General features: G+C 42.0%; 1 protein-coding gene across 4 annotated transcripts; it reads left to right on the plus strand.

Annotated features, from left to right (window-relative positions):
* The first annotated feature begins 36,955 nt into the window (after window positions 1-36,955).
* On the plus strand, window positions 36,956-214,073 carry LOC116940240 (E3 ubiquitin-protein ligase MARCHF1-like). 4 transcript variants are annotated; one of them, XM_032949741.2, is made up of 8 exons: window positions 36,956-37,222; window positions 42,752-42,849; window positions 94,972-95,756; window positions 181,053-181,103; window positions 189,506-189,585; window positions 204,270-204,450; window positions 210,588-210,735; window positions 212,316-214,073. In XM_032949741.2, exons 3-8 carry the CDS (start codon window positions 95,679-95,681, stop codon window positions 212,612-212,614), a joined length of 837 nt encoding a protein of 278 aa, XP_032805632.1. In that variant the 5' UTR covers window positions 36,956-37,222; window positions 42,752-42,849; window positions 94,972-95,678; the 3' UTR covers window positions 212,615-214,073. The 4 variants fall into 4 exon arrangements, with proteins under 4 accessions (XP_032805632.1, XP_032805633.1, XP_032805630.2 ...); XM_032949742.2 differs by lacking the exons at window positions 36,956-37,222; window positions 42,752-42,849; window positions 94,972-95,756 and adding an exon at window positions 154,793-155,062; XM_032949739.2 differs by lacking the exons at window positions 36,956-37,222; window positions 42,752-42,849; window positions 94,972-95,756 and adding an exon at window positions 195,063-196,206.
* The last annotated feature ends 5,708 nt before the right edge of the window (window positions 214,074-219,781 follow it).

Below are 219,781 nucleotides of genomic sequence, written 5' to 3' on the forward strand. Positions count from 1 at the left end.
AGAAGGGGCTGGAGTTGGTGGCGTGGAAAGTAATAAAGGAAGGACGGTGCCCCCTGTGACTACCTCCTCTCCGACTGAGTGTGTGCGCCGCACACCACCCGCACACACACACACCACCCGCACACACACACACACCACCCGCACACACACACACACCACCCGCACACACACACACCACACACACCACACACACACACCACCTGCACACACACACCACACACACACACCATCCGCACACACACACACCACACACACACCACACTCACCACACACACACCACACACACCACCCGCACACACCACACACACACACCACACACACACACCACACACACACACACCACCCGCACACACCACACACACACCACACACACACCACACACACACCACACACACACCACACACACACACCACACACACCACACACACACCACACACACACACCACACACACACCACACACACACACCACACACACACACCACACACACCACACACACACACCACACACACCACATACACACACCACACACACACACCACACACACACCACACACACACCACACACACACACCACACACACCATACACACACCACACACACACCACACACACACCACACACACACCACACACACCACACACACACCACCCGCACACACCACACACACACACCACACACACCACATACACACACCACACACACACCACACACACCACACATACCACACACACACACACCACACACCACACACACACCACACATACACACCACACACACACACCACACACACCACACACACACCACAGACACACCACACACACACCACACACACACACCACACACACACACCACACACACCACACACACACACCACCCGCACACACACACACCACACACACACCACACACACCACCCACACACACACCACCCGCACACACACACCACACACACACCACACACACACACCACACACACACTACACACACACCACACACACACACCACACCACACACACCACACACACCACACACACACACCACACACACCACACACACACCACACACACCACACACACACCACACACACCACACACACACACCACACCACACACACACCACACACACCACCCACACACACACCACCCGCACACACACACCACACACACACCACACACACACACCACACACCACACACACCACACACACACACCACACCACACACACACACCACACACACCACACACACACACCACACACACCACACACACCACACACACACACACCACACCACACACACCACACACACCACACACACACACCACACACACCCCACACAAGCCTCGACGAGGGAGAAGAGACCTACGACACTACACAGAAGCAAAGGAAACAGAGCAACATGGATCACCTGAAAGATAATAACATACAAACACGTCACCAACAAATGAATGACATACATGCAACAGTCTTATTGGATAATTAAACATCTGAAATCTAGGCACGTAACAACACTACTAGAATTGAATCACTGGAAATACGAAAGCAAGATAAATACAATAACTTACTCCAAAACACTGACTGGGAGAATAATTAATTATCAGAGGGAGTAAAGTAACATAGCATGCAGCTATTTTACAACCACATATAATATAACCTTTGCCATAATACTTGAAAATTACATGTTCAACACTCCTGCCCAGGGAAATGTCTCAACATCAGCGAGAAGGGAAATAAAAGTAAATATTATATTAACCTTGGTGGAAGTCATTGACTTCAAGAATGGGTACCCATGCGCATTTGTATTTTTCCCATTGAAGGCCTAAAGACAAACGACAGGAGTAGCAAATAACTGATGCAAAACACAAACACAATAAGAGTAATAACTGATGCAAAACACAATAAGAGTATTGAATGGCTGGTTGAATTTATATTCTGAACATTTTGGCTCGGCCAAAAAGTGTACTCACTTTTTGAACTGAATAGGAGCTATTGGGGCAAGCTGGGTCCAAACAAGATGTTAGTTTGGCCCCCATGTACAGGTGTAAAGTATCAATTGCAGAGACGTGTATATTCGCTAAAGTCTCAACAGCTGATCAAATACCATGAAAAGAGGTTTTCCAAATGAGAGGTCAAAGTTGGATTCTGCCAGGTATGATTTTATCACGTGAACATATCGTTCGTAATCTATGCAAGGACCTGTGACCCCCAACAGTGAGTGAGGGATATCCTGAGGCGTACCAACACTTGACCGAATACATCGAGGGTCAGCCATGTCTTACTCTCGATGTGTCTACATGCAAATGCAAAGGTCAAGTCAACTGAAGACAGTCCTCGCTTCCATTGTTAGATAATAGGCACAGAAATCTGGGACAGCCAACCCACCTTGACATTCAGAATTAGCCAAGATTAGAAGCTCAAACTGGGGGAGCTTATACTGCCACACAATAGAGGAAATCTCGTTGTTAAGCCAACAAAACAGTTTGGTTATTAAAGCCATATATTGTAAAGATTGTGCAGCAGTCTTGCATTGGAAAGATATTACCACGTGTTGTGCTTTTCTTCCTTAATAGTGCCAATTAATCCATTAAAAACACATTTTGGATTCCAGCTTGCATTGCTAACAAGATTAATGCATTTTCAAATGTGTTAACGTTACAACATTAACATATATATTCATTTCTTATATTTATAAGGAGACGAAACTTTTCCTTTAAAAAAAAGTGCATTTATATCACAAGTCAACAACAGATGGGATGACAGCAAACTGTCACTTTAGAATATCCCAGAATATAACATGAACAGGTTTCATTTAGCATGCTACCTCTAAATGCGCGCCAGCCGTGGTCCATGATTAACTTGTCTGCAGGAAGGTCCGTACACAATGTTTTCTGGCACTCTCATTGCACCGCAGCCTTCGCAGATAATGATTTGTCAAGCTCTGCTCACATCTTACCGCTCACATTTATTCGGGTAAAAATCGTGCAGGAATGAAAAGGGCATCTATCCCATTGATTTTATGCATCACGGCATTATGATTATTATATGTCACTTGCTTTGCTGATGTGCTTAAGGCAGGCGCTGGAGAGGCCATTTTCAAGAAAGATCAGGCCTGATTCGGGACAGGGCTGCAGAAAACAGTGCTCCAACTCCACATAACTACGGGATGTGATTGGCAATATTTACGGGACAAATTTCCAAATTGTATTCGCAAACGCTTTTAGCGTGGCGTATCACAGTTTCCAGTAAAGGTTGCACGAATAATATACCCCACGTGAACTCCACGATGGTGGTCGGCTTGGAACATCACAGCCCGTTATGACTTAAACTAGTTAACAAAAAATAATATCATGATGAAACTAAATAATATTATGATGAAACAAAATAAATAATATTATGATTAAACAAAATATATGTATTATGGTGCACTGTGAGAATGATGTCATAAATGTGTTTGATACTTGTGGAATGCTGTTGTGCAGTGTCATAGTACTGCGTGTAAAGCATGGTATCATTATTTTAAGTCAGAGTTTCTTTTTTTTTTTACACAAGCTGCAAATATGTAATTACATTTAGAAATGACAACACGTGTAAAAAGGAGCTTAATGTTTAGAAAATGCTCGGATGTGGATTTGTAAAGACGCAAATTGCCCATCAAAGTTAATGAAATGATGTTTGTGGAAAATTAGTTAGCAGTAATTTGAAGTCAGAAGCGCATACACAAACAACATTTTGATGCACGAGAAGAAAAACATTTCATTTACCATTTTTGTTGTTTTATTTTTATGCCAGGATATCATTGTTTCATACAATTAAACTATGTTTTGCCTTATTAAAACCTGTACTTTGCAAAGACTGCCTTTGCTTACTTTGGTAACAGCTTGTCTCATTTGAAAACTGTTTATTAAACAATTTATTTTCATGATGTTACATTGCATAATATTTTACCATCATCCACTTTAAGTTATTGCTATGTTTTGGAAAGCATTATTTTAAGTGCATTGGATGATATTCAGAAACACAGTACATAACGTGAAGATTATATTTATTTTCTTGGGCTTCACAGACATGCACTTAAACGCACTCGTGTACATTTGAAGCCACTTTTGATGCCACAAAGGTCAAATAATAGACATGTTAGTCCTTCCTGCCAATAGTGGCAATGCAGCAGCAATGCCAGCACTGCTTCATCGAATGTAGATCGATGTTTGCATGCATGGTAATTGTTCATTTTAGTTTCAAGTAGCCATTTCAACGATTATGCAGGGTGATCCACTCGTTTATAATGACCCGATTACGTCTCAATATGTGACTGAACATTGTGAACGCAGCTTCTCCATATATTTACAGTGGCAAAGGAGGACGATGGTGGCATGTATTTGGACCATGTAGCTATTTCATTCTCACACAAGCTTTAAATTATTTCGGTAAAGTCACGTAGGTAGAAAAATAATCGATCACGACGTTTCTATGGCAACACAAGCAATCGTCATCAGGTGGGCCAACCACAGCGCCGACTTCATCAGTTGTTTCTTGCTGTGGTTGTCCCACCTGATGACGATTGCTTGTGTTGCCATCGAAACGTCGTGATCTATTATTTTTCTACCTACGTGACTTTACCCAAACAACCAAAGAGTGTGAATGCCTGCAGTCACGAAAGCTTCAAATCAAGATTAAGCTTTAGATTATCTCTTTTTTTAAGGCCTCAACTTATGAAAACTGCATCAATTTCCACCTAGTCAAATGCCTTTTCCATAATATACAAAGACTAGCCATGCTATTTGATATTCATAAGAATGTTTAAAGGTTCTTATTGATAACATGTATGGACAAAGGTAGAGAAAACCTGGCTAACGCGTTTGGTGGGATGACCTGAAGTTGTCTATTTGGTTCTCGATGATCTTCACGAACAATTTATATATGCGTGATGATAGGAAGATGAGTCTCTATTTTTTCAAATCCATTTTGTGCCCCCTTTTTGAATATAAAATGTATTGAGGCGTGATTGAGTTATTTATTTTTTTGTACAATGTGCGTCAATAGGTCTGCTAATTTTGATCAAATTGTTCCTAGCAGCCTTTAAAAATCAGCATGAGATGATCGACACCAATAACACCACCATCTTTTGTCGGCTATAGAAGAGAAGAAAGGGCCTCTTGACTGCTGAACCACAGTGGGGAGTTTGGTTAACCGCACATGCCAAAGGACAATCTTATATAGATTGAAATGCCCACGAGAATAAAGTCATTGACATTCGAGAAACTTGGTGTTACGTAATTTGTTGCATCAAGCATTGACTTGTTTATCTGTGGGCTATTCATAATGTATATGCCTATTGGAGCAGATCTGCCAGGGACAGAACTTCGCATTTCACCAGAGCAGACCCCTTTCTGAGAGAGTTAGGAAAACAGATAAGTGGATTGAACATGGTGGACAGAAAAGAAAAGATTATTGTCCAAAAGCTTCAATAATTGTTGGTAAGGGAAACATCACAGTTGCGATTTCTCCATCGCTCTATAATTGTAAATCATTACCCTAATATCCCGACCCTTGAGATCCTACCTCCAGCTGTACCTGGACACCCACCTACTCCGAGTATTCTCTGCCATGCAGTCCCAGGCAAAATGTAAATGCGGTACCCCTTGTGGCAAAGAATGCTGTCCATCAGAAGCTAATGGCAGAATCGGGACAAAATGTCCTGCAAAATCAGCCTCTGATCTGCAACATCCGTGTAGAATAGCCTCCGTAGAAATGTTGTCCATCACAACCATCTAGTTTGCCTTGACAAGCATAACTGAAGCTGTTTAACAATGAGCTCTTATCGAGTCAATGCACAATAATATTTTCATGGTTTCGTGTTTGTTCTTACGATTTTCAATTTTGTTAAGCTTTAAAACTTTGTCAATGATGTATTGTGTATGTTCTGTCAGTAATTCGCCTACAACGTTAGCAACACTGTGCCAATGGTATCATTTGACTTGAGTGGTGTTCTTTCTCCTGAATGAATTACGGTGTTGCTTTCAATAATGGCTGAATGATGATGCATGATTGTTGCCATCAATTTTATGAGATATGCATGCCAGAACAATTAAAACGTAAGTTAATTGTAACGTTTTATTCTCAAGTGAAATAGGTTTTGGATAAAAAGAGAGAGCTTGTTCTTTCGTAATATTAATTCGAAAATTATCTCTGGTGTAATGTTTCATTCTCGTGTAATTAATTTTGTGAGCTGACAGATTCAAAGCTGCATGTAATATTTCAGAGCACTTGTACGGATCTGTTACACGCCTCCAGGTTTAAGGTTCATGGTTTTAGACCATCAAGTGATGCAAGGTAACATCAACTTATCGTTGCTTCAATTGGTACAGTTACACTGCATACTGCACTCAGCATGTACACGAGTGCACTTGAAGTGTTTGGAATTTTTTAATGTCTGCCAGAATACAGCAGAAACACAAGAAGCCTGCTGTCAGCAGAATGGGAAGATCTCCTGTGTAAAGCATCCTGGCTGATGATGGGTGTCCAAAAGTAGGGTCCAGTGTGTGAGTTATGGTCAAGCCATGTTAGGTACAGCCACCGTTCAATGAATGTGATGATTTAACGTGAATGGTAATGGTCACCACTGCCTTTTAAAACCCCGACGACAACCGTTTTTTCGTCCCTTGACCTATTCGGCTATTTTGGCATGACCATTTCCTACTGTGTCTCTCCACTCCTCTCTGTTCGTCACTGCGTCTTTCAACTGAGAGTTTCCATTTCGTCCAGTGCCTAATATTTAGCATCCAGTGACATCGTGGTATTCCCTCCATCACCATCTTTTGCAGCCGATCCTCCTTCATTCTGGTAAGGTGTCTGAGATATTGCAGTTTCCTGTATTTGACCTGACCCGGCAGCCTTGATTCTTTGTCTGTGCCTATTCTCTCCAGGACCTATGTATTTGGCTCTTTACAACACGCCGAAACATTCAATAATTGGAATTATCGCCCTCCTGGAAAAGTCTTGGGAATCAGTCGAGCTGTCATGCGTAAATGAAGGGCATACTATTTATATTGGATTGCTCATGTTTATTTATTTAACCAATGATTGTGACCCAAAATCTGTCATGACATAGAGCCTAAAAGCTCATTGGGCCCTTCTTGCTGAAATAAATACAATCAAAATATCTAAATATTTTCTTTAGTTTCTTCAGAATATTTCAAGTGAATTAGTTGTATGATTATTCTTATACATAGCGGGATCAATTGCATCCAAGGCATTTTCAGTTTAAATTAGATGTCAAAAAAGTATATAAATTTGCGCGCAGTGGTGAGTGCAAGGTTTATTATAAACGAAACTTAGCCTGAACAATAGTAAAATGATAGCATTGGTAAAAAATAAACGAAGTATGATCTCCCAGACTATTGACATTGTTATTATTTAGTGTAATATTCTAGAGCCGTTTCTGTGTTTTTTTAACTAAATTTATACACTGGATAGGATAAATGAGCTGAAATATTTGGTATTGTATTTGGACGAACCCTCTTTTCCTTTTATTATTTGCTTCACATGAGTGTCTTTGGGCTACGGATACACTATGTTTTTATTATTAAACCCTGCTCACTAATAAAAAAATGCCATTGTGACCAACATCTGACAATCATTAATTCATATCTAATTAGCATTTTCAAATTGTGTGACTAATCTAAAATAGGTTCCTCCTTCTGGTATGCTCCGATAACCATGGGCTGATTCTTGATGTGAGTGGCAGAACAGATGGAGAAATATTCACTTTGAAATTAAACCGTTGTAATTGTCCATTATTTGGTTGTTTGTGATGCTAATACAAAATTTGAAGACAAATTGAGCCATCATGCATACAAATTCACGTACAATTTCAGGAAAAATAATTGCATGGTTTGTCGTTTGCAAATGCCTTATAGTATACAGTGCAATGAATATAATTTAAAAGTTTTACTTAGCCAATTTTGCATTTCAGTAAATTAAGCCATTAATGAGAACATGCAAAGATAAATGGCCATTTCATTCGTTTACGCTGATTGGGGCCTGCGTTTGGATGTCATTATTGTATTCGTATTCGAGATTGAAAACTCTTTTTTTTATAACTGCTTTTTGTGTGCAGTTTGTTGTCCTTCCTCCGCACCTCAGATTGTGCGCAGTTGGCTACATACAGTGCAAAATAAGTTCAACAGAGTAAATACACACGTACCAGAGGGGAAAACCGAGAACTGGTACTGTCAGTGTTTGCCTTGGCTGCAGCTACGATGGAATGAGGTCGTGCGTTGAGTTCTCCGAGCTCAGTTGGCACCTAATGTGGCACAGTCCACTTTGGTTGATTGGCCCATATTGACAGATGCAGCTGAGTTGTAGACCCTGGACCCTGAGTTGGTTGGGCACGCTGTGCCCACGATTATTTAAATCCTAGAGATAGTATGATAGGATAATGTATACATTTTTCTTGCTAAGCAAATTAAATGTATATGCATTCATTGGCAATAATAAGTCTTAAATCTTTGTTGGACCATTTCATTACAAAATATATACGTAATTTTGTGTGTGGCATGTAATGTTGTTTGTTCAGTCTTGTTTATTTTATCATTATTATTAATTTTCTGTACCTACAGTGAGGGAAAAAAGTATTTGATCCCCTGCTGATTTTGTACGTTTGCCCACTGACAAAGAAATTATCAGTCCATAATTTTAATGGTAGGTTTATTTGAACAGTGAGATACAGAAAAACAACATAAAAAATCCAGAAAAACGCATGTCGAAAATGTTATAAATTGATTTGCATTTTAATGAGGGAAATAAGTATTTGACCCCCTCTCAATCAGAAATATTTCTGGCTCCCAGGTGTCTTTTATACAGGTAACGAGCTGAGATTAGGAGCACACTCTTAAAGGGAGTGCTCCTAATCTCAGCTTGTTACCTGTATAAAAGACACCTGTCCACAGAAGCAATCAATCAATCAGATTCCAAACTCTCCACCATGGCCAAGACGAAAGATCTCTCCAAGGATGTCAGGGACAAGATTGTAGACCTACACAAGGCTGGAATGGGCTATAAGAACGTTGCCAAGCAGTTTGGTGAGAAGGTGACAACAGTTGGTGCGATTATTCGCAAATGGAAGAAACACAAAAGAACTGTCAATCTCCCTCGGCCTGGGGCTCCGTGCTAGATCTCACCTCGTGGAGTTGCAATGATCATGAGAACGGTGAGGAATCAGCCCAGAACTACACAGGAGGATATTGTCAATGATCTCAAGGCAGCTGGGACGATATTCACCAAGAAAACAATTGGTAACACACTACACCGTGAAGGACTGAAATCCTGCAGCGCCCGCAAGGTCCCCCTGCTCAAGAAAGCAATATACATGCCCGTCTGAAGTTTGCCAATGAACATCTGAATGATTCAGAGGACAACTGGGTGAAAGTGTTGTGGTCAGATGAGACCAAAATGGAGCTTTTTGGCATCAGCTCAACTCGCCGTGTTTGGAGGAGGAGGAATGCTGCCTATGACCCCAAGAACACCATCCCCACCGTCAAACATGGAGGTGGAAACATTATGCTTTGGGGGTGTTTTTCTGCTAAGGGGACAGGACAACTTCACCGCATCAAAGGGACGATGGACGGGGCCATGTACCGTCAAATCTTGGGTGAGAACCTCCTTCCCTCAGCCAGGGCATTGAAAATGGGTCGTGGATAGGTATTCCAGCATGACAATGGCCCAAAACACACGGCCAAGGCAACAAAGGAGTGGCTCAAGAAGAAGCACATTAAGGTCCTGGAGTGGCCTAGCCAATCTCCAGACATTAATCCCATAGAAAATCTGTGGAGGGAGCTGAAGGTTCGAGTTGCCAAACGTCAGCCTCGAAACCTTAATGACTTGGAGAATATCTGCAAAGAGGAGTGGGACAAAATCCCTCCTGAGATGTGTGCAAACCTGGTGGCCAACTACAAGAAACGTCTGACCTCTGTGATTGCCAACAAGGGTTTTGCCACCAAGTACTAAGTCATGTTTGCAGAGGGGTCAAATATTTATTTCCCTCATTAAAATGCAAATCAATTTATAACATTTTCGACATGCGTTTTTCTGGATTTTTTATGTTGTTATTCTGTCTCTCACTGTTCAAATAAACCTACCATTAAAATTATAGACTGATCATTTCATTGTCAGTGGACAAACGTACAAAATCAGCAGGGGATCAAATACTTTTTTTCCATTACTGTACTTCAGAGAGTTTTTTGTTTACCATTTTTTAATTTGGACATTTCCGTTAATTATTATTACTAAAGCTATACAAGCTATATTTCAATGTATGTTTTCATTGTTAATTAGTTCAAAATAAATTTACAATTATCACGTTTCAGACAGGCTTATCTGTCCTTTAGGGATCTCGGCTCCTGACGAAGGACAGATAAGCCTTTGTCTGAATCTTGTAAAGCAACTTTTACCACCTTTTATTCACTCCGGCGGGTGTTTTCCAATGCAAATGCATCTTGCAGTGCTTTTTCCACCATAAATTAGGTGCTATCGACAATTTGACGAGTCCTTACAATATGCACACAACATTACACATGCATTATGGTTATGCATTTGATTCGGTTCAGTGTCACCCTTGGACAGTGCCAAAACTGTCCCTACAGTGATAATGAAGGGCTGGTTCACATATGACCCCTGAGGCACAATACAGTAGTAGACAATGATGGCTATATTGTACTGTCGTGCAAGGCACGATGGGAAGACCCATCTTACGATCACAGTTGCGTCTTTTGTACTCAATTGAGGAATGTGTTACAAATGAAAAAAATGTGTAGTCCATAAAACAATGATATTGAGTTGTAACTGTTTTATGATCTGAAAATGGTGATTGGTGGTAATTTTGGTGCATTACTCTATCATTTTCTAAATTTATGCCATATTTGTAATTAGTGATGATGGGTTTGTTATTTTTTTTCAGGCAGTTCATTAACATCTTTAACACTGTTGGCTATGCATGGTCTGCAAAAAGTTTTAATTGCAAAAAGGCTGACTTAACGTTAATCGGACAAGTTACTTTCTCAACCGGATTCTCACTCAACGTGGTTGCTTGCCCAGATTGTTTTATTTGTGTAGTGATGCTAAATGGATCACCACGGCGCGTTGCGCTAAGTGCTGTAGAACAAGTAAATATGGGTGCAGAGGCTGTCACACCGTGCAGTACCATACAGTGGGTCACAAGGGGCATGGCAGAGAGAGAGGCAAATGAGTCCTACCGACAGAGTAGGGGATTGCAGCCCACCCGCCAGCACAGCGAGTAATTGCCACATAATTGGCCACTGGGGAGCGTGGTGCGGGCTGCCTGCGGAAGGGGGCATATGAGGACGAGCCACCCCGGCATTGGGTGAAGCACGTCGATAGGCCGGGGTGAGGAATGTGGGGGCAAAGGTGACCGAGGGGACACGGGAAGAGTAGCCAGGAATCGTCTCGAGAGTTCCCGAAGGGGGCGTCGTTAAGGGCAGAGCCAGGCAAATGGGAGGTGCAAAGTAGCCTGGAACCTTCGGGAATGTTCCAGAGGGAGGCGCGGCCGAGGGTGGAGCCAGGCCGCGCCGGGAGGGATAAAAGGGAAGCCCCGATCGCATATCGGGGCTGTCTGCAGGTGAGGTGGAACTTAAGTGCTCCGTCTTCGTCTCCGACGTCGTGGGTCAGAAGGCACATTGGGGGCCGTCCATAAATGACGTCACGCACCTAGGGGGGGGGTCAGACATTTGTGACGATGTGCGACGAGGGGGGGGGGGGTTGAGAAATGTGACGTCACATCAAAATGCGCAACTTTAAATAAATGCAGACAACACGTTCTACTTCATTAAATAGACTTTATAATACATGTTTTCTCCTACAACATCAGAGTGCAGCGCCACATTAAATACGCACTACAATGACAATAGTTTAAAGCGATTGAAGCATGTTTTACTTTTTTTGGGGGGGGGGGCAGAGCTTTGTGACGTCATATTTGAGGGGGGGGGTCTGACTTTTTGTGACGTCGTGTGACGATGGGGGGGGGGGGGGGTGGGGGGGGTAAAAAATCGTCCAAAATTGCGTGACGTCATTTATGGACGACCCCTTGGCAGCTCTGACCCGGTTATAGTTACCCCGTGTGCGCAAGAGATAGGCGTGTTATAGTCCCGTGTGTAAGGAGTCTAAGAGTTAGGTGCATGGTAGTCCTGAGTGTAACCGTGTTATGTACTGTAGAATAAATGTTGCTGCCTCCTAAATGGTGTCTCCGAAGTGACTCACTACATTTGCGTAAAGTTCAACAAGTTGAATGCAAGGAGATATTCCAGGCACTCCTAGAGAAATGCCCTTTGATTTATAATATTTCATTACTTAGTTTGACTTCCCTCAGTCTGGCTTTAAAGCTCCCTGAAAAAAAACACGGAATGTGGAACTTGCTGTGGCTGAGTGTGTATGCTATATTTAGCCTTGTGCTCACACTAGTTTCATAAACAAAAAAAAATATTTGACATCCACAGAAGCGGATATAATTCTGAAAAAAACATTTTGCAGGGCAACTACTACAAATATATGAGCCAGTAATACTAATTCTGATCACATATTTGCATTTTAAGCTTTGTATTGATAACAATTATATATTAATTGGTTTGTTTTACCCAGGAAAATATGGCTGTTGCTTGTAGGATTAAACGGAATTATCCAGAGGAAACCCACCCATCATGATCATAACAACATGCTCAAGTTGTCCTGGAAAGTCTCAATGAGTCTCAGGGCTCTTATTTGGGAGTTTAGAGATTCCTGCATGGAACGTTTTGACGAATTCCATTGCTGAGTGGGGGGGGGGGGGGGCGAGACAACTGGAGTACCCAGACAAATACCATGCATGCAGAAGGGTTATGCTGAAGGCTATGCACAGATAGACTGAAAAAAACATAGTTTCACTGCCATTCCCTCCCCAGTCCATGCCTGTAACACTTCCTATTCCCACCTGCATTCCGATATTATATTGAGATCGGGCACATTAGGGCGATTTGGTCATGGGTTTTTGTAATGAATTGGCATGAGAAATGTGTGCTTATAGGTCCACATATTAAGTGCTAAGATGCGCACTCGTGATCTCCGCGTGATCCATCAACTCTGCCACAAAGTCGCTGAATAATAAACAGGCATCACCACGTCTAGACACTTTCACTTGCAGCTGATTCTGTTTGCTCAAAAGTAGCTATACAGTATAAAATAAACCAAGGACATGTGGTGTAAAAAAGAGGTGGTCCTCGGGAAAACCAGCAACTTCTATCCTGTAATTCGAAGGGACATTTTACTTCCGTGTTTGCCCCTGCGGTGCTCAGGAGGTGAACCATGATAATCCTACCCAGAAAAAGTTGGTTTCAGATTGTAGCACAGGCGAGGAACAGAGAAGCCTGGGAATAGAGGGTGGCACTCGAGTACTTTGATGAACCTAATCCTCCCTGCAGCATCTCCGCACTCGTCCCTACTCCCTGCTGTTCACAATGCTTCGACCAATTTGTAGCTTTCAGAGCAGGTAACTTTTTCAACTCAGAATATCACCAACTCTTGGCCATCTCAAAAAAATAACGTTACGAATCGATCTAGTCAACGAAGCCACTGAAGTGTGGCTTTTGCAGAACTGTTGGCTCGGAGCAGACACCTTTCATCTGTTTCCTGGAAACACAAGCACCTCGGCATGCTTCAAAGAGGCCACTCTGCATTAATTCATCCGGACGCGTTCTTTACATTCCACAGCGTGTCTGCAAGCATTGCTTTGCTTAATCCAGCACACTAAAATTGCAAATATGTTTACTCTGGCCTTGTTCCAAATCTTTGGATTGAAAATTAAATGGACCAATAATTTTTCCAGATGGGAACCTATCAAATTATTATATTATTATGCACGGAATGTGTTTTAGCCAGTCAGGGGTAGACTATTGCAGCTGAGTTTTGGGCATGAAATGATCATGCTGTCATACATACTAATGACTGAAATTCTCATAGATAAAGCAATTCTGCGCTTTGTTCAAAGTCAGAATAGCTTTTGTGAATATGTTATTTATGAAAGTGTTCCGTTTACAAAAAAACGACCTTGATTCCAAACCTTGTTTTACATTTTAAGTTTATTTATTAATAGCCAGGGAATTCACAAAAATGTTAGGATTGAAAGCTTTATTTTGCCTTTATTATTTTTCAAACACAATTTATGAAACCTCGTGTTTGCAGATATTGCACAAATATGCAATCCATTAATACGCGAATTTCTTTCACTGGCAGGTTATTGGAGGTTTACAGCTGCTCCCGTAATCTGTGGCGCACCACAGCGCATTTAAAACTATTCGAGCGCCATAAACCGCGATCTATAGGAGCGTACAGGGCTTAACGCAGAGCCTGCAGGAGTGGAGAGGAGAGTGGAGATGGAGAGATCTTAGATTTGCACAGTATTTTTTTTCATGTGGTTTAGGTTTCACAGACTCACTGTCCTGATGTGATGTGTCATGCATTAGAAAAAAAGCTTTGCTTGCTGGCTGGCTGGCATGCGGGCGGGCAAGTCTGTGGCGTTTATGTCACCTGCATCGCGCTGACGTCGTCACGCCCCCCACCCTCCACCTCGGACGGGATCTTTGTGCAAATGCATGGACAGGGATCGGCAACATGCGGCTCTTTAAGGACTGCTTCGTGACGGCATTTATGAAGGACCACCATCTCGTATCCAAATGCATTGTGGCTCTTGAAAGATTGACGTTTTTTTCTTAACCGAATTCGAAAAAATGGCCCTCATTGTTATTTTGGCTGCCAATCCTTGTGCATTGGATATTGCTCGTTGATATGGGCCCCCGATTATCGACGCGGATTGTTGATTTTCTGCTGTCACAGGTTTCCCTCGCTTTACGCAGGTTCGCTTTGTGTGAGTTTGCGTAGATGTGGCGAACCTACTGCTGTCCAAAATGCACGACATCTGGTTTGAATTCACTCGTATGCGGCTATGCGGTCGGACATGGGACAACACTGCGTGTACTATTGTACACGCTACTCGGCAGGCAGCTGCCTCGTGCGGTTTCACTTTGTGCGCCATTGTCTTGGAACGCATCTACTACCGCATAAAGCGAGGGAAACCTGTGCAGGCAGTCCCCGGGTTACGGAAGGGTTAGCTTCCCGAGCACGATCCGTAACCCGAATTTTCCATATGTCGAGAACTGAATAACATCCCCCCAAAATCAATGATAAATGCCATAGCTGTGGCTCCCCTACACGATCACTAGATCGTTTTCTCTCAGTTCTGTCGTCCGCTTTCTATCGCGACCTGTATCGTATCGCTGTACATGTGCTCTGCAGTTCCTATGATTCTTTCATTTCATCGAATATCTACCCCAATGCAACCCATAAATAAACTCATGGACACATATACTGTATCCAGTTTATGGATACCACGAACATTTGTAATATTAATTGTTAACAGAACGCAGTCACGTAGAATGGAAATAAAATAATTTAAAAAAATTCTCACGACGTTTCGGCCACAACAAAAGTAGCCTTCTTCAGGTGAAGGAACAGAACTGTCGGGACGACAGCGCTTCAATGAACGCTGCTAAGCTTCGCAGCATCTTTTAAGCTGGGTGGGAGGAGCAGAGCGCCTTGACAAAGGAGTTTACATATCAACAGGAGAATTTAGCATTGAAATAGCTGTGTTAAAGTGTTGGATTAGCAGGGTGTGAAAGTCAGAAATGAGCATGTAACTGGGAGATTAGCATGATGTTAGTGTGAGGAATTAGCGTGTAACTGGTCACGGAAGTAGCTATGTTAAAGTTAGAGTTTACATATCAACAGATGCATTTAGTATTTTGACGCTAAAGGACTGCAACTACCCAACTATCATACAATAAACCGATGTGAAAAAACTAAGTATAAACTACATCAATATAATAAATGTACTCAATATATTCTTCAATAAGTTGAGCTATTAACATAAAGTAACGGGGTATACACTACACTATATAATGAATACCATATAGTAAACTGATAAAAAAAAACTAAAATATAAACTATATGTTATCAATAAACTCAATATACTCTCCAATCAGCTGAGCTACTAACAATAAGTCTTTATACATTACAATTCTATGTCGAAAAAAGGGTGGCGGTTTTTTCTTTTCAACGTTAGCACCACGGAAAGCGACGAGCTTTGTTCAGACGGACGAGTCTATCTCTGCTCGGAACGGAGGAGGGGGGAGAAACAGCCACGATGCGCTGCTCTGTCCTGTGTTGCGTTACAACTTTGTTATAAACTAAACTACTATACATTGCAATGTTATACCTTCCAATCTAAACTACATTGTATAATATCGTATACACAGCCCAATGTAAGCTCTAACATTGTGCATTATATTGATATGTCTCCAACTAAACTTTTTTCTACATTACACGACTATACACCGTAATATACACTGCCATAGACAAACCCACCCTTGAATTATACAATGCGTTACTATACACTACCCTATACTTTAGACTGTGAAATATTAGACTTGTAATATTACAGTATGTATTATTCTACCAACCCTACTGTATACCACACTGCTGTATATTCACAGTACCCGGGCGTCTACAAACTAAGTTGCCTCTGTGGTAGCAGCTACATTGGAGAAACCAAACGACATATCTCGGACCGCATCCGTGAACATAAAGCAGACATGAAACACGGTAGGACGAACACCTCAGCCGTGGCAGATCACTGTTATAATTAAGTGGGCTCACATGATATTGACTTCTCCAAGACGGAGGTTCTCTGCAAGCTATCCGGCTACCATGAGAGATTCGTTCATGAGGCCATCCACATATACAAATACACAGAGACAATTTCAACCGACAGTTCTGTTCCTTCACCTGAAGAAGGCTACTTGTGTTGCAGTCGAAACGTCGTGATAATTTTATTGTTTTATATTTTTATTATTTTATTGTTTCCCTTCTACGTGACTTTACCGAAAGAACCAAGAAGATGAATCCCTGCAGTCACGAAAGCTTTAAATCGAAATAGAACGCAGTCACTTACGAATGTTTTTTTTTACCGTGCATTAGGCTAGGCCTAGACTTTTCCGATTGTTGTTGGCTGAGACCATGAGAAATCAATGTGTAATTGTGTTAAATAAAGTACATACGGTAAATAACTCATGGATTAAACTTCGAAATGATGAAAACTAGCAATGGAAACTGAAAGTTAAGAGACAATGTGGCGGGTATACGCACGGTAACAATGTAACAACGTGACCGAGTGCAGAGCGGCTATACACCACCGCCTTGGGAAAGATGCTGCCTGCCTTACGCCTCGCTCCACGGCATTCATCTGCAACCTCATCGCTCTGCCCTACTTGCGCTTATGTAACTAACGCAACAAAATATGTATATAGTATGTCTACATAATTTATGGGTGCATTTCCAGAAGGTCGGATTTCCGTAAGTCGGGTCTTCCGCAACCCGGAGACTCACTGCGCTTTGAAAAACACAAGGCTCAATGCAAATACGCCTTTTAAATTTACTTTGGGCAAATGTTAAATATCGAACGCAAAGCATGAAAACTTACGAACTAAATGTTTAAGTTCACAAAAGCAATGAGTTTTCTGCGCACTTATCTCTCATCTCGTCCAAAGCAGTTTCCATCGACCATCAAAAACCTGTCTTGTGAAAGCAATATGATAATTATATAATATTCAACCCTGTATCACATCCAATAGACGCAATTACTATTGAGATGAAACTCATTAGGCTGTTCTACATTTATACATTTCTTATCTCTATTTAACTTTTCTTTGTGAGCCTTTCAGAATTAGTACGAGTGTTATACAGGGGTGTTACTTGTATCGAATTCATGTACATGTTTATAAATCAACTCCTCGATGATGGTATTTGACCATACTTCACCATGCCGGTCCGTGCAAGCAGATTAAGTTGTGGGGATTATTGAACAATACAGTACTCTGCACTGCCCTCTGCTGCCCACAATGGCTACTGCACCTGCATTTTAATCACGGTGGTCACCCATCCAAGCGACTATCCATGGTTCAAGCCTGCTTAGCCTATGAGGTCTGATGGGATTGTGTGAATTTCCGATTATTTATTTGGTCATGTATACAGTTTCATTTCAGCTTCGTTTCTTCAGCTGAGAATTTTAATTCGTGGCTTATACCTTTGTGTATGTTTCGCAGAGTTACTTAAAAAAAGGAAATGTCAAACACTGAGCGATCGCCCTGTTGACTCTTATTTGACCCGTTTGTGTATTATAATAGTATCTTTTTTTTATTCACATATATTTCACCCACTAGCCAGACCCATTTTTATGAAAAATACAAACCGTACCATGTGAATAACTTTGTAATCAATTGTATTTTTTGTGTGACTACAAATACATCAACCGTTGCTTGTTACAAAAAATGTAAAGCTTATGATAAAAACTAAACACCCTATGGTTCGGTTTTGTGGAAGAATGCATGATACTAACAGAATACACGGCTCACAGACAAAACAGTACACATTTGCAGCATCTGGGTGGTCTTAAATTGGAAAAGTTAATTTCTGCTTTGCTCCATTTATCTATGGGTTAAGATCGCGTGCCACATGCCCCCGTGTTATTGTCTATAATTGTGAGGTTCTTTGTGTGCCCGATTCAGATGCAGCTCATTACAAATAAGTCCCAGAGCTCCAACTTCTGAAACGCGTTAACGAAAAAGAAAAATCAGCAGAGCTAATGGATTGTTAGGAGCTGTGGCCCCATAACATTGTATGCATTTAGTGGCCACACTCAAAAGCTACAACAATAACCGTTAATCCATCGTATACACCTGTACCATCCCCAACATGTTTTTTAATCTGTAATAAATGGCATTCAAAATGGCATTGCCAGCATTAAGCATGTACTGTATATCTTACACAATAGTTGTTTTCGGCCTGCACTGAATCCTATACGCATTTACAGTCATTTATATACCTTTATGAAGTGTTTGTAATAGCTTAGAGCCACAAATTAGAGTGGGAGAGTGTATTGCCTGTGAGTGATGGGTTTGGTTGTTGTTGTTGTTTCACAAAGACTTCAGCCCAGGGACATACATCTTTCGGCAAATGCTAGTATTGTATTACAGCCATCGAAGTCATAGGAACAAAAAACCCGTTATCTTTATCTCTCTATGCTGTAATAAGCAGGAGTCTCCTTCCATCCGCTTCCATCTAAACCAAAAGGGAACATTCAAATGTATATCTTTATGCCCCACCTTTTCTAGGGTAGTGGTGTACAGTCATTGGGTTGGACCCACCCTCATTTCCAGGACACAAGACCATTGTACGATCAAAGCATTGACTGAGGGTAATCATCCTGATATTTTAATAGATATTTCCCTCCACAGTTGGGTTGCAAGGGTGAAACAGCAAATTAACTTTGAAAAATACTTTTCCGCTACAAGTTTCCAGTCTTGGTATGGTAATTGGAATGATTTGTAATTATAATTGCATATCATGAATGTCTTTAGAATGAGGAATGAGCTTACATGTGCGAGAGTCAGTCAGGCCTTAACTGAGGTGTGAGGTATAATCTTGAATCCAAGCTATTGCCAAACAAGGGGGGTGGGGGGAACACTGCATTATCAGCACCAACACACAAATTAATTATTGTGTAACCACACCAGCTGTTGGTAATGTTATGCATAGGATATGAGTTTTTTAAGGGAGTGTTTTTCATGACATGAGACACATTTCTGAAATCCGGGGTCCAAACTTGGAAACCCATTTGAGAATGAAATTATACTATGATACAAGGAGTTTAAAGGTGGAGCCGTGGCGCAAAGGTTAGTAGAGCACTTCGATATCAATCTGGCCAACCTGAGTTCGATTCCCGTTCACGACTAACATCAGTGGTGAGTGATATCTGTATCAGTCCTCACTCCACCAACCAACGCTGACCAGTGTGGTGAAGTATGGTTGTACGACCCCCACGACTGACATGGCATGAGGATGCCTTCATTCAGCATTGTAATTGCAAAGGGCCGTCGATTATTTAATGACTTAATTATCTCAGTGTAGTCACGAATGGTTGTGTTAAACGATAGATTTTTGCATTTACGAGTAATTTAACCTCTCCCTGCTCCGAGGGCTTATTTGACATTTACTCACAAGGCAAATGTCTCGCTCATTTGCACATTCAAGGAGTGAAATCTACAGGCAGTGATAATTACACCCCCCAGCAGTGTCTAGCAAAAACCTATCATGTACCTCCCTTCTCACTCCCCAGTGTCAAATGTGGCTATGTCGTCAGGAAGGGCTCAGAGATGAAAACTCTTGGCTCTGCCTGGATGCTGGTGGAGTAATTTGGAACATGTTATGAGCAAACAGTGAGACAATAATATAACCCTAAACCCTAATTAAATATATATAAACCAACATATAAAAACAATTGCGGAAATCTACGTGATGTGAATATCTGACTGAATTGTGAACGTGACGTTTGGTTGCTGTTATAGTGGATGAGTAAACCTGGGGACAGGGGTTGGCTCCCAAAATGACAACAAGAGCCATTTTTTGTCGAATTCGGTAAAAAAAAATTCGGCATTTCAAGAGCCGCAATTGCATGTGAATATGGGACGGTGGTCCTTAATAAATAAATAAATAAACGCCACGAAGCGGGCCTTAAAGAGCAGCAGGTTGCTGATCCCTGGCCAAGGAACTATGACGCTGCACCGTGCCATTCTCTGGTTCAATGGGAGGTAAACAAATGCAACTTGTAGAGACATGAAAATGACAATGCAGCCCTTTCATGGAATTTTCTATTAAATGCAGAGGTGTCCTTCGTACGGGGTGGCGTGGGGGGGGGATGACGAGCAGCCTTCGCTTGAAGGTGTGTTTTGTAGTGAGACATACAGCAACATGAATTGTCTGGCAGTTGCATGGGGAGTATGTATGACAATAAATGTTGCCTGGGTGTTGAAAGTGTCCCATGAGGTAGATGGAGTAAAAGTGACGATTTACTTGGTAGCGTGAGGCTACACACAATGTTGTATCCTTGGGCGCCCCAGGCCTTCTTATCTCGACTCATGGAGCAGGGCGTATTCTCGATACTATTTTGCCTTTAAGCTCTGAAGTTTGCAAATGTTCGAATTATAATATGGATTTCACACATTCCTCGTGATTTGCTCATTGGCACCTATGCCCAAATCACCCGAAGTTAAGCAGGGTTTTTAAGCCTGGCTGCTGTGGGCTGTATGTATATGAATAAATTGTACATTTTACCGATTGAATACATATTTTAACAAGGTGCTGTTATCTATCTGTAGGAGGTGTTTTTTTATTTGGCACGATTTGGCCTCAGATGGTGGTTAATCTGCCGTTAAAGGCTGTCATGAAGTGTGCTATTTTTTCATCCTGGAGTAAAAATAAGTAAATCAATTGAAATCTATACGTGCGCTGCATGCAAAGATAATATTATATTGATTTATAGACCAATCATACAGGTTTAGACTGTTCACGTCACTGAATTGCATATTTAAATTGAGCATGTGCTTTGGCAGTGATAGCGTAGCTTTGGCAGATATTTCCAGGCGATACCTGTTGCATAAAAAATGTCTTGGCTCCCCGTTAACTTGCCCCATATTTATATTGTGCATAATACTACATAGGTACACATTTCAATCGACATGTGAATGAAAGGCAACATAATATAAATAACTAACTAACGTGTGTGAATGTCTTTGTACAATGAGGAGTGGCGGGAGTGGTTTGTGCCACCACACTACAACCTCCGAGTTTGACTTGGCATAAAATTCGTATTTTTTTTATCATGTGTAAACATCTGGTGGTGAGACAAAGGTGGGCAGGCGTGGGGCTGATCGCACCACGCCCTTTTGTGGCATGCGAGGCTCAGTAGATCTTCGTGTCATTGCGATGCGTTGCAGGAGCAGAATTTCAATGGTGAATTCACCTGTCATGGTGTTGATTTTTTCAAAGCTTTTGTTTTCTGAAGGTATTTTCATTTGCCACTAATTTTACCTTTGTAGACCTACTTAAAGCTAACGGTGTTCTTTCATTATTGCTATTTGCAATCCATTGCTATTTGTATTAACATAGCATCGACAGAAACACTGGGCATATCTATCGTACGCAAGAGGCAGTCGTCAGCCACAGGCAGAAGACAAAAGGAAGGTCTTGAGCCTGAACTTCACCACGGGCAGGATCTTGACAGCACAGGCGGCTAGGGGGATTGGAGTTTCAGGCTGAGGGCAGTCGAAGGGAGAGACTCCTGCTTTCCTGAGCGAAATTTGACTGGAGTCGTTAACAGAAAGCCTTGGTTGCTGGAGCAGAGAGTGCACGCATAGGAGTATGGTGATGTGGGGTGGGTACAGGTCCATAGATGATCATGAAGACCCAGAGTGTAATCTTGAAATGTTTCTAGGATTCGATTGGGAGCCAGTCGCGGGTTCGGAGTATCGGGGTGAAGCGGTCTCATTTATGGGTGTGGGGGAGAGTCTGACGGCAGTATGTTGAATTATCCGGAGTTTGTAGATGGGGGAGTTTGGGCGGCTGCAGAGGAGATAGTTGAAGAGACGAGTCGGGGTGTGGTGATTGCGTAGACGAAACTCTCGGGAGCAGTAACTGAAATGAGGAAATGCTCGAGGCAGGAGATGTTGTGCAGATGAAGGTATGCGGTCCCGCAAATCTGGCATTTGTGGGAAGGGAACATAATTCCATGCTCTCTGTACAACCTCGAGGCTTTCTGCAATCTCCGCCAAAGTCCTGTGAGGATTTGAGAGAGTATACATTCAAACGGTTACCTCCACCTTTCATTGAATCTACGCATGTGTGCAGAAGGGTGTGTGTGTGTGTGCATTCGGTGCAAATGTATTTCAAGAGGCAAGGCTTTCCAGTTCCCTTAGAGTAAACAGCATTCTTGCAGAATAATATTTCAAGGGGAAAAAGTCTGCAAATTCATGGATGCGCACATTTGTAAACTATATATAGTAGGAATCTCATTAATTATCTTTAGCTTGTGGAAACGCTACTATATACTCTACATGTATGCGAAAGGTACTCAGAAGTTCATGTAAATACTAAAATAAACTAGAGATATATATTTAGATAATAAGACGACCCACTAACTGAACCCAGCATGCATCTAATTGAAAATAAGAAAAAAACATTCATTTAAATTCGAGCTATCTCTTGAGAAGAACAGCATCTGTTTGCCTGCCTCTGCTATGTTTTTCATTAACCATGGAGTACCAGAAGCCATGTGTGAAGTCAGTACCCTCTGCCACAGCCTTGCCAATGAATAGAAGCCCTGTTTTAATGTTGATTTCCAAAAACATGACCGCTTTGAAATGCTGAGAATGATAATTGCGTGTCGCACTGTCGAGTGGGACGCTGCCTCTGAACAATGCATTCATAGAATCGTCCTACAAATTAGATTTTTTTTTTACATTACATATGTAGGACTTATAATATTATAGTATTCATGCAGAGTACTGGTTTACATATATACGATGTCAAAATACTAATAGGAAGTCATCACTGGTCATCCAATGGATACATTCACCTCTGACCTAGAAATATGGATATTACAATGCTGGCTCAAAGCTGGCAACAGAGATGATGTATGTACTACTCCCATACTTGTCAGAACAGGAAGGAACTTTGTATTAAATGTTATATAAGTACGGCGTATGATGATCTGTTTAAATACGGATGATATAGAAACAATATTGCGTGTGTTCCAGTTATATTATTGTACACTATTATATCAGCCTTGATAGATTACTTTATTTTATTTTACCAGGTAAGGCCCACTGAGCTAACAAGCTCTTTTTCAGAAGTGACCTTGCTTCAATTGATAAGTCAACGAAGTGGCTCATGTGGAAATTTATAGCAGCCAAATACTCTAAACGCATGTTTATAAATGTGGAGGGGAAAAGTGGACTACTCGGATAAAAATCCACGTGACCATAGGGAGAGCATACAAACTCCAAATATATACAGGCTTCAAGGTTGGGATGGAATCAACAACCCCCTTTATACTCGGAGAGGTAGTTAACATCTCGCCAACGTGGTGTCTATACAACAATAGAATGCAGTTATAATTACAGGGCTTTGGAATCCACTGTTTGATGAAGATATCCCCCATGTCATATCCAGCCATGGACATTGTTTGATAATACTATGGTGGACAATGCAGATTGGTTTAGGAGGTACGAGGACCAGTTGAGATATCACGCATCACTCTTGTTAGCTGTGGCCAGGAAAGTTAACTCAGGACACCAAGATTATAGTGCAAAGCACAAACAACTATGCCACCACTCCCCGATGTTTGTGTGTGCTTAGTTTGTTGCCCTTCCCCCACACCCCCGATTAGCATGCTTGGCTACGTACGGTATGAAAGAAGCTCAACATTTGTACGTACATTATGTAATGGTCATCATCGTCGTCCTTTGGGGATGCACTCCTGGATAAAGGTCTTAGCCAGATGATGCCACTCGCGGCCGTCCATTGCTCACCGCACCCATGTCATTCATGCATCGTTCCTCATCTCGTCTCTCCGTCTGGTGAGTGCTCAGCCTCAAATGTGTGCGGTTTGTGGTCTCTACTCGGTTGGTATTTTTTCCCCACCACCCACAGGTCTTGTGTTCGTACAATATGTCCTACCGACTGCGATGTGTTGTTCTTAACTCCCTATATCTATCACATTGGTCACCTTTGTCATCTTATCCCTCCATTCCTCTTTCTATCTGTTGTTGTGATGCAAATCATGAACATATCGACGGCAGGCTGGACTGTTGTTAGCTTCTGAGCCAACTTAGTTTGTTTTACATCATATTCATCATTGGCCGTAGCCACTCGACGACTGGACGAAGGCTTCCCCGATCAGCCACCATCTGTAACAAACCTGCGGCACAATGATCCACTTCGCACCAGCACACTGGCCGAGTCCATCACGCCATCTCCTTGCTGGATCGGTGGATGTCGTTTATACAAATACTGCGTAGAGAAGTGTGTGCGTGTGTGTGTGTGTTTCGTGTTCATTCGTGAGAGAAATAATTATACAGTCATACCTCGGTATACGACCGCTTTGGAATACGTCGAATTTGGTACACGTCGTGTTTTGACGAAAAAAATGTCTTGGGATACGCCGTCTTGCTTGTGATACGACCGTCTTGCTTGCTAGAACTTGTATGGGTCGGGATTTAGTCACTGCGTACCCGCGTCGACCCCGTTCACGACTGAGACAAAGCGCCGCTCCTCAGTCTGCCTGTAGATCTCGTTCAGTGCACAACCCTTGCTGTAACTCTCTGTGAATTTCCACGTACTTTTTGTCATTTTAACGTGAATTTCAGCAAGGTAAAGTGATGTTAAATTTTATTTTTATTTCAATTTATTTTAATTTATGCATTTATTTTAATGTATGTACGCATTTTAGTAATAAGTAGTGTCTACATTATGTTATACAAACCCATTAATGTATAATATGCCATGTAAAATATAATTTCTTATACTCTGGATTGGATTCATTCTTATGGGAAAAATTCGTTTGGTATTCGTCATTTTCGGTATAAGTCCTCCTACCTTCTGTAACCAATTAACGATGTATACCGAGGTACCACTGTATACTGATTTTATTCATACGTTCAATCTGTGTAGGGTCGGTCAATTAATAAAAGATCAAATACCTAATGTCACGCTTATCTTAACACACGTTTCCTGTGCGAGTGACTCACATTAGGACCAACGTATGATTATTACGGATAAATGGCATTAAAAAGTAATGGGTGGGTAGTTGAACTACCCCTTGTGTATGCTTGCTTGCTATTACAACAAAGCTGACACATAGCGAAATGCATTGTTTGTTCTTGGGATCATGCTGGTGCTTTTTGTCCACTGCACAATCTCCTATATTTTTCGCTGCTGTAACTCAATTTAAAACTCATTTCAACAGGCACTGTTGTGATCGCTGCAAACGCTGCACTGAGCAGCCCCTCTAAAGCACTTCACACAGCACGCAGTGGAAATGGTTTAACCCCCATAGACATCAAGATATGAATTTGCATCTCAATTCAGAGACACATTTAATCAGCGGCCTTTATCAAGTGCCGCTGGATGTGTTGCCACTGTTCAAAATAGACTGATCATTATGAGTCGGGTTTTTTTTTATAATAGAAAACGTTTTTTGTAATGTAATTCTTTTTAGATGGATTCACATTTGTATAGCAATCGGTTTATTTTGCTGTAATTAAGACATCAATGTAATGTGTATGTCCTTGTGCACTTATGTGGATGCCAAATGTGGGTAATAATGGTGTGCTGGTTAGCGCTGTGACATAAATTGCCTTGGGGTCAATTCCTGGCCATGCATAATGATGACAAGCAATATTTGTTTCTGGAATTGGTTTGTGCGGTGTTGACTCGGCTTAAGATGAGCATGCAGTGCGTTTATGAGCACTGCTTCCAAAGAGGTTAAAGTGGTTTGGTGTGATGCTGAATCATTTCGAATATATGCTGTTCTGGCCAGTATATGTACTCGCTTACGATGCCTTCCTCAGCAGTCAAACAATGCTGACACGATAAGTGCATCATTGTGTGTGTGTTTTTGTCATGGGGAGTAGCGGTGCAGTGGTTAGCGCACTGCCCTATGAACCCGGCGAGTTAGGTTCGATTCCCAACCATGGCTAACGTAAGTGGAGAGTGAAACTGAAACTGGTCCTGGGTCTCCCCGACGAAGATTCTGCCTTCGATGAATACCTGGTTGCAGTGTGTAAACATCAGCACTGTGGTACTTGCTACACCGCCCCCTCTTGCACCATGCCAGCCTTCATAGGTGCTCATGATCAGAACTTGTCCCGACAGTCAGTAGTATATTCGTGTTTGTGAGCGGTCGGTGACTAGATGTGTGCACGCTACTGGCTATGGTGAACACGATACACTGTTAGATGTCAACCTGGAAATTCAGATCCAATTCCCAACTATGGGTAAAATCAAGAACAAGTATCTAAGATTGTCCCGTGCCTTCCGTTGGTTGACCCAACTTAAATTAGTACCTCGTATGGGGTATAAAGAATTTCGGGAGGCCAAGATGGTCCAAGCGTGGTTCTGCCCTCACACGAACCTTACTTGCACCATGCTGGCCTTGGGAGGTTGCTTGCTCACATAGCTTTCTCTAATAACCTCTGGTTCATGGGAGATATTTTATTTTTTGCACGTGCATATGTGTTTATGTGCTCGTGTTGCTGAAATGTACAATACACTAAATAATCCATATTTATATTTGCTTTAAGCTTGCATACTATTGAACAGATCAGTTGTGAATGCATTCCTCTATCAATAAATAATGACATTCTGTAATTATATTTACAACTATAATGAGCCAAGAATGTCTGTGTCCCACGCGTGACGTCACTTCACGTCGGCCAGCCTTCCTCATTAATAATCATGAAGAGGTGACGTCTTCCAAATTGACACCCCCCGCCATTAATAATAATTAGCGGCTGACGTCACTCCACATGGGGGGGGGGGCGAGGCGCCTCCTCCCCCCTCCTCAGCGTCAACTGATAACCCTCACTACAGAACCCTCATGTCACGTGATCTCCGTAACGCTCTTGAGACATAGAAGTAAAAAGGACGTCGTGATGAACAAGGGATTATAACCTTTACATGAAAAAGTATGTGTCACCGCGCCCTTACAAATTGCACACGAATGGATGCAATGAATATCACGTCGCGGTCTGATTTTCGCTTTCAAGTTTCAGATTTACTGCAAGATACCCGTTCTTGGACGGGCAAAAGGCTAGTGGTTAATATTAATGTACAGAAAATTGTGCAAATTTTAAATGTTTGTGATATTTCACAACATTCATAAATTAGAGTTAATATCAGAGGGGTGTGCAGTGAACGGAGGTCAACCTGTCATCCCTTGCGTCATTCTCAAGGTCTTTATTAATCTATATTTTGTATTCATCTTTTTAAACAAAATATCCATGAATATGCATTCCTCTCTTTTGCTATACGGCTTGATTTAAAAAAAAATATCTATTTTGCACCACTCTTTCATATACACAGATAGAGTATTCATCTCTTGTCTGAGCATTTTAATATCCCGAATATGATACGTACTGAATGGTGCATTGCCTATGCTAATGCGTATTAAATATTGATGGGAGCAGTTCTACTGCAATAGCCCCCTGTTGGGAGACATTCAATCGCTCCTTTGACCAATGTTTCCACAGTATGCAGCAGTCTACATTCTCGTTACAAAATAGGAAAGAGTGCAACTCTGAAATATCTTCCTCACAGCGCTGCCGGAAGAAGGGCGTCCTCCACCAGTGAGCTTTAAAGAGCGAGCATGTTGGCCTACTCTTCCATGCAGGCCAGACATCTTGGAAGAGGTTTGATTTAAAGCCTTCGTGACTGCAGTAATTCATATTCTTAGCTCTTTCGGTAAAGTCACGTTGAAGGGAAACAATAAAATATATATAAACAATAAAAATTCTCACGACGTTTCGACCATAACACAAACGGTCGTCATCAGGTATGAAAAGCAACTTGCTTTTCACAAAAGCAAGTTTCACAAAAGCAAGTTGCTTTTCATACCTGATGACGACCGTTTGTGTTATGGTCGAAATGTCGTGATAATTTTTATTGTTTTATATATTTTTTATTATTTTATTGTTTCCCTTCAACGTGACTTTACCGAAAGAGCTAAGAATATCTTGGAAGAGGTTAAAGAACCCCATACTTTACTCCCACAACACACGACCTGTCGATCACTTAACTGGTGTACCCATTTATACTTCAGGGTAGTGAGAGACAGGGAGAGATCAAACTGGTGACCTTTGGATTGCAATGCAGTGCGCTAACCCATTACACCAGGGCAAAATTGGGCTATGCTAATGCTGATTAAATATTGATAGAACCAGTTCCACTGGAAGCTCCCTGCTGAGAGACATTAAAAAAGTTATATTGACCAATGTTGTCATGGTATGTTTTAGTCTCGCTTCTGTTTACAAATGAATGATCGTGTATATGTACACAACAAAAGCACGTTCTGTTAGCTTGAATTAATTTCCACTTATCATCACTACCCTGGAAACACGTAGTATTCAATTAAGAAATTATGTTGTAGTCTTTGAATATCAAGCGAAATTCCATGCGTTATAAAGTTAACTTGCCCTGTTGACATTACATGGGAATATATCACTCCATTAAAATGTAGGTTGCTATAAGCTATGGGATGTAAACAATGTTGCTGAACAATGTTTTGCGAAATGAAAGATGTTTTTGTAATATTTGAGTGCAAAAATAATATTACATTTCGTTATCCCATCCGTCCCATTATCCATTGTTTTGTGGGCTTCCCTATTTCCTCATGCACAGCCGCTTTTGTGAATTTTCAACAAAGCATTCTGATCAGTATCTATTACAAACTGTTTCATAGGGAGTCCTTAAAAATGTTTGTATATTTGCTGGGAACGCAAATGTGGTGTCTTGTTCATGAATAGTATGACAACAAAGACATTTAGATGTGTACTTTTTGAATACCGAGTTGACGGCATTATATATATAAGTTTACATTAGAGAATTATATTTTACTAATATTGTGTTTGATAGGTTTCATAAGTAAACTTTAAATGATGGCTAAGTTGAGCCACAATGGCCTCCTGTTATGTGAATCCTCGCGTCACCTATGCAGTTAGTTTTTTTTTTAATAAAAGCATAATTATGTAAAACAATTAAATGTAACTACAACAAACACCGACCATGTGCTAATGTCGGTGCCTCGTCCATCCAAGACCTATTATTGAGATTCATGTTATCTAAGGCAATGTTATGATGCTGCAGTGTTCATTCGTTGTATTGATATTGCAAGTATTAACAGATGTTGTATTTTGTGCTGTTTTTCCATCAGTTTTACTTCGTTCAATTCATAAAATCCGTTGGAGTCGGATGTTCACCCTGGCTCTGAATGTTTATTGAATGCGAGGTTAACTACCTGGATAGTAGTGCAACGCAGCGCACAGCGAGGCCGAGACAACTACTGTACATTTGTAATCCTGAATATTAATGTTAGACAACTCAAAAAGACTATAATATGATTCTGAACTCTTTGCCAAGTGATTTTAAATATAGATTCAACATGCATCGATGATTTGTCCAGTTATTTTTCATATTATGTTTATCCTCCAGGGAGATTAAACGAGTTATGATTGGCAACACATCTCTTGATAATAGGGTTTTCCCCTTTTTTCTGGCAACAAAACGGGTGTTAAGATCTGCTTGGTTCTTTCGGTAAAGTCACGTAGAATGGAAATAAAATAATAAAAATAAAATATAATATAATAAAATTCTCACGACGTTTCAGCCACAACACAAGTAGCCTTCCTCAGGTGAAGAAGCAGAACTGTCAGGAAGACAGCGCGTTAGTGAACACTGCCAAGCTTGGAAGCGTATTTTAAGCTAGGTGGGAGGAGCAGAGCGCCTTGACAAAGGAGTTTACATATCAACAGAAGGATTTAGCATTGAAATAGATGTGTTAATGTGTTGGATTAGCAGGATGTTAAAGTCAGAAATTAGCATGTAACTGGGAGATTAGCACCATGGAAAGCGATGAGCTTTGTTCAGACAGACAAGTCCATCTATGTTGGGAACAGAGGAGGGGGAGAGAATTTAGCATTGAAATAGCTGTGTTAATGTGTTGGATTAGCAGGATTTAAAAGTCAGAAATTAGCATATAACTGGGAGATTAGCACCACGGAAAGCGACGAGCTTTGTTCAGACGGACGAGTCCATCTATGTTCGGGATGGAGGAGGGGGGAGAGAATTTAGCATTGATATAGCTGTGTTAATGTGTTGGATTAGCAGGATGTTAAAGTCAGAAATTAGCATGTAACTGGGAGATTAGCACCACGGAAAGCGACGAGATTTGTTCAGACGGACGAGTCCATCTATGTTCGAAACAGAGGAGGGGGGAGAGGAAGAAGCAACACAGGACAGAGCAGCGCATCGTGGCTGCTTCTTCCTCTCCCCCCTCCTCCGTTCCGAACATAGATGGACTCGTCCGTCTGAACAAAGCTCGTCGCTTTCTGTGGTGCAATTCTCCCAGTTACATGCTAATTTATGACTTTAACATCCTGCTAATCCACACATTAACACAGCTATTTAAATGCTAAATTCTCTCCCCCCTCCTCCGTTCCGAACATAGATGGACTCATCCGTCTGAACAAAGCTCGTCGCTTTCCGTGGTGCTAATCTCCCAGTTAAATGCTAATTTCTGACTTTAACATCCTACAAATCCAACACATTAACACAGCTATTTCAATGCTAAATCCTTCTGTTGATATGTAAATTCCTTTGTCAAGGCGCTCTGCTCCTCCCACCTAGCTTAAAAGACGCTGCCAAGCTTAGCAGTGTTCACTAAAGCGCTGTCTTCCCAACAGTTCTGTTTCTTCACCTGAGGAAGGCTACTTGTGTTGCGACCGAAACGTCGTGAGAATTTTATTGCGTTTTATTTTTATTATTTTATTTCCATTCTACGTGACTTCACCGAAACAACCAAGAAGATAAATCCCTGCAGTCACGAAAGCTTTAAATCGAGGTATTAAGATGTTAAAACACCAAACTGAAATCTTTTACAAGGAATCATGTTACTGCATTAACCACAATGCTTGTGGTCAGAATGCAAACAAAAAACGTACTCTGATAATATATGCATTGTCCTTGAAAATGATTGGTCAACACCAGAGACAGCTTTCTTTTGAGCCTCGTCTCAAACGGTGTTAGACCAGAGGACGCCAAAAGGCGTACAGCTCAAAGACAATGCCACTATCAGAGTAATGAGGGCTCGGGGCGAGCATCTACATCATGGGACCTCCTTAGTACCAAAATATGATAATAGGTTTTTCCCCTTTTTTCTGGCAACTCTTGTTAAACATAGATTTCCTATCCAATAAAGCATTCATGAACTGAACTAGGTGAACAGTAATGTCAACATGGGGCCATGTGTCACTTGTCTTGAATCCACGACGTTGCTGCCTACAAGAAGAAAGTTAAATATTAAACCATGCATGTTTTTTGGTAGTTTTATGGAATTATTTAACCTTTGATATGTGCCACTAGATTTGCTGCGTGAAAAGTTTTCACGCGTTTAAAAAATACATATTGCTTGGGGCAACGCATACACAATTAATTCATCATGAGCGATTGCATAGTATTATGCATTGAGGTCAAGGCTACCCTGTCTTGCAACTGAAGAATAAATTCATATTCACCGAGGGGACTGTGGCCAGAATCGGAGTGTAAGTGGCACGGGGCAGATGAACTCGAGCGCAAGGCTGCATCACAGGGTGGCATCGTTTGTTACGACAACGTGAACACAGTGTGAGTGTGCGGGCGCGAAGCCACGTGGTGAGATGCGCATCTGGTGCCAGAGTCATCACACGATTGTGCCGTCACTTGAACCAATGAAATAACAATAATTTAAAAATGCAGTTCAAAGTGGCTGCACTGGAAGTTCAGTAAATGAGTTTAAACTGCACGCGTTGAAAATGAGAGGCTGTCAAGCCTTCAGGGTACACTATAGGGTGCTCGAATAAACATTGTACACCCTCATTTTATCATTATTTCTAAGCCCTATATTTATTGAGTAATGTTGTCGTACAATAAGTGCACTGGTGTTGAAGGTTAATAATACTCTGTGGTTAGAATTAAAACAATATGGGAGAGTAGATACTGATGTCCTGTTCTCAAGGCCTTTTGACTTCATATTTATCGGCAAATGCACGTACTCGTGTGTGCGTCTTGTGCTCGTTTGTACACAGGTTTTATGTGCACCTGTTTACGGGAGAGTATGCATACCATGCTGAGTGCAGTGGCGTGGCGCTTTGTGCACTGTTTACCATCCAAGCAACCCCGGGCTCAATTAATCACCTCCCACACCAAAGGAAATTGGTACCTGATCCTAGCTTGAGTTGAGACGTCGTAACTTGGGTGTCAGCACTAAGCACTGATTTCACAAAGGGTGTTGGATCAGGTGTTGGCAACTCCATTCCCTAATGTGCCATGCTGCTGCCTGTGCCAGATGCCTGAGGCCAATTATTGAGACATTGGAGTGGCACACAGAGGGCAGCTACTGAGGGGTAGACCTAAAACAGATGTGGTGGTGATAAGGCTGTGAGAGCGATCCTTGAAGGATGAGTCCACTGCATATTAAGAGGTAGACCTAAAGCCAGACGTGGCAGTGCAGAGACAAAGAGCGGACATTGAAGATCAGACGGCAACATGATGACAACAAAAGGGAACAATGCGTAGGTGTGGTGGCTTCATCAGGCTGTCAGGCTATCGCCTGATGAAGCTAGTTGTAATTACTGACGAAACGTCGTACTCGGATTGTAAATATTGTGGCTTGGCTCTCCAACACACCGGTGCGCTGTACTAGTGACGAATTGGCCACGTTCTGTTTACGTGACAAACCTTACTAATTGGCTGTGTCGGGTGGTGGCGGGTTTAACGACACATTTATATATTTACACGATCTAACACAAAAAACCTGTATTATGGATGAAATTGGTCGCAAAAGCCTACGTGTTAAAGCGAACTAGATAGGTACGTATTATATAGACTGTATTATGCACATGCTGTATATACATACTTAATATGCAACGTATACACAGCTTTTACTTTGGCCTTGGGCCAGCTATAAGACCGTGGGTTTAAGCCGCATGTGCTGTCCCTGCAGAATACAGAAATGCACCACAACCCACTGCTCCAAAAACATGCCTGGGTTAGCAGCCTTCCCAGAACCTTCCCTCTGCCTTCCTCCACCCCCACCCCCCATTCTCTTAGACCAACGCTTCCCACAAAAAATGTTTTTGGCGAGCCACATCCAGCGATCACTGGGGAATGCGAAGTGCAACAGCGCAAACAATGCGAAGCCATCGGGGATGCTGTCACAGAGTGCAGAAGTTCACATTTCTTTTGCGAGCAGGAAGAACGCAAATAAATAAACAAACCGCGTGCATGTTGTGTTTGTAAATATTTGCGGTGAGTGAATGCGAGAGGTTTTTAAAGTTACACAAGTGGTCTCAGAAATGGGTATAATAACAACGATAGTAAGCACACTTTGAAATTAATCGAGATGTTCCATTTCAAGGTGTTTTCCAGGTAAAACATATTTTTCATGTCAAGTAAAAAATGTTTCCACTCGGTGAGTAAAAACATGTATTATCTTTACATAGCATCTGTTGACCACTGAATCTTATCATAATACAACATTCATATGAATCCACAAGTCAGCCGCTGTTGGATCCTTGATAATTAAATATCTTCTTGACCTCACACGTTACAGCTCATCTTTCACAATGGCAGGGCAATATGACCCAGTCGAAACGGGGAATAAAACATATGGTATGTAGTTATATATATGTAAAAAATAACTTTTACCTCTCGAGTATAAGCTCTTGAGGTTGTTTTCAGGAATGTTGCTAAACTATTTGCATGTGGATGTAGCCTTATACATGTTGTGTCAGCATGGCCATATTTGGTAGAATATCGTTAATAAAGCTCAGTATGATACTTGGCCAAATCCTGCACGTGAATTAGAAATTCCTGAGAAGAAAGACAGTAGGCGATATTATAAAGAGTAATCGTGACCCACAGTCAACTGGCAGGTCTGTGCTGTGCTGAAAGTGTGCGGATACTCCAAACCTCTTCATGGGCGTCTATCCAGTGTGGAAGAGAAGGCCAAAGTGCACCCTCCCAAGAGTGGATGGCCTCCCACCAGCAGTGGCGTGAGCAAGTCATTGCAGGGTTGTACCTTTCACATCACGACATCTCTCACTTAGCATTGGTGTCTGTGTAATGACAGGGTGACACCTGCTGGTCTGGGAAGCGATTCACGGGCACAGCCCCAGAAGTACCAACCAATCAGAGAAGGAGGTGTATCTGGGGCAAAGGTGACAGGTGGAGGCTAGCCGAGATACTCCGGGAACCTGCTCGAAGGTTCCACGAGAGGGCGTGGCCAGAGGCGGGGCCTAGCCACGCCTGGGGGGATATAAGGGGGAGTGGACCCGGAGCTCGGGGCTCGTGTGCGGGGTCCTGGCTGCGTCGCTGTTCACCAAAATTTATCTCCGTCGTCCGGCCGGCCACGCTGCCAGCCAGCGGCGTGGCCGAGTGAGGGCGAGGGGACCACGCCGAGTGATCGGCTGTGTTTAGCCAGTAGAGGCGTTAATATCGAGTGTTGTACTCAGTGTGAGAAGGAATAAGTGTTGGCCTGTGTTGTGCCCAGTGTGAGTAATAAAAGAAATACCCTCTACACGACGTGTCGCAGAAGTCGCTCATTACATCTGTGTACACCTGTATACAGGGGTACAGCATATATATGTTTGTATACAGAGCATTATGTTTAGATACACACAGAAGCATCAAATTGCTTTCCTCGGACCAGACATGTACTGTATTTGTGAACGTTTTGCCCAAAGGTTTAGCCGCACTAAATTCTTACCGGGTGTATAAAAATCATGATCAGTAGTGCATCAAAATCACAAACAAACCCAGCGGTAACTTGTAATTACATTAACTTGATGAGTCAATACGTGATGACGGAACCCAGGTTGAGGTCGGGTTTGTTGAAGTCCATTGCAAATCATTTTACTCGGGGTGCATATTTCTCTTCAATTGCAGCAACATTGACTGTCTTGGCATCAATGACTGTGGATATTCGTTCATGGAACAAAGTCTGTAGGTACATTGACGTCATCGTTTAATCGGCATCCTTGACACACACACACATCCTGGGCTTCTGAGAAATCCATGTGTGGGTTAAGATGTCCTGGATGGCTCGTTACTGCAGAAGTCCCTGTCTAAAATAGAAGACATAAATCTTTCAGGTTGCTTTGTTCATCTCCGAATGCTAATAACACCCAACACTGATGATTGTGTTTTTTGGAAAGCAAAAACTGTCACCCTCTTGAATGGTTTTGTTGTTTTCTCGGAATAAAATTATAATTTTGTGAAAATGTAAATGCAATGGTATAATTGTGCGCCTTTATGTATGGTGTATGTTAAGTTTAGCATACTGTGCATGTGTGTGAGAGATACCAGTTTTCTGGTAATATTCCCCTGCCCCAGGCTGACAACATATTGATTTGTGATGTGCTGCTGTGTTTTTTCGTTTTTCTAAGGATTACTGAAATGTTTAATTTAAATTGTCTTATGGAGGTGCTGTTTGAGCATATTTGCATAAAGACCCAAGATTATATTTCCCTTCATAATGCAATGTTTGACTTAAGTCAATCATTGTAAAATGATACGCGATTTTTTTAAAAAATGAAAACAATAACATAAGCAAGCTTTTACAACACAATGGATTTAGCTGTTTTTAACAACACAAAAATTACACGTTTTAATTGGCATAACATTTCACTTGGGTATTCTTTTCCAAGTAAGATATTTTGTTGAAAATGATGAAAATGTATACAATTTAATAGGCAGTCCTTAATACTAACCTTGGAAGCAAAACTATGTTGTTTATTTCATGCCACACGCAATTTCTTGTGCAGCTAACATTTTCCATCCTCTGCAAATTAATGGAGCTCTGTGACAGGAAGTGCCGTTCACAGAAAAAAACGAAATCTTGTGCCAGAGTGGATGATCCCATTGTGTCGCCGTGGTACGGGGGGTGGTGCAGCAAGCGTTCACATATTCCGGAGCGGTGGGCTCATCGAACTGAGAGAGGCATCCGCGAAACGAGAGATTGCCGGCGCACACTGGAACGCAACCGCAAAACTGTGTTGCAGACAGCTGTGGCTCACGGCCACGGTCTGTCTGTGCGTGTGTGTGGTGGGGGGGGGTTTCAATCCTTCTTGCCTCCGAGCGCATTCGTAATAGCAGCGAATTGACCAAACCTCACATCCCCCGGGCAGCACGCTCCTATAAAATGTTCCTGTACCCATTGGCCAGATGGGGGGTCAGACATGCTTCGGCTTGCCTCTACACACACACACGTGTCCCTCCCTCCCTCTCATCCTCGAGCCCGTGCCGGCTTTCTCTCTCTCTCTTGCCGTCTCGGCAGATGCAGCCCAGCCAGGGCTATGCATTGAGTGCTGACTACACGCACAGAATACATTCAAGGTTATTTGTTAAATGTTTATATATTTTTTTTCTCTCGCTCCTTCTTTGCTACAGCTCGCTCCAGAATTTACGTTGACGACCGCCAACGCGAGGTACGCTCCAGACTGTTGAATTTTGAAATTAATTAAAAAAAATGTTTTTCAATCTAATTATGCTGTAAAAGCAGGCTTTTACTATCATGGGAACTCACAGTAAAATGTAATTAAGTTTGGTTTGTGTAGCTGATCACAGCGCAGAATTATAAGTAGCAGCTTTAATTAAGTACTGTGGTTTTCGGATTTATCTGTGCATTTTATTGTAACGCTTAACTTCTGCTCACAAACATACACCACATGTATTGGACCAGTGACTTTGCGGAAAGATGTGTTTGCATTAAACTTTTTTTGTATTGCATTTAACTGCATATCTCTTTTAAAAAAAACAAATACAGTATTTGTTGTCTATATTTAACTCTCCGTCTGAACTATGACACTCCAGGTCTGTGTCTTACACGGCCTATCTGTTGCTGCCTATCAACCTCTCTGCCTGCCTGTCCCCCTATCTTTCTGCGCGTCCTGTGTTCCTCCTGCCTGTGCGTATGTCCGCACGACTCAGGACTCCGCACGTCTGACGGTATCTGCCCATCTTTCGCTCTCGTCACCTCCACTGCCGCCCTGTTCCCCTGCCTGCCTTATTATCTCTGCTATTTCGAGATCCGTTGGCTTGTTACCATCGTGCGCTGTTATCACTACGCGCGCGCTGTTCTTCGTCTGCGTGTGGTCTAGCAGCGCATTGACACGGCGTGCCAAAGTACTTCGCGCTCTGAGCCCTAAGATATGAACGAGCTTTGTGGCTCTCCACTCGCGTCTTTTTTTTCGTCGGGGTGGGACAATATTTGTGTGCAAGGAATCATGTAGCTCATGTCGCGTCCTTGACTGGCCACGGCGTAACCAATTGCCACTAGAAACAGTAGCGTCCTCAATATACATACACTGTCATGTATCTCGACAAGCAGAGCCTCTACAAATCTTCTTTTAGAGTATGCATATAGGCATTGCATCTTAACATATTGTTTTGTCTGAAGCCGGCAACTTGAGTTTGATTCGCGACCATGGCTCAAATCAGTGGTGGGTGACGTACACACCCGTTCGTGAACCAGCACAGACCATCGTGGTGAAGTGTGGTCAAACAACCCCCCCCACCCTTATCCGACACGGCATGGGAAGGCTTTAATCGAGATTTGGATTGACAAAGGACTGTATGTACATCGTTGTTATAATAAGTTTACATGTCCGACATGGACGTTACAAAACATATCGATATTAATGAAATTTTAAATGTTTTGACCTTATACCGTAAGCAATATTATTCCTCAATGCGTGCACCTTAAAAATGACAGTCTGTGACGTGAGTAGTATTTTTGCTAACTTTACGCTGAACTCAGTTTGTGGCCATGGGAAGTGCACGTTCGTGTCATTAGACACACAGGAGATGATAGAGCGCTATTCTAAGATCACCCGCTCGTCATTATGGATTGATTAAATCTGAATGCAGCATTCCTGCTGCGCATTTCACACCTCCGAGGTGAGCCGCATATAAATTTAATGAATTTGGGGTTGGAAGAGCAGCTGTCTAAAAATGGCATTGGCTCCGCCAATTAAATCAATTTGTCAGGCACGAGCAGTTGCTCGCTCAAGCGCATGGCTTCATTGGCTTTAATAAGACGTTAGGTTAAAGAAAAAAAACTATACATTTGTGCAATGCTTTGAATGGCACTGGTAAAGTATGTACCTGATGACGATTGCTTGTGTTGCAATCGAAACGTCGTATTCTATTATTTAATTTATTTCTACGTGACTTTACCGAAAGAACCAAAGAGTATGTTTAGCTTGCTCTTCTGCACCACTGCCAAGACAATATCTGACATTGCATATGATATTTAAACAAGTCATGATTTGCATATGGAATCTCATGTGCATGCTTCCATACCTCTTAAGGAAGGTGCTTTAAAATGTTTTTCACACATATTCCCCCTTTAAATGAAAACGTATTGTAATGTATTGCAACGTAATAGACTTGACAATGCTATCAGCAGGTGTTGATTGTACAGAGTCACAGCTTACTGCAGGGCTTTCACACATTATTCTGCCGATTACTGATACCCAATTGAACTAATCTTAGCAAGAAATGGCGTGCCACCGTGGCAAGATGTTAACTACCTTGTCTGGTAAACAGGAGGGCATGGGTTCGATCTTGACACTGATGCCTGTATATTTGGAGTTTGCATGTCATCCCCATGGTCACGTGGATATTTTTTTCTAGGTCCTCTGGTTTTTCCCTCCGCATTTAAAAAAAAAACACATGCGTTTAGAGTATTTGGCTCCTATAAATGTCCACATGATTAGCGACTTCCTTGAGCTATAAATTACAGCCAGGTTGCTTTTGAAAAAGAGCTATATATTTGATTTAAAGCTTTCGTGACTGCAGGGATTCATATTCTTGGTTCTTTCGGTAAAGTCACGTAGATGGGAAACAATAAAAAAATATTTTTTTTATTTTATTGTTTCCCTTCTACGTGACTTTACCGAAAGTACCAAGAATAAGAGCTATATAGCTCAGTGGACCTTACCTGGGAAAATAAAAAATTGTTTAGTTTAGTTTTTTGCAATATCCCGCTGCACATCTCCAGTGCACATCTGCAGTGTGATATTGAATCTCTCCCACTCCCATTTAAATGCCCTAGCCATCTTAATCAGCAGGCCATTACATGCTCTAATTTGCAATCTAATAGTTCATTGTAAATTATCTAATCAACCGTAGGAGCTACTCTTTTGCAGAGGAGAGGACCGCTACCGATGCAATTGTACCGACTTGCTTCTGGACTTTTGGGCTAAATGTATTGTCAGTGATGGTGCAATGAGTAGTGCCTCGTGACAGATTATCTTGTTTGCCCAAAGCCCCAACCCATTCTGCCACCACAACTACCCTCATCATTCCAACGAGCAGGAGGAAAATAGCCTGCCTTTTCTGACATTAAAAAGAGGGCTTGTGTCGTCTATGTAGTAGCAGGCAAAGTTTGCAAGATTGGCATATCAGTACACCAACACCACACACTAAATCATGCTTTGATTTAGTACCTTCAACTGCAGTTTGTTTTTAAAACAATCTAGTAAAGACGGTGGAACTCCTCCTATCCAGAGGCCTTTTATTCACAAGGTCAAAAGTCAAAATTATTTACGATTAAAATCAACAGCGAGGCGGTGCTCTTTTCCTCTTTAGAACACTGATCCATTAGTTGGAATTCCACAATCCTATGGCAGGGGTTGATTTCTCCACACAAAGTGGTACTTATTATTCACAGGATTGAGCTAATCCAGAGAGTCTTCACGTTCACTGCGGATCGGATCTTCATCATGTCTGCTATTGGTAGATAAGCAAAACGGTAGCGGAAGGAGCCAATGGGCAGGCACTGACACCTTCCTAATATACACACCGTGCAGTGCACGCCGTCTGCAATTCCATGCGCACGCCAGTGAGCTCAGGGGCACTGAGCTCTCATCTCACTCGTGTAGATTTGTGGGTGCGATGACAGTGGGCATGAAATCCGCATCGTTACCCGCAGTTCCCCGCGTATTAGAGGCTCGTATTGAAGCTGCAATTTCAGCTCTCTGGAAATATTGTGACAGACTGTAATATGATTGTACATATTCATAGTTTGTAATATTCTCATCGCTGATGATGATGATGATAATGATGAAAGTGACAATGGCGATGGATAATGATAATGATGAATAATGATGATCATTCGGGATGATGAGACGACACTGAACATGTACATGTGCACTTAATTATCAATCCATAGCTGGATGAGGACCTCTCCACACCACATGGATCATGGATGTTATCTGACCGAAGTTTGTACATTTTGTATCATGCTGGTTCATGCGGGTTAATGAAAGTGGGGGAGCATAGATAAGAGAGCATAGAAGCACAATATAGTACCACAGTAGATGTTGCTGCACTGCTCTCTGCTGTCCACCATGCAGCCCTGCTGTCCACATTGTCTCGTGTTTCACGTCGTCACCCCTGACCGTTACAGGACACAGTTGAAGATAGCATGATTGTTTTTCCATGTGTAGTGACATCGCGGGATGTCACTGTGCTGTGCCAGCCCTAGAGAGTCACGGCGTGCGATGTAACGACATCGCGGACACCACTATGGTGTGGGTGTAGTACCAGCCCTAGAGAGTCACGGCGTGCGATGTAACGACATCACGGACACCACTATGGTGTGAGTGTAGTAGCGGCCCTAGAGAGTCACGGCGTTCAGTGTAGCGACATCACGGACACCACTATGGTGTGAGTGTAGTAGCGGCCCTAGAGGGGCTCGGTGAGCGCTGGTTGATAGCGCTGGGTGGCACCACGCTTGTCGCGCAGTGCCAGCCCTACAAGATAGGGTGTGGGTGTGCCGGGGTTACTAAAAGGCCATTCCACTCTGGTTGACCCGAGAGGACACGTGACCGGTTAAGTCTACAAAGGGGCCCCGAAGTGGGGGCTCGGGGTGGTCACGTGATCCTGATCGAGGATTCTGGAAGGTGGTCATGGCCAAGGGTGGAGCCAGCCACGCCGCAGAGAATATAAGCCGGGTCCCCCAGAGGGGCCGGCGTTGTTGTTCATCTTGAAGAAGCCTTCATCTATGTCCTACGTTCTACCGAGTCTCCAACACGTGGACCTGGACCCAAGCTGTGGTCCTGGTCCGTAGTAGCTAGTTACGTTGTAACTAGTGTAGTTAGCCTGGTGGCCACCACCTGGTTAACTACACCAGTTACATTGTAACTAGTGTAGTTAGCCTGGTGGTCACCACCTGGTTAACTACACCAGTTACCTTGTAATTAGTGTAGTTAGCCTGGTGGTCACCGCCATAGGTTGTTATCCTGTTAAGGGGCAGTTACCCTGTGTGTTGGTGTTAAATAAATGTGTTGCCTCCAAGAGTACGACTGCAACTCAGTTGAACTCACTACACATGCATAATAGGAAGAAGCGGTAATTGATTTGATAGAAATGCTCTTATTCCCAGGAAAGTTTGTGCATTTGCATTAAACTCAGACATTCAGAAAATTTGTTTCAACATGGCACAATTGTGTGTCCATTTCTTGAATATTATCTAATTTATAATATTAAAATATATCACTGAAACTATCCAGAGTTCTAAGATGCTGGACTAAGTAAGAAGCACAGTATAACAACTCACGTTATCTACAAGCTATAACACCACCCACATGTGCGATATTGGGTAAAAGCTTTACATTTTCTAGAAACATTACTTAGAAATAATTTCGCTTGGCAAACTTCACATTTACTTTATCAGACGTGAAGTTTGCCAAGTGAAATTATTCCTAAATCATAAGGGCGATACGCTTGCTTGTACATACTTTTTAAAAATGAAATTAGTCCTGTATCAGGGTCGGAATAAACTACTTGCTCCAAGAGGCATAGATCAGATGCTTGTGGGGAACGCAACTTAACACACAGCGTACAGCTGCAAACAGATGCATAGCCCAACTTGTCGTTCCAACACCCAGTGATGAGACGGTTCTGCAGCTTGGATTATGACACCATGCCATCATTTAATATTTTTTCAGGTCATCATCAAAGTGATCGTCTGCTAACAGTGTCACCAACGCAACTCACCTCCTACAGAGTGGATACCGAGGACGTTTTTGGACATCATTTTTCAAGGGTAAGCTATTGTTTATTCAATGCCCCAGTAACGGAAATCGAAAAAAAGTTTTTCTCGCTCGTGGTTGATTTGAAGCTTTCGTGACTACAGGAAACCATACTCTGTGGTTCTTTCGGTAAAGTCACGTAGATAGAAAAAATTCTAAAAGAACACGACGTTTCGGTCGCAACACAAGCGTGCCTATATAAAGCCACAACAGCAGATCATTATTTCTCACTTGATGACGGACGCTTGTGTTGCGACCGAAACGTCGTGTTCTTTTATTATTTTTTCTATCAACGTGACTTTACCGAAAGAACCAGAGAGTATGGTTTTAAATACAGAACCTCACAATACAGGTTCTTGCCAGATGTGTATTAAAGCCAGGTGACTTCATGAAATTAGTACAATTCACGATTTGTACTACACACGTAACTGAAATATCTTCCATGTTTGATCTAAATCTCGTACGGAGGTCTACATTTACAAAACGGAATAAGTTTTTTCATGCCAAATGTGAATGGGTGCCACACAGTAAATCAGTGATGCCATCATCTGCACCTCTGATTAGCACGGTTGGCTAAGTACGGGGTAAAATAAGTTCAACAACATACATACATTCCCATCATGACTCCACACTGATATTCCAAAGTGTGTGTATATTGATTTTTGCGACAGCTACATACAACCCGTAGTAATAATTGAAAACTAAATAATTATATAAGTAAAGAAACAAATTCTTACAATGACCATGGTAATCTTAATCATCTCAATGCGTTTTTAAATTGTTACTGTGTCAACAGCAAATTGAATTGTGTATGAAATTAAATCGAACTGTGTGAGACTAGAAACACTTCCATCCCTTTAGTACTTTCTCAAGGCACAATTTGAATAATTATCTCAAAAAGAAGGTTAAAACTGTTACACTTAGCTTGTATGCAAAGTGTTTCTAGGTAGCCACCGAAATGTAAAACAAGTTGTGAAGGTGCTGCCTGCTTGCATGCTAGCAATATATGTTGGAAGAGGTTAGTGTAACCCCACTTAAGCCACACCACACACGACCTGGCGATCGACTAAGTGTGGTGAATTAATTTGCACTGCTGGATGGACAGAGGCAGAGGGATTTAAGAAAACTGCACCATTGTTTCAACTGCCACGCCAGGAGATAGCATTGGACAGGTGACATTTGGATTGCAAGTCAAGTGTTCTAACCATTACACCGTGGCAGCACGCGGTATTTTAGCAGATAATATTTGTTTGAGCCATGTGTATTTGAGTGTATTTGTAAATATACACAATTCCAGCTACTGTCGAATATACTGTACTCACATTCGCTTCCTGGACAATTTATAACATTGAGCTTTGCATCCAGGTCTTCCTTCCCTACAAGTATATTATAGTATAAGGAACGAAACAGTTAGACTTCTCCACAAATCTGGCTGTCGCCTGATGAAGCTAGTTGTAATAACTGGCGAAACGTCGTACTCAGATTGTAAATGTTGTGGCTTGGCTCTCCAACACACCGGTGTGCTGTACTAGTGACGAATTGGGATGTTCTGTTTACATGACAACCCTTACTAGTTGGCTGTGTCAGGTGGTGGCGGGTTTTAACGACACATTTATATATTTACGCGATCTAACCCCAAAACACCTCTATTGTGGATGATATTGGTCGCGAAAGCCTACGTGTTCAACTATATTACATACTATCTTCGAAAAAAAAATGTCTGGCTATATGACCTTGGTGGATTCCTGTCTGGCTGGGTGCTGCACTCCCTAGTGCGAGTATGTGGTCGTGACATCCCGCGGGCCATCTGCGCGATGACGCTACCCGCAACCCACAGTGTTGAGCCGGTTCATGTATATCCCACACAAATGTGCGGGATGCTCTATCATGCTATCATGTCTTCATAGTCTCGCTATCATATGCATGCTGCCATAAAATACGAGAACAAAGGAGGGAGGTGAGGAAGGGAGATAGAGGAGAGAGGTCGGGGAGGGAGATGGAGGAGGAGGGGGGGGGAAGAGACGGAGAGGAGAAGGAAAATGAGAGGGGGGAGGGGAAGAGCAAAACAGAAGGAGGACAGCGAGGGAACGTGACAAGTAGTGGGAGAGAGGATTAGAGAGAGTTTGAGACGGGAAAGAGAGAGGTGGGAATGATGAGAGAAGAAGTGAGAGAGAGAGAGAGAAAGACAAGGAGAGAGATAGGGGGAGGGTAAGTAGGTGAGATACACTTGAGGGAGGAGAGGGGGACAGATGAATAGACAGAAACAAAGAGAAACCGAGAAGTCAAGATACATTGTGATGCACAGCAGCACAGAGAAGGCACAAGAAAGGTGGAGAAATATTTTGTTAAATCTTTCATTTAAAAGGGGGGGGGGGGTTACATAAAGCAAAGCATTTTAAAAAAACGAAATGATGAACGAAGCAAAGTGCCGACGACACCGAGCATCTTCTTGTTTCCTCTGATCGTAAAAAAGAGAGAAAGGTGGAGAGAGACAGGGTTTTATGTAGCATTACACTTTTGCTGGCTGGGAGGAATGGACGGTTGTGTCCAAAGGATGTGCGGGTTGCTATTTAATACAGAAATTGCTTGACCTGGCACACTGCTTATGCGTGCAACATAGACCAAGTTAAATCTATTTATTACCGATGAGAGCTACCATTGCGTGACAGATCATGGGGCAGAATTATAATAAAGTTATGCTGCTATTTGCCCTGTTTGAACTCACTTAGGTCAATACAGGATAATAACAATCTGAAATGTGGACGATGCTCATATGAGTTCTGTGCTTTTCCAAACAGCGTATATACAACTTAAATTTTGTTTTTAAAAACCTCTGACAATAATGCATTACTGCATGAAGCACAGGTTGCAATTTTCCAAAATGATTTGCATTACATGGCCCCAGGTGACAAATGTGAGTCCTAGCAATGACATTTTGAAACGGTAGGTTTGGATGCATTTGCATGATCTCCGGAATAGTGTCAAATATAACTGCATATGTTTGTGATTGTCATGGGGTGAGTGACACTGTCCTCATTGCCGCCCATTCCTTTGCTTGCAATTGAGTAGCACGATTGCCAGCTCTTGTGCTTGCTGTGTTACCCTGAGATTAAAAATTGTGTTGTTTTATTGGGCAAATGTCCCTCATTACAATGTCTCTTGTCAAGGGAGACCTCGGGTTTACATCTCTTTATTTATTGCTCAACTGTATCTGTCCTCTTTAGGTTGTTTAAAAAAAAATGTGATCAGGTTATATTTTCTGCTATACGACATATGGATCACAAGCGTGGAAGTCAATAAAGAGTACGGAATAAGATCCAAGTGTGCACAAAGCATGGACCGGTGCACCACTAATGTATGCTGAGGGACGTTAAGAGGAGCACGTGATTAAAAGCGCATAAACCAGTTTTGAAATGACAGCAGACTTAGGACGGGTGGCTACTCATGGTGATGATGCCTGTGGGTGGTGAAAAACAACACGTCGTTCCCTCTTAAGATGCGCATGCATTTTCGTTATTCATCTTGAATAATGTTACTTTGAAAATGGCTCCTCACCATCACACGCTGTTACAATGTTACAACAGGGTGGATGCTCTTGCTAAGACGATTGAGAGCTCTGCTTATGGGTGTACTGCAGTAGCACACACAACAGATTATGTTTTCCAGAAATGAAAACATCTAGGAAACACTTAGGTGGTGTGAACATTTGGGGTGAACTTCTGCGCAGCTTCGTCAGAATTGTATATGTAACGAGATGAACACATTCCTGCGGAGGGAGCTGGTAGGAACGTTGGGTTGCTCGGTCAATGGCTAGGGTCAACGGCGGCACCACGTGGTGTATTCCGCAAATATGTCCGACTGTGAGGGCGGGCACAAGCCGGCGTGAGTAGGTTAAACGTTGAGTTTTATAAGGGCACCACGGGGTGACCAGCCCCTCCCCACCCAGCCCCACCCTCCCCACCCAGCCCCTCCCCACCCTCCCCACCCAGCCCCTCCCCACCTTCCCCTCCCCACCCAGCCTCACCCTCCCCACCCAGCCCCTCCCATCTCCACCCAGCCCCACCCCTCCCATCTTTGGATGCACGACGGACGGACACAATAATCCCCTGTGGGCTGGTGTAACCAGGAGGTTCCTACCAGTATTAACTTTCCTAATTGGGGTTCAGCATATGAATGTGTGTGGCCACAAGACAGAAACTGCGAAAGAAGCCATTATCACTTCTGTTAGAATGCAAAAAAAACAGTGTGATTTTCTTTAAAAAAATGTTTCAAGATGAGTGTGTGAGGTTAAACAGTGGCAGAATGTATGCTATAATCTGAATTAAATATATACTTGGATGTGATGCATATTTTACTGGATGTCCATTTTACACTCAGTATCACTTTAATAGCCATGCATCTACAACTCAAGCATATGCATTTTATCTTTGACAACTCAATTCTCCTGGGAAAAAAATCCATACAAGTCATATGATTTCAGATCAAAATGATTAAATTGTAAACAGCGGTGTTTTGCACATCTCATAGGCATGTCGAAGCACATCACAATTGGTTGTGACTTGCAAACAGATGCACTTTTATATTTAACTTGTGATATACATAATGAATGAAACAACTGATGCACTGCCAGTTAACATGGCTGTAAATGTATTACTCTATGCATAACTCAGATATTGCATTACTAAATCAGGAACATAGGAAATTAATGAGCAAACAATTTTGCTCGGTTCAATGCAGAATTAAAGAAAACCTGCTCAAATTTTCATCAAGGTAACGTTTGAATAAAGGCAACATCTGTTCATCAAGGCAACATCTGTTCATCAAGGTAACGTCTGAATAAAGGTAACGTCTGAACGTATACAAATGCTTATTGTCACTTTTAGAGTTCCCTTGCACATACTGACTTTATTCCTACAGTATGTGCTCCACTCAGGAATCTTACAAAAACAAAGTGTTCGTATAGCTTGGTGCCTCGATATTCAGAGGCCCAAAGGTATCTTCAAATTTTCGGGTGTGGATATTCAGGAAGCTTATGATGGGCCTTGTTTAATGACAAGTCGCATTGTAATTTGCTATTAGTTATTAGCATTGAGTGAAGGTGATTAAAAAATAGTGCTCTTCAATTAAACCTTGCACCATGCTACTGTGTAGTGTCACGTAGTGTATTAATTTTTAATAGATGAAGGAGCAAGATAGATGGGATGGCTCTGAATTTGAACATCGCTTCAAAGGTAATAATAGAGGGATGGAATAAGGCTGTTATACCCCTTGGATGCTGGCTTTATTATAAGAGCCCGTCCTATATTTGATTTATGATATAGTTGGTGACCCAGTGAATTGACCTGCAATGGATTTTGTTAATTCAATATGCCATGTGCAGTCAATAGTGTTATTGTGAACACACTGTTATTAATCCCTTCTGAAGGAGTGGATGTATTTGTTTGCCTATTTGCCAACTTATCCAATTGCTTTTTGGTCTAATTCCAGATATTTTCTTAATTTTAACAATATGTATTATATAAAGTAGAGTATATGTTTGGATGTGTATTACATTCAATCTTGGACCAAAAGGATCTCACACTTTCGAGCTACAGAACATCAATACCTTCAGGACTGTGATATTGCAGTGGAATATAGAAAACTTATGGAGTAGGGCAGCATAGAAACACATGTTTTTGTTTCTGTTACGTTGGTCGTGCAGAGATTGATGTGAAAAAAATATTACAAATGTAAACATGTTGCATATGTATGTGCTGTCTCCATGGACCTCAAGTAACTCCAATCAATATTTTTAACATGCGGTTTTAGTGAATGTGCAATGCAGGTACTTATCAGATCGTAATTGCTCAGAAAGTGAATTTCAATTTGTGGCCACATTAAATCTCAGCCCTTCTCTAACTACCCAAGCGTCTTGTACTTCATCACTGAACAGATTTAGCTAATCAATACCACATAGTGTCCTGCAATTAGGGATTCTGTGCACGGAATGCTCCCGTGTTAAAGGACTGGAGGCAACATTTACAAATTGGACAAGGAAAAAGTGCATACAGCGAGTTTAGAATGCGATTTTTTTTTGTCAAAAGGGCACTGACGTTTGCAGTAACATGGAGTATCTTTGGCTCAGATTCCTTTCGTTTAATTGAGCTAGAAATGTCCTAAGCAGATAGCTGCATTAAAGAGCGTCACATATCCAGACTTGATTCGGCCTAGAAATAAACTCAACTGCGATACATTGCTCAACATTTACTTCGTCGAATTAAAAATCTGGGTTTCAGTGCTCAGTTTTATCTTCATGCGTTTTAGTTACGTCACAGAGCCTTCCAAACTTGTGTGCATATCTTTACGATCAATCCCATACTGTGCACTTTAAAACCGTTACATTTTGCAGTGCATCTCACAATCTGACGTGAATCCATGGAAAGCACATTTTACACGTTGTACTTAAAATAGACCATGAGCATGGCATGCAGCACACGCTAATATTAATTGCCAATTCTAGACACAACATGCCAGTGCGAATGATTTTAAACCTGACAGTGATTGATTGATATTGCATGGTTTTCATTTAATTGGCTCAGCTTTGAGATCGGTGCTGTGAATTTGCTTTCAAGTTCAAGGTTTCCAGCTCAAGCTCCCATCTTATTCCCCTAGGACACACTGACAAAAATACAATCAAATTACTGCACTGTCCTTCAGAGGAACATTCCACATGTTTGCTTGAGGTCTTGGAGAGAAAAAAGTCTGAAACGATGTTTCCAAGGGTAAACCATTGTAGGCTGCGATGTTTGTTCGGTCTAAACTCTCAACTCGCAACAAATCACTAAAAAATGTTCACTCAGTATTTGCCATTATTGAGCCACGTAGGTGCAACAGTGTATGAAATGTGTTTTCCTTGCAATGTTTGTAAGGATTTTGTCAATACAGTTTCATATAGATAAGTCCAACATAACAATCTTTTTTTCCCAATGTGAAACTTTGATTTCATTTTTTTGCTCTTGCCCATATGGCCAATTATACGCTGGGACAGATTTATCATCATAACTAGCCGTGATCTCTTCACATCCTGACGAACGTTTCCCAAGCTATCACATCTCCCTTGGTCTCATACTGCAGAAATGCATCGAGCTTCTTCTTGAGGTGCATTGGTATTTTTGCGTTTAATTTGCATGTCTAAAAAAATGTCCCTCTCTGGCTTTATTTCAAAATTGTAATCCTGGTCCACCTTCAGTAACCACCCTCGGTATACATATGTAGTGTAACAGCGCTGGCTGGTGGACAGCGGCGGAAACTGTGGTGGACAGACAGCACACACGCCGGTGAGCGTGAGCACGGTGTGTGTTGGCAGAGCGGAGGAACTGGGGCAAGGGTCACAGAGGACCCCATCTGGAGGCCCCTGGAACCTGCTAGCGGGTTCGAGAAGGGAGGCGCGGCCAGGGCGGAGCCAGGCCGCGCTGGTAGGATAAAAGGAGCCGAGAGCGGGGGGCTCGAGGCTGCCGGTTCTGGGAATCGACTCGTCTCGTCGTCTCTGTCGCCTCGTCGCCGTCGTCACAAACGTCTCCGCTAGATATTGCTCTATGAAGGATAGTAGTTGGCTATCTCAGCGCTGTCAGGGTTAGATGGCCAGCGTTATGTACAGGCTAGGCTGAGCTACTGTGGAGAGTGTGCGGACGAGACCGTGAAAGAAAGTGCCTCCAAGAAACTCTGTCTCTGAATCGTTGACACTACACATACACTGTTGGGTTTTTCAGTTGTGTCCCTCCAACATTTATCAAACCTACTTCACATTATGTTTGTTTGTGTATATATTTATCTTGAGACCAACTTTGCAGCCTTCTTCATTGAGTTATTGAATAATTTACTGAAATTAATTTCCATTGATTATCATAATGATGATGTCATCAGTAAATCTGAGATGGCTAATATTTTTTCCATCGATGTTTACAATTGTTTTTAAAACATTCTCATGTCACTGTACAAAAATTGGAAATGCGTTTTGAAGTTCCATATGTCATATTTAATAGTATGAAAAGACCAAAGGATATAGCCGTAAACATCATCAAAGCAGCGGGACCAGTTACTGGAATAAAATGAGCAGGCCTATTCGCTAACGGATTACACAAACAATGAAATACCTCAATCGCTGAATAATAATTCGTCTATTCACAAAGAGTGATTTGAAGAATTACAGACCCGTTAGCTTGTTGTCACGTGTACAAGCACAAATGTTTCATGAAAATCAATGGGAGACGAATAGCAGAATATTTAAAAGCCAGCCAGCCACAGGAGGGTGAGGCGGGATTAGGAAACATTTTTCTACCCTTGAGCACATAAATACATGCCATCAATCAGATTCGAGAAATACTATTTGGTATCAAATAGCATTATGCCTGGCCTTTTTAGACCATGAAGAGACATTTCACTCAGTGGAAATCGATTCAGTTATTCAAGCTCTCACAAACTGAAGCCTAAATATAAAAAATATTAAAAAATTATAGAACATCTTTACAAATGCAACATTACACGTATATTGCACGAGGAAAGTAGCAACATATATAGCACGAGCCTTTTGCCCGTCCAAGGACGGGTGTATTTAAGTAAATCTGAAACTTGCAAGCGAAAAGCAGACCGCGAAGTGATGTTCATTGCATCCATTCGTGTGCAATTTGTAAGGGCGCGGTAATACAGACCTATTTCATGTAAAGGTTTTAATCCCTTGTTCATCACGGCGTCTTTTTTACTTTGATGTCTCAACAACAGCATCACGGAGATCACGTGACGTGAGGATTCTGCCTTTGTAGTGAGGATTGTAAGTTGAGGGGGGGGGGAGGAGGCGCCTTGCCCCCCCCCCCCATGTGGAGTGACGTCACCCGCTAATTATTATTAATGAAAGGGGGGGTGTCCATTTGGAAGACGTCACCTCTTCATGATTATTCATGTGGGGGGCTGTTCAATGTGTAGTGACGTCACCGGCTCATGATTATTAAAGGGGGGGGGGGGGGGTGCTACATGTGGAGGGATGTCACCCGCTCATAATTATTAATGAGGGGGGCTGGCCGACGTGGAGTGACGTCACGCACGGGACAGAAATTATTGGCTCATATATTTACATAGTATAATGAGTTGGACAAAAGCTAGATTGTCATGTTGGATAATCTCTTTTTATTTTACCAAACATTTGGTAAAAATGTGCAGATATGTTAATTACAAAAATGCAGAAAATAAAAATGGTTAAGTATTAATGATGCTTCATTCAAAATATGTGTCCTGCCTGTTGTGTGGTAAGTATGGGGACAGAGTAACTGGTCCATTGGGAAATAAACAACTGTGTATGGAGACAGTAAGTGCAAGGGTCAGTGTGCATTTCGTGTACTCTGAGACCATTTCCTTTTGGGAAAAAAGTGTCCTTGTGTTTCCATAATGAGCCAGAGTTCAGAAACAATGTTCTATTTTATTATTCTCAGCCACATTAGTAAGCCAATACTAATCCAGGTAAAACACCTCATCAGGGCTCCCCATAATGTCTGATCAATAAACTCCCTGGCTAGTGAGTGTCAATGCCCCTCTTGTTGCTGGCACCATATGGGGGGGGGGGGGGTCCACTATCAAGGTGTTGCAAATCCAAAAACATTGTCACCGCTTTTTTGCTATTACTTGCAATCGTTGACTTTCCGTTGATCTCCTGCACATGGAGTCATTTTGCGGTGAGAAGTGAATCTTTGGCTGGCCCTGGACGAGTGGCCACAGTGCCGTACTATCCAACAGGCCACAGTAGGCACTGGGCCTAAGGCCTGCGAAAACTGAATGGCCTTGTGAAAACAAATTACCATGTTCTTTTTTTGTTTGGATGATAAAAAAAAGAAACCAAAGATTTATTATTGAATAAATATATTTCTTTATAGCAAGGATAGGCACAGTGTATATACAAATAGGCAGAGTCATGCCAATGTCAGTCTTTTTTTTTCATAAGGTGAGAAAAATTAACACCAGAGATGAACTTTGAGAGTTTTTTTTTTCATTTCAAAATTAGCAATCACATCTTCAAATGGAATTTTTTGCACAATCTCATTCTCGGTAGAGTAGTGCAAGGGAGCAGAAGCGCCGTTGTCCTGTGGACGCAGTATTCAGTAAACAAGCGATTGAGAGCAGCGGTAGTAGTAACAAGGGGCAGCTGTACCAACTGTGGAAAGTTATCACTGAGGGCCTGCAAAACAAGTTGCCTAGAGCCTACAAGAACCTTAGTCCGGCCCTGCAGGAACACATGGCTCTGGAGGAGTATGGAGGAATACTGGGAAATGCATTTTCCTGTTGAAAAGGCTGCAAAATCAAAGATAAATATTTGTTTTCCAAATTGTATGTAAATTGTGCTATATCAGCATCATTCCACGAGTAAAATAAATCTCCATTCAAACCTCCAAAGCTATTGCAAGCAGTGCATCACCCCGTGTTAGATGATGGCCCGTGCAAGGTTATATCATGAATCTAATCATGAGATTTCTCACCACGGAGCACTACACAGTTCCACTTGCTCTGCTTCATGGAAGTTCTCCTCTCGTGACAATTAAATATCAATTATGAAGAAAATATATACATACATGGCTGGAAATTTGACATATCCGAAATATTAAATAAAACATCTTGGTTTTTTGTGTAGCGACTTGTGAGATCACAAACTCAATACACGGTTTGTATTTTAACCAGATTTCAGTGATACTGCCTCATTGTCCCTGAGCCACCTGTGTCACTTGATACCACCCAGCCACCTCAAAGTGCCTCACATGCACTTAATGTTTTTCTGACTGAAACATTAGCCCCTTTTTTGTAGAGGTTACAAGGAGGGTCGACTCAGTTTGAGGATGGAATAAAGAATCTGTATTTTGGGATGTCTATGGATTTATCTAATGGGCAGTTGAGCACGTACAAACCAGAAGTATTTGTTGTGAATGATTTGTGATCACGTAAAATGCAATCATCCATGATAAAGGTTTTTCGGTTAGATCGCATAGTACAAATGTCTAGATTTGAAGTTTTCGTGACTGCAAGGATCCATACTCTTTGGTTCTTTCGGTAAAGTCACGTAGGTATAAAATAAATATTCACCTACGTGACTTTACCGAAAGAACCAAAGAGTAAGTATAAATGTGTCGTAACCCTCCACCACCCGACGCAGCCAATTAGTAATGAATTTGTTACGTAAACAAAACGCCAAATAGTTACTACTTCAGCCTACCGGTGCATTGGAGAGTAAATCCACAACATTAACAATTATGAATAATATTGGCCGCGAAAGCCCACGTGTTAAATGCAGGTCAAACGAATTGAAAAAAGGAAGTAGTAAACATAAAACAATAAAGACGTGTTCTTTTTTTCTTTTATAAAACAAAAAGTAATCCTTACCCCTTTGTAAGTGAAATTTACAATGCATGTCAATCTATTTGCTTCCGTACTGACAGAGGAGAGTGAGTGTTCGGAGTTTATAGATTATTATTTTTTCAACGTACTGTCGTTTCTTATAATGCCACTTGTACAGGCTTGCTGTGTGTTTTGAGGTTTAAGACTACGAGATTGCACTTATTGTTTAAGGTCGATGGAGATATCCAAGGAAAATAGACCAAATGTTTGAGTGATCACCTCACACCAATTCAAGCGCCTGGAGGTTTGCCCAATGGACGTTGGTTATCATGGCAGGGCGGTGGACGATCCTATTAGCATTCTCCTGAGATTCTCCTCGGCAGGTGGGTGGTACAGGTCCTAGCCCACATGACCTCCATGTCTTTGGATGCCCAGATAAAGTACAACTCGCGTGGATTTATGGCTTGCCTTTTGAAGCAGCCTTGCAGTCCGTGTCCTTTTCTTCCCGGTCAAGGTCTTACAGCACCTTGAAAAGTCACGTTGTAATCCGCAAGGACGTCAGTTGCCAGGCCTCCACGAGCATCTCTCTGTGCTGCAGTGTCAAGAATGTCAGCCCTCGCTCCCCAGTGGCCAGATTTCACAATCACGTGTTGTCAAGAGCAGCAAGCCTCCTGCTGTAGTCCCCATATGTCACCATCGACACATTTCACCTTTTCTTGCATCGAATTGCACAAGTGTATGGGAATTCATAAATCATTGCCTTCTGCCACACTAATGTACGGATAATGCTTTCAACGGAAGGCTTTCCAGGCAGTGAACAATGATATATTTAGGTTTTTTTTTTATACATAAATCGATAGGCAATATCATTTACTGTACTCAGATGTCTTATTGGCTGGTAATATACTGAAGTAGGTATGGTCTATCCACTGCTGGATGAAGGCTCCTACAAGTCATTGTCACTCTTCATATGTCCTTGTGATGCAGCAATCCATCTCGCTGCTGCACGTGAGATGATCTCATCACTCCGTCTCCATGGGGGGTCGCCCTTTCAGGCAAGCGCCCTCCTTTAGCTGCCACTCCATTGTGAGTCTCGACTCTCAGCTATCAGCCCCCCTCCTCGTGATGGTGTCCTGCCCAAGCGCATTTACTTCCCTTAATAAAGTTAATGTGGTGTGTTAAATAAATCCACAATTGTTCTGCTTGTGTTATTTCACGTTTAATATTTCATTATTTTCCAGAAAAGTATTCATCATGTGCACGTGGTGAATGGTTAACAAAAATACATTCCCGAAATCCTGTTTCTCGTGTTGGCTTTACTTGTCCATTACAGTATTATTTTTCCAATCATCTTTGTGGAAATGTATTTGCACAAGCTAGGAGGCTAATGATTTGTAATTCTTCAATTCCGGTTTGTGTCACTTTTCGAATAAAAGAATGACTGGGACATCAGTTCGTGTTTGAAGTACAGTGCATTGCATTTCTGTTTAAAAACCATCCTTCTGTATTCCAGCTAGTCCAGGAACTGTCCTTGTTCCATATTGAGGAAGGCAGTGTTTATTTCTTCAAGTGTGACATCTGGTTCTTTCACCTATTCATCTGAAAAGTGGTTTGATTTCTGGAACATGTGTTTTTGTTTTGCTATAGAGACCAGCAGTAAAACTGTGGACTCGATTCATGTAGGTATTTTGGCCCTTATTTAGCCATTTTTTGGCCGTCATGAAGAAAACATTGAAATTTAAATGTATATGATTAGACACAAAATGCACCCATTCTGCCATTTTTTATCCCACCATTGGGGAATGGGCAAGAGTGGTCGGGGTTATGGCATATCCAATTATGGTGGTGAGGTTTTTTTTCTCCATTGTGCAGAGTCGCAACATGCACGATTGTGGAGCGTGTTTTACAACGCCATTAATCATCACACGCTGCTTATATTTGAAGATGGGTAAACGTGAAAACAGGAACTGTGGTGGGATGTTGCTTACTGGAGTTTCGGAATCTCAGCCTTTGTCTTAAATGTTTTGTAGATGTTATTTATTTGTACAGTATGTAAACATTTATTTTGGTAATTCATTTTTTGTTCAGTTATTTATATAACACTTTTCAAAACGTAAAAAAAAACGTGTCAACTGTTAAATGCAAATATGAAACATGAGCAAATCAATATAATGCATTTAAAACATTGGAATAAATGGCACAAACTCAAGATTACAAATAATATATAGTATAATGTAAAATCAGATTAATGATGAAGAAATTTGAGTGTCAACATTTCCACTATATGGTACTATCTTCATTTTTCTAAATTCATATGTGCAGGTAATTTTGCGGGCTATACAGGAATGCCTAATTACTCTCAAAATGAACTGATCATACAAAAACCAGATTAATGCACAAACCTACATGAATAGTATATGCGCGAACCAGTCCAGAATTTGTATTTTTTTTTTATCAAGCTCTGCTCGTTAACATGGAACTGGAAGGTCAAGAGGTCGATACAATCACGACATTTGATTTTTATGTTGAGATACAGAATGGAAGCCGATTTATTTCATGCATTACCCAGAAATTCTCGACTAAGGTGAAAGGGGAGGCTTTGTATGTTTTGTTTTTTAGCCGACAGTTCACGGCGTAGAAAACGGGCACTTCCCTGTAACATGATAAACTAGCAGTCTTTGATTAGCACCCCTTGACTATACCAATGAGCCCCAGAAGGAGGTAAGAAAAACTGGTCCAGAGTTTGCATGCTTAAACAAATTCTGATAGTAACACAAGCCGTTTCAGGCCTATAGGCTGATCGTCTGAGATATATTTTAGTTTTACGTTGTGATATTGAATGTAAGGGCCTTTTTTGAATTTATGACACTAATGTTACATCATTTTGCAAAGCTTTGCTATAATTGCATGTCAGTGGCCTGTGACTACATAAAACACATTGAGAGGGTTGGCCCAATATTGTTGTGGGATGGGAGTTGTAATTCCGTTCTGCTCACACAGCATGCTGTATTGATCGGACATGGCTCAGCACTGTGCTTGGTTCATCCATTCATCTGTTGGGTTGGCCTCTGTTCACTGCCTACATTGGTTATAGTCCTGGTGGATTTGATCACACTTGTCTGTGCTTTTAGGATCTTTATGCTCTTTGCAGATTTGGGATGTACCTAATAGAGGCAGAGAGAGCTTTAGGGACACAGAGAGTTGAATGAACAAAGGGATAGGAGATTGGGTTGGGGAGTGTAAGAACCCTTATATTAAAGGATTGGACATTTCCCTAGAGTGATGTTGTCCCCAACAGCTGAATACATATGCAGAGTAAAATAATTTGAATGTTTTATAACGAGTTACCTTCATATTGTATCAGGCAAACCTCGCCAAACACAGGGGTTACGTTTTTTTGGAAAATGCAGTGTTGGACAATACCGAGTTCAACAAATATTATACCTTATTGGAAAACTAGGGTTCCATTCCTGGGTCTGAAATGATCAACCCCTCCCTATTTGTTTCACTAATTCTACATGATTTCCCCCATTGTTATTGGATTAAAGGATGCCGAGCCACTCTCCATTTATTGTTTGTATGTATGCTATCTAATTTGCACGTGACCCCCCCCTCCCCCCCGCCTGTCTCCATTACTCTTCCCACACCGTGGCACTCACGCCCAACGCTCGCAACTGACACCGAATTGCCAGCAACTGACACCGAGTTGCCAGCAACTGACACCGAATTGCCAGCCCCGACGCTCGCAACTGACACGTTAATGGGTGGACGGCTCGACATATGCTGCAGTGGTGAACATTTGCGGTGTGCGTATCGAGCGTGGATATTTTTCACGCAAAAAAAAACAGAGGCAAAAAAACACACACGCGCACAGAAAAACGCGTGGTAAAAAAGAAAAAAATCCTTCTCACAGGAGATTCATTCAAAGGATGCAGCAACCTCGCGGCACTACTTTCAGAAGCAAAGAAGGGAATCTTAGCGTCAAGCCGCGTAGAGCCAAAACATCACCCCCCGTGTCCCAGAAAATAGACCTCGTAAGTAAACCGTGTAGAGCCGAAACACGCTTTCGATAAAGCCACGTTGGGCAAGGTTTTCCTGTAATACGGTTTCCAGAGTACACTCTTTAGATTTACTGAAAAAAAAATCAAGTTAATTGAACACTTGTAATGTACAGTAAATGTGGACATAATCGCACAATTACATGACATTCATTTCAGGCATCACAGATTCACATTGTGCTGAATAATAAGTGGTATGTCTATTTTAGATTTATGCCACGGACATAAATCTAAAACAATCTAAAAACAAAAAGTTGCCAAAAAATCGAAATGCCATGTCTTTCTGAATTACTTCAACTTTTTCTCCCAAAGAGTGTGATTACATATTCTTAAGATACAACAGGACCACGCTCGCTACTCGGAGGGGTCAGACTTTATTCTTTCCATCTGTGCAAGAGGCACCCGGCAGTTGGGGCAAAAGAAAACCGAAAATGAGATTTGCTTGAGCATGGTTCTTCACCCATGACACATTGCTCCCATTTGCACTGTTGTGTGTTGCCCAGCACAATGGATGATGCTTGGTGATGTATTTTGTCAACTGGTTAGACACTGGTCAGACGGATTGGTCTTGCGAGCAGCAAAACCATTGCCTATCCATGTGTTTTTTTTTATGCTTGGATACACAATCTGACACGAACGCTATCATGGCCCTCTCCATAAGTCACAGTGGTCTCATCAGATCTTTGAGCCTGGATAGTGAGTGCATGGAAAAGTGGCTACCGTGGGCAAAATACAGGTGTATTGGGTGTTGTGGGCACCTGTGAGTAGCTCGGTTGGCTATGTACAGTGCGAAAAAAGTTCTACATAGATAGATACATAAATAGAAACCAGTGCTGCAAATCACATTCTAACATTTGAGACATTAAACATAGGATTAACATGAAGCAGAGGGGAAATGTGTCCGAGAGAGCACTCCATCATGGAGATCAGGGGTAATATTACACATATATAAAATGTATATGCAGTATATTAAATATACTGCAAAGTACACAATAAAAAATGGGACATGATATGGGGTGCTGCCGTGATGTCATGGTTCGCGCACTGGACTTGCAATTCCATCTCCCGGTGCGACATTTGAAACGAAGCGCACACTTCCTGTATCCCACGCCCCACTCAACAACATCTGTCCACCCAGCAATATAAATTGGGTTCGCCACAGGTCACCTGTGACGGCTGTCGAACATGGAATATGTCTGGCCAGCATGGAAGAAAAGAGCACATTTTAACTCATCTATTTTTTATTTTATTTTTCCAGGTCATGCCCAGTGAGCTATATGGCTCTTTTTCAGAAGCAACCTGGCCACAATTGCTCGCTCAACGAAGTGCCTTTTCATTATGTGCAAATTTCTAGCAGTCAAATACTCCGAACGCGCGTTCGATCTAAATGCGGAGGGAAAAAACCGGAGGACCCGGACAAAGATCCCGGCGAGCACGGGGGGAGAGAGAGAAATATACAGCAGGCGTTAGGGTCGGTACCCTCTAGGAGCGCTCTGTTAGCGTTCCCTCCAGTGGAGGCCCTTCTGCAAGCAGTATGCGTGAGTGAACAATTGCAGGGCCGCCTCTTTATCTTTTCATAATGTGCATGGTAACATACAGGGCAATTTCCTTCAGCTCTTCAGTGGCTTTCTCCGGCTTTATGCGAAGCGTCTTCTTTGCTCTTCAGAGTCCACCACGTTGTTTTACATCATCCAGTTTATTTTCTTGTTAATTTACATTGCTGCTCTAGCTGTTTTGATAAAAAAAAATCATATGGCATAAATCTGTTTGCATCTGGTCGTGCGATATGTTTTTGCGTATAATCATTAAAAAAAATTGACCGAGAGAAAATGCACGTCCAATAAGCATCTGCCAATAATGTACTGTACGTTGAGCACGGTAAACGAATCAGAATTAGAATCTGTATTTTGACTGGAGGAATCCGATGGGTTGTGAAGCTCTTATTCACAAATGTCCAGGCGGTTCAGCAAGCTACAACAGCAAACAATACAAACAACGAATGGAGTGCAAAGTAGAGAAGATGGTAGGCAAGTCACGAATTATTTTAAAATCGAGGTCAAGCAAGGCAGAAAAACAACAACAACAACAACAAATGTGAGACAAAGACCATGTCAAGACAATAGACGAAGACAGGGAGAGGGAAAGAGCACACAATGTAGATATTGCGTCTCGTGAGGAGGTGTCCAGTCAGGGGGATTTCAGATAATCCAGTCAAAAAATTAGCTGCTGTATCTTGTAACATTGCAGACAATTTATACGCTGAATGTTAAAGTATTTTCCTTTATTCTTCCTGACTCTGCCAGGATCTCGTAAGGATACAAATCTGTCTTTGAGTTTCAATTCACCCCAGGGCATTTATAGGGTCTCGGGGTCACTTGCCATGAGGACTCGTTATTAAAGCCCGGCGCATGGGCTGAGGCTTGACATGCCTTCAGGTGTATTTTTTAGCAAATATATGAACAACAAAGGTGCAGCGAGAACTTCTCTCTGATGGGACTTTTTGATGTTTCTTTTGAACTTCTTCTAATAGAGTGCATACCATTTCATATTTATAATATGGAATATCTATAATAAAGTATATGGGCAATTAAATCTACTTTTGTGTTTTTTCATCTCTCTGAACATTGATGTGAGGGCACTATAATCAGGGAATGGTTATTGAGTGGCAATATAGATATGACAGTTAATATGCTCTTTTATTGGTATTCATAAAATATTTCCCAAAACCAATTAATTTAGTATTAAACATTGCAGTATGTGTATTAATGGTTTGGTCGTGGAATGGTTAGCACACTGCATTGTGAACCGGGTGACCACAGTTCTAATCTCTTATTCTGGTATTAGCCAATTTGAGTGCCTATCCAAATGTAATGTGATGGATTTATTTAGTGCAGTCATTGGTAAACAAGACCACCAACTCACTACACTTGAGAACTTGGTTTTATTACGGGTGGCTGCCTTGTAAATCAAATCGAGCGGTGCTAGCCTCACGCTCTGACGTGTGAATCACCCAAATCGCCTCTGTTCTTTAAATTTCTTGAGGGTAAACACCTCTGTGACCCTAAAAACGGAAATTAACTCAAATAGACCTTCGCCCAGTTTATATATTCACTCTCCATAAGCCATTGTCATGGACAATTGTTTGATTCAAATTTAAACCTTTTGGCACCATGTAATGAATATCAAACATTTTTTTGGGATGTTTGCTCAATTATGGGTCTCATACCTTTCTCTTTACTATCCATATGGCCTCATGATCCGTGTAATACGTATTTTGCATTCTCTCAAGCCCATTGTCATTCTCAATCTAGATATCTATGTACAGTCGTTATTACTTTGGAGAAATACCAATCGGGAGTGAGTTCTCAGTGCTGTTAACATCATGCTCGTACATGTAAACTGAATTGCTTTTGTTTGAGAACCTCTTTACATACAGTGATGTGATATTACCGTAAATGGAAATCATTGGCAAGTTAAAAATTTTAGTTACTTAATAAAAAAACAATATTGTTATCATATTACTTCATTTTGAAAGACGAATTCAATTGGACATGATTATTGACTTGTCAGTCTTATTTGTGTTATTAATGAATGGCAGTTACAACGTGTACATTTTATACTTTAACTGCCTGTGAACTTTGACTCAATCAAAATTCTCTGAACTTCCATGACGCAGAGTCCTTATCTCATTTTATAGTTTGTCGTTTCTGGCGTTGTTTATATTATAGTAAAAATAAACTATTTTGACAAATATTGTGGTCATGTTTACTATTTGTGTGTAAATCTTTTATCTTTCTGGCAATTATTGATTATTGTCCCTTTGACTTCTGGCTGCCTCATCCACCCATCATATAATGAATGTAACATTCATTGTCGATTTTATAGTTGGTATAATAGTGTACGACAATAGTACCTTACAGAGCTGCAGTTGCAGTCTGCCTAAGCGTTGAGAACATTACCATACAATCATGCTAATATAGCACTTCTTTACCCAGGAGAACCTCACTGAGTCTCAAGACTCTTTGTCAGGAGAGTCCTTTTAGCTGTTCGCAGTTGGAGGTGGAGATTGCTATGTATTTCCCAATTGAGCAACTTGCGAGTGAAATTTAGACTGTGACGCTGGCACACAACGGCTGACTCTTCTTTTAGTGGCGTCACGGGATGTTTAATCTCCACTCCGTCAGAGTGGACATAATTTTGTCGCTAATACACCTGAAGCATTAACCAGGGCAGCCTTCTGGATTCGCACCGTGAACCTCTGCAACAAGCGGGAAAAGCCCTACCGCTCGATCACCACAAGGCTTCCCAAGCTTTCTACTGAAACATAACACAAAAGGCAATGCATCAAATCGAGTGCGTATGTGGCATACACTAATTTTTTTTGTTCATTTCGTTTTGATGTTTTAATTAACAAGATATCCGCAGGAAATGTTGATGCCACAATTTAGTTTGTTTTGAAGTGTGAGACGCAACTTGTCATCTCTCTTCCTCGGCACTGCACGCATATCTTTTTCCGCAAATTATCTGTTTTTTGTGATCCACACCCTTGTGATTTATTTTGTGTAACGGTTGCACTTGTTGGAAAATTATATTTGAGTACCAAAATAAAATCCGAATATACCCCTATTTAATAAGCACAAAGCACACGAAAATGCACTGTGATTATTCTGATCATAAAACTAACCAGCTAAATAGATCACATTGGAAATAAATAAACGTATACATTATAACTTTGTACTAAAAAGCCCGGAAAAATTGCCAATCGCTACTCAAGGCATCACAGCAGTGATCCCAATTAGTTTGTGGAACCCTGTGGCTTAGTGGACACGCACCCATCTAAAATTAGAAGAGCTACGCCTCCAATGTATATGTGGTGCAACAATTAACTGCTAAATCTATGCCAGACAGAGCGAATGGTAATTAATTCTGACCAGCAGTCTTAGTGTTATGTGTTAAAGTCCCTTGCTTAACCAGGTGACAGACCATTGAGTTGTATTATCACTTTTGCAACCAAAACAGTCGAGGAACCACATGCCGTGGTTATGTGACACGGTTGGAAGGTTCCGAATTCACCTACTGCCTCTACCCTATAAAAAAAAGACACGAAAACCATCACCAAACCTATTGGCCTCATCTTGTCACCAGACATTCCCAATTGAAACTCTCAGAGCAAGTGGTGGTTTTACCCAATGCCGGAGAAATTTTCGAGTTGAAATCTCGGCCGGAGGTTGACCGTGCCCTTTATCTGCCCGAGGTCGATACAATAAAGTACCGCGTTGTGTGGAAGTTAACAGCGGTTGTCCTGTGGCTAGAGGAATGAGGAATTTCCACCACTAGCTCAGGACTGTTAACAGGAAATAACCACAGCCTCATTGACAAGTCCCATGGTATCTATAATGACCACAAGCATCTCATCTTATTTCATCATAAATAAATCTCCTGTAAGCATGGTACTACGGCAATACATTTAACTCTGGTTGGGCGAGAGCTCTCATTCATCATTCATGGCTACGTAATATATACTGGATTGTTCCCATGAAAGTAATCACCAGGACCCACTTTGCTGAGGTTTTGGGATGTGACGAGATCCTGCGACAAGGCATGCGTGGATGGCTATCATAGGCAATACAGTAATTATTGCTTCCAGATAATATGACAGTGCTGACACAGTGGGAGAGTGTGTGGAACATTGTGTCTTTAAAACACTCATTGCAGTTAAAGTTTATGTGTCCACTGCCACAAAGGAAACACGAAAAATGTCAAAGTTGTGAAGGCTGATGTCAACTTTTTTATGTTGATAGTCTCTGCCATGAAATGCAAATAATCGGGTTCTATTCGAAAGGCATGAAGACAATAACAACATGTTCTGGACGATGTATGTTTACGCTGATGCGGGTTACACTAACCTAATTGGGGCCACACAAATTATTTGTCAAACAAACCTATACAATGCTGTCAGAGAAATAAAAAATGGAGATTGGTAGCTGTGAAAACGTGGGTCGTGTTTTGGATCTCTGTGTGGTCCTAAATTACTGTATGTTATCAGTTTGCCTTTGTAGCACAGTTAATTGGTTTACAGAAAGCTATTAGACAAGAACAATTGTGTGAAATTGGCTAAACACTTGTCACGTGATTTGCTTTTTTAAAGATAATATTGATTACAGCCAATCAATTTACAGTACTCGCTTTTTGAGTGAAACAATGTAAACGTGTAAAGATAAAAGGAATACAATGTGACGAAAGTGATTGATGAGATCACAAATCATGCACGTACATGTTGTTTTACAGTTTTCATTTTCATGCCTACATGAAAACATCGTTTTTTCAAAGCAGTGTTCATGGTGCATCACAAATAGATATGAAGCGTGTGTTATATTGGCATCAGACCGTTGGTAATTGCACCGCCAATCCAATCAACCGCTGTTGCATTTCATGCCAATTTTACGTCTTCTCTGACATCTTCGTTTTTAAACAAAGCCACGGCGAGACAACTTTTATGGAACACTGGTGAAAGTACTCATGCGTGTATGTGCAAACGCTATCTTATTCACACTCTCTCACACACAGACATAAAGTAGCATAACGATAAGCACATCGGCCCATTTTGTACCAATTAAATCATAGCAAATTCTCCCAACAAATATACATCTGATTGTTTAGACATTCCCACTGACTCACACTTACATTGCACAGTCATCAGCACTTAGCCACCAGACATGCAGTATGACTTGAGATCATTGTTGTTTGCACAGTGGCATGATACTGCACTTGCTTTCAAAGATACTTGTGAAAAGTCTGTGCATTGCAACTCAGAATTAACATTGACTCTATGCCCAAATGGTTCCCGTTACCATAATTGTGCCTGGCATAGGGACCTTGAATGTCACACTTATGTGCGGCACATTAGATAATAGCAGATGCAACACATATATTCATTTGGGTATAAGGATGGAAAGACTACAAATTTACATTTGTAAGCCTGGATAATAAAGTAGAGTATTCTAAAGCTTTACATTTGGGCACCACTCTTAGTTCCCCCTGCTAAAAATGGTGAGGTCCATGAACAAACACTAACGCATTGCATTATAATCACGTGACCGTATGTCGTGCATACAAATACTCACCAGGAGGATTATAGCAACATATATCGGCTTCATTTACTGAATTACGGATGAATTATTGTGATGGTGTGGTCACATGGCGTTTGACACACTGTGCTACGACCCATCAACCCGAACATTACACAATGTGCACGTGTGCAAGCGAGTGGTGAAGTTACATCCCGCGTATATACGGGCCGTGCAAATTTTGAAAAATCAATGTTTCTCAACTACAGTCCATTCCCCTACGGTACAGCGTTCCATGATTACCAACCATCAAAAATACATGCAGTATGCAATGGCTTTAATTTGGGGTATCACAGGAAGGATTTGTAACCGTGGAATTTGTGGACTGTGGGGGGTCGTGGGGACTAAACTGAACAGAGCCCGAGGTGTCTTAATACCAAGTTTTATTTCACAAGTAAAATTAAGCATTTAAAAACTTTAAGCTGTATTGCTCAGCGTAATTTAATTCATGGACATGTCAAACGATGCGATTTACTTCAGGCATAGTAATTTGCTATATATATTTATAATACACGTGCGTGCATGAATGTGTATGTTGAATTATAGATAGGATGGAAGGGATACTTTTAATCCTGTGATGATCGTAACAATGAGCCCACTAAAAATGTACATCATGTTCCCCAAAAAGGTGTGGCTTTGGTTATTACATTAATTGTAATCTCATAAAACAATCAACCATTTAATTGGACCACAAAAAAACGAAATAACCCAATTTGCAGATATGAGCTGTCGTAATTCAACTGACACCTGCTCTCTTTTCAGTGGTTGGTGACAGAACGCTGCAATTGCCGTCACTTTTGAAATTCCATTTTTTTATCTTCATGAAGGCAGACCTGCATGCGCTGTTCGACTTATGAAGCTCATCTTTACATTTACGGGCTCTCGTAGAGCACGTGAAGCGATTCAACAGATACGCCGAGAGGGAAGATTTATTTTAATGCAAAATAACGACTGCAATTATCATAGCAGTCGATATAATAAATGTAGAGTGGAGTGGTGTACCCTGTCCATTAAGCAGCAGTGCAGTAGGAATTTTGCATCATATAAAAATAAAAAAATGAAAGTGAAGGGCAGCTTCACATAATTTATTTTAATGTGATGTATACATTACCGTATATACCTTAACATGTGTATATATGCGTGTGCATACCCTTTAGAGAGGTTCCTTTGAGTTATCTTTAGTGGAGGCCTAAGCAATTGTGGGGCTGTGCCTTCACATTATTACAGTGAGAGAAAAAAGTATTTGATCCCCTGCTGATTTTGTACGTTTGCCCACTGACAAAGAAATGACCAGTCTATAATTTTAATGGTAGGTTTATTTGAACAGTGAGAGACAGAATAACAACAACAAAAATCCAGAAAAACGCATGTCAAAAATGTTATAAATTGATTTGCATTTTAATGAGGGAAATAAGTATTTGACCCCTCTGCAAAACATGACTTAGTACTTGGTGGCAAAACCCTTGTTGGCAATCACAGAGGTTAGACGTTTCTTGTAGTTGGCCACCAGGTTTGCACACATCTCAGGAGGGATTTTGTCCCACTCCTCTTTGCAGATCTTCTCCAAGTCATTAAGGTTTCGAGGCTGACGTTTGGTAACTCGAAACTTCAGCTCCCTCCACAGATGTTCTATGGGATTAAGGTCTGGAGATGGCTAGGCCACTCCAGGAACTTAATGTGCTTCTTCTTGAGCCACTCCTTTGTTGCCTTGGCCGTGTGTTTTGGGTCATTGTCATGCTGGAATACCCATCCACGACCCATTTTCAATGCCCTGGCTGAGGGAAGGAGGTTCTCACCCAAGATTTGACGGTACATGGCCCCGTCCATCGTCCCTTTGATGTGGTGAAGCTATCCTGTCCCCTTAGTAGAAAAACACTCCCAAAGCATAATGTTTCCACCTCCATGTTTGACGGTGGGGATAGTGTTCTTGGGGTCATAGGCAGCATTCCTCCTCCTCCAAACACGGCGAGTTGAGTTGATGCCAAAGAGCTCCATTTTGGTCTCATCTGACCACAACATTTTCACCCAGTTGTCCTCTGAATCATTCAGATGTTCATTGGCAAACTTCAAACGGGCATGTAGATGTGCTTTTTTGAGCACAAGGCTGGAATGGGCTACAAGACCATTGCCAAGCAGCTTGGTGAGAAGGTGACAACAGTTGGGCCGATTATTCGCAAATGGAAGAAACACAAAAGAACTGTCAATCTCCCTCGGCCTGGGGCTCCATGCAAGATCTCACCTCGTGGAGTTGCAATGATCATGAGAACGGTGAGGAATCAACCTAGAACTACACGGGAGGATATTGTCAATGATCTCAAGGCAGCTGGGACCATAGTCACCAAGAAAACAATTGGTAACACACTACTTTTTAAGAGTGTGCTCCTAATCTCAGCTCGTTACCTGTATAAAAGACACCTGGGAGCCAGAAATCCTTCTGATTGAGAGGGGGTCAAATACTTATTTCCTTCACTAAAATGCAAATCAATTTATAACATTTTTGACATGAGTTTTTTCTGGATTTGTTTGTTGTTATTCTGTCTCTCACTGTTCAAATTAACCTACCATTAAAAAGATAGACTGACCATTTCTTTGTCAGTGGGCAAACGTACAAAATCAGCAGGGGATCAAATACTTTTTTCCCTCACTGTATATATTTGCATGCATACACCACACACTACATACTTGCATGCAGTTGTATTATTCTTCGTGTGCATCTGTAGTGATTAACTCAGAGACAGTACGACTTGGAAACACTTTTATTTAATGAGCACCATCAGGATAATACACACCCTACGTGGGCACACACTATTACTGTTGCTAGCCTATACACAACACTAACCGTCTAACACTGACGGCGCTGAACGGAGACAGCCAACAACCATCTAGCAGCGCTATGTCGAGTGAAGACAGCAGCGACGATCGCGACGAGACGATAGCGACGATGGCGACGACGAGATGGTAACGACGACGATCTCGAACAGCACGATGGGGATCCTACTTCCAGCCACAGCCACGAGGTCCCCCACAGGGCCCCCACTTACACTGTCTGTCAGCGTGGCCTCGCTCCGCCCCTGCCACGCCCCCTCTCCGGAACCTTCTAGAGGGTTGCCGGGGCTTCCCGATGGGCCCCCCTCTGTGACCTTTCCCCCCCGAGATGTCCCCCTCTCGTGTCTATCGTGGCCTGCTGAGGTGGGTAAGGCCATACACCGCAGTTACCCTTCTCCGCCAGCAGCCAGCGCTATAGCACTACACATCTATGCAGAGTATATTGACTATGAACCTGAATGTGAACAGCGGTAGATGGTTAATGCGCATTAAATAATCCCAGCTAGGTTGAATGTCCTATCATGCATTCAGTGCTAATTGGTATTTGAACGTGACAAGGGGAATCCTTTATGTCGACTTAGCCTAAAATGATGAGTACTATGCCTGTATGGGTATCGTCAGCAATATCGCTCGATGCATGTGGCTGGGTGTGTGTGATGCTGTCCACACCACCCTCTCCATGTCCCCCCTTGCCCTTAATTGATACCAACAGCACTGGCTCAACATCACTGGTGAGTGATAATTGAACCAGTTCCTAAGTTGCCTAAAACGAGCACCTCGTGCACTGTGTAAGCGTCTACACTGGGAAGAGAAAAGTGGATCGGAGTGGTGCTAGCCGCACCACCTGGACGGGCAATGTGATTGGCCTTAAAAAGGTGCATGTTCGTTAACAGCATTTTCCCCATTAGTTAGCATGTTAAAGGCTTTATGGGGGACCATTGCCTTTTTGAGCATGTGTCAGTAATTTCCATCACCTCATTCTTCAGAAACCATGCATTCCCTATTAAACTGTAACGATAACTGTGTGCCGTACATCAGAATGCCTGAGCACATTTTACCAGCCATGCTGGCTTGCATCTCTTGCGTGGAATGGATCCACGCTCACAGGTATGCGTTTATAATGGGAAGCACATGACGGTTTCACGCCACGTGTTTAATGCCATACCTCTTCCGAGCCAGGTCTTGTCAGATCTCAGACGATGTTTGCTTTTCATGTGGTAAGCAGCACTGTACCTCTCTCTCTCTCTGCGAGTCAAGATGCACGTAAAATTGGAGGGGTTTTTTTTCTTCCACCTTCAGACAAGATGTTTCTCATGAGCGACACTCTTTTCTCTTGACATACTGAAGTGCAGGCTATTTGAAGAGGTGCTCCTTTGAAATGTTGAAGCAAGGTCTTGCTTGTTCTGAGAACGTACGGTATCTGTAGAGAGTAAAGTGATTTCCTTCGCCACATGGTTGCAAAATATTCACGTGCCTTTTATACTATCGCCCAAGGTGTCAATTGGGATTGTGAACCCAAGTTTATACATCCCCTTATCTCTTGTATTTCCATAACGGTTACCTATAACCGAGCTGTATCCGCATTTGTTATCTTCTTTTGCGAAATAAACATTCATAATGTGGCTATGCTGGCAACAGAAAACAATTTTGACGGTCGAGGCCACTTCATAATCATATGAGAATTGAGGGGACACCAGTTACTGTTGGTGGCTCTGAACCAGTGTTAGAAATTCCACATTCTCATGGTGGGAGCCAGTCTCTCCACACAAACATAAAAAGGAGTTTATCTAGATAAAGACTGTAGCGCAATTAATGCCAAATGCTTCTGAGGAAGGGAACATATTTTATTTGCTGTTGTAATTTTAACAGCTGAAGAAGAGTGATGATGTTAACTGGATCGTCCCATATATGTCTGTGCTACAGAGAAAGAAAGTGAAGTGTCCCATGATCTGATAAAATTTGATAAACCTCCCTTTGCAAAGGGCAGATATATTTATAAAATGTGAAACCTTTCTTTGGACGATTGTGCAGGACCAGGGGCAAGGTTTAAATTAGTAATGAAATAGACAGACCAAGTCCATCTCTGAAGATAAGAATTAACGTACTTTTATGTTCATCACATATTCAGGGTGGCACAGTGGTAACACTCGTGCTCCACAGAAAGAAGGTACTGGGTTTAATTCCTGGCGCGGGTGACTTTCTTGCCGTTGGAAGTTTGTATGTTCTCCCCCAGTTCTGCACGGGTTTCCTCAGGGTTCTTGTATTTTTTCCCCATAGGTAATATGAAAGGTACAATGTAATTGGTATTGACCAAACATCACAATGCTGAAAAATTACCGGCAAATTACTCAATTGGGATCACACAGCAGCAACAGCAACATTGCCTCCGATTGCGAAAACTTGGCAGGACCCTCCTGAAAAAGACCTTTCTGGGTAAATAAGCATAATAATAATAAAACAAAACGAACAAACTCAACCCAGTGATTTATATGTGGACAAAATTGATGTGTGCCATCTCCTGGAATTTCGCAGTTATTTGTTGATAAAACCTGGAAGATCCAAAAGAGCAGGGTGCTTTCAGGGTGATTTGGATGCAGGCAAAAATATAAACATTCTTCATGATGGTAAAACATTCGAATACAGCTGTGCCATCTGATAAGTTTAACTATGTTAGTGGGAAACATGGGAGGTGGTGGAACATCTGCTATTTATTAGATACGTTGTACCATACGTATGAAGTTAGAATCTCTCTGACCCTACATGTTGGTGCTCAAATATGGATCAGAAATGTTTTTTTCTTCGGTGCAATACTTTATGAATGTATCGTGAGCATAGGGACAGATTGTTATTGATGAATATATTGTTATATATCTAATCAACATCAGCTACGGTCAATCCGCTGCTGGATGAAGGCCTCCCAAAAGGCTCCGCCATCTCTCATGATGATGCGATTAAGAGTCCACCTTGCACTTGCACACAAGCTAATTTCACCGTCTGAAAATATACTACTTCATCAAGGCCAGTCAGTTTTTTTCTCTGTGAAGCTTCAGTCTTTTTGATCACCACATTATATTAAAGTTATTCTTGGCTAAATGTCAATTTCGATTTTAAGATTCAGAGGTAATCTTGATTTTTAAATGTCAAACTATGCAAGTTAATGAGACTAAATTACACGACAGAAGCTAATGTTACGATATTGAAATACACATCAGAGAATTACATTGTCAGAGTCATAAAAACCTACGTAGTGTTTAAAAAAATTGCTAACATACAGACATCAACATTTAACACGTAGGCTTTCGCGACCAATATTATCCATAATAGAGCTTTTTGGGTTTGATCGTGTACATATAAATGTGTCGTTATTTAAGACAGAAACAGGAGGATTTCTCCACAAGTCTGGCTATCGCCTGATGATGCTCGTTGTAATTACTGGCGAAACGTCGTACTGAGATTGTAAATGTTGTGCGTTTACTCTCCAACACACCGGTTTGCTGTACTAAAAACGAGTTAGCACGTTATGTTTACGTGACAACACCTTACTAGTTGGCTGTGTTGGGTGGTTGCTGGTTTAACGACACGTTTATATTCACGCCATCTAACCCAAAACAACTCTATTATGAAGACATCAACATTCCTTATTTCAGAGCAGATAGTTGCGTACACCTCACAGTACATTGCACAAATGCATGGCGGCATGTATGGTTACCTTCTCAATTATCACCCTTTGCACAAAATATCCCCTTAGAGTTAATCGCGAGTCTGGTGAATGTGATCACGAGTTGCATGTAGCAGCACGCACAAGCCCTTGTGAAGGCAAAGCCCTGGCTGTTGATAGCTATACTAATGAGCAGCCTTATGACATGCCTCCAATACTCCTGACGTTAGCATTGCCAGTTTAAAATAAAAAAAATGCTCCCACTGGGATAAGTGCACATCTGGCATTTTGCAAAAGGTTTCTTTAGCTATTGCTTTCCAACAGATTTTCTCTTGCCCCTGAGAGTGAGAGACTTAATAAGCCTGCGGTGGGTCCGCTGCCGATAAACTGTGACCTTTTTTTCTTTAACAAAATGTTATGAATGTTTGCCCATTGATTCTTAACAAAATATTATATCAGTGCCGTCAGCATATAAGGTACATAAAGCTGAATCCTGGATGCTGAGAACCACTTGTGAAGACGTTCTTGAGTCTCTGGCAGTGGTGATGCTGATTGTAAATTTGTAAAAATTGTATATGTATAAAAACTAGTCTCAGCTTTGGATGATATAAACAACCATACGCATGCATTGTACATGTATTTCACCTCATAGATTGAGTCATTCTGCACAAGGCCACGAGCATTAAACATTTTATTTTAGTTTCATTAAAGTGCCAAAGAAAATCTAGTTTTTACCTGTCAAACTGCTTCATAAGAGAACCTGGTAACACAGTGATGTTTCACACATTTTAAAGGGTCATGTTCAAGCACATCCATAATTCATCATATGCAAATTTTGCTGCTGCTAAACCTCAGAATGTATGTCGTAATCGTAAAGCATCTCAAAGCATCTGTTTGAATGCCGATTTAAAATGTAATAATAACTACTCAATGATACAACCCTTGTTGATTGAATATATTTGGACGTAATTTTAGAACCAAGACCAGATGTTGAATATAAATTAGCGTGCCTAATTACTAAATGTTTACATAGAAATGAAATACCTAAATCGGGGAATGCCTCAATGATTGCTATACTCGTAAAAGGTGACAACACTGATTTAAATAATTACAGAACTGGTGGCCTCTCATAACAAATATACATTGTTTCCTTTACAATGATCTCAAAGCACCACATCTTTTAGAGGCTAACTAACAATGAAAGCAAGCTCGTTTGGAATTTTAAAAATCTGCCATTCACGAAATGCATACTGTCAATCAGATCCTGCACTTTTAAAATATATAATATTTCATGCATAGCAAACTGATCCAAACATTCAAACCCTTACTAACCAGTGTCCTAATACAAATATATATGTACAATTTTTTTTAACCATTTATACATATTCAACAGCACGACTGAGATGAAAGCAATGCAATAAAATGAATGAATACATTCCCACCAAGATTATGATGCAAGAAGATGCCTTCCAAAATTTGTATTGGAAATATAATAAGAGAGATAAATGGTGAAAATTCTAAGAGCAAGCCTAGTGACAGAATGAGCAAGACTAGTGACAAAATGGTGGCGAATAGCAGGAACACATCTGAGTAAATTTCCATGGAAAAACAAAGTGATGGAATTAGTTCATCCATGGGGAGGCCTTCGTGCAGCAGTGAGTAGAGCATGGCTGCTGATGATGAAGGCATGTAGTATGCCATAACAGAAAGTCAAACACGTATTCTAAAAATATATGCATTTAAACACATGTAGGATTAAGCCACATGTCTAATATACACACCCGTGTATATTTAAATTACAATAATATGTACATTTAGAAAATTAGTTAACTATATTTAAAATTGTGCAGGTTTTGTGGAAGAATGAAACTTTGCGTAATGGAATAAAATATGCAATTTTAATTATAATCAGCATGCATGGTCAGAGATATTCAAATGGAAAAAGCCATAAAAGGAAACTTAAATTTTGATTTAAAGCTTTCGTGACTGCAGGGATTCATCTTCTTGGTTCTTTCGGTAAAGTCACGTAGAAGGGAAACAATAAAATAATATATTTTTTATTTTATTATGTTTTATTTTTATTATTGTATTTCCATTCTACGTGACTTTACTGAAAGAACCAAGAAGAGGAAACTTAAGTTTTCCAAAGGAACATTTTAAATAGCTTTTTGGCTTTGCTTAGCCAAATATATGCTTGTATATTGGATGATCAAACTAGCAATTATCTTTGGTCCGTCAAATTGAAAATCATAATCCACTCTCTATCACGGCAGCCACCATAATTATTACTTGGTTACATTAGGACCCAAACTGAGTTTACCTTCCTCCGAAAATGTGGAGGCTGTTCTGTATCCCGCAGAGTTCATTATCACCTTCTCGCCACAGGAACCTCTGTGACCAAATCACTGTTTTATATAAAACAGGCAACTGTGACTATTTTCAAACGAGTCTATTTTTTTTATTTAAAGCTTTCGTGACTGCAGTGATTCATATTCTTGGTTCTTTCGGTAAAGTCACGTTGAAGGGAAACAATAAAATAATAAAATATATATAAAACAATAAAATTATCACGACGTTGGTTTTCACACCTGATGATGGCTGCTTGTGTTGCAGTCGAAACGTCGTGAGAATTGTATTGTTTTATATATATTTTATTATTTTATTGTTTCCCTTCAACGTGACTTTACCGAAAGAACCAAGAATATGAGTCTATTATTATTTATTACTAGAAACAAACTTGTGCTTCTCCAGACTTTTCCCAAGATCACAGAGTAATTCCCGACAGCATTTGAAATCGTTTCACCGAGAACCGTAAGTTGTAATTTAAATATCGAGTCCAAGTTTCACACATGTTTTTTTTTTGCAATTCCCCACTCCAGACGTTAAGTATGGACTATGACATTTCCACGTCAGGCGCACAGGATTAATAACACATATTGGGATTCGATAACTCACAGTATGTTGAGAGGGTACCACAGAATCATTCACCTTGCTGTTGACGTGCACATTTGTCGTACGCAAATGTACCAAGAAGAATTCGACCCGTTTCACGATTTAGATCAACGTCTATCCTTTCCACATTGGCGCTTCGACTAGTTTTTGGGTAACGCTATGGCGGTGTTAAATCATCCTTTTATGATCTAATTTCCTGAGGCCCGGAAATGGCATTGCTTCAGAATTATTAAAACAATTAAATGTATTGAAAGATATTGAGCAGGTATTGATGTAGGCCATTTCCCAGTTACATTATCTTGCATATCAGAATAAAATATAACATAACGCAGTGCGCATTTGTGTCTGAAGCACTCAATTTTGATTTCAATCATGTAACTTACAGATGCTTAGCAATGATTTGTCGTACCATTAGTAGTCACGACAAAAGTTACAGGTGTTTGACATTATTGACTAATTACTACCCGGTTGAAAAACTAAATTTTGTCACCTATCAGACATATTCGAAAAACACTCTGAAACTCATGCCACACATGGCGATACTTTTCTTCAACGGTTCTACTTAACTTTATTTCTGTGTCGTGGTCAAATCTTGTAATTAAAAGTTTGTCTACTTCCTGTTGTCCAATCAATTCCAAATTTTGCACACGTACTCAGATCCGGTGACAATGCATGCCTGTATCAAAATCGGCATCAATTCATCGATTAATTTGCTACTTTAAAGCAATTTACATTTTGTATGGACGCCTTATTATTTGTATATATATTTGTGTAGGTGAAAAAAGGCCGCGGTCCCCAAACTCTTTAATCGCCTGCTCCGTGTGAACAAGTTACGGAAGTCATCAATTCAAGTAAGCGTTGATGTGGGAGCAGGCGCCGCATCATTGACGTACTTTCTCGACCGTGAGTTAAACTACGTTGTTAATAAAACCGTTGTTTAAAAAAAAAAACGTTTTCAAAGGAGTTTTTTTATATTGTTTATTCATATTGCAAATGTTCACCTGGGTAGTGAGAGGCACGTCAGTGAGAAAGTGCTCAGAATGTCCCTCAACGCTAACCACAATGTCCCCTGGCTCCTGCATATTGACAAATGGGGTCCACATGTTGGCTTTCTTTTGAAATGGGGAACAGATAATTACATTGGGGGAACCGGGTGTGTGGAATGTTGGGCAAGAAATGCTCTCGAGCCCACAGCGAGCCCAGAGATACGCAGCCGGCAATGGGAGTCTTTGAGGGAGTTGGTGTGGCCCACTGGATGAGGCTACATATGTTCCTTTACAAAATTAGGAACGATGAATAACATTTCAAATTAGCAGAGTAGCTTAACTCAGCTGAGTGATCACAATGGTCGTCTCGTCTTAATCGACAAAGTGCGGTATCCACTGACAGTCTGGTTTGTGTAGAGTATCTGCAAAACCAGGCTTTAATTGCATCAACTCCCTACAGATCACATTTAATACTAAAATAGAGCGAATTATGCCACACTACACTGGGCGAAAACAGTTTTTAAAGTGTAAGCTTCAAATAGATGTTTCTTGGTTTTCATTCCAAAGTGCTTTGAAACTGCAAAACAGAAGGAACTCGGAAAAATTGTGCTGAGATGTGGGCAGCTGCATTGTTTTACCCATATCCATTGATTTGCATTCTATTTGGGCTCATTAACATGTTAAAACATATCAACATCACTCTTTTGTTTTTTGTATGCAACTACATGCGTTTGATTTTTGTACCACAAATGTCACCATGGGAATCCCTGAGAACCCAAAGGGTCTCATGCCCGATGGTTTATGGATTGAAGATCCCCCCTCGTGTGAAATATAATAGAATAACAGATGAATGGAAAATAATAACAGGTGTTTCATACTGTCACTGAGAGAAAGGATGATATTGACATTTTGGTTGACACACCTTTAGGAAATATCGATTTTTACAAAGAAAGAGGGCCTGATTCATGTAGGGTTTGTTTGACACTTTTACCAGAATTATTTGCTTGAAAGGAAAATTAAACAAAAGCGAATTTGCCAAATTTACATAACGGTTTTTCCCTGATTTGCCATGTTAAACGGGTGGACTCCATTCTACAAAAAAGCCCTGAAACCAATCAGGAGTTAGGGATACGCTAGTTTATATCAGCACGTTCAACCAAAGTGACAAGCTAAGCATAACCAAGCAGGCTCCGTCTGTTTCACACTTGTGCTCAAGTGTGTATGTGAGACTCGCTCTGCCTTTCCGCCAAGGTGCTAATTACGCACAATGATGACGATGACAACGATGTTGCTGAAGACATCGCCATGCCATGTCGGTCGTGGGGTTGTTGGAGTATACTTCAACACTCCACTGGTAAATGTTGGTTGGTGAAGAGCGGAGACCCGGGATCAATTTAAATGTAATTAGCTACTTGTATTAGCCATGGCCAGTAAACAATGTTAAGTCAATATCCCATAAGGTTGCAAAGGGGGTCATTGAATATGTGTACGCATGCATGGTTGAATGTGTCTGTATATGGGGGAGTGGTAGTGTAGACTTTACTGCGCTTCACTGCGAACCCGACGGCCCGAGTTTGATTCCCGCTCACGGCCAACACCAGTGACAATTATCTGAACCGGCTCTGGGCTTCCCCGAGGTCGAATCAGCCTCAAATGAGTACCTGGTACGGTGTGTAAGCATCACCACTGGGAAGACAAAGGTGGCCAGGCGTGGGGCCGGGCACCCACCCCCTCGCGTGCCGTGCCGGCCTGTCATAGGTGCTCGCTGTTGGGTGTTTGTGTAACGTGGGAGCTCGGTGTCCGTGCTCCTAAAACCTGAGCACTTGGTTCAGAGTGCAGTGCTGCGCCCTTCTGCCACCACCCTGGGACTCATGTCTAAAGCCTCTGAGGGGGGTATACGGGAAAATCTGTGTTTTTTGTACGAGTGCCAATGTGAGTTTCTAAATGTGTGTTTGTGTATGTGTAGTGAGTCGCTTCGGAGACACTAGTTAGGAGGCAACAACGTTTATTCTACACTATATAACACCGTTACACACGGGACTACAATATTCCTATCTATTACCGTTACACACGGGACTACAATATGCCTATCTATTACACACCGTTACACATGGGACTACAATATGCCTATCTATTACACACCGTTACACATGGGACTACAATATGCCTATCTATTACACACCGTTACACATGGGACTACAATATGCCTATCCATTACACACCATTACACACGGGACTACAATATGCCTATCTATTACACACCGTTACACATGGGACTACAATATGCCTATCTATTACACACCGTTAAACACGGGACTACAATATGCCTATCTATTACACACCGTTACACACAGGACTACAATATGCCTATCTATTACACACCGTTACACACAGGACTACAATATGCCTATCTATTACACACCGTTACACACAGGACTACAATATGCCTATCTATTACACACCGTTACACACAGGACTACAATATGCCTATCTATTACACACCGTTACACACAGGACTACAATATGCCTATCTATTACACACCGTTACACACGGGACTACAATATGCCTATCTATTACACACCGTTACACACAGGACTACAATATGCCTATCTATTACACACCGTTACACACAGGACTACAACATGGCTATATATTACACACCGTTACACACAGGACTACAATATGCCTATCTATTACACACCGTTACACACGGGACTACAATATGCCTATCCATTACACACCGTTACACACAGGACTACAATATGCCTATCTATTACACACCGTTACACACGGGACTACAATATGCCTATCTATTACACACCGTTACACACAGGACTACAATATGCCTATCTATTACACACCGTTACACACAGGACTACAATATGCCTATCTATTACCGTTACACATGGGACTACAATATGCCTATCCATTACACACCGTTACACACAGGACTACAATATGCCTATCCATTACACACCGTTACACACAGGACTACAATATGCCTATCTATTACACACCGTTACACACGGGACTACAATATGCCTATCCATTACACACCGTTACACACAGGACTACAATATGCCTATCTATTACACACCGTTACACACAGGACTACAATATGCCTATCTATTACACACCGTTACACATGGGACTACAATATGGCTATCTATTACACACCGTTACACACAGGACTACAATATGCCTATCTATTACACACCGTTACACACGGGACTACAATATGCCTATCCATTACACACCGTTACACACAGGACTACAATATGCCTATCTATTACACACCGTTACACACGGGACTACAATATGCCTATCCATTACACACCGTTACACACAGGACTACAATATGCCTATCCATTACACACCGTTACACACAGGACTACAATATGCCTATCTATTACACACCGTTACACACAGGACTACAATATGCCTATCTATTACACACCGTTACACATGGGACTACAATATGGCTATCTATTACACACCGTTACACATGGGACTACAATATGGCTATCTATTACACACCGTTACACATGGGACTACAATATGGCTATCTATTACACACCGTTACACATGGGACTACAATATGGCTATCTATTACACACCGTTACACATGGGACTACAATATGGCTATCTATTACACACCGTTACACATGGGACTACAATATGGCTATCTATTACACACCGTTACACATGGGACTACAATATGCCTATCTATTACACACCGTTACACACAGGACTACAATATGCCTATCTATTACCGTTACACACGGGACTACAATATGCCTATCCATTACACACCGTTACACACAGGACTACAATATGCCTATCCATTACACACCGTTACACACAGGACTACAATATGCCTATCTATTACACACCGTTACACACGGGACTACAATATGCCTATCCATTACACACCGTTACACACAGGACTACAATATGCCTATCTATTACACACCGTTACACACAGGACTACAATATGCCTATCTATTACACACCGTTACACATGGGACTACAATATGGCTATCTATTACACACCGTTACACACAGGACTACAATATGCCTATCTATTACACACCGTTACACACGGGACTACAATATGCCTATCCATTACACACCGTTACACACAGGACTACAATATGCCTATCTATTACACACCGTTACACACGGGACTACAATATGCCTATCCATTACACACCGTTACACACAGGACTACAATATGCCTATCCATTACACACCGTTACACACAGGACTACAATATGCCTATCTATTACACACCGTTACACACAGGACTACAATATGCCTATCTATTACACACCGTTACACATGGGACTACAATATGGCTATCTATTACACACCGTTACACATGGGACTACAATATGGCTATCTATTACACACCGTTACACATGGGACTACAATATGGCTATCTATTACACACCGTTACACATGGGACTACAATATGGCTATCTATTACACACCGTTACACATGGGACTACAATATGGCTATCTATTACACACCGTTACACATGGGACTACAATATGGCTATCTATTACACACCGTTACACATGGGACTACAATATGCCTATCTATTACACACCGTTACACACAGGACTACAATATGCCTATCCATTACACACCATTACACACGGGACTACAATATGCCTATCTCTTACACACCGTTACACTCGGGACTACAATATGCCTATCCATTACACACCGTTACACATGGGACTACAATATGGCTATCTATTACACACCGTTACACATGGGACTACAATATGGCTATCTATTACACACCGTTACACATGGGACTACAATATGGCTATCTATTACACACCGTTACACATGGGACTACAATATGGCTATCTATTACACACCGTTACACATGGGACTACAATATGGCTATCTATTACACACCGTTACACATGGGACTACAATATGGCTATCTATTACACACCGTTACACATGGGACTACAATATGGCTATCTATTACACACCGTTACACATGGGACTACAATATGGCTATCTATTACACACCGTTACACATGGGACTACAATATGCCTATCTATTACACACCGTTACACACAGGACTACAATATGCCTATCCATTACACACCATTACACACGGGACTACAATATGCCTATCTCTTACACACCGTTACACTCGGGACTACAATATGCCTATCTATTACACACCGTTACACACAGGACTACAATATGCCTATCCATTACACACCATTACACACGGGACTACGATATGCCTATCTCTTACACACCGTTACACTCGGGACTACAATATGCCTATCTATTACACACCGTTACACACAGGACTACAATATGCCTATCCATTACACACCGTTACACATGGGACTACAATATGGCTATCTATTACACACCGTTACACACAGGACTACAATATGCCTATCCATTACACACCGTTACACATGGGACTACAATATGGCTATCTATTACACACCGTTACACACAGGACTACAATATGCCTATCCATTACACACCGTTACACATGGGACTACAATATGGCTATCTATTACACACCGTTACACATGGGACTACAATATGGCTATCTATTACACACCGTTACACATGGGACTACAATATGGCTATCTATTACACACCGTTACACATGGGACTACAATATGGCTATCTATTACACACCGTTACACATGGGACTACAATATGGCTATCTATTACACACCGTTACACATGGGACTACAATATGGCTATCTATTACACACCGTTACACATGGGACTACAATATGGCTATCTATTACACACCGTTACACATGGGACTACAATATGGCTATCTATTACACACCGTTACACATGGGACTACAATATGCCTATCTATTACACACCGTTACACACAGGACTACAATATGCCTATCCATTACACACCATTACACACGGGACTACAATATGCCTATCTCTTACACACCGTTACACTCGGGACTACAATATGCCTATCTATTACACACCGTTACACACAGGACTACAATATGCCTATCCATTACACACCATTACACACGGGACTACGATATGCCTATCTCTTACACACCGTTACACTCGGGACTACAATATGCCTATCTATTACACACCGTTACACACAGGACTACAATATGCCTATCCATTACACACCGTTACACATGGGACTACAATATGGCTATCTATTACACACCGTTACACACAGGACTACAATATGCCTATCCATTACACACCGTTACACATGGGACTACAATATGGCTATCTATTACACACCGTTACACACAGGACTACAATATGCCTATCTATTACACACCGTTACACATGGGACTACAATATGGCTATCTATTACACACCGTTACACATGGGACTACAATATGGCTATCTATTACACACCGTTACACATGGGACTACAATATGGCTATCTATTACACACCGTTACACATGGGACTACAATATGGCTATCTATTACACACCGTTACACATGGGACTACAATATGGCTATCTATTACACACCGTTACACATGGGACTACAATATGGCTATCTATTACACACCGTTACACATGGGACTACAATATGGCTATCTATTACACACCGTTACACATGGGACTACAATATGGCTATCTATTACACACCGTTACACATGGGACTACAATATGCCTATCTATTACACACCGTTACACACAGGACTACAATATGCCTATCCATTACACACCATTACACACGGGACTACAATATGCCTATCTCTTACACACCGTTACACTCGGGACTACAATATGCCTATCTATTACACACCGTTACACACAGGACTACAATATGCCTATCCATTACACACCATTACACACGGGACTACGATATGCCTATCTCTTACACACCGTTACACTCGGGACTACAATATGCCTATCTATTACACACCGTTACACACAGGACTACAATATGCCTATCCATTACACACCGTTACACATGGGACTACAATATGGCTATCTATTACACACCGTTACACACAGGACTACAATATGCCTATCCATTACACACCGTTACACATGGGACTACAATATGGCTATCTATTACACACCGTTACACACAGGACTACAATATGCCTATCCATTACACACCGTTACACACAGGACTACAATATGCCTATCCATTACACACCGTTACACACGGGACTACAATATGCCTATCTATTACACACCGTTACACATGGGACTACAATATGCCTATCTATTACACACCGTTACACATGGGACTACAATATGCCTATCTATTACACACCGTTACACACAGGACTACAATATGCCTATCCATTACACACCATTACACACGGGACTACAATATGCCTATCTCTTACACACCGTTACACTCGGGACTACAATATGCCTATCTATTACACACCGTTACACACAGGACTACAATATGCCTATCCATTACACACCATTACACACGGGACTACGATATGCCTATCTCTTACACACCGTTACACTCGGGACTACAATATGCCTATCTATTACACACCGTTACACACAGGACTACAATATGCCTATCCATTACACACCGTTACACATGGGACTACAATATGGCTATCTATTACACACCGTTACACACAGGACTACAATATGCCTATCCATTACACACCGTTACACATGGGACTACAATATGGCTATCTATTACACACCGTTACACACAGGACTACAATATGCCTATCCATTACACACCGTTACACACAGGACTACAATATGCCTATCCATTACACACCGTTACACACGGGATAACTATAAACGGGTCAGAGCAGCCAACGTGCCTTCTGACCCACGACGTCGGAGATGAAGACGTAGCACTTAAGTTCCACCTCACCTGCAGACAGCCCCGATATGCGATCGGGGCTTCCCTTTAATCCCTCTCGGCGCTGCCTGGCTCCACCCTCGGCCGCGCCTCCCTCTGAAACATTCCCGAAGGTTCCAGGCTACCTTGCACCTCGCATTTGCCTGGCTCTGCCCTTAACGACGCCCCCTTCGGGAACTCTCGAGACGATTCCTGGCTCCTCTTCCCGTGTCCCCTCGGTCACCTTTGCCCCCACATTCCTCACCCCGGCCCATCGACGTGCTTCACCCAATGCCGGGGTGACTCGTCCTCATATGCCGCCTTCCGCAGGCAGCCCGCACCACGCTCCCCAGTGGCCAATCACGTGGCATTCACTGGCTGTGCTGGCGGAGTGGCTGCTATCCCCTACTCTGTCGGTAGGACTCATCAGCCTCTCTCTCTCTGCTCACAACAACAACAACCGCCATTCGCCACTAAGCGGCGGTGACGTCACCACGACGGTTGTGCCAGGCTATGTGCACCTTGAGGCCACGTGAAGCGTCGAACGCCCGCTGGCAGGAGGTCACGGGGCAGACCCAGGTGCCACGGGTCGACTGACTGAGATGACTGGCTGATGCGCCACCTGTGCCCCTTACTCTCTGTTAGCACCCAGTACCACGCACTCTAGCGACCCACTGTGTGGTACTTGCATGGTGTACGAGCCTCTACACCCATATTTACTCATTCTACCGTACCTAGCGCTACGCGCCGTCGTGATCCATTCTATATCACTACATGTGGATGGAGCGGTGGCACACTGCCCTATGGATCGGGTGACTTGAGTTTGAAATCTCCTGCTTTTTGGGTCAGGTAACAGAATGGCGTTAGGCCATGCCATTACGCGACCGAGCCCAATAATCAATTATAAATCATAACATTGACGGTGAAAACCTACGTGCTAAGATAAGATTCTTTGAAGACTCTACAAACGTCATTTTTTTTCCCTCAAGATTGGTCAATTGGCTGAAATATCAAGATCTTACTTTCCCCTCAGCGACTGTTGAAAACATGTTTTTTTAATTATTAACCTGTTATTTTACAGGTTTAGAAAATCAGCGACTTCATAAATATGTATATCAAAGGTATCTTCGTGAAGGTGAACGATGCACGGTGACAGGCACACTGCTTCGCGTGAATGTCACCACTCAGCCAATAAACTGCCTCGCTAACCCCCTGCTACCATTACTTCCAGTTTCTGAGAATTTGTTAAATTCCACATGATCTAGCTTTAACAAAACAAAAAAAACATGTTACTCCCGAAGTGGCTTCCATAATTTAGCACAGCAACCACGCAACGGATACTTTTTCCTTCGGAATCATTGGCGCATTTAAGCGTTGTTTTTTTTTGGTATGGAAATATCGATCCCTTCAGTGCACTGCAAAACATTTCACCAGGCAGATTGTTTTTTTAAATAATATATTTGAGAAATAGTACAGGAAAATACATACGCATGAATTATTTAACTCAATTAGCAGTATGGAAAACAACGGGCTAGTCGTCGGCACAACATGCATCTGCATATTTGCAAATACATTTTCGATGAGTACTTTGAAAAATATTTTTCAAAGCACTAATTTAATGGGTAATAGGTAGTTATAATTATAATTGTTGTGTCATTTCATGAATATCTCTTGTGAGGAAATACATATATATTTTAAAGAGAATGATAACCACGATACAGTATCGCAATATTTTCTTAAACAGGTAATATCATTATCATCAATTACTATATGTTAGTATTGAACCTATCACAGCAACCAAATTAATTTATTGTGAATTACAACTTTGTTTTTATGAACGGCATAACAGAACGCAGACAGGACACAGACAGAACGCAGACAGAAAAAAACACGTGTCAATAACCCTGCCTTAAAAGAATAAAAGCAGAACATCGGTGATGTTTTGGGCAATCGGCCTTCACAGCACATAACCGGTTTTACAGACTGGTAATAAAATACCTGTGAATCTGTATACACAATGCATATATTATCATAGTATGTTTTTGTTTGCATTTTGACTGCAGGTATTGTGGTTAATGCAGACATGAATCCTTGTAAAAGGGTTTCAGTTTTGTTGACAGAAAAAAAGAGGAAAAAACCCTATTATTACATTTTGGTACTGGCAAAGGAGGTCTAATGAGATATATTTTTGTTTGTTAAACACGAGCAATTTTACTGATGCAGGTTTTGCCCTGCTACCTGTTACGCCCCTTACAGTCCCGCACATTGTGTGCAAGAGTTCGTTAAACTCGCCAGCATTTCTACCAAAGCCATAGATAGCCACGGGCTGGCAGTTAAAATTGCCAACGACCAGAGGGCCAGCCCACAGCCCTGTCGTTCACTGTCGGGCCATTGCGTGGCAATGAACCCGTTCGCGGCAGTGCCTCGGTATCCAGCAGTGCATAAAAAGTGATAAAATTGTTATTTTGTGCGTGCAGCGCCTGACTCATTTTCCATGATGGGCCAGACACGTGGGTTCCATTAAGCACATCTGAGCACGTGTGCACTTGCCAAATACTCTGAAACAAGACCGGTATTTTGTGAGGGCGTTACTTGTACCATCCCTATATGGTTGGTGCTCAGGATTTTTTTTGTTGGGCACAAATGCAAGCGTGCTTAGTACAGTTTAACTTTGAAATGCGTTAAACAGAAAATGTGTCACGAACATTTCAACAAAAAGCATTTACGTGTGATTAATGCTTTGAAATTAGATAACCAAACACCTTTACGGGGATTGTATATCCAATTACAGTCATTTAACCAACTAATTCATATCTCTACTTACTCGGGAAAGAGCCAAATAGATTAATTAGTTACAATTTACAATCTGTTTTTGTTAATAATTTTTGTATGTATTGAGACATAATTTCCACCATCATAATCAGTCCACTGCTGGATGAAGACTTAAAGCAGCTGCCATCTCTCATAATTCTGTGATGAATTAACCCAACTAACACTTGTAAACAAGCTGATTTTGTTGCTCCATCTCCTTGGCCATCGTCCTCTTGGATGGCATTCTTCCATTATTCAAGCAGTTTTCATATAGGAATAGGTTTTACCCTCTTAACTGGCACAAAAACTGACACCTTTATTCAAGGCATCATGTTTGCAATAACCACAACACAAGCAGTCAAAATGCAAACAAAAAAGACAACTCTGATAATAATATGCACTGTCCTTGAATTTAATTGGTCCACACCCGAGACAGCTTTTCTTAGAGCCTAGTCTCCATTGGTGTTGGACCAGAAGACGCCAAAAGGCGTACAACTCAAAAACAGCGCACTATCAGAGTATTGAGGGCTCGGGGTGAGCATTAACATTATGAGACCTCCTTTGCCAGAAACAAGATATAGGAATAGGTTTTACCCTTTTAACTGGCACAAAAACTGACACCTTTATTCAACGCATCATGTTTGCAATAACTACAACACAAGCAGTCAAAATGCAAACAAAAAAGACAACTCTGATAATAATATGCACTGTCCTTGAATTTGATTGGTCCACACCCGAGACAGCTTTTCTTAGAGCCTAGTCTCCATTGGAGTTGGACCAGAAGACGCCAAAAGGCGTACAACTCAAAAACAGCGCACTATCATCTTTGTTCGTGACTTGTACTGCCAAACCCCATTTACTTTTGTTAACAGTTAGAAATATGTCTTTAACTAGTATGTGACTTTTTCATCCAAATGTTCCTTTCTGTCTCTCAATGTTATTCTGAGCATGTGTAGTGACATCACGGGATGTCACTCTGCAGTGCCGGCCCTAGAGAGTCACGGCGTGCGGTGTAACGACATCGCGGATACCACTATGGTGTGGGTGTAGTACCGGCCCTAGAGGGGCGCGGTGAGCGCTGATGGATAGCGCTGGGTAGCACCACGCTTGGCGTGCAGTGCCAGCCCTACAGGACGGGGTGTGGGAGTGCCGGCCATAGGAATGAGGTTGCTAGAGGCCATGGCACTCTGGTTGACCCGAGAGGACACGTGACTGGTTAAGTCTACAAAGGGGCCCAAGTGGGGGCTAGGGGTGGTCACGTGGTTAGCATCCAGATCCTTCCCGAGGATTCTGGAAGGTGGTGGCCAAGGGCGGAGCCAGTCACGCCGCAGAGAATATAAGCCGGGTCCCCAGAGGGACCGGCGTTGTTGTTCATCCTGAAGAAACCTTCGTTTATGTTCTCCGTTCAACGAGTCTCCAACACGTGGACCTGGACCCGAGCTGTGGTCCCAGTCCATAGTAGCAGTTACATTGTAACTAGTGTAGTTAGCCTGGTGGTCACCACCTGGTTAACTACACCAGTTACATTGTAACTAGTGTAGCTAGCCTGGTGGTCACCACCACAGGCTGTTATACTGTTAAGGGGAAGTCACCCCGTGTGTTGGAGTTAAATTAATGTGTTTCCTCCATGTATACGTCTGCGACTCAGTTGAACTCACTACACGTGTAACGCTCGGTGCTTTTTATACACGTTTCGGGTTTTTTTTTTCTGTTCATCAATGCCCATGTTTTTGATCCATAAAATAGCATCCACAATGAAGTTGTTGAAGTTAACCCCTTGACTTCCAAGGTGAAGATATGAAGTCAGAAACTCACACAGATGCCTCTAGTTAACACGATCAACCCTTGCCATGATGTTGCGGATCACTTAAATACCTACATCTTTATGAGTTACATTATTTACAGTGAATGTGGGATTGCTCGTAAAACGTGTTTTGCCAACAAACGGACAGTCACATGACTTGATAATTTACACCAATGGCAACAGGCCCATGTACGTGTTGTTAAATGAGTCAAAGCTGTGGTGCATGGGTTCAAAGTTCCCAATTTAATAAAGTATGTAACGCAAGGCATGCTGGTCTGAATTATTGTACTGTTACAGTCTAACGGTCTAATAGATATCCAGTGTAGGTTGAGCTCACAATCTATCACAGGCTGATTCAGTTCCGGTTAACTATAACATTAGTGTTATCATGATGTAGACTATAATTGTACTAATTTCAATGTGGCTTTGCCTTGGTCAGTGAAGCACTTATTAACTCATCAGCAAGAAATGCTGTGTATCACTCCAGTTTATTGTCAGATGAAATATGCATGAGAGTGTTTAACCATGTAGGTTGTATTCTTTCAAATATATACAAATATAAACACTTTTCAAGTTTCACAAACCTTGTATCATGCTATTTTGGAAGTGGCATAATTTAAATATTCCTAAGCATGAAGAAAATCTCAATTTCAAAATACTCAAAACCTTGGGTAGAAAGATCCCAAATGGGACACAACAAATGCCATGGCCATCAGCGAGGCTAAGGGTACCACGTGCATCCAATTTGCATTCACAACATGTACAGAAACCTAGAACCAAAGCCAATTTTTTTAAGTCTAGGCAACAACAACAAGGTCTACAACAAGGTCTACAGGGGAAAATAACTATGACGGTACTTCTTTTTCCGACCTAAGAAGTATTTTATTTAGCATTTTTAATTCTGATTGTAATTTTAATAACCTGACTTTGAAATGATTTCATACCTTCCCCAAAAAAATGAGGTGCTCGTGAAACAGGTCACAGTGATTACAGGCTAACGCCTGGAGCAACGTTTTTATTGTTCAGTGACGATGGATAGACATTAGAATGTTATTGTGTAGACTAGCCTTTTGCCTGTCCAAGGACGGGTGTATTGCAGTAAATATGAAACTTGCAAACGAAAAGCTGACCGCGACGTGATATTCATTGCATCAATTCGTGTACAGTTTGTAAGGCTGCGGTGACACAGACCTATTTCATTTTCAGGTTATAATCCCTTGTTCATCATGACGTCCTTTTTACTTCTATGTCTCAACAACAGCGTTACGGAGATGGCGTGACGTGAGGGTTCTGCCTTTGTAGTGAGGTTTGTGAGTTGACGCCGAGGAGGGGGGAGGAGGCGCCTGGCCCGCCATGTGGAGTGACGTCACCCGCTAATAAATATTAACGGCAGGGGTGTCCATTAGGAAGACGTCACCTCTTCATGATTGTTAATGTATGGGGGCTTGTTTGATGTGGATTGACGTCCCCTGCTTATGATTATTAATGAGGGGCGGTGCCACATGTGTAGGGATATCACCCGCTCATGATTATTAATGAGGGGGGGCTCCATGTAGAGGACGTCACCTGTTCATGAGTCTTAATGAGGGGGGCTAGCCGATGTGGAGTGATGTCACGCGCGGGACACACAGACATTCTCGGCTCATTATAATAGGAAAGAATGTGTGCAGCATTCTGGTAGTGTGCTTTGGGGAAAAAATGGCGGGTTTTTTTCTTGATTAAGTCAATCATGAAAGCATATTTTTATCCTTTTCCACAATTTTATTCCGATCAGTGTCATGTCATGAGAATCACCAATTTAGATCTTCAGCGAAACAATGCAACCCGTCAAGTTAGAGGATGGCCCACATACGTGGATATCACAGAGCTACCTCTGAGATACCTCCAAGTGAGCTCTGGCACATACAATAGAGGCCAGCACTGTACATACAGTGAGGGAAAAAAAGTATTTGATCCCCTACTGATTTTGTACGTTTGCCCACTGACAAAGAAATGATCAGTCTATAATTTTTATGGTAGGTTTATTTGAACAGTGAGAGACAGAATAAAAACAACAAAAATCCAGAAAAACGCATGTCAAAAATGTTATGAATTGATTTGCATTATAATGAGGGAAATAAGTATTTGACCCCTCTGCAAAACATGACTTAGTACTTGGTGGCAAAACCCTTATTAGCAATCACAGAGGTTAGAAGTTTCTTGTAGTTGGCCACCAGGTTTGCACACATCTCAGGAGGGATTTTGTCCCACTCCTCTTTGCAGATCTTCTCCAAGTCATTAAGGTTTCGAGGCTGACGTTTGGCAACTCGAACCTTCAGCTTCCTCCACAGATTTTCTATGGGATTGGAGACCGGCTAGGCCACTCCAGGACCTTAATGTGCTTCTTCTTGAGCCACTCCTTTGTTGCCTTGGCCGTGTGTTTTGGGTCATTGTCATGCTGGAATACCCATCCACAACCCAATTTCAATTCCATGGATGAGGAAAGGAGGTTCTCACCCAAGATTTGACGGTACATGGCCCCGTCCATCGTCCTTTTGATGCGGTGAAGTTGTCCTGTCCCCTTAGCAGAAAAACACCCCCAAAGCATAATGTTTCCACCTCCATGTTTGACGGTGGGGATGGTGTTCTTGGGGTCATAGGCAGCATTCCTCCTCCTCCAAACATGGCGAGTTGAGTTGATGCCAAAGAACTCAATTTTGGTCTCATCTGACCACAACACTTTCACCCAGTTGTCCTCTGAATCATTCAGATGTTCATTGGCAAACTTCAGACGGGCATGTATATGTGCTTTCTTGAGCAGGGGGACCTTGCGGGCACTGCAGGATTTCAGTCCTTCACGGTGTAGTGGGTTACCAATTGTTTTCTTGGTGACTATGGGCCCAGCTGCCTTGAGATCATTGACAAGAACCTCCCGTGTAGTTCTGGGCTGATTTCTCACCGTTCTCATGATCATTGCAACTCCACGAGGTGAGATCTTGCATGGAGCCCTAGGCCGAGGGAGATTGACAGTTCTTTTGTGTTTCTTCCATTTGCGAATAATCACACCAACTGTTGTCACCTTCTCACCAAGCTGCTTGGCAATGGTCTTGTAGCCCATTCCAGCCTTGTGTAGGTCTACAATCTTGTCCCTGACATCCTTAGAGAGCTCTTTGGTCTTGGCCATGGTGGAGAGTTTGGAATCTGATTGATTGATTGCTTCTGTGGACAGGTGTCTTTTATACAGGTAACAAGCTGAGATTAGGAGCACTCCCTTTAAGACTGTGCTCCTAATATCAGCTCGTTACCTGTATAAAAGACACCTGGGAGCCAGAAATCTTTCTGATTGAGAGGGGGTCAAATACTTATTTCACTCATTAAAATGCAAATGAATTTATAACATTTTTGACATGAGTTTTTCTGGATTTTGTTGTTGTTATTCTGTCTCTCACTATTCAAATAAACCTACCATTTTTGTCAGTGGGCAAACGTACAAAATCAGCAGGGGATCAAATACTTTTTTCCCTCACTGTATGCACAGTTGGTCAGATGATGGCATATGTGTTCATCGGAGCTGAAATTTCAGCTAAAATTTGGTGAAAAACTATAACAAATTTCTGTGATGGTTTTTTTTGTGTGTGCGGTCATTGGTGACTAGGCTGGGACCACTGGCTCACTACACTGGAGAATCCCGGTGTAATCACAGGCAGGTGCCTCGATCCAGCAGTGTCAGTTCTGTACCATGACCTCTGAGCCACCACCTCACCACCTCCGCATTGATGCATTTTTTAAAAGCAACCAGTTTTGGTTTTTATGTTTTTTTTATACAACATGGCCTCAGATCAAATTTGTAATATTCAACTCTGTTTGAAGCCATTCTGGTTCATGATTCCATGCAATATATGAGAATTGGTCACAAGATCGAATCCGGCATGGTTCGGATCTGATTGAATACAAATAAAAATGAACTAATTCAAGCCGATAATTAACTACAAAAACAATATACAACTCCAAACAGACATTTAATAAAGTGTCCCATTAAAAATGTAATTATACATTTTCAAACAATTGAAGAGAAACATATTTCCTTGAAAGTACTGCACATTCCCGGATAATAAACCACAATACATGCAGCTCCCATGATACTTGCCTGGCAATAGGCTTGGCTTGACTCGTTCACGATAATTAATTATATTATTGGTTCTTCGGTAAAGTCACGTAGAAGGGAAACAATCAAATAATAAAAATATAAAACAATAAAATTCTCACGAAGTTTCGACTGTAACACAAGCAATCATCATCAGGGGTGAAAACCACAACAAGAAAATTTGGAAAAGTTTATTGTTGTGGTTTTCACACCTGATGATGATTGCTTGTGTTGCAGTCGAAACGTCGTGAGAATTTTATTGTTTTATATTTTTATCATTTTATTGTTTCCCTTCTACGTGGCTTTACCGAAAGAACCAAGAATATGAATCCCTGCAGTCACGAAAGCTTTAAATCGATAATGAATTAGTTAGTTGAATTATGCATGCATATAATCGAGCGTCTTAGAGTTATATACAGTCCTATATATATGATAAATTCTAGTCCTGTATGTTGCACGAAGGCTCATGAAAATAGTGAGAGATAAGAAGAATAAGACTAGATTTAATAAGATGGTAAACATGAGGCAAGAATAATAGATTATTGAATTGATTGGTGATCCTAAATTGTGCAAAATCAATGTATCGTGAGTAGGATGCGCCATTGCATGGTTAGCGTCACATTTAACCATTTGGCTTCTCGGTGTTCTGCAAGCCAGGGCAAGGTAAAGTCCCGTTTGCTCTTATATTTTAACTGTTTTAGTACTGCAGTTTTTATATTTAGCTTTCTACTTTTCAACAATTTAATTCTAATGATAATCATGAGCCATTTGTTTTATATGCATAGTGTGATTAAAAAGGTTTTAATATTGAAATTACCGCAGTTAAATTAATTTTCTAATACGTTCACTGTATCCCTGAGAGAAAAATCAATATCACTTTTTTAATAGAAAGGACATAATCCGATGCGATGACTATGTTAGAATCCGATTTTTATTCCGATCAATTCCAATTGTGGCATTGTTAAGCCAATCTCCTGAACCAGCATATTTGATGGGTCTGGGGATCATGCAATTAAATCCTATGGTACACCCAGAGCGTATATACAGCTGTATGTATATATACATACACACACACAATCATAGGATGGAGCAGTAGTGTAGTGGTTAGCGCGCTGCCCTACGAACTCGGCTACCCGAGTTTGATTCCTGCTCATGGCCAACAAGAAGTGACGATTATCTGAACCGGTCCTGGGCCTCTCCTAGGTCGACTCGGCCTCAAATGAGTACCTGGTGCAGTATGTTAGCATCACCGCTAGGGAGACAAAAGCGGCTGGTCGTGGAGCCAGCGACCCACCCCCTCGTGTGCCGTGTCAGCCTTCATAGGTGCTCGCTAACAGGACTTGCCCCAACAGTTTGCTAAGGATATAGGGTAATCTTTGTCTTTATATGCCATCATACATAAACAGCTTATACATATATGTAACAATTGGCATGGCTGTTGCTTTAGTTACCACAGCCTGTCGTGGCATGGTGCACCCAGGACTGGGGCAAGATGAAGAACGCGTGTGTGCAGAGTGTTTGGCCCAGCCAGCTTTGCCGGTGTGTGAAGCCAGAGCCAAAGAGCATGGCACAAGAGCCTAACATGCTGTGCCCGCTTTGTATCTGGAGTTCCCTCCGCTATCACGCACCATACATTTATATTCATAAATAAATCCGCTGCCATCAGTATTGTACATTTGGACAATTACCAACCATTTTTTTTAATTGCACGTAATAATTCTCACATGCGTCTACAGGGCACTGTGTTCTCATTTCACGTCTGGATGTCACAACACTCCTGCAAGAAAAATAAATGTTTATGATGGGACGCAAATCGTTGTATTCAGCAGAATGTCTTGCTTCGGGGTTAATTCCGTGCAGGTCCAATTAAAGGCATCACCTGCTCAGAGTGACGCACAGTCTGGCAGACTATAGCGCTCACACCACAGACCTGTTTTGGGCAGAGCCTAAGAGCGGCTGTAAACAAGGTAGTTAATTATTGTTATTCAGAGTTTCTGCCAGCTTTCCAGATGAAACCATTGATGACTTTCCAGCAATTGGGAAGGTACGCCCTAAGTACCAACTAAATGTGTGGTTTTTTGTGGCTTTTTAGCTGATGAACAATGTAATAAACTGGATATTTACGTGGAAATTCAACCTCTTACGTAATTGACTTTTAAGAAGACAGCCTATACAAATGGTGTATGAGTCTCAAGATCTCTATGCGCATCATCACTGTTATACTTATCCTCTGGAATTATCATACACCTCCATAACAGTCAGCTTATCGTTTTAGTTTGTTTTGGGGTTTTTTTGCCAATAACATTTTCCATTGTGTATTACATTAAAGACAGCTCTTTCTAAATAAATAAACTGCAGAGATTGAGGACAACCTCATTAATGAGCTGATAAATATCCGGACCCACGTTTAAAAAAAAATGCCCTTTACATTATGCACGATGTTAAAATACAGAGTGGGGGGGGGGGAAGAGAGAGAAGCAGTTAAGAGCCTTCAAAAGTGTTACCCGCATCCCTTTTTTATTTCTCAGCAAAGTGTTTCTTCTCTGTTGCGTGATTTCGCATGGAGTTTCCCCCCCCCCCCCCTATCTTTCTCTCCATGCAGAGAGCTGAGCACAGACACGCGCGGCGGCAGAGCGGCTCCACGAGCCGGCGGAACGCGACCAGCGACCAGCGCTGAATCCTCGCAGGACACGGAACGCCCCAGCGGCCACCGCCGCCCCGCGCGCATCCGAAGCGCTGCGCCGCGCCGCGCCACGGGAGATGCGGGATAAACACGCGTCCCGACGTCCATAGTTTTTTTTTACGAGCGAAGAAGCCGTGGAAATTAATTCAAGTGCGAATCGTTCCCCTTGACGAGGAACTGGGAGAGAGAGAGAGAGAGCGAGGGAAAGGGGAGGGACGCTGGTTAGCATTTTGTGCCGTTTTGAATCCCACTGTGGAACAAAGAGAGGACAACAACAGGGAAAAAGGCATCGCTCTGCGGGTAGCTGCACATCGCGACCGGGAACGCTAATTATTATTCATGACAAAAGAATGCAACGTGAATGGGGTGGTGGTGGGGGGGGACCTGCCTAGGTTTTGCTGCAGCCTTTGTGCGTGAAGGTGTGTCTCCACGTACGTGACCGACTGACCGACCTACGCGCGGGCAATCGGAGTGTGGAGCAGCGTCTCGCAGCAGCAGCAGGAGGAGCAGCAGCAGGAGGAGCAGCAGGAGGAGCAGGAGGAGGAGGAGGCTGTTTTTGAGCGATGGTTGTTTTACCTCGCCGAGAGTCATTCGTCTCGCTGTGAGCCGAAAGCGACTCGTACGCGATGCCTCTCCATCAGATATCCGTCATTCCTGCACGGGAAATAGTCGCTTCCGCAAAGCACAACGACAAGGAGAGCCAGGTGAGTGCCGGCTACCTGTACACAGAGCGCATCTCGTCTGTGATGTTGCACAAAAACGCGCGTGTGTGTGTGTGTGCCTGCATGCGTATATACGTGCACGTTAAATATAAACCAAGCGGTCGACTGCTTGCAAGTTCTGCAGAGTGCAATGCCACTGCCACATTCAACAACTGTGTACAAATACTTTTGACAAATTGTTTGCATGCAAGTGAAGTATATTGAAGAACAGGTATTTGTACAAGTTTCATTTTTGGACGTTCCATCAGTTGCACATGAATGGATGAGCCAAATGGATTGAAAACCGTTTCATTATTTGTTTAACTTTATATGTACCACGGTGGAGAGATGTTAACTACCTCGCCTCGTATGCGAGAGGACGTAGGTTCGATTCGGACCCTGGCGCCTGTATATTTGGAGTTTGCATGTTCTCCCCGTGGTTGTGTGAATTTGTCTCAGGGTCCTCCGGGTTTTCCCTACACATTTAGAATCATGTGTTTATAGTATTTAGAATCGTGTGTTTATAGTATTCGGCTGCAGTAAATGTGCACGTAATAAGACACTTCGTTGAGCTATCAATTGTGGATAGGTTGCTTCTGAAAAAAAGCTATATAGCTCAGTGGGCCTTACCTGGTCAACTAATTTTTATTTATATAGTTTTTATAGTGTAATATTAGCATTGTGATTCAGAAATGGGATCAATTAGCCCAGGCTTCATCAGTGTTACAAGTTGGGTGATGCCTCGGTATATAAGGTGTGCTCATCACAATACCTTGCCTGCCAGTCACGGTCTGGTGTGGGGCTCTGATTACAACAGCAATCTTGACAATCAAAGCTACCTTGTTTTGCAAACTCAAAAGTATGGTTCAGTCAATCACAAGTCTCTGACAAAGAGAGGTTGCGGTAAGAGCACGGTGACTTGATTGTGCATTCTTAACGTAGTCTTCTTCTTCTTCCACGTGTTTGTCCTACTCATGTGGGGTCTGCTATCCTTGCCAACCTTCTCCACGCTGCCCTGTCCTGTGCCATCTCCATTTGCGCTCCTTGGTCCACCATGTCCGATCGCACCACATCACCCCCCCCCCCACCTTTTCTGCCTTCCTCTTGATCTCTTTCCTTCCACTTGCATCACTTGCATATTCTGACCCACATAATTTTCCTGTCGTCTCACAACATGACCGAGCCACCACCAGAGCCTTTTTCTCTCTCTCATCTCATCTGAGATTTCTACCACCTTGAGTCTTCCTCTCGATTCTTCATTTCTCACCCTGTCCTTCCTTGTTAAACCCAACATACGTACTCTGTATGCAAATGTTTAACCCACCGTCGTGTCTAACATCAGTTTCTTGTATATCAATTTTAAAATAGTCTTATCCCCACAGCAGTGTGGATAAAATAAGAAACTGTTTATATAACGGTATACCGTGGAATATTTGCAAAGATTTCATTTACCCTCTTCACTGGTGTGCTTCTTTCGTATGGCGTTGGGGGGTGGGGGGTAGCAACAGTTTGAAATAGATGTCATCGTTTAATGTTAAGATTCTTCAACCAATCCAAGGTGGCAGTAGATTGCTGTATGGATTGCAGCCAGGGTGTGCGTGGATGGCGGTGATGTGTGCTAATGCCATACATTCAGCCACGTGTTTGATCATGACTATACTTAAGCCCTTCAATGCACTCATATGATCTTGTGTTTGGTTCAATGCAATGCCGAGTACACGATGTGTGCAATAAACACGTGATGGTTTACGAAAAAAGGTCACAGGCAAGCACGTGCTGACATGCTGCGATTATGTTTATTGCACATTTCGCTGTGGGTATCACCTGCATACAGTATAACCTCCAGGTCGTGAAGGCTGCTATATAAACATTTGCCAAATTGTTGTTCCGTAAACAGCAGGGACGAATGTTTCCTTTTGAATACAATTGAATGTTTTTTGTATTATTATTATATTGGTGCAGAATTAAAAGTGTGCTTAGCCAATATAAGCATGCATTGTGTCATTAGAATGGTATTACAATTATTTTGTCACCAAGTATAACAGTGACCATACTTTTTCGAAAATATATTCATGAGTGTGGTGAAATCTATCCCAGGGTTAACCTTTTGTTGTCCTCACTTTTCTAACATACAAAATACTTTGCCAATCACCGATACCAGCATTGGCATTTTCACTTCTGTTTACGATTAATGTCTTGGCTTTTTATGGTTAGAGGTTGAATTTGCTGCTGAATACACACAATATATAACTGCACTGGGTCCAGTGTTCCATTTTCCTGATGTATATTAAGTTTGGGCATGGAGATGTACGAATGTGGACCGAATTTGCCCATGAGACAGTGCTGTCAGCCTAACATCGATTTGACCAAATATTGCAAACCATCTCCATGGCTTCCGTAGCTCGTGGGAACATCCCTGGAGCGAACAAAAGTGTCAGAAGGCACGAAGACAAATGTCCACCCCTGTGGTGTTACCTGAATTGGAGGCCTTGATGATGAGCCAATTAAATGTATTTTTTTATTCTTTGGGTCTTTCGGTAAAGCCACAAGGTTTCATGCACGCTTTGCCAGTGGAATTTGCTTGTACAGTGAGGGAAAATAGTATTTGATCCCCTGCTGATTTTGTACGTTTGCCCACTGACAAAGAAATGATCAGTCTATAATTTTAATGATAGGTTTATTTGGACAGTGAGAGACAGAATAACAAGAACAAAATCCAGAAAAACGCATGTCAAAAATGTTATAAATTGATTTGCATTTTAATGAGGGAAATAAGTATTTGACCCCCTCTCAATCAGAAAGATTTCTGGCTCCCAGGTGTCTTTTATACAGGTAACGAGCTGAGGTTAGGAGCACACTCTTCAAGGGAGTGCTCCTAATCTCAGCTTCTGTGGACAGGTGTCTTTTATATAGGTAACAAGCTAAGATTAGGAGCACTCCCTTGAAGAGTGTGCTCCTAACCTCAGCTCGTTACCTGTATAAAAGACACCTGTCCACAGAAGCAATCAATCAGATTCCAAACTCTCCACCATGGCCAAGACCAAAGAGCTCTCTAAGGATGTCAGGGACAAGATTGTAGACCTACACAAGGCTGGAATGGGCTACAAGACCATTGCCAAGCAGCTTGGTGAGAAGGTGACAACAGTTGGTGCGATTATTCGCAAATGGAAGAAACACAAAAGAACTGTCAATCTCCCTCGGCCTGGGGCTCCATGCAAGATCTCACCTCGTGGAGTTGCAATGATCATGAGAACGGTGAGGAATCAGCCCAGAACTACACGGGAGGATATTGTCAATGATCTCAAGGCAGCTGGGACCATAGTCACCAAGAAAACAATTGGTAACACACTACGCCGTGAAGGACTGAAATCCTGCAGCGCCCACAAGGTCCCCCTGCTCAAGAAAGCACATATACATGCCCGTCTGAAGTTTGCCAATGAACATCTGAATAATTCAGAGGACAACTGGGTGAAAGTGTTGTGGTCAGATGAGACCAAAATGGAACTCTTTGGCATGAACTCAAGTCGCCGTGTTTGGAGGAGGAGGAGGAGGAATGCTGCCTATGACCCCAAGAACACCATCCCCACCGTTAAACATGAAGGTGGAAACATTATGCTTTGTGGGTGTTTTTCTGATAAGGGGACAGGACAACTTCACCGCATCAAAGGGACGATGGACGGGGCCATGTACCGTCAAATCTTGGGTGAGATCCTCCTTCCCTCAGCCAGGGCATTGAAAATGGGTCATGGATGGGTATTCCAGCATGACAATGACCTAAAACACACGGCCAAGGCAACAAAGGAGTGGCTCAAGGAGAAGCACATTAAGGTCCTGGAGTGGCCTAGCCAGTCTCCAGACCTTAATCCCATAGAAAATCTGTGGAGGGAGTTGAAGTTTCGAGTTGCCAAACGTCAGCCTCGAAACCTTAATGACTTGGAGAAGATCTGCAAAGAAGAGTGGGACAAAATCCCTTCTGAGATATGTGCAAACCTGGTGGCCAACTACAAGAAACGTCTGACCTCTGTGATTGCCAACAAGGGTTTTGCCACCAAGTACTAAGTCATGTTTTGCAGAGGGGTCAAATACTTATTTCCCTCATTAAAATGCAAATTAATTTATAACATTTTTGACATGCGTTTTTCTGGATTTTGTTGTTGTTATTCTGTCTCTCACTGTTCAAATAAACCTACCATTAAAATTATAGACTTATAATTTCTTTGTCAGTGGGCAAACGTACAAAATCAGCAGGGGATCAAATACTTTTTTCCCTCACTGTAGATATATTTGTATGTAAATTGCCATCAAGGGTAAGACCTATTCTTACTTTTTTATAGATAGATATGTATGTTGAACTTCTTTTGCACTGTACATAGTGAACCGTGCTAATCTGAGGTGTGGGCAACGTATGAGTGAAATTCCTGGCAGTGGTATTTGGATCCATCTGAAATTTGCAGGTGAGCGATTTGATAAAGGCAGTAGAGGAGAGAGTTTCAATCGTCGAGTTGGGATATGATTAAGGCGCGGATGAGGTTCTCAGTGGTTGCTAAGGTAACGGCATGGTGGATGTGGGAGATGTTGCACAGATAGAGGTATGATGTCCTGCAGAGTTGAGATGTATGGGAAGATAAAGAGAGCTTGGGTTCAAAGAAAACTACAAGGTTTCATGCACGCTTTGCCAGTGGAATGTCAGAACTTAGGAGGTGCATGCTCAAACTGGAGGCTGTGTTTATACGCTTTCATACATATTAATTCAGTTGATTAGATTTCAGACATATTAAACCTTCATGGGCGTGATCCCAGTAATGGTGCCAATTTGTTTTTACTTTATTCCAAGCCTATGGCAATTTTCAAAATAGCCTGTAGGTGCCTCGCTTAATGCACACTTTCTTTGCGATTCGTTATATATTCAGAAACCTGCTCGCAGTCATACCAAAACCAGTCATGCTGTAAACAACTTTCCCCATGTTTTCTATGCTGCGTATCTGCTTCGTGTTTTCGTAAAATCGTTACCATTATGCTGTTCTATACTGCAAGTAAATGCATTTTTATTCAATATTATATTCACATAGCAAGGCATGTAATGATAAAAGTGTCTTGTGTTGTGGCTCATATTTACCATCTCATAGCTTGTAAATTTGATTTAAATACAGTGTAAATTTTTAGTAATGAAGAAAATTAACTTTATATTTTGTGTTACATAATTACATTCTAATGGTGTCTCATTTTCCATAATCAAATTCTGACATCCGGGGTATTTTTGCCTCCATTTACAATACAGCAATTCTATCAGGATGACTTTAATAAGTATGTTTTTAACAATTATGTAAGTTATGTACCATGTGATTTCAGGAGAAAATATTGCATCATGAATGGGGCATGACCCTGATACTCAGGTGTCATTTTTATTTTGCCACATTTTGCCCTTAGATGTCAGGCGACTCAGATGGCAGTGTGCTTGTGCAACTGTGCATGAGAAGAGCAGCCAGCTCTTATGCGTATTTGTCGTTGTTGTCAAGTGGGATAGAGAGACAAGTTGCATTTTTGTGAGAATGATCCATAAAAATGGTAATACAAAAATTGTGTGAATTGTAGACCACATTTACAAATGCATGAAACCACTTCAATGAAGGCAAGATCTTGTTTTGTGGCGACAACATAAGTGGTGGTAGCCCAGCTGATGCTTCAACTCCAGCCAGTGTTGCTTGTGTTATTGACAGATTTTTGGATGACGAACGGAATTAAGCACATGTCATCAGTCATATGAATAATTGGGTGAACTGTTAATTCAACAACCATGACAAGATATTGTTCATTATTCCATATTTTAAAAGAAAAGTTCTACGTTCGAATAAACATTTTCTGTACTGTCTTGTGAGCGCAAGGATTAAGCTAGTCATGCATGGTGTCATCCATGTGTAAATATACAACATGCAGGACATTACACCAAATTAGCACTTTATTGTTTGTCGATGAACGAATATTGTTGCTGCATTCAAACATGTACTGAGTCTTGTTCATCGCTCTTGGCAGTCCTGGGCCAGTGGTGTAATGTTCACATTGCTATGCCAGGGCAGTCTGTCTATTGTCATTCAGCCCAGTGGCACTGTGGCAGAGCACTCGTTTGCATTTCAGAAGATGAGTTACAACCCCCATTTTAACTCACCATCCCTCCCTCCAGGATGAATATAATAAGTATAAACTGTGTGAAAAGTCAATAGCAGCAACAACAATGCAGTGTCAACCAAACAGCAATCATTAATGCGAGTTGGCCTGTGGCCGCATCTGCGGCACTAAAGGTATGCTGCTGCTGCCTCCTGCTGCATGTATTTGAGTCTATGCTTTTATGCATTAAATCAATGGGGAAGTTCAACCGTCATGCTCCTTCCTGATTAAGCCTCGCCCCTTCTTACTTAGGCCCCACCCTCTTCCTGATTAAGCCCCACCCTCTTCCTCTTTCAACTCTGCCTTTCCTTTTTAGGAGCCACCCTTTCCTCTTTAAGCCCCAACTCACCGGCATGGCATTGATTTGGCTAGTTTGGGTCGTGGCAGTGGTGAGGACAGCAGATGGTGGTCGACAGGGGCAGTAGGTGTGGGTAGGGTGACTTGACAGCAACGACTAACATCATTCTTATAGCAATATAATAATACTTTATTATATTGCACATGAGACGTACACCTACTAATTATAATACAATAACTATGATGTAGTTATGACTTTACGTGGTTGAGACTGCAACTTTTCCTGTTAAAAATGTACACTGTACTCTATAGTTATTGATAATATGAAGACAACACGGATACTTTTGCAGTCATTGCACTCATGTTGACTCGTGGACATTTTAATAAGATGAGACTCACAACAAGGTAATACAAAAATACAAATAAATCATTTGGAATACGTATTACAAGCAATACACATTATAGTGTTTAAATCATAAAACCCTTTATGGGAAACTGTAAACTTTGATATACATACAACATGGACGATGTCGGCAAAACATGAAAAAAATTCCTGGTTCTTTCGGTAAAGTCACGTAGAAGGTAAATAATAAAATAATAAAAATAAAACTTATAATAAAATTCTCACGACGTTTCGGCCACAACGCAAGCAGCCATCCTCAGGTGAAGAAACAGAACTGTCAGAAAGATTACGTGACTTTACCGAAAGAACCAATAATATGAATCCCTGCAGTCACGAAAGCTTTAAATCGAAATCATATAAACATTGTTGAGGGCTAACTTAGTTGTTTGATCATCCATGGCATTGATTTTCAAATTCAGTCGACATGATACCTTTCCAGCATTTCCAGTTGGTAGAAGTATTTTAGTATTCATTGATGTACCGTGCAACACATTTCTTCAACATCAAAAACATTAAGAGTGGTTGGCATGCAAAATATGCCCTTGGGTGTTTGTCCTTGAAAGTTACTGGTTCGGGCATTGTTCCACCGATGGCACTGTATCAGCTGTAGGCAAAGGGCATGCGCTTTTCTGAGTGTCTTGCACCGCGTGTTTGCGTGTCGTCTCCATGGTGTGAGGGACCTACAGGTGTGTTAAGCCTCAAATCATGAATCCTGGCTACAAGTGCGTTATTACAATTCGCCAGCGGCTTAGGTAAAGGTTTAGAATTTCAACGTCCTTCTCTATTTGAAGACCTTTTTAAAATGTGTCATTTCATGAACAATGTTTCAATTAATGTTTTTCATTAGTTCCTGGTTTTATTTTATATCTTTTTTCATTGCCACTAATTGGCACAGTCGTAGCCATCCGCAATCACAGCAGACAATTACCTCGTTGGTTTATACTTTCTTACAACATCACGGCAATTAAAAAGTGCACGAGACTGGGAAAAAATAGGTCTGTAACGCCCACTCAGCTGGAAATGTGTCATATCCACCAGGTATACATGACCCTTCGTTACCTCCATTGCCTTTTAATAATGTGTAGCTTTGCTCTGTCCATTGCTCTCTGATGTGTTTTTTCAGGTTGTGCCGAATGTTATTCGGCACAGTATCTGACATTTCGCGTAATGTGTTGGCAGTTTCTTCAAGAAGTGAATTGAGAAGCTCACGTTATCATTGATTAGAGAGTAATGCTTATATAGTAATGATTATATAGTATTCATTATGTAGTATTTCCAGCTGGTGGTGTGTGATATAGCCCGACTGATGTTATTTGCTTCATCTGAAACACGTGACCCTGATTGGTGGCCATTCCTGCAAAGTGGTCAGCAAATGGTTTGGATGACACTTTGTTAGCTTTCTAGGTACATATAGTGAATGAGTTTTAGGTGAAAATAATATCACCATAGTACCACCGTGATATTGTTGGCCAAGTTCTTGATGATACAGCTGAAACATATCATTACCAGTCATGCTCTATCTACTGCTAGGTGAAGGCGTCCCAAGGTCTTCAATTATGTCCCCCTTTATTGTAAACGATCGCGTTTTCGCCAGTCACAAAAACACCCGTTGGGCCATATATCTTTAAATCCAGTCATATATTATGGTTACCGGATAAGAATAAAAAAAACACTCCACAAATATAATTTATGTCAGCACATCACAAATGTGGTTTATTGTCACGTTAGTCTGTGCTTCGTTTTAATTGCGCATTTTTGGCATGTTTTAAACAGCTCAGATTTATTTTAACACTACGTTAAAAAAAACTAAATTTGATAAGTATCCCTTATAGGGTTTTAATTGGGTGTCTTTTAATGTGCGTGTGTGGTGAGACATTTAGCACAGCGCAGAATAATTCATTGGAAATTCTGTAAATCTACATTGTGAAATATCTAGGCCATCGCAGATGGCATTGTTTTCTCACTGTTGAAGGACGCGTGTCAGGGATGCAGGGGACACGAATTGGGTGAAAGGCAGAGGCTCAAAGAGAACTGGCTGATCAATACCTTTATTCTGCGAGGCTTACACGTGCTTTGCTGGGCATGTGGTTGAGAGCCAGTGTGGCCTGGAAAGTATAATCATGCTCAGCAAAGCTGCCTCTATCATACAAGTAAACTATTGATTATTTATCTCGTACCACCTACGGCTTTATTTAATATTTATCCATTTTTGACTAGGGCATTCAAGTAGGGTTCAGCCATGCCCTCTGGTGATAATTATCTGTGGAGCATAGCGTGTTTTCAATTAGGCAAGTGTTGGTCAGACTTCATGACTAATCTCGATTTTGTTAAAGGCGAAAGGATAAAATTGCAATTAAGATCCACTGAAAGGCAATTTTCTTTAATAAGTATTTTTTTAGCATATACACATTGGTCCATGATTTTCTTATGCGTGTTCACTTTTACAATAATTGAATGTTCACGTCAACATTTTCCAGTGAGTGAGCACAATGTGCGAAAAGCCACCTATATCATTGGGCTTTACGCTTTATGCTGCATCATCATATTAAGTAGAATGTTATTCAGATTGTTACATTATAGGACCATGAGAGATGGTAATTGCTTGGAGAGTCTTTCATACAGCGGTGGAATGATCACAGCTGGTGATGGTGACGGTGTTTCAAAATAAGGCCCAATCCTTCCTCCATGGTAATGCTGGAATGTAGATGTTACACCTAATGAGAATGGTTTGCGATCATACTTTGTGTTTCAAGTGTATTTTGCTTAAAAGTAACTCCACGCATCCTTTGGACATGACTATCCATTCCACCCAGCCAACCAGGCAACAAAACGTTTCATCTTATATCGAGCCCCGTCTCTCTCCACCCTTCTCTCGCCTTCTCTGTGCTGCAAATCCACATTCATCTTGATGTCCTGCTTTCTCTCGGTTTATTTGTCTCCATTTCTCGATCCCCTCTTCTACCTCTCCCTCCCCCTGCACCTCCGATTAGCACGGTTGCCTATGTATGGTGTGAAAGAGGTTCAACATACATGCATCTCATCACTTCCTTCCCGTGTCAGAGAGTGATGGCAGACACAAGTCTGCTCGCTATGACTCTTACATCCGCGCGCACAGTTTCGCAATCCCCTTGCGCAAATGTGACAAATCATGGTCTACGCAAGTTTAGACAATTGTAGAAGCCTTGTGGTACACGGACCCCGGGGTCTTACAGACTCAGATTCGTTATTATAACAGCCTGGCTTAATCAAATATGTGGCAATGATGGTGGGATAATAAAAAACATAAAAATGCTTACCTTAATGTGTTAGCTATTGTATGATACTTCAGTTGTTTCATTTGCACACGATATAATTGTCGTAAATGCGGTATGAAATTAGATTGTGTCTAATTTACCATGCAAAGCGGTGCTAAAATTCAGTGGAGTTTCACCCTATGAAACCATTGCTTAAGTAAGGACTGTGAGTGCAGCTGTGGCATACTGAGCAGAACACCGTGGCCACAAGATCTTGCTGGCTTCAGTTGGATTCCTGGCCATGTGCGTCACCAGTAACAAACACCATCTGAATGAACATGGTTTTGGTCTACCATAGGTTTGACTCGCCATACATGTATTGCTTCCTGTATTTCTTACATGGTGCAACACTGGGGAGACTAAACTTGCTGTAGGACACACTACTTACGAGTGTGTCCTTTGGGCCCTTAAAAGATGCTCGCTAACATTACTTTGCCCTGGCAGTCTGCAAGGGTGAACAGTGGCTCTTTCTCGTTTTATGGCGTGGTTTATATGGTGAGACAGTGACGCAGTGGTTTGCCCACTGCACCACAAACACGGCCACCTGGGTTCGATCCCCAGCTGTGGCTAACATCAGCGGCCACGCAGTGATATCTGAACCAGTCCTGCCCCCTCCCCGCCGCCGCCCCTTCACCAACCCGCACTGACCAGCGTGGTTAGGTACGGTCACACAACCGCCATCCAGCAGTGGATTAACATGGCTGTACATATTGACATTGTGCACGTGGCATCAGTGCGCACACACATATTGCCATCTCTGAGTACGAAATACGGAAATGAGGGACAATAACGATGATAATGTAGATGATAATGACATCGTTGTGGTTGTATTCATATCGTGATGATTAATGCACGTGGGGATGAGAAATCCACCGGAGAAGCGCAACGTGACCTGTTTTTGGTGCACTCAATTTATCATCCACACCTCGTGCGATCGCGGGCTACTGGGAAGAAACGCGGCCCCGTCGTTGAACGTCTGCCACGGTGTCTCAGGACAGCGGCAGAGTTTAGCGAGACATTAACGATGCATTCAAGGGCCTGGGCTCTCTCTCTCTGTCTGCCTGCTTGCGGCAGGGCTCAGAGCGTGAGACTCGTGAGCCATGTCTCCAGCAGGCGGGCACAAGGTGACACGTGGCTCCCATTGGCACTGCCATGTGCAGCTTGGCACATAGGTCATTTGTGGTGATGCGGTTTTTTTTTTTGGAAGCTGGTTTTGCCGCTGATCAGATGATGTTCCCATAAGTTGCTTGACTTACAATTCCACCACTGTCATGATACTTGCATCATTATTATATGTGTATATTTTTGCTTTATTATGTTTAATAGTACTCTTTGGTTCTTTCGGTAAAGTCACGTAGGTAAAAATAAAATAAAGTTAATCAAATCACGACGTTTCGGAAGCACCACAAGCCTGCGTCATCAGCAAATAACGATAGTCACAGCAAATAACTTCTTGCTGTGACTATCCCACCTGATGACGCAGGCTTGTGTTGCTTCCGAAACGTCGTGATTTGATTAACTTTATTTTATTTTTACCTACGTGACTTTACCGAAAGAACCAAAAAGTATGGATCATTGCAGTCACGAAAACTTCAAATCTAGAATGTTTAATAGTATTCTTGCTGAACAAAGCAGAAAATATCATGACTCTACAGTACGTGCACGACCTTATGATTGCGTTCTATGCACATCCATTTACATGTACAGTCATTTTTGGAGAATTGTTTTCCATCTCTTGAGGTAAAAAATATAGAATTTCAATGGCCTGTTATGGTCTTACATTAGATCAAAATGTGTACTTTGAAATGTCACTACTGTTCTAAATATCAAGTGAAAGCTTTAACTGGGGGTGGGGGGGGGAGAAATAAACCTATTCTATGGACTCATCTGCATCTTTGCACAAGTTCTATTGATTTTGAACATAACGAGAGAGATATATAACAATAATCCTCCCAGGCCCAATACTCTCCTTTTTATCACGGGCCCCATTGCCATTGAACGCTTTGACCCACCAGCATGAGATATGGTGTGTTTTAATTCATCTGCGCACCTGCTTAAATATCATTGATTTTTAGATAGTGTGATGTGTAACAATAGACCACCTGAGACCAGCATGTATCACAATGACAGTATACACGCTGACCCACTGCATGGTTTACCGTTGTGGCCCGATAGCTGTACACTTTGAAACGGAGCATGTTGTTTTGGTGGGAAGAGGCACGAAAGCAAAGAACGAGAGCAAACACATTCCGAATGTTATAACGTTGTTAAGTTGAATATTTTTTTTTACCAACAGCATGCGTTTTAATACGCTTACAAAAAATTACAGCATGCATTTCAAATGTCATATTCTAGCAATTTCAAAAGGTACCTCTTTTTTTAAAATCACGTGTGAAACCCATATAACTTAGAGGATAATTAAAAATAAAATGTATTTGTACAGCATTCAAACGCAACCGCATCGTATGGCACTGTTCAAAACAGTGGCACGTGCGCCGCAGGGAGAAGGGAGGTAAGTGTATGCACACTTTATCATATACGTTATACAAAAAATACTACCCATCATACCTATCGTGAGGTCATTCTTTATTCTCGGTCGTCCATTTGCACTCGATTAAAACCCCACTGGATGGGGGTATCTTGTTTGAGAATAAAAAATTATAAAATATGTTCTGTAAATATTCAACATTCACCCCTGCTGATTTTGAGATAATTCTTAATTAGCATGGTAAAGAATGCATTTCAAAAGAAAGCGAACCTGATTTCGAACATATGAAAGTGCTTGGGTAGGAATCATTTTGCTAAAGCTGAAGACTTTGTGACCCCACCATGTCCACTTGATCTAAGTTTCTGGTAAAAAAAACTGCTTTTAGGATTACGATATTCAACTTCAACTGTATTACAATAAATTGATGGATTACAATGGCTTAAACCATGTCCACTCGATCTAAGTTTCTGGTAAAAAAAACTGCTTTTAGGATTACGAAAAAAAAACTGCTTTTAGGATTACGATATTCAACTTCAACTGTATTACAATAAATTGATGGATTACAATGGCTTAAACCATGTCCACTCGATCTAAGTTTCTGGTAAAAAACTGCTTTTAGGATTATGAAGAAAAAAAACTGCTTTTAGGGTTACGATATTCAACTTCAACACTATTACAATAAATGGATGGATTACAATGGCTTAAACCATGTCCACTTGATGCAAGTTTCTGGTAAAAAAAAAATGCTTTTAGGATTACGATAATCAACTTCAACTGTATTGCAATAAATAGATGGTTTACAATGGCTTAAACAGAAACACAATAAAAATGGAATTTCAGAGATTGCCACCATCATACGACATTTTCAAGTATTAAGTCTTTAGATTGTGTAAGAATATTCACTCTCATTACTGCTCTTGCACATTGTGTGCTTTTAATCAATTTCACAGTGGAAACTAAAATGTGCACAGCAGGCAGTGAGCGATTTTCCGCTTTTTCCTCGATTGGCATGAGTACTTAGGATTTTCAGTGACAATTATGCCGACTTATTATATTTAAGCTACATTTGAACAGTAAATGTGTACACTCAAATAGTTTTGATAACAGGAAATGTCACCTTATTCTATCTGAATTACTATTATCATGATTATCTGTCCTGGTGCAAACCCATTAACGCGCCCTCATTTAACTTTCAGGTCCTTTATTCTGAAACCATATCATCAATTCCTCAGCCTGCCTCTTGTGCCATACCTGTTCAGGTTTACATTTACGATAGAAGACTCCAGCTAAGCAAAGGGGATCTTTTCATTTTTAATTACCCATTTGAAAGCATGCTCTGCTACACAATGAAAGATATGTGTACGTGAGGAGACATCAGATGATCTTGTTATGGAATATCTGTGAACGAGAAGGGGAGGCTTTACCAGACGTGCAGCTGCCCAATGTGTAACTCTGTGGCTAATATCGAAATTACTGTTCAAAAAGTCTCATAAAGCTGCACCATATAGGCTACCAGAGTGTAAGTGTTATCTATATGAATCTGCTTACCTACTGGCAATCATTCAGTGCCTCCTTAATTTAAAGCTTCTTAAAGAATAATAGTTTTATCTTCTGGGTTCTTTCGGTAAAGTCACGTAGAATGGAGATAAAATAATAATCATAACAGAATAAATTTCTCACGACGTTTCGGCCACAACACAAGCAGCCTTCCTCAGGTGAAGACAGTCCTGTTTCTTCACCTGAGGAAGGCTACTTGTGTTGTGGCCGAAACGTCGTGAGAAATTTATTCTATTATTATTTTTATTATTATTTTATCTCCATTCTACGTGACTTTACCGAAAGAACCAAAGAAGATGAATCCCTGCAGTCACGAAAGCTTTAAATCGAAAAATAATAGTTTTACTTTGTCAACCCATAGCCGTTACTGTAATACAACAACTGTATTATATACATATTGAGCGTGCATTGTGAGCACTTCAGGGTTTTGAGGGAATTATATAATTTTGGTTCGGTGAGGAGGTCTTCCATTTTATGTATTCGTTTCAGATGAAAGTTCATCAAAACTTTTGGCATTGCTTCACAAAAACAAATGAAAATAATAGTGAAATTGCAGCACATTTAAGAACGTACTTAGATTTTATTGCCGGAGGTAAGCGTTCGGTGTGAATTGTCACACTTCCCACGTGGCAGGCAGCTACAGTACATTGTTTAACCCTTTAACCCTTGGGTCCGTTACACTAAAGTTGTACATTTATACGGGATGATAGGTTTGTTTCATCAAGGATCACTTGAGAGTCTTCTTCTTCTTCTTCTCTTTGTCCTGTCATCAGGGAATTGGGTGACTGCGCACTTGGGTACAGCACCATCTTCGCCTGTCCCAGGACTGTGCCGAGCCCAGGCTGACAGAGCCCCCAATTGTTTTGCCACTGCAGAAGCTGATCCGTGCCACTTGACCGTCACGCTCAGTGAAGGGCCGTATAGATGACGCGGTGTTGCTGAGTCCTCCTCGAGTGGTACTGGACTGTTGTCACAATGCGCCATGCGCCTGCTTGGCCCCTGAGCCAGATTGAGTTGCATTATCACGGTTCAGTTCTGGCCCAGCAGGCTAAATAGCCATTGGAAGACCACCCATACCCTTTCTGCGGGGCTAACCAATACACCATGGCAGCATCCTGGTTTTAAAGTTATGCCAATCGCATCATTATTTCGGAACAAGCGAAAAAAAATAACACTACCTTAAAATAAGCACATAACCTGTTTTTTTTTTGCAATGGCCCTTCTTCACAGCGCGTAGAGTGACTCTTCCTCTATTGCCTCTCTGTTTGCTGTGGCGATGTTATTGACAAATGTGTAGAGGGTTTTTTTGTATTTGTGCACTACAGCCAACACAACATCGCCAAATAATATGTTGAGTTGGTTCAGAGGTAAGAAATGAATAAATGATTAAACCTTATGCCAGATGACATGCAGCTTGAAATAAACGTGAGGGGCTCTAGCATTTGTTCGAGGGCTTCATTTCTTGGCTCACTTCTAGGAGAGGCTGGCAGATAAACAGAAGTAGAGGCATAAGCAACCAAATAATCAATCAATTATGAATTTCACATTGGCAGCATCTCACGAACAGGGTGTTTTGCGCTTGTAAATTAAAAGTTGATGCGATGTAAAGCATTACGCATGAAATAAATATATTGATTTAATTCATCGTTGGCTTTTCGGGAATTTTAGTTGCTCATACACACCAATGTAATGTGCATTACTTGGCAAACCTCAATTAATTTGAGATCTCTATTTGTGTTTGGAATATTATATGTGTGGGCAGATCCCAGACAAGTATGTTTATCAAGCGGCATATATTTTTGAAGACTAACAACATCTGGATATTTATGCGGTTGTAAAAAAGAAATGTGTACACCTTAAAAACATAAACTACGACAAAAAAAGTGCAAGATGTAGCACTCTTGTCCTTGACATCACCATGCAAGCAAATCGGACCTGTTTGAATCATTGTTTCACCAAGAAGAGGATTTAACGTCAAATACCAGTTTGGGTATTCCATCATCATCATAATAAGCACATTTATTTGTTCAGCGACATATTTCAGAGACATTGTCGCGAGGCTGAGGCCTGTGGTAATGCTCGAGTGTAGACGCGCGGGTGAATATAATTGTTCATCAATAACTTCGCTCTGATTTATTTTCCTAATGGATATGTAGTTTCTCCACAATCCAATGATATTTCACCGCATACCAGGCAAAACAGCAAATTGTGGAAGCATCATTCATTGCCCGACATTATTCGGTGTACGTAAACAACTGTGTGTGTTCGCTGTTTGTGTTTTATATTAGCGTGTTGTCTCGTAAGCGGTTCATGCAAGTCGTGTAGAACGTGTACAATAACTGTTGCTTTTTGCAAAATAATTACCATGCTTTCTCGGAGTTGGCCTCGGAGTGTTTTTTTTATGACATTGCAGCACCCTGCTGTGATGCAGACAATACGTAAGCTACAGCTACAACCGTGAGGGCAGAAAAACTGCACCTCGCAAGTTGAGTGTCGTTTGTATGCTCCCTGGCTCGCCAAGTTGCTCCAACTTACATCATTCATTCTCATTGTATCTCCACTAGCAATCCATTGCCCGGTGCATTGCCATGAATTCAAACCACGGCAGTGAATAGTGCTACTTTTTGCCTGACAAAGAGAGTGCACACCCCTTTCTGACCTATGTTACCGTCAGGACCCTGTAATCTCCAGGCATGCCTATTGAAATGGCAAGGGCTCTCGAGTGAATCAAGTGATTATGGTACTGCATTACTACAATGATGTACGGTACACTGTTTTGCATTCCACATGGCACTGAGCCCTGAGGAGTTCCTCCTCGAGGTGGGGTTTTTGCACTTTCTCGTGTGCACGGTTTGCAAAGGAAAATGTGGACAAAATTTTTTACATCTGTCCTATATTTAACATAGCTCAATCCTAATCAGCATAAATTTGAAGAACTAAAACGATCAATATAGCTTTCTATTAACATCGTTTATTGAATTATATTAGAATACATTTTCCAATAATAATAATATTTATTTTAACCATTGTTATGCAGGGCAAGCATGGAAGAGTAGGCCAAATGCCCTCTAGGGAGGCTCTCTAGAGGCCACTCTCACAGAGACTCTTCTGCCAGCAGTGGCGTGAGCGTTAAATTGCAAGGCTGAACCTTTACCGTGTGTTTGTTTGTAATGTAGGGACGGTTTTTATTTATTGCTGCACATTCTTTCTGAGCGAAATGCTCTGATTTTGCATTTGGCGCACACTGTCCTGCTCTTGCAAATAACGTCTGCTTTACCTTTAGAAGTATCATGCGATGGGAATCAATCCATCGACTTTAATGCAAAAGAAATCTCAGAGCCAAGCACACCGGCCAATAGGCCAATCAGATATCCCCCTTGAGGCAGAATGCGATGGCTTAGACCCAAGTAAGGCTTTGTAATTTCCTTTGATTTACGTTGTGAAAGATTGAAAGCAAATCTCGATTGAGACTTGCCACAGGACAGGACTGGCACGGACCACTGCCTCAAGGTTGCCGCCTGCAAGGACATTTCACCCCTCTGTAATCTTCGCCGCACTCGTGAATCACCTTCACGTGGTTTGCAGGAGTGTGTTGCTGCGGTCAGAAACAAATTACGTGCGCATTTTGCATGATACTATACGTACGACTACCTCATGACATTATGGTATCGTGGCCTACTTCAACATTCGATGGGATGAACGCAGGTTTTGAGAGGATGACCAAAAAAGGGGAATCGAGAGCAGAATTGTAATTGTGATGCCACTGGTGGAATTATAGAAGCAGTGTTATTTAGTTTGACCACTTGTATTGTACATCATAATATTGCACACAAGATAGGCAATACATCTAGATGTGTATATACCCAAGAAACATAATGAACAATTTCTGAATTGTTTACTTAAACTGCCATTTTCATCAAGTGCATTGTACCAGTCATTTTCCATCCCTGTCTCCAAACGCACTTGCTTTCACGACACATACTGTATCATTTTAATGAGCAACCTATTATGGCAATGATTGGCAAATTGCAGGGCAACTCTGCTGCATACTGCATAGCTCTTAACTGAATCCTTGACAACAAGCTGATGATTTAGTTGCTCTTGTCATTCTGGTAATTTACGTTTCTCTGGGATTCTTGAATTACATTTCAGATAATGCAGGAGTAACTGTATTTAGTTTTCCGATATATCTTGTGGAATTTTAACAGGCGCAAGTGCAGCCTGAAGATGTTGGGGGGCATCAAATGGGAAATGTAAGAATGGTGAAATGTAAGATATCAAAAGGAATTCAATAAAATGTAATCTCTGCTTTAGTCCTTGTCCAGGCTGTTTGAATGAAAGCAATTGACTGTTTAAAATTGATGTCAGGCGTTGTGCCAGATTTATAATCAATTGCTATCTGGAAAAATTGATATGTAGAATAAATATGTACTACAGTATTAACGCCCATTATAATATGTTCTGCTAATTATTTGGCAGTTTATTAGTTTTTCAATAGGGTTTTAGTACTGGTATATTCTACGATATAGTAACAACGTATACTACATATGTCTGTTGCAATTATACATGAAAGGTTTATTTGACCTTTTAGCAACATGCATAATGGCATTTATTATGGATGTGCCTCTGATATTCAGATTTATCTGGAAAATCCAAAAATCGGATCAATATTAAAACAAATGTTGGGCGATCTTCAAAATGTTTATTTCAGTTAAATCCAAAAGTTTCACGCCACAGGAAGTAGTCACATATTACATCACTTCCATGTTTTCCTACCAGTTTTGTTTTCACGAAAACAAGCAATATTTTTACGTAATATAACGATTCAAAACTCTGGAAACATATCCCAACTTGTCATTAAAAATCCAGAAATCTTTAAATCCACATCTCATCCATTTACAGTAAATCATATAATTCCTGATAAAAAAAATATCTAAAAAATGTGTTAATTGCCAGGAGAAAAGAGTACATTGGCCAGTCTTAAAATTAATCCAATATACTATCCTTGCCTTATATTCGTGGCCAACATGCCAAACTTCACTCCACATTGGCAAAGATGCATTACTTAAAAATCACAACACATTAAAAGTTTACAAGAGAGCTTCACATAATCCACGGTGATGTGGGAGTGTTTACTCACGGGGCCTGTGAACCGTGGTGAAAAATGTCATGCCATCACAGAGTGCTGCGGATACTGGGAGGAATTAGCTGTACCAACTCTATTCATCTGATAAAGAATTGCAGATTTAAGGGTAAGTTTGGCACATTTTATTAACGGCTCTGTTCGTCCGTGAGAAATTCAGTTTTTTTTTAATGGCGTGCATATCGGTTCTGAATGCACAATGAAGATACCATTCCAGCAGAACAGTCCCCTAATGCAGTACAGCTCTGCCTAATTCTGTTCCGATCGTTCACAAATCCTGTAATCCAGGGGTTTCCACCTCTCTTGAGGTACACAAACCGGGGACGTATGTAAAATAATTATTATTTCTCACAGTCTCAGAAGAGGAAAGAACTACTCCGATGTGCATTGTCTTAGTTGCGTTGTTATTATTATGCAATGGACAAAAACGGGGACTTTGAATGTCCCAGCAAGGCTTACAGAGTTCTCTGGAAGAGGTGCCGGACAAAGAGAACAAAAAAAATCAGGACAGGTGTCAACCCTAATCCGTCACCAGAAACTATCTCAACCAACCACTGCCAGTTTCCAGATAACAGAAGTCTCACACGAGTGTCTGTTTGTTCACTTTGAATTTATAATACGATTGAGATAGAAATGGGGTGAAATATGTCGGCTATTTGCTCTGGGCACATCAAGGATAGGCGTCTCTTGGCCTCGAGGACACATTGGCTATGGCTTACTTCAAGAAAATAAATGCGCTGTTTACTGTAGTGGCTGAAAATGTAGTTATTGAATATGTGAACTTCAGCAACACACACATAATTTAATCCTTTGGACATATGGTAAATATGAAAAAAATATCCAATTACAACTACAGCTTATGCAAATTTTGTGACATTACAATCTTATACGAATATATGTTATCTTTTTCTTGAGTGTTTGCTGAAGTGTTCCTGGCAATTCCTTGTGAATGCTGTTGAGCTCATCTAACCAACTGTGATAAATGAGTTTCATGAGCAATCCTTTCATTAGCATCGAGCCTAAACATACATCCAGTTATTTGCAAAGTTCTCATATGAATATATTCCTGGGCAATTAATGTTCATGCCTGCTAGGCACAAGGCACACTAAAGTGTGGTGAAGCCAGAACCACCTCCGTCTCCCGATGTACTGATGATGCAGCACAACACCAGGTCCTCATTGCAGGCTGTATTAACTTAAACGAGGCACAGCAAATCTCCAGGAGCGATTGATGGATATGGCCAGAAAGTAATTCTGAAAAATTGGGAAAACTCCATGAAGCGCAAACACAGTTTCACACTCAAACAGTCATGGACACAAAGCAAAGATCACCATCAGCCATAATCTATCCACTACTAGATGAAGGCCTCCCAATACTGTCGTCCTCCCTTGCGGTCCTGCGATTGCACAATCCATCTTATTCATGCACAACAGATTTCATCACTCCATCTCTTTCAGCGGTCGTGCTCTCGGGGGAAGGTTCTATCCTTTGCTTTGGCAGCCATTCCATCACCACATCTTCACGTTCACTGGCCATCCCTGATAGTGATGTGTCTTGCCCAAGCGCACTTAGGTTTCTTGCTTAAATATGCCCTCTCTGATGTGTTGCTTGTTCCCTGATTCACCTGCTCCTCCTCTTGTCTCTTAAGTGTATTTCAAGCATGCACCTATTGCTTCGTGAGTAGCAAAGATAACAGCATGGAAATTTCCTTTCGGAGTAATCCATCAGATATGTGCCCTAATACACATTTTTATATATTTTTAAAAATATATATTTGGTGGGTATAGGCTGAAGCAATAAAAGCACGATAATACAGTACATGTTTTAACGTGTTCTGTGTCAAAAAACAAAACAAATAACCATGATATAATGCACTGTAAGCTTTCTTACGACGACAGAAATTGTGATCAAATCTCTATTTGAATCAGCGAGCTCTACGTTTACGACCATTTTCCCACGTCTTTAAAGTTAATCGAATATCTAGTGCAATCAGAACAAGAAAACATTTGAATAACATGCTTCATTAGGAATGTGCAGATAAAAATCTCTCTTATTTCCCCTGGAGAATTACTCAATTGTCCTGATTTTGGTTCGTAATTTTATTCAAGAATATGTTTTTTTGCCATTGTAGAGTCCCTGTTTGAAGACTCATTTCTTTATAACTGCTTTTTGTGTTAAGTTTGTTTTCCTTCTCCCACACCTCCGTTGAGCACGGTTGGCTATGTACGGTGCGAAAGATGTTCAAATATGTTCAACATATGTACGTACGTACATGATGGTCATGGGGTTGTAATTTTTGTTTTGCCATACCTCACTCTGCTGGTTGGTGAAGGTGAGAAGGCCCAGGACCAGTTCAGATATCTTTTGCCACTGATGTTAGCTCCAATTATTGTCGTACATAGCGCAGTGCTCTAACCACTGTGCTTCTGCTCTGGGATAAATTGTATGAGCACGTGTGCTTAAATGAGTAAATTTTATATATATATACCCTCTATGTGCATTGTGCACGGAGTTTGTTGTTTACGGTGGACTGGATTTCTGGTTGTCCTCTTGATTATGGCTCTGCACGTTTGTCATATTAAAGCACATTCATATTTGTGCAACGTTGATTTCACAACAGTATTCTTCATCACCTTGTCAAGTTTAGGCATTCATAACTGCAAAGGTCTGACGCTTAATTAGCAAGTAAGGCAATGCGAACATAACACTAAGAATGGACTGAGGAGAATCAGCACCTGTGGCTATCCAATTAAACACTATTATTTGCATATTTAATACTTTGGTGTCATTTGAGCAATGGATATTACAGTCTGTAATTAGTTTCACAGAAAAAGGGGAAATAATTAATGTTCCCCTTGATCATTTTTATCCATTGAGACTTGTCTTAAAAATAACAATGCAATTGCATTCCACGTGTAGTTGATTCAACTGAGTCGCAGACGTACTCTTTGGAGGCAACACATTTATTGATACAAACACATTTATTAATACAAACACACTTAACAAAAAGGGGTAACTGCCCCTTTACCAGATAGCACCCTTGGTCAATCAACAATTTTCAGGGGCATCCTTCCCGAAAAATCAGTCCCGAGCAAGCAAGGAATAGCAAGAAACGTTGAAACAAGAACCTGTCTCGTTAATTTAACATCCGCAATGCACACCGTCGCTGTTATTCTCCCAATAATGCCCAAAGAGCCGCCGTTTGTGGCGAAGCACGGAGCTTCGACAGGGCATAAGGAACGACCCTGGCAATCTGTTGGATTATTTGCAGGCAGCTGACCCTTCTAGGTGTGTTATGTCCTCTAAAATGTGTATTTATATTCTGACCTAAATATACATATGTGTGATTGTGTGCAAAATATCGCTGAGGGAGCAGTGGTGCAGTGGTTAGCTCACTGCAGCTCTCAGTTCAGTTCCCTGCTCTCGCTAACATCGGTGGTGTTGATATCTGAACCATCCCTCTCCACCAATGCACACCGATCAGAATGGTGAAGTATGGTCAAACAACCCCCATGATACAGCTTGGGGATGCCTTCACCCTCCTCTCATCTCACTCTAGTCTGCCATGTGCCGTCTGCTCCAGCCGGCAACCATGGCCTCCTTTCAAAGTCTCCAGTCAAGCTCCAGGCAATGGGAAGTCACGCCATCTCTGATGCTGTCCCCCCTCTGCAGGACCCTTACTCCGGCTCTCCACGTGGCTTTCTCCAAATCCTATTTTCTTTTGTCTTCTCCTCTGCCTATGACTGACCCTGCCCATCTGTCCAATTGTCCTAATCAGCATTGCGATTATAATCCACAGCACCCTGCTCCCCTTGATCCTCCCACTCGACCTTACAAAAAGCATACCTTGTCTCTCTCCACCATCTACGAATGAGAATGGTTTATACTCTCCTGTAGAGCACGTTGAGATGTGCTCGCGTATTGACACTTATCATAAAAGTGGATTTTATATGCAGAAGTATGTCATGTACATATAATGACTTTAAACCCTTCAATTATATATTGTAAAATATTGCCAGTCTACAGTAGAGTTTGGCTGACACAGCTATGTTCCAGTTTATGTCTTTTAATCTGTATCCATTTTAACAAGGTTCGATGCTTCAGATGAAATCCGTAACTTGTCTGTAGCAAATCAGCTGGTACGCTGGCATGATGTGGATTATTACGTGATTGAAATGTGAGATATCGCAGCCGATTGACGAGGCCTTCATCCAGTCATCGATTCATTGCTGGCTGACGATGGTGATGGTGAATAGGCCTGTGGTGTTTAGCGATTCTTACAGTTCGTGGAATTGATTGGCTGATTATATGTTTTCTGTTATGTTAGAATGAGGCTACTTCTGAATGTTTACGTCACTGCTGTCTGTGGCCTCTTGGATCTGGTTTCTCAAATGAGCAGGTCATTGGCACTCCTCAGCGCCTGTGCCACACATTAACCCAGATGGCAGCTTATGCAGAAAAGCAACTGCCTAGCACTCGTAGGCTTAGGGAGCTTTAAGCGAATTTTCAGGCGTGCAGGGCATATTCTATTATCACTATTTGACAATTGGCTCAGCTCTTAAAATCAGAATAGTATGAACACTCACGTTTTAGGGTCACATAACATATAAAATGAACAAAAGCCAGTATTAATTACCCATTAATCCGCCACCAAATGATTGAATGTCATAATTTGCATTGCAAGTACTTGTTTTTGTAAATGGAGATCATAGACACCCTAATGTTTAAATATTGCACATTCACAATTCAAAGTAACGCGATGCATTTGTAGGCCATCTGATAATAAAATGAACAAACATTTACATTTTCTGACAGGCTCTGACCCATTAACGTCAGCACATTTCAACGCACGACGTATCGTGTTGGAGATGACTAATACGTAAACAAAAATCTGAGAGGATAATTAAGTGAATGCGTGTGCGAATGAAGGTGCAAAACATCATGCTGGGCATTCAGGTTACGGTGATCTCGACGCACAACTTGGCTTCATCCAGTTCATATCGGATGAAAGTTTAATGAGCTGGTAAACACCCTGTTGAGTATCATGTATAACCACCAAGGGAAAATAACCAAGAGCACATCGGGGCATTCATGTATAATAAAACAGAAGAATGCTGTATTCAGGGAACATGTTTCATGTTTATGCTGTTTAATACGTTGTTTGGGAGTTGGCAATATAAAAGTTGAGGCTTCTACATTATATTTATCATGCTATCATGAATAATTATTTGACTGTCATTGTGAGCAACTCAATTACTACTGCATGTGTAAAACCATTCCAAGTAAAGTTTATGAATGTTAAAACAATATAGTCGTCAGTGCAATAAACCACAGGCTGGTAGTGCAAGTGTGCACGGGACAGAATAGGACATTATTTCCGTTATACAATATGCAGTTTGTCCCAGAAATAGCTAGGAAAATGGATTTCAGATGATATAGAGATTTTCATTATTTTTGTTGTATTTTGTATTCGTGTGCATGATAAAAATGAACATTCAACTGTACCTTACAATGCTTTAATCCAGAAAATACAATATTTATTCATGTGTTTCATATTGATAAGAAATATCATTATAATTTTAACCATCTGTGTACCACCTAATATTTAACCTCATTTTACAGATGTCTTATCCTTTCCTTTGTCCTAAATTCTATTCCATTTGTAGTGTCAGCGTCATGACACAAAACACCCATTGGGAATGCTCGCAGAGCAGAACGCCCTGCCCATGTGCTTGAGAATGCCACCTGGAAATAGACTTCACAGAACGACCGTCAGAGTTCCCTACCCCTTCACATGTATTTATCTACACACTATAAGCCCCGCTAGAGAGACACGTTCGTCTTTATTTGATTTTCAACTGGAATACAGCCCAGATTTGGTGAAACCCTGCCAAGTTAAAAGGAGCGGTGGGTCATGCAGTCCTTGGTGACCATGGCTGAGGCCAGGCTCAGTGCTTTGACCCCTGAACTTCCCAGTCAACTCTCGTCTTACCATCTGTGCGACGGTCTTAACCAGCTGAGAGTGCGACTGATATGCACGCGCACATCTTCTTGGTATAATGACTGATAAGAGGTATGGAAATGCGTCTCAAATTAATGAACCTACTCTCAGACAAAACACTCCTATTTAGCGTTGGTGTATTGTATCACTCAGTATACTTTTGATTTGAAGCTTTCGTGACTGCAGGAATCCATACTCTTTGGTTCTTTCGGTAAAGTCACGTGGGTAGAAAAATAATAGATCACGACGTTTCGATCGTCACACAAGCAATCGTCATCAGGTGGCGATTGCTTCAGAAGACGATTTGCTTGTGTGGCGATCGAAACGTTGTGATCTGTTATTTTTTCTACCTACGTGACTTTACCGAAAGAACGAAAGAGTATGCACTCAGTATACACTTCTCCACTTTGCCGTACGCTACATTTTCTAATTCATACGGAACAACTTGCACCTCCATAAGAAAGAATGCATTTATTTAAAAGAAGAAAGAATATCAGCTATACTTTGAGAAGTGACAGCAATAATGTGTGAATGTATCTCGCCTGCGTGTGTGTATTTGCTATTCTTTATAGCGAATTTTAGGGGATTTCCATCATAGTGGTTCCTGTGCTGTGCTATGTTCTCGGTGAAATAGGTGCAATTGTAAAACTGTTTAGCTGCATTCTCCATGCTTCAGAGCAAGCCGCATTTCGTTTATGAACTGTGCCCGTGGATTAGTTCAACCTAGAATGTATAGATACGAAGTGCTAAAATATATTACCAAAGAGCACCGTGAATGTTACAGTGAATGTTAAAGGCTTCGACATTATTGGCTTGGCGAGGTCATTGTGTGCGCCATGACCCAAAATAGCTAAAGTGGAAATGAATTGCTGTAAATAACAAATATAATTGCTCCCCTTTCCAATGCATGGTGAGGGCCACCTCGTGCCCAGCACAGGGCACTCCCACATGCACTCCGCACCTGAATTGGAAATATTTAACTCACGACGTACTTCTTTGCTAGTTGCTGCTGTATTAAAATGAAATCCTGGTGATTACAAATGATGTATTTTACAATTTGCAAGGCCATTGTTTAGGTTGCCCATTTTCTCCGATACCTTCTTATTCTCTGCAGAGCAGTGCATGAAGAATGACTCTTAAATGATGAACATTTTCCTCAATACAGATTAAGAAGGCCCCAAGTCTGTGTTGTCCGTGGCTAAGGAAAAGGACCGCAGCCGTGTGCAAATGTTACCCTGTCTCTAGAAATACTGTCGATGTAAACAGTAATTAAATTAAATACACGCACTCAGTAAGGAACAATTTGCTTGAAGATTAACACGATGCAGATATATATTTATATTCCTGGCTTGGTTTGCAAGTGCACAAGAATCCAAACTCAAAACTCAATCGATTAATTTGTTGACATCAAAATTGACATTTTATGTATTCAAAAAGGTATGAATGAAATAGGGGTTTTTTTCTGGAAATTGATCGTGTAGATGAAAATCGCTCTCTTGTCCAGTAGAGGGCAATCCATGGTAAACAAGGCAAGTAAAAATTGACTACGCCATTTGTTTTACAATTTTGTATCTTTAAAACTACACATTGTTCCACGTGATCAAGTCATGAATACATTTACAGATCTTTATCAACCCAGGTTACTCTTGCAAATGAGAATATTCTTGTCTCATGTGGTTAAACAAAATACATTAGAATACGCTGCTGGATGAATGTTAGTCTTGAGGTTTGACCATACTGAAAATCAGCATGTGGCCAATGCTGGTTAATCAAGAGGGAGCATCAGAGATCACTCATCGCGAATGTTTGACGTAGCTAGGAAACAAACTCAAGCTTATAGCTTCATAAGCCACTAACTACTGCACAACTGCTCTATCCCAATGCATATTGCTTAACCCATATGGTAATGTATATGTGCTGCTGATGTCATAAACCACAGCTGATGCATGTGGAATTTAAAACCAGTAGCTTAAGCAAAGGGTTTTTATTTGAATAAAGGTGTTGCTTAAAAGACGATCCTTATAACTTGACAAATGTCTCTAAATGTACTCAGTGCTTGGGCCATTGTAAGAGGAAGGCTACTTAGTCTGCCCTTCTATTTGTTCATGACAAAAGGCAGACATTTATACCAAAGCACTGCTGACATCCATTTTGTCAACCAATCCAACCCATGTTCTGCCACCCTGTCCAGAATGCAAAAATCACATCCTCTGAAATAGTGAGTCCAGTTTCTGCACCACGGTGGTACCCCCTCCGCCACCTTTCTACAAAGAATCCCTACTGCAACATAAAAAAAAAATCCACAAACATTTGTACGGTCTAATGAGATGATTTCACTTTGGATGTAAATTGCTCCTGGCATTAAGACAACTTAAAATGAATTAGACCAGCCAGTGAACTTTTTAAAACGATTGACCTTGAAATAAATTAAGTTGTTAACATTGAATAAAAAGCTATGCCCTTAAAATATTTTTAATTTTCGATGTGAATTTTATACTGCTGGAAAGGTGTCACCCGTTTATTTAAAAAAAACAACCGAGTTTTTACTTTGAACGTGCCATCTTGGCATGACAGGCAGGCTCTCCGTAGGGCAGTGTTTTGTGTCCCGAATGAGATATGTGTTGAGAAGATGTAATCCCTCTGTTAACCTCTTGCATGCCTTTTGGAAATTAAAACGATTACAAGGATTTGTATGTGTGAAATAAAGGCATTTGCTTATAATTGAAAGTACAAATTGCTGTACATGCTAAAAATATAAAACTGCAGTATATGTAGAGACATTCGAGAATGCATTTGTGAAAACACATGAAAACATAAATCCTCACAATGCCCCACTCACAGTTGTGTTGAAAAAATGAGTTCCATCATTCATCATGCTTTGTTTAATATAATTCAAGATAATGAAGCAGGAAGTTCAGTTGTTCTATTCAGTCCTTTGGTTAACCTCAAATTTAAATACGATATTTATACAGCATGTACAAAATTCATGTGGGAGTGTAGCTATGCAGCTGTTGACATGTTCCTTACAACATGGCTCCTTCAGGGGTGAGTAGACCATTGCATGAAGGGCATCATCCAAATTAAAAAAATCTCCCGCAAATTATGAAATTGGGATAAAATGTATAGCAACATTGCTCCCTTACTGGCAGAGTATATCTGGGAAACGTAGCCCCTTCGTAATAGTCCTGTGCTATCGTAAGGGCGCGAATATGAAATGTACTAAATTATTCCTGATTTATGCACTCCATCCGGTTACCCGCGTAACCAGAAATCTGTGATGCAAATTAAACACATGCTTCCTGGAGAAATTATGCACATGGACAGCCGGGCATTTAGGTCCCCCCACCCACCCCCGGCTTAATTTTCTATTCTGAGGTCTCGAACCCAGAAACTGGTTTACCTCCCAGACCAGGAAAAGTTTACTAAAAAGTTAGCCAGCAGGTCCTAATTTTTAAGCAAACATCAGTGACGAATGACCCACGTGCTTTCCAGGGGGTCGTTTTCATTCACTCAGCAGTGGTCGGCTCGTCATTGGCGGTCGGTGGGACCCGAGGCCCACAAGTTTATAATCTTTACAAACCATTAACAAATACTTACCTGCTCATTGTATGCCACGGTGGCGAGATGTTAATGACCTCGCCTGATACACAGGAGGACATGGGTTCAATGCTGATCCTGACCCTGACGCCTGTATATTTTGGAGTTTGTATGTTCTCTCCCGTGGTTGTGTAGCTTTTTCTCCGGGTCCTTCGATTTTTTCCCTCCACATTTAGAAACATGTGTTTAAAGTATTTGGCTGCTTTACATTTCCACATGATAAGCCACTTCGCTGAGCTATCATTTGTGGCCAGGTCGCTTCTGAAAGAGAGCTATATAGCTCAGTGGGCCTTACCTGGTAAAATAAAAAAAATCATAGTTTTAATAGTTTTAACTGTAAAGATTTAAAACTGTGTACGCTCCCCTCCCTCTCCCTACCTGCTTCGCAACCCACTTTACCCTTCCTTCATCCCCCACTGGCTTCCGTACCCCATCAATAAACTTACCCACCCGGCCGCAGTGGCACTGAGGTTCCTTTGGCTGAAGAGATGGATCAGAGGGGAAGAACCTTACCCACATATCATCATGAGGCCTCCTTTGCCAGTACCAACATATAATAATAGGGTTTTTCCACTTTTTATAGCAACAAAACTGAAACCTTTTTACAAGGAGTCATGTGTGCATTAACCACAATACTTGTGGTTAAATTGCAAGCAAAAAACACACTGATAATATATGCATTGTCCTTGAAACTGATTGGTCCACACCAGGACAATGCATATATTATCAGTGTGTTTTTTTTTGCATTTTGACCACAAGTATTGTGGTTAATGCACACATGACTCCTTGTAAAAAGGTTTCAGTTTTGTTGCCAGAAAAAGGGGAAAACCCCTATTATCTTACCTACGTACTTGCAGAGCCCATTCAATTATGGCGAGGTGGTCTCGTGAGCAAATACCGCCACAATGTCCTCGTCCGAGAACTGTATGGTAGCTACATGGAGCTTTGCTGCCGGTCACCTTCATTAAACATCACAGGCTGTGGACACATTGCCCTGGAGGGAGGTCACCTTTGGGAGAGCGGCTCTGTCAGAAGTGATCAAGTAAGAGGAAGTGTTTGGGTAGTCGAGAGGACAGTAGTGTTGGTCTCTCTCCCTCCTCCACCAGAGTTGCTATGACATCGGTTCACATAGAGAGAGGGTCATGTCCATTTGACAGCTGCCGACTGCTAAACTGGGCTGTAGTGCTAAACGTGAAGCCTGGTTCCCTGAGGTGGACAGGTTTATTCCCACCCTTCCTCCCCGCAGAAGTCTTTGTCCAAAGGAGAGTGAGGTGGTAGGGGGTAGTGTGGCTCACGGCTCATTTGGTAACACTTGTTTTTGCAGTTGCCACTGGTTCATTATCCTTCTGATGCTTTTCTGACTTGCGACCTGCCCATCTTCTTGACGTCGACATGTGACTGACGCGAGATGGGCAGAAGTTAAGTTGTGGCCTGGCCTTGCATGTTCACAATGCCCCCTGGGAGGACGTGTTTATTTTTGTGTCATGGACTTCTGGTGCGGTGGCCGCGGGCTGCAGTGCATATTGTGGGGAACGTGTTGATGGCCACCTTGTAAAGCCAGGATTAAAGGGAACCCTAATGCCTTGTTTATGCGTACGCTAGTTTATTGAGAATATATAACCTATACCCCCATCCAATACTGAGGACTTGAATCTGTACTTTTAGTATCACATTCTGATTAATATTATTTTCCCACAGCTTGGCATGTCATATGCCGAATTAAAGTTAATGAAACAAAAAATAAGTTAATACGGTATATTCTGCAGTGTTTATGAAATAAATTGTGGCTTATACAAAAAAAATCCCCAATGTGGATCGACCCGCAGGAAAGATCTGATATTTTTGTACGGATGTGCCGTTCATTACGAACGCCAAGTGTTTTCTCAACCCTAACCAGCCACCGTTTATAATCATTCCCCAGTCATATCGGCATCAGTTAATGACCAATCAGTTCAAGAGTGATGGGCAGACAACCAGCAGGTGGGCGGCTTGAAGTGGTGCTCGAGGCAATGAGGACGCATGTCAGAATACGTGTAAGTGCTGCAAAGTGAGAACAAGTGATTCATCGCTTTTTTAAAACATGGACACCAAAGGCTGACTCAGCCTTTGGTGTTGCCTGGTGGGTGCATGCAGATGTCCAACAGCCACTCGTATAATAAAATCATCTTACGTGGAGATAGTTCCGTTTCCATAACTGACGAAGGCATATTGTATTAGATTAACAATTACCATATACTACGCATTGCCGTGACTGTTTCTGTGAAATTAATTATAATATGTCAATTATATTATATTACATGGAGTATCTTTTGCTACTTTAACAGGGGGTGTGTCCTTAAATTGATATATTCAAGGGGTTAAAGACAGTAAGTTATAACTGAAATGTTTAAGTAAAAGAACCAAATTTAATATTATAACCCATTGTTTTATGTTCTGTGAGAATATATCTGTATTTTGTCATTTACAGAAGTGATTTCCAGCAGATAGCTATTGTGGAAGTAAAATGAGCACGTACAGACCTACTCTTGAGAAATATGGCCATTGAATGACTTCGTCGCCATAAGCAGATGATTGATACAGCAGGCTGAGCTGAGTGTCCAGCTCATGCAAGGTTAATCCAGCAGTGCCATTATTTCAACGAACCCATGATGGAAAAAAAAAATCACGATGACGCGACTATTCGGGGCATAGGCTGAAGAGTAAATTGCTTATTTAATTCTGGAGCGAATCTTCGATGTGACAAAGCAATGAATACACTTTGCCCAAAAAAAGTTCACGAACAAATCAATTTTAATCGTTTTGGATCACGAACAAAAGAGTAATTTTACTTTGGTGAGAAGTTGCTTGTGCAGCTCCAATTATATTGTCTATGATCAAGATTAATAGCGATTCATAAACTACCTGCCCTCTGTACCAAACACACCTTGAAGGCCTCAACCTCAATTATGTTTTAAATCAAGTGCCTTCTCACTGACAGCCCTTTTCACAGTCAACACTGAAAAGCAAAGTCCACTAATGCTGGCAGGACGTGCTGAGCCTTGCTTGCACAGAGTTTAACTTGTCAGGGCATTGATCTGACAGCATGCTGCATTGATCTCGCTGGCAATTCCTCGAGCTGTATCTCGGCAAGCCCCTTTTATCGCTATAATTAGCTGATTCCAGGACTAGCTGAGGTTGTAGATAGTGGTTAACAGCTGTGTGGATTGTTACATCTGCCACGCCAGATAAACCGACAATGATTTGAAGCATACGTGAATAAAAGCATGATTATTTCGTCAATATCTCCCCTTCCTCACTTGTACAAATTTAAATTAATTTAAAAGCAAAGAACAAGCATTGATATATTACTGCATACAAAAAAAACACTTGCGATATCTTGCAACATTCAAGAAATTACCTCCTTCCTTACAGCAAGACGACAAAAAACACAGTGTTGTTTACAAATAAAAAAGGAAACATGTTTGTATCTTGGCCGAGTGAGATTTCCCAAAGTGGGTTATACATAACCTGTGAGGGTGTTAACATTCACAGCATTCTACTCCTATTTCCTTGCACTGCGAACTCTTACGAGGTTAACCGGCTGGGGGAAGAAGGTGTGAATGTTAACACCCTTGACAGAGACAACAAGGCTGTGGCCAAGTTTATGAGGACCTCTGCCTCTTTAGCGTGACTGCGGTAGTTACGTTGGAGATAGTTCTGCTGCTGATATGCCTATCCCCTGAATCACTGTTCCATCACCATTGCCATCAACTCTCACACCTGAGTCCAAAACGACCTCACCCTCCAAATAAATACGTACTCCGTGAGTCGAGGTCCGGAGAGTTCTTCTGACATGACCATTACTTTATATATAATTAAAAAAAAGTTTTACATGATCATGTATATCTACAGCTAGATGAAAGCCATCCAATGCTGTTGCAATATCTCGTGGTCCTGTCACTCCTGCACCACAGCTGATGTCACTGATCCTCCCCTGTCGTCGTGCCTCATTGGACAAATTCTCTTTAGTCGTCTTCTCCGTTAGCCATCCTCACTCGATGCGATGAGTTCTACCCAAGCCCACTTCCCTTTAAACAGTTAAAATGATATCCCTGATCTGCATATGTTTCCTGCTAAGTGCGTTCCTCTTCCCGTGTCATAATGTCATTCCGAGCATGCAATCTCACCGTGCTTCTTTGCACACTTTTCAGCCTGCTGTTCCCTTATCTTAGTCAATGTCCATGAGTCGGCTCATATATCGTACTGAACACCAAACGCTGACTGGAAGAAAAAAAAACATATTTTTTTCAATAACATTTGTATGCTGCTGTTCACCTTGGAGTTAATATTTCCCAAAGCACTCCATCGTGCTGTCGTTTATTTGTCTATTTATATTCCATCACATCCACATTTGCTTTTAGTAATCGACATAGGCATACATAGTCTCCTATGCTATCAAGTGTTGTCTCTCTAACAGGCATTTGATTTTGCTTCATGTGACATTGATGTCACTGTTTATCTTAAGTCAAACTCTCTAGCTTGCATTTTGCAGTCCTTCAATAATTTCCTGGAATTCACTTGCATTGGTTGTTACATCACACCTGATGATGATTGCTTGTGTTGCAGTCGAAACGTCGTGATAATTTAGTTTTATATTTTTATTATTTTATTGTTTCCCTTCTACGTGACTTTACCGAAATAACCAAGAATATGGATAAAATGTAAGCCATGTGTTTATGTATAACTCCATTTATATATGTATAACATCTAATGTTGCTATATATATTCTTGGTTCTTTCGGTAACGTCACGAAAGAACCAAGAATATGAATTACTGCAGTCACGAAAGCTTTAAATCAAAATCTAATGTTGCTGTATAGAGTTTTGATAATTGCATGCCTTTTAAAGTTTGTATATCTCTTGCACATTCCATGCAATCTCTATCTAACGCTTCCTTCTTTGCATAGGATTTTGAGAATTTCTATATACTTGTTATTAAAGCTTTGGTTTGAGACAGATTGGATGACACCACCTGTCAAATTAAACCTTGGCAGAAAACCAGTGTGACATAGTTTTGCTTTGATTAGAACCTTCACTGGTAAAGGAATAAATATATATGTGTGCATGTGCATTTTGTATCTATAATAATACTGTATTCATACATTCAGAATCTATAATGAGTTTTGCCTACAAACTAGTGATATTAAAACATTGGTGGTGTTTTCCTTCGGGCAATAAATATACATGACGTTTTTTTCTTTCTGTTAATGTATCAGCATTTATGCAATTCTGCAGCGTCAACAGTTTAAATACAAATAAGTGTTATTGTAAACGTTAATTTAGTGTGTGTGTGTGTGTTAGTGCAGAGGTTAGCGCACTGCATTATGAACCAGTCGACCCGAGTCCAATTCCTGCTCAAAACCACCAACACCGATGACGATTATCTCATCCAGTCCTGGGCCTCCCCTAGGTGGATTCATCCTCAAATGAGTCACTGGTGCGGTGTGTAAACATCGCCACTAGGAAGACAAAGGCGGCCGGAAGTGGTGCTGGCTCCCCCTCGTGTGCCGTGCCGCCCTTCAAAGGTGCTCACTGACAGCACTTGCCCCAAAAGTCTAATTAAGGTTTTTCTGAGGAATATTTGCATTTGCATGTATGTATCACAGGTCTCTTGACAATACAATCCACCTGTGCAGACGCGAAACACACGCGGAAAAGTTAAGTGGACTCAAGAGCTCATTGTAATTGCACCTCGCAATCAGCATAGAGCAGCATGATGCCACACCAGTGAATGAACTTCTCCTCATGCTCAGCCGATATTCTTCATCATGGTTTCCAAAGTTGCCTTCTGCCCTGCGCCCAGCAGCTCATAATCGTTGATCCCTTGCGGCGAGTGAGCCTGGCAAGGCTCTCGGAGGAGCGTCCACTAAACCGGGCATTGCCGCACATTCCATGGTTTTGAGCGGTGGATCAGATTCCATGGACGGCTGAGCTGAGAGCGTCACATGTTGCATTGCGTGGGACCTCCCACAGCCACAGCGGGCAGCAGAGTTGCCACCTATCCTGGTTTTATAAGAATGGTCTCTTGTTGAAGTAGCTGTGCTGCGAAATGTCCCAGTCTTCCGAGGGCATTGAAACTACAGACGTCAGATGTTTGTAATTTGCATAATAATATACCAGTCATGTTGTTATCCCTTGCTCTGATGTTGAGATATTTGTCTTTCCTTGATATGTCCCAGTTTTTTTGTATCTCAGAGGTGGAAATTCCAACAATGCGGTATATTTTGACATTGCTGATTGAATGCCTGTGACTGCTTAATATAAATGTTATCTGCAATTACATGATGACAACACAATATTACAGTGTAACACTAAACATATTTTTTACATTTTGATGCTATACATAGAGGCCAGTACAGTATATCATAAAATTGGTGGGAAGTCAACAGTGATGGTAGTTTCAAACAAATTCCATATAGGAATATGGAATTTGCACCACAGACTCAGGACTGTCAATAGAGATGAGCACCACCCAATGTTGCTACTAACTTTTTTAGTCATAGCAGGAGTGGTGTTTTTCATTTTCACATGTGCACTCATAATTTGCTTCACAACTATGGACTGAAAAGCATACTCTCAACCATTGTAAACATAAAATCGTGATCTCGCAAGGCATATGACAAAGACTTGAATCATTCTCAGGTAGAGTTGCCACCTGTGAGGTACAAAAAACCAGTGACACATCATGGGAAAAATAATATCTGACAGGAAGATGGGATAACTACATGGGGATAGATTGTCTTGATTGGTCTATTATTATACAAGTGACAAACTCTGCTACTTTTAACATCCTGGAGATGGATTTCACAGGATAGCTGCTACCTAAAAAAGTTGGCGATTTTTCAAAAACCATGACAGGTGACAACCCTATATTCGGGATGACCAAAGTGTTCCAAAAACACAGTGCCCAGGACTGAAGTGCCATTTTGTATTCGTTCCCTGGAAACAAGATGGCTGCCACTTCTGAACACGCTTGAACCAAAAACACACCGGAGAACTTTGCAGGGAAACCGCGAAACCCTGAGCAAGTGGTACTCCTAAACACAAATCGCATTCAGCGCAGTGACCCATGTCACGTTACCTCATCCATGTGCACCTTTAAAATTACACCGTGGCTGATGAACATTTGACTCGCTTTGGAGAACATATTTCTCGCGAGGAAACTCCTCGTAGATTTTTTGAAATGGAGTACACACCACCCTTCAAGAGCACAGCATTTAAATTAGATTCCAGAGTGTTTAATTTGTGCTCCGTTACTTGTAATGACCTCTTTGTGTTGCAATTACCAAAGGTATGTTTTAATTAGAGTCGGTGTCACGCACGGTTGAATTAAACCTGCACAGTGCACACCTCCCATGATATCATCAGTGTTCCTAACTAATTCACACTAATAGGGCCCAGAACAGTGTCGTAGGATGACCTTGCCAAGTCGATGCTTATGGTATACGCTTAAAAAAAACCTGTTGCCAATTTCCTTCGTGTGTATCTATGGAATAAGCACCTCCAATTAAAATGATTGGCTACATACGGTGTGAAAGAAGTTCAACCAACATACACATACAAACACATACAGAATCAAATGTTTAGCATTGTAATAATAAAAAATGGAATAAAATGGGCAACCACAATTATTCACAATATGTATACAAATTATATATTGGCTAAAGCACTCCCCATTTAACACACTAATAATATTGCTGTTTTTAAAATGCAGTGGTAATTTTATCACCAAACAATGAAACATTCAACGATTGCCGGTTCAATCTCCCGGTGTGGCAGTTGATACACTCCACGGGTTTCCTTACTTCCCAATACCTCTGTTCAACCAGCAGTTTAAATGGGTACACGACATATCGTGGTGTACCCATTTAAAGTGGGAGTATCCCTTCCTCTTCCAGGATATCTGACCAGTGTGGAAGAATCGACCAAAAATGACCTCTGAGGCCCTCTCGAGCCCTCTCCTTTTCTCTCTCTAGAGTTCCCTTCTGTGGGTCCTTCTGCCAGTATTTGAATGAAATGTTGTTTCATGAAATTATCTTGTGGAGCTCCTTCATGCCTCCTATAGCTTTGTTGTTTCATGCAATTTGTTTTCCACGTGACTTTATTCCAAGGGAATAGGGATGTCCCACCCGAATAAAGCTTCCCAGACAGGCCCCATTATTCTCACACGGTTCACAAAAGCTGTCCTAGTCCATCACAGAATGCCTTCAACCTCTCCCGTTCTCACCATACGGTGTTAATTGCTGCCATTTGTTCAGAGTACAATAGCCAGCGTGTGTAAATGCCTGTGTTTGATGCACGGGCAGGTGGCACATGCAAATCAAACGAGGCACAGGATCCACTGCAGCGCACAGTACAATGTTTTTCGGCCTCTCTTCACGCTTTACACTGATTCGCGTTTCCTTCGGGTACAAACAACGTACACGTTTCATTTTCTACCGTATCTAAATGCAAATAGAGCAATGAGAACTTTGGTTACGTCTATCAATTTGTGAACATTGGACAGATTACGTGGACCTTTATTTTCAAACACAAATGACACGGTACTTTTCCAGTCGCCGTTTTTTTTGTTTTAGAAGCAACCGGGCTTCAATTTGACTTTCCAAACATTAGCCAACAGTTGTTCCGTGTTGGCCCCCACCTGTTCCAAATGCAGTACTGATTACATTTGTAATGGGTTCGATTAAAGGCGCACACTCGACTTGGAGGCAACACTATTTATTAACACATAACACCAACGTGAACACTATACATAAGGTGATGACCACCGTTCCTAATGTCACTAACACTCGGGGAACGCTACGCAGCGTGACCCAGGGCAGGTGACGGCTGCCTGGTCACGAACGACGATCGGAGACTTGAGGACTTCTCACGGCGTCTTCATCCCGGAGTAGAATAGCCCAGCTCCTCATTCACACCCCACTTATAAGCGCTCCGGCGTGGCCGGCTCCGCCCCAGGCCACGCCCCCCTTCCCGATCCTTCGGGAAGGTCCGGGCCCCCAACCACGTGACCCCCAAGCTTCCCCCTGGGGCCCCTGGCCCCCCCTTTATCCGGTCACGTGTCCTGTTGGGTTCACGCGGAGTGCCACGGCCTGACGCGACCCCCGTGACACCTGCCCACAGCCCCCATACCGATCCGACACGGTCTTATGTCCCTACGCTCGTACAGTGCCGACATAGTAGTGACGTCGTATGTCACTACACATTGCTTCGTGGTCTCGTAGTGTGCTATGACAGCACAACATTGCTGTGGTTAAGATGTGAACACATTCTAATGTGAACACATCCTAACCACAGCAAATGTAAGATTGCTGCAAGGCTGTGCTTTGCCCACGGTGTGCCATAGTGTGGACTGCTGTGGGTGATTCTAAAATACAACATTTAGAGTACTGTACTTACATTCACGCTGGTGTTTTGAGATTATGTTTCCAACTGCTGAGGCTATGTATGGATTGGAAATGGATGCAACCAAATTACACATTTGGGAATTGCAGCAATGGATATATCTTGCACTGCCCAGATTATACCAGATAAGTCAATAGGCCGATAATGGCATTCCTGCTTGTATCGTTTTATACGGAAATGTTGTTGAAAACCTCAATTTATATATTTTAAAAAAGTTATATTTCCATTCTAGATTTGAAGATTTCGTGACTGCAAGGATCCATACTCTTTGGTTCTATTCGGTAAAGTCACGTAAAAGTATAAAACAACAAAAAATATACTTTTTCGTGACTTATATTTCCATTGCCTATTATAGTCGAACTCCACTCATCCGTGGCCTATTGCCCACAACTCCCATTTTCCACAGGACCAAAACGATCTGCAGAAAATCCCTTCATCTGTGCTCCGAGTCTTCATATTATCTGTGATCCCCATTTTTTGTCGTTCATCGCAAAATGGTTTAACTGTTGCTTGTGATTTGTGTGACATGATAGAAGTTGATCTGCAATTCCTCCGAACAGCCGTGGGTTACCCGCGAGACTTGAGCCCACACGGGGCTCTGTGTGGCACACCCTCTGCCCTGGCCACGGGAGCATGTGCCGCATTGGTGAAATGTCCATGCCTCCCTTGCACTGTACGTATGCTGAACTTCTTTCGCACTGCACGTAGCCAACCGTCCAAATCGGAAGTTGCACGGGAAGGACAACAAACTATACGCAAAAAAAACAGTTCTAAAGAAGTGAGTTTTCAATTTAGATTTAAACGTGCATAGCTCCAGTGGCTTTCCTAACATTGGAAGAGCTTTCCAGACGGCCGCAGAAGCGCATCTGAAAGCGCACGTTTTTGTTCGATGGCTTGCGATATGCAGTGTCAAATATGAAGATAACCTGCAGATATTAGGATTTGGGATGTTAACCCTCCACATCACTCTCGATGAGAGTTGTCCAGTAATGAACTTTAATTCCAGTACAGAACGAAAAAAGGCAGTGATTTCAAATTAACATTAAAGCAGTGCTCATCTCATATTTACAGCTCTGAGGCAGTTGTGGAAGTGGCACATTCCTATGACAGGGTTGAGTATATCCATAGAACAACCAACTGTCGGCTTTGCAACAGAGTCGTATTCATGTTGTCACGCTTCTGAGAAAAAGGATGAGGTGCTGAGTGGACCTCCAAACACGGTTTGAACTGGCAACCTTCCAATTGCGAGCGGCTAAATCTAAAGATGAGCCACCTGGGAATTGAATTCAAGCACTGTACTCTAATGATAAAAAAATAAAAACAGTGCTGTCTTAATGTTTAGATGTAATCTGTTATTCTGAGCCAAAGTGCCCTACATGTCAATGTGCCCTACATGTCTATATATAGGTGAGATGAGTCAATAAGCACATCAAGAGGTGCTGAATAGTGTGTTGTTAACACACTGCCTACTCCATAACACATCTCTAATATGTGTTGCATGTAAAATTACATATATAGTTCCACCCTGTAAATAAAATAGAATTTCTCAGCAGAATGAACTTGATTTAATCTCTGTGAATGTTAGTGAGTAAAAAAAAAGTAATGAAATTATACAGAAAATGCATATACCTTCCTCCTGTGTGTGTATATATATATCGCTCGTGCGAAACCACAATTGTTGTTTTGGGCGTGTTTTACTTGTCCACGAAACATGAATTATCAGAGCGGAGCAACGATTCATGATGAGAGTGGCGCGAACACCAAATGTGCTTATTATTAAACTGATGCATTGAATGGTTGGTTTTTAAACCTGCATCAAATATTCCGTGGAAATCTGACGTTTCTCGATTCACATATGTTGTATGGAATGGGTGCACATGACTCCTCCAGCCACCTGAGATGGTGTTCAGTTCATAATTTATCATGCTACATGCTGTATTGTTGTGGCCTGTGTGTTTTTGTTCTTCTGCATGTGCAGGGGGAGCAGTGGCACAGCGATTAGCGCTTCACTGCGCTACGAACCCGGCGACCCGAGTTCGATTTCCGCTCACCGCCAACATCAGTGACGATTATCTGAACTGGTCCTGGGCCTCCCCTAGGTCGACTCAGCCTCAAATGAGTACCTGGTGCGGTGTGTTAGCATCGCCGCTGGAGAGACAAAGCCGGTCAGGCGTGGTGCTGGCCACCCACCCCCTCGTGTGCTGTGCCGGCCTTCATAGGTGCTACTCGCGAATAACACTTGCCTCAACAGTCTGCTAAGGCTATATGGGGGGGGGGGGGGGGGGCTCTTTATCTGTGTGTTTGTATCTAGGCAGATGTGGCTGCAATTATTGAGCTACACCAGGAACAGTAAAATTCCTTCCCGTAAGAGACATTGGACTCTTTGCCCATTGTGTCTTGCATGAGTGGCGAAGAGAAGAAAAAATTCGAACACTCATTGTGTCAACTAACACAGTGTTGGGTACATGCGTATAGGGAATTCATATCGAGATACGCAATTATTGGCTCCTTGACATATGACGGGTATTTTACAAATTGCATGTTGTTGTAGAATGTAACATAAACTTCCCTCTACAATAAAAAAATACAATAACAAATTAAACTGAAAACAACATACAAGTTAATTAATTTTTCAGCTGTTTTTTTTTAATGAACTACACATATAATAGTGCTTTGGATTTTAGTAAAGTCCAACTCTTGGAATATAAACCCTTGAATAAATATACTTAGATGAGAAGCAATTATTATGCAGAATAGTTTCGTCAAACATCAGCTCAGGAATTGGGATGTCACGAGGCTTAAATGTCTATAATTTTAAACATGTTTGTCTTTCGCCTACAATTACCACGCATGGTTATTTCTCAGCACTAGGAAATGGTGCATGACAGTTGGTAGACAATGGATGTGTATGAAATATAAAGTGACCTGTAGTGCATCGTTTGCTATTATAGAATGGCAATTATTCCAGACCATGTCTTATTTTACTTATGCGATATTTCACAGGTGGCAAGATTTAAACGGCTTCTATCATTTCACTTTTCCAATGAGCGGGCCACAATTCATGTGCAAAGTCAGGCAATGTGTTATTTCCACTGTAAAGTGAGTGCGTACTGAGATAGGGCCAGAAAATGCATGTCTTAATGGCTTCCTCAGGGCATGCAATACCAGCAATATTAAATGTAACAGTCCTAAGGAATATTGGTATTCTTGTTGAAAGCAAAAAACTCTTCACTCAACCACACATGATCGCCATATGCAAGACAGATTCGTATTGAAAAACCACTACAATTGTTTTGTTAAGCTGTATATTGCAAACTAACAAACTACGGTAACAGAACTGCCTACAACCATATTATTAATGCATTTAATCCCATCGGATCTCAGAAGCTAAGCAGGTTTGAGTCTGGTTATCACTTGGATGGGAGACTAACTGGGTGTGCCAGGTGTTGTCGGCTGCAATGTGGCCATGGAGATACCAGAACATCAATGGATTATTGAACCTATCTCTGCACAGCTTTGAGTGACATGGGCAGACTTTCTAAAGGTACTGCAGTTTCCGCCCACTTCTCAAACACTCATTAATGCAATTGGCTTCACATCCCAATGCAGCACCATCCTTCAGAAGAGTCTTGTGACTCTGCGAGGCATTGCTGGGCAAGCACAGGCCATTGTTTTTTAAAATTTCTATTGTAAAAAAATTCGGTCACGTCATACAGTGACCGAATTACCATGAGCACAATAACGGACCTTTAATGAACAATTTCTTGAATAAATGTATCATTGCATCACGATCGACCCTGTTGCGTGTTCTATATGGATGGCTTGATAAAGAGAATAAAATAATAAATTGATAAAATAAAATAACACAATAAAATTCTCACGACGTTTCGGCCACAACACAAGCGGCCTTCATCAGGTGAAGGGACGAGACTGTCTGGAGGACAGCGCTGGAGGACAGCGCTGGAGCGCTATCCTCCAGACAATCTCGTCCCTTCACCTGATGAAGGCCGCTTGTGTTGTGGCCGAAACGTCGTGAGAATATTATTGTGTTATTTTATTTTATCAATTTATTATTTTATTCTCATTCTACGTGACTTTACCGAAAGAACCAAAGAAGATGAATCCTTGCAGTCACGAAAGCGTTAAATCGAAATTTGATAAAGAGAATTACGTTAAGTCGACATGTGTGTCTGTGTATGTTGAACTTATTTCGCTCTGTACGTAGCCAACCGTGATAATCGGAGGTCCGGGGGAAGGACAACAATCTATACACAACAATCAGTTCTAAGCAATTAGTTTTCCATCTAGATTTAAGCATGTCTATTAGATTTAAGCATGGCCATGAAGGAAATTTGTATTTTGCACGGATATATTTGTCAAAGCAAATATTACTTTTTGATCAAATCTTTTGGCTTTTTACAATGACATAAACTAGTAGGTAACATATAAGTTAACGTTTTTTTTAATATAAATGTAAAAGCAATTGCACAAATGAATCTAAAGGAAACTGATGCATGCACTGTAGATAAATAAGAGAATCGTTGTGAATTTTTAAAGATTTGCTCACATTTAATTATTCTGGAGTGGAGCGGTCGCAGTCCTCTGCAAGCAGCACTATCGACCCTGCTGACGTGAGTTGGATTCCTGGCCAGGGCTAACATCAGTGGTGATTGGTGTCTGAGCCTGTCCTGAGCCTGCTTTGTGCAACCTCCTCTGACCAGCGCGGTGAAGTATGGTCAGCGCCCACGAATGGCGGGTGCCTGGTGAGGCTTTCATCCATCGGTGGATTGACAAAGGGCTGTAAAATAATTATATTACAGAATTATATTACAGTAGTTATTATAATTATTGTTTTTTTGTGTTTAGTTTGTTGTCCTTCCACCGCACCTCCGATTAGGACGGTTGGCTACGTACGGCGCAAAAGAAGTTCAACATATACATACATACTTGTATGTATGTATATGTTGAATTCAAATACAGTACAGGCAGACCATGCCAAGCACGAGAGTTATGTTCCTAGCAAATGCCCTTTTTTGCCACAACCGAGTTTGACAAATAATAGACCTTGTGGGAAAAATGAAGTTCCATTCCTAGATCCGAAATGATCACCTCCTCCTTCATTGTTTAACTAACTCTACATGATTTCCGCTCTTCATATCGTGCTCCAAGGATGCTGAGTCTCCATTTCTTGTGTGTGTTCACTCTTTATTTTTCAATTTGACCTCAACGCACAATCCCCGTCGCCATTACTCCTCCCGCACCCTGGCACTCACACCTTATAGCTCGCCTCTAACACTGTCACCTGGACGTTCATGATTCGCTATCCAGACGTCCGTATGACTGACGGTCTCAACGATTGGACGACTAAAAGATGCGTGTGGCAATGTATGAATACTCTTTGGTTCTTTCGGTAAAGCCTTTACCGAAAGAACCAAAGAGTATGAATTCCTGCGGTGACGAAAGCTTTAAGTCAAGATTTAAAATACGAATATTTGCGTTGTGCCGTCGTGCGTGTTCAATGTGTGTTATATAATGATCACACACAAAAAAAACATACTTGGTCAATAAATCGTTCTCACAGTCGATTCATTCAAACCTCACAACGGATGCAGCACTCTCAAGGCACTGTTTTTGGCGTGGACAAAATAATCTAAGCAGCATCAAACACTTAAAGTCAAAACATCACCCCAATGGTCGATAGGAGCCATAATTAGGTAAACCTTGTAGAGCCGAAATGTGTTCGATAAAGCCGCGTTGGGAAAGGGTTTCCTGTACATAAAATAACATGAATGTGATCCATTAAAAGAAAATATGTATACGTAAAATTTTCAGATTGTAAACAGAAATTATAATGAATAAATAAAAACACAGGCATACTGGTACAGTACCGTATTGTATTAACATCACTGGTATCTCAGTGATGAATTTCACAAATTAAAATAATTGCGCAATTGTTCTGGTATATGGTATTTGCATTTTGATAAATTGTCTTCTGACCTTACCTCTCATTTATTTATGACTCCCTTTTCCCTCCCAATATTTCTTGCTAGATCAGTCTCACTATTTTTTCAGATTTTTCACCTCTTTACAGTATAGTCCTTTTATCTTAAGTGTAATGAGTCAGCATTGCCAGCAATGACTTATAATCACCACAGTGGTGATGTCTGCCTCAATGTGCATATTTTTCATATCAGTTGTTGAGTATGTTGGCTTAATGCTTGTCTACAGCTAATGATACAGTACATGGCCATATTTAAATGAAGGTAATTGTATTCGTAACAATGGCGATGAATTCCTAACGTATCAGTCGTTGCATTTGTCGGTGAAGCCATTGTCTTGAATGCATAACTGGTGCATGTGCTGGAGTGTTACGCTGTGCTACAAACCGCACACCTAGGGGTTGTTTATTGTCTCCTAATGAAACTATAGAGAGTGTGATTTACCCGTGCAGTAGCTTTCTAACGCGGTCTTCCCATTCCACTCCTGTCACACACTGCCATCATGCACTCTCCCTACTGAGCCAACGACGTCTTAACATCTTCTTGGTTCTTGCGGTAAAGTCACGTAGAATGGAAATAAAATAATAAAAAATAAAGCATAATAAAATTCTCACGACGTTTCGGCCACAACACAAGTAGCCTTGTGTTGTGGCCGAAAGTAGGAAGGCTACTTGTGTTGTGGCCGAAACGTCGTGAGAATTTTATTATGTTTAATTTTTTTTATTTTATTTCCATTCCACGTGGTGACTTTACCGAAAGAACCAAGAAGACGAATCCCTGCAGTCACGAAAGCTTTAAATCGAGACGTCTTAACAGTTCAACGAGGTGGTACTGACTGGCTCAGGATTGGTGTACGTTCAACATAATTTTGAGTTCCACGCTCGAAATGCAATGCTTGCTTTTGGAATTGGGCAATACGGCACACGAACAAAGAGTACAAGGCTGTACATCGTGGGACCTCCTTTGGCAGTACCAAAATATGAGAAAAGAGGTTTTCCCCTTTTTTCTGGCAACAAAACAGGCGTTAAGATGTTAAAACACCAAACTGAAACCTTGAACAAGGAATCATGTCTGCATTAACCACACTGCTTGTGGTCAGAATGCAAACAAAAAACGTACTCTGATAATATATGCATTGTCTTTGAAACTGATTGGTCCACACCAGAGACAGCTTTCTTTCGATCCTAGTGTCAAAACGGTGTTAGACCAGAGGACGCATGTGTTGCAAGCATGCGTTGCAGATCTCATATTATCACTTTGAAGCAAGGTAATTTTCCCGAACAATACGTAATAACAAGCGTGCAAGTTCAGAGCAGTCTGGTTGTATAGTCTCTTGTGTAGTCTTTGTAAACAATGGTGTCTCGAGACGCAGTGCTATGCGTACACAATCCACACCAAAGCTATTTGTGACCATTCCGCTGATATTTTACTTCAAAAGACCGTGGGAGCAAGCAAATTTGTTTTGCCAATACAGTGAGAGTCTTCATTTTACAGAATGCAGCAGTCAGTGCACTCACGGTTGCGTCAGTTTGCACCGACTTGGCATTTCAAATCCCCCGATGCTTCCTGGTAGTTTAGTGGGGGGGGATTAGCAAACATACCATCTGCTCGGAATACTGCCATGGTGAAATGGTTAGCACACTGAACTTGCAATCCAGAGGTTGCTGGTTCCGTTCATTCCCGACACGACGGTTGAAACAATGGTGCAATTTCTATTTCGATTTAAAGCTTTCGCGACTGCAGGGATTCATAATTCTTGGTTCTTTCGGTAAAGTCACGTAGAAGGGAAACAATATTGTTTTATGTTTTTTATGATGTTGCTGTTTCCCTTTCTACGTGACTTTACCGAAAGAACCAAGAATACGGTGCAATTTCTGTGAATCCCCTCAAGCAGTTGAGTTCATTGGCAGGAGGTCTTCCTGCCTGCAGGAACATGAGCACACAATTTTAGGGCTGCTTCTTTACCTTTTACCACCTTCACGATCTGCTAGGAAGTAAATGTTAAAGAACCTGGTGGCATGCCCCACACCTTAGATCTCAAAGTTATTTTCTACACGAGTAAATAAAAAAAAGATATGTACCCTTGTAGCTATGGTTACCCAGGCCCTTCTTATAAAATGGATAACAGATGACAATGGATGATTTATCATTCAGTTAAAATACAACCAAATTTACCTGCTGTGTAGAATAAAGGCTTCTTAAGACATCAGCGTGTGTTCCTGCGTTATTTTTGGGCACGGCACAATTTCCACTCTTGATTCAACTTCCCTCTGCCATCCTTGAAAGTGGAACAAGAAAATAAGCAAAATGTACATGTCTCACACAATTTCTGAAGTAGCTATAGATTGAAATAATGTACAGTCACACCCCCGATTTACGTAGGGGTTCCGTTCCTGGAAGGTGTGACGAATATCGAAACGACGTAAATCAAAATCATTTACAGGGTAGGTGGAGGCAAATCGCTGCGACAATGGATACGCGAAAATACGGGTGATGCTGTCAGCGATGTAATTGCGTGCGTGGAGGTGACACAAATCAGGTCGCGGTATTAATAACGTGATGACGAATTTATGAAACGACGTAAAAGGGGGGGGGGGGGGGGAGAAGCAAGTCGTGGTATTACCGTCCATGTACGGTAATATGAACCGTGGCATCAATAGAAATTAACAAACAAAAAGGCAGTTTCCCCTGCGGAAAATAGATAATGATGATATGTCATATTCGGAACGTAATATGGGAAGGAGCGAGAGTGATGCATTAATAAAATGTTTTACTGGCGTTAGTTTGCTGCTAAACTGCACTGGGTTATATCAGCATGGAAACGTATTTATATGCTTATGAATGGATAGTGATAAGTCTTGATTTGAATTACATTTCCATTTATATCACGCCAAGTTATGGCAATATTTACCTAGAAAATTTGTTTGTTTTTTTAATTTAAATTTTGTTTTGCAATGTTTACCGTCAGTGTTCGTACATTCTGGAATTGAGTATGCAAGGGATGTGTTCTGAACATCGGGATAGATACAACATTTAATATAATGTGAAAATATATTTCCTTTAAATCCATAAATTGAAGGGCAAATTATCTCAGTGTAAAATCACTTCCTAAAACATGGACGGCACATGTGTTTGAAAGAGTGTGTGTATGAGTGACATCTGAACTGGTCCTGGGCCTCATGTAGTTCAAAGTCAGCTATAAGTGTGCACCTGGTGCAGTGCGTCAACATTAAAAACAAAGGCGGGCGGGAGTGTCTAAACATTTTGTTGGACACCCTTATGGGTGCCGGGCCATCACGAATTCACCTCAATGTAGCGAAACTGACTCCACAAATGGTTCCGGGTCTTTGGGCCACAGACCCCAAACTGCGTTGACTGTATCGCATCGCACACGCTTTGCTCGTGGGCCGTGCCGTGCCGGTCACACCATCTCCTCTGTGCGCTTGTTCCGCAACACCTCACATCAGCGGTAAGTGATGTCTGAGTTAATCTTGAGCCCTCCTTTACATCCCAGCCAGAATAACTCCCATGACCGGCACAGTGTAGGGGAGGCCTTCATCCAGCAGCGGATTGACAAAACATATATACATTAGTTATTGTGATATATTTTTACAGTGGTTCAACTGTACTGATTATTATTCTTAGCTCTTTCGGTAAAGTCACGTTGAAGGGAAACAATAAATAAATTAATGCAAACCGACACACCTGATGACGACCGTTTGTGTTATGGTCGAAACGTCGTGAGAATTTTTATTGTTTTATATATTTTTTTATTTTATTGTTTCCCTTCAACGTGACTTTACCGAAAGAGCTAAGAATATGAATTACTGCAGTCACGAAAGCTTTAAATCAAAATTTGTACTGATTATTTATTCAATATAGTGTTTAATTCCATTGACTAAGATTCTTATCATTTCATTCGAGTAAAAATATGTTGACCTATTTGTAGTTGATGAATACACATTTCTTTTTTTGTTTAAAATCTAAAATGTATGGGTGTTCCAAGTAATAACAATCATTAATTCATGTTCCACTGGAAAGGAGTGCAGTTATGTATGGCTATTAAAAAACACTGGCATATCACCAACAACGATTATGATAATATTGCCACAGTGCACAAAAATAATTACAGTTTCACACAGATAATCGTTATTTATACTCTGTCAACAATACCGACCAACAATGTAATAAGCAGAATTATGAATTAATGGAATGATGATTATTTATATAACTTACATGCGCAGTTATTGAAAGTAATGTTGGCGTTTCAATTGGTGGAAATATCAAGATAGCATCCACGAGTAATTGCATCGATCCACTTTGCATTTTAACGTCAAATAAATATTCGTGGCAGACGTTTGGAATAAGGTACAGTACTCAGATTTACATTGCCTTTGAAAAGGGTAGCCTAGTTAGTCATGCTTCACAGATCCACATCACCCCATCCCACAACCAGATAAAGGTATTATTTCGGGATTGCAGGGATATTGCATAAGCTTGTGTTTAAAAGGTCACCTGTCATGATTGGAACATCATGGTCTCTTATGACGTGGCCGCTCAACATCTCTTCATCCAGTACATGTGTTGGTGTTAAATAGTAAGGTGTAAAAACGTAAACCTCTCAAAACAAGACATTTTCAACATTTTATTTCGTTTGCAACATGACTCAGTCAAATTTCCTGGAAAGATGATGGTTGAGTCAGTCAACACTAGAGGTAGCACTTCAGTTCAGTTGCATCGGAGTGAAGTGAAATAAGAAAGTGCTTCAATTTAGTGGACGTTGCTCTCAGGGGCCTGGGTCACATCGCTGCAGACGTAGCAAGATCTGAAATCGCTGCAACCCTCAAAAACGCTAAGATGCCAGCTAGCAACCTCAGCAAAGATGAGCGTTTTGAATTATATAAATTAAAAAAGAGGGATGATATTGTAGTCCTCTCAGCTGACAAGGGCAATGCTACTGTCATCATGGATAAAATAGAATACAACAACAAAATTAAAGAATTACTCGACGATGGTAGTTATACAAAAATAAAAAGAGATCCCACCAACAGCCTCGTCACACAAACCAACAAAATAATTTCTGATTCAACCGCATTAATTGATCAATCTAAACAGTTTTCGTTGAAACCTTCTGCTGCCAGGCCACCAAGATTATACGGCTTACCAAAAATACGTAAAGTAGATACACCCCTTCGTCCCATCGTCTCTACTATCAACTCCCCCACCTACAAACTGGCTCGTTTTTTGTCTGAAATCCTGCGTCCTTTCACTGGAAAACCACCTCTGCGGTACAAAATTCTACTCACCTGGTATCGACAATCAAGGGTATTTCCCTGTCCCCAGACGACCTGCTTGTCAGTTTTGATGTAGTTTCCTTATTCATCAAGGTTCCTGTACCTGACACCATCGCAATCATTGAAGACTTGGTTCATCAAGGACTAAACACTGAGGTACTCCCCTGGTGAGACACTGTTTAACCAATACATACTTCACTTGGAATGGAACTTTCTACAAACAAACTGAGGGCACCCCAATGGGCTCCCCCCTATCTCCGGTTATAGCTAACATTTTCATGGAGAAATTTGAGACTGACGCCATCCAGACTGCCACTCTGCGCCCAACCTTATGGAAGAGGTACGTGGATGACACTTTTGTCATCTGGCCACATGGCCGGCCTGCTCTAGACCAATTCTTCGACCACATCAATTCCATACACCCAGCCATCAGATTTACCATGGAAGTCGAAAAAGATGGCAAGCTACCTTTTTTGGATGTCCTAATTAAAAAGAGACCTGATGGTTCAATGAGCCACTCTGTCTACAGGAAAGCTACCCATACGGATGCTTATCTGAAACCGGATTCCCACCACCATCCATCACAGAAGAATTCTCTCATCAAGACTCTGTATCATAGAGCCCAATGCATATCCGACCAGGAACACATAGGCAGTGAACTCAAGCACGTACACCAAGCTCTTAAGGCTAATGGTTACTCCGACTATACAATCCGCAAAGCTATCACTCAAACCATGAAGAAGGACCCTCTTGAGGAGCCTTTCAAAACCATCACTTTACCCTACATTGCGGGGATCACAAAAAAGATCTCCAAAATCTTGAATAAACACAAGATCCAGGTCCGTTTCAACACATTACATAAAATCCGTGATCTGGTTCCATCTGCAAAAGATGTGATTCCGGACATACAGTACCTTGGTGTCTACAAACTAAGTTGTCTCTGTGGTAGTAGTTACATTGGAGAATCCAAACGCCATGTCTCGGACCGCATTCGTGAACACAAAGCAGACCTTAAACACGGTAGGACCAACACCTCTGCCGTGGCAGATCATTGTTATAATTCAGTAGGCTCACATGACATTGACTTTTCCAAGACAGAGGTTTCTTTGTAAGCCATCTGGCTACCATGAGAGATTCGTTCATGAGGCTATCCACATATACAAGCACAGAGACAATTTCAACCGAGAAGATGGATTCTGGCTTAGCAATCATTGGAAAGATTTGATAAACCATTTCAGGTCTTAATTGATTGTTCACGCTTACAGTGGCTTTCAGACAGCATACATTAATTTTTCGTCTCCCCCCTCCTCTTTTGAGAACATAGATGGACTAGTCCTTCTAAATAAACTGCCAAATCGCTGCGCGTGGCGCTGACGTTTTTTTTTATAAATAAATAAATACACCGTTTAAAAATAAATAAATTTATGCAAACCGACACACCTGATGACGACCGTTTGTGTTATGGTCGAAACGTCGTGATAATTTTTTTGTTTTATATATATTTTATTATTTTATTGTTTCCCTTCAACGTGACTTTACCGAAAGAGCTAAGAATATAATAATAAAGTGCTTCATCAAGCTGTTGCATTGTAATTAATATATTAGTTATTCTGTTGTAGTAGTTGTAGTTTGTAAAGTAAAGGAACACAATACGCTACGTATTATCGTGTATTTGTTTAGTAATTGGTTTGCCAAAAATATATTGAACTTTTATGGGGTTTTATTATTATGTTTGCTCCAAATTAACTTTTTGTACACTATTATACATTCATAATTAATAAGGAGAATACTCAACTGAAATAATGTTTATTTATTATTCTCCACGATAACAAACTAAAAAAACACCTGGGAAAGCCAGGGTGAACGTGTGACACCGATTTAATGCGCAACCCATTTTAAAAATGCAGAAACATCCGGAAAGTGTGCTATTTTCAAATTATTTACCACAGTGAAGGTGACTAAACGTTTCACGTTTAGCCTTCTTAGGTTTCTAAAGGGGCCTTTATGAGTCATGTGGTTATTTTAATCGTTTTCAAACAGGCAGAAATTGTGTTGTCACCAAGTTCCATAAGCAGCTGCATTGTATCTTTGACGTCCACTATTTTTGAGTTGTGCTCCAATGAAATACTACTTTCCTATGAAAATGTAAGCAGCTAACTCACTCCGAAGGTGTGGACTGCCCATTGCTGTCGGCTGATGACAACCGTAATAAAATGTTTTTACAATAAAAAAAATCATACATACTGATAGTACTTCTCAAATGCCATATTAATAACTCATAAAGAATGTTTTTTATGCAACATATTACAGCGAAATACCTTCAATAAATTATTTTTTAAAAACTGAAATATTTTCTACTTGGCATTTCAAGTGACGAGCACAGCAGTCAATGTTGTACCTTGGCCTTAAGTTGAGTTTGTGCGTTTGCAATATTTTAAGTCTTAAAAAAATAATTAACACGCGTAATCAACCATAATATAACCCGCAATCAATTCAAACAATGCCTGCCAGGAGCACTTAAAAACATGTACATTTGATTTGTTGCAGGATATCCTCAGTGCTGCTCATTTTCATATATTTCAGATGAAGCCAGAACTTGGCACACTGTCCTTCGCATCCTAGTGCCCACATACGATTTGCACCACTTAATCTCTTCCCCATCACGTATTCATGCTTCTTCAAATGTCATTGTCCTATGGGAATCTGTCTCTCTTATTACCTCTCCTCCTCCGCACCCCACCTTAAGCACCACCTGTGAAGACACTCCTCACCCCTGCCATAACTGGGCAAGCCCCTGCATACAATCTCTGTGTCACGTCTGTGATTGTTTTTTTACAAAAATCTGCTGAATTTCACATGACATTGTAAACACATCGTTACCTTTTCCAAGAAAAAAAAACAGATTCCATACATACCAACTCCATTTGCCTCAGTGTTATGCCAAATTTCATAAACCTGAGTACTTTTATTTAGGTCTACAAGCTTTAGTATATTGATGCGTTCCATGATCTTATCTAAAATAATGTTCCAGCTTATTTAGTCACCATTCGATGGACGGGCGACTGTGTTGTTGTTGTTGTTGGTTTTCTGTGCTGTCCTCCACTTCGTGTTTTTTTTAAGTGAGTAGTTTTCAATCTATTGCTCCACAGGTGTAGGAACCGGCACTGTGTGGACAGAATACAAAACTATCGCGGGTGCCAGATATAACTCTCTTGGCAATGTATTGCCACCAAAGTGAAAAGCAGGCCCTTGAAGGCAGAGCATGAAGAACACAAACGCTTCCATAGATGCATACTTTTCTTTTTTGTAACAATCGGGAAACGGCCGTGTAAAAAGTTAACCTGATAGCTCTTTTGCCAAGAGATGCCTCCTATGTTTTCATTGCCATCTTCCCTTCGTCGTGTAAAAAAAGTCAGCATTGTTAAAGAATACACAGTGTAATAAATTACGTAACTGTCCAGCTCATATGCAAGATGAAATCACTCGTAACAATGTAAATGGCATGTAAGTGAAAATGCACAAATGGTTCATATCCAATTCAGCTTATTTGCCACGGTGTCAAGTGACCAAAACAAAAATAAGTAAAGGTAGGATGTTTATTCTGCACGTTAAAATGTGTTCGTGTTCACATTTGATTTTCATGTTAATTCTTCAGAAATGAATTTTATACAGTGGAGCTAACTATAATTCATTGGCCTGCCCTGCACAATTTCTGACACATTGCCCCATTTTATATTTATGCCACTATGTCACTATCTCTGTTAATAGTAATTATCACTATTAACTGGAAGTCTCAAATTCCAGATGTTTATTTCACAATAAATACCCAAGGGGATGAGCTGTATTTAACAGCCTTCCTCTCAAGTCTGAGCGGATCACATTTGCTCTTTCAGAAGAGCAGAAACATCATGGGTGATGATAATTTAAAACTATTCATCAAGGACTCAATAACATCCCCTGTCATCACTTGAAGTCACGCAAGCCCTTTTGGACCAATCTGCTTAAACCTTAGACAATGTGAAATCAACTCTGATGAAGCCTTGGTGAGCTGAATGGAGTTCAAAGGAACTCACAAACACATTGTGAAAGATCCAACGCAGAATATCCCTGGGTTTGATCCTCCACGAAGCTCATGGTCCACCTTAAATCGCATCCGCACAAACCATGGCATATGCAGATAACTGATGCACAAATGGAACATTTAAAATTATCCAGTGTGCAACTGTGGTGATGCAGAACAGTACAACATATAGTGACACAATGCCCGATCCACAAATATGAAGGAGACATTACAGCGATTCACTCCGCTGCTCCTGACACGATTATCTGGCTTGACCAAGTGAATGTGAAATTATAGTTGTTGCTTTGCATCTACATCTACATCAGTTGTACGAAAGAAGAAGATTAAAAAGCAAAATAATGAAGACCGTACAAAGTAAATGTATTTAAATCCGTGTGCATGGTGACTCATGTGCGTATGAAAAGCAACACCCCAGCACTAGTTAACATCTCCTGCCATCGCACAATGACAATGTCACATGATACCTACTTGTTGTCGTATTTTAAATGAATAACTACTGTCTCCTTGTGCCCAATAAGAAGAGGCTCGTGCATTTATGTACATGCGGACAGAGTAGTACTCTTCATCATTTGAGCCGTGAACAGAAATCCGATCAGCAACATTTTGTTAATTATTTTCTATAAAGTGAAATTTCCCCATCAGCACCCCGATCTCAACATTATGAGTGTCAGATAAGAATGGGGTTTTCCACACATTTGCAGGATGTCCTCATTTATTGCAGAGACCTGTGCTATGTGTCGGTGCCATAGCTATGTGAAATCTCTCCAGAGCTGCCTCCCACAATCACCAGGCCATTTCCTGAGTTGAGACATCTTTATCTGGGTATAACTTTGTTTTAGTTTAATATTCTTTCATAACACTTCCGGATCTAGTCTAATAACGTGTGACGCTGTGTTTGCCTCGGTTGTTAAAAAAAAAAATTTGCTTTCTTATGCCGAATACATATCTTTGGAAAATCCTTGAAAGCATTCATGTTAATTTCTTCCTTCTCAAACTTGATTTGAAGCTTTCGTGACAAGCAGGAATTATTCTTTGGTTATTTCGGTAAAGTCACGCACAAATAAAATAAATAAAATAATAGAATACGACGTTTCGATTGCAACACCAAGCAGTCGTCATCAGACAGACTGTCTGTGTGTCTCCGTGTCTGTGTGTCTCCGTGTCTGTGTGTCTCCGTGTCTTTCTCAAATTTAGTTCTACCTGATGACGACTGCTTGTGTTGCAATCGAAACGTCGTATTCTATTATTTAATTTATTTTCTTTCTACGTGACTTTACCGAAAGAACCAAAGAGTTCTTCCTTCTCAATATTAATTTAGTCACAATGTTAGGATTCCATTGTGCAGGTCGTTAAAATGTGGTGCATTCAAAATTTACAAATCTTTGCAAAAGCAGCCACACAGCTGTAAGATCCAATGCAATTAAAATATATCATGGGAGGAAAATGCAATGTGCATTGTCCACACTTTGCGATTTCAATAAATGGTGCTTGCCTAATCTGCAATGCATATGTTGCATTCCTTGTAGGTGTATATTTAACGATAATTATTTGCTCTCTACACAGAACCGTGCAGTGTGTATTTTTAGGCTGCATGACCTACTCTCAACTACCAGAATGCCGCGAACATCGGACATATTTTATATTGAACAAGGTCACTTATTTCATGCAGAATAAAATACACCATCTCATATTTTGTTGATTAAAGCATATATTTTGTTAATATCTCAATATATCTGCTGCTACATACACACGGTTGCTTGCATTTTATATATTTGTCATGCAGCCATTGTATGTGTGCTGAGCGCAAAGGCTTATTTACCTGCCCTGGAGAGTCTGTATCAGTTGGCAGAGAGCGTGGAGGACAATTTCCTCAAGATACCATGACACTGGCAGAGTATTGGGCACCAGTCTCTTTAACAGTGAGAGACTCCCTTTGCCTAATTTACTGAACAATGTATAGCTCATGTTGCAAGCTCATGTGTCTATCCATTCCTGTAGTATAGTAACAATTTTCAGCGTTTTATCAGTCCGCTGCTGGATGATTTCCTCCCCACAGCTTGTCGGTAATGGGGATTGGTTGACCATATTTTAGCATGCTGATCAATGCTGGATAACCCAGGACTATTTCAGATACCACGCATCACTGATGTTTCGCCGTGGCTGGGAATCTAACTCAGCTGCTGGGTGGATGTCTCGAGTTCCCACCTATCTGGGGTTCCCAAGGTCGCCCTGTTGTTGAAATAGCTTAGCTGGGAAATCTGCAATGTTTTCTCAGGACATTCAAAGTCGCAGAGATTGTCAGTTATGTAATTATCCACCATTCAAAATAATCCATTTTAATTTCGTTTTCCCCTCTTCCTGCTATTATGACAAAAAAAATGTCAATGAAACATCCTGGTTTTTACGTACCTAAAAGATGGCAACCATATGGATAGTGGAGTACTGTACACTAACCACTGCGCCACAGCCATCCACTTTCTGCATATGAATGTTGAATATGTAATCCATAGATATATTCTAACATAACATTTTGTGATATCTTTTTTTTGCTTTAGGTCTGGGATGACTTTCCAATTAGGCAATTGTGTTAGCGTGCTTTAATTTACCGTACTTGCTTTCTTGTGTTAGCCGCTGAGGTCGTGGCGGGTTTCCTTTCTCATTCCTGTCGCTCTATGCCCCCTGTACCTTTCCCATTCTGCTGAAATTTGCACTGATGCCTACATTATTGAGGGCGATATTGGCATGTAAAAAAAAAGGTTGATTGTTGAGTAGTTTATCACAGATGAAACATTATTAAAGTCTGTGTGACGAGGGCACATTTATTTGAGCCCACAAAATAAATCCCCGGTGCTCATCTGTTGGTCGCCCTGTGTGCTCAAAGTCATTGTGGATTTATTGGTTTAAAAACCAGAATAATATCTCGCCTTTGTGTGGCGAGAGGGCATCTAAATCACGCTGCAACCAACACGACTACAATTAGCCATGCTGGAAATAAGAAATTACTCCACAGCTATACATGCACCGGATTCGTAATTTGAAATTTTCCATTCATTACAACAAATAAGCTTTAGGGATTTTCACTCCTGCCCTTGTTTCCAATGTGGTAACGTCCATAGCTAGGTGACTTAACACAAAATGTCACGCGTATTGCATGCTCTGCTAAAATATGCACATGTATGCAAAAGCGGAACGCTTAGCAGTTTATAAATGTCTGTATATGGCAGCAGTGAACCGTATTTGGCAACTGTGTGTCTTCTTGTGTATTTTGGAAACAAATCATGGTCACATAATAGTGACAAGGGGCAGCCAAAAGAATAGCAGACTAATTTTTATGGCGTCCTTTTCCTATGTCATGTGTCAACATCCACACACCCTAAACAGCATTTTTATCCCAGAATTTGTGCCAGGTTTTTTTTTAAACAAGCTATTGTTCACCGACCATTTTTATTTTATCAAAGGCTCGAAAAAAATAGGAAAATGCCTGTCTGGCATAACATTACTTCACGCGCGAGTGGTTTTACAATCATATGCATAGTATGTGTGTATGTGTTTTTTTAAATAGATGAATTGTTTATAAATTTCGTTATTCACTATCGCTGTCTGCACATTTGAGTTGGGATACACGCCCCGGGTGGAGGGTGGGGGTAGGGGGGGGTGTTGTGACGTCAGGCACGCACGAACCCTGCTCCACGTGGATAGTGCGTGGTGACGTCACCACGCGCACTTGCACCAACCAGCCAGCCAGCAAAACTTGTTTTTGTAGGGTTAAGTACAGTACTATAGTATTAGAAGCTTGTGATGGCAGGCTTCAAAATAATGTGATGACGGTTCACTCGCTTGCAAAATGAGAACTAAGCGCGCCATGTAAACACACTGCAGGTCTGACATTGTGTTTGACTCGTTAACGCCAATACATAAACAATAGTGAGTAGGCATTGAGATGTTTCCATTGTCTGGGTATTGACATTGTTTCATGCCTACTTGTTTATTTCTATACGTGCCCTTGCGTGCACGTATTGTGAACGAACATGTAGATTATACGTTTATATTATACACGTACGCATACGGCATGCACATCTTGTGTCAAAGCCTTGACAGACTGTAGGGTGCAAGTACTGTTAGCGGGCAGCACCTGTGAAGGCCGAGGGATTGGGTGGCCAGCACCACGCCCGGCCGCCTTTGTCTCCCTAGTGCGCCAGGTACTCAGTTGACGCCGAGGCGACCTAGCGGGGAGGCCCAGGACCAGTGTTGTGACCGCGAGCCGAGACTCGAACTCGGCTCGCCGGGGGGGTTGGTATCTGGGACGCGGCGACTTAAGCGGCGTGTTGACATCTCAGCCCAGGCACGATAATCACCAGCTAAGCCCGACCGGGCGAGACCCTGTGGGGGGTGGGGGGGGTGGGTGGGGGGGTGTGTGGGGGGTGTGTGGGGGTGTGTGGGGGTGTGTGTGTGTGGGGGTGTGTGTGTGTGGGGGTGTGTGTGTGTGGGGGGTGTGTGCGGTGTGTGTGTGTGTGGGGTGTGTGTGTGTGGGGTGTGTGTGGGGTGTGGGGTGTGTGTGTGTGGGGTGGGTGTGTGGGGTGTGTGTGTGTGGGGTGTGTGTGGGGTGTGTGTGTGTGGGGGTGTGTGGGGGTGTGTGTGTGTGGGGTGTGTGTGTGGGGTGTGTGTGTGTGTGTGGGGTGTGTGTGTGTGTGGGGTGTGTGTGTGTGGGGGGTGTGTGTGTGGGGTGTGTGTGTGTGGGGGGTGTGTGTGTGTGGGGGGTGTGTGTGTGGGGTGTGTGTGTGTGGGGTGTGTGTGTGGGGTGTGTGTGGTGTGGGGTGTGTGTGTGTGGGGTGTGTGTGTGTGGGGTGTGTGTGTGTGGGGTGTGTGTGTGGGGTGTGTGTGTGTGGGGTGTGTGTGTGTGGGGTGTGTGTGTGTGGGGTGTGTGTGTGTGGGGAGGGGGCAGCACCGACTACGATGCCGCCGCCGCTGCTGCCCGCTCGCTCCCAGTGACGTCACCGGGCAGAACAAAAGACTCGGTGAGCAGCTCGGGCTGCAGCAGTCGCAGCTGGGTTCGTGGTGGTGCTGGTTGTGGGTGGTGGTGGTGCTGGTTGTGGGTGGTGGTGGTGGTGCTGGTTGTGGGTGGTGGTGGTGCTGGTTGTGGGTGGTGGTGGTGGTGCTGGTTGTGGGTGGTGGTGGTGCTGGTTGTGGGTGGTGGTGGTGCTGGTTGTGGGTGGTGGTGGTGCTGGTTGTGGGTGGTGGTGGTGCTGGTTGTGGGTGGTGGTGGTGGTGGTGCTGGTTGTGGGTGGTGGTGGTCTAAGCCGAGCAGACGGAGGGGGGTGGTGGTGGTGGTTGGGGGTGTTCGAGACCGCATGCCGCAATCGGTCTCCCCACGGGCTGCTGCTGCTGCTGCTGCTCCTGCTGCTCCCGGGCGTTCGAGTTGTGGTGTAGACGATGTAGAGTCGTAGTGTAGGAGACGAGTTGTAGTGTCGAGAGGAGTTGTAGTGTAGAGGATGCTACTTCGGGTGACAGGAGGACGCGTCCCTAAGGCAGCGAACGATGCTCGGGGCCGAGGTAAGGAACGCGTCCGCGGACGGACTCGGCGAGAGTTTGAATGGGTGGGCTGTCCGTGGTGCCCGTGGTGCCCGTGGTGGTGCAGGTGGTGGTGGTGCCTGTGGTGGTTGTGGTGGTGCAGGTGGTGGTGGTGCCTGTGGTGGTTGTGGTGGTGCAGGTGGTTGCAGGTGGTAGTGGTGGTTGCAGGTGGTAGTGGTGGTGCAGGTGGTTGCCGATGGTGGTGCACGTGGTGGTGGTGGTTGCCGGTCGAGTTCGATTCCCGCTCACAGCCAACACCAGTGAGGATTATCTGAACCGGTCCTGGGCCTCCCCTCGGCCGACTTAGCCTCAAATGAGTACCTGGTGCGGTGTGTAAGCATCGCCACTTGGGGAGACAAAGGCGTTCGGGCGCGGTGCTGGCCACCCACTTGTGCCGTGCCGGTCTTCATATGTGCTCGCTAACAACACTTGCCCCAACAGTTTGTTACGGGCTGTGCGGGGGGACTTTGTCATTGCTGATGGTGGTGGTGCTGGTGGTGGTAGCGCTGGTGGTGCTGGTGGTGCTGTTGGTGGTGCTGGTGGTGCTGTTGGTGGTGCTAGTGCTGATGGTGGTGGTGCTGGTGGTGGCACTGCTGGTGGTGATAGTGCTGGTGGTGCTGATGGTGATGCTGTTGATAGCGCTAGTGCTGGTGGTGGCGCTAGTGCTGGTGGTGGCACTGCTGGTGGTGATGGTGCTGGTGGTGGTGCTAGTGCTGGTGGTGGCACTGCTGGTGGTGGTGCTGCTGGTGGTGCTGGTGGTGGTGCTGGTGATGGTGCTGCTGCTGGTGGTGGTGCTGGTGATGGTGGTGGTGCTGCACCGCGGGTTTGTTTACAGGGGTTGTCTTGGCCGCTCTTCCTGGTTGTGCCTTTTCCCTACGCAGTCGTCAATGAGCTGGATGCATTTGTAAGCCTTGGCTGCGACTACTAATACTTGTGGCAGCGTCATCAATAATGCATTTTTTTATCCAAATACATTCTGGGACCGATGCGGTTATTTTATACAAGAGGCATAATTTGATAATATAGTACTATATTGTATTATGATTGGTATTATACATTATTTCATATGTTATTGTGAATCCAGTCACATATATAACATGTTATCTTTACGCTAAATCAATAAGAGTATGTATAGCGTGGCCTATTTTGTGGCTTACAGATGCTGAAATGTTTTAATTTGCAATGTGAAGTCACTCATTAAATTTCATGTAATGCTGTTTATTTTTGTACTGACTCTACACTTGTAGTTGTCGTACATGCTGAATCTTATGTCGCGACACGAGAATAATTCATGTTGCAATTACAACAGCTCTATACCGTATATCCTTCTGCAGTTATTTCATATTAAGAACTCTTTTTGGCATACGTCCCTACTATTCATGATGGTGTATTATGTTACTTAATGTGCATACTCTATTATATGCAGAGTATAGTGGTGAGTAGACTTGCCACTGCCAGTTTGCAACAGTCTCGATTCCCACAGAAAGATGAACCCTTTAGCTTCATTGGGGAATTACGATATTGCTGTGAAAGCATCGTTTTTAACAGTGTATAACCATTATGTTCCATTAACCATTATACTACTAGCCGGCATCTCAAACATTAAGCGTATCTGCCAAAACATGCATTGTTCAGATTAACATAAACTGTGCTTGTGTGGCTACACAGTTACGTAGGTCCAAATCCCCTCTCTGCGAATTAGCCTCGTACGACCTTCCTCCCGTGGATGACTAAGGTGAACACGTCGTCTCCACACAGTACTTTACAAATTAAAATCCGACTTCTTTCCCAATTGGGAACCTTGTTTCAACTGCTCCGGATGCAGAGCCAAGACCGGTGTCCTCCCGCTCCGGACAGGCGGTAGGAGTATTACATATTGCATAAGTGGCTGAAATTCAATATTCTCTGAGATAATTGCATCCGATATACGTGTGTGCGTGTGTGCTGACAAAGCTCCACGTTACCAAGAAACCATAACTGCTGCTGCTGCTGCCTCCGCCGCCTTACTCTCGCTGATTATGACCCGCTGTTGACATTAAGGGCATCTGTATTTATTCCTCTCCAAAAAGTGACAAACCCCTGGCTTTGATGTTGCGCGTGGCGGGAGAGTGCTTTGGCAACGTCCCCGAGTGCCTTCGACAGCTTCTGAAGTAGCGAAGGTGTGGGAAGTGTGCAAAGGGAGATGCCAACCGAAGAGCAGTGGTGGGGGGGATGGTGGTCTGTTGCTCGTCCATCAGCGAGCCACTTAAAACCAGAGGCGATGTGTCATCAGCACCAGCGGGTTCCGTGAACATGCCCCTGGCTGGGTTTTGCGTTCCTAGAAGAAACAAGGTGGGGAGGGAGGAGAGGGGTGAGTGGGTGCCAGGTGCATTTACAGCAACAACAAAAAATGGTGAGGACAATTTGATCATGTGAAAGCCGGGCAGGGAAGGCTTCAGAGGGGTGGGGGAGAAGGCTAGGCATGATGTGGATTAAGTAGGAGCTGCGTACACCTGTCCCCCCGCTAGGGCCAGGCACAATGATGATGTAACTGTAACAAAATATGCCGCTGTGCTGAGTAAATAGGCGCAGCAAGACAACGTCGGATGGAGTGTGCTTTAGTGTCGACGTTTCACTGCCCAGAAATAAATGGCAGCTGCAGTGCGGGTTCAAAATCACTGTGTTTTTATGGGTGGGTGGGTGGGGGGGGGTTACAGTGTCTGTATTATTAAATCGAGTTTGCCTTCAGTCCTCGTGTCCCAGTAATTTCTATAGGGAATTGCCAAAGGCAAAACATGCATTAACACTGAGAATGTCACTTCATTAGTGGCAAAGAATAGGCCATTAATATGCAGGGTCTCATTGTTTAATTAGTACTCCAGTAATAATACTCCAAACGTAGGTGTGGGTACCTTAGAGATTGTCAATAAGCTGTTAAAGTGTTAAATAAATAACAAATCAATGTGAATTAATCCATATTTAATTGGCTGGACGGTATGCAATGTTACAACTTCGGAAGGTAGAGTGAGGGAAAAAAAGTATTTGATCCCCTGCTGATTTTGTACGTTTGCCCACTGACAAAGAAATTATCAGTCTATAATTTTAATGGTAGGTTTATTTGAACAGTGAGAGACAGAATAACAACAACAAAATCCAGAAAACGCATGTCAAAAATGTTATAAATTGATTGGCATTTTAATGAGGGAAATAAGTATTTGACCCCCTCTCAATCGGAAAGATTTCTGGCTCCCAGGTGTCTTTTATTCAGGTAACGAGCTGAGATTAGGAGCACACTCTTAAAGGGAGTGCTCCTAATCTCAGCTTGTTACCTATATAAAAGACACCTGTCCACAGAAGCAATCAATCAGATTCCAAACTCTCCACCATGGCCAAGACCAAAGAGCTCTCCAAGGATGTCAGGGACAAGATTGTAGACCTACACAAGGCTGGAATGGGCTACAAAACCATTGCCAAGCAGCTTGGTGAGAAGGTGGCAATAAGCTGTTAAAGTGAGAGATGACATTGTCATCCTCTCAGCCGTCAAGGGCAATGCCATTGTCATCATGGACAAAATAGAATATAACAACAAAATTCAGGAACTACTCAACGATGGCAGCTATACAAAAATAAGAAGAGACCCCACCAACAGCCTCGTTACTAAAACCAACAAAATCATTTCTGATTCAACAGCATTAATTGATCAAACCAAACAGTTCTCGTTGAAACCTTCTGCGGCCAGGCCACCAAGATTATATGGCCTTCCAAAGATGCATAAAAAGATACACCCCTTCGTCCCATCGTCTCTACTATCAACTCTCCCACCTACAAACTGGCTCGTTTCCTGTCTGAAATCCTGCGGCATTTTACTGGAAAAACCACCTCTGCGGTACTAAACCCTACTCACCTGGTATCGACAATCAAGGGTATTTCCCTGTCCCCAGACGACCTGCTTGTCAGTTTTGATGTGGTTTCCTTATTCACCAAAGTTCTTGTACCTGACACCATTTCAATCATTGAAGACTTGGTTCATCAAGGACTGCATACTGATGTACCCCCCCTGGTGAAACACTGCTTAACCAACACATACTTCACCTGGAATGGAACTTTCTACAAACAAACTGAGGGCACCCCAATGGGCTCCCCCCTATCTCCAGTTGTAGCCAACGTTTTCATGGAGAAATTTGAAACTGACGCCATCCAGACTACCACTCTATGCCCGACCTTATGGAAGAGGTACGTGGATGACACTTTTGTCATCTGGCCACATGGCCGGCCTGCTCTAGACCAATTCCTCGACCACATCAATTCCATACACCCAGCCATCAGATTTACCATGGAAGTCGAAAAGATGGCAAGCTACCCTTTTTGGATGTCCTAATTAAAAGGAGACCTGATGGTTCAATGAGCCACTCTGTCTACAGGAAAGCTACCCATACAGATGCTTACTTAAAACTGGATTCCCACCCCAATCCATCCCAGAAGAACTCCCTCATCAAGACTCTATACCATAGAGCCCAATGCATTTCCGACCAGGAACACATTGCCAGTAAACTCAAGCCCGTACACCAAGCTCTCAAGGCTAATGGTTACTCCGACTACACAATCCGTAAAGCCATCACTCCAGCCATGAAGAACGATCCTCTTGAGGACCCATACAAAACCATCACCTTACCCTACATTGCGGGGGTCACAAAAAAGATCTGAAAAATCCTGAATAAACACAAGATCCAGGTCCGATTCAACACAGTACATAAAATCCGTGATCTGGTTCCGTCTGTAAAAGATGTGGTTCCAGACATACAGTACCGGGGCGTCTACAAACTAAGTTGCCTCTGTGGTAGCAGCTACATTGGAGAAACCAAACGACATATCTCGGACCACATCCGTGAACATACAGCAGACATGAAACACGGTAAGACGAACACCTCAGCCGTGGCAGATCACTGTTATCATTGAGTGGGCTCACATGAGACGGAGGTTCTCTACAAGCCATCCGGCTACCATGAGAGATTCGTTCATGAGGCCATCCACATATACAAACACAGACAATTTCAACCGAGAAGATGGATTCTGTCTTAGTAACCATTGTAAAGACGTTATAAACCATTTCGGTTCATGATTGATTGTATTTTACGGTGACTTTCAGACCGCAGTCCATTTGCTGGCACTGCCTCTTAATACCTTTCACACGACGGTCAATGGTATGGTTTATAGCATGTTGTATAATAATAAATAGTATAGCATTGTAATGTTTAACTAATTCATAAGGCAATATATAGTATCGTAATTGTATAGTGAATATACAGCAGTGTGGTATACAGTAGGGTTGGTAGAATAATGCATAGTGTAATATTACAAGTCTAATATTTTACAGTCTAAAGTATAGGGTAGTGTATAGTAACGCATTGTATAATTCAAGGATGGGTTTGTCTATGGCAGTGTATATTACGGTGTATAGTCGTGTAATGTAGAAAAAAGTTTAGTTTGAGACATATCAATATAATGCATAATGTTAGAGCTTACATTGGGCTGTGTATACGATATTATACAATGTAGTTTAGATTGGAAGGTATAATATTGTAATGTATAGTAGTCTAGTTTATAACATAGTTGTAACGCAACACAGGACAGAGCAGCGCATCGTGGCTGTTTCTCCCCCCTCCTCCGTTCCGAGCACAGATGGACTCGTCCGTCTGAACAAAGCTCGTCGCTTTCCGTGGTGCTAACGTTGAAAAGAAAAAACCGCCACCCTTTTTTCGACATAGAATTGTAATGTATAAAGACTTATTGTTAGTAGCTCAGCTGATTGGAGAGTATATTAAGTTTATTGATAACATTGATGTTTATGTTTTAGTTTTTTATCAGTTTACTATATGGTATTCATTATATAGTGTAGTGTATACCCAGTTACTTTATGTTAATAGCTCAACTTATTGAAGAATATATTGAGTACATTTATTATATTGATGTAGTTTATACATAGTTTTTTACATGGGTTTATTGTATGATAGTTGGGTAGTTGCAGTCCTTTAGCATCAATATACTAAATGCCTCTGTTGATATGTAAACTCTGACTTTAACATAGCTATTTTCGTGATCAGTTACATGCTAATCCCTCACATTAACATCGTGCTAATCTCCCAGTTACATGCTAATTTATGACTTTAACGCCTTGCTAATCCAACACTTTAACACAGCTATTTCAATGCTAAATTCTCCTATTGATATGTAAACTCTTTTGTCAAGGCGCTCTGCTCCTCCCACCCAGCTTAAAAGACGCTGCCAAGCTTAGCAGTGTTCATTGAAGCGCTGTCGTCCCGACAGTTCTGTTCCTTCACCTGAAGAAGGCTACTTGTGTTGTGGCCAAAACGTCGTGAGAATTTTATTATGTTTTATTTTTATTATTTTATTTCCATTCTACGCGACATTACCGAAAGAACCAAGAAGAAGGTGACAACAGTTGGTGCGATTATTCGCAAATGGAAGAAACACAAAAGAACTGTCAATCTCCCTCGGCCTGGGGCTCCATGCAAGATCTCACCTCGCGGAGTTGCAATGATTATGAGAACGGTGAGGAATCAGCCCAGGACTACACGGGAGGATATTGTCAATGATCTCAAGGCAGCTGGGACCATAGTCACCAAGAACACAATTGATAACACACTACGCCGTGAAGGACTGAAATCCTGCAGCGTCCGCAAGGTCCCCCTGCTCAAGAAAGCACATATACAGTGAGGGAAAAAGTATTTGATCCCCTGCTGTAGTGTGTTACCAATTGTTTTCTTGGTGAATATGGTCCCAGCTGCCTTGAGATCATTGACAAGATCCTCCCGTGTAGTTCTGGGCTGATTCCTCACCGTTCTCATGATCATTGCAACTCCACGAGGTGAGATCTTGCATGGAGCTCCAGGCCGAGGGAGATTGACAGTTCTTTTGTGTTTCTTCCATTTGCGAATAATCGCACCAACTGTTGTCACCTTCTCACCAAGCTGCTTGGCAATGGTCTTGTAGCCCATTCCAGCCTTGTGTAGGTCTACAATCTTGTCCCTGACATCCTTGGAGAGCTCTTTGGTCTTGGCCATGGTGGAGAGTTTGGAATCTGATTGATTGATTGCTTCTGTGGACAGGTGTCTTTTATACAGGTAACAAGCTGAGATTAGGATCACTCCCTTAGAGTGTGCTCCTAATCTCAGCTTACCTGTATAAAAAACACCTGGGAGCCAGAAATCTTTCTGATTGAGATGGGGTCAATTACTTATTTCCCTCATTACAATGCAAATCAATTTATAACATTTTTGACATGCATTTTTCTGGATTTTGTTGTTATTCTCTCACTGTTCAAATAAACCTACCATTAAAATTATAGACTGATCATTTCTTTGTCAGTGGGCAAGCGTACAAAATCAGCAGGGGATAAAATGCTTTTTTCCCTCACTGTACATGCCCGTCTGAAGTTTGCCAATGACCATCTGAATGATTCAGAGGACAACTGGGTGAAAGTGTTGTGGTCAGATGATACCAAAATGGAGCTCTTTGGCATAAACTCAACTCGCCGTGTTTGAAGGAGGAGGAATGCTGCCTATGACCCCAAGAACACCATCCCCACCGTCAAACATGGAGGTGGAAACATTATGCTTTCGGGGTGTTTTTCTGCTCAGGGGACAGGACAACTTCACCGCATCAAAGGGACGATGGACGGGGCCATGTACCGTCAAACCTTGGGTGAGAACCTCCTTCCCTCAGCCAGGGCATTGAAAATGGGTCGTGGATGGGTATTGCAGCATGACAATGACCCAAAACACACGGCCAAGGCAACAAAGGAGTGGCTCAAGAAAAAGCACATTAAGGTCCTGGAGTGGCCTAGCCAGTCTCCAGACCTTAATCCCATAGAAAAACTGTGGAAGGAGCTGAAGGTTCGAGTTGCCAAACGTCAGCCTCGAAACCTTAATGACTTGGAGAAGATCTGCAAAGAGCAGTGGGACAAAATCCCTCCTGAGATGTGTGAAAACCTGGTGGCTAACTACAAGAAACGTCTGACCTCTGTGATTGCCAACAAGGGTTTTGCCACCAAGTACTAAGTCATGTTTTGCAGAGGGGTCAAATACTTATTTCCCTCATTAAAATGCAAATCAAGTTATAACATTTTTTACATGCGTTTTTCTGGATTTTTTTGTTGTCATTCTGTCTCACTGTTCAAATAAACCTACCATTAAAATTATAGATTGATCATTTCTTTGTCAGTGGGCAAACGTACATAATCAGCAGGGGATCAAATACTTTTTTCCCTCGCTATACTTGCAGTATATAATATGCTCTCATATTATCGCCGTTAAGGGCAGGATGGGACTAAATTATGTCTGAAACCAGAAGGCAGAAACGTGCAGTACATTTTTTCCAATAATGTTAATGTGTCTATGTTTTGATGAGAGGTGAGTAACCAGACGGAGTAATAAAATAAATAAAAGTGGTGTACAGCCCAGACAAAAGGTAACCTCTGACACAATCTCTCCTTGGCCTTTGACATAAAAGGACATTAATGAGGTATGCTACTTTTTTCTTTTCACCCGATCAACAAGCAGCGCCTTGAAATGTAAAATGATAAATTGGGTTCCAATTCTCAATGTGTCATAATATTTGTAAGCTGTACCTCCACTTGTTTTAAGACATGACAAGGGCAATGATCTCTTATACAGAAAATGGTGCATTGTACAATTAGCGTGTCACGCCTATCATCAGATGTTTAAATAAAACCTTTGCACATCTGCCAGCGACTGTGCTCATCATCAGGTGCGCAATCGCACACACAATCCCGTTTGTAATGTATGAGCTTTGGGTTAAGACGCCATACGCAGAGTGTTAATGCATTTAAATGCCATTTCTTACGTGAGAATAAGGTTGCGTAGTCCACCATGATTTACACGTCGCAAGTTATTATCTGACATTTGTGTCGTGCTAGACACGTTGTTGTGAGCACGGGGCACCAGCTCACTTTCTCAACACTTGTGGCATGTTTCTTATATTCAGAAAAGAGAATGACTTGTGTGTGGGTGTGTCTATTGCATGGAGACTGACAATACAGCAAAGCCACATGTTTAAAAGTACAACGTGTTCCTTACACAGGTGTGAGATTTAAAAAAAAATCCTCTGTATTATTGCCCAATGCATGTTTCTCAGGGTCACCAAGATATATTTATTGGTGACATTTATTGCTTCGTTAGGCAAGCAATGCAACAACTGCTGAACTAACAAAGCCAGGTTTTCGAGGAAACTGTGGTGAAAAGTTAGCTATCATTGACAGGCGTGAATACAAATGTGATTTTTGCAAGTGAAAAAGTGCCGTTATTTCATCTCGTCAAATATTTTAACTTGTTTTTCAGACTCTGAGCATATGCATTCCAGTAAACATAATTTTAACTTCTGATGGCACACAACTAAACTTGCAGCAATGCAGGCTTTGCCTGAAGCTTTTTTGCATGAACATATTTAGAAAAAGTTATAGGCCGACACGTCTCCTATTCTTGGTTCTTTCGGTAAAGTCACGTAGAAGGGAAATAATACAAATAAAACATAATCAAACAAAATTCTCACGACGTTTCGGCCACCTGAGGACGGCTGCTTGCGTTGTGGCCGAAACATAATGAGAATTTTATTTTATTATGTTTTATTATATAATGGTTTATTTTATTATTTTATTATTTCCCTTCTACGTGACTTTACCGAAAGAACCAAGAATATGAATCCCTGCAGTCACGAAAGCTTTAAATCGAAACATCTCCTATTGGCCACCACATTTATGGTGTCAAGTGTCATTCCCTACTCTTCATTTCCATTGATCCCATCAATGCTTCTGACCTCGAGAAGATTTCCGAGTGCACCGCCACCTTGTAGCAGTGGTTCTGGGCCGAGGGCCTTTCCTTGAATGCTTTACATATCCAAAGCTGACCTGATCGGCACCAGACAGCGACTCACCATGATCACCAAACTTACTTCTCGAGCAGTGTTTCTCAAATGTTTTTGGCCCGCGGGCCACTCAGCCGATGCCAACATTTACGTGGACCACCTAGCCCCCCCCCTCACCCCTGGTGACAAAAAGCATTCACTTTTCTCTAAATACCAGTAATATAAAATTATTAATTTTACCGGAACATAATTTTTATTTTTAATGCAGCTATAAGGTTTTTTTTTTAGGGTGGCCTTTGGATCTTAGGGTTAGGGTAGTTTAATCATGGTTGTTTACCTTACGACATTTTTAAAATGAAATCTGGTAAATAAAATAGAAATCAATGTCCAGAACAAAAGGTCATATTTCCGGATCAGCCTGCATTTGCATCACAGCCCACGGACCACCTGGAGGACCGTCATGGACCACTGTTAGTCTGGGACCCACGCTTTGAGAAGGCTCTGTCACTCGGCAAGCAGTGATGTCACGGCCAGTAAATTCCCATAGGGCTATCAGATTTGGCTGGATGAACCAAAGGCCAGATCAAAATGAAAATTCTGCCTATGTGTAACGTAACTGGAGTTTTGATGTACAGAACACTGTAGCGTGCAATAAGCACAACGAGGCAGGCTATTTTGTTAATTGTCTTTCCACAGAATGTGGGATGACTGTTATAATGGATCGTCTGATGGATCCCGCAATTTAAAACAATTGAAAAGGCATTAAAATATGGAGATGAAATGAAACATTGCGGGTTACTACATTTGAAATATAGTGTGTGACTACAAAAAGCAAATACTCTATGACCTTTACCACAGGTCATGCACATATGCAATACAATTAGGGGTTCTATGTGAATAAATGGCAATGTAATCATTGCAGAATATTATTCCACTACCTTTAAGCCAATATGTACGTGGAATGACTACATGAAAGAATATGGGCCTGTTCACATGCTACAATATTTTCAAATGCACCATTTTCCCCCTGACAAATGGTGACACGTGGGCATTTACCTCAAACATTTTTATCCCCATTCACTCCACTCGCCTAAAGGTGTCCAGGCCTCTCGGTGTGAAACGTGGGGGCAAAGGTGACAGATATTACGCCTTTATTTTCTGTGTCACCACGTGGTCAAGTGTAAGGATGCTCAAGCCTTTTTTAAGCTCTTTGCTTTCTGGATAGGTCACCATTGTCATTGTCGGCATCATCCTATTTTATATTGGAGATGAAGTGATGATATTAGCCCATGTGCAGGAGGAGCAGGTGGATTGTTGCATTGTGAGACCTTACGGGATAGCAACAACCTGGGTAGGACTCCATCCAGCAGTGGAAAGATCATGGCTGATGATGATACAGTAATATATATAATTTTTAAAATAAAGGTCACGTGTAACAACATAACCCAAGGTCACCAACATGCGGATTTCCAAACTGAAATCGAAAAGGGCTTCATCATAACCAGGCCAAATCACAAGGTTAAACAGTAGTTTGCTGCTTATATTTTAGTGGTTAATTGGATTTCAGTTCTTTGTAAATCTACTGCGAGATGAAGATCTATGATAAGCCAGTCATGGGGGTTGTTTGACCATTCTCCATGTTGGTCGTCAGTGCCAATTGGTGAAGGGGGAAGGCAGCATCGATTCAAATATAAGTATTCACTAATGTTAGCCCTGGCTGGGAATCCAACTCGGTGCGTAAACCACTGTGCCATTGCTCCAGGTGCTCTCTTAAATAAGACCGGATTAGTTTCTGAAAATAGCACAATCCAGACTGAATCTTGTCTGCTTATTTGGTGAATAATTCACCTTCCATGAAACAATAATATATCAAAGCACTTACATTACAGAATTAGTATAAAAAAACAAATGGAATATTTCTATCTTCACAGCACAAAGATATGGCTCCAGCAAGTGAATCAACTGGATTCAGCTGCTGTGCAAATTAGTCGCGCTTAAAATGAAAACCTGTAAGCTGAAAACAAACAAATGTCAACGGTTTCCCTGCAGCTGATGTGGAATAGTCTGTGCGACAACACTTGACGTTGCTGTAGCTGAAGCAAACCTTTTTGGAAAACAACTGTAAATATTATTTTTAAGCGTATAAAGATGTTGACATTTGAATATAGTACAGTGCATTTTTGTTTAATTTCGTTTTGTTACAAAGGTTGGCAACCAATGAAAATATTTTGGATACTAAGCGTTCAGAAATTCCACAATTCATGTTTTATGGCACAATTCGCCATACACAATTAGCGGGAGCTACATTCTGTAAATAATACCACAGCCGATAGAATATCGGGGAGAATCCACGCTAGACGTGCTTTTGTCACACACACCACGTCCATGGATCAAGCTGACCAGACAGACTCTATCCGTGCTATAAAGTTTCTGTACCAATAAAGTTTATGTACCAATGTGGAAAGAGTTATAAAAACTTGCCCATGAATCTGTGCAGAATGGGTTACCGGGTCCTCTCAGAGCTCCCCACACAAGCAACATACCCCCAAATCGTGATTGGTGCCATTCCACAATCAACATTTTTTTTATTTCACCAGGTTAGGTCCACCGAGCCATATTTTTCAGAAGCGACCTGGCCACAAATGACAGCTCAATGAAGTGGCTCATCATGTGGAAATTTCTAGCAGCCAAATATTCTGCAACGCATGTTGATGATTCTAAATATGGAGGGAAAAACCGGACGACTCAGAAAAATCAACGTGACCAGAGGGAGAACACGCTCCAAATATCCAGGCATCGGGGTTGGGACCGAACCCACGACCTCCTGTATACCAGGCGCTGTATTTTAACATCTCGCCACAATGGCACCCAATCGTCAACTTTGCCGTACACCCCTCTCACTTTGGGCCATTCCACAATTGTGCCATGGGGAGTGGAGGAATGGTTTCACTTTGATATGAAATTGGCCGACGTGAATTGCATTCTTGCAGGAATGTTTCCATGTTTATGAAAAACCGGCCGCCATTCTGCCAAAAAGTAGTGTAATGACGGACAAAACAGCTACGTGAATTGGGTCCCGTACGTCTTGACCTTGTTTGACTTCGACAAGTCATCGTGCTTGTTCAGCCTTCCTGTTGTGGTTTTAAGAAACTATGGTTCATTTAAGACCAAAATAGAGTATATAAAAAATAAACCACGTGATATTAATTATATGCAGAGGCCATATTCAGAAGAAGCAACTGTTTCCAATGGAAATAGCTGAGGACATTGACTTACTAACAATGTCTATAAGTTTGACACGTAGCATATAGGCCAATGAATTGTCAGCACAAATAGGTTTAAATCAAAGTTACTTACGTGTATGGTGCTTCTCTGAGTAAATCTGTTAAATGCACAAGAACTCCAGGCATGAAGTGGTATTTGCATACAATTTGGCCACTCCTTGCTGTCCTTACCTGCTCTATATAGTTACACAATATAGAATTAGTCTAAGATGGTCATCTTAGCCGTATTGTCTAATTACAGAGTTGTATCCTGTTCAGTAGAGTGACATATGAGCTTTTTTCTTTAACACACTTGCAGCAGAATCTTGTGACACAAAAATACAAAACAATAGATAAAATACACCAACGTCATCATCATCTGGGTGACGGCCTCGCCACCCATCACGGTCTCGTGATACCAATATGCATTTTTCTCCTGCACGTGTGAGCTCATCTCATTGCACGCTCATCCATCTTTAAATGTATTATGCCTTCCATTTCTTCTCTGAATCCTGTATTCCTCTTTCTGTCTCGCAAAGTAATTTCCAGCATACATCTCTCCATTCTTTTTTGTGTACTCGTCGGTATTTGTTCTATTTTAAAAATGTCCATGTTTCCAAACTATATGTCATAAAAAATCAATGTGCACTGATTCGAAGTCTTCCACTTAAGACACATTAGCATGTTGCTTTTTATTAGCAAATATAAATATCCCAAAACACTTAGTCCTGCTCTCACTCGCCTATTTCACCATTTTGATCCTGTTCTGCCTTCAAGAATTGCCCTTGATATACATACTCTTTTATGTTTTCCAGTTGTGACCCTCTGACATTTCTTTTTCAGTTATCTTGTTGAACGTGACTTGTGCTGATATTTTGTAGACTAATTATTGATTTGGTTCATTGGAGGATAATGTAGTCTTCGTGTTGTTTACAAACCGAGGCCTTCACAAAACGTATATGAAAAATATAATTTATGAAGATTCAACGGCACTTAAATTGCAAGTAGAAAGTAGCATATCAAATATTAGTATGAATTCTAGATTTTAAGTTTTCGTGACTGCAATGATCCATACTCTTTGGTTCTTTCGGTAAAGTCACGTAGGTAAAAAATAAAGTTCATCAAATCACGACGTTTCGGAAGCAACACAAGCCTCCGTCATCAGGTGGGATAGTCACAGCAAGGAGTAATTTACTTCGACTTTACCGAAAGAACCAAAGAGTATTAGTCTGAAGTAAAGCACGGAGTTGATGCACTATTATCAAGGTGACGTTACAGTAACATTCAATATTTCTCAAAATTGCATTGAAGAAAAAGTACATTACCATGTATGGAAAATGTATAAACAATTCATTGGGCCCTTCCTGTGGAAATAAATAAAATCTACAGTTTTTTTACAACAAAGTCGTAATATTAATCAATGGATATGAGCGAGATAAATGTATTGAATAGCTTAAAAAAGGCTGCAATGTTCAAATAGCAACAAAAGTCGCACACAGCAAGAGAATGCACAGGCATGAGGAATGCTGGAGTATTTGTGGCACAGGACATGCTCAAGCATAACGTGTGTGTGTGTATGTGTGCTGCAGGCCACTCTTTGTTATACTTCTTCACCTCGACCAGGTCTCCTAAGTGCAGGTGAAATGCTGTTAATCGACCTGCATGTCCCATTGCCATTGCACAGTATTAATGCAGGGCGAATAGGGTAAGCACTGTCTACGGGCCAGGGAATATTGAGTGAATCTAAAAGGATAGGGCGATCTGATTACAGTGTTGTGCCAACATCTAAGGCCTGTACCTCATTCATAAAGTTGGCAAAATCCCTCGCTTCCCTGTCTACCAGTGGGTGGGGTGTGTGGCTGGTGAATGAGGAGCACTAGGCATGACTCCACATACACTTTTATACAATAAGGTCATTCGAAGGCCATGTCAGCCAATCTCTGCTGGCTTAAAAGTCAATTTATCGCAAGGAGGATCATTCATTATCCTATTTAAATTCCCCATGCCAGAATCGACCAATGGAAGTAATTAGTCAATGGTTGTAGAGCAATATTATAGTGATTTAAAGCTTTTGTGACTGCAGGGATTTATCTTCTTGGTTCTTTCGGTAAAGTCACGTAGAAGGGAAATAATAAAATAATAAAAATAAAATAAAATTCTCACGACGTTTCGGCCACAACACAAGTAGCCTTCCTTCGGTGAAGAAACAACTGTCGGAAAGACAGCGCTCCAATGAACACTGCTAAGCTTAGCAGCTTATTTTAAGCTGGGTGGGAGGAGCAGAGCGCCTTGACAAAGGAGTTTACATATCAACAGAAGGATTTAGCATTGAAGTAGCTGTGTTAATGTGATAGATTAGCAGGATGTTAAAGTCAGAAATTAGCATGTAACTGGCAGATTAGCATGATGTTAGTGTGAGGAAATAGCATGTAACTGGTCACGGAAGTAGCTATGTTAAAGTCAGAGTTTACATATCAACAGAGGCATTTGTTATATTAACGCTAAAGAACTGCAACTACCCGACTATCATACAATAAACCGATGTGAAAGAACTAAATATAAACTACATAAATATAATCAATGTGCTCAATATATTCTCCAATAAGCTGAGCTGTTGGAGAGTTGTATAATGACTTATTGTTAGTAGCTCAGCTGATTGGAGAGTATATTGAGTTTATTGATAATATTGATATAGTTTATATTTTAGTTTTTTATCAGTTTACTATATGGTATTCATTATATAGTGGAGTGTATACCCAGTTACTTTATGTTAATAGCTTAGCTTATTGGAGAATATATTGAGCACATTGATTATATTGATGTAGTTTATATTTAGTTCTTTCACATCGGTTTATTGTATGATAGTTGGGTAGTTGGAGTTATTTAGTGTCAATATACTAAATGCCTCTGTTGACATGTAAACTCTGACTTTAACATAGCTACTTCTGTGACCAGTTACATGCTAATCCCTCACACTAACATCATGCTAATCTCCCAGTTACATGCTAATTTCTGACTTTAACATCCTGCTAATCTCTCACATTAACACAGCTACTTCAATGCTAAATTCTTCTGTTGATATGTAAACTCCTTTGTCATGGCGCTCTGCTCCTCCCACCCAACTTAAAAGACGCTGCCAAGCTTAGCAGTGTTCATTGGAGCGCTGTCTTCCCGACAGTTCAGTTTCTTCACCTGAGGATGGCTACTTGCGTTGTGGCCGAAACGTCGTGAGAATTTTATTTTATTACGTTTGATTTTTATTATTTTATCATTTCCCTTCTACGTGACTTTACCGAAAGAACCAAGAAGAATATTACGATGCATTTCAACGTCTTAATTTAACCCCACACCTGATTTTGGTGAAATGTTAATTGCTCTGTAATGGATCACTCTGCCTTGCCTAATGGGAGTGCATGGCTGAGTCTGCATTCTCCTTCCCCTTAACAACCCCCAAAGCCACGAGCACACTGGAGACAAACCGTCAGAGTACTCCTAGAAATAACCCCCCCCCCCTCCACTTTCTTTTGCCATTCACTTTGTTGCCTAGCACAATGCAGGATACAGCCACACTGCCGTAAACTCCTCCCAACCCGATACCTGAACTCGGCGTCTGTAATGCTCCTCCGTAAGCGGTGAAGATGTGAACTGTGCGCAAGAAAGCAATGTGGGGCGTGCTTAATTTTGTTTTGTTTTGTGCAGTGGGAGATACCAGATGATGGGATAGAGAGCAGCAGTGGGGGCGGTAAGTGGGTCCCGCATTGAGAATTGTGCTCGTGTGATGGCACGGCTCAACATTTGACCGCCGCAAAGCACTTAAACTAGCGGGGCTCCGTGCACAATGTTTTATTTCTCGCTCTCTCGCTCTCTCTCTCTCTCTCCAGTTTACAGTTTTGTCATTCAGAGGGTGGTAGTGGGGGGGGGTAGCCTTCCACTATCCTGGATTAACCTCGCATTAAGAAGCTTAGCACTAATTGTGGTGGAGGAAGATTAGCAATGGCCGTGACCTTGACCCGAACAGAATTTTTGTTTTACAAAACTACCGGAGACGCCTTGTGAGCACACAGGCTCTTTGCTCTGCCATTGGATCACGTCCCCCTCTCCCTGGTGGGTAGCTGTGCGTGCCTGCAGTCGAAGCAACCGCTACACCACATGCATCGTGCGTGTGCCCATCGTTGCTTTTTATTTGTTTGCACGATTCGGACGCAATGCATCAGTGTCCTCTTCTTTTTGTGCATTTTATTTTCTTCTCATCAACATTTCTTCCCACATCCCGCATTGTGCCCACCTTTCAAGTGCCACGCTCTCACAGCGGCACATTTTCGATCGTCGTTCATTTCCTGTTGATTAAGTGTTGTCCATTCCTCCTGCCCCATTCTTGCCACATTGTGACACGCTTCTGCAGTCAACATATACGCAACATTAGCTCCCCCTTCCTCCCCCATCTCCCCAGCTGCACTGGTCTCATGGCGCCCGCTGGCCAATGCCACACTTTACTCATCCTCATGCTTGAGAGCTCTGAGCCAGGAACAGATTATATCGTGCATTGCCAATCCGCTTTTCGATAATAGAGCCACACATAGCGGTATGGAGCAACCCAGAAATAACACCGCGGGATATTTTCTCAGTACGTTATACCGCACTGTACGTAATCTGTTTCACGCAGTTGCCCAGGTCGAAAGGGATGAGACGCATGTACAGTGAGAAAAAAGTATTTGATCCCCTGCTGATTTTGTACGTTTGCCCACTGACAAAGAAATGATCAGTCTATAATTTTAATGGTAGGTTTATTTGACCAGTTAGAGACAGAATAACAACAACAAAATTCAGAAAAACGCATGTCAAAAATGTAATAAATTAATTTGCATTTTAATAAGGGAAATAAGTATTTGACCCCTCTGCAAAACATGACTTAGTACTTGGTGGCAAAACCCTTGTTGGCAATCACAGAGGTCAGACGTTTCTTGTAGTTGGCCACCAGGTTTGCACACATCTCAGGAGGGATTTTGTCCCACTCCTTTTTGCAGATCTACTCCAAGTCATTAAGGTTTCGAGGCTAACGTTTGGCAACTCGAACCTTCAGCTCCCTCCACAGATTTTCTATGGGATTAAGGTCTGGAGACTGGCTAGGCCACTCCAGGACCTTAATGTGCTTCTTCTTGAGCCACTCCTTTGTTGCCTTGGCCGTGTGTTTTGGGTCATTGTCATGCTGGAATACCCATCCACGACCCATTTTCAATGCCCAGGCTGAGGGAAGAAGGTTCTCACCCAAGATTTGACGGTACATGGCCCCGTCCATCGTCCCTTTGATGCGGTGAAGTTGTCCTGTCCCCTTAGCAGAAAAACACCCCCAAAGCATAATGTTTCCACCTCCATGTTTGACGGTGGGGATGGTGTTCTTGGGGTCATAGGCAGCATTCCTCCTCCTCCAAACATGGCGGGTTGAGTTGATGCCAAAGAGCTCCATTATTGTCTAATATGACCACAACACTTTCACCCAGTTGTCCTCTGAATCATTCAGATGTTCATTGGCAAACTTCAGACGGGCAAGTATATGTGCTTTCTTGAGCAGGGGGACCCTGTGGGCGCTGCAGGATTTCAGTCCTTCACGGCGTAGTGTGTTACCAATTGTTTTCTTGGTGACTATGGTCCCAGCTGCCTTGAGATCATTGACAATATCCTCCCGTGTAGTTCTGGGCTGATTCCTCACCGTTCTCATGATCATTGCAACTCCACGAGGTGAGATCTTGCATGGAGCCCTAGGCCGAGGGAGATTGACAGTTCTTTTGTGTTTCTTCCATTTGCGAATAATCGCACCAACTGTTGTTACCTTCTCACCAAGCTGCTTGGCAATGGTCTTGTAGCCCTTTCCAGCCTTGTGTAGGTCTACAATCTTGTCCCTGACATCCTTGGAGAGCTCTTTGGTCTTGGCCATGATGGAGAGTTTGGTATCTGATTGATTGATTGCTTCTGTGGACAGGTGTCTTATACAGGTAACAAGCTGAGATTAGGAGCACTCCCTTTAAGAGTGTGCTCCTAACCTCAGCTCGTTACTTGTATAAAAGACACCTGGGAGCCAGAAATCTAATTGAGAGGGGGTAAAATACTTATTTCCCTCATTAAAATGCAAATCAATTCATAACATTTTTGACATGCGTTTTTCTGGATTTTGTTGTTGTTATTCTGTCTCTCACTGTTCAAATAAACCTACCATTAAAATTATAGACTGATCATTTCTTTGTCAGTGGGCAAACGTACAAAATCAGCAGGGGATCAAATACTTTTTTCCCTCACTGTATCCAGCAACAAACAGCACTATTAACGTTGTAATAGGTAAGTGTGAAAACGTTTCTTAAATTGAGTTGGGGACATAAGGTGGTGAGAGGCAATTTTCGTCTTCCTGTGAAAAACAAAACAACATACCACTGTTACCTCTTTACCTCAAATTAATACGGTGCCCTTTTTTATTTTGCAGATGAACCTGTATGTAAAATATCACCAAACGATGATGAAAAATGACCTTGAGAAGTCAGTTATTGAGTCTGGTGCCAGATGGTACAATTAACTTTTAATTATGATGAAATAAGCCTTCCTTTTTCACAAAAACAAATTAACTTTTACTTTGTCCCTGTGCCAGTATTAGGCTATACATTCTACTTTTCAACACGTACCCACGTTTGCGTGGATTACGGTGGAAATTATAATTATACTAGCTGTACTACCCGGTTTCGCCCGGGACTTGGATCCACCACGCCCGGACGCCTTTGTCTCCCCAGTGGCGATGTTCACACACCACAGCAGTTACTCGTTTTAAGGCTGAGTCGACCTAGGGGAGGCCCAGGACCGGTTAAAATAATCGTCACCGGTGGTGGCCGTGAGCGGGAATTGAATTCGGGTCGCCGGGTTCGTAGCGCGGCGCGCTAACCACTACACTACAATGCGTTACGCTTCCACACACACAGACAGACACACACACAGACACATACACAGCTTGCTAACCACTACACTACAATGCGTTACGCTTCCACATACACAGACAGACACACACACAGACAGACACAGCGCGCTAACCACTACACTACAATGCGTCACGCTTCCACATGTGCGGGTCACATGACAGATTTGACGTCACAGCTCACTTGCCGTGCAAAAAAAAATATGCATTATTGAGCTCCCCCCCCAAAAAAAAAAAACGTGTATTTTTATAATTTTTGCATGGTGTACAGTCTGGAAAGTACCCACATGGCAAATGTCAAGTTTGTTGCATGTCCGGAAGTACACTAAACATTTTGAAAAGACACACATTCACAACTTTACCATTTATATATATGGAGATTGCATTGGCTATTGATGTCATTTTTATCGGCCAAAATTAAGTGCGATACGTCCTAAATTCGCATTTCACGAAGTTGAATTTTACACATGTAATCACATCAAACAAATCCAAAGTATGCAAGCAGGCGGTTTGCATAAGTGTTGTGTCTACTGTAAGCCTGAATATGCAGGTATTAAAGAATCATAATAAAATATCGCGTGGCAAACGGGAAAGAAGCACATTAGCAATTAATTGGCCACACTAAAAACAAGTAACGAGATGGTTTTTTTTATTGTAAGAGTGAAATTTCAAGTCACAACAGCACACACATCCCTAATCAGTGAATGTCGTTTGTCAATCACCTGTAAGCAACGTGGGATGACAACATCCGACAGGCGAGGTGACACTATCCACAAGGCCGTCCAGCCATCTACCATTTGTTTACACGTGAAACAAATACACCGTCTTCAAACGTGTGAAGATTTAAAGTACTTGCACGTTGTGTTTTGCTGCTTTTTGAACACTTTGAAATGCATTTATTTTAATTCGCTTGTTTTTCATTAAAGTCCACGGGTCCATTATAAATCCTCTGGCTGAAGAGGCACGTGGCAGCAATTGTTATCGAGTGTTGCGGAGCGTGGTCCAGGAAGCAGGCCCTCTTCCTGTGTCTCGTGTCTCCTTCGCCAAACAATGTCCCGGAAATCGCTAAGGGCAAAATGTTCATCTGTCAGGGCTTGGAAGTAAGATAGCGTTATTATTTATGCCTAGGGTAAAAAAGATACTAGTATCGTACCTAATTATTCCGTTTGGCACATTATTGAAGCATTCCACCTTGGGAATTCGGATACAAGAGCCACTGTCTCTGGTAATTAATTACCTGGACACATGGGAAGATTCTTGCAAAGATAGAACTGTTGTCTTTCATAATCAAACACTAGATGATTAATTTCAGGCATGCCATTGAACCATCACACTTCTTAATCTTGGTTGTTTCCCTTCTACGTGGTGATTTTACCGAAAGAACCAAGAATATGATTGCCTGCAGTCACGAAAGCTTCAAATCAAAGTTCATCACACTTCTGTCAAATACAACTATTCTTCTTACAGAAAATTAAAAGTAAACACAGCCACAGTCCTTATTTCTTCCACAGCATATGTGTGAAACTGCCTTTGTTCCCACGGACACAAATTCCTGAACGGTGTGCAGTGAGCATGCAAAATATAGCATAATAACAGGAATTAACTTGATTTCTCCTCAATTAGCCCAATGCTGAAGCATGGATCTTTCACTTTATACACTTCAGTCTATCTAGTATTTTATAAAATGCCCAGGGCAGAAAATCTAAACTTGTAGGACACACACACCTACTGTAGAGAGAACACAGGGTTGTAACAACAAGTGCAGGTTTATTCATTTGATTTTGTTATTTTGAAGACTGACCATTATTATTTCATTGCAGGTCATTGCTTTTTAATTTGTGTAGTAATTTAGTTGTACACACCACTCCACTACATCACTTAAGAGTTCCAGTAAAATAGAAGGTAATGTAATTTACGTTATGTTTTACTTCACATACCACTGTCTATTTTGGGTTTTGACAGGTAACAGCTTCCAGACAGAGCTGAGTTAAAGGGTGTATTGTTTTTTTCTTCTGTGCTGCTTTCTATTGGTATTCAATTTCATCCCTGCATGCTCAACACTCATTAATGGAATTTACCAAAATCCCAATGCAGCACTCTCCTGAAAAAGAGACTGGCGAACCAATGAGGCTTGGCTGTAAAAACAAAAGGGTGCTGTTATTCATGTATTCATGAAAGTGTGGGTGGACTAGTCATGTGCTAGTTAACACACTGGACGATGAACCAGTTGAACTGAGTTCAGTTACTAGCCACAGCTCTAGTCAGTTGCGAGCGATATTTGCAACGGTCCCAGCCTCAACTTAACGAACTCCCACATTCCAGCGTGGTTCAGCATGGTCAAAGGATCTCAATGACCAAGATGGCACATGGATTCGGCAGGCCTTCATTCAGCAGTAGATTTACAATTAGATGTAAAATGTCATTTGTGATTTTTACCATTCTTCACCAGACTTGTAGGTTGACGAAGGGGCAGGAGGGCAAGACTAGTTGTGTAATATCATTTGGAACTGATTGTATCCATCGCTGTGAAATAGAACTTCGGTTTGTAGCACAGGATGGTTACTTTCATAATGTAAGAGAAACATTTTTACGTGCATGTTGTAAAGTTAAACATTGGCCATGCGTGTAAGCTGAAAAAACATGGGTCGTAATTTAATGTACAAATTGAGCGGCTATAAAGCAACGCACACTTTTTGGTTTAAGTGCTGATAAACAAAATGGACCTCCTCCTGTGGCTGGGGACTGACTTCAGGACAACTTGAACTGTGGAACCTCTCGACACGAATTCCCAGTGCGTAGTGGAACAACGGAGGGACGTTGTCAAAAGCAACAGCCCTATCCAGGTTACAACACCGCTCGCCACTTGGGGCTGTCACTACTTGGCAATGGCCCAAATGGGGACAGTAAACCCCATAATGTGAAATAATCGGTTGTGTGAATGTTTTTTTTTATATCCACATTGCTGTATGTGTGCTTATTTTCTGGCACTTCACGTGGCCTTAACGTGCACATAGCCTGGCACAAGCGCCATGGTGATGTCACCGCGACTTAGTGGCGAATGACGGTTGTTGTTATTTTGTGGAGAAGAGCCAAAGGAAGCAGGCCATGATGTACGGTGGTGGACTCGTTCTCAGGGTGTATTCCATTCTTTTTTTTACCATGCCAGGCTCACTGAGCTATATAGCTCTGGTTCTTCAACAACCTGGTCACGAATGATAGCTCAACGAAAGTGGCTCATCGTGTGGAAGTTTAAAGCGGCCAAATACTTTAAATGCACGTTTCAAAATGTGGAAGGGAAAACCAGAGGACCTGAAGAAAAATGCAACGCTACCGAGGGGGAGAACGTGTTAACTGTTGACTACTCAGGTGTCAGGGTTGGGAACGAGCCCAGGTGAGGGAGTGAACATCTTCCCACCACATGGCTCTCTGTGCTTACTTGCTTTCAGCTATTGACACAGCTCAGAACATGAGCACATCTGATGATAAAGTCAGGTGAAGTGGACATTCAAACAACTTACACTCAAGGAGCTTAATGAATTAGCATTCACTTGGATTTGTTTAGAGCCGGATACACAATTAGTTAAGTAATCAGTTACTCGAATAATTACTGGTTTGATTACACTGTGTAACAAAATGTTTTTTTGGTTTGTCCCTGGGTAGTAAGTGTTATTTCCTAATTGCTTATGCCTCAAAAGTATTCCCCACAAACTTTGCTTTTGTGACCAGGACAGTGATATTTTGAAATTTACCTATTTTCAATGAGAAAACGTGGTGTGCATTTGTGTCATTCCTTCACCTAAAGTCCTGGTTACAAAAGGAAAGTTTGTGGGGAATAATAGCCATTTTCTATACTTTTTAGGCATAAGCAATACAAAAAATAACACTGACTACCCAATGACAAAAATCGCGTTACATAGTGTTATTCGATGGATGACATACCATGCAAATTGTTATAAATAAGTTCCATCTTTCTTCCCACATGTACCGCTGGATGGAAGGTAATAGGCGGGGCTTGGCGACATCCTCTGCATCATCAACCGTATTATGATGGGCATGGTTTTAGGGGGTTTCCTGCCTTTAGAAGGCAGAATGTGAGGGCGACCCACATTATTTATGCGCCCAAGTAATTGACCACAAAAAAGTACAGTACTCCATTAAAACAAATTTAGTTCATTCATCAGCTTAATCAAATAAATTGTCCCAGCTTTGAATTTACATCTGCACTGATACTGATTTTCATAAATTGCAGATCACATACTATATGGCTATTGGGCTCATCAAGCACTGGAATAGAACACCAAAAAATAGGTAGCAGTTATGTAGAGCGCGTTTGCTTTAGAAAACCACATGGGAAAGAATATGAACTTGCGATTGATTGCTTTGCTCTGGGGTGATGTGATGCAGAGGCATGGGTGATCTTAATCAGGTTAATGGGGTCCCTTTTGGGAGCCATTGACTAGACCTCGAGCCACCTCTGAACCGTTCGAAGCGTGCCAATTATGTGTGTCTAAAACAGGGCTGGATTCTTTTAGAGTTTCTTTTGATGCTTTTGTAGAATTCTGACCGCCAGAATTTCCACGATAAAACTATTCTGCCAAATTCGTGAAACAACTATTTGTCTATTTGGTGTGCGAGTATGATGTCCACTATATGCGTGTACTGTACATGCTTTTTGGAGACTAAACACAAATTGCAAAAATGGTAAAAGAATAACCGCGAGTGTGTTATTCCGGCTCTGCATCGTCGTTTAGGGACCCATCCACAGCCACAGGGGGCCTCTTGTTGCCGTGCGCCTTTCTGCCGAGTAATCCAAGGGCTACATCTACAATAGAATAGAGGGCCTTGCCCTTCAGACTCCCCTCTGTGGGCTTGCCACTGAGAGCCAATGCCGCGTGATGCACCCTGCAGCCCAAACAAAGTAGCAGATTTCAGAGAGAAATGCTCAGGATCCCCTGCTCAAGCTTATACATCCCAATGTTCTCAATTGATCAACATTCTTATTTAGCAATTGAAAAGCCTAAGCTAATTTTCTTTTCTCTCCAACACAACGGTGTGCTGTACTAGTAACGAATTGGTATGTTCTGCTTACGTGACAAATCTTGCTGATTAGCTGTGTCGGGTGGTGGCGGGTTTAACGACACATTTATATATTTACGCGATTTTACCCCATAAAACTGTATTGTGGATGATATTGGTCGTGAAAGGCCTACGTGTTTTAATAACAAAATAAAGTTAAATATTGCTAAATAACACTGCCTGATTAAAAGTTATACATGACTGACACATTTCAAGAAGTGGCTCTTCTTTGCCTGCTGAGGGGAACACTGCTAATAAAAAATGGGCAGTGACCACTATGTGCAATCCCAATTTGAGCGAGAGTCATTTGGCAAATGTGGACAATGACGCCCGCACACAGCGCCCCTGCTCGCTTCGGCACGGTTCGAACATAGCAATCAAAGCCCCCTTCCCGTGAAGCTACCACAGACCGTGCCTGTGAAACATAGCGCCTTTGTGATAGCCCAGAACGCTGGTGCAAATATCACATTTTGTTTATAAATAATGGTTATTTCCAGAAATGTCGCAACTGCCATGTTTTACTCGTTTATGGCAGTGTTTTTTTTATTTGTGCTTTTGCACCTCTGCCAATAGTGTCACGAATTTTCCCCCCTCTGCTGGTTGTAAAATAAAATAAATTAGGTTCATATTTTTTTTACTTCATGGGCGAAAATCTGGGTCCGCAGCCAGATGAACGGGATGAACACTTGTGCGTGGCTATCATGTCTGTGTTACAGTTCTCCTGTGTCCTCTCCACAGCTGATGTGTGTGTGTGTGGTGTGTGCTGTATATGTATTGATGCCTCGTGTCTTTATGTTGGCAGGGCGAGAAATCTCCCGGCCGCTCCACGAGCCGTTCGAGTAACATCTCCAAGGTAGGATCACGGCCTTCCCAAAGGCATGAAGGCGCAGGTGGCAACAAATGCCTTGGTTATACATAGCGACGAAACGGCTTCTGTGCAGATGTCAAAGTTGCATGCTTCAGTCTTGTTGTTGACCTGGTCTTCCATGTCCTGTTTGTTAAAAGGAAACCCCCCCAAGTTTATTGAGTAGCATGATATGGGGTCCCAATACGATTCAAGACGTGATTATTTTTGTCTCATTTGTACTGTCTAGTTTATATTGCCTGTCTCAGCCTAAATGTTTAATTTGTTTCTACAATAAAACCCCAGCTCGCTAGGCTCTGGCTAGCCAGATTCTGCAGTTAACCGGATCAAGGTGCCTAAGTAAAAAAAAAGATCTGCTAATCTTAATGATTAAAAAAATGGCAAAATAATATAATTATGTGCATAATATATACTGTACCTTGGAATATTATATATAGTATATGCTTATTAAAATGCATTAGAACATGGTATAATGTGTATCACGTGTAGCATACAGAGTTAAACTGTATTAAATGTACCTAAGGCAATACATCTGGGTTAGTAGGGGGTTTCTGGGAGGGATAATAAGGGATGGGCTTAGGTGGGGAGCGGTGGGGTCAGTCACGGACCCTGACAACCGTTAGATAATTTGTGTGCAGGCGATCGCAGAGATAGCTCTAGCCATGGAATAAACAATCCACATCGGGAGCACGTGACCTGAGGTGGGGATCTGCTCTTCAAAACGAAATCTTATCTGCAAATAATATGGGGGTCAAAGGTGATTTAGTAGCCAACCATGGACAAGCGGGGATGTGAAGCCCTGCGTGTATAAAACCTACACTGAGCATGGCAAGTAAATACGTGATACGAGCAACATCTTAAGTACAAAAGAAAACTTTCAAAATATTTGTAATCTACAGAGCTTTGGCCATTCAGTGATTTTATGAATTGATTATTTTACTGACTATTGGTTTTGATTAGTGACTAATACGATAACGTGCAAATAGAGCAACAACAAAAACCTGTTTCCCCCACTGGATGGAACGTGATAGAAGGTGGCCCTTGTTGCCGTAATCGGCATCATCGGCCGTGTCCCGCTTGGAGTGGCTCGTAGGGGGGTTTCCTGCATTCGGGAGGTGTAGGATGTTTGGAGGCGACCACCATTTATTAAAGGGACCGCGCAATTAACGTCAAAAAGTATACGATGATTGGTGGTCAATTGAATCAAGAGCTCACAATTCAAACAAAACTTGCAAATAATATATTTTATTTTTTGCCCCATCGATCTTCCCATACGTACTTTCAACATGCAAATGTTAGACTGGTTTTATCCTTCTCAACAGTCAGGAAAATTTAAAAAGTACTGCCGATTTACTGGATGTTATCGGTAAGTGCCCTCTCTTTACCATAGGCTATCAGAAATGTACTGTACTTGTAAAAATACTCATATTTTCATGAAGGGGAAGCAATCTGGGTGATAAATCACGTCATTCCATATCTCCATGTAAAAAAATATAATGGATGTTGTCTCTTGACCTTCCTGCCTTATGTTAGCCATCAGCATTCATTTAAACATACAAACTCAAGTATATTCTATATTCATGTGAGGATATATCAAATTGTATTTATTTAATATAATTAACACATGTTTGCTTGTAAACAAATTCCCTTGCACTGGGAAAGACGTAATAAAATAGTATCCCTCATCAAAACCCATTCACTTGTCACAACCCAAACAAGCATCATGGATCATAGTTGCTGACATGCAGCAATGCTATTCTGGGAGTCAATTATATTGAACCCTTTTCATTACAACAAGTTTTTGGTCGTTGTGCAAGTTGGCACTGCAAAGTAAATGTCTCATTTTCAAGAACATTCCACCTTCGTGCCAAGCTTGTATAATACCCAGATTAAGCAATGCTCATTTTTACGTCTTAAGCGGGTGACCCAGATTTTAGTTTTGAATTTCCATAGCTGTGACGTCAGAAAAATGCCTCTTTTCTTAATGTCACAACATCAAAGCAGCCCCAAAAGAGCCTTTTAAATCCTAATTTCCTGTCCAGTGCAATAACAAAGACTGAAGAGAGCCGTGAGAATGAATTCTAGGCACATCTCAAAAAGGAACCCACAAATGTATCCCTCTTAAGCTGATTGAGCCCATGGCTGCTAAAAATATCCCAGGAACAAACATCAGTGCTGCCCATTCCTACAGACCAGATTTTCTTGTCACCAATAAAGACAAAGTTCACATTCTTTTGGGCATGGTGATTTAATTTGAATGACCATACATCATTTGATTGGGAAGGAGAGGTGACGCAATGGTCCGCGCGCTCCGCTATGAACACAGTAACCAGAGTTTGATTCCCGGCCATGGCTAACATCAGTGGTGAGTGCTATCTGATTTGGTTCTGGTTCCCCACCCTCGTTATTAACCCACACTGACCAGCATGGTGAAGTTATGATCCAACATGACTCACATGGCATGGGGAGGTCCTCATTCAGCAGTGGATTGGCAAAGAAGCTGTACATACACATGCACCTTTGGTTACAATCCCATTTTATACTTTCTAAAATAATTTTTGCGGCATTTGTTTTTTTTTACACTTGATATAATGGTGCCTTTGCTGGCAGATATATACCAAAAAGGTGCCACAGAGTGATTAAACATAACATTAACTCAACTATTGGGCAAAACTTCTCTTAAACAAATTAAACGTAACGCCAATGACAGATTAATGTGGGCAGGTAAGCCAATTTTTCTTGTTCAACATAGAAAATAAGTTAAATTATCATCTAGAACTACCTGCAGTAGGATACCAAGTTCTCTTGCAAGATAAATGGCACACTAAGACAATACTGTTGAGCACATATCTGGTAATCTTACAATTTCAGGCATTTGCTGGCATGGTTATTATTAAATTACAGCTGCAAGTAGGTAGTGTAAAGCTCTGAGTTTGAATGCAGTCTACCACTGAGCATGTAATGGCATACACAGTTGTTTTCCTCTGTCATACGTTTTGAAGGAAATATTTACCGTAACGAGTGTAGTCCCGATCACACAACTTCCGGGGCTTGATTCATGTAGTCATTTTGGCCTTCACTCGGCTACTTTTTGGCGGAAAGCAACGGCCATTTGTGTGCATAAAACAGACGTGAACTCGATTTAAAGCTTTCGTGACTGCAAGGATTCATCTTCTTTGGTTCTTTCGGTAAAGTCACGTAGAATGAGAATAAAATAATAAATTGATGAAATAAAATAACACAATAATATTCTCACGACGTTTCGGCCACAACACAAGCGGCCTTCATCAGGTGAAAGGACGAGACTGGAGGACAGACAGTCTCGTCCCTTCACCTGATGAAGGCCGCTTGTGTTGTGGCCGAAACGTCGTGAGAATATTATTGTGTTATTTTATTTTATCAATTTATTATTTTATTCTCATTCTACGTGACTTTGCCGAAAGAACCAAAGAAGACGTGAACTCATGAGACAATATTCCGGTGGATTCACATTAGTCTGCCGAGAAGTCTGTTAATTGAGGCCACAATGACCATTCAATGTTCTATTGTTTGTTAAGCCGTCTTGTGTGAGTCCAGTCTGAGGCTGACTTGAAGAGTGCGTTGCATGCTTATGAGACTGTTGGTAACACGTTTGTTAAACTAGGCAAAACCACATGTCAGCGGTAGAAACATCTAATAGGTCAAATTTTGACAAACGACCCTTCTTCATAGCAGCACATCATCTATGTGCCATATTTTTTTCTCCCTTTTAAGGCAGTGTTATTGACGGATGTATTGATTTTTGTTTGTTATTTGTGCTTGTACACCACTTGTACACCGCTGCTAGTGCAGTGGCCCCAAATAATTTGTCGCTGGGGGGGGTGGGGGGGAGAGGTAATGTTATTTCAGTCTCACATCAAAATCAGGAACCGAGTGGCACTGACAAACAAGTTTGAGAGAACTGCTCGCAACAGCTTCAATGCCTGCCCCCCCACTACCACCGTGCTCTCACCGTGGGAGATGATATGGCCTTCGCAGTAGCTGGTGCTGAGAGAGGCTGCTTCTGCCAAGCGTCATTAGAACTTTGTACTGGCGTTAATTAGGATGTAGTGGCCTCAAATAAGTGGTGCCGTGATAGGACGTCATACCAACATCGGCCCTCTGAAGCTGTGCCAGACTTGAAATCCAGTTTGACTGGATAAGATCACCAGAAAAAGCAGCGCCAGTGCGAAAATAAACTATTTCTTTCAATTTCTAGGTAAACATTTGAAGTGAAAAAGGTTCCACTCTACAACAAGTGTAATAGTCTAAGCCTGGCCACAGATTATCTGACAGCTGTAATGTGTGATTTCACCGTAGTCTTATTGGAGGGTACAGAACCTGCAGCAGCGCTAGAGAATGACTTGATGTATTTGCCTCCACTACTGCAGTATATGTATGTACGCTCCCTACAGGTTGCAAATGAAAGAAATACACTGGAGTGAGTCAACATGCTATATCTTTTGATGATCTAGTCCGATGATGTTACCAGACAGGAGGTGTTCTATGATGTTGGCAGGAGTTCTAACAAGTGTAAACAAAATATTTCGGCAGCTGGCATTGTTAATAATACTTTGGCAAAAAAACGTGCCTATGCGCAGGTGGCACTGGGCTCTTTACTTCTTACTAAACCTCGCACAAAAGACAAAGATCCCCCATATAGCCTTCACAGACTGTTGGGGCAAGCACTGTTAGCGAGCACCTGTGAAGGCCAACACGGCACGCGAGGGGGTGGGTGGCCAGCACCACGCTCGACCGCCTTTGTCTCCCCAATGGCGATGTTTACTACACACCGCACCAGGTACTACTCCATTTGAGACTGAGTCAACCTAGGGGAGGCCCAGTACCGGTTCAGATAATCGTCACTGGTGTTGGCCATGAGCGGGAATCAAACTCGGGTGGTCAGGTTCATGGCGCAGCGCGCTAACAGCGACATTACCGCTTCCCAACATAACACAAAGATAAAGATCCCCCATATAGCCTTAACAGACTGTAGAGGCAAGTGCTGTTAGCGAGCACCTATGAAGGCCGGAACGGTACACGAGGGGGTGGGTGGCCATGTTTACACACCGCACCAGGTACTCATTTGAGGCTGAGTCGCCTAGGGGAGGCCCGGGACCGTTTCAGATAATCTTCACTGGTGGTGGCCGTGAGCGGGAATCGAACCCGGGTCGCCAGGTTCATAGCGCAGCGCGCTAACCGCTACACTATCGCTCCCCGCAACATAACACAGCCGCACAGTCACACACAACTCCATTAATGTCATGCTGACCTGTCTCATGTGGATGTAAATCCGCATGCCCCTTTTGAAAACTGACGCTAAAAATGTTACACGAGCAGAATATTAGATGATTAGCGCCTAGAAAAAAAGGTTCTACGTTTATCGGCTAACAGAATATAGCACATTGGGGTGCTTACGTTGGGACTGAGGTGGCATTTGCAGCATTATGTGTGCGCTGCACAGTAATTTTATCGCCCCTTTTGCTCGCCACGGCAGGATTTTTTGAAGCTGCACAGGTGGATGACATTCATTTGAAAGTGGCCTCTTAAAAGGGGCATTTGCATAACTGTTTACCAGAGCTTGGCAAAATGGATCATTATTTACATTGGAATTCACATTAATACAAGTTTGAAAACCACAGCGGATGTAAACACATTTTAATTCCTGATGAATAGCCAAGATAGAATATTTAATTTTGGTTAGATCGTAGGTGACTGCATAACACTGCATACCCCTGTGCATTTTCGATGCATTGATTAAAGTTTTGAATCGTTACATTGGATTTTTACTGATTCTAGAAACGTTTAGAAGTCCCCAGGGAACTCCCTTTAATTTTGTGCTTGGCAATGGACCTGCCTCTTTTCAAGACATATGGACAAGGAGGGATAAAAAGACAAACATAGTGAAAGTAACTTAACATCGCTGAGGTGTGGCTATGAAGAGGCAGAGAGATGTTCCTCTGTGGGACAGTTTTTTTTAATGCATTTTCTATGCGAAAATCAAGAGCTAAAGTGGTTTCCCGCTCAATTGAGAATGGAGCAGTGCTCAACTGGTGCTCAACTCAATTCCTGTTTACAGCCCTTGGCCAGTGGTGGAAATTCTTTATTCTCCACAACCCACAACTTGGCACTCACTTTGTTGACCCTGAAAGAGCTGAATGACCGAGTTGGCCCCAACCAGGATCTGAACTCTCAACTTTTTAATTTTAACCCACACGCTGTACCACCACTGCACCACCAGGCTGGTATTTTCTACGTATCAGGCTGCTATATAGTGTATAATACGTATATGGTTACCTTCTGTGCCCCTACCGTATGGCTATTTATCAGTGCTTGTCTTGCACTATGCACAGCATGTGAGCTGTGAACCACTTGAGCAGACATTGGCAGTGTTCACTGTGTTCAAATTGCCACGTAAGCAAGCCGATTTCCGTTTTTAGTCATCGCGTAATGGACTTCCACTGAGCAAAATGTAAACATTTAAACATTGTTTTGGAGGGAATAGTTGGTGCATTGTACACGATGCCATTTTGGGAAAGTTCCCATCACCAATTTAAACAAATGCTTTCCTGTGTATATTGGCTGCATGTCATTTGCAGATATCACTCGCCTTCGTTTTAGCGCAAGTAATAATAACAATAAGTATCATATAATGGGCGCAAAACTCATGCAGTGAGTCACTAACACAAGCGAGAAGTTGTAATTTACTTGCAATATTGTATTTATTTTATATACATATCATTCATGCATGCGTGTACTCGCACATATGCATATACAGAACTAACAAAGTAATTTTAACCATTTTTGGAATGAGAAATTTGGGCCCTTTTCCATGCATTTCAAGCCTGCCATTTTGCAGCTTCCAGTGATCGTGGAAATATAGGCAAACTAAATAAATAATGAATGCTTTCATTTAGGGATAGTCGCATTCCCAGTATAGCTCTTATAGATAAATAAATAAGGGGACACTTAGCAGGCACGCACATGAATGTCATTCTAAAAATACGAAGCACAGTGCATATCTTTCAGGGAGGTCACATTTCTGCACGAGGTGCCACATGGCTGCCCTGCACCTCGCAACTGGCAATTGCACAGTAGGTGCAGCATTTAATTGTCTTCTTTTTTTTAAACAAGGATATGAAAGTAGAATAAAAATGCACATCGGCACACCAGCATGCGCGCCACTGCCGTGCGCAAGCCTGGCCTATGTCGAGCACTCGCTGTTGTGTTGACAGTCACACTTTTTTTATCGCTTAAAAATAAATGTCGGAACCCAAGAGAGGGAGACGTGCAATAATCCTCGTGTGAGCGTTTGAGGTCACGCTGCTTTTTATATGTTGAAATAATATTGAATGCATTCTTAATTTTGATTTGCTGGGAAAACCTGCACTTTCGTTTTGGTATCATCAAACTTGCATAGAGGAAAACGATGCTCTCCGTTACGAACCTTGTAGGCGTTTTTTCACAGTTGTGTTCTTGCAGCTCTCCGATGCGTTTTCTGGTTGTGCCATGCGTCGTTCTGCATGATGTCTGACGTTTCGCTCTGTGTGCTGGGATCATCTTCAGGAGCTGATTTCGGCAGTAAAAACCATCAGGAACTGATTTCAAGAAGCTCCCGGCGCATGGAGCAAAAGCTCAGACATCGTGCCGAATAACACGTGCCATAACCCAAAAGCACATGGCAGAGTTATAATGCTTACCCTTGTATTATATTTGTTGCTTATTCGTTTTTACAATCTTTCACTCTATTCAGTCTTAACTCAAGATAAGGCTTTCAATATCTTTCAGACAGCTGTAATCTTACCAGTTCTTTTTCAACTTGTCACAAGAAACCTATAACATGTAGTGTGTGTGTGGGCCTGATTTGCGCAGAGTTTGTTTAAACACTTGTGCATTCATTGATAATGCAGGAAATCCTGCAAAACTGATTCCGCCCAATTCATGTTGTGGTTTTTGGCCCATTTTGTTTTGCGAGGAATAGCTTCCATGCATTCAGCAAGGCAAAATATTCCGTAGTGCATCAGTAGCCAGGGTTGTGCCAACGCGAATTGGGGCTGATGCCATGCAAACAGATGAAATACCATTTATAAAGTTTGTATAAAATGGCATAATCGCTGAGATGCATTCATCACAGGATTTAAGAGTACATCTTTCCCTAATCCCAAATGCACATTCGGACTGCTTGCCACCAAAATATATCCATTTCTAACCCAGCGTGACAACAGCTATGTGGAAACAAACCCGCATGCAAAATAATGAAGGAAAATGCTTGAGTGTGGTGAAAATGAAATTTACCCCTGGGGAATCCAAAGGAAATGGCCGCTGCAGGTTGCCTCTAATTCTTTTTTTGCGTGAATGCTTTGATTTGACAGGCGAGCAGCCCCACGTCGCTGACTGTCCCACGCAGTGCCTCTCGCGCATCCGTCAGCCCTTCCAACCAGGACATCTGCAGGTGAGCCCATGGGTCTGTTCACACACCCAGGGAAACAACATTGTGGTAAATCCAACATTGCAAAAGTTACAAAAAAAATCACTCAGTTGGGATTATGCATAGCAATCATCACCCCCCTAATGGCAGACTAATGCCTGCGTGCAGGTCAGGTGTTGAGTCACCGAGTGCTACGCAGGGACAGCTGGCATTGTGGAGGGTACCCTTTCAAATGTTTTTGTGAGATCTGATGCCAGTCGCTTTTTGCATTTAAAGTGCCCTGTTTTCATTATTAAGTTGTAGCTAGTTGTTTATTAACAATGCCACCCAAAAGTTGCTTGGATAATTGTATATTAATTTTGCCATGCCTGGGAGCAATTATTATTTTTGATTTATGATAAGTCTGCCACTACATACAGTGAGGGAAAAAAGTATTTGATCCCCTGCTGCTTGTGTACGTTTGCCCACTGACAAAGAAATGATCAGTCTATAATTTTAATGGTAGGTTTATTTGAACAGTGACAGACAGAATAACAACAACAAAATCCAGAAAAACGCATGTCAAAAATGTTATAAATTGATTTGCATTTTAATGAGGGAAATAAGTATTTTACCCCCTCTCAATCAGAAAGATTTCTGGCTCCCAGGTGTCTTTTATACAGGTAACGAGCTGAGATTAGGAGCACACTCTTAAAATGAGTGCTCCTAATCTCAGCTTGTTACCTGTATAAAAGACACCTGTCCACAGAAGCAATCAATAAATCAGCTTCCAAACTCTCCACCATGGCCAAGACCAAAGAGCTCTCCAAGGATGTCAGGGACAAGATTGTAGACCTACACAAGGCTGGAATGGGCTACAAGACCATTGCCAAGCTGCTTGGTGAGAAGGTGACAACAGTTGGTGCGATTATTCGCAAATGGAAGAAACACAAAAGAACTGTCAGTCTCCCTCGGCCTGGGGCTCAATGCAAGATCTCACCTCGTGGAGTTGCAATTATCATGAGAACGGTGAGGAATCAGCCCAGAACTACACGGGAGGATATTGTCAATGATCTCAAGGCAGCTGGGACCATAGTCACCAAGAAAACAATTGGTAACACACTACGCCGTGAAGGACTGAAATCCTGCAGCGCCCGCAAGGTCCCCCTGCTCAAGAAAGCACATATGCATGCCCGTCTGAAGTTTGCCAATGACCATCTGAATGATTCAGAGGACAACTGGGTGAAAGTGTTGTGGTCAGATGAGACCAAAATGGAGCTCTTTGGCATCAACTCAACTCGCCGTGTTTGGAGGAGGAGGAGGAGGATGAATGCTGCCTATGACCCCAAGAACACCATCCCCACCGTCAAACATGGAGGTGGAAACATTATGCTTTGGGGGTGTTTTTCTGCTAAGGGGACAGGACAACTTCACCGCATCAAAGGGACGATGGATGGGGCCATGTACCGTCAAAAATTGGGTGAGAACCTCCTTCCCTCAGCCAGGGCATTGAAAATGGGTCGTGGATGGGTATTCCAGCATGCCAATGACCCAAAACACACGGCCAAGGCAACAAAGGAGTGGCTCAAGAAGAAGCACATTAAGGTCCTGGAGTGGCCTAGCCAGTCACCCAGACCTTAATCCCATAGAAAATCTGTGGGGGGAGTTGAAGTTTCGAGTTGCCAAACGTCAGCCTCGAAACCTTAATGACTTGGAGAAGATCTGCAAAGAGGAGTGGGACAAAATCCTTCCTGAGATGTGTGCAAACCTGGTGGCCAACTAAAAGAAACGTCTGACCTCTTTGATTGCCAACAAGGGTTTTGCCACCAAGTACTAAGTCATGTTTTGCAGAGGGGTCAAATACTTATTTCCCTCATTAAAATGTAAATCAATTTATAACATTTTTGACATGCGTCTTTCTGTTGTTATTCTGTCTCTCACTGTTCAAATAAACCTACCATTAAAATTATAGACTGATCATTTCTTTGTCAGTGGGCAAACGTACAAAATCAGCAGGGGATCAAATACTTTTTTCCCTCGCTGTACATGTATGGGCCTGTGGAGCATTTTACCTGCAATTGAACAGGCTGTTGGTATGAATTTATTCATACTGATGCATTCTTGGAGCCAGATTTGGATGCAATTCTGCCCTATGGTGATGCATTACTTATGGCCATGCTTGCTTATTAGAGCAAGCATTAGTGATACAGGCAGATAATCTTTGGGGAGAGGTCTTTGCAGATCTCACATACCTGCATGTGACATGAGCAAATTAAATAACAGTGTTTTAATTTGAATGTGCCAAATAGTACATTATGCATGCGGCTAACAAAATTTCCCCTGGTGTTACATAGCCTCACAAGAAAAGTGCTATCGGCCAACATTTATGCGTAGAATCCACCATTTATATATTTGCCCAGGGGTTATGTTAGCAAGGGCACATTGGGATGCCCTACTGGGAAAGTGTACAAGGAAATATAATAATTAAAAGGAATTCATGACCTAATTTATATCTCACAAGAGGCCCATCGTGATGGATGTATAATTACTGGCAGCAGCAAACCTGAACCGTGAATACTGCATAGTCCCTTGATTTAGTAAACGATGCCAATGATTGGAGTATATTTAGCAGCTGAATGGATAACTCGCGTTGTAAGGCAACAGTATAAACAGCACTATCCCGAAGCCTTGGCTTTGAAAGTAGCTGTTGTGTGCCCACATGCCTTTTTTTACACCGGCTTTGCAAAATTATGCGATTTTATTACACAGCATTTCACTACATTACATATTAACTGCATCCTATGTTATTCATAACGTTGGCTAACATTTAGAAACCTCTTACGATTAAATAGTAAGTTGACACATTGAATATTAATGCCTTATTTCAAGTCACGACTTACACCTCATGGCACTTTAATTGAGCTGTGTTAAGTAAAATAAATTTCAGGCGCCATGCATCTGTACCATTCTATTTGTCATATGGAGTGGTGGCACAGTGGTTAGTGTACCATGAATCTGGAATCCTGAGCGCCAATACATGGCAATGGCTAACCTCAGTGGTGAGTGATACATGTAGCCGTGCTGGAGGGCGTCACCAACCTGTACCGACCAAAGTGGTGAAATACGGTCAAACAGCCCCCATGACTGAATGGCTTTCAAGAGACCATCCAGCAGTGTTATTTACACAGCTGTACATTATTTTCCCTTTTTATATTTAATTTATATTATTATTATAAAAAGCCCAACATTCACCCTTCGAATTATTGGGCTCAGACCGCAAATGTTGGAGGTAATGAAATGTTACGTAGAGTTCAAAGTTATTGTCCCAGTCATTTTAGAAAGGGGTTGCATGCCATTTACTGAGATAGAAATGTTCTACACATGTACTGGTTTTGAGGAATTTAATGGACATTAAGCAGTAGTAATCAGTGCATTTTAATTCTGCATTAGTAATACGTTAATAAATTCTGTGGAGACCTTAATTAATATGCGTAATGCTAAAGAAAAGTTTCAATGTTAGCTGCTGAATGGTTTGTGTCAATTTATGGATTTTCATACCCGATGAAATAAGTACTGGAGCATTTTTATTTAATAATATTTCACGGGACCCGAGGAAAGTGATTGAATATTAATACCAACACCAGATGAATATAAATCAAGCTCTTAGGGTTAGGCTCAGGGGAAGGAAGGAGAACAGTTCATATTCTCGTCTTCTCTTAGTCTGCATTGGTTCTAGGTGCGAGGTGGATTGTATAATCCAGCCGAGTTCAGGTGGGTTTTTCACATCACAGGATTGTAAGCGATGGCAGCGTCTTGGTGAAATATTCATCCTGCAGTGGTTTGCTTACGGATGATGATTACATTTGTTATAAAGTGCAAATGGACTGGTGGAGTAAAAATGTGACGACGCATCATGACTTACCGTTGCAAAGTGGAAGGTGCCTTCTCGATGGAGATAAATAGTGGGTTGACATCTGGTGGTGAAACTCAAAGCACGGCCGGTCACTTGAGGTAGACCTAACAGGAAATACTGGCAAGGACAATTAAAGGCAATGTCATTCCCAACACTTATTTATATACCTTAATTTCCTTATTCAGTGTATAAATGTATTAAGGACTACCTAAGAATGGCAAGAATTAAAATTTCAACGCTGGAAGAGGATTGTAGGTGGTATTTAATTAACTCGTTTTTAAATGTTCATTCAAATTAAAACAAGACGAAAAAGAGAGTTTCATCGATAAATGTCCATTCTCTCACCGCCACTGAATCTGCAATCTCATTTTGGGAAAACTTGTACGTATTTGCTGTGGACTTTTACAATTTTCCTTCTGCAGACCTTGCCAATGCATTTTGACTGTAATGTAAGCGGTCTTGCGCCGAAGCCAACCTTTGATAATTATAAATAATCTCTGCTGACCACACCCGGCATGTGGAAAATTCAGAAGAAATCCTTTGGCGCTTCACCCTGTCTCCTTAAATTAGCGCAGGGTAGCTGCCTCCAGTGAGCGCTCATTTGCATATTGATGCGCGGTTGTCTTCCATTTCACCGTGCTGCCTGCCTGCCGTCTTCATCCAATTATTTTCCCCTTCAGTTTTCAGCTTTCTCCATTTCACAACACACGCTTCTCTCCATCGCTGAAGAACCGTATTGTCATTTGCTGTTCCAACTGTACAGCTTTGTTACGCACCTTACATAAATAATGTATCGCTGCTGCCGACAGCACTAATGGAAATCTGAAATGAACAGCGTCTTCCATTTACAGAATTTCAATCGTCTGTGGATTGACATTGAAAACCCCTGACCTTTTCTCGTATTTGTTTGAAATCTTCCGCGCATCTTTTGCTCGGTCCTTTAATTTTACACGAAATAATTGTGCTCGAAATCTTACTTTTTAACGTTCAGTAAAACATTTTATTGCGCAAATTGTTTGTTTGTTAAATAGCTGTATTTTTTTTAGGTTACAAACTGAAGTAGAAAAAAACCTACGTAAGTTTTAACAACATCTAAATATTTTAGCGTCCATACCTGTACACCATTGCGTAATTGAAAATGCTGTACTGACGATACTGCAACATTGTTGTGTTCAAAATGTAACTCCACTTAGCAGCTTGGAATAGGCGATCAGAAGGTCGCATGTAGTAGTGTAATATGTGGGCATTCCCACATCTTCTGAGACGTCTGGCACATATTGAATAGGCCAAATACCCTCGAGATGAGCCCTCTAGAGCGCCCTTTAGTGGAGGCACTTTCGCCAATTGGCATGACCAAGCATTAGTAGTCTTGCACCTTTATCATTTTACTTGAAGATAATTTCTCTACTGACAGTTATCGCCTCTGAGTTAGCAATAACATTTGGCGAGACATTGTTTTATTTTGTGTGGAATGGAATGGATTTCTATTATCCCTAGTCATTATTCTCCATTACTTTTCTTTCATTTGTAACTTTCTTATTTTTTTGTTCTCCTATCCTTTTTTTCCCCCTCCATCTTCTTCTCTTGCTCCATGTGTGATCGTGTGCAGATGAAGTGGGTTTAGATGCAGGAAAAGTCATGCAGTCTCAGGCCACTTTCCCAGTGAACGCTGTGATGCAAAAACCAAAAGCTTCAAAAAAGAAGCAAAAGGAAAGTGTTGAGATGGTAAATGTTAGGAGCAGCCCTAAAACGATATCAGAGTGTCGCAGTGACACCCGCAAGCAGTCTCCTGCATTAACCTCAGAAACCTCACTGTGTGCAAATGGCAACGCTTTCGAAACATCAAAGGATGCTCGCCAAAAGAAGTCCGGGGAGAAGGACAAAAAGCCACGGGCACGCAAATCCTCCGGGCAAGGCGCCTTGCCACAAATTGCAAAAAGGGACAAACGGCAGAAGGCAGATCGGCAGCGGGCGGCCGTCGGGGGTCTCTGCGACTCCTCAACGTCGTCCTCCTGCGATCGCGAGCCGAAGAGGTCGCCCCGAGAGATGCGGAGGGAACGGCCGAGCTCTCGGCGGGGCAGCGGAACGTCCTCGGAGCGTGGCACACAGACGAGCGTGGCCCCCGTGCGGCCCGTCATCAAACGTCCGGCGGCCGGTGCGTCGCCCGTCCCGGCAGGCACCCGCAGCGGGTCGAGCGGCCTGTTTCACGCAAGCACGGCCAACGCGCATCGACGCATCACGCACGTGGAACCCATCCAAGTGAAGCCGGCTGCCACCTTGCGTAAGCAGTCCTCAGTGCTGACGCTCGAGAGCTTGCACTCGGAGTCGTCAGAATCTCACGGTGCCGGAGATGGCTGCGCGAACGCGGCTTTCAATGCTGTGGCAAATAGGGCAACGTACCGAGACGCAGAGATAGGGTGTGTTACTCAGCCACGCGGCAGTGAGGCTAAACAATTGCAGATCACTCCACGAAACATCCGGCGTAGCAGCAACAGCAGTGACGATGATGACGACGACGACGATAGCGAAGACGACAATGGCAGTGAAGATGAAGGGAAACGCAGCAGTGGCGATGATGTTTACGAAGAAACGCCTGCTATGGGGGTTCAAAGGAGGAAGCGGAGCAAAGCTGTTACTGCCAAGGTCTCCGAGCGTTCCGACGTGTCGAGCGGCAACTCCTTGACGAGTGGTCACTCGTTTCAACCGAGCATCAGGAGGAAGTCCTCCACTGCCAGCTTTGGAGATGTGTGCAGGTCAGGAGTTTTTGCTCAGGATTTGTCAGCAAATTAGGTCTTCCGGGCTCACGTACACGAGGAGCGTTTGCCAGTAGACTCGGAAGGGAAAGAACAGCTGAGAATCAGGATGTTTTACGGCCGTGCTGGGTGTCGAGGTGAAGTGATTGTTATTGTTCACAAGTTTTTTTTTTGGGGGGGGGGGGGGGGTTGGAGAAAAAAGAGCCACGAGTGTTTTTGGCTCATCCTCTCCTGTTCTCAACAAAACATCCTGTGTGAGATGGTGACGCACTGTAAATGAATTTAGTCATTTCGCCTCAGTCCAAAGGATTTGTAGGGAAACCTGAACACGATGATCCATCATGCATTTTTTTGTTTGGACATTTAAGAACTATTGTTCGCTGTTCCACTGGACAGGTTTATGTGCATAATGTATCCAGATTATGTCAATAAACTGCAAGGTTATCAAACTTGACACCCTGTAGTATTTTCCCATAGTTTCATGTTTTTGCAGTCGGTTATGGCCTTTATATGAACAGACATAAACACGAAGGAAGAGGTTACTAAGTTTTTAATGTTTTATAGTGCTCTTAAATTTTGACCAAGTTGACCCATACGTATGTGTGCGAAATCTTCCACCTGCTCATACATTTCTAAAAACCCTCCCCCCTCCCATGTAAAAAAGCAGTGGCATATGAAGGTACATTATTGCATTAATCGAATATTCTTATCACACTCATGATACATGTGTCCAATATATTTAAGAATGTATTTGGATTAATGTCCATTCATATATACTTTTCATGAATAGTGTTTCACGTTAACTTTGCGGCCACGGTGCATTCTACTTGCAGCACAATTGTAAAGAAAGAATTATTGAATCAAATCGCAAATCCATATTCTGCAATCCGCTCACAATTGGGGTGAATCGTGACATGCCTAGCGGATACTGATCGGGAGATGGGTGCAGTCACGAGTGCAGATTCACAATGTTCGCCACAGAAAAGGATTGTCCAACAACACTTCACTAAGGCTTAGATTAGATTTAGTTAATAAGAAGCAAAGGGGTTTAACAGCGAAGAGTAAAGTTGAAAAGCACTGCCTTAAGCTGGCCAATCACCCAAGTCACCCTTTGTTAATAAAACCTCCACGGATTTGAGAGTAATTGGGGCCACGCTTGTTGAGAAATGCAGGGACATACTTATCAATGGGACCCTATGCTCTGTCCAGGATGCCCAGAACAGTTACATGTAAACATGTACATCCGTGTTGACAGGAATCTATAATACAGCCCAGGCGTTTTTTTTGCCCGTAAGCCAGTGTTTTATTAGTCTTTCCATTAAATGGCTACAGAAAATCTGGAAACAATCCAAACAGGTTTCCCTGCCAAGATATATGAATTTATTTTCTCAGAAAACCTTTGCTTGACCTCTTGCATGTAACAGAACTGTGGCTCCTCCTGTGTCTGCTACATTTCCTGTGGCTTGTTATTCACATTCCCTAGCTTTGCCTTATATGGCTTCTTGCGTTTGTCAATGCAGTGACATTCTAAGCTACATTTCTCATGCGGCACTCAAGTAAAGAGATATCACAAACGTCGTACTATTTGGGTGGCCAACTTGGAATGTATAACTGCAAGATGTTTAAATCAGCTTACTATGCAACATCATAATAATGAATTAAGAATACAGTAAAACCTTGGATTGCGAGCATAATTCGTTCCGGAAACGTTTGTAATCCAAAGCACTCGTATATCAGTTGTGATCACGTGACGCTCAGCAGACAAAGCGTATACATGCTACTACTCGTATTGCAAGACCTCGCTCGTTTATCAAATTAATATTTATTCAAAAAATTTGCTCGTCTTGCAAAACACTCGCAGACCAAGTTACTCGCAATCCAAGGTTTACTGTAGTTAGTAAAACATTTATTTTGCTGAAATCTTTGTCATGTGGAGAGACTGGCACCTGCCACAGGCATGTGCAGTGTGTGTCATTAGCTTACAGCTACCACTGGAGACGATTTGTGCCACTGCCAGGGAGACACTTTGTGAGTTTGACTCGAGTTTTACTCTTTATGCATGTGACATTAGCAACAATTAAAGTGGCATTCACTCCACCACGCCACGAATAACTGTAGGACCCGTTCTTGAAACCAATGTCACAGGACATACAGTATTAGAAAGTGGATAAGCCAGCCAGTGTAGCTTTTGGTGAGCAGTGCCCAAGTTTAAGCCTGCTCCAATGCAGCTCTTCATTTTCTCTGCTGACTTTGGCGTGACATTAAAACATATCATTTTGCTTAAACAGTTGTGTGTAGAATAACCTGAAATAATTACCGGTCAAATGTAGCTATGACTTACAACTGAGATTGAAACACAATGTTAATTATTTTCGAAAAAATGCTACAAATCTTCTCACCACAGCAGATGATTATTTATACAGTACAGTTTGAACATGTTTAAATTATTAAATGTATGTATATTTAACTTATTTTGCACCATACGTAGCCAATCGTGCTAATCGTAAGTGCGAAATAACAAAGCAGTGACATTAAACATTTGAACTGGGAATATTTTGCACCGATTTACTTGTACGGAAAAATGTAGTTGCCACTAAAAGAAAAACACATGATATCGATTAAGACTATTATTATCATCCCTGCGTCATGAAGTCGAGGGTTGACTTTGCAAGAAAGCTCACGTTTCCCAGGCAAGACTCGAGGCAATTTAACTGACAGGCTTCATCTAAAGCCAACGTCTTTTTTATTTACTTGTTTCTCATGAGTGTTTTACAGAATGCCGTGACCCCACATTTTAAATAGGCAAGTGCTTTGTTTAAAAAAAAATGTGTACCTTGATGAACGTTAGTGACGTGTATCACTTAAACCTGAAAACATTGGATCCATCCAGAGTTCAGAGGCTTAGAGGTTTGCAAGTATACTGATTGCAGTAAATAGCTGTTAAATCGCATACAATGCTAAAGTTCTCAGCCACTCTGAGACAATGATGAGAAAATTAGGAGGAAAAGACAATGATAATATTTTGTAGGAAGAGTTTTACAAAAACAAGAATAAAATGAGCCAGCATTTCAGTATTCACAGCAGAGTAATCATCAATTATGTCTAATATTGCAGGCCACAATAAATTAGTCTGTGAGAAGAATTTGGAGTGCATGTCTGGAATGTTTGTGGACTGCCTGTATATACTTGTGCTGATATCATCCGTGCATTAATGCAACCCTGCATGCATCCTTATCTCTCAATGTTTTTTGTAGTTTTTTTTCTCCAATTTGCATGTCCATCTATACCCATTCATTCTTCTCTCTATTCGTCATCTTTCTATGGTCCATCCATGTATCTGTTCCTTCCGTCCATCTATTATTAGTTGTTTCATATCTCTGTCTATCCATTTGTCAACCGTATTGTCCCGGGCATTTATCTGTCGCCATCTGTCAGGCTTCATGTCTGCCCACACAGCTTCCTTATCAGTTCAGCTGTCAATCCACCTGTCTGTTTTATCTAACAGTTCGTTCACCTGTGCGTCTGTTCTATTTATTATTTATTCATGTAGCCATTACATGATCTCAAATAGAACTTGTTCCCATTATATTGCATGGATTTTGTTGACATGAAGGCCGTCTTGGGGGGAACTTTAGCTTCCTATGATATGCTTTTGACATGAATGAAAATACAGTAAGCTAACCTTCAAGCAAAGAGCCAGATAGACCCATGTCCTTACTATGTGATGGCATGCTCTAAGAGTTTTTATTCCCAGCAGAACCACAAATGCTTGAGATGGATTTCTAACTGTTAAGCCTCGGGGTGGAGGCATGATGGCGACCAGTATATACGACCACATTTTTGTTAATTCATTAAAAAAAAGTTAACATACGTAATATATTGTTCATGCTTCAGTGTTATAGTGTCGGCTAATATATACGAGGGCTGTTTGAAGCTTCCTTAAACGTGTCTTGATGAAAGTGTCAAGGTGTCAGTGTCTTAGTCACAAAGCCTTTGCCAATGGAGGCTGTTGGGTCATTGTTTATTCTTTCAGAGAGATGTTCTCTGTATTCTAGATTTGAAGTTTCCGTGACTACAGGGATTCATACTCTTTGGTTCTTTCGGTAAAGTCACGTAGGTATAACATATAAAATAAATTAATTGCGAGAAAATGTTCTTGCTGTAGTTTTCACACCTGATGATGATTACTTGTGTTGCAATCGAAACGTCGTGATTTAATTTATTTTATTTGTTATACCTACGTGACTTTACCGAAAGAACCAAAGGGGGTTCTCTGAATGTCGACCTTTCCACCCCTAATGATTGATACATTTTATTTATCCAGGTCAGAAACCATATGGATTTTCGATGTTTTTCGTTACGTAAACCTAAGTAATGGTTATAAAAAAAAATCACAATTTTGACCAAATGTCATGGGTTAATTTAAAAATAGCATTATGGGGTCAGTGGTAACATATACAGCATCGAAAACAATGGCATGGGTCTTAAACATCCCGAGATGTCCAGCCTATAGCAAATGGGGATACTTTGACAATGCCTTATAAAAAGGAGCAGATGGCTGCAGGAATATAGTGGCTGACTTTGAGCAAATTCTTTCAGCGGTGGGCATGCTCCCCAAAGCTATTTAAATGCCCGCTTAAAATTCCCTGGCTAAATCGTCAAAACGAATTCACCTGTTCATGCATTTATTCATTTAATTACTTTGCAGACTCCAGTTATGGTATGTTCCGATGAAATTAGTCAGCCTTGACGTAATTCCCAAAAGAGAACTTTGTTAGATTGCTTAACTTAAACAATTTGTAGCACTGTTCTGGTAAAGCACTGCCACAAGGTCACCATGATGCTGGCATACAATGGCCTTTTTTCAAGCAAGCTTCTGTAATTCCCTGAGGCTAGCTCAACACACACAAACACGCATCATCACTGGGGCTCACAAGTGTGCTGAAAGCAGTGGACCTTGAACTTCGAGGTGAGTGCATGCAATTTTTCAACCACTTTGCCACCTCCTGAGATGAGAGCAGAGGAGGAGCTCATGGCTGTTTCACTGCGCGAGTACAAGTCGGTGAAGAGATGTTTTTCGCTCGTCGCCCAACGCTTTGCCGCCGCCTTTGTGTTGGATGCCATGCGTATCTGCATTGGAGGGAATCCAGCAACAAATACCCACGAGAATACATGACTCCCACCGGAATACGTGTACGAGACACCGTGTAGCGTGTACGTTCTGCCATCAGACGATGTGTGGCTGGCACAGTGGCACTGGTGAGAACACATCCTTTGGAGTGAACGTCAAGTGAAAATCAATTTGTCACTGCTGTGTTTTCCAATCCGTGTGTGTGCTTTGTGTATTTATTGGCTCGCTTATTCCATCGAATGGATTCTCATTGGCTTGAGAAGTTGATACAGTGAAGCTTCTCTTCAATCAGTTTTCAAGTGGTGTGGTGGTTCTGTTTACTCATAATTAAACTCAGATAACAGTTGTCAAACATTGCACCCCCTTTGCTTTGACATTCGTTGAAGACACTGGTATAACCATTGACCAATCAGAAAATGAACACCGATGTGCACATCTCGCTCGTCAATGAAAATCAAAGACAAGCCACAATGCGAATGTGCATTTAGGCCCTGCACATATTGCCATCCTCACGGGTAAATATATTTTTGTTTGAATCTGTGAAAAGTAACTCCGTTTATCCGTGATATTTCGGATATATTAAGATATGGAGAATTGGTATAGCGTGCAATGTCCCTCAACTGTAGCTTTCATAGGTACAGCAGCACCAAAGGTCAAGTGTTTTATCATACTTCACCGCGCTGGTCAGTGCGAGTCAGTAAAGGCAGGGAACGGATGCAATGCAACAACATTTTGTTGCACTGTCCTCTGCTTACCGTGTAGCCCGACCTCAGCCTGCACATTTTATGCCTGGTGGCTGCCCATCCAAACACTGTTGCTGAGCTCATATCCGTTGCAATTGGGGCATATTCCAGGTGATTTGTTCATAGGCGCTTAGGCATCCTCTCATCCACAGAAAATTGGAAATCTTTTTTAATGAGATAAAAACCAGGTGCTCCTGATCGCCCCTATTTGTCCACCGCAGTGGGTTGCATTGCAGCCTCCTGTCAGGGCTGTGACACCCATTGATAAATCAAACCCCACTTACCCATGGAACCCAATACTTGTACAAGGATGCAGTTATAGGATGAATTTACCACCTGCCACAATCATTCCTGGGTAATTGCTCTTGTGTGAATTAGAAGAATCAAGCCGCAGATAATGGGAATTTTCACAGATTTATTTTGACCGCAGATAATAAACATTCTGGATAAAATGGTCACCTATTGGAAGAGTTTAACTGCGTTGTTTAAGCGCTAATGCTTTTAGTTGTTTCATTTTAGAGACATTCTAATTTTTTTGGTTCTTCTGATAGCCATCGTTAGGCATAATAAGACAGTGAATAACTGACTCGTACTGATGATGCTGAATAAGAATGGAACCATTATGCAGCTGAAACATTTCCATTGCTGTATTGTATTTTGATGACTGCTTTTATGAGCTGAAGTCTAATGAGGGCTGTGTTACCAACGTGTACTATGAGCAGTTGAGACACGGCGTTGACAGCATTATAGATGGTGTTTGCCAACTCCTTTGTTGTGCACGGCCAGCAATGCAAATGAACATGAGCCTACTGCCCCATTCACTCGTTGATATCGCACACCCCATTATAATGTGCTACAGTGATCTATTGTATACCGCAGCCATTGCAGCCGCTCCCATTCCTTATATTAAAATAACATATCTATGCTGTGCAAAAAATTCTCAGTGTTTCTAGGCTGAAAAGTTGGAACAAATTGATCAAGGCTCGCCATACCTTGTGACACTGGAGTGTTATGCAACGCCTTGTTCAGGTTTTCCCCAATCCTCACCTCACTTTTATCAAAATTGGTGCAATTCACAAAAAAATTTACTTTGTTACCTATGCAGCGACCGGTGTGCTTTATGTGACAATTGTAGGTGGGGTGAGTATTCTGTTATTGCACATGGAGTGCATTCCTGTACAACAAATGTGACATGAGAATTAGTTACTGAGAATGCGTGCCTACATTATATACCATTCGCGGATGAGAATGCAGTATACATATGCACGGCCATGATTTGACAATTCATTATACTATTCAAAAGCTACACAGCCATAGCCTATTGAGCAAAATGATGGCATGCTCCAATATCAAGGACATTGAGGCAATCAGGATTGACGTATTGTATAGCTTAATCAGTAGTTCGCATAGAAACATTCAACCCACTGGTAAGTTTATTAATCGTCGTGATCCAGGGTAACAATAATATTTTTTTTACATTGTTTGGCACTATAGCACTTCTAGTGACTGCAGGGGTGACTCTATAAACTATTGCCTTACAGCAAAATGAAAATCATACTCCAATAATGCTCAAGTCCCTGAAATGAGCGGATTACCCATGGTTGGTGACTCCTCCCGTAACCCGTGGGACAACCGATCCCGAAATGATGGATTTCTGGATCACTTCCGGGAGGGACTAATCCCTGCCGTATACCGGGGGCATTCCGCATCGGCAGCATCTGCTGATTATTAGAATTTTAGTATCCTTTTTCTTAAAAGCGCTGAACATTGCAAAGAGGCTGCCGGTCAGTGGTTGGTGGCACTGCTCGCTCTGTGACCGCAGCGACCTGAGCTCGATTACTGGCCAGGGCCAATATTGGTGATGCATATCTGAATTGGTCCTGGGCCTCTTCGAGGTTGACCCAGTCCAACATGTGCACCCACGGTACGTTGTGTCAACATCAGAACTGGGGAGACCAGGTTTGCCTGGAACGGTGCTGGTCACCCCCACCCCCCTCCCCGTCCGTGAGCTGTGCTGGCCCTCATAGGTGCTCGTTAACAGAAATTAAGTCTGTTAAGGATATACAGGGGACATTTGTCTTTGTTATTGCACCATTCCCGCCTTGAATAGGTCTTCACCAACAGAGTAGGGGGGGGGGGATCTTCTCTCCACCTACTGACGTTTCGCTGCTGTGCCCGTGTTGCGCCAGGATCTGCCACTGCGAGGGTGAAGAGGAGAACGGGCTCATCACGCCGTGCCACTGCACGGGCTCGCTGCGCTTCGTGCACCAGAGCTGCCTCCAGCAGTGGATCAAGAGCTCGGACACTCGCTGCTGCGAGCTGTGCAAGTATGACTTCATCATGGAGAGCAAACTCAAGCCCCTGCGCAAGGTGTGTGCCACTTGGCTTCGGCTCAGTCCCAACAACGAGGGCGGTCCGCCGTCGTTAAACCATTCAGGGACCAGAGGGGGGGGGGGGGGGGTTGAAACGCCGGTGCAGCGACGTTTATCGGCGCTGCGCTATGTACCCGGTGGATGGAGACTGAGTCACGGCCAGGGGAAACGTCAGTGCGCGAGCGATGTCTGAACCGGACCTGGCTGCCTCCCCCGACGCCAAAGCCGCACTGGCTAGTACGGGGAAATGTGGTCATACAAGGCCCATGACCGACACGGTGTGGGAAGGCCTTCATCAATTTGTGGATTAACACAGGGCTGTATTTCTTCTTAAAGACTGGTATGGTGAACATTAAGAAATAAGATTTCGTGTTGATTGTCGAAACATAAGAATACATACAGTATTGTATATTTAATAACACTGCGATGTTATATTTTTTATTACATGCTACTCTGGGCCTTGTCATGACCTAAACATCCATTCCAAATACAAGTTACATTTTACCTTTATATAATGGCAATCATGCTTTTGAAAAATACCTCAATCTTGTCTAAAAACGATTAATTTCTAACGTATTGTGCCTGCTAACAATGCAGGTATGGCATTATGTATAGCATATTCACACACACGCAAAGTAATGTGTTTCACGGTGTTGACTCTCAATAACCCACTGCGGCCCTGGATACCAAGCAAGTCTGAGAAGCACACACGCACATTGCCACACACTGATTGGGCAAGTGGCGTTCGTGAGTGCCTATTGCAGGCCAACACTCGACAGATGATGGGGTGGTGTGGCCATGATCACACCCGGCCACCTTTGTCTCCCCAGTGCTGCTTTGTACACACTGCATCAGATACTCATTAAAGGCTGAGTAAACTTAGGGGAGGCCCAGGACCGGTTGAGATATGCATCACCGATGTTGACCATGAGTGGAAATCTTAATTCGGATCGCCAGGTTCGTAGCAGGGTGCCCTAACCACCACTACCATTGCCCACGCACGTGCGCACACGTGCATACAAACGTGGTTCAGTGGGCATGATGGAACATGATACATATTCCTTTCACCTTTATATTCGGTGGAAAGTCCACCTAAAACCACTTCACAAGTGATCTTTATCCGAGTCATTACTTGACATTCACCTCTGTCAAGCACTGTGGTTTTGCCCATTGCACTTGGCATGAACTTAATTAGTTTTTTCTTTTCTTCGCTCCTCAAGTTCAACCAAATCTGAAGCTCCAGTGTAATGACTTTCCGCTGTACCTTAATACGCATGATACAGTAGATTAGCTTTGCAGCCTGGTGAGCTATGAAATATCTGGAAGTCGCCAACTAAAAATCGTTCAGAGATGTAGTGTTAACAGTGGGGTTAGCACCTTTGAAGGTACATACAACCGGGGCATATCATGGGAAGAAAAATATCTCACGATTCCTGAAGAGGAGAGAACAGCATGTAAAGACATTGTCAAATTCTAATATCCTGGGAACAGCTACTTCAAAAAGAGGGCTATCTTTTTGGTAACCCCTGCTATGTATGGGTTACCAAAAATATTTCTAAAATCTTAAACAAACACAAGATCCAGGTTCGTTTCAACACAGTACACAAAATCCGTGATTTAATCCCATCTGTAAAGGATGTGATTCCTGACATGCAATACCCTGGTGTCTACAAACTGAGTTACAGCAGTTACATTGGGGAAACGAAACGACATGTCTCGGACCGCGTTCGTGAACAAAAGGCAGATCTGAAACACGGTAGGACCAATACCTCTGCCATTGCCGATCATTGTTTTAACGGTGTGGGCTCACACGAAACCTACTTCAACCAAGAGGATGGGTACAAATTGAGCAATCATTGGAAGGACGTTATTAACCAGGTAAAGTCTTAACTGACTGTGATGTTTCCATCCTACCTGCCTATGTCAGCTGTTATTTCCGACTCTCTGTCTCTCTCGCTATGCCTCTCTCTTAGATCTTTCATGCTCACCCTCCTTTTCTACAGTTACATGCTAACTTCTCACATTAACATCACTATCCCCGGCCACTTCTTTATGACCCTTGGGCTACACCCATTTCAAACCTTTTAAAAGAGTCTGCCTCAGCAGCAGATTATGTTTTCCCACCTGATGACGGAGGCTTGTGTTGCGCCCGAAACGTCGTGATTTATTTTTATTTTATACCTACGTGACTTTACCGAAAAAACCAAAGAGTATGTATTCCTGCAGTCACGGAAGCTTCAAATCAAGATTTTATGTATACTTTACTTTTCATGAATGTAACTGAAATCACAGTAATACAATGTCTGTTTCATTGCACAAAACTCATTACACGTACAAAAGGTTTGGACATTTGGAGTAAAAATCAGGTCGGACGAGCCACGAAGGGCAGTTATATTTCTAATGAGACCAAGACCTTTTGAAAGAGCTATGTCATTCATCAAAATTCATGCTGTAGTTCATGAGCAGGATTCAAACAAAGGTTAAATCGTACCCTAATAACATAAGTACTCTAGATTGTATGAGAAGTAAATATCACATTGCCATTATCTATAGGCCTTGCCATTACAACACATTAATATATAGCTACGCAATGCATGCTGCACTATATATTTAAGTCGGCGTATGGTGCGAAAGTACATACATTTTAGTATTTTGTGGTGCAAAAAAATAATGGGTTGGAGAATACATTGGCATTAATGATAAGATATGACAGTATAAAACGTAAGAAGAAGTGTATTAAAAGGCATTACAATCCCACAATGCTACGTAAGTCTACTTATACCGTGCTCTACAGCATCTGTTTGAGATGCTGACATCACAAGTACCCACGTGCGCAAGCTAATGTAGCCACACAAAGCTTTACACTGATCGACAGTTGATGTATGCAGCTTCAGGTTGTTTGCAGACTGCTAAGGAAGGTGACCTTGACGGCCATCAAAATGACTTCTATTGCGACATATTGTAACCTTCTGAAAATAAAAAAATAACTACGACGGCCTTGGCACTGAATAGAAACCGACAAGAAAGCTGAGAAAGTTGAATGTGCAGCCCTGAAATTACTTGCTCTTTACCACTGCTGGAGGAAGAGCATCTGCTAGAAGGAGCTGTTCGGGGAGCTGCAGACAGACTCTATCGGGTACTCCACCTACTCTTCCACACTGGACAGACTTTTTGGAAGAGGTAGCAGTACCCACACTTTACCCCACCACACGTGACCTGCTGATTGACTGCGGTGTACCCATTTATATACTTCTGGGTGGACAGAAGGTTGGGGGTGGGAGGGGATTTAAGAACCCTGCCGGATATTTCAACTGCCACGCCGGTACATCAAACTGGCGACCTCTGAGTGGTCCAGAGGTCGCCAGTTTGAGGAAATAGAGCAAAAATACAGTAGTAGTTTAAACCAGTGGTTCTTAACCTTTACTGCAGCTTTGGACCCTTTTGGTTCTCGTTCGTTAAAACATTTATAATGTAAATAAATACGTGTGTTTGAAACAAAGTAGTTGTACTTACGTGCCCATGCTTAATTTGTGTTTCGATTATTTATCTTCTAAAAAATCTGGCCATGTCTCGCATCCCCAGGGGGGTGCGTGCACCCCAGGTTATGAACCACTGGTTTTAAACACTTGCTTCTATGCATTTGTCTTTGTTCATTAATTATATGGCAGCTTAATATTGCACGTAAAAAAAACTACAGGAACCCTAATGCTGCTGCACTGCCTGACGTAACACGACTCGTATTATTACTGCATTCCTACAAACGCTTAGAAACCAGCTCAGTCCAGTTTGTGAACCAGGCTGATGGGCATGACCTAAATTCCCACAGCAGCCTGATCAGCCAAGTGAGGAGGGTTGCCACGTGTCCTGATTTTCTCTGGATCATACTCTTATTGAGGTGGCCATCCTAAGAAATATGAGTTTTCCTGGGACATTCAAAGGCCTTGTTTTTGTCATTTGCATAATAATCCACTTCGCAAGGTGGCAGTACATGTATATGTAGTTCTCCCCTATTCTGTAATCGTGAGACGTTCATCTTCCCTTGATTATGTCCTCAGAGGTGCCGACCCTTCAGGTGAGCTGTAACTCAGCAGTGTATCTCGCTTTGCCAAGGGCTAGCGAACCACTTCCAGCAAGGCCATCATGGGATCCAGCTGTGATTGTCACAGAGTCAATGCAGACGAGACATTCGCTGTTAATGGCATTTCTTGTGCAGATCAACGTCAAAACCTTACAAAATATTCCGCTTGGATCAAACTTACAAAAATCCTAGATTATTGCTTGGAATAACGCTTTCCTAGGTATGCATTAAACCTAGTTGAGAGTGTAAAACATAAATATATCATGTATTTTACTCTAGCTGACCCGATCTACAGTGAGGAAAAAAAGTATTTGATCCCCTGCTGATTTTGTACGTTTGCCCACTGACAAAGAAATGATCAGTCTATAATTTTAATGGTAGGTTTATTTGAACAGTGAGAGACAGAATAACAACAACAAAATCCGGAAAAACGCATGTCAAAAATGTAATAAATTAATTTGCATTTTAATGAGGGAAATAAGTATTTGACCCCTCTGCAAAACATGACTTAGTACTTGGTGGAAAAACCCTTGTTGGCAATCACAGAGGTCAGACGTGTCTTGTAGTTGGCCACCAGGTTTGCACACATCTCAGGAGGGATTTTGTCTCACTCTTCTTTGCAAATCTTCTCCAAGTCATTAAGGTTTCGAGACTGACGTTTGGCAACTCGAACCTTCTGCTCCCTCCACAGATTGTCTATGGGATTAAGGTCTGGAGACTGGCTAGGCCACTCCAGGACCTTAATGTGCTTCTTCTTGAGCCACTCCTTTGTTGCCTTGGCCGTGTGTTTTGGGTCATTGTCATGCTGGAATACCCATCCACGACCCATTTTCAATGCCCTGGCTGAGGGAAGGAGGTTCTCACCCAAGATTTGACAGTACATGGCCCCGTCCATCTTCCCTTTGATGCGGTGAAGTTGTCCTGTCCCCCTTAGCAGAAAAACACCCCAAAAGCATGTTTCCACCTCTATGTTTGACGATGGGAATGGTGTTCTTGGGGTCATAGGCAGCATTCCTCCTCCTCCAAACACGGCGAGTTGAGTTGATGCCAAAGAGCTCCATTTTGGTCTTATCTGACCACAACACTTTCACCCAGTTGTCCTCTGAATCATTCACATGTTCATTGGCAAACTTCAGACGGGCATGTATATGTGCTTTCTTGAGCAGGGGGACCTTGCGGGCACTGCAGGATTTCAGTCCTTCACGGTGTAGTGGGTTACCAATTGTTTTCTTGGTGACTATGGTCCCAGCTGCCTTGAGATCATTGACAAGATCCTCCCGTGTATTTCTGGGCTCATTCCTCACCGTTCTCATGATCATTGCAACTCCACGAGGTGAGATCTTACATGGAGCCCCAGGCCGAGGGAGATTGACAGTTCTTTGTGTTTCTTCCATTTGCGAATAATTGCACCAACTGTTGTCACCTTCTCACCAAGCTGCTTGGCAATGGTCTTATAGCCCATTCCAGCCGTGTGTAGGTCTACAATCTTGTCCCTGACATCCTTGGAGAGCTCTTTGATCTTGGCCATGGTGGAGTTTGGAATCTGAATGATTGCTTGTGGACAGGTGTCTTTTATACAGGTAACAAGCTGAGATTAGAAGCACTCCCTTTAAGAGTGTGCTCCTAATCTCGGCTCGTTACCTGTATAAAAGACACCTGGGAGCCAGAAATCTTTCTGATCGAGAGGGGGTCAAATACTTATTTCCCTCATTAAAATGCAAATTAATTTATAACATTTTTGACATGCGTTTTTCTGGATGTTGTTGTTATTCTGTCTCTCACTGTTCAAATAAACCTACCATTGAAATTATAGACTGATCATTTCTTTGTCAGCGGGCAAACTTACAAAATCAGCAGGGGATCAATTACTTTTTTTCCCTCACTGTATATGCGGAAAGGCTGCGATGCCCATTTCTTTTGTACCAACATATTTTTACTTGACTGTACATTTTTTTAAAGGGCGTGCTAAGTCTTCGGCCACCCCTCCCCCATGCTATGCGCTGTATACCAGGGCATCTGGACAACCTGCTCATGGGATTCTGTACTTTCTCCTGCAGTGGGAGAAACTGCAGATGACCACGAGTGAACGGAGAAAAATAATCTGCTCCGTCACATTCCACATTATCGCCATCACCTGTGTGGTGTGGTCACTGTACGTGCTCATCGATCGGACAGCGGAGGAGATACGGCACGGGCAGGAGAACGGTGAGAGTCGTAATCATAGATGTCTCGACCAGTTTTGCGGACATTGAGTCGTGTGGCAGAAATGGCAGACTGTCCGCTCGTAGGAAGGCTGCATTCTCCAGCCTGTTGAACCAGTCTTCTTCAGAATAAATCTGCAGATGAAATGTGAAAAACAGTCACTGTTGGTGATGGAGTTACTTGTTTCATTTTCAGCAAAATCTATCTTTCGAGGATCAGCATTCCTACTTAAGAATTTAAAAATAAATACATTGGTCTATGGTTTAATTGTTACATCACATTTGACCAAACTATGACAGCCAGCTTCTCTAGACATAAGCTACTCTAAACGCAAACAGTATATACAAAAAAACAGCCATTTGCAGGGGGGGGGGGATGCTGCTGATACATATTTTCTATTCAAATTTTCGCAGATAAATTGGCCAGCGGCTACTTATTTTGGCAGTATCGTAGGTTCCGTTGTGAAACCGCCTGTAGGAAATTCCAGAAAGTTCTTTGTCTGCTGTGAAGGGGACACACTCGACAATGTAACATAATTTTGACAAGAACATCGTTGTTTTTATTTTTGACAAGAACATCTATATTTCAGATATAACACTGATATAGAAGTTACAGTCGTAAAAACTGTTGATATGGTGATTATTACCCAAGGCTTTATTGCCAATGAGAATAGATTAAACTCATTGGGGTTCATGCATTTTCAAATAGAGTGTATTGAAATGATCGTATTAGTTATTTTATTTGACTGCACTAATGTTTTTATTATACATTTAGCATTGTTCCGTTGGCAGCTTTGACGATGTGAATATCACGTGGCTTGCAAATCCTCTTATCGCATGTCTCAGAATGAAGCAGTCATCCACTTATTCTATCGTATAGCTGATGTAGATGCAGAGCAACAACTACAGTTTCCCATTCAGGTGGTCAAGTCCAGACAACCACATCAGGAGCAGTGGAGTGCGTCACTGCGATGTCTCCTTTGTATTTGTGGATCAGGCATTGCATCGTTATACATTGTATGGTCTGTTCTGGATGACCACAGTCACACACTGGACAGTTTTTAATATTCCATTTGTGCATCAGGTATCCGCATCTGCCATTGTTTGCACGGATGCAGTTTAGGGTGAACCGTGAGCTTTGTGGAAGATGAAAACCAGGGATCTTCTGTGTGGGGTCTTTCAAACGGTGTTTGTTTGTGAGTTTATTTGACCTCCATTCAGCTTTACAAGCTTCATCAGAGTTGAATTCGCATTGTTTCAGGTTAAGCGCATGGGTCCAAAAGGGCTTGCGTGACTTCAAGTGATGACGAGGGAGGTTATTAAGGCCCTGATGAATGGGAAGGGGCGACTGTTTTCCTCGATTACCAAGACTTCCCGGAGGGTTGCAGCATTGCGCCGGGTGGGTGGCGGAGAGACGTGTGCCAGGATGGGCAGCCCCGGGGCGTTGGGGTCGACTGCCATCAAGTGATGCAATAATGTAAATGTTCCATTAATGTGAATCCGATGAGACATTTGCACTCAAGCACATCGACCAAAGGAGCTGATCTGTGTCATTAGCTGAGGCGCGTGCTGTCATTATTTCAGGCATCTTGGAATGGCCGTTCTGGACCAAGCTGATTGTGGTGGCCATCGGGTTCACGGGAGGCCTCGTCTTCATGTACGTGCAGTGCAAAGTGTACGTGCAGCTCTGGCGCCGACTCAAAGCCTACAACAGGGTCATCTTTGTGCAGAACTGCCCCGACACGGCGCGCAAGAAGAGCCCAGACGACCGCACCATCGCCCTCTTTGAGCGTGCGGGATCGGAGCTCAAGGAGCCCGCCACCGTCGTCTACCAATCAGAGACGAGCTTGCAAGGCCCCAGGGCAGAGGGCCTTCCCATGTGAGGCATCCACCACATGAGTTGCCTGATGCGGTGGTGACTTCTGTTTTTTTGTCGAAAATGTGTTTCCACGTCGAGCTTGGAAGGAGAGCGAAGTTTATCAATAGATGTGTGTTCGATTTTTAAATGAATGTGAGCGACTCTTTTAATGTGGGTTTTTTTTTTATTTAACTATCAAGAAGACGCCACAACGGAAAACACATCACAATGTCAGCACAGTGGTCTAATAGGTCAGAAGAAGGCAATTGTGTTGTTAAGGCTACATTGCAGTATAGAGAGCTCTAAATTGAGACGTTTATTTCGCTGTACATTTATAAATGCTGATCAAGAAATGCAGTGTTTGACTGTTGTCCCAGGACTTGGCTATTTTTTTTAGGCCAAACAAGACCTAATATGGAGGGTCGAGTTTACACGAAGATTGTGAGGGGGTGTGGCAAATGTAGTGGGAAGTGATAAGGGTCCTGTGAAGTGCATTCATGGATTTTGTCCTGTATGGAGTGAATTTAAGGCTCTTCAGATCTACAGCCGACCACATTGCGAGTAAATGAACATCTACTGGCACCAAGCAAAAGCAAGACAAGGAGCATATATTTCCTTAGAAGTTATGTCAAAGGCATGACTTTGAAATGAGCACACGCATACATTTATTGAGTTATTTGGAATTACGTGAATGAGTCAAAGCCTGTACAGTTAACTTGATTCAATGCATTTAATGCTTTAAACATTGTTTTAATGTCTAGTGGCTTTTCCTGGTTTTGTACTGCTTATAACAGTGGTCAATCTATCATCAAAGTGATGACATTTACATGATTTCATAAAGCTAAAGTAGTTTCATTGCAATTTATTAAACATACCACAAACAAAAAATAACACTTTGTTTTTTTCCACTTGTTCGATTTGTGCACTTTTTTCGCATCAAAACATTACATGAATTTATTTTAGTGGCTAAATGTGTACATTTGCATTTATGTTTAATATTACTGCAGTGTTTTATATTGTTTTACAACAAGACAGAGGCTTGTTCGTAGTAAAGATGTTAGGTTGTCTGCGATCTAAAACAATAACAGTTCAATAATCCTAGCACTATATAACATGTCAACCTTTGCATACAGTAATTATGTAAAATGTGTACATTTGAAAAAAAAAATCTAGCCAAATATTTTATTTATTGCTTAGAAAAAAGGCGTAATTTACGTTGCTGAAAATAATAAACATCTTAGGTTTGATATGTCCAATCAAAATGTATGAAATCTTGACTTAAAGCTTTCGTGACTGCAGGAATTCATATTCTTTGGGTCTTTCGGTAAAGTCACGTAGATAACGAAAGACCCAAAGAATACAAATGTGTGAAACCAAGTTATGCATACACCGAGGTATTCATTCAGCTGGGTTTATTTTGACTGTACGTGTTACTTTTGAGGGAATGAATTTAAAATAAATTTCCAGTTTTATGCGTGTTTTTATTTCCTTTAACGGGTGTTTTTTTTCTACCAGTGTGATTTTGGCTGTTGTGCGCGCACAGCCAGTGACATCTGTATATTTGTATAACTTACATCGGACCCTACGTAGCCAATCGTGCTCACCGGAGCTGTCACAACAGACACTTACGACAACATGTCCAGCAATGCTTGACTGAACAGATACTGCAATTTTCATGGGGACCTCGGGTGTCATTAAGATGTCAGACACTTATTGCATTGGGACACTGGCTTCAGCGTTCCAGTCTTGCCCCCTCGTCAGTACCCGGGCGTCCCCCAACCACGGGGAAGCTAATGATTCAACCAGAAGTGAACGAATTCTGTGAGCTTCATCTCAACCAATTGCAGTCTCAAGCGTCCAAATGATAAATAAATAATAAGCCACTTTAACTGAGGTTTCATGTGCTTTTTTTTCTTTGATCAAATGCAGTAGCAATATTACGTAATATTGAGCCATGAAAGCAATGTGCAGACTCAATTGCAGTGGCAGAGGAAAAATATAATCCACTTATTTCATGAATTCTCATTCTTTTTGAAACTACTGTTTGCCGACCTGCACAATACATTTTTAAAGGAGTCTTATATTGTATGTGAGAGCAACTGTGGCATTGGATAGTTTTATTACGACAAAAATTTTACTTTATAATACTGCAGCACAGATGCATACAAATCAGAATATTTGAGGCCAGAATAACACTTGGCTCACGAGTGAGATCATTGAGATATCAAAAGCGCACATTTCAGGTTCAGCTGGCAGCTCATCATCATCCCTGCGGGGATTGTACAATCGGTAGCGTCCGGTAGCCAGAACCTGTTTTATGAACAGATTGGTCAATTGGTGCTGTGTTTTTTCGAGTTCTACCACACATTGTTCGACACGATGTCCGACGGTTTGCTCCACGTGCCGGGATCTTATTCGGGAAATTAAATACAGTACTCGTGTACAGTTCCTGAATAGGCTCCCATCATGTGAACAACACGCAGTACAACCCGAAATCAAATCGTGGAGCTATACAGGACAACCACGGAACCCTGTGTTGTAGATTGGTATCGACTGCAGCAAAACACAGGCTCACCCTCTGACTATGTTATATTAACAGACCCGCCCCTTATTATCCTCATATCTAACGACTTACTATTTACATATCAATACCATATAACGGACCACCTTCAATCCTTATTTCAGCACAATCTCTCTCGTAAGGGGGTTCACCGCACTGTTGAAAAAAAAGTCGTTAATAACGTTGCTTAAACGCAGAGATGTGAAATTGACGTTCCAGTAAACATAGAACGCTGGTCTCATGGTTTAAAGCACATGCCAACGTTGGCCCAAAATTGCATGTTCACTGGGTTGGTTGCTGGCTGATTGCAGGACCGGCACGTTCCCACAGAGTGCTGGATCCATGCGTTTTGGATCCGCCAAGAGTCAATGGATCATGTTTGGTTCCAGCAAGCTCCTAGGGCCAGCATTCCCACGTCCCTTGAAAACGGCCTGGTCGATGGACTCGTGACAGAATAGCCAGCTTCTTTCTATTCTCGACCATTGACAGGGTGGCTCTCAAACGGCTCGGCCCTCTTTGCTCAACCCACAGCCACCTGTAGCTTAAATGAGAACTGAGAGGGTTGACAAAACGAGTCAGAAGCGAGAGGAGCATCGCTGGGGGAAGTCCAGGGTAGTCTAGGATGAGATAACCATTGTGTATCATCAGGGGGGCACGAAAACAGAAATTCTCTGAGCAAAGAAGAATGTCTGTTGTATAGTATGTTTTGTGAAAATTGTATTTTAGAAATACAGGCATTAACGTACGTGTAGGAAAAAAATATTCCCATTAGATTTTCTGATGACAGTCAATTTAGTAATAGTAACAACCAATGGAAATGAAACGTGGGGAATGGTTGAAAAACTAAATACACTTTGCTCAACAATTGAAGGTGGTTGCACACAAATGCAAAACACGTCATAGCGGGTTTTGAAGGCTTAACTGGGATAATCAGTATTTTAAATAAATAGGCAGATAGGTTGGAACACATTCTTCTTGTGCTGTTTAAACTTGGTCCAAAGCCAATAACACAATTTGCAATACACTCAGAAGTTGCTGTACAACTGCATACAAGCGTCATCATTCTGATTACTTTTTTTTATATGCGTTCACATGCTGGGTGAAGGGGCTGAAATCATTTACTGTAAAATAAACAGCAATATGCTCTAGTGCATCTTGAAGAGTCCTGTCCCACTTCTCACTTCCAGCTGAACGATTTTTTTCATGTTTGGACATGCACATTCGGAAAATGACATGTTTATATTTTGACTGCAGTAGTTCCCATATCACTGGATATGCATGACCCAATTGCTGAAATTCATTGTATCACCACAATGATTCAGCTGTATGCTAATACTGTAAGTTACAATTTTAGCTTCAATTTGATGATAGGACACTGGAAAGTGATATATCACGTCAACCAGTCATGGTTATGGACACCATAAAAAGGCCACTGCTTGATAATTAATTCACTAGCTAAAATTCTAATGAAAATCGCCAGCTGTGAAATCATGTATGTTTATAATGACCTCGTAAACACAAATTATATGGCAATCAGCAACTAAATGTTGCAGCTAGTTTATGTATAGCTCTACAATTTGGCAATATATCACTTCTTTGATCCGTTCCATGTCGGGTTGACTTTGCAAGTGACATAACAAGGAATGATACTACGTAACACAGTTGCGAGCTTCAAGGATGCACCTGGGGTGTGTTCATTCAGAGGTGTGCATAGCGATTCAGACAAGGCTGAAAACATACAAGTAAAGAAGGTATGGACATAATTCTGGGCAAGCACATGTTTTACTGATTTAATGCCATCATTATCACATCTAATTAAATGCAATCGTCTATTCAACAAGCAGCGTGGCCAGAGGGTTTCAACCATCACTTCACACAAGATCAACTAGACCTGGCACACATAATTCCCTATAATGTGGCAATGATGCCAACACGTTCTTTCAAGTCATGCCATGGAAGCATTTATGCCACTGAAATTAAGCGCGATGTCCATTTTATGTCTGCACATCAACACATTCCTGCGGAGGGAGCTGGTAGGAACGTTGGGTTGCTCGGTCAATGGCCAGGGTCAACGGCGGCACCACCACGTGGTGTATTCCGCAAATATGCCCGACTGTGAGGGCGGGCACAAGCCGGCGTGAGTAGGTTAAACGTTGAGTTTTATAAGGGCACCCTGGGGTGACCAGCCCCTCCCCTCCCCACCCAGCCCCACCCCTCCCACCCCCCACCCAGCCCCACCCTCCCCATCCAGCCCCTCCCCACCCTTTTCACCCAGCCCCTCCTCACCCTCCCCACCAGCCCCACCCTCCCCACTAGCCCCTCCCTCCCCACCCAGCCCCTCCCTCCCCATCCAGCCCCTCCCCACCCTTTTCACCCAGCCCCTCCCCACCCTCCCCACCAGCCCCACCCTCCTCACTAGCCCCTCCCTCCCCACCCAGCCCCTCCCTCCTCATCCAGCCCCTCCCCACCCTTTTCACCCAGCCCCTCCCCACCAGCCCCACCCTCCCCACTAGCCCCTCCCTCCCCACCCAGCCCCTCCCCACCCTCCCCTCCCCACCCAGCCCCACCCCTCCCCATCCAGCCCCTCCCCATCCAGCCCCTCCCCACCCTTTTCACCCAGCCCCTCCCCACCAGCCCCACCCTCCCCACCAGCCCCTCCCCTCCCAGCCCCCAGCCAGCCCCACCCTCCCCACCCAGCCCCTCCCCACCCTCCCCTCCCCACCCAGCCCCTCTCATTTTTGGATGCACGACGGACGGACGGACACAATATTCCCCTGTGGGCTGGTGTGACCAGGTTCCTACCAGTATAATAAAGTACAATCAGGGTTATGAGGATATACAGAATTTAAAATGCAAATGCAGAAATGATAAATATAATATATTCGCAAGAGACAATTATATATATTCACGATAAACAGTACTGCACAGCCATTTTTCAATGCACTGTTGAATGCCACCCCAAACGATATCGGTCATGGGAATTGTTTGACCATACTTGGTGAAGGGGGTACCTGGGACCGTTTCGCATGGAAATCACCACTGATGTGAGTTACGGATGGGGATTGAACTCCTCTCGTATGCCGCCCCTCTGTAACTCACGTTATTTACAGTACGGTGAAATGCAGGACTAGACTTGGTGTAAGAGTAGAGAATATATGAACGAATAATGTATGGTCACGATGCAAGGTGATTTACAAGCAGTCTTGAAACAGACCTAACGAGTGTGGTGCAGTAAGAATAACAGGACAACACTTTTGTCGTTCAAACATGAGCACAGGTGCAAGTGTTCTTTAAGCCCAACCCTTTTCACCCCTTCATTACACTCACCCAATATTTGTTTTACACAACCCATATTTTTCTGTTGGAGCAGATAAAGGAAACAAAAAAAAATATATATATACCATGCCCATTCCCAAAGTTTATACACCGCTGATTCGGAGACAATCGCGTGAACATTAAACCCTCATTTTGCCCCACGTAATTACATCCCCCCCCCACTCCGCCCCCCATACTCACCATGTATTTTGCTGTCGTAATTGTTACCGTGTTTCAACAAAGACGACGGGAATGTTGATGCGGCATGTGTGAACCAAACCCGCCTGTTGCTACGACAACCGCCCTCGCTGTTTCGCGTCCCGTGAATCCCAAGGGGGTAGAGCCAAACATCCCACAACACATGGAATCAGCCCATTTCAACTTGTCCCATTTGGGCCCCTCACCGCAGTGTACCACTACAGAACCCAATGTCAGTTCACCCTCCCCCCCACCACCACCACCCTACCGGTATATGGGAAACACTGAAAACATAGAAGGCTCACATTTGCTTAAATGGGTACCTTGCACTGCTGATCAGTGAACGATTTGCAGTGGTGCTCGAGATAGCTACTGGCAGCAGTGCAAGCCAGAGAATGCACTTCACACTGAACAATGGAAATACTGTACAGTACATCACTGAATGGATGCTTGCTGTCTTTCACAGGGTCATATATGAGGCATGTTTGACAAGGTATTACAAGTATGAAAGGGATTTAATGGGTGATACTGCGTCTTTAAAGTCAGTCTTGTCTTTATTGATGTGTGTCGTCAACAATGGCATTTGAAATTTCACATTGTAAAAATCTTGCACGTTCTGAATGCATTTGTGGTCAAGGCAATTTCTACGAGCGATGCACATATAACGGGATGTACATTAGCGTTTTAAACATGCAATAATGTAATAATAATGATTGGTCATTACAATGATTTATATTTATAGAATGCAAATGCAGACATATATTTTAGTGTATTTATTGCAGCATTAACTTAGTCATAAAAATCAGGAATGCATTGCATAGTCACGTGAACAAAACAGGCAACAATTTTGCATGCATGCAGCTCTAATGGCCTAATTTAAGCCCGGCAATGTTCAAGTGCAGAAATTGTTTCAGAGAGAACGCACGTACATCACGTAGAGCTTTAGCCCAGCACAGTGTGGTGTGTGCGTAGGTGTTTTGTCGGAAAGCCATTGTCAGGTCGTCCGGTTCCTGACGGTATCATGAAGCTGTATATATTCCCACGGGAGGCAAGGCAGATTTGTCCACTGAGTATGCATGCTGCCTGGCCAGTGGAGGTTTCTTTTTGTGATATTCCATA

Source organism: Petromyzon marinus, chromosome 8 (genome assembly GCF_048934315.1).
Source record: "Petromyzon marinus isolate PM22_M1 ecotype Great Lakes invasive population chromosome 8, UKy_Petmar_22M1.pri1.0, whole genome shotgun sequence".
Taxonomy (NCBI): domain Eukaryota; kingdom Metazoa; phylum Chordata; class Hyperoartia; order Petromyzontiformes; family Petromyzontidae; genus Petromyzon; species Petromyzon marinus.

Excerpts from the sequence above, each read along its gene's own strand:
- LOC116940240 (XM_032949739.2), top strand. The coding sequence starts at position 195,092 with ATGCAGTCTCAGGCCACTTTCCCAGTGAACGCTGTGATGCAAAAACCA. Across the intron at positions 196,207-204,269 it reads AGCTTTGGAGATGTGTGCAG|GATCTGCCACTGCGAGGGTG; the intron begins GTCAGGAGTTTT and ends GTGTTGCGCCAG. Across the intron at positions 204,451-210,587 it reads AACTCAAGCCCCTGCGCAAG|TGGGAGAAACTGCAGATGAC; the intron begins GTGTGTGCCACT and ends TTTCTCCTGCAG.